The sequence below is a fragment of the Ascaphus truei genome, chromosome 10 (genome assembly GCF_040206685.1).
Source record: "Ascaphus truei isolate aAscTru1 chromosome 10, aAscTru1.hap1, whole genome shotgun sequence".
Classification (NCBI taxonomy): Eukaryota; Metazoa; Chordata; class Amphibia; order Anura; family Ascaphidae; genus Ascaphus; species Ascaphus truei.
Genome location: NC_134492.1, coordinates 54,680,491 through 54,928,309, shown reverse-complemented (window position 1 = coordinate 54,928,309; position 247,819 = coordinate 54,680,491). Strand labels below are relative to the sequence as shown.

Here is a 247,819-nt window from a genome sequence, read left to right as displayed (position 1 = left end):
TAGCAATTTGGTATGATGTGACAGTTTTTATAAATTACATTCTAAAATAAAAGGATAGCAAAAGCAATTTGCTTGAAACGTTGCTTTACCTATGTTTACTTAGAAACATAAGGTAAGAAACATATCTGTTCGACTCAAGGTGTAATGTTTAAAATTCATCAATGCTATCTTAACGCCATAAAAAATTGCTGAATCTTGGAATGATGTGCCTGTTTCACAAATTCCATTTGAAAAAAGTCTGATGCTCTACCGACTGAGCTATCCGGGCTCTTACTTTGTGCCTCTGGGGGGGAAAAAAACAGTTTATAAAAGAAGCAGAACCTTCCTTTCATCATTTCTAATATCTTTTTTTCTCAAACATTTATAAAGAAGGAAATTGCAACAGTGTCCATTTTACAGTGACGTCATAAAGCAGATTGAAATTTAGGCATGACTAGTTACTACATATTTAGCTTGAGTTGTGGACATCCAACGTTCTCTTCTATTCTACAACATATCGCCTATTCTGCGTTCCGTGAATAAAATGGGAAAACAAACACAAAAAAAAGAGGCGTGATCTATGATCAGGAAAAATGCTGCCCTGCCGACAGTGTTGGTGTTTAATATTCATCAATGTTAGTTTTACTCAATACACCAATGTAGCAATTTGGTATGATGTGACGGTTTTATAAATTACATTCTAAAATGAAAGGATTGCAAAAGAATTTGCTTAAAACTTTGGCTTTACCTATGTTTACTTAGAAACATAAGATAAGAAACATATCTGTTCGACTCATTGTGTAATGTTTAAAATTCATCAATGCTATCTTAACGCCATAAAAAATTGCTGAATCTTGGAATGATGTGCCTGTTTCACAAATTCCATTTGAAAAAAGTCTGATGCTCTACCGACTGAGCTATCCAGGCTCTTACTTTCTACCGCTGAAAAAAAAAACAGTTTATAAAAGAAGCAGAACCTTCCTTTCATCATTTCTAATATCTTTTTTTCTCAAACATTTATAAAGAAAGAAATTGCAACAGTGTCCATTTTACAGTGACGTCATAAAGCAGATTGAAATTTACGCATGACTAGTTACTACATGTTTAGCTTGAGTTGTGGACATCCAACGTTCTCTTCTATTCTACAACATATCGCCTATTCTGCGTTCCGTGAATACAATGGGAAAACAAACACAAAAAAAAGAGGCGTGATCTATGATCAGGAAAAATGCTCCCCTGCCGACAGTGTTGGTGTTTAATATTCATCAATGTTAGTTTTACTCAATACACCAATGTAGCAATTTGGTTTGATGTGACAGTTTTATAAATTACATTCTAAAATGAAAGGATTGCAAAAGAATTTGCTTAAAACTTTGGCTTTACCTATGTTTACTTAGAAACATAAGGTAAGAAACATATCTGTTCGACTCATTGTGTAATGTTTAAAATTCATCAATGCTATCTTAACGCCATTAAAAATTGTTGAATCTTGGAATGATGTGCCTGTTTCACAAATTCCATTTGAAAAAAGTCTGATGCTCTACCGACTGAGCTATCCGGGCTCTTACTTTGTGCCTCTGGGGGGGAAAAAAACAGTTTATAAAAGAAGCAGAACCTTCCTTTCATCATTTCTAATATCTTTTTTTCTCAAACATTTATAAAGAAGGAAATTGCAACAGTGTCCATTTTACAGTGACGTCATAAAGCAGATTGAAATTTAGGCATGACTAGTTACTACATATTTAGCTTGAGTTGTGGACATCCAACGTTCTCTTCTATTCTACAACATATCGCCTATTCTGCGTTCCGTGAATAAAATGGGAAAACAAACACAAAAAAAGAGGCGTGATCTATGATCAGGAAAAATGCTCCCCTGCCGACAGTGTTGGTGTTTAATATTCATCAATGTTAGTTTTACTCAATACACCAATGTAGCAATTTGGTATGATGTGACGGTTTTATAAATTACATTCTAAAATGAAAGGATTGCAAAAGAATTTGCTTAAAACTTTGGCTTTACCTATGTTTACTTAGAAACATAAGGTAAGAAACATATCTGTTCGACTCATTGTGTAATGTTTAAAATTCATCAATGCTATCTTAACGCCATAAAAAATTGCTGAATCTTGGAATGATGTGCCTGTTTCACAAATTCCATTTGAAAAAAGTCTGATGCTCTACCGACTGAGCTATCCGGGCTCTTACTTTCTACCGCTGAAAAAAAAAACAGTTTATAAAAGAAGCAGAACCTTCCTTTCATCATTTCTAATATCTTTTTTTCTCAAACATTTATAAAGAAAGAAATTGCAACAGTGTCCATTTTACAGTGACGTCATAAAGCAGATTGAAATTTACGCATGACTAGTTACTACATGTTTAGCTTGAGTTGTGGACATCCAACATTCTCTTCTATTCTACAACATATCGCCTATTCTGCGTTCCGTGAATAAAATGGGAAAACAAACACAAAAAAAAGAGGCGTGATCTATGATCAGGAAAAATGCTCCCCTGCCGACAGTGTTGGTGTTTAATATTCATCAATGTTAGTTTTACTCAATACACCAATGTAGCAATTTGGTATGATGTGACAGTTTTTATAAATTACACTCTAAAATGAAAGGATTGCAAAAGCAATATGCTTAAAACTTTGGCTTTACCTATGTTTACTTAGAAACATAAGGTAAGAAACATATCTGTTCGACTCATGGTGTAATGTTTAAAATTCATCAATGCTATCTTAACGCCATAAAAAATTGCTGAATCTTGGAATGATGTGCCTGTTTCACAAATTCCATTTGAAAAGAAATGTACAGTAAACATACTTAGCTGGAAACTTTGCCTGTACCAAGTGGTATTAAGAAACAGTGATTTGACAGGAACAAGTCGATGTTTACTAGAAGGACTAGTGATTAAAATGATCAACTTGTATATGCTGCGCATGGTTTTAAAAACTCTACATTTTAACAAAGTATAAAACAAACAAAGACAACGCCCGAACAGGGACTTGAACCCTGGACCCTCAGATTAAAAGTCTGATGCTCTACCGACTGAGCTATCCGGGCTCCTACTTTGTACCGCTGAAAAAAAAAACAGTTTATAAAAGAAGCAGAACCTTCCTTTCATCATTTCTCATATCCTTTTTTCTCAAACATTTATAAAGAAAGAAATTGCAACAGTGTCCATTTTACAGTGACGTCATAAAGCAGATTGAAATTTAGGCATGACTAGTTACTACATGTTTAGCTTGAGTTGTGGACATCCAACGTTCTCTACTCTTCTACAACATATCGCCTATTCTGCGTTCCGTGAATAAAATGGGAAAACAAACACAAAAAAAAGAGGCGTGATCTATGATGAGGAAAAATGCTCCCCTGCCGACAGTGTTGGTGTTTAATATTCATCAATGTTAGTTTTACTCAATACACCAATGTAGCAATTTTGTATGATGTGACAGTTTTTATAAATTACATTCTAAAATAAAAGGATAGCAAAAGCAATTTGCTTGAAACGTTGCTTTACCTATGTTTACTTAGAAACATAAGGTAAGAAACATATCTGTTCGACTCAAGGTGTAATGTTTAAAATTCATCAATGCTAACTTAACACCATAAAAAATTGCTGAATCTTGGAATGATGTGCCTGTTTAACAAATTCCATTTGAAAAAAGTCTGATGCTCTACCGACTGAGCTATCCGGGCTCTTACTTTGTGCCTCTGGGGGAAAAAAAAACAGTTTATAAAAGAAGCAGAACCTTCCTTTCATCATTTCTAATATCTTTTTTTCACAAACATTTATAAAGAAGGAAATTGCAACAGTGTCCATTTTACAGTGACGTCATAAAGCAGATTGAAATTTAGGCATGACTAGTTACTACATATTTAGCTTGAGTTGTGGACATCCAACGATCTCTTCTATTCTACAACATATCGCCTATTCTGCGTTCCGTGAATAAAATGGGAAAACAAACAGAAAAAATCAGGAAAAATACTCCCCTGCCGACAGTGTTGGTGTTTAATATTCATCAATGTTAGTTTTACTCAATACACCAATGTAGCAATTTGGTATGATGTGACGGTTTTATAAATTACATTCTAAAATGAAAGGATTGCAAAAGAATTTGCTTAAAACTTTGGCTTTACCTATGTTTACTTAGAAACATAAGGTAAGAAACATATCTGTTCGACTCATTGTGTAATGTTTGAAATTCATCAATGCTATCTTAACGCCATAAAAAATGGCTGAATCTTGGAATGATGTGCCTGTTTCACAAATTCCATTTGAAAAGAAATGTACAGTAAACATACTTAGCTGGAAACTTTGCCTGTACCAAGTGGTATTAAGAAACAGTGATTTGACAGGAACAAGTCCATGTTTACTAGAAGGACTAGTGATTAAAATGATCAACTTGTATATGCTGCGCATGGTTTTAAAAACTCTACATTTTAACAAAGTATAAAACAAACAAAGACAACACCCGAACAGGGACTTGAACCCTGGACCCTCAGATTAAAAGTCTGATGCTCTACCGACTGAGCTATCCGGGCTCTTACTTTGTACTCCTGAATAAAAAACAGTTTATAAAAGAAGCAGAACCTTCCTTTCATCATTTCTAATATCTTTTTTTCTCAAACATTTATAAAGAAAGACATTGCAACAGTGTCCATTTTACAGTGACGTATGGATCCAGGGGGGGGGAAGGGAGCAGGATCGTCAGGAACACCCAGAAAAAAACATATAAATACAGATCATGGTGTGGTATGAAAATAAATGTGAGTCAGAACTCTGGTAAAACTTGGCTCTTATGAATAACCTACATACAAGAAGTAGGATTTAAACCAGCGTTTGTATAGGTAAAGATGAGTATATTGGCTCTTCTACTTGAGATCGCAGACTACAGCAGACTAGTGGATCAGATGGTATGCTGCTGGGACTTTAACTTTCACAATACAGCAGCCGCATTCGTTCAGAGAAGAGAGGAAAACATAGTGTTTTACCAGGTAACACCAAATTTTTATCGTAGTAGCATAAAAGATATGTACTCACAATATATCATGTGAACACAGTCACATAAAGGTATCTTTAGGGCAACAGCGGCTCGGCAGATGGAAAAAAAGAAAACGTCCTCCACTCCACTCAAACTTCCCTCCTCGAGGGTGCCCCCTCGTCCGGTGCCAATGGATGGCGTCTGTCGTCACTTCCTGGCCTGGTGGTGACGACTTCCGGTATGGGCGGGAAGATTGGAAGGTTGGAGGGCTCGCCTGACCGCAGCTGTGCCTCTGGGGTTGGAGCAGGTTATCAGACTGCTTCCTTCCTTGACTCGGCTCAACGCGTTTCACTGCATCCGCAGCTTCCTCAGGAGCAATGATTGTGTCCCATAATGGGTGTTACTTAAATAGCATCTTCAATTAAGACACTAATTAGAAAAACACTTAATTACATTACACACAGATTCTCCCACATGGGTACATAATACTGTGGTCAAAAAAATATACGGCGCATTAAATACATATTTTAGTTTTATTCACTCTCATATGAGAGGTTCTAAAAGATAAAATATAAATTAAAACATATTAAAGCTAAAAATCATCATTAAAACTCGGATAGTTAGTAATTATTAGAGAAGGTCCATACATAGAGGGAGAGAGAGAGAACATAGATTAGTAGAGTAAATGCAGAATAGTATATATAAAAAATCTAATAGCAGCATATTTTTATATAAAATTAATAAAATTTCAATTAAATTAAATTATTTACATATATCAAGATAATTAAAGTGCAAGTGCAATAATTAGAGGAAAGGTGCAATCTCAAAATCCACATTAAGACCATTAGGTGTCAGTGTATTAAGTTTATGTACCCAGTACATCTCTCTTCTACTTAAGTCTAGATTTCTATCCCTTCCTCTCCAATGTTGTACTACATGCTCGATTGCAGTAAATTTCAATCCTGCTGTATTGGAGTTGTGAAATATAGAAAAGTGCTTAGAGACATTGTGGGACTGGATACTTCTTCTGATATTGCTCAGGTGTTCTAAGATGCGTATCTTAATTGCTCTTGTTGTTTTACCCACGTATTGTAGCCCACATGGGCATTCAAGGAGGTAGATTATGTAATTTGAAGTACAATTCATATATTGTTTTATTTTATATTCCTCATTTCTATTGTTACTCATAAATTTCTTTTTGTCTTGGTTTTTATGTCCGCAGGCTTTGCAGGAACTGCAACCATAGAACCCCTCCAATTTTTGGAGCCATCCATCTTTATTTGTTTCCAGTTTTTTCAAAGCACTTGGAGCTATCATCCCCTTCAGGTTTTTTGCTTTTTTGAAGATAACCTTGGGGTGCTGTGGCATATTATCTTTCAAGATAGGGTCATTTAATAAAACATGCCAATGTTTATTAATTATTTTCTTGATATTGTTTGACTCTTTATTAAAAGAAGTTAAAAATGCTGTGTCGAAATTTATATTGGGAGTTTTGTCTTTATTTCTTGGTACTATTAAGTCCTGTCTATTCAGACAATTAGCCTTATCAAATGCTGCATCCAGGAGGTCTGTCTTATAGTGTTTCTCAGCAAAGCGTTCTTTTAGTATATTGCACTGATCGTTGAATACTACTGTATCAGTGCAATTACGACGCATCCTCCTGAACTGATTGTATGGGACATTGTCCATCCATAAATTCTGGTGACAGCTTGTGCGTAAGATGTAATTATTACTGTCCACTTCTTTAAAGTAGGACCTAGTTTTTAACGTACCATTCTCTATGTAGATAGTAAGATCTAAATAATTAAGGGAGGTTTTGCTTGTAACAGAGGTGAATTGTAGGTTATAATTGTTTATGTTTATACTTGATAAAAAGGAGTCCAAACTCTCCTGGGTGCCTCCCCAAATTAAAATGACATCATCGATGTAGCGCCGCCATAGGACAAGGTCCGCTCCCAGGACGCCACCGGGCCATATGTGATGTTCCTCCCAAAGTCCCATAAAGAGATTGGCGTAACTGGGAGCAAACCTCGTACCCATGGCGGTACCACATCTCTGAATGTAAAAATTATTGTCAAACCAAAAATAGTTTTTATCAAGTATAAAACATATACTATCAAGAATGAATTGGACTTGCTGGTCATTCATATCTTGATCTTGTTTGAGAAAGAAGTTTACTGCTTCACATCCTAGGTTTTTCTCTATAGACGTGTACAGAGATGCGGCATCTATAGTAGCCATAATGAACTTATCGTTCCAAATGATACTTTCTAATAAATGTAACACATCTGTGGTATCTTTCAGATATGATTTAAGATTTTTAACATCGTTTTGGAGAAAAGTATCAATATAAGCCGACAAATTTGATGTCAGTGAATTAATACCGGAGATAATCGGTCTTCCGGGAGGTTGTTGCATACATTTATGGACTTTAGGCAATATATAGAATATCGGTAGTTGGGGATACTCATTGAACAAGAATTTATACTCATTTTCATTGAGTATACCCAATTCCTTACCCCGATCCAGAAGTGTTTTTAGATCATTTGTAAAGGTGGTAGTTGGATTGTATTTTAGAATTTCATAGGTCTTTTTGTCTCCTAAGAGGCGGTTAGCTTCCTTTAGGTAGTCATCTCTATTTAATGCACATAAACAACAAAACAGGTAGCGCTAACCGCAATGTGTGTGGTGTAGTAACTATTACCTTATATATTAATTAAAACTATACATAAGGGGCTGCCTAGGACACAAAGCCTGACCCCCTGGTCAGGAAAACAGTATGGACAGGGAATAGTTCCGTGGGCGCCTATAAAATTTTACCACTATAAAGGATATACGAAAACCAAGCCTGTTGGTTGTGAAGATTGTTGATCCTCACGGTGGGCTTGAAAACAAAGAGAAAGCACAACACATAGCGTAATACTGTTGAAACATTAAACAAACAACATATAAGACAACATATAACAGCTGAATACTGAAATGGTATTTTTAGGACAATAAAATCATTTAATAACAATTAATATTTAATATAATGCACAATTTGCATGGACATATAGATTTAAGCAATTAAAAATCTGAATAGGTGGTTCAACTGCTTCGTAGCACCAATGTTGATGATAGCAATGCCTACTCACCAGATGGAATAGGTTTGCAGGCAGTGGATATTTTAGAGAGTATCCCCTCTCATCTGTGTGCTGCTCTCTGCTTAGCTGGCGTCTCTGTCGGCTCGTGGGTGCAGCTCATCAGCAGGGACTCCTGCAGCTCAGGGAAACACGTCTGAGCAGATGGAACTCAGGTGCGGCTGATTCAGCACGATGTCAGCCACGGACCACCGTGAGCTCGTCTATCTGCTGCTCACTGCTAGCTGGCGTCTCTATCCGCTCGTGGACGCAACTTGTCAGCAGGTACTCCTGCAGGGCGCCAAGCAGGGCGCTTGAATAATGGGAAACCGCAACAGCTGGTTCAACTCGTCGGCGGCTATAAGAGATGGTTAGCTGGCAGCTCACGTTGATTCACCGATGTACGGGGGGTACTACACCAATGTGTGCGGGGCTTGAACCTCCACCCTACGCGTTTCAAGAGCGATCTGCTCTCTTCCTCAGGGGTATATGAATAAAATAGTCCAAAATGTCCTTTAAATACTGACTTCACCATTTGGGTAAATAGTTCCACCTGTAGCTAATTGCACATGTGCTGTGCTTATGATAAAGTTGCTCTTAGTGTGTTTGCAATCAGACACTGCACAGTGAGAAAAGTTGACAAGCTTGGTCAACGACACTGGCTCAAATTTCCAAAAGGTCCGGCTGCCGTAGCTGGCACAAACGGACATCCCTGGGGTGAGCAATGCCTCCATTTGGCTTTGATAGAGATGTGGGTTCTCCTCTGACAGTCTGCATTTAGGGTTAGGTTAGGCCAACAGAGACAGAATTAAGCTAGGTAGGAAATCTGCATAAGAAATTGGGACATAAGATAGGGCGATTCTTCAGAGGTGTCAAGTGGAACGAGAGCTGGAGTGTCCGTCAACAAGAAAAAGGAATCGGATGAACAGTGTCCTCCACGAAGCCAGAATTAAGAAATCCAGTGACCCCACCCTCCCCTCCCTCCTTTCCTAGTGTGACTTTCCCCCCCATGTCATCGTTTTAGATGTAGGTATATATGTGTGTTTTATTATTCTAAAATGTATAAACAAGTTACAGAAGACTTCGAATGTAGAAAAATGTATTCAACAAATGTTATACCTTTTTTTTTGGTTTCAATCGTTTTTATTGTTTTCACAACACAGTAACATCACTTTAGACATTGATCTTCGCATCACCAGGTATATGTTCAGTGAAACATTTGTAGATTTTTTAACATAATAAAAATCATGATAGTTCTAATACAGAACGTGTACTATAGCGGCTTTTTGAACAAATCCTGTGGGGCGTGCTTATAGTACCTATAAAATAGGTAGAGTTAAGGAAGAGGTAAAGAAAGAAGGAAGAGGAGGACCTAAGGGGGGGGGGAGAGGAAGCAACCTAATTACCGATACTTAAGGTTTTTAGAAGGGATTCCCTTGATATCGTTCCGTGGGTTGTCTAAACTTCGGTCAACTATGTGTTATCTTATTTCTTTCTCTGGGATAGGGTATTTTACTCTAGGGACCAGGATTCCCATATCTTGTCGAACTTGTCAAGGGAATGGTTTAATTGGGCTGATAGCTTTTCCATTCGTTTAACGTTGTTAACTCTTATGATTACAGTACGTCTCGATGGGGGGTTTATATTTTTCCACGCGGCTGCTATAGAGCAGCGAGCCGCTGTGAGTATAAATGATATAAGTTTGCTTATTGGAGTTTGTAATTCCTCTATTGGTTTTGCTAATAGGAATGTCAGCGGGTCTATAGGTATCCTCAGATCTGTGCTTTCGAATATCAGATCTTGAGTCATGGTCCAAAATTTCTGTATTCGTGGGCATCCCACCAGATGTGAACCATGTCCCCTCTCATACCACATCCTTTCCAGCAGAGATCTGGTGTTCCTGGGAAGATCTGGTACTCTGGGTTAAGTACCATTGAAATAAAATTTTATATATATTTTCTTTCGTTACTGTACAAATTGATGTTTTAGATGCAGATTCCCAGATATCCCCACAGTCATCATTATCTATTTCTATATTTAGGTCTTCAGCCCATTTCCGCATGTAATTGTGGGGTTGGGACGTTGTGTGAGATGCTATCCCCATGTATATTTCCGAGATTAAACCACCTCTATAGAGACCTTCCATACATAGTTTTTCAAAGTTCGACAGGGTGTTAAATTTGCAATTCTGAGAAAACTTTTGGAGAAAGTATCGGATCTGTAAGTAGCTAAAGATTGGTAGGTTCTGTTTGTGGGGTTTTTGTTTTAACTCCTGGTATGAATCTCTCCTCCTTTGATAAGATCTTTTGCAGCTAGCATGTCCATACTTCTGAGTTGTTCCACATATTTAGGGGAACACCCCGGTGGGAATTTAGGATTATGGACAATCGGAACCAGGCTGGATGGGTGGGTGGAAAGTGAATATCTTTTTTTTTGCTTTTGGACCAAATGTCCCATGTGCACCTCATCGCCCCAAGCTTAAATCTTCCTGTGGGGCTCTCCCCCTCCCCGGAGCTCTAAAGTTCCGCCGCTAGAGTGGAAGGGCCCACATAGGAGTACTCGATCCCCAGTCAGCCACAAGTTGCTGGATCACAGTTCCACATCACTGCTTGTTTTAGGTGGGCCGCATGATAGTATTTGATAATATCAGGCACCCCCATGCCTCCCCCCCCTGATTTCAGCGCTAGCATTACTGATCTTGCAACCCGCGGTCTTTTGTTCTTCCAAATAAATTGAAAGATTCTGTTTTGGACATTTTTGAGATCCCTAATCGGGACTTTTATGGGAAGGGTTTGGAAAAAGTACAACAGCCTAGGAAAAATATTCATTTTTACCGCCGTTATCCTTCCAATCCATGATATTTGATAGTCGTTCCAGGACTGAAGATCTTTTTTAATTTTTTCAAATAGGGGTGGGTAGTTAGATTGGTATAATAAATTGTATGTGTTTGTTATGTTGATTCCTAGATATGTAATGTGTGTTTGGGACCATTTATTTTTAAAGTTTGCTTGTAGAAGCTTGACCTCTTGGGCGGGGAGCGTTAAATTTAGTGCTTCGGATTTATCTTAAAAAATGTAATCTTCCAAAGCTCTCAGAGCCAGATACGCAGATATTAAACAAAAGAATCTCTCAGGAAGAACTTGCAGAAATAATAAGCCAACTCAAGACTAATAAAACACCAGGCCCAGACGGCTTTTCCAACCTGTATTACAAAAAGTACAGAGCGGTGCTGTCCCCGTATGTTCTCGAGATATTTAACACTTTCCTGGAGGGTGTGGAAATTCCCCCGTCAATATCAATGGCCAATTTAGCGATTATCCATAAAGAGGGCAGAGATCCTCTTCAATGTGGGAGTTATAGACCAATTTCTCTGTTAAACTCAGATCTGAAAATATTCAGCAAAATCCTAGCGAATAGATTAACCCCAATACTCCCTAAACTTATACATTCGGACCAAGTGGGCTTTGTCTCGGGCAGACAAGCTTCAGACAACACCCGTAAGGTCATGGATATTGTGGACCATGTGCACCTGACCGGATCAAAGGCAATTCTATTAAGTCTTGACGCTGAAAAAGCATTTGATAGAATTAAGTGGGCATTTTTAGATCAGACAATGCTAAAATTTGGTTTCTTGGGCCCATACCTGGAGGGCGTTAGAGCCCTCTACAGGACGCCCACTGCCTATGTCAAACTCCCAGGAGGAGACTCAGACCCCATCAAAATTAAAAACGGAACTAGACAGGGATGCCCGTTGTCCCCCCTCCTCTTCGCACTATCGATCGAAACCCTGGCGGCAATAATCAGAGATGATATAAATATCCAGGGTATCCAGATAGCCGAAACAAACTGTAAGATCTCACTATTCGCAGACGATATTATATTATCACTATCCAACCCATTGATATCTCTGCCAAATTTGCAATCCCAACTACACCAATTTGGACAGGCCTCAGGATACAAAATCAACAATGACAAATCCGAAGCACTAAATCTAATGTTATACCTTTTTGAAAACCGAATAAAATATAAAGTTGAAAAAAAAATGTTTTCTTGTTATTATAATACTGAAAAAAACATTATGATGTAGTCAGTTTATTTTAATAAAGTATAGGCCGGTGGGGGGTGTGGGTTAAGTATAGGCCTGGGGGTGTTAAGTATAGGCCTGGGGGGAGGGTTAAATATAGGCATGGCCACCAACAGAAATCACAGGGCCTAGGACAAATGAAAGGAGCAGCCCAACCCCCCCCCCCCCCCCCCCCCGTACCTAACACGAAAAAAAAAATTCGGACGCAACATTAAAATTAAATAGGCCTGGGAGGGTTAAGTATAGGCCCGGGGGGGGGCGGTTAGTATAGGCCTGGGTGTGGGGTTAGTATAGGCCTGGTGGGGTTAAGTATAGGCCTGGGGGGGTTAAGTATAGGCCTGGGGGGGGTTAAGTATAGGCCTGGGGGGTTAAGTATAGGCTTGGGGGGGCTAAGTATAGGTCTGGTGGGGTTTAGTATAGGCCTGTGGGGGGTTAAGTATAGGCCTGGGGGGTTACGTTTAGGCCTGGGGGGGTTAAGTATGGGTGTAAGGGGTGCAGTATTGATGATGCTTATTAATTACAGTACCTCTTCAACCGGTCAGGGGGGGCTCTACAACCAGTCCGCAGGCGGGGCTTCGATCGGTCTGCGGGGGGAGTATTAAACCGGTCCTGGGGACAACGACTCGGCTGAGGATGCAGGCGGCGGGGGGGGAGGGAAGGGGCAGACGATGCCGTGGGATGGGGGGGGGGAGGCGTTGTTGAAAAGCTTCCCCATTTATGCTATATTATAAATTCTCTCTCCCCCAGTGTCTCTCTCTCCTCTCCCCCAGTGCGTCTCTCTCTTCTCCCCCAGTGTCTCTCCCTTCTGCCAGTCTCTCTCTCTCTCTCTACCCCCTTACCCTGGACGTCTGGCTACCCTACGTTAGACCAACTTCTACAACATGGGAGAAAGGAACTAAAAGACCCTGCATTTGAAGATAGGTACTGTATGCTGTTCCTTATATCAAACCCTGAGCAGCTTTTCCTCAATTAATAGACACGATCTTGGCATTCTTGAAAATCTTGGAACTAAAGATAAACTTAGAAAAATCAGTGAAAGTAAATCCTTTACTTATTAGCACTGTGACGGTGAGGGGGCACCCAGGCCAATAATAAAGGTATTATGCCCGGCTGGGTGCCCCTGAGCCATATTGGGGAGTTTGAAATGCCAGCTCGTCAACCCAGTTATGGCATGTGCACTGTATTGTAATAAAAGATTTCTGTGTGTTTTACTGTTCCAGGAGTGCCAACCAGCGGAGATTCGCAGGGTGAGAGTTTCAGGGGGGGGTTTACGGTAAAAATTTTGTCAGGGTGTGTTTGGGTAGAAGGGGACAAGAGTTGCTGGCTACCCCGAAAATGTACCCCGGAATCATACCAGATTCCTGGGGACATGAAACCACAGACCACCGAACAAAATCCTCCCTAGGAAACAGTTAGGCGGCTCATCGCCAGGCCTTCCTGCTTCAGCACAGACCAGAACAGTAAGATGGGACAGGGAGATAAATCATTCAAGGGTCCCCCGGTATATGCCGAAGCCCCCAGAACCCAGTATAAGGGTTCGGAGTCTCTCCCACCATGTATAAGGTGGCGAGAGTGAAGTATTTTCTAAAGTCCCGCTCTGGTGAAAATATCAAGAGCTGGGGAGTGTGTCTAAGCTTTTTTCAAAAATACAACTTTTCTGCTAACTTCTGTTAGGAAGCTCGTCGAGCTCTGAGAATAAACGTGCAGAGAGCTTGAGTCAAACACACACACAGGACTGAGAAATATTTTGGGTAACTTTTTAATAAGTTAATGGTGTAGAATGTAGACCTGTTTAACACAGTAAAAGAAAATGGGAAAATATTTCTAAGTCCAGCGCTTACAGAATAAGAAGCGGCTTTTGCTAACTTCTGGTAGGAAGCTCCTAGCGCTCTGAAACTGGCCATGCGCATAGTTCATGTAGAAACATATAAAACGACCATAACTCAATTTTCATAACGTTTCATAAAAATTGATGAATGAAAGTCCCCCTAAATTAGTGTATTGAACATAATAGGAATAGTTGGACTTTCATTCAGAACACCGGAGACAGGGAAACACTCATTTATTATAGCACTCCTCTTAGTATGTGTGTAGTGACTCACTGTAAATGAGCTGAGGATTTGCAGATCCGGACATCTAAAGCATCCCGCTGGCTTGATGCCACAATGTCTGCAAAAGAATGGAGTTGAAAGGTTCAGAGTCTCTGAGGTGTCAGGTTGGGAGGTTTAGCCCAAGTACCCCCATCCTAATGTGAAGTCCGGGCCGTTGGCAAATGGTTGCCCAGCTAAGACTTTCTGTCGCCAGGTAGAGAGGTTGGGTCCCATATGCTAAATTGAAAAGTTGCTAGGTTGGCGCATGCCCTTAGCAGAATAAGAAGCCACTCCTGCCAGGTTTCTGAAGTATTGGCAACTCCTGGATAGGTGGGAAAAGTTATTCCCACGGATAGATTGGCTGCACTGGTTAGGTATTGGGTTCTGAACCCTATAAGAATTCCTGCAGCCCATCGGGAATCAGATTCACCTAAGATTCATCAAGCTTCATAAGTTTCATCAAGATTCCAAGCGCCATTACAGCAGCGGCAGATTTGAGAACGGACCAAGGCTTTCGCAAGTAATTCTCGCTCCTGGCAAATTACTCCTACAGACTTTATTTTTACAAGATTTCGTTCTGGACACAAATTGTTTCGTTTGCCCCCGTCCCAGTAAGTGTATGTTGACTGCAATTGTGGAACATTGTGTGCATGTCCTTTCGTGAAATAAATTGCAATTTATTTTACCTCCTTGCTTTGCTCAATCATATGATCCCGGTATAAATGTGTTGATAGACCTGGTCTCCCGTGACAAGCACATACAAATCTGGGCAAATCATTTGTAAAATGTTTGCATTATTTAATAAACTTTATTTTAATGGCAACAGGGAGTTTAAGGAAGGGGGAGCTGGATAATCCGTCACACATTGCGCAAAATAAGGAATATTAAACTTGCTAAAACAGGTTAGACAATTCCATACATACTTTTCAGTGTTTCAAAGATAAATATAACATTCTCAAAAATAAATCTATGTTTCTCTGCACGCCGGGCAGTGCCCACTTCATGCGCTCTTAAATATGCCATGTTCTCAAAAAAAGGGGAAGAGAGAAAAAGCATAAATAAGGCTGCGAGTATACTCGCTGCGCACGTGATGTCACATGCAAAACTTGCACTGAGGTCCGGGGAGACATGGCGTCACGTGAGTCGTTGGCCCTCATTGGCTGATCCACGCCCGTGACCCGGCCATCTCGTGGCAAATACAAAATTAATTGTCTGTCCGAGAAACGTGCGTGCGGTCGCGCGCTCTATAGCCTGCCTCATACGGGTACGGCCATTTGTTCGCGGCGCACACAATGTAGCAGTGACACACACACAGAGAGTGACACACAGACAGTGACAGACACAGACAGTGACACACACACACACAGGTAGTGACACACACAGAGAGTGACACACACACAGACAGTGACACACACACACAGGGAGTGACACACACACAGGCAGTGACACGCACACGCAAAGTGACATACACAAAGGGACACACACATACACACAGTGAGACACACAATGGGCCTCTCTGAAATCGGCGCACACTGGACCTCACCTTGCCACGCGTACCGGCATGAGAGAGAGGCCCAGGCCGCGCCAGCTTCAGAAGCTCGGCATGGGACAGAGTGAGAGAGGCCTGCAGCTAGGGGAGTGCCGGGCCCAGCGGTAACTGCTTTGACGGGCCGCCGGGCCCCCAGCAGCCACCGGGCCCTCACCCCTCCACAGTCAGAGAGGTAATACCAGACACATACATACCGCTACTACCTCTCAAGTTTTACCTGACGCAGCGGCAAAATACCGGCCTGTCCTGTTCCAAACCGGACACCTGGAAACCTCGTGGAGAAGATGCGTGACTTCCTTCACATGGACATCTTTAGCTGGATAAAACCCTGGCCAATTGGCACAAAAAGATCACACACCCAAGTATTTTGATATATTTCCGTTTCAAACCGTTTCGTACATATATATTAAAGGGGCAAAAAATAATTATTAAACATTTTCTCAATGTAACCGTATTCCTGAGAAACATTCTGTCACCACTAAAGTAACAATATTACCTATTTATCTCTGGGAAAATGTTATATACATATATATTGTATTTACTTTCTTAAAGCGGCGATCCTAGCGCTGCTTAATACATGTTTGTACAAACATAGGATTGAAGTAGGGGGTCTCTGGAGCTGACCCCCATTCATACAGAGGGAGGTAGGGGGCGCCGGTAGCGCTCGGCTAGCAGGGTCATTAATCCCCACACTGGGTGACTGGAGCATGGTGTGTGTTCAATAGGGGTGGGAGAACAAAATATGGGGAGAGGGGGTAGGAAGGAGAGAAGGGGGAGAGACGGGGGAATAGAGAGAAAGGGGGAAGGAGTGGTGGGAAGGAGAGAGGATGGAAAGAGAGGGGGGAAGGAGAGAGAGAGGGGGTAAGGAGATAGAGGGGGGAAGGAGAGAGAAGGGAAGGGAATAGAGGGGAAGGAGAGAGGGGGAAGGAGTGGGAGAGCAGAAAGAGAGAGAGTTGGGGGGAAGGAGAGAGGGGGGAGAAGGAGAGAGAGATGGGGAAGGAGAGGTAGGAGGGGATGGAGAGAAAGGTGAGAAGGAGAGAGAGTGGTGGGAAGAGAGAGGGGGAAGAAGACAGAGGGGGGAAGGAGAAAGAGTGGTGGGAAGGAGAGAGGGGGAAAGGAGAGAGAGGGGGAGGAGAGAAAGAGGGAAAGGGGAGAGAGGAGGGAAGGAGAGAGAGTGGGGGGAAAGAGAGAGAGGGGGAAGGAGAGAGAGGCGGAAAGGAGAGAGAGGCGGGAAGGAGAGAGAGGCAGAAAGGAGAGAGAGGCGGGAAGGAGAGAGAGGGGGGAAGGAGAGAGAGAGGGGGAAAGAGAAACAGAAGGTGAAGAGAGAAAGGGAAGGGAATAGAGGGGAAGCAGAGAGGGAGATGGAGAGAGAGAGGTGGGAAGGAGAGAGGGGGAGGGATGGTGGGAAGGAGGGAAAGGGGAAAGGAGAGAAAGGAGGAAGGAGAGAGAGAGGGGGAAGGAGAGAGAGAAGTGGGAAGGAGAGAGAGGGGGAAGGAGAGAGAGAGGGGAAAGGAGAGAGGGGTAGGAGAGAGAGAGGGGGAAGGAGAGAGAGAGGGGGAAGGAGAGAGCGGAATGAGAGAGTGCGGGGTCGGAACAGAGAGTGGGGTAAGAAAAGAGAGTTGGGGACAGAGAAAGAGGGGGGAGAGAGCTAGAGAGAAAGAATGGAGGAGATAGAGGGGTAAGGAAAGAAAGAGGGGGAAAGAAAGGGAGAGAAAGGGAAGGAAAGAGAGAGGGAATTTATTTATTTTAAAATATTTTACCAGGAAGTAATACATTGAGAGTTACCTCTCATTTTCAAGTATGTCCTGGGCACAGAGTTAAGACAAATAATACATGGTTACAAATACAGTTACATTAATGAACAGGGTATCCATTATATACAGTACAATACATTGCATGAACAGTTAGAGAAGATGTATAGTATAGGCTTATGTAACAGTTACAGACCAGATTAAAATGTAAGACAGCCTTAGATTTGAAAGAACTTAAACTGGTGGTGTATGTGAGAGTCTCTGGGAGCCTGTTCCAGTTTTGGGGTGCACGGTAAGAGATTGAGGAACGGCCGGATACTTTGTTGAGCCTTGGGATCATGAACAATCTTTTGGAGTCTGATCTTAGATGATAAGTGCTGCATGTGGTAGGGGTGAGAAGCTTGTTCAGATTGCTGGGTAGCTTGCCCAGAAAGAATTTGAAGGCAAGACAGGAAAGGTGAACTTTGCGCCTAGACTCGAGTGATGACCAATCTAGTTCTTTGAGCATTTCGCAGTGGTGTGTTGTAGTTGCATTGGAGAACAAAACGACAAATTAAATTGTAGAGGGTGTCAAGTTTGCTAAGGTGGGTTTGAGGTGCTGAGCCATATACTATGTCTCCATAGCCAATAATTGGCATTAGCATCTGCTGTGCGATACGCTTTCTGACCAGGAGACTTAGGGAGTGTTTGTTCCTGTAAAGTACCCCTAGTTTGGCATAGGTCTTGGTTGTTAGGTTATCAATGTGCATCCTGAATGTTAAGTGGGAGTCAAACCATATGCCCAGGTATTTAAAACTAGTGACAGGGGTTAGGGTGGTGTTAGCGTTGGTTCTAATCTGGAGCTCAGTCGCTGGAAGCTTTAAAAATTTAGTCTAGGTCCCAAATACCATTGTTACAGTCTTGTCAGTGTTTAAAAACAGTTTGTTTTGGGAAATCCAGTTTTCGAGTCTCAAAAAGTCAGACTGAAGTATGTGGAATGGAGGAAAGAGAGGTGGGATGTAGGCGAGAGAGAGGGGGAAGGGGGAGAACGAAGGGGGAAGGAGAGAGAGGGGAAGGAGAGAGAAGAGGGAAGGAGAGAGGGGGGAAGGCGAGAGAGGGGTGGGAAGGAAAGATGGGGGAAGGAGAGAGAGGGAAAGCGAGAGAGGGGGGAAGGAGAGAGAGGTGGAAGGAGAGATACGGGAAGGAGAGAGAGAGAGTGGGGTTAGGAAAGAGAGTGGGGTAAGGAAAGCGAGTGGGGGACAGAGAAAGATGGGGGAGACAGCTAAAGGGAAAGAGAGAGGGGAGAAAGAGGGGAAGGAAAGAGAGAGGTGGGAAGGAAAGAGAGGGGGGAAGGGAGGAAAGGGAGGTGGGTTGGAGGTGAGAGAGAGATGGGGGAAGGGGAAGAGAGAGGGGGGAAGAGTGGCGAGAGGAGGGTAAGGTGGGGAGAGGGGGGGAAGGGGGGAAGGGGAGAGACAGGGGAGAGAGGTGATGTTACGGGAGACCCGGGTTATTAACACCTTTTCCTACCAGAAAAATCTGATTGAACAAGGCACAGCAGTAAAATAAATTGTAATTTATTCCAGCATTAGACATACACACAAAGAAACACAATTTACACGGTTAACACACTTACTGGGAACGGGGCTAACGAATAAAGTCTTCCTTAACATGAAATGGTCACAAACGACCTCTGTAGGAGCCCTTTCCAATGACCGGTAGGTACTCCTGAAAGTCCTGGAATGCAATTCGGCATGCAATCCCAGCAGCGACCGCTACATCCTCAAAAAGCGGGACTTAGAAAATGTCTTCAGTTCAAATCTCTGAAGCGGCTCGCGTCTATTTCTTACAGAGCGTCTTTGAATTTGCCGCTGATGGTTTGGCGCTTGGAATCTGAGGTCCTGATTGGTTGCAAGGTTTCTTATAAGTTTTAGAGTCCCATTCAGAAACCCCTACAACCAATCAGCGCGCGGGAATTCTCCTGCCAGCTTATCACCGATTTGCCGGTATTCTGAAGCCAGGTGGGTACCGATTTGGATTCTGCTAAGGGGTATGCTCCAACCTGGTACCTCTGCCTCTTAGCATATCGATCCCACCCGCTGTCCAGGCTCCGCAGATTCTGGGGCAGAGCAAATGGTTGCCGGATAGCCCCTTGTTAGCCTAGGACGGAGGTACTTAAGTATAACTACAGTACTCCTCCTGTTCTAACACCTTGGCATCCCTGAGGCTTTCAACTCCGGGTCTCGAGTAGTGCCAGTGGTGCCAGGCTTGGTAGCCATCTGGTCTCTTGGTACCATGGACTTGGAATCCCACAGCCTTTAATAAAATTTAATAAAATAAAATTATCTTGCTTAGGTGTCTGTGTTTTAACTGGTATAAGTCTTCTGGTTCGGTGTCAGGGATAGAAGAAAAATATGTGTTCCCTACTCTTATCAGCCTTGACCCTGGCACACTGCACAACCCTGACTTTACTGTACCCACACAATAACAACCTGCGCAGCTTTTGACAATAGCTGGAGCACCCACTGAACCCCTATACCAAATTCAGGGTGACTGGAGCATGGTCTGGGCATCCCACCTTATGCTAGGTAACCCGGGATCGTTCTGGGGATACCATGATCCCCCATGCCCTTTTTACTTTTCCAGTTTGTGCTGAAGCAGGGACCCCTGGCAGTGAATCACAAGAACGTTTATAAGGTAGGATTTTGCAGGAGCACTGTTCTTCAATGTGCCTGAGACTCTTACCTGATCCCCGGGTACATCTTTGGGGTGTCCCATAACTCGGGACCCTGCTACATAGCAACAATCTGATTGAAGAGTCTCAGCAAAACACACCCTTAAACTCACAGCCTTGCAAGGTCCGCTGCCCAGCACCCCTGGAAAGGCAAAACACAGAAAATACTGAATTGTCGCATAATTTGTACACAGTCTCAGTGATACATATATACGATAGTTGGGTCCAAGAGCTGACACTCTAAGATCTTTACACACAGATCAGGAGTAACCAAGTGGGCTGAATCTTTATTAGTTAGTCTGGTTACCCCCTCACCATCACAGGGCGAAGGGGGATAGAGGGGTAGAGAGAGAGGGGGGGGAGAAAGAGTGAGGGGAAGGACAAAGAGAGGTAGGGAGAGAGAGGAGTGAGAGAGGGGGAGAGAGAGGGGTGAGAGAGAGGGTAGAGAGAGGAGTGAGAGAGAGGGGGAGAGATAGGAGCTAGAGATAGGGGGAGAGAGAGGAGTGAGAGAGGAGTAGAGAGAGGAGAGGAGTGAGAGGAAGAAGTGAAAGAGAGGGGGAGAGAGGAGTGAGAGAGATGGGAGAGAGAGGGGGAGAGAGAGGAGTGAGAAAGTGTGGGAGAGAGAGGAGTGAGAGAGAGGGAAAGAGGAGTGAGAGGGGAGAGGAGTGAGGGAGATAGAGAGGAGTGACAGAGAGGGGGAGAGAGAGCGAGGGGGAGAGAGAGGAGTGAGAGAGAGGGTGAGAGAGGAGTGAGAGATAGGGGGGAGAGAGGGTAGAGAAAAGAGTGAGAGAGAGGGTGAGAGATAGGAGTGAGAGATGGAGAGAGAGGAGTAGAGAGAGGAGTGAGAGATAGGGGGAGCGAGAGTGAGAGAGAGGATCGAGAGATGGGTAGAGTGGGAGAGAGAGGCGTGAGAAAGGGGGGGAGAGAGGAGTGAGAGAGGGGTAGAGAGAGGAGTGAGAGAGGGATAGAAAGAGGAGGATAGAGGAGAGAGAGGAGTGAGAGAAGTGAGAGAGAGGGGGAGAGAGGAGTGTGAGAGAGAGGAGCAAGAGAGAGAGAGAGAGAGGGGGAGAGATAGGAGTGAGAGTGGGGGAGAGGAGTGAGAAGGGAGAAAGGAGTGAGATAGAGGGGGTGAAAGAGAGAGAGAGAGAGAGAGAGAGAGAGAGAGAGAGAGAGAGAGAGGAGGAGAGAGGGGACAGGGATATTGGGAGAGGGAATGTGTGGGCCTCACTGGGCTCCATGAAGGAGTGAGGGGCCTGGAAGGGGCCTATGGAGGTGGCCTGCCAAGCTGCCTGCTGAAAGGTGCCCACGGAGGTGCCTGTCTGGGGACCCTCCCTTCTACCAGTGTACAGCTTGCTGCCTGGACAGGCATCTCCAGGACACCTTCCAGCAGACACCCTCTGTGTAACAGGCCAGATTAGCTTTGCCGGCAGGGAGCCGGGCTCCTTTACTCCGCTGGCCTAGGACAGGAATCACAGCTGTCCCCCCCTCTCGGGGGCCCTGGGTGGCGTTTCAAAGTTCTCGCATCCTGCGGGCCAATAGAAAGTCATATCATCAGGCTCGGCTTCCTATTGGCCCATGTGATGCGGGAGCTTTAAACTTTGCAGAGATACCAGCGCACCCTGTATCTGTATCTGCTGCAGCAGGGGGCCCCCAGAGCTGCTGAAATTATTGAGGTTCAGCCTCGGAGACTCTGCTTCAAATCTGTTAAATAATAATAATAATAGTTACAAAGCAGCGCATGAATTGCTCCTTTAAGGGTCCTTTGTAATTCTAATTGTATCTGCTACTTATTGCTCTTCTCCTTTATCTATGAGGCTAACGATAGCAGCACAATTAGGATGAACAAGAAAGCATATTTTAAAAAGTGTAGAATGACAATTTTCCTGCATGTAGAAGGGGGCTCACACTCTTAGCACACGAGACTTTAGGGAAAGCTCTTAACCTTCCAGAGTATTTATTTTCAAACTTTAGCCACTTAAAAAAATCACAAGACGTTTAATCCAACTTTTTCATTGAACATTTGTAGAGAAAATGAACCATGCGGCCAGAAGCTATTTTTCAATATTTAGCATCTTTACTAATTAGTGTAAATGACACTTCATATAAAGCAGGTTATGGGGCACAGTATTAAATCACATCATGTCTCTTATCATATCCCAGTTATGGATATCTTCTATTATCACCCGCTGGTAACACCTGACAGAGCTCAGAGCGTGAGCCCAAAATGTGACACATTCGCATTCTCACTGTCTGCTGCCCTCGAGGACTGTACTGGTGCAGACTGTTTTGCACACCATCCCACTGTATATGTTTTGACTTGCCGTTCTTTGATAAAGGAGATGTTGCGTTTTGTATATTTTATGAATAAAGAATTTGTTTTTAAAACATGTGACTGTAAACCATACTGACTGACTGTAAATGTTTTTACTTTCTATACATAAATGTTTTCACAACTGTAGCAGTAAACCATACACCTGTTGATGTTTTGAATTACTGTGCACTTAAAATGTTTCTACATTGTACAGTATTTGTAAATAAATGTTTTTGTACTTACTCCACCAATAAAAGAACATGTCGATTTGTTTTACATTGTTCCATTGGCTCCTTTGCTACTGTAACAAAATACAGTGTTTCTAGAATGTACACTACTGTCCAGGCACACTGTACTGTATACTGTAGGCATGCTCAGTACAAGAGTATTAAAAAAAATAGAAGACACATACAGTACAGTACTGTATGTACTGGCACTGTATAGAAGACACATGCTTTATGTACAGTACTGTAATACATGTAGAATAAATGCATATATTTTTTTTTCGGGTTTATTACACAGTATACTGTTTATAAAAAAGCATTGTATACTGTACGGCCGGAAAACATCAGCATAGTGTACATCAGCCACTAAACTGTAGACTCCGGTACGTGGGTTTTTAAATCCAATTCAGCAATGTGCAGGCATTGTTACACAAAGCGATATTATCCATCAAAATCCCTCCATTAGCCATTTTCTTTTCTGAGGAAAAACAAAAAGAAAAGTTTTACTGTAATGGTCTAAAGAAGTTCCCAGCCAGTCCCACCAATAATTTTCTCGGGGGGCGTCTCCTGTTCACATGCGCATGCGCCTACCGTCGATGTAATGACACGCATACTGTATGCGTTTCAAGAAGGTTCCAATGCGCATGTGCCTAGCGTTCCACCAATAGTTCAGTATCTGCAGTACAGTACTGTAGAAGCCACTCAGCCAATAATATTGCTTACAGGAGAATCGCTTGACTTTTGAATCGCACCGATATTGATACTGTACTGTATTGTCAAAATAAAAAAACACAGAAAATAATACGGCAACAATACTCACCATAGAATTTCCATTCAGCTGGTGCCGGCGCCGGTCCACTGCCAGTCCAGCGTTCTTGATCATCCACGTCGATAGTTTGCTGCGGGACTAGTCCACCTGTAGTCAGCTGATGAGGTTGGAAATTGCTTAGGTACATGCAAGCTTCATCAAAACTGCACGCGAAATCCGGCTCAGCCTCAGGCTCAGGCTCAGGGTTGTCACTGACGGCGGGACCGTTTTTGGAAGCCGGTGCTGGTGCTGGCGCATTGCATTGCAGCGACTGTCGTTTCTTAGTTGGTTGAAACACGACCCTTCGCCTTTTGCCATCTGCATGATCATAGATTCAGGAAAAAGCCGGTGATACACACCAACACCCTCCAATAAATTCGGGATCAATACGATAAAAACAGAGATCGCTACATAACCTTTTCCTTATTGCACGCTTCCACGTATGAGGAGCTCGTGAAAATTTGTAAAAGTCATAGTTTTCGATAAAATACTGATAAATTTGAACAACTGTTGCCATCTTATCATCTGTTGCATTAATCGCGGCCCATATCAAATCCACGTAACTTCTGTCGGGTTTTTGGAAAACGGGCTGCACTTGAACACTCATGGCGAGCGGCGGGTCTCTGGAGAATACGGTAACCGAAACTGGTCTTTGTCTTTAATATGAAAAGCCTAAATTGATACATTTTTGCAACCTCTTCCTTCAGTCTCAAGGCCAAGTTACAATAGCACACTGTGGTATCTTTTTTAAACGAAACACCAGCAAGTCGGCACATTACTGAAGCGCATGCGCATTACAATTCATGAATATCTGCCATCTGGCGGACACGCGAAGAATTGCAACCTTTTAAATCCGAACCATTCTCAATAAACCCATCAACCGCACGTCAACCGCACATGACCCGTGGCTGAGAACGCAAAATGAATGTGGCATGCTCCAGGTGAAGTGCGTCGCTTTCCAGGAAAAAGCCAGAGAAAACCGGCGATGTGTTAGACTCAGATGCGCCGCAGGAGTAACATCCTGAAACAAATGTAATGAAGTCTAAAGGTGCATCTTTCACCCACAAAACCCTATCCTTAAAGTGAGCTCAATGTTATTTTCGGAAGGGAAAATCAGAAAAGCAGGAGATTGCAGTTCCATCAATCACACGGATGAGTTGGATGAATGATGTTGTGTATGGGAACTGATTAGTACCTCACCTTGTAAAGAGGTGAATTGAGCAGCTTTGGTCCAATTCCCTTGACGGGGCTTTTAAAAAAAAAATATTTTGACATATTTATTCGACAGAGGGAGAGAAAAAGAGAGAGAAAGAGAGAGAGAGAGAGACCTGATCCAAACACAGAGCCTATAATTAGAAGCCCTGATGAATATGTGAGACAAGAGGTTCGTAGGGGTTCTAGATCTGTTTTGCAACAATTGCTACTCATAACAGAACTACATGTCCCATCATGAACTCTAATGGGCAGAAAGGTGAAACCAAGTCTGTGAGTAACAGGACCACTTTCATCTTCGACACTGCAACATGCTCAAGACACATCAAGTTAATCCTCGTTAGTATAGTGGTTAGTATCCTTGACTGTCACGCGGGAGACCGGGGTCCAATTCCATGACAGCGAGGCTATCTCTTTTTTACTTGGTTACCGTATTGTAATTTCTTATGTTTTACGTTATTTATTACTTCACACCCAGAAGAGTTGGATGAATTATATTGTGTATGGGAACTGATTAGTACCTCACCTTGTAAAGAGGTGAATTGAGTAGCTAATAAAGATGGGTCCAATTCCCTGGACGGGGCTTTTTAAAAAAATGAAATATTTTGACATATTTATTCGACAGAGTCATCCTGCTAGTCCAATTCGATAACAATGGTACATTTCATACTTGTGAATTATATACACTGGGACTTATAAAACTGCACTGATGATTATCACACTTCGTTACCTCATTAACTGCAGTTCAACATGGGATGAGAGAGAGAGAGAGAGAGAGAGAGAGAGAGAGAGAGAGAGAGAGAGAGAGAGAGAGAGAGAGACAGAGAGAGAGAGAGAGAGAGAGAGAGAGAGAGAGAAAATATACAAATATTTTAACTGTGAATATTGCTTACTTAATTTTTTGTATTTCTTTTTTTTCCCTCTGTTGTATTCTTTATTTATTTATTTATAAAAGATTTATTTAAATGAACAGGGTATACATTATATACAAGACATTGCATGCACAGTTAAAGAAAATATATATTATGGGTGTATGCAACAGTTACAGACCAGATTAAAATTTGAGACAGCCTTAGGTTTGAAAGAACTTAAACTGGTGGTGTATGTGAGAGTCTCTGGGAGTGTTTTCCAGTTTTGGGGTGCACGGTAAGAGATTGAGGAACGGCCGGATACTTTGTTGAGCCTTGGGATCATGAACAATCTTTTGGAGTCTGATCTTAGATGATAAGTGCTACATGTGGTAGGGGTGAGGAGCTTGTTCAGATTGCTGGGTAGCTTGCCCAGAAAGAATTTGAAGGCAAGATAGGAAAGGTGAACTTAGCGCCTAGACTCGAGTGATGACCAATCTAGTTCTTTGAGCATTTCGCAGTGGTGTGTTGTAGTTGCATTGGAGAACAAAATGACAAATTAAATTGTAGAGGGTGTCAAGTTTGCTAAGGTGGGTTTGAGGTGCTGAGCCATATACTATGTCTCCATAGTCAATAATTGGCATTAGCATCTGCTGTGCGATACGCTTTCTGACCAGGAGACTTAGGGAGTGTTTGTTCCTGTAAAGTACCCCTAGTTTGGCATAGGTCTTGGTTGTTAGGTTATCAATGTGCATCCTGAATGTTAAGTGGGAGTCAAACCATATGCCCAGGTATTTAAAACTAGTGACAGGGGTTAGGGTGGTGTTAGCGTTGGTTCTAATCTGGAGCTCAGTTGCTGGAAGCTTTAAAAATTTAGTCTTGGTCCCAAACACCATTGTTACAGTCTTGTCAGTGTTTAAACCTTTTGTTTTGGGAAATACAGTTTTCGAGTGAAAAAGTCAGACTGAAGTATGTGTTCAAGGTCGGAGAGGCTATGGCTGTGTGCATATACTGCTGCGGCCGAGTTTATTTGAGCATTTGCCCATTCTCGGCCGCAGCAGCAACCTGGCGCGCGCCAGAGGGTGCCGGGCGCGCGCCGAAGACACGGAGGAGCGCCCTCCGATCGGGGCTTTCTCTCTCCCGCTGCCGGGTCCGCCGGGTCCCCCGGAACCCCCTGCCGCCGTCCCCCACATCGCGGGACACCAGGGCTCCCTCGGGGAGCCCTGGACGCGCGTGCAGGGGGCGCAGGCACCCGATGACGCGTGACCGCGCGTCGATGACGCGCGGCACGCTGAGGGTGTGCGGCTAGCATGCCGGGGCATCCCCAGGCTTGCGGAGCTAGCCGCACTCAAATAAAGTGTGCCGGTAGTGTAGGATTGTGTCATCTGCATACATGTGTATTGAGGCTTCCTTACAAGCTGTGGGAAGATCATTAATGAACACTGAGAAGAGTAGGGGCCCCAGAACAGAGCCTTGCGGGACACCACAGGTGATATCCAGGGGGTTGGAGTTAGAGCGCGAGATGGACACATGTTGGGATCTACCTGATAGGTGGGACTGAAACCAGTTTAAAGCATGTTTCCCTTAGAGCCTAAGGGCTGTTATATACAGCGTGCGGCCGCGCGTTCCTATGCGAACGCGCGTGCACGTGCCGCATGCTTTTCCTGTATACAGTGCCGGGAGCTGCAGGTAATGTATATATATGTGTGTATGTGTGTATGTGTGTGTATGTGTATGTATGTGTGAGTATATGTGTGTGCATGGGTTGTGTGAATAAATGTAAGTCCTAGATAGATTTTTTAAAGAAAAAAAACTTTAATAAATATTTTTTTTTTACTTCTGCAATCACACACACACACACACACACACACACACACACACACACACACACACACACACACACACACACACACACACACACACACACACACACACACACACACACACACACACACACACACACTTTTGAAGATTGGGACAACTCTGCCAGTTTTTCAGGTCTTGGCTGCGGTCTCACTAACTACTACAGCGCACGCCTCGGCGTGCACGGTGCGATCAAGCCCCGCCCCCCAGTTCCTCCGGTCCCAGTTCCTACCTTGTTGCGCACCTTTCCCCAGCGGTGCGCGACAGGTTTTCAGGCAGGCAGGGGAGTTTGAGATTGGCATTTGCGACGGAGACTTGGCCACGCCCCCACCGGCGGTTCAGCCAATGAGGGCGAACCAGCCGCGGGACGTCATGGCCACGCCCCCGCAAACCTACCGCCATGCCCCCTCCCGTCGCAAACCTTATCTCTCCCCTCAGACCGCAGATCGCAGTGTAGCGCTGTGCCCGCGCCGCCACCCCGCCGGGCACACATGCCACAGTGCTGACTGGGGACTCAGCTTTAGGGATATGGCCTGCAGACAGGATAGAGTTGACTATGTAAATGTTAATAAAGTGGGTTTTTTAGCGCAGGCACAGCAAAACGCAAAATCCGCAGGGGAAAAAAGAACCCTAAGTGAAAGAAAACCTCCATTAGTCCCCAGTCAGTAACAATAAAAAGCAATGAAACTGACTCATTACAGATTTTCAATCTGTCAAAACACATTTTCAGCTCTGAACAACTCAGTTTATTAAAAAGGGGCTTATCTTTTTCACCCACTTCTGACTTTAATTTGTTCGAGAGGGTGAAAGACCTCAATCTCTTTGGGAGAAGGTTACTACTACACACGTTTCATACGAAAAGATCTAGTGATGTCACCGCTAGCATGAGCCCACTTGATAGGCAAAATCTTGACAATCTTATAATGCTACTTGAACAGAGTACATCAACAGACAGTGACATCACTGGACCCTTCACTAATCTCAAAAAGAAAAGTCATTTCACACCTTCATTGTATATCTGCCCTGCTGTTGAATTGTTCGTCTCATGTGTGACTACAGACCTAGAAGCAGAACCAACACACTATAGATCAGCTAATAACCTGTCCGTTAAAGAGAGAAGTGGCTTGAAAGAGTTGATGTCAGATACCACGTATTCCATCAAACCGTCTGATAAAGGCGGCAATATTGTCATTCAAGACACTGATGCCTATGTTAGAGAAAATAAGAGACTCCTAGGTGATAGGGAATGCTATGAAATCTTGGAAAGCAGTCCCACATCAAAATACAAAAAATATCTATTTGTCATCTTGCAAAGGGGTCTCGATATTGATCTGATTAGTAGACAGGAATATGAGTTTATGTACTCTAAATCGAAAACTGTGGCAACATTTTATACTTTGCCCAAAGTACACAAACAACAGCAAAATCCACCGGGACGCCCAATTGTCTCAAGTAACAACTGTCTAACAGAGGGTAGCAGTATTTATATCGAAAAAGTCCTTAGGGACTCACAAGTCTACCCTCATATGTACAAGATACACTGGCGACACACTTTATTCGAGCTCGGCTAGTCCCACGAATTCGGGTATACCCGGGTGTATTGAGGTTTGTGACTGTTTTCTGCCCGAGTGCATTGGGTTATTTTCCAGGCAGGGATTGAAGCATTTTATTCCCGCTGGCTGCAATACTGCACACTATATATATATACTGCATTACAATTCATGAATTTATGCCATCTGGTAGACACGCGAAGCATTGCAGCCTATTAAATCCTAATCATTATCATTTAACAGATCAGCCGCCCGTCAGCCAGGCATGAACCCAGGCTGGGAAGGCAAACGCAACGGGGCTTGTCAGAGGTGAGGAGCGGCGCATTCCAGGTATCTGCCAGGTACATACTGGGTATTTGCTCGAATAAAGTGTGTCGGTGCAGTTCTAAAGACACGTTGAATAGACTTAATGGCATTAACATCACTCCTGATACCATTCTCGTAAGTTTAGACATTGAATCGTTATATAATTCCATTATTCACGAGAATGGTCTAGCTGCTGTTAGATATTTCCTGTCTACTAGAGGCCCCAGATTTGACAAACACAATAATGTTGTCCTTGAGTTATTGGAACACATACTGACACACAATTATTTTCTGTTTGATGGGAAATATTACCACCAGACCCAGGGTACAACTATGGGCACTGCTTGTGCACCTACATATGCAAATCTGTACCTGGGCTGGATGGAACGAATTCACGTATTCTCGGATGCTCTATCTATGTATACTGACCATATCTCACTATGGATCAGATACATAGATGATATCCTGTTATTGTGGGATGGCCCGCAGTTGCTCCTCAAGGAATTTGTAAAATGCCTCAATACCAACAATCTTAATCTAAGGTTAACCACTGTGCTAAGTACTATTTCCATTACCTTTTTGGACTTAAATATCTGTTGATTCTGATTATACTGTAATAGCCAAACGAAGGTATTTCAAAAAAGCACCGCTACTAACAGCACAGAGTCAACATCCATCTAGCCTTATAGCAGATATACCATTGGGGCAATATCTCCGATTAAGGCGGAACTGCTCCACTATACAGGAGTTCGTCAGTCAATCCAAAGAACTTCGAGATCGGTTCTTAAGTCGCGGCTATAATATAAAAATATTAAACCGCGCTTACCACAGGGCATTACATAGTAATAGAGAGACTCTTCTTGTCTCGAATCGAGTTAAAACACAAGATTCAACTATACGATGCATAGGCACCTACAACAAGAGGTGGTGGGCAATTAAACGGATATTTAATCGCCATTGGCATCTTCTCCTGTCTGATGAGGATTTAGCGAAAGTTCTGGGTCCAAGACCTACAATCACAAGTAGACGTTCAAAAAATCTACGCGATATTCTTGTTCACAGTCACCACCAAAGAGCGAGGGCAGAGAACTGGTTGAGCCCTATGAAAGGCATGTATCGTTGCCAAGGCTGTAAAGCATGTAAACATGTTACCATTGCTAAAATGTTTGCAAATCATGATAGTTCACATAATTTTAATGTGGATTCATTTATCAACTGTAGAACCACAAATGTGATCTATCTCATTACCTGCATATGCGGGAAGAGATATGTGGGTAAGACCACTAGGCAACTGCGCAGATGAATATTAGAACATGTCAACTCTATAAAACATGCAAACGATACTCCTGTTGCTAGGCACATCACACAATTCCATAATGGTGACACAAAATGCCTAACGTTTATGGGCATCTACCATTTCAAATGCCCAGCTCGAGGTGGTAACATTGATCAAAAGCTACAATGTATAGAGGCGGAATGGATATATAAATTGAAAACACGTAGCCCACTAGGGCTTAATGAAGGTTTTACCTTCACTCCTTTTATTTGAACAGCATATTTAATATACTGTACCTATATTCTCTGCTCTCCTGTAATGTACTATTTAAAATTTGTATAATTCACTCCCATATTCTTGTGTCTGTCTCCACTGCAATGTGTTATTAAACGCTTATGGTATTAAAATTCTATTGATATTTATTCTAATCAATCAACAATATTAGTGACTATATTGCCATTTAGGACTATATTTTGATTCTGTTTAGTGTACTGCTGCGGCACAGTTTATTCGAGCATTTGCCCGTTCTGTGCCGCAGCAGTAGCCTGGCGCGCGCCCGAGAGTGACGGGCGCGCGCCGAAGCAGCGGAAGAGCGCCCTCCGATCGGGGCGCTCTCCCTACCGCTGCCGGGTCCGCCGGGTCCCCCGGAACCCCCTGCCGCTGTCCCGCGATCGCGGGACACCAGGGCTCCCTCGGGGAGCCCCTGGACGCGCGTGCAGGGGGCGCACGCTCCCGAAGACGCGTGACCGCGCGTCTATGACGCGCGGCACGCCGAGGGGCGGCCACTAGCAAGCCGGGAAATCTCCCGGCTTGCGGATCTGGCCGCAGTGTAATAAACTGTGTCGCCAGTGTAACTGTTTTATGCATACAACATTATTGATGAGGTTATCCTCAATAAACTTATTACAGGCATACCCCGTTTTACATACACTCGCTTTACGTACACTCACTAGTACGTACATTTTTTTTTTGTTGCACCTTACCCCCTGTGTACGTACGCGTGCTTCGCGAGTACGGACACCAGGGGGCGGCGTGCGCACCTCAACACTCCTGCAACCTCCTTCATGCTCGATCTCCCTGTTCCCTCTGCCCTCCGATCTGTCTCTGTTCCCCCTCCCATCTGTCTCTGTTCCCCCTCCCATCTGTCTCCGTTCCTCCTGCACCCAAGCTCCATAAATCTGCAGCTTAACCAGCAATTCTGCCCGCACTTACTGCAGCCCGTGATTCTGCTTCCTCCGATCCCCCGCTCCTCCCTCCTCAGAGCTCGCTCCTGTCTGCTGTGAGGGGGAGGAGAAGATCGTCTGCTGCAATCTTTGCTTGTGTGTGTGTGTGTGTGTGTGTGTGTGTGTGTGTGTGTCTGAGTGACAGTGTGTGTGTGTGTGTGTGTGTGTGTGTGTGTGTGTGTGTGTGTGTGTGTGTGTGTGTGTGTGTGTGTGTGTGTGTGTGTGTGTGTGTGTGACTGAGTGAGTGACAGTGTGTGTGACTGAGTGACAGTGTGTGACTGAGTGACAGTGTGTGACAGTGTGTGACTGAGTGACAGTGTGTGTGTGTGTGTGTGTGTGTGTGTGTGTGTGTGTGTGTGTGTGTGTGTGTGTGTGTGTGTGTGTGTGTGTGTGTCTGAGTGAGTGACAATGTGTGTGTGGCTGAGTGACAATGTGTGTGTGGCTGAGTGACAATGTGTGTGTGTGTGTGTGTGTGTGTGTGTGTGTGTGTGTGTGTGTGTGTGTGTGTGTGTGTGTGTGTGTGTCTGAGTGACAATGTATGTGTGTGTGACTGAGTGACTGTGTGTGTGTGTGTGTGTGTGTGTGTGACTGAGTGAGTGACAGTGTGTGTGTGTGTGTGTGTGTGTGTGTGTGTGTGTGTGTGTGTGTGTGTGTGTGTGTGTGTGTGTGTGTGTGTGTGTGTGTGTGTGTGTGTGTGTGTGTGTGTGTGTGTGTGTGTGTGACTGAGTGACAATGTATGTGTGTGTGACTGAGTGACAATGTATGTGTGTGTGACTGAGTGACAGTGTGTGTGTGTGTGTGTGTGACTGAGTGAGTGACAGTGTGTGTGTGTGTGTGTGTGTGTGTGTGTGACTGAGTGACAATGTGTGTGTGTAGGTGTGTGTGACTGAGTGAGTGACAGTGTGTGTGTGTGTGTGTGTGTGTGTGTGTGTGTGTGTGTGTGTGTGTGTGTGTGTGTGTGTGTGTGTGTGTGTGTGTGTGTGTGTGTGTGTGTGTGTGTGTGTGTGTGAGTGACAATGTGTGTGTGACTGTGTGTGTCTGAGTGACAATGTGTGTGTGTGTGTGTGTGTGTGTGTGTGTGTGTGTGTGTGTGTGTGTGTGTGTGTGTGTGTGTGTGTGTGTGTGTGTGTGTGTGTATGTGTGTGTGTGTGTGTGTGTGTGTGACAATGTGTGTGTGACTGTGTGTGTCTGAGTGACAATGTGTGTGTGACTGTGTGTGACTGAGTGACTGTGTGTGACTGAGTGACTGTGTGTGACTGAGTGACTGTGTGTGACTGAGTGACTGTGTGTGACTGAGTGACTGTGTGTGACTGAGTGACTGTGTGTGACTGAGTGACTGAGTGACTGTGTGTGACAGTGTGTGACTGAGTGCGTGTGCGACTGAGTGCGTGTGTGCGTGACTGAGTGAGAGTGCGTGACTGAGTGAGTGAGTGTGTGACTGAGTGAGAGAGAGTGAGAGACTGAGTGAGAGAGACTGCGAGAAGGAGAGAGAGACTGCGAGAAGGAGAGAGAGACTGCGAGAAGGAGAGAGAGACTGCGAGAAGGAGAGAGAGACTGCGAGAAGGAGCGCGTGACTGCGAGAAGGAGAGAGAGACAGCGAGAAGGAGCACGTGACTGCGAGAAGGAGAGAGCTGCTATACAGTACTGACCTGCGTGCGCGCCTCTCACCTATTTGCTTGCTCCCATTCATTTTATTTGAATAAAGCCTATTGTATTTATTTTGGTTACAAATGCCTTATTTACATCAGTTATGCACATATATGACGATTGCAGTACAGTACATGCATCGTAAAGTGGAAAAAAAGTAGTGCTTCACTTTAAGTACATTTTCACTTTACATACATGCTCCGGTCCCATTGCGTATGTTAAAGCGGGGTATGCCTGTATCATGTATGCATATACATATGGTTACACACTGTTTTTGTACTACATCATTGCGTTGTTTGGTAACATCATGAAGTCGTATTTAAAGCAATAATACACCGTTATTCCTGTCATTTACATTTATATATACCAAGACCCACTACCATCCAGTGGGGCACATATTCTTTATATGTTACCATCATTATGTGCCCCACTGTATTCACTAGTGTTCATTCATTGGTATTGGATGATCTACTGCAATAGGAATGATGAGCACGACAGATTCTAACTATGCTCATTGTTATTAGCTCTACATAGCCACTAGGGCATCCTGTGGCAGGCATTTCTGGCTGCGCATGCGCTCTGCAGTAATTGTGACCTCGGAGCGTCTAAGTGGCTACGCATGCGCAGTAGCCGCTACATGGGTCTTGTTAGAATATGTACATCACAGAGGTGGTGAGTATGCCTCCGTTGTGTGGATTTTCAGTAATTACTGACGGTGGCAGTATGCTTTGGGGGATATTGAACTATTCTACTCCTAAGATCTTAGATCGAATTGTGCTTTATGCAACGGAGCTGGACGCATGCGCAGTGAGCATTGAAATACTCAATACAAGCTATCAGCCCGCGCATGCCCAATGTTCCGATTCTGTTGCCATGGCGATCTTCCCCTATAAATTGCTTCGCCTTCAGTCACCTGCAAAAATATCCCTGAGGAAGCTCCATAGCTGGAGGGTAACGTGCGTTGGGCACGTAATGGTGTTGTGAGACACCTACTTGGAAGTCTCTTTTTATATTAAGTCTGACGTTATAGCAGCAATACCAGTTACTATTCCACCATTAGATTATGCTATATTGTACATTTTGGGAGTAATGCATTGCTAGTATTCAATGATAACCAGGGTAAGGGAGGGGAAGGGGAAAAAGGATGGAGGGAACCCTCGCTACTGCCAATGACAAAGGTGCTGCGACCAGGGGAAATGCAGAACAACAGACACAGAGATAAAGAACCCCTATGTTGGGAGCACTCGGCGGCTAATGATACTGATGTGGAAAAATCCGAAATGGAACCTGATAGAGATATTCAGTCTTGTAATATGTAATATGGATTGGGTTAAAAAACAATTTTTATTATGAGAAATCCTCAATTAAAATAAATGGTCCTCAATATGAATGAATCTTGTGTTAATGGCGAATTAAAATAAAGGTGGAGGTGGGGTGAACCAAAAGGAGTATATATTCCTAATGAATTCTGGGCTATCTATAAACCCTGTAACAGGGCAGGTAAGTATATACACAGTGATAAATGGTTTTCAAATGGTAGATACAGTGTGTAACATAAACATATTATAAAGAGGCTCAGTAACTCCAAACAATGTCGAAAAATAAAAAAAACGTATATGTCCAGTGCTGCGAGTCCGACAAATTGGCAGGTATATAATATCTGCTGTAAAAGCGTAGAAATAAAATCAATGAGTCAAGGGTTCAAAAAAGTAACAACATGAGTTTATCTGTACCAAGGCACAATTTAGAGAAAAGAATTCCAACAATGAACTCAGGCCTCTGAAAACATATTGCTTGGATCACATTTTTATACATTTCAAAATGAGTAATACACCCCTTAAGGGGGCTGGCTTAGAGATAAATGATAATATGATGACATGCAAAAATACATACCTCTGGAGAGCACCTGAGGACCCAAGGACGCCCACGGGTCCCACCTGTGGACCCACGGGGGACACCTGCAGGGAAGAACTGGGGGCCCACAGCTGTGGGGGCCCTGCGGACCCACAGGGACCACCCGAGGTCCCCCAGACCCCAGTGGGAACCACCCAATTGCCTCAGACTCCTGTGGGGCTAACCCGGGGACCGCCAGAAACTCACGGGCCCACCCGTGGACCCCCTTGTGGCCCACGGTGACTCACGGGGACCACCTGGAGGCCCACGGCACCTAGCGGGAACCACACCCAGACCCTGTAAGCAACACTCCCCGCCGGGACAACCGGGGACTCCTTACATTTTTATTTATTGTGTGTGAGAGCAGGGGATCTCCTGAGCTGAGCAAAGTTTATTTCATCCTCGGGGACACCCTACTTCCCGGGATACAGGCCCCGGTATGGGGTGCCGGTATTCCTCTGCTTTGTTTACAGTACATCCCACGAGGATTTTAATATGGGGATACCGGCACCCCATAATGGGGCTTGTAACTCGGGAAGTAGGGGGCCCCCGGACCTGAAATCAATGCGGTTCTGCTCCGGAAACCCCCTGCTACATTAGTGTAATCTTAGAATGTTAATAAAACCCCCGCGATCGCCTGTGAGAGGTGCGCAGTTAGAGTGACTGATTCAGCCTCTTACTGCACGTCTATTACAGAAAGGCAGACTGCGGTAGCATTCACACAGCAGGAACCCCTGCTGTGTTATAGTACTTTGGTGCGTCTCGTAGCCTGCAACTGAACATCTCGGGTCCATCTCGGGTCCACCAAGCGGGAAAACGAGAATGTACCCAGGTAAATCTTAGAATAAAGGCCGCTGCAGCTGTATGTAATTACACTATACCGATAAAATGCATTTGTGTGTTTTACAGTACCTTTTTCCTATCAATTATTTGAGAGAAAAAAATTGTCCTCTATTACTTCAATAACATCTTGTATGCATGTTAAATATTTTATCAATATTTTCATTCTTAAAATCACTTACTTTTTATTTCGACTGCATACATGTACAGTATGAGGTGGCATAGTCTCATTTTTTTTGGGGGGGGGGGGGTTATACTATTGAAAACCTTCACCTTTTGCTAGGCTTGGTCTGGTTTGCATACTGATTAGGAAATATCTCAGTCACACACCCATGTTTTTTACAGTAAAGTATGTACTGCAGTGAACCTTTATTGTAAAACTGTTCAAATGATATCTTTGAACTACAGTACAGTGTAATTTCCTGCATACTCGTACTGGCAAAGTTGCACCTTCTGTCCATCACAAAGCATACAGTAGCAGAAGCACATTCAACAGCTTATCGACACCTCTCCCAGAGCGATACAGGGCATTCACACATTCTCATTCTTTTTCAGGCTGCATTGCATATTGTATTGTACTGTATGTCTTTATATATATCGCGCCAAAAGTGTACTCAACGCTTCACAAAGAATACAGTACAGGGAATTATAATAATACAATAAGTGCAACAAATAAGGGCAGCAAAATCAGACAATAGGAAAGGAAATCCCTGACCCAAAGAGCTTACAATCTAAGAGGTTATAAGAGGGAATAAGTGATGTAGATGGCAGTGCTTGGTCAAATGGGTGGTAAGAGTGACTGAGTGACAGTACCATAAGCACAGGCTATTTGGTTGCTTGATTTGTGGGGCAAGTTTTAAGGTTAGTCAGTATTAAAGTTATTTTAGAGAAAATGTGGGGCCTACCCAAAACAAATTGTTCTGTTTTTTTCCTTTACACTGTAGGTCGACAACGCTTCTGGTGGACCAAATAAGTGAAGATAATTATGAGCGGTGTGCAGCAAGGGTCAAGACTGCTCTAGAGCAAACTCACAATATAACAGCATCTGAGACCAGCATCAGGCAGATGAGACGCAAATTAGGATGGAAATATGGATGTGTAAGGTAAGTGTCTTACTGTAACAAAGTACAGTACTGTATATTGCATATAGTGCTAAATAAACTACAGTATACAGTAGTAATACACCCCAACAATGCTTTATGGTACAATATACAGTAGTAATATACATCTAGGAAGTAGGGTGCTCCAATGAATACAAGATATAAAGAATTTTATTTCAATAGTCCTTATAGTTGAGACTCTGGACTAAGACTCTATTAAGGGGTGGGTATACGAGTGATAAACCAGTAATTATTTTTGAATAAATAAACCGAAAGAGAAACAACTCAGTTGAAGTAGCACTCAATTATCAATGATGATTAGTGTATTGATTAAAAATAATCTTTATTATTCAATTTAAATGTTAAAATAAATGGTGTACAAAGAAAAAAGAAAAAATAATAATCTTGAGAGGAATATGTCAGATATCTGGGACTGTGCCAGTAGTAGCGGATCGCTACATAAGGATAGACCTCTATTGTCAGTCAAAGAGCAGCAGTGTCTAGTTGCTTAAGTTGGTAAAAGTAACTAATTACACTCCCCCTTGGCCAAGGTGAGGAGTACAGTGATGTGGAACTACAGATGATAAATCTCGTCAGCTGCTTGTATGATATAGTTTAACACAGCAATTTGTGCTGTAGTGATATTGTATGTTGTAGATTAACGCCACGTTGCTATGCAGATGGAGGAGCAATAGAGTGCAGCCTTGCTGCTTCTCCTCAGTATATAGATGTATAGCTAAAGTTTAGCCATATATACAGCCCCTTGCTCTGAGCCTCCTGTGGTCGCAGTTACCATCAGGGGCAGTTAGATAGCAGTGAAATGTTATCAGGGCAGTAGGAATTGCGGATGTAGGATACTACCTGTGTATCAGCTGTTTGGCTCTGTTTGGACAAAGTTGCACACAGGTGTGTTCCGCTCCTAGTCACTACAATAGGTGTTGCAGTGGAGTGTTAGGTTAGCTGTATTGTCTATAATGATGGCGTTCCAAACCATTCACCTCAATATCGCAGCCATAGTAATAATAAAGTCCACCACTACTGAAGTAAGGTAAAGCTGACACTGCTACAATTTAAAAAGCCTAGTCGACGATCGTTTCGCGTCTGCTGCTTTATCAGGAGTCTATCAGTGCGCTGCTTTTCTTTTTTCTGGTTACAGTAGTAATATGGTTCAGTATATTGCAACAGTACTGTATGCAGAGTGCTGTGCTGTAGTTAGTACTGGGCAGAAGGTAAAAGTGTGGTTTTACTGTACTGTACCTGTAAAATTATTCCTTGTCATTACAGAGCGTATACTATGATAAGGGACGACAGCAAGATCAAAAGAGTGGACAAGGCACGGGCATGAATCGAAAGTGGCGAGACTTTTCAGGATGTCATCTTTACTGATGAGACAACTGTAGCGCTTGAGAGATTTGCCACTTTTGCATTCCACAAAAAAGGACGCCTATCTCTTAAGCCGCGTCCCAAGCACCCAGTGAAGATGCATGTGTGGGGTGCGATCTGTAGACGTGGACCAGGATGCATCATCTTTGAAGGTACACTAATGCACAAAGTCACATGCTGTGGCCTTATGCACTGTACAACTTTAGGGTACAGCATTTGGTACATTTTTCTTTTCTTTTTCCAGGAATTATGGATAAAGTATTTTTCCAAGAGAAAATAGTCCCAGAGATTGTTGAATACATTAGGTATGATTTCCCATCTGGTCACCGTTTCCTCCAGGACAATGATCCGAAACACACCGCCTCTGCTACCCATATTCTTGCCAGTGGTATCAACTGGGTTAAGACGCCACCGGAGTAAGTTCGGTAACTGTTTCTCATTGTTTTACACTGTTTATTTCTCTTTAACTAATTCACTTTTTTTCCGTCAGATTTGAATCCCATCTAATTAATATGGCATGCGATGAAGGATCATATCAGAAAAGTTGGGAAACTCTCCAAAAAGGATGAATTGGCAAAAGGAATAATGAGTTTCTGGAACACCATACTCACCATACAAAGATGCAATAACTATATTGATCCTATTGCAAGTGTGTTGCCTGTTCTTTTACAGCGTGATGGGCAGGCCACATGAATGTAGTAAGGTACTGTACTGTAGTAAGGTAGGTACAGTACAGTAAGTATGATACAGGTAAGTATGGCACTGAAAATATCCATTTTAGCCATTTTGTCAGCCCTTCCTCTCCACTTTCTACTGCACAGTATATACTGTATTATATACAGTACAGGATGTACACTCACTGTACAGTACATTTGTATTAGACATGTGTGTGCTGTCTAACCTACAGTAGTATAGTTATACAGCATATATTTACAGTACAGTATACTGTATACAGTTTAGTATAAAAATACATACAGTAACAATACATAGCGCAAACTGAAATTCTCACATACTGTATATACAGTATAAATAAGTGACTTACAGTAGTGCAGCCTAAAAAACGGATATACAGTAGTTATAGTCCAATATTGTGAAATACTCAATGCCTTACATGCACTTTAATGTACTCATTTTTTATTTTATTTTCAGAGCTGCAGCACTACAGGAAACGGGGGTATGTGCAAAAGTATTGTACTGTGTGTATACTGTAGTAACAGTCAGTAATTTACACAACCCCCCCTCTGTCTCAATGACAAAAGAACTACAGAATGCAATGCAGCCATTACGAAGATAAAGACAAGATTGTAAATTTGGAAGAAGGGGCGACCTACTGTATTTTTGTATTATTCTTTTTTCCATGATTACCCTGTACAAATAAAATTGCCCCTTCTTTAAATTCATGGGAATCATTTGAACACCCCACCACAAAGAAAAATTACAGTAATATACTGTAAAGTACAGTATACATTACAGTACAATTACAAGGAAAGTGATTGTAAGAATGGCAAAAATTGTTATTTAAAAAATGGTTCACATAAAGGTTTATTAAAATCAGTCCTTCAATAAGCCCAGTTAAACAAAGTCTCCAACATTGTAATGAATGGCTGACTCTGGGGGAGGTGTTGATAAGCAGTTGAAATACTTTAGCCTTTGTGTGTGGGGAGGGGGTGAGTGGGGGGATGTGCTACTACTCCAGTTTACAGCAGTTTTGCCAGCCCGTGTGTGTATGCAGGATTATTATTTCAAAGAAATCTTGTGAACAGGTAATCAGAATGTTTTGAACCCCCCCGCCAGCCCTCAAGTGAAAATGACACTATTCCACCCACCTTATAAAGTGCAGCATACATAACTGTAGAATTAAAAAGCTAGTGATTGATTGTAAGAATGACAAAAATTGTTAATGTATCAAAAATATGGTTCACATAATGGTTTATTAAAATCCGTCCTTCAATAAGCCCAGTCAAACAAAGCCTCCAAAATAATTAATTAAGCCCATGTCGAGAGAGAAAAAAAAGGGATGGTTTTTTTTTTTTCAGACTTGAAATTCAGATTGAATGTGTGTGTGTGGAGGAGTTATTCTGGCCAAATCCCCAAGAAGGGCTTATCAAACATGCATGTGCGCATGCGTGTGTGAAACCGGCCTCAAGAAGACTCTACACAGTTAAACAAAGCCTCCAACATTGTAATGAATGGCTGGCTCTGGGGGAGGTGTCGATAAGCAGTTCAATTCACGTTGGTTTGTTTGTTAGGCTTTGTGTGTGAGGTGGGGGGTAGGAGGGAGGTGCTTCCAGTGTGTGCAGGATTATTAGTTCAAAGAAATCTTTTGAACAGTTTATCACAATGTTTTGAACACCCCCCTCCCCCTTCAAATAAAAATTACAGTATACCACCCACCTCATAAAGTACAGAATACATTACTGTGGAATTAAAAAGCTAATGATTGATTGTACAGTAAGAATGGCAAAAATTACAGTAATATACTGTAAGGATCCGCGCTGCGAGTATACCCGCTTCCAGCGCCTCCTTACCTTGTCCCCATGCCGCCCAGGCTCCCTGGCGGCATGCCTCACTCCTCACGGCTTCCCCCACGGCTGCTCCCGCACTTCCTTGTCACGCTCGTCATCCCTACGGGCGCACACGGACCCAGACTGCCATTTACTGGCGCCGGGCACCTGAATCCGCCTCTCCACTGGCAGCGCGCGCGTCACACACTTCCCTGCCCCTGCTCCATCAGGTCTGCCCTCCTGTCCCTTCTCCCCTTTCAGCTCCTTCCCCGGGCCGCTCCTCCGCTCCTCCCCTTGCTCTGATAGGCCCCAGCTTCCCAGGCATTTCTCCCCTATCAGGTCCTCCCTTGGGCCGCTCCTCCATTCCTCCCCTTCCTCTGATAGGTCCCAGCCCCCTATTTAGTCTCCCCTCACCATTACCTCCTTGCTCTGCATAGCTTCTGTACCATGGTGCTGTCTGCTGTTGCCTGGCCCCTTTTGTCTTTCAGTTCCTGTTCCTGTCCCTGGATATTCTGCTGACCTCCCTGGATTTTGACCTTTGGCTTTGGACTTCTATTACGCTGCTCTCTGGTACCCTTTGGATTTGGCTTTGGTTTCTACCTTGCAGACTTCTATATCCCCTGGACACGGTTTACGGACACTCTACTACTCTGCCCTCTCCACTCCACGACCCAGGATTAAGGACACTCTACTCTTACGGACTTTACCTTCCAATGCTGGAGTGGGAAAGTACGGTAACCTTTCTTTTTTTTTTACCAGGACCATTAACGCTACTTCCATACTCCGGCCGTGCCCCCGTTTAGTGTTAGGTATGTGGTATTACTCCTTTCCACCTCAGTCCCGGGGTCTCGTCTGGCTTGTGGGCAGGCCGAGCGTTACATATACTTTACAGTACAATATACATTACAGTACAATTACAAGGGAAATGATTGTAAGAATGGCAAAAATTGTTAAAGTTTCAAAAAGATGGTTCACATAATGGTTTATTAAAATCAGTCCTTCAATAAGCCCAGTTAAACAAAGCCTCCAACATAATGAATTAAGCCCATGTCGAGAAAAAAAAGGATGTCTCTTTTTCACGCATGCGCCTAAATGTGATAACATGCATATGCGTTTCAACAAGGTTCCAATGAGACATACACGCATGCGCATAAATGTGATGACACACATATGCGTTTCAACAAGGTTCCAATTAGACATACTATACATACATGCATGAGCATAACATTTTTTTTTACAATTGGAGGAAGCGACGTTGTATTTTTATATTACTCCATTTCCCTTTATTATCCTGTAAAAATACAACACTTAATTTGTACAAAATACTGTTATGTGTCCTCATATTTTTAATCTGTGTATGGCTAAGGAAATGTACCGCTGCCAGGGGTGTAAAGCGTGCAGACATATCAACGTTGGCAAAGTATTCGCCAATCATGACAATACTTCACAATTCTGTGTGGACAGCTTCATCAACTGTCATACTACCAACGTCATCTATCTTATCACATGCAATTGTGGTAAGAGATACGTTGGTAAGACAACCAGACAACTACGCAGACGTGTTCTCGAACATATTAACTCCATCAAAAACTCTGCAGAGACATCGGTTGCTAGACATGTCACACAATGTCATAACGGCGATACTAGTGTAATTAAATTCATGGGCATTTATCAGCTGAAATGTCCCATGAGAGAAGGTAATACTAACCAATCCTTGCTTTGTATCGAAGCGGAATGGATTTATAAGTTAAAAACCAGGAGCCCTAATGGTCTCAATGAGGGGTTTACCTTCACACCCTTTATTTGATTAGGGGGTCTTTTGGTCGGACATATGTATCCTCTTGTCCTTTCACACTGTGAATATACATTTTACTGGTCTCTCTGACAACCAGCTATGTCATTTTCATTGTCCACTATGACAGTTTCCAGCGTCTGGTATTGAAATATTAAATAGATTACAGTTTTATTATTATTTAGACTAGTGACTATAATACTAAAGTTCTAAACCCAGCAGTGGGTTTAGTGTTTGTGTAAGGTGTGTATATGTGCTGTATATAATGAGCATAGATAATAAACATTGTGCATGTATACATTAATGCCTTTTGAATTGTTTAATCAATTTATCTATCACTGCATTTAAGTTGACACATTGTGTAGTATAATATACCCATGGGGGTTTGTTAACAATTTTATTTGTACAATCACCCTATATAAAATGTGTAATATAGGTCCTATATACCCTTATCCCCTTCCTATAGCTAGTACCCGATGCATTCGTCCTATTAGAACTTTATCCATGTGCCATCAGCAGGAGTGTGGCTGCTTGGGATCATCAGCCCACTTCTGCCGATTGTATGCCTCTACCTTAGCATTTGTTGTTATATTGTACAATTCCTGAGTCCCCACGCATGCGCAATATGTCTGGGCAGACACTATAATAATTTCTAAGTCCCCGCGCATGCGCTATACGAACGGCCAGAAATTGCGAAGAATTTCTAAGTCTCCACGCATGCGCAACATGTATGGACCCAAACGGAATTATTTCTAAGTCCCCGCGCATGCGCAATATGAATGGCCAGAAATCGCGAAGAATTTCTATGTCCCTGCGCATGCGCAATACGTATGGGCCTGAATAGAATTATTTCTAAGTCCCCGTGCATACGCAATATGCGCGGGCCCGAATGGAACTATTTCTAAGTCCCCACGCATGCGCATAATGAACGGGTAGAAATCGTCAAGAATTTCTAAGTCCCCGCGCATGCGCAAAACGCATGGGAAAGGATGGTACAATGTCTAAGTCCCCGCGCATGCGCAACAGGCGCGGGCATGTATGGAATTATTTCTACATCCCCGCTCATGCGCAATGTGTACGAAACTGAATGAAATTATTTCTAAGTCCCCGCGCATGCGCAATACGTACGGGCCAAAATAGAAATGTTTTCTAAGTCCCCGCGCATGCGCAGTAGACATTTTATGCGGCGCATTTGATTTATGGCCTTAGAAGCTTTATCAACGATCGGATAATGATGAGAATATGGCAAAATAAAGGTACAATGCTAAGGATTCCCCAGATACTGCATTTTATTAGCATCTGAGCAGTTTATTGAGTCAGTTTGGGTGCCAGCTCAGTGCGCATGTGCAACTGCTGATAGCTATTGATTTTGCAATTATGTTACTGCAAGGGTATAAAAGGGTTCAGACCTCTCTCCCCCAGTAAAATTTGTCCCTGAAGAAGCTCCTTTGCTGGAGGGAAACGCGCGTTGGACACGCAATGTTGTCAGTTATCTTGACTCGAATATGATCCCCCGTGGACTGAGATTGAAATTGAGTCCTGCGTATCACATTACTTCCCAGGACTTCATTAAAAAGTGGGAAGACAATCTGTCCAGATGCTCTAATGAGCTTATGAATCTCCTCATTGACCATGAGAAATCAAGGTTAGATGTGACCAATAAAGATCTTGATGTCAACCTCAAGGACCTTAGTAAATACAATCAACTACAGGAATTTGAGGAGATGGAGAAAAAGTTGGAAACTAATATGATCAAGTTCAGACAAGAGCTGAAGGATAGAAAAATACTAAATATCTACCTGATACCAATGACTACGAGCAGGGCACAGTCTATAGATACCCAATTAGGTCCAGGAGAAGGGGTACTTACTCTGACTACTCCTCATCAGAGACAGATGCTTCTGATAGTGAACAGAAGGGCTCCAGACCGAAGGGTCCCAACAAAGGTAGAGGTAGCAAGGCCACTAAAGATACTCAGGCTGTTTTTTTAGCACAGGCCCTCCAAAACGTAAAACCAGGAGAGGAAAAATGATCTCTAAGAACCAAGAAAAACCCAAATGCACCCACCTAATGACTAATAACTGTATAGACAATGATGCCCTGCAAGTCTTCAACCTGTCCAGCCATTCCTTCAGTGATAGTCAACTTAATCTGTTAAAGAAGGGATTATCCTTTTCACCCACTTCTGATTTTAATTTATTCGAGTGGGTGAAGGATTTAAACCTCTTTGGCAGACGGTTATTGTTACACAAATTTTATTCTAAACGTACTGCCAATAACCCAAATGCACTCACTGATGATATGAGTGTACAGGAAAGACAGTTGTTGCGGACCTTTGTCAGTTGTTTGACCAAAATATCTCACCAAATAGTGATATAACTGGTCCCTTTACTCACCTCAAGACCAAGAGTCACTTTACCCCGCCTATCACCACCTGTCCAGCTGTTGAATTATTTGTCGGTTGCGTTACTAGGGACCTAGAAGCCAAACCAAAACATTATAAGTCTAATAATAACCTCACATCTGAGGAAAGAACCGGCCTAAGAGATCTGATGTCTAATAAAGCCTACACCATTAAACCATCTGATAAAGGTGGAAACATTGTTATTTTAGACACTGAAGCCTATGTTAGTGAAAACATGAGGCTTCTCATTGACAAAGATTGTTATGAGAACCTTGAACCTAGTCCTACACCTGAATATAAATTAGAACTGTTGAACATCTTACAGGATGCCCTTGATACAGACATGATAAGCCGAAGTGAGTTTGATTTTATGTACCCCAGGTCACCTACTGTGGCGACATTTTACACCCTACCGAAGGTACATAAATGCATACAGTCCCCTCCTGGTCGCCCAATTGTCTCGGACAATAATTGTTTGTCCGAAGGCAGCAGCATCTATTTGGACAAGGTCCTGAGGGATTTCGTCATCAGCCTCCCATCGTACGTTCAGGATACGAAAGACACACTGAAGAGACTGGACGGTATCCATGTTACATCCCAGACCATTCTTGTAAGTTTAGATGTTGAGTCATTATACACTTCCATCGTTCACAAGAATGGTCTCACTGCTGTTAAACACTTTCTAGCAACTAGGGACTGTAGGTTCAATAGACACAACTCATTTGTGTTAGACCTACTGAACTATGTTCTAACACACAATTACTTTGTTTTTGACGGGCTTTATTACCACCAGACCCAAGGTACGGCTATGGGCACGGCTTGTGCACCCACGTATGCCAACTTGTACCTGGGCTGGTGGGAGCGTACCCACGTTTTCAATGAGGAACTATCTATGTACACTGACCACATTTCTATGTGGATCAGCTACATAGATGATATCGTGCTCCTATGGGAAGGATCCAGTCAACTTCTGCATGAATTTGCCGAGAAGTTGAATACAAACACGCTTAATCTGAGGCTCACGACTGTGCTGAGTAACACATCAATAACATTTCTAGATCTGAATATCTATGTTGATTGTGAACGAAACATCCAAACCAAGGTGTTTAGGAAAAGCACAGCAACCAATAGTTTGTTACTGGCACAGAGCCAGCATCCCAGTAGCCTTATAGCGGGTATCCCAATAGGGCAGTACCTCCGTCTCCGGAGGAACTGCTCTACGATCGAAGAATTTACTACTCAATCTAAAGAACTTCGATCCAGGTTCCTCAACCGTGGGTATAGCATCAAAACATTGAATAAGGCTTATCATCGGGCATTACTTAGCGATAGGGTCTCACTTCTGTCCAGCAATAAGGAAAAGGTGAAGGACAAAACAATCAGAGTCATTGGCACCTTTAACAAAAGATGGTGGGCTATCAAAAAGATCTTTGCTAGACACTGGCACCTTCTTCAGGCAGATGATGACCTGGTGAAGGACCCACTATCACCTGCAGGCGGTCTACGAACCTACAGGACTCAATAGTGAATAGCCATTTCCAGCGGGCTAGGACCACCACTGAGTTGAGTCCCGTGAAAGGCAATTTACCGCTGCCAGGGGTGTAAAGCGTGCAGACATATCAACGTTGGCAAAGTATTCGCCAATCATGACAATACTTCACAATTCTGTGTGGACAGTTTCATCAACTGTCGTACTACCAACGTCATCTATCTTATCACATGCAATTGTGGTAAGAGATACATTGGTAAGACAACCAGACAACTACGCAGACGTGTTCTCGAACATATTAACTCCATCAAAAACTCTGCAGAGACATCGGTTGCTAGACATGTCACACAATGTCATAACGGCGATACTAGTGTAATTAAATTCATGGGCATTTATCAGCTGAAATGTCCCATGAGAGGCGGTAATACTAACCAATCCTTGCTTCGTATCGTAACGGAATGGATTTATAAGTTAAAAACCAGGAGCCCTAATGGTCTCATGAGGGGTTTACCTTCACACCCTTTATTTGATTAGGGGGTCTTTTGGTCGGACATATGTATCCTCTTGTCCTTTCACGCTGTGAATATACATTTTACTGGTATCTCTGACAACCAGCTATGTCATTTTCATTGTCCACTATGACAGTTTCCAGCGTCTGGTATTGAAATATTAAATAGATTACAGTATTATTATTATTTAGACTAGTGACTATAATACTAAAGTTCTAAACCCAGCAGTGGGTTTAGTGTTTGTGTAAGGTGTGTATATGTGCTGTATATAATGAGCATAGATAATAAACATTGTGCATGTATACATTTATGCCTTTTGAATTGTTTAATCAATTTATCCATCACTGCATTGTAAGTTGACACATTGTGTAGTATAATATACCCATGGGGGTTTGTTAACAATTTTATTTGTACAATCACCCTATATAAAATGTGCAATATAGGTCCTATATACCCTTATCCCCTTCCTATAGCTAGTACCCGATGCATTTGTCCTATTAGAACTTTATCCATGTGCCATCACCACTTCTGCCGATTGTTTGCCTCTGCCTTAGCATTTGTTGTTATATTGTACAATTTCTGAGTCCCCACGCATGTGCAATATGTCTGGGTAGACACTATAATAATTTCTAAGTCCCCGCTCATGCGCTATACGAACGGCCAGAAATCGCGAAGAATTTCTAAGTCTCCATGCATGCGCAACACATACGGACCCAAACGGAATTATTTCTAAGTCCCCGCGCATGCGCAATATGAATGGCCAGAAATCGCGAAGAATTTCTATGTCCCTGCGCATGCGCAATACGTATGGGCATGAATAGAATTATTTCTAAGTCCCCGCGCATGCGCAATATGCGCGGGCCCGAATGGAACTATTTCTAAGTCCCCACGCATGCGCATAATGAACGGGTAGAAATCGTCAAGAATTTCTAAGTCCCCACGCGTGCGCAAAACGCATGGGAAAGGATGGTACAATGTCTAAGTCCCCGCGCATGCGCAACAGGCGCGGGCATGTATGGAATTATTTCTACATCCCCGCTCATGCGCAATGTGTACGAAACTGAATGAAATTATTTCTAAGTCCCCGCGCATGCGCAATACGTACGGGCCAAAATAGAAATGTTTTCTAAGTCCCCGCGCATGCGCAGTAGACATTTTATGCGACGCATTTGATTTATGGCCTTAGAAGCTTTATCAACGATCGGATAATGATGAGAATATGGCAAAATAAAGGTACAATGCTAAGGATTCCCCAGATACTGCATTTTATTAGCATCTGAGCAGTTTATTGAGTCAGTTTGGGCGCCAGCTCAGTGCGCATGTGCAACTGCAGATAGCTATTGATTTTGCAATTAGGGTACTGCAAGGGTATAAAAGGGTTCAGACCTCTCTCCCCCAGTAACTTTTGTCCCTGAAGAAGCTCCTTTGCTGGAGGGAAACGCGCGTTGGACGCGCAATGTTGTCAGTCTCCTACTTGGAGCTGTTTTTAATGTAGTGTCTGCAGTCTTCTGGTTCTAACTGTGCAGACCCCAGTAGTTAGTTATTCATTTATTTATTTTAATAGTCAGTGTGCCTGCATTTCCTGCACTCCATGTGAGGCGTTTTCACAGTACACCACTGTGAACTCACCCTATTATTGCTGTGATTGGCAGTTTCATGATGCAGTGAATGTACTATCTTTATCACTGTATGTGCCAGCTCTATCACTTAAGCACTCTCATTTTAACACACTATTAATTTAATTAATTTTTTATTGAAGTGCGTAGTGATGTTAAATTTAGCAGGACAGCTGGATATTTAATCCATCGGCCACTTACTTGTGAATATTAATATACTTTTTACCATCTGGTCTCACCGTTGCTCCAGAGGGGTTAACACCCTGACTCCTAGCATCCTCTGTCCTCTATATCCCACCAATATTAAGTGGTTAACTGGGATAGCATGATTCTATAATTGACGACACGGATGCCTGATAGCGTTGATTTAATACATTTTTAAATTCACAATACACATTTCTTTGGTAATATATGTTTTAAGTAAATTTATTAAAAGTTAACTTTTACACTTTGTTGGTGTGCATTTAAGTGAATTCTTTTAGGGGGCACATCCATTTTGTGTTTCCCCTTCCCCTTTTTCTGATTCACTTTTCAGTTCACAGTTTGCACCCACCATTTGATTACCTCATTTATGTACTCAATTACTTTATTCAATTAGTATGGTCCTGTGATCACTCCCTACCCTTTTGTTGTTTCTTTGTGTATGGCTAAGGAGCATCAGAAAGGACTTCTTTCCCATATACACTATACAGTATGAACTCGTAACGTTAATCTCTGCTTCAAATATACATCTTCAATTTACAATCACACACACACACACACACACACACACACACACACACACACACACACACACACACACACACACACACACACACACACACACACACACACACACACACACACACACACACACACACACACACACACACACACACACACAGTTGCAGAACTGTAAGGCAGTAAAAGACAGGTTGAATTGTTGCTAGATTTTTAAGACAACTCGTGATTGCCCACTTGAGTTTCTCGGCGGCATTGCGGAAAATGCTAAAATGCAATTTTCTTCATCCGATAAAAACACCTTTCTTCAATGGGTATGGTTGGAAGAAATAATGCCATGATATGGGTATTCCGATGTATACATCGTGCGAAGTGTTCGAATAATGGCTGCTGTATCTGTATAGTGTGCTACAGTATACTGTAGTACATTATATTTACCTTCATTATAAACTTTGCCAGACGTGTGGAGATGAGCCAATGTCAGAGGTGTATTGTGCGTACAAACTGGGGTCACTCCTGTAATCTGCATTATAGTTGTCTGCTGTAGCTGCTGAAGCTGGTAATCATGTTGGGAATCAGGCTGGAAATCTGGCTGGTAATCTGGATGGTATTCTAGCTGGGCCAGATAGCAAGGATTATGGTTCACCAGGTTTTCAGTGACGGTCTGACCGTTATTGTTAGCTGGTGCTGGTACATTGCTGGATCGGGAAAGACTAATCTTAAATAGATTAAGCCTGACCTTTCTAGTTTTGTAGTTGCCATGAGCAAACATACTGTCAAAATCTGGGATCACAGACCAATACCCTCTTCTAACTCCCGGAGGATGGGCAGTGCGAAAAAAGCAATGCTCATTAGTTAATGTTTGCCTTATCGAATGCTTTCACCCACGAATGTTCTGTGAAAATTTGAAAAAAAATCATAATTTCGAAATGATATATTCATATATCTCTGATAAAGTTGCCTTCTAGTCTGTTCCAGTATTAATTGCAGAAAATATTAGAAATGCATAACTACAGTAGGTTTGGTATACGGAGTTGACATGGTGTCCATTCAGCAATTGTTCAGGGATAACAATGTAGAAAAAAGCCCACATCATTGTGTTTTAGAGATTATTTATTATGAAACACCTACATTTGATAACGTTTTCAGCATCTTCAGCGACCAAGGTCGATTCACAATGGATCACTGTGGTAGACTTTGTTTTTATCTGGTTTTTAAAAACCTGGAAATTGAAACAGTAGTTGTTAACTGTACATTTATATTTTCACATTGTACACTAGCGCCCCATTTTCTCTCTTTTTCATGCTTGTGTATGCCCACGGCTGATTTCCCAACAGCTGGCGATTGCTGTGGTCCATTTCCCCTGGACAATTAACATCTGCGTCCATTTCCCCTGGACAATTAACATCTGCGGGGAACATAAGAGAGGCTATATCTGTAGGTATCTCTACTATCACTTGCCAATGAACAGAAATAGGGAGGGATCCCTAGGAAGATGCTTAAGATGTTTCTATTTCTTGGAGGTTCCATCTGGACAGATTTACATAAGTGGGGGGGGGGGAGGGGCAGGCTCTAAAAATGTCATCAGTTTTTGGTGATTTAAACAAACATCATCTCTCTCTTTTTTTTAGAACATATGTATTTAATAATTATTCTAGTTGTATAGTTCCTTGTATTCAGGCATGGTATCACTACTTTTTAAAGCAGTGATTGCTGTCTAAAATGACTGTGTTGCATATTGGGTCAATCAAAGCTGCATTCTCCTCATTAAGATTTGTTATAATGTAAATTGTCACACATAACTTTGAGTCCCTCAGTGTGTTAATACACAGGTGCAGTGTGTATTACTCCTGCAGACGGAAAGAAATTACCGGGTTTGACTGATGTTTGAGAATACTAGGACCATTTGATGACAAAATTCACGAATTAATGGCGTGTGAAACTTGGTTTTGCCAGTGTTTCAATCTGTGGGCCTCATTCTGTAAGCGTCGATAAGGCACTTATCGAGCACTTATCGGCCAAAATGGCTACTCGTAATCAGTAAGCCTCAATAAGTGGCCGATAACGGCCTGTATCGCCGTAAAATCTTATGACCCAAAGAAAATCGCTGATTGAGCGGCGATCAGCCACTTATCGACCATTTTTGAAAGGATCATAAACTCATGCGATTCTAGTACCTGCGAGTCGCCTGTCGCCGCCAATCGCAGCCCTAAAAGGCGATCTTCTCCCCAAATCCAATTCACCTAAAAATTTAGGTAAATTGGTGGGGAGATGCGTCGATGAGCTGCGATCTGTCGGGACTTAGAAAAAGTCAGGCCTTTTCCTGCCTCGGATTGATGCCGGGGGTCTCCGGAGCTGATAGCCATTAATACCAGCACCGGAGCCCCCCGGCATGAGACAGATGCATGAAAAATGCATTTACAGCAACTTCATTACCTTAGCAGCTAACCGCTAAGGCAATGAAGGGGTTAAACACCCATGCCAGGCTTGCTGTGGCTAGTGAGAGTGGGTGAAGGGAGAATTTGTCCCTTAGTGGCTGCTTAGGCCTTGCGGGAGAGTTGCGGGGGGACTTAACCCCTTCATTACCTTTGCGGTTAATACAGCTAAGGTAATAAAGGGGTTAAACCAACCGCTTCCCACCCGCAAGGTCTAGACACCCAACCTTAGGGCTAATACCCCCTTCATCCACCCGTGCGGCCTAAGCACCCACCCCGAACTGACTATACCCACCCTGTACCCATTCAGTAGTATAGTGGTACATCATACCCATATAATAATAATATGGGCATGATAAGCCTCTATAGCACTCAATGGGCACCCTAATCACAATACATTAATATATAAGATAAATGTGCAAGGAAAAATCAAGCGCAAATAATATCACAACAGAACAAAGGTAACACAGATGATATACTATCCTTAATGAGTGCAGCTCATGACGTAGAATTCAAACCAAATTCAATCAGCAAACGAAGGAGAAACAGGTGCGCAAATCACATCAGGACATGTAAGAGAGAGTAAAAATAGTGCAATATTGTCTACTTCAGCAAATTAGCTTCAATGCTGGAAGTTCTATAAAATTTGCACTCACGTGTTTAACGTGAAATCAGAGCGTTGTGATTATTCAAAGTTACCAATTTATATCTCCAGACAGAGATTATCCCCTGAGGAAGACTTTACAGTGGAAACACGTGTTGGGTGATATCAGTGACCACTAAAGGAGCCCTTGTTGAGGACATCTGGAGTGGAGGACAACTTTAATCAGCCCAGTACCTGCTGTGACGGCCGTGGAGTGGATGCTGTTTGCTGTGAATATTTTGTCTGACCCTGTGACCCAGTGTGGTCTGAATGCTCTCAAACAAAAGCACTTATGTAAGTGGAATACTTTGTGTTTTTAACATTAAAAACAGTACTATACTATTTTGCTTTTCCCCTCTTTTTGTATATGGAATTTCCCCCTCTCTATGTGGATCTGGAGTAGCTGTCTGGAGATATAAGTTGGTAACTTTGAATAACCACAACGCTCTGATTTCACGTTAAACACGTGAGTGCAAATTTTATAAAACTTCCCGCATGGAAGCTAATTTGCTGAAGTAGACAATATTGCACTATTTGGTGTTTTTACTCTCTCTTACATGTCCTGATGTGATTTGCGCACCTGTTTCTCCTTCGATTAATATACCAGACACACAATAATAAAACATAAATCCAAAAAAACACACCACTAAATAAAAACAGTAGCCAGCTAATCCAATGAATACAAGCAATAACAACATGAACAATGAATTAATTAAACCATTAACCAATCAAAACAATTAATTCCTAAAACAACTCCGAATTATTTTAAACAGTAACCAATCAAACCAATTAATTACTAAACCAACTCAAAATGAATTGTAACATTAACCAATCAAACCAATTAATTTCTACAACATTAATGAATTAATTTAAACTACAAAGAAATAAATTCAAACAATATCTGAAATAACCATTAAACGCATTAGCTAACATAATACAACATTAACTAAACACGAACAACAATCGTAAACATTTGATTCCCATTAAGCAGGAAAAAACAAACAATGATATCCACATAATAAACTGTAATGAAAAAACAACAGCAATACCAAGCCAGAAATGCCCCCCAAATATTGTCATAACAATGTATTAATCTGTACCTTAAAGTGGTACATATTAATATATTATCAGTCAATGTGCCTCACCCCAAAAAATCAAAAAACACATCAAATGAAAAAACCTGTTAAAAAAGACATTTACAAACATTCAATATATTATTTACCATTAGAAGCGGTGGCCCTCCGACTCCTGGGGAAACAGGAAGCTCACGTACCTTGAAGGCCTCCAACAGCATCCGATGCGATCCGCCATAAAGATCCGGATCAGGTACCCAAATCTTCTTTTTTCTTTCTTTAATCACCTTCTTCTATCTTCATCCATTTCTTGATCTTCTTTATCTTCTATCTTCATCTGTCAATCCAAAAAGCCCCATGGTAGATCCCAACCGATGTTGTCTCGTCGTCCTCTTGGGCTCAAATGAGGCGTCACGACCTAAAATAGGGCTTGTGATGTCACATTTAGCCTCAAAATGGTTAACAGCCACCTGATTGGCTGTTAAAACCATCTGCAGATGTTAATTATTGTGGGTATAGTCAGTCCGGGGTGGGTGCTTAGGCCTCCCGGGTTTGTATCGGGGCGGGGTGGGTTAACCCCTTAATGACTATAGCGGTTAGTAACCAAAAGTGATTAAGGTGATTAAGGGGTTAGGGGCCATTAGAATGTCTTTGTATGTATATATGCTTTCTTGCAATGGAGGACAGAGGGACCTGCAGGTGTGGTAAGTATAACTTTATTTATTTACTTTATTTATGTATGCTAATGCAGTGTGTAATAATGGGCAAATTATCATATCTGGATAATAGTTATTTTGCCCATTACTGTAATGTATGGGTTTGGGCGGAGGGGGGGGGGGCGTGAATTGATGTTTCTTAAATCTTTTTTTAAGATAAATTTCTTTCATAGTATAGATGTGCAGGGGGTCTCCGGAGCTGAATCGCGTTGGTTTCAGGTCCAGGGACCCCCTGCTTCCCATGATACAAGCCCCTTTATGGGGTGCCGGTATCCCTCTGCATTGAAATGTCCCGTGTCACGTGACCGGGACATTTCAAAGCATAGGAGATACCGGCACCCCATAAAGAGGCCTGTATCTCGGGAAGCAGGGGGTCCCTGGACCTGAAACCAACGCGATTCAGCTCCGGAGACCCCCTGCACATCTATACTATGAAAGAAATTTATATTAAAAGAAAAAAATTTTGGACGACATTTTCGCTGCCAGAGGCTGCTCTCTCAGAGCAGCTCTCTCTGCAGCAGAAATGAATCGCCGGGTTAGGCCTTTTCACAGGGTCCTTCCTATCACTGGCAGCAACTCGTTCGCTTTGGGAATTTTACTATGACAGGTAACCGATGCTTTCTGAATACCGTGATAGCAACGCCCCAAAAAATGACGATTTAAATGCCCCGGCGACAATTTTTATGAACCTTTACTGAATGAGGCCCTGTGTTATGAATCCTATTAGGATATTCGCTCATTCAACAAAGCGGTATAAAATATAATGTTATTCTAGTCTTATATATTGTGGGTTTACCTTTGTACTCCTAGATAACTTTCTAAAGGGTTTATTGAATTCTCTTTCTGTTTTTTATTTGGGATTCAAGAGAACAACAAATACAGCTGGTAATTCTCCAACACTGAGCTAAAACCTTCACAAATATTTACTTTTTCATGCTGTTTAAAGTCGCAGTTTCACATAATTTTATTTAACTTTTTAACCAGAATGAGAAGCAGGGGGTCCCTGGAGCTAAAACACACAGGAGATCTGCGGAGCTAAAATGCTCAGGAGGTCTCTGGAGCTGAATGGCGCAGGAGGTCTCCAGAGCAGAAACCCGTGACTTCCTATAGGCCCAATGATATTGGGGATTTACAAAACCAGGCAGTACCGGTGTTACCTTCACCAATTAGACCAAGGGGTCACTTGATTTCAAATGAATGTGTTTCAGTCCTAAGGACCCCCTGCGTCCAACCTTCCCGGTAAAGAAATGGGTGTTGGGCAGGTGTGCGACTTTAACGTATGTGATGCCAACCTATAGCTCTCACCAATTTGAGTCTCACTAGTTTGGAGGCTCTCATTGATATTAGCAACAAAAAATGCAAAAATGTACAAAGCAGCGCACTGCACATGAAGACAGGGAGACAGGTGGTATAAAACGGAAAAAAATATGTATTGTCTAAATAACATCACACCTCCATTTTTGTAATGTTAGTTAGACCAGCAGTGCGCAAACTGGGGGGTGCAAGACTGCCTGCGGGGGGGGGGGCGCAGATTACAGAGGTCCCACGCGCTTCCCAAAGGCACATAAATTAAAATGCCGAAGCCGACGCCGGAGCCAAGGTAAACGGGGGTGAGGAGGGGACGCGGGAGTGAGGGGACTGCCGGCAGGGGGGCGCAGGGAAAAATGGTTGTGCCCCCCTGAGTCAGACAATAATTTATTTTTATTTTTATACCATAAGTCTCCCTGTCTTCATGGGCAGTACGCTGCTTTGTGCATTTTTTGTTGGCGGCTGGACACGCCTTCAAATAATCTATTTGGCTCTAGGAGTGGGTAAGATATATTGAAGAATATTTTCATTTAAGAACAAGATTGACTACAAGCTTTGGTGAGTTTTTGGTCTTTTATTACACAAATTGTCTCCAATGATGTGCGGCGAAGTGAGAGTATAATTTTTTCTGTTACCTCCAGGAGGCCTAAGAAGTGTCGGATTCTAGTAGTATACCCACTCCATAGTAAAGCCATATTTCTATGATTCATTTATGGACAAGAATTAACTATAATTACAGGACTGTTGGAGCACCCACTTGCATATTTTTAATTGTTCTCATTGATATTAGCAGACGTGGCCCTATAGACATCAGAAAACATGCTTTTTGTGAGGGTTGTCTCTTTAAATTACGCTGGGACATATTTACTACGCATTGATGGACTGTAAGGCATCTTCCAGCACCAGAAGAATGGCAGAATACTGCTTAAAAAATATTGGCTACAGTGTCTCTAAACAAGCCTTATACAAACAGGACATTATCTCCTGGGGGAGGTATTTCCATTATCTTTTAGATGTGGAAATACTGTAGGTCAGAGAGGGATTTGAAGGTCCTGCCACCCCAGCCTGACATTACACAGCCAAATGCTGCTTCAGCTTATGCTAGACCGGCTTTGAAATGACTTTGCTGGGACCTGCTCTTTTTATCTTTGCGTATTTCGGCTCTTGCGCTGCGCAGCAAAATAATCCAGGTAAGAAAACGCAGAAAGGTTTTATCCGAGTAAGGATTTCATTTCCCACGTATAACCTCGTGTTTTATTTGTTTAAAGAAGCCGTTCATTAAGCATTTTAGGCGCTATGCATCACATGCAACATTCCTACGGTAACGCAGAAATGTATGCGATTAAAGCCATGTTGGCACTTAATGCCGGTGCACCGAGGTGGACGGAAGTCTGCGCTGAAGCATCTGCGTGTAAAATCTTTACATTTTCTTGGTTTGATTAACGCTTTAAGTATGAAGAGTATTTATAGTGTTGTAGATTTTGTCACTTTTTTGACCTTTGACATATTTCAAGCCATACAATAATTACGGAGAATGAATGTTACGTAGATGTATATATATATTTCTATGCTATAATTGTGAGATAAACACTTAGGTTAAGGCCATAGAGCCTTCGCCCGTGTGGTGGCGTGTGAAGGCTGTGACATCACCCGCATGAAGCGGTTGCATTTTCCGTTCATGGTGGACGCGCCACGGGGGGCGCCACGGAGCTGGTTCACAGGTAGGACTCACACAGCAGGGACCCCTGCTGTGTTAATCCGATGGGCCATTATGTCCGCAACTGACCATCTCGGGTCCACCACGCGGCGCAACGCCGGTTGTACCCAGTTAAATGTTCGAATGTCGGCCGCCGCATCTGTATGGTTTTTTTAAAAAAATGTCCTTCCAAAAACTGTACTCGTATTATATGCACAGCCTAAGACCTTTTATTTTTTCATCTTAAAAAATTTAGGGTCGTATTATGTGCGAGGCCGTAGTATGTTCGGGTCAATGCGGTACTTTTCCATGATGTCATTGTGGTAAAAAAATTGTGCCTAAGTAATGTAACTGGTTGTTTCCTGCTCCTTGCTGATGATACCCCGACATAATGTCGCTGTGTCTCCTTCACCAGAGAATTCTCCAAATCTGCTTGTTGGACTGTGTATGGTGATTTTATTACTGTTATTATTTTAGGAGCCACATGTCCAGTATCTAAAGATGACACCATTCAATACTGGCCTTTCAAAAGGGTCTACAAACTTAATGATGTTGTGGAATCGGTTTGCGCAGAAGGATACAAGTTGAGAGGTTCAAAATTCAGCCAGTGTTACTCATATGGATGGGACCCTGAGCTGCCAACATGTGAAAGTAACTAAATGTCATGGGAGACCAGGTTACTTACACCTTTTTAAATTTAAGGCGAAATTAATCTCCAGGTAGTGCTGCGGGTTATCCTTAATCAAGCCATTATAAGGCAATGCTGTAGATATAATCCTTAGTATATAGCAGGATGACGTTCACAATATAAACGTTTGATGCTGGAACCAGCTCCCAAAGGCAAGATAGCCAGAGAATGAGAAAAACTGTACTCACGGTACCACTGCTTTTCAATTTTCATTAATCCTTGCGTGCGTCCCGTCGAGCCATATCCAGAAGATTACAAAAAGTAACATGGAGCACAGCCAAAAAGAGAACTGGAGGCAGGATCAAAAGTCAAAAATAATAAAAATTTATTAGCACATAGTGCCCTTAAGGAAACTGGGAAAACACTTTGACGCGTTTCCCGCCGTAGAAGGTAGTTCTCTTTTTGGCTGTTTTCCATGTTACTTTTTGTACTCTTCTATTTACACCTTTTAACCAGGATCATTCATTGAGCAAAACAAGGTAATGAAATAAATTTTAGTTTATGCGGCATAAATTTTCTAACACAAAATACAGACAAAAAGACACATTTACTTTGGGACTGGGTTCGAAAACTAGACTTTCCTGGGTGCAGGGAACTCTATGGGAGAGTTTTACCCTGTCCGAGACAGCCCGGAATTTACAGAAACCGAAATCAGCATAAAATTCCTAACGCCACCGCTAACTTCTGTTCTGAGAACTTGGTCCCTCCTGACCGCAAGTTAGTCCAAACTCCTGGAACTCAAATCATCATAAAATCCCAGCCACGACCCCTGTTCATTTCTGAGAACTTGGTCCAAAAAATCTGGACTTAGACTCTGGCGGGCGGGCTTTTCAGACTCAAAATCGAAGCCGGTTGCTCTGCTATTCGCACAGAAGCATCTTTGAAAAGCCCGCCCGCGCTCTTACTACCGGAGAGAGACAATCTGATTGGCTCATCAATTCTTATAGTAATTTCAGTTTCATTACTAGGTAAGTGTACTTAATAGACAAAGTACACTAAAAAGGATCCCTATTGATGGCGCACTGCAGACCGATTTTATATAATAACAAGGTCAAGTACAGCTGGGTATTCAACAGTTAAAAAATGAATTTTATTAATATTCTTAATCTAATAATAAAAATAGATATATGTCCTAAAGAGGAAAGGATGTATACCTATAGATGAAGTCCCTCAGTGTTGAAATCCATGTATAATTGGTGGTTGGTACATATAGTCGTATCAAAAAAGTAACTGTAAGTGTAGATATCAATAATAGGAGAATAGTGTCTCCTATAGTCTTGGTCCTATGACTACTGCCTAAATATACATATGTGGTTGAGAGGTCGTCCTTTCGGAGATATAAATGCAGTGAAATGAAATCCCTTGTTGGATATAGATAATCAGTATAGGGGATTGTATCTCTCAATATCAAACTCAAATTATCAGTTTGTTTATATTAGATGAAGTGGTTAGGCAGAACACATTTTTTTTATGTGGAACATATCTACTACTATCAGTTTTATAATGCATAAGTTGCAGCACGCTCCATACACCAATTTGGATTGGGGATGCTCCAGAGATGTGAGTAAGAGACTTTATTCTATTCAAATGACATGCAATGTGGTGTAATAATGTTCCAGGGCCCATACCAATGAGGTTCTGCGCAGGGAGTTTGCTCCTTTACTCAGTTCCTTCAGGGAATATAGGTCCCCATTAAGGATACCATACCGCAGGATTCTTTACTCAATTATTACCCCCTATGGTGTTTTTGTACCTTTAACAGACCCGGCATTGGAGCGCATGCTCCACACAAGGAATTCAGTAAGAGAAGGAGGAGCGGCCAGATACTTTGCTGAACATTGCGACTGTGAACAGTCTTTTGGAGTCTGATCTTAGATGATAAGTGCTGCATGTAACAGGGGTGTGATAGGGGTGAGGAGCTTGTTCAGGTAGCTGGGTAGCTTGCCCAGAAAGAATTTGAAGCCAAGACAGGAAAGATGAACTTTGCGCCTAGACTCAAGTGATGACCAATCTAGTTCTTTGAGTATTTTGCAGTGATGTGTGGTGTAGTTGCATTGGAGAACAAAATGGCATATTGAATTGTAGAGGTTATCAAGTTTGCAAAGGTGGGTTTGGGGTGCCGAACCATATACTACTGCACCGACACACTTTATTCGAGCAAATACCCAGTATGTACCTGGCAGATACCTGGAATGCGCCGCTCCTCACCTCTGACAAGCCCCGTTGTGTTTGCCTTCCCAGCCTGGGTTCATGCCTGGCTGACGGGCGGCTGATCTGTTAAATGATAATGATTAGGATTTAATAGGCTGCAATGCTTCGCGTGTCTACCAGATGGCATAAATTCATGAATTGTAATGCAGTATATATATATATACTGTGCAGTATTGCAGCCAGCGGGAATAAAATGCTTCAATCCCTGCTTGGAAAATACCTCAATGCACTCGGGCAGAAAACAGTCACAAACCTCAATACACCCGGGTATACCCGAATTCGTGGGACTAGCCGAGCTCGAATAAAGTGTGTCGCCAGTGTTTGTCTCCATAGTCGACAATTGGCATTAGCATCTGCTGTGCGATACGCTTTCTGACCAGCAGACTTAGAGAGGATTTGTTCCTGTAAAGTATACCTAGTTTGGCATAGGTTTTGGATGTCAGGGTGTCAATGAGCATCTCAAATGTTAAATCGGAGTCAAACCATATGCCCAAGTATTTAAAACTAGTAACAGGAGTTAGGGTAGTGTTATCATTGGTTCTTATCTGGAGCTCAGTCATTGGAAGCTTTAAAAATGTAGCCTTGATCCCAAATACCGTTGTTACAATCTTGTCAGTGTTTAAAAACAGTTTGTTTTGGGAAATACAATTTTCAAGTCCCAAAAAGTAAGATTGAAGTATGTGTTCAAGGTCGGAGAGGCTAGGGCTTTGTACATGTAAGATTATGTCATCTGCATACATGTGTATTGAAGCTCCCTTACAAGCTGTTTGAAGATCATTGATGAACACTGAGAAGAGTAGGGTCCCCAGAACAAAGCCTTGTGGGACACCACAGGTGATATCCAGTGTGTTGGAGTTAGAGCCTGAGATGGACACATGTTGGGATCTACCTGATAGGTACAACTGAAACCAGTTTAAAGCATGCTTCCCTATTCCAGAGCGCTGGAGTTTGTAAAGCAAGATAACATGATCAACAGTATCAAAAGCATTTACAACATCTAGGAATATTGCACCAGTGAGTTGTCCCAGTTCCATTCCACACTGAATTTCATTGCAAACTTTTAGCAGGGATGTTACAATGGAGTGTTTGGGGCAAAATCCAGATTGGAATTGGCTTGGGAAATTTGTCTTGGAATATTAATCGCTTAATTGGGAGTGAACACATTTTTCCATGACTTTGTATAGTATTGGGATTAGAGAGATTGGCCTGTAGTTTGAGACAGTGTTTTTGGTCCCACTTTTGAAGATTGGGACAACTCTGCCAGTTTTCCAGGTCTTAGGGTTATGGCCAGCAGACAGAATAGCATTGACTATGGAAGCAATTGGTTTGGAAATGGCTGCTTAGTTTTAGTTTGAGGAGTGCTTGTGTAATCTCCTCTTCGGATACTGGGACAAATGTAAAATTGTGAGCAGTGTTGGGAGACGGTGGGGCTATAGGGGTACTCTCAGAATGAGGTTCATGTTGTGGTTTGGGTTGCGTTTCGCTAATAAGTTAGTAGCACACCCCACAAAGTAATCATTGAATGCATTTGCAATATCGGTGGGGTTTGTCAGAGTAATATCCTCCTAAGTGATATTACTTGGTTGTTGACGACTAGAAGGCTGGAATATATTGTTGATAACCTTTTAGAAGTTAGCTGGGGTTGTTGTATTTTGGTGGAGATTGTCAGAGTAATATTGTGCTTTTGCATGTGTTGTTTGCCCTGTGCGCATATTCCACAGGCATCTGTAGTTATTAAGATCCATGGTAGTGCCAGTTACTTTGTAGCTTTTTCACAAAGCATCCCTGAAATGGTAGAGCGCTATAAGGTCAGTTGTAACCCACAGAAGGTGGGCTCCTCGTACTCTTATTCTGTGTAGTGGAGCATGGGCATCACAGAGTTTAAAGAACTCGGATTGAAATTAGACAAGCGCAGAATCAGGGTCGGGAATTAAGTCAATTCTGTACCAAGGGCAGTTGGTAACTTCAGCCAGAAACTGTTGTGGGTTAAAGTTTCTAAATGTTCTAGTGAGGAGATCTTAAGGGCTTGATTGAATGGTTTAATTTTCTTTACACAGTACACTATTGCATGGTCAATGAAAATGTCAGGAAGGATGCAAGAGGATTGGATTCTGCTGGAATTAGAGGAGAGAATCCAGTCTACCAAGGAATGGTTGTGAGATTTCAGGTTTGTCCGTGTGGGTTGGGAAATGAGTTGCGTTAGATTAAGTGACGAGTTGTATCTGGATTTTGTGGTTTTTAGGGTTGAGCCAATTGTAGTTTAAATCCCCACGAACTAGCAGGTCACTCTTCCTATTCAGAGAGGAAATGGAGCCAAGAAACTGGTTGATATCCGTCAGGGACTGGAAAGGGCTTTAGGGGGCGGTAGATACCAGCAACCAGGATAGGCTTAGAAAATGGGAGGCAAATTTTGCCAACTAGGATTTTGTAAGAGCACCGCGTCCCTTACCTTCCGAGGTGCCTCTCTCCCCCCGCGCTCCTTGTATGCCGGCACTTCCCGTCGCGGGGGCACGTGAACGCCGTGCCCAAATTTCCACCCCCTGATGAGTGGTGATCGGTGCTCGAGCTGCGGGCTGCATGCGCCGCCGAGGTGGACCGCCACGCACACCAGCTATTCCTGGCAGCCGCTCCAGATCTGTGTCCCAGTCGCGGGTACGCGCACGCATATATATGGTTGCACTTACTCATCGCTCGGAATCCTCAACACTTGTCCTGCACCCAGCCTCGGCCTATCAGTAGTATACTTACCTGTGACTTCACCTCCTTTCTTCCCCATTGGCTCCTTACTGCTATTTAGTTCAATCAACCCGAGGCTGATTGATGAGCATAGTTAGTTCTTAGTTGTGCTTGCTACAAGCCACTTCGTTGCATTCGTCTTTTCTCCTTGTACTTAGATCCCAGCATTGTATCCGGACTCCTGACCTCTGGCACCCTTGGACTCGGCTCTCTCATCGGACTTCTACTCTCTCCTACCCACGACCCTGGCTTCAGACTCCGACTACTCTCTGTAAGGAATCCACACCTCAGTTTACTGTTTACCTTGCCTTACAGACATGTGCAGCCCTGGAACACTCCCCCTGGTTTCTACTGCAGCTGTGCAAGCTACCACTGCAACCTAGCCTTGTACTCACTCATTAGAGCAATGCCCTCACACCCTCCTCCAGGGATTGGCCCGCTGGCCTTTAAGTACTGCATCCCCACAATCCTTCTCTGCCGAGCATAGTCCTTCCTGGATGTCACCAAGTGTTCTGCCACAAGCCCCTCGCTTGTTATCTCGTTACTAACTCTGTTATTTTCCTAGTTCTTGTTCCTAGTTCCTGTGCTGAAGCGTTGGATCCCCAGCGTACTTCAGCTTCCTGTTTCCCAAAGCCTGCTGCCCTTCCCTTAGCAGAGGCCGATCTACGAGTCCTGAGGTCTGTTGCTCTCTCTCTCCTTGCACAGGCTCGCTCAGGACTCTTGCGCTGAAGCACTGAAGTCTGCCTATCCCTTCCTGAGACCAGTACCATGGGCCATGGTCGGCGCACGTGCAGAGGCCACTCCCGCGCTCATGCTCCTAAGCTGAAGCGGGGAACTCCTGACTACCTGTTGTCGAACTCCTGCTTGAACGACGTTTACCCTGATGTCTCCGATCCTGGCCCTGGCTAGTCCACTGACGATGCTGCCTTCTCCAGTCCCGACCCTGCTATGTACGACTACGAACTGCGCAATCCGTATCAGCTTCCGCGGTCTAAGGTCGGTGCTTATACAACCCCACCTCAGCCACGCGGTCCAACCCAGGTTTGTGGCGAGCACAACCATGACACTCTCGACATCTCCAACCCTGATACGGCAAGTACCTCCTACGATCCTACCCTCTGCTGCCCAGACCCGGCTTGCCACAACCACGAGCTGCGCAACCCAGACCCGGCTTCGCGGCATAGATCGGTGTTTTCATAACCCCACCTCAGCCTCGCGGTCCGGTCCTGGTTTGTGGTGAGCACCTGTGACAGATTTCAAAAGAGGGTGGGCATGGGTGGCAATTTAACAGTGTAAATTGTAAGGCGTCTGCAATATAAAATAAAACCTCTCCTCCTCTCTTTGACCTATCTTTTCTGGAAATGGAGTATCTCTGAATGGTGGTATTTGCATTGAGGGTTTTTAGGGGTTAGCCATGTTTCTGTGAGAACAATGGCTTTGGGTTTATGCATAAGGCACCATGCCCTTAGTTCATCCAGTTTGGGCAGCAGGCTCTGGATATTTATATGGGCGACAAATAAACCTTTTTGGAATTTGAAGGGGGAATTCTCAGGGGTATGGTACAGGGTTGAAAATGGAGGGCCTGGGTTAAGTTCAATATCACCTGCTAAAGAGAGTAATAGTAATAGTAGAAATTTGAGTATTTGTTTGCAAGTTGTAAATTTGTGATGCTTACCATTAGAGTGTGCGGTGGTTGGTGTGCTGGTTTCCAGAGTTATCCACCAACATTCAGTAGATAATGCAAGGCTTTTGAGTAATCCAGGGTGTATGGTGATGTTTGGTTTGGGCCAGGAGGGAGGAGTTTGTAGTGGATACAGAGAGTAACATTTCCATGAGGCCACAAGAAAGAACAAAGTTGAGATACATAGCTGGTTCATTATCACAGAGGTAGGTAATTTTGCATGAAGCTGTTGTGAGCCAAGTGAGTGTGTGCAGACTAAACAGCAGAGGTGTGCCTTTTCTTCATAAAAGTTTTTTGCTGCATTGCAATGCTAGGGCATATTCAGGGTTTTCAGGTGGTTGAGTGGGGTGAGGGTTGAGTGACAGGGGGTTAGGGCACTTGTGTGCTGTCAGTGTTGGGAGAGGCTGCAGTAAAATAAGGTGTAAAATGGGGGGGGGGGGTTAAGTGTGCAGGCTAACAAGCATGGGATCATAGTGTGGTCAGAGTAGCTCACCATTTGTTGCCGTTGTGTAGAAGAGTTTGCAGTAGATCCAGTCCCCAGTCCACCTCTAGTCAAACTATAATCTAACTATATATTCTCACTTAAAGATGCATCACTCTTGAGATGCTAATGCCAAACACTGCTAATGCCTCCCTTAGTTGTTTTAACATGTATACATCTAAGCAGTCACATGGCCATCCCCGTAATAAATCTGCCTGTTACAAGTAGGACGATTAGCACCTCACACCAAAAAAACATTTTGCTATTCAAAACATACCAGAGATCAATAATAAAGGCAGGGTGCGTATTTCTTTTAAAACAGGGGTTACTGTTGTTACTGGGTCAAAGAGCTGACTCTCTGGGGCCCTTACACACAGATCAGGGGAAAACAAAACGGGCTTGACCTTTATTAGAGAGCCTGGTTACCCCCTCCTGTCACACCTCCCCCTCAAGATGAAGGCTCCAGGACAGTAACCATATCAGGTGGCTTGCTGAGCGTGAAAAAAGTTGAGGTTGTCGGGGTAGGACACAGTCTTTCTGGCTGGTACAGTCCTCCAGCATGTTGGACTTCCTTGCCCCCTCCATTGTCCACGTCCATCAGGGCACTGATCCGGTGTAGCAACACACTTGCCCCACCACCCGAGGTATCCACCGCTTGGGTTTGGGACACTAACCACTGGGTCACAAAAGGCTGTAGGGGGTGGGACTGCAGCAATGCAGGATCGTAGCTCTTGACCTGCCGGTCCATCCTCTGGGGACCAGGTTGCATGCACCCATGCCCTCTGGTCGGTCATCTTAGTCAGGGGGTCTGTCAGCACATTGTAGCGGGTCACTAAATCCCTATAGTACTGCTGAATGTCCCTGATCTCCATGGCTAACCTTTCCCTCTTCATCAAGACACTGAACTCAGTCTGATGGAAGAGCTGCTGAACCCGGGGTCTACCGGGCGATCAGTCTCTGGGTTCCGCTTGGATCATCCATAACAGTGACCCTCTGTCTCCCTGACACCTCTCAATTCCACTCCCAGAGGGAGCTGCGAGCTTGGAAGCTGTCTCCCCCTGCTCCACAGAGCCTTCTCTATACTTCCAAGGGACCACTACCTGGTCGCTTGCTGCCTCTGCACAAGCTGGAGCACATGCGGCTGGTTCCCAGCCAAACACCTACTATGGACCCCAAGCAGATTGGCATATTCTTGCACCATCTTCTGGTAACCTTCGCAGAGCTTGGTAATGTCACACAGTCTAAGCAGAAGTCACAATGAGGAGCATCACATACATGGGGACACTGATTGGGCATGGTCTGACATACCTGCCTGATCCCTTCGAGGTTGTCTGGATGTGGGGCTCCAAAGGTAGAATAGCGATTATCTGTGGTGTGGGCTCCAAAATCTGGAGAGCATAAACCACCTTGGTGGGCATCGGTGCCGACTTCACCTCTGCCTGGGCAATTGCCGCTCTTGGATCTCTGTGACTGGGATAACAAAAGCATCCTCACCAGGTAACTTCCCTGGCATCCCCGTCTGTGGGTACAGGTGTCCTGGGCAGACCCTATCAGGCTGCCCTTGGGTTACCTTGTTGCAGGGGACCCCCAGGCCAACTGCCTGCTGATTGCCTGGGACCCCTGGGTGCAAAAGCAAAACTTTGGGGACTGCTGGCTGTATCTTTGCCTAGACCTAATGCACGGCTGCTGTCTGCTCTATCCTGGAGTACAGCCGCTTGCCGGACGTCCATCCTGTAGCTGGGGAGCATTGCCACAGGCTGGGGGTACTGGACTCTGCAGGGACCTCTGGATCTGTTGGTCCCAAATGCAGGGGGATGGTGACATCCTCAGTGGGCAGTGGTACCAAAGGCTCCCCTGCCAGAGCAAGTGCCCTGCTTTCACTCCTGGTGCTGGCTGCTACCGGAGCATTATTTTCTGCAAAAAGCAGATGAGGTGCCCTAGGTCATTACCGAGTAGCACCTGAGTATCCAACCCAGGCAAAACACCTAAATCTCTCATACCTCGACCGGCACCCCAGTCAAGGAACACCCGAGCGACCTGGATTGACCTAGGTCCCCCGTCTGGCATGGTTACCTGCATCCCTGTGCCAGGGAACAGATCTTCTGGATTGACCATATCAGGTATCACCAGAGTGACAGTGGCACCAGAGTCAATCAGGCCGACTGCCTGACTAGCTCCGATGGTCACTGGCCGCAAATGCTTTATCCTCACATCGTTGTAAGGCAGCCCAACAGCCGCAACATGATGCCCATCTGCCTCCTCTGCTGTGCCACTTCTGGAGAGGATAGAAATCGCCATCTGGGTCTACTTCTGTACTTGCTGGACGGCTGCACAGTGCTCCACTGTGAGTGACAGTCCCACGAAGGCGACTGGGTTGGCAACTGGAATGCATTGCTGGAGTGGCACCGCTCAGGACAATCTGGCCTGAAGTGTCCACTCCGATTGCACTGGTAGTGCCGCTTCTCGTGCATGAATTCTGCAGACTTGGATGTACTCCCTGCTGCAGATTCTTTGGGCGTCCCCTGTGGAGCACTGATATTGAATTCAGTGCCCTTGGGTGCCCGAGACGGATTGGCTCTTTCTGGGCAGGTACCTTCCTGTCCGACAGCGCACGGCTGGTGACAAATTCATCATTCAGGCTGGCTGCATCCTGACAAGTACCGGGCTTACGGTGAAACACCCAATCACTCACCTCAGGCTGGCACTGCTGTAAAATCTGCTCCTTGAACATTAAGTCCAGTAAGTTGCTGTACTAGGTGGCTTTGCATCCTTCCACCCACTGAGTGCCATGCTGGATGAGTCGGGCAGCAAATATCATGCAAGTTTCCTGGACGGTCTTGTCCCCAGACCTAAACATGCCCTGGTATACCTCTGGAGTGAGGGCATACTATCACAGTAACAAAGCCTTCACATGTTGCTAGTCATTGCTGTCCGCTGACGGGATCCCCTGGAAGGTCTGCAGGGCTATCCCGGTAAATAGCGGAGATAAACGCAATACCCAGTCCTATTCTTGCACACGGAACCGGAGACACTGATCCTCACACACTTTGAGAAATCCATCACTGTCGTCAGTGCCATCTACAAACTTGCTGAAGCTGTAGTGTGACACCCTTGGCAGTGGAGGTTGGTCAGGGTCCCACCGGGGTCTTGGGGGCTGCACACCTTGAGAAGCTACAATCAACTGCAGCCTCTGCTCAAAGGTGACCCCCTATCCTCAAATGTAAAGGAGATGTAAGATCCATGGTAGGGAGACCGGTAGCAATTGGGGCTACTACGGCTGCCCTCCCAGGTTTACGCTCTGTCTCTGGGTCCTCTTCTTCCCTGTTCTCCTCCTCCCTCTCCACTTCCTTCAGGGCTGGAAGATCCTCCTGGACCCTGACTGGAACGGTTGCCCCTGCATCAGCAGGTGAAGCTATGCCCACTTCATGTCGAACGAGATCCTCCTCCAGCTGAGTCTTTGCTCGACCAGCGGTCGGTAGCCAATATCCCTCACACTGGGTTACGATTCTGGGAAGATCCCAAGTCCAGTACCGACCTGATCATCTGTACATCTTTGCCTGGTGGCACTAAACTTAAAGTGACAAGAGAGAACCTGCACTTTTCCTGCTTTGTGTAACATGTGTAAGTCACTACTTGTTTTGAGAGCTCGCAATCTACGAGTTCCTCTTTATGCTATTAATCCCTGCAAAACTTTATAGCATAAAGTTCAATGATCCCACCACTACCACCGTAAATAAGCCTGTCACGGGAGACAAGGTTATTTTCCCCTTTTTACCAGAATCATTCATTGAGCAAAACAAGATAATGAAATAAATTGTAGTTTATTCGGCATAAATTCACTTACACACAATGATACACAAAATACAGACAAAAAGAGTGCAGGGAACTCTATGGGAGAGTCATACCCTGACCGGGACTTAGACTGGAATCTCCTGGAACCAAAATTGTCATAAAATTCCTAACGCCACCGCTAGGTTCTGTTTTGAGAACTTAGTTCCTCCTGACCGCGAGCTAGTCCAAAGTCCTGGAACTCAAATCATCATAAAATCCCAGCCGCAACCTTTATGTTCATTTCTGAGAACTTTGTCCCAAAAATCTGGACTTAGACTCTGGCAGGCTGGCTTTTCAGACTCAAAATCGAAGCCAGTTGCTCTGCTATTCGCACAGACGCAACTTTGTAAAGCCCGCCCGCGCTCTTACTACCGGGAGAGACAATCTGACTGTCTCATCGATTCTTATAGTATTTTCAGTTTCATTCACAAAACTGAGCAGCCAATCAACGAGTGGCACCTGCCACCTCTCTCCCTGGCTATCTCAATGCCACCTGCTAGGCAGGCTCCACCAGGTCTGGCAGAACAAGTGGCACCCCGGAGGACTGCCATTGATCTCCAGACCTGGTACTTCGCCATTCCCCGCTGACCAAATGCTATTCACACCTCTAGGCATCCTCTGTTTGCTTTGAACTCCGATGTCCAGCCGACTTACCGGCGCCTATGGGTTAGCTCAGGTAGCCTGTTTGGACATCGTTCCGAAAGTAAAAAGCACATTACCCCACTTAACCTAGGGATTCTCTCAGCTAAAGGAATACATGTTTCATCCCTTTGCCTCATTCTCCTTTCTGGGCTTTGCTAAAGCAGGGTACCCTAGTGGTGAGTCGCGCTTACGTTTTCGAAGGGAGGAATTGCCGGGACAATGTACCTACATGTATCCGAGAAGCAGCCATGATTCTCGGGTACATTTATGGGGGAACCAACAACTCCGGACCCCAACCTCCTAGGCACATTCTGCCAACAGTTCCTCTGCAAACCCCCCTTTGAAACTCATACCCTAGCAACCCCTGCTTGATTGCATGCCCGGAAAGGGAAAAACACAAAAAATGTTTTTAATACAGCTGCAGCGGCCGTTATTCGAACACTTCACGCGGTGTATACATTGGAATACACATGTCATGGCGAGTGATCTCTTCCAACCTTCCTGCCTTAAGACGCGAGTGCAGCGAGTGCAGAAAATTGCTTTGGTTTTTAAACACCTGAAATTGACACAGTAGCACAGTACTGTACACATTGCAATTCATTCATTTCATTGCAACCAAAGAAACAGAATCCATGAAATTCAAACAAAGCATCCGTGATAAACGCGGGTGCCTGGGGCGATTGGCCGCTTTCATGCCACGTAGAGTACAGCAGAGTACACGAAATCGGTGCTGTGATTTGTTCGAATAACGGAGCTGCAGCTGTATATACAGTATAATACAGTGATTCAATGTTACTGGGTCCAAGAGCTGACTCTCTGGGACCCTTATACACGGATTAAGGGTAACCAAAAGGGCATGACCTTAATTAGAGAGCCTGGTTACCTCCTCTCGCCACACTAAAGTATGCATAATATATTAAATAAATTATTGCCTTCGGCAGTGCCAGTCCCAGAATGATGTTGATACAGCAAAACCCCTCCTGAAAAGCAGATATTATAAGCAGATAAGAACCACTTGCCTCCTGCCCGTCCTAGTTTTATGTAACCAGCACACTTCAGTTTGGCGTCAGTTTGTTTGTTCTTCTCCTCGTGGCTTTCAACTTTAGGTTCCCAGTGCTTGTAGATCACAGCGGCATCCCGCACACAATGCACTGCCGTATCCAATGTACTGAAGAAAAAATCACTGTACAACTGGCTACTTTGCCACGAAGCGATATACAGTGTCTGTATTACCCATCTGTAATGCTCATGCTGCCCGCAAACCTGACAAGACCCCGGTACTGAGGTGGGAAGGCGAGATACAACACACCCACAGCAGCGGGGCGTGCCCGGAGTGTGGTATTGAGCGTAGCGGACTGGGTTAGTCGGGTACTTGCCGGATCCTGGGTTAGAGATGGTAGAGTAGTCGTGTCCGTAAGCCAATGGTCTGGGAGAGGAGAGAGCCGCATTGTCAGTATCCGTTAGCCGAGTCCAGGGAGTATAGAGGTAAGGTATTTTGACTTTGATAATAATTATCATATCTCTTCTTAGGATAATTTGTATGAGATTTTTTCTCCTGGTCATTTTGATAATTTTTATTACTTCCACCTGTTGTCCGGTAGCTACCGGTCCTTTGTTTTTGTTGTTGATCATTTGTTTGTTTTTTGGGGGGATTTTGACCATTATTGGAGATACCTTTTTCTCTATCAAATTTTGCCCAATCTTTCTGTCTTCCATTATCATAGTCATGTTTATCACGGTAAAATTTCTTTTGTTTGTTTAACATAATTTCCTCCGTGGTTGACTCTAAGGTCATTTTGAGTTCGCATTCTAATTTGGAGCAATCCTGATGTATTACCAGGGGTTCCAAAATAAGAATTTTCTTACTAATATCTTTCTCTAATTCAGCAATGCTTTTAGTGCGCTCATAGATAATTAATCTCATTAATTCTCTAGAACATTCTTCCTGTATTCTGTCCCACTCCTTCATGAAGTGAACGTTATCTCTCCCAAATGTGGGATTTTTAGAAAACCGTAACCCACGTGGCACCCTGCCACAATCCAGATATCTTTGGAGCATATTACGATCTAACCATTGTTTGCCTTCAGTTAGCAATAAGTTCTCTAATTGTTTGAAATGAACTTCAATGGAAAGATCAGTAGTATCAACATCAAAGACACTGGATTCATCTTTAAACATGGAGTCAAAAAGGGCTGCCCTTTTTTCTCTACAGCTGGACAATGACCATGCCATAATGAGTTATACTGTGCAATAAAACAAAACAAAAAACAACAATTAAGTGCAGCAGTGGTGAGCAAAAAGTGGTAGAAACAAAGGGTGAACTGCGCTCTGATAATCGTGATTAGTGTTATATTGTGAGATTAATGTGATATTAATATAATAAAAACCTGTTACTTAATTGGTGAGGATATGCTGCTATATTCAAGGAATGGCTCCACAGACCAGAGCTATAGATACAAAGACAAAAGAAACAGCGCAAAAAACCTCATAGTATAGTATATAAAATTATATTGTGGTAAAACAGGTGAGTATTGCACGTACATCAAATTCAATAGTTACTAGCAGTACATGTTTTGGACATGTTACCAGTCAGCAACAGATGGTGGGTAAAGATCACCGGATGGCTCCCCTTCTCCTCTCCCGTTTCGTTCAGGATGCCGTGATACAGGGCAGCAGCCCCTCAGCATGAATACAGCAGTCCGATGGAATATAGCTGTCTCTCCACGTGTAAACCGTGGCTGTTTGCGGTAGGAGCAGGCTCTCAGTCACTGGCTTCAGGCGTGCGTCTGCACGTGTGGCGTCTGCTTGCAGCGCGCTTCGGATGATGTCATCAAGCGGCGCCGATCACTCTGCAGTCTCAACCAGCCACAGTAGTTAAATGGCATAGATTGCAGTAACGGGGATGGGGCCAGGTGACAGAAATAGGGTACTGGCACACTGCGAGTAGTATCAGAATGCGCCCTCTTATCCAACGCGTTTCGTACTTCAAAGGTACTTCGTCAGGGATATCGGAGGTCTAGAATGGGGCGCTTCTTATACCAAAACCCTCTCCTGTGATTGGCTGTTTATTTTGAGTCCAGCCTCTCAAACAATTGAGGGAAATTTAAAAGGATAGGGCCCCTAATACATATAACTTTATTAAGAATAGGGGAATCCAATCGATAAATTACTAAAAGTATAAAGAAACAAATATTAAAACCATATCAATGTTAAACAACTCTAAACTAGCATGAATTGAAAGACAGTAGGTATAAGATACGGATATATAATGAAAAAGACAGGTTGACACTTTCACAGAGATAAAATATTATTGCAGAACTAGAACATTATTAAATAACCTGATTCCTTATTGATTGTAAAACTTTAAAACCATTAAAAGTATTTTGTACATTTCTAAATAATTGAAAGTTAATTTAAAATATTTATTTTAAATTTTTTATATAAAGACTCATAATTTAATATAAAGACCAGACATCAATTTCTTCGTTTAGTCCTAACGGGGACAGTGTTTGTAATTTATAGATCCAAACACTCTCTTGTTTAGAGAGCATTTTGTCTCTATCTCCTCCCCTTCTTCCTGCGGGTACAGTTTGAATGCCAATGTATCTAAGACAACTATCGTCACTATTATGTTTTAACTTAAAGTGTCTGGAGACGCTATGATTCTCTAATCCTAATCTTATATTCCTAGCATGCTCCAGGATTCTTACTCTAAGGTAACGTTTTGTCCGACCAACATATTGGTATCCGCATGGACATTGAAGGAGGTACACTACATATGTCGATTTACAGGATATACAATCTTTTATTAAAAAACTCTCATTTGTAGTGTGTGAAGAAAATTTCTTCCGTTCCAAACTAAGCATTTTACAAGATTTACATTTGCCACAGCTATAGTTACCGCTAGGTCTGATTGGTAGCCATGAAGTCTCAGATGAGGATATAGTTGGGGGTCCAATATCACTAGGTGCTAAATAGTGTTTGAGACTTTTGGCCCTGCGGTATATAAAGCTAGGCTGTGGAGACAAAGAAGAACCCAGAATGGGGTCATTACACAGGATATTCCAGTTTTTCTTAATAATATTCTGGATTTGTGTGTTAACTGAGTTATACTCTGTAATAAATGGAATTTTGATTTTATCACCCTCAGTGTTCTCGTCTATTTGTTTGAAATCTTTTTTAGAACCTTTTTGTATAAGGAGGGATTCTCTATCCATTTTACAGACCCTCTCCAACGAACTTATTAAAAGTGCTCTATCATATCCACGTTCTATGAATTTATCCATTAAAACGATGGATTGATTTTCAAAGTCAATTTGTTGACTACAGTTGCGTTTAATTCGCATAAATTGACTGACAGGAATATTGTCTATCCAGGACCGTTTGTGGTTACTGGTTGACAATAGAAAACTGTTTGTATCCACCTTTTTAAAAAAGGTTTTCGTGTTAATATATGAACCAGTTTTAGATTCCAAATGGAGATCCAAGAAATCAATTTCATTTGTGTGAGTCTCAGCAGTGAATTTCAGATTGAAATCATTGGAATTGAGATACGATTTAAATTGATCTAAAATCGTCTCATCCCCCTCCCAGATACATAGAACGTCATCGATATATCTCTGCCAACTAATCACATGGATAGCAAATGGATTATTATTCCAAATGAAGAGATCTTCCCATACTCCCATGTAAATGTTGGCGTAGCTAGGGGCAAAGCGTGTCCCCATAGCTGTGCCACACAACTGGATATAATATTGATCCATGAATAGAAAATAGTTGTGTGACAAGATATATTGAATGGCGTCTACAATGAATTCACAGTTGAGGGGATGCAATTCCTCATCTTTCAATAAAGTTTGTTTAATGGCATCAATACCTTTACTATGTGGGATACACGTATATAATGACTGCACGTCAAATGTTGCCCATCTGTAATTTTCTTTCCATATTTTAGGTTTTAATGAATTAAGAACGGCAGTTGTATCCTTAACATAGGAGGGCAAAATCTTTACATATTTTTGCAAAAAATAGTCCACATATTGGGACAGATTTGCCGTCAGGGAATTGATGCCAGAAATTATCGGTCTGCCAGGTGGATTTTGTAAACTTTTATGAATTTTAGGCAGATGATAATAAACTGGAACTCTTGGGAACTCAACACAAAGAAATTGATATTCTCGTTTTGTGATTACTGTGGACTCCACGGCTTCATCTAATAGAGCTTTTAAATCTGATAAAAAGTCATTGGTAGGATTTTTAGACAACTTGCCATAGTAAATCGAATCGTTTAAAATTCGAAATGCCTCTGTTTCATAGTCTTGTCTATTTTGGACAATGACTCCCCCACCCTTGTCTGCTTGTCTTATAACGATATTTTTATTTTCTTGTAATTCTTTCACAGCTTGGTGTTCTTTGAACGTTAGATTGTGTTTGATGTCGGAGAATTTAAAGTCTTTAACCATTTTAGTGAACTCATTGTTCACAACATTAAAGAATGAATCGATAAAACTGCCTTTACTATGGGCAGGATAAAACCTTGATTGAGGTTTAAAATCAGTGTGTTTGCATAAAGTATCAACTTCATCCTCATTGACTGATATCTGATTGATTTCTAAATTAGGCTGATCGATACCCAGTTTATTCTTAATGAAATGTCTTTTTAACGTCAAGTTTCTAGTGAACTTGTGCAAGTCAGTAAATAATTGAAATCCATTAGGCCCGCTGGATTGCGAAAATTTAAGGCCTTTGTTTAAGACTTGCTCTTGATAAGAAGACAAGGCAATTGAGGATAAATTGAATATGCCATTGGATAGGTTATTACTTTGTGTTATGGAATCTATCGTGATTCTCTTCTTTGCTTGGGATTTACACCCTCCCCTAGTCCCTCTTCGGGTGAATGATGTCTTTTCTGACATCGTATTATCCCTTGGTGTTGTTTCTCCTTTTCGGATTTCCCTCCCTCTGTCGGCCCCAAGTACCGAGACTTGAGGGCCTCCAGAAAAAGGGAACGTGGAGGGGATTGACGGTCAGAGTCTAATCTTGGGGGTGTATTAGCTCGTTTATGATGTTCCTGATGAGTTTCTTTCTGATATGTGTCTCTGTGGTGTGTCTCTCTAGGTTCATATCTATTATTAGAACTATCTCTTCTCTTATTTTGATAATTTTTGTAACTATCTTTTCTTTTATTTTGACTTTGATAATAATTATCATATCTCTTCTTAGGATAATTTGTATGAGATTTTTTCTCCTGGTCATTTTGATAATTTTTATTACTTCCACCTGTTGTCCGGTAGCTACCGGTCCTTTGTTTTTGTTGTTGATCATTTGTTTGTTTTTTGGGGGGATTTTGACCATTATTGGAGATACCTTTTTCTCTATCAAATTTTGCCCAATCTTTCTGTCTTCCATTATCATAGTCATGTTTATCACGGTAAAATTTCTTTTGTTTGTTTAACATAATTTCCTCCGTGGTTGACTCTAAGGTCATTTTGAGTTCGCATTCTAATTTGGAGCAATCCTGATGTATTACCAGGGGTTCCAAAATAAGAATTTTCTTACTAATATCTTTCTCTAATTCAGCAATGCTTTTAGTGCGCTCATAGATAATTAATCTCATTAATTCTCTAGAACATTCTTCCTGTATTCTGTCCCACTCCTTCATGAAGTGAACGTTATCTCTCCCAAATGTGGGATTTTTAGAAAACCGTAACCCACGTGGCACCCTGCCACAATCCAGATATCTTTGGAGCATATTACGATCTAACCATTGTTTGCCTTCAGTTAGCAATAAGTTCTCTAATTGTTTGAAATGAACTTCAATGGAAAGATCAGTAGTATCAACATCAAAGACACTGGATTCATCTTTAAACATGGAGTCAAAAAGGGCTGCCCTTTTTTCTCTACAGCTGGACAATGACCATGCCATAATGAGTTATACTGTGCAATAAAACAAAACAAAAAACAACAATTAAGTGCAGCAGTGGTGAGCAAAAAGTGGTAGAAACAAAGGGTGAACTGCGCTCTGATAATCGTGATTAGTGTTATATTGTGAGATTAATGTGATATTAATATAATAAAAACCTGTTACTTAATTGGTGAGGATATGCTGCTATATTCAAGGAATGGCTCCACAGACCAGAGCTATAGATACAAAGACAAAAGAAACAGCGCAAAAAACCTCATAGTATAGTATATAAAATTATATTGTGGTAAAACAGGTGAGTATTGCACGTACATCAAATTCAATAGTTACTAGCAGTACATGTTTTGGACATGTTACCAGTCAGCAACAGATGGTGGGTAAAGATCACCGGATGGCTCCCCTTCTCCTCTCCCGTTTCGTTCAGGATGCCGTGATACAGGGCAGCAGCCCCTCAGCATGAATACAGCAGTCCGATGGAATATAGCTGTCTCTCCACGTGTAAACCGTGGCTGTTTGCGGTAGGAGCAGGCTCTCAGTCACTGGCTTCAGGCGTGCGTCTGCACGTGTGGCGTCTGCTTGCAGCGCGCTTCGGATGATGTCATCAAGCGGCGCCGATCACTCTGCAGTCTCAACCAGCCACAGTAGTTAAATGGCATAGATTGCAGTAACGGGGATGGGGCCAGGTGACAGAAATAGGGTACTGGCACACTGCGAGTAGTATCAGAATGCGCCCTCTTATCCAACGCGTTTCGTACTTCAAAGGTACTTCGTCAGGGATATCGGAGGTCTAGAATGGGGCGCTTCTTATACCAAAACCCTCTCCTGTGATTGGCTGTTTATTTTGAGTCCAGCCTCTCAAACAATTGAGGGAAATTTAAAAGGATAGGGCCCCTAATACATATAACTTTATTAAGAATAGGGGAATCCAATCGATAAATTACTAAAAGTATAAAGAAACAAATATTAAAACCATATCAATGTTAAACAACTCTAAACTAGCATGAATTGAAAGACAGTAGGTATAAGATACGGATATATAATGAAAAAGACAGGTTGACACTTTCACAGAGATAAAATATTATTGCAGAACTAGAACATTATTAAATAACCTGATTCCTTATTGATTGTAAAACTTTAAAACCATTAAAAGTATTTTGTACATTTCTAAATAATTGAAAGTTAATTTAAAATATTTATTTTAAATTTTTTATATAAAGACTCATAATTTAATATAAAGACCAGACATCAATTTCTTCGTTTAGTCCTAACGGGGACAGTGTTTGTAATTTATAGATCCAAACACTCTCTTGTTTAGAGAGCATTTTGTCTCTATCTCCTCCCCTTCTTCCTGCGGGTACAGTTTGAATGCCAATGTATCTAAGACAACTATCGTCACTATTATGTTTTAACTTAAAGTGTCTGGAGACGCTATGATTCTCTAATCCTAATCTTATATTCCTAGCATGCTCCAGGATTCTTACTCTAAGGTAACGTTTTGTCCGACCAACATATTGGTATCCGCATGGACATTGAAGGAGGTACACTACATATGTCGATTTACAGGATATACAATCTTTTATTAAAAAACTCTCATTTGTAGTGTGTGAAGAAAATTTCTTCCGTTCCAAACTAAGCATTTTACAAGATTTACATTTGCCACAGCTATAGTTACCGCTAGGTCTGATTGGTAGCCATGAAGTCTCAGATGAGGATATAGTTGGGGGTCCAATATCACTAGGTGCTAAATAGTGTTTGAGACTTTTGGCCCTGCGGTATATAAAGCTAGGCTGTGGAGACAAAGAAGAACCCAGAATGGGGTCATTACACAGGATATTCCAGTTTTTCTTAATAATATTCTCAATATAACACTAATCACGATTATCAGAGCGCAGTTCACCCTTTGTTTCTACCACTTTTTGCTCACCACTGCTGCACTTAATTGTTGTTTTTTGTTTTGTTTTATTGCACAGTATAACTCATTATGGCATGGTCATTGTCCAGCTGTAGAGAAAAAAGGGCAGCCCTTTTTGACTCCATGTTTAAAGATGAATCCAGTGTCTTTGATGTTGATACTACTGATCTTTCCATTGAAGTTCATTTCAAACAATTAGAGAACTTATTGCTAACTGAAGGCAAACAATGGTTAGATCGTAATATGCTCCAAAGATATCTGGATTGTGGCAGGGTGCCACGTGGGTTACGGTTTTCTAAAAATCCCACATTTGGGAGAGATAACGTTCACTTCATGAAGGAGTGGGACAGAATACAGGAAGAATGTTCTAGAGAATTAATGAGATTAATTATCTATGAGCGCACTAAAAGCATTGCTGAATTAGAGAAAGATATTAGTAAGAAAATTCTTATTTTGGAACCCCTGGTAATACATCAGGATTGCTCCAAATTAGAATGCGAACTCAAAATGACCTTAGAGTCAACCACGGAGGAAATTATGTTAAACAAACAAAAGAAATTTTACCGTGATAAACATGACTATGATAATGGAAGACAGAAAGATTGGGCAAAATTTGATAGAGAAAAAGGTATCTCCAATAATGGTCAAAATCCCCCCAAAAAACAAACAAATGATCAACAACAAAAACAAAGGACCGGTAGCTACCGGACAACAGGTGGAAGTAATAAAAATTATCAAAATGACCAGGAGAAAAAATCTCATACAAATTATCCTAAGAAGAGATATGATAATTATTATCAAAGTCAAAATAAAAGAAAAGATAGTTACAAAAATTATCAAAATAAGAGAAGAGATAGTTCTAATAATAGATATGAACCTAGAGAGACACACCACAGAGACACATATCAGAAAGAAACTCATCAGGAACATCATAAACGAGCTAATACACCCCCAAGATTAGACTCTGACCGTCAATCCCCTCCACGTTCCCTTTTTCTGGAGGCCCTCAAGTCTCGGTACTTGGGGCCGACAGAGGGAGGGAAATCCGAAAAGGAGAAACAACACCAAGGGATAATACGATGTCAGAAAAGACATCATTCACCCGAAGAGGGACTAGGGGAGGGTGTAAATCCCAAGCAAAGAAGAGAATCACGATAGATTCCATAACACAAAGTAATAACCTATCCAATGGCATATTCAATTTATCCTCAATTGCCTTGTCTTCTTATCAAGAGCAAGTCTTAAACAAAGGCCTTAAATTTTCGCAATCCAGCGGGCCTAATGGATTTCAATTATTTACTGACTTGCACAAGTTCACTAGAAACTTGACGTTAAAAAGACATTTCATTAAGAATAAACTGGGTATCGATCAGCCTAATTTAGAAATCAATCAGATATCAGTCAATGAGGATGAAGTTGATACTTTATGCAAACACACTGATTTTAAACCTCAATCAAGGTTTTATCCTGCCCATAGTAAAGGCAGTTTTATCGATTCATTCTTTAATGTTGTGAACAATGAGTTCACTAAAATGGTTAAAGACTTTAAATTCTCCGACATCAAACACAATCTAACGTTCAAAGAACACCAAGCTGTGAAAGAATTACAAGAAAATAAAAATATCGTTATAAGACAAGCAGACAAGGGTGGGGGAGTCATTGTCCAAAATAGACAAGACTATGAAACAGAGGCATTTCGAATTTTAAACGATTCGATTTACTATGGCAAGTTGTCTAAAAATCCTACCAATGACTTTTTATCAGATTTAAAAGCTCTATTAGATGAAGCCGTGGAGTCCACAGTAATCACAAAACGAGAATATCAATTTCTTTGTGTTGAGTTCCCAAGAGTTCCAGTTTATTATCATCTGCCTAAAATTCATAAAAGTTTACAAAATCCACCTGGCAGACCGATAATTTCTGGCATCAATTCCCTGACGGCAAATCTGTCCCAATATGTGGACTATTTTTTGCAAAAATATGTAAAGATTTTGCCCTCCTATGTTAAGGATACAACTGCCGTTCTTAATTCATTAAAACCTAAAATATGGAAAGAAAATTACAGATGGGCAACATTTGACGTGCAGTCATTATATACGTGTATCCCACATAGTAAAGGTATTGATGCCATTAAACAAACTTTATTGAAAGATGAGGAATTGCATCCCCTCAACTGTGAATTCATTGTAGACGCCATTCAATATATCTTGTCACACAACTATTTTCTATTCATGGATCAATATTATATCCAGTTGTGTGGCACAGCTATGGGGACACGCTTTGCCCCTAGCTACGCCAACATTTACATGGGAGTATGGGAAGATCTCTTCATTTGGAATAATAATCCATTTGCTATCCATGTGATTAGTTGGCAGAGATATATCGATGACGTTCTATGTATCTGGGAGGGGGATGAGACGATTTTAGATCAATTTAAATCGTATCTCAATTCCAATGATTTCAATCTGAAATTCACTGCTGAGACTCACACAAATGAAATTGATTTCTTGGATCTCCATTTGGAATCTAAAACTGGTTCATATATTAACACGAAAACCTTTTTTAAAAAGGTGGATACAAACAGTTTTCTATTGTCAACCAGTAACCAAAAACGGTCCTGGATAGACAATATTCCTGTCAGTCAATTTATGCGAATTAAACGCAACTGTAGTCAACCAATTGACTTTGAAAATCAATCCATCGTTTTAATGGATAAATTCATAGAACGTGGATATGATAGAGCACTTTTAATAAGTTCGTTGGAGAGGGTCTGTAAAATGGATAGAGAATCCCTCCTTATACAAAAAGGTTCTAAAAAAGATTTCAAACAAATAGACGAGAACACTGAGGGTGATAAAATCAAAATTCCATTTATTACAGAGTATAACTCAGTTAACACACAAATCCAGAATATTATTAAGAAAAACTGGAATATCCTGTGTAATGACCCCATTCTGGGTTCTTCTTTGTCTCCACAGCCTAGCTTTATATACCGCAGGGCCAAAAGTCTCAAACACTATTTAGCACCTAGTGATATTGGACCCCCAACTATATCCTCATCTGAGACTTCATGGCTACCAATCAGACCTAGCGGTAACTATAGCTGTGGCAAATGTAAATCTTGTAAAATGCTTAGTTTGGAACGGAAGAAATTTTCTTCACACACTACAAATGAGAGTTTTTTAATAAAAGATTGTATATCCTGTAAATCGACATATGTAGTGTACCTCCTTCAATGTCCATGCGGATACCAATATGTTGGTCGGACAAAACGTTACCTTAGAGTAAGAATCCTGGAGCATGCTAGGAATATAAGATTAGGATTAGAGAATCATAGCGTCTCCAGACACTTTAAGTTAAAACATAATAGTGACGATAGTTGTCTTAGATACATTGGCATTCAAACTGTACCCGCAGGAAGAAGGGGAGGAGATAGAGACAAAATGCTCTCTAAACAAGAGAGTGTTTGGATCTATAAATTACAAACACTGTCCCCGTTAGGACTAAACGAAGAAATTGATGTCTGGTCTTTATATTAAATTATGAGTCTTTATATAAAAAATTTAAAATAAATATTTTAAATTAACTTTCAATTATTTAGAAATGTACAAAATACTTTTAATGGTTTTAAAGTTTTACAATCAATAAGGAATCAGGTTATTTAATAATGTTCTAGTTCTGCAATAATATTTTATCTCTGTGAAAGTGTCAACCTGTCTTTTTCATTATATATCCGTATCTTATACCTACTGTCTTTCAATTCATGCTAGTTTAGAGTTGTTTAACATTGATATGGTTTTAATATTTGTTTCTTTATACTTTTAGTAATTTATCGATTGGATTCCCCTATTCTTAATAAAGTTATATGTATTAGGGGCCCTATCCTTTTAAATTTCCCTCAATTGTTTGAGAGGCTGGACTCAAAATAAACAGCCAATCACAGGAGAGGGTTTTGGTATAAGAAGCGCCCCATTCTAGACCTCCGATATCCCTGACGAAGTACCTTTGAAGTACGAAACGCGTTGGATAAGAGGGCGCATTCTGATACTACTCGCAGTGTGCCAGTACCCTATTTCTGTCACCTGGCCCCATCCCCGTTACTGCAATCTATGCCATTTAACTACTGTGGCTGGTTGAGACTGCAGAGTGATCGGCGCCGCTTGATGACATCATCCGAAGCGCGCTGCAAGCAGACGCCACACGTGCAGACGCACGCCTGAAGCCAGTGACTGAGAGCCTGCTCCTACCGCAAACAGCCACGGTTTACACGTGGAGAGACAGCTATATTCCATCGGACTGCTGTATTCATGCTGAGGGGCTGCTGCCCTGTATCACGGCATCCTGAACGAAACGGGAGAGGAGAAGGGGAGCCATCCGGTGATCTTTACCCACCATCTGTTGCTGACTGGTAACATGTCCAAAACATGTACTGCTAGTAACTATTGAATTTGATGTACGTGCAATACTCACCTGTTTTACCACAATATAATTTTATATACTATACTATGAGGTTTTTTGCGCTGTTTCTTTTGTCTTTGTATCTATAGCTCTGGTCTGTGGAGCCATTCCTTGAATATAGCAGCATATCCTCACCAATTAAGTAACAGGTTTTTATTATATTAATATCACATTAATCTCACAATATAACACTAATCACGATTATCAGAGCGCAGTTCACCCTTTGTTTCTACCACTTTTTGCTCACCACTGCTGCACTTAATTGTTGTTTTTTGTTTTGTTTTATTGCACAGTATAACTCATTATGGCATGGTCATTGTCCAGCTGTAGAGAAAAAAGGGCAGCCCTTTTTGACTCCATGTTTAAAGATGAATCCAGTGTCTTTGATGTTGATACTACTGATCTTTCCATTGAAGTTCATTTCAAACAATTAGAGAACTTATTGCTAACTGAAGGCAAACAATGGTTAGATCGTAATATGCTCCAAAGATATCTGGATTGTGGCAGGGTGCCACGTGGGTTACGGTTTTCTAAAAATCCCACATTTGGGAGAGATAACGTTCACTTCATGAAGGAGTGGGACAGAATACAGGAAGAATGTTCTAGAGAATTAATGAGATTAATTATCTATGAGCGCACTAAAAGCATTGCTGAATTAGAGAAAGATATTAGTAAGAAAATTCTTATTTTGGAACCCCTGGTAATACATCAGGATTGCTCCAAATTAGAATGCGAACTCAAAATGACCTTAGAGTCAACCACGGAGGAAATTATGTTAAACAAACAAAAGAAATTTTACCGTGATAAACATGACTATGATAATGGAAGACAGAAAGATTGGGCAAAATTTGATAGAGAAAAAGGTATCTCCAATAATGGTCAAAATCCCCCCAAAAAACAAACAAATGATCAACAACAAAAACAAAGGACCGGTAGCTACCGGACAACAGGTGGAAGTAATAAAAATTATCAAAATGACCAGGAGAAAAAATCTCATACAAATTATCCTAAGAAGAGATATGATAATTATTATCAAAGTCAAAATAAAAGAAAAGATAGTTACAAAAATTATCAAAATAAGAGAAGAGATAGTTCTAATAATAGATATGAACCTAGAGAGACACACCACAGAGACACATATCAGAAAGAAACTCATCAGGAACATCATAAACGAGCTAATACACCCCCAAGATTAGACTCTGACCGTCAATCCCCTCCACGTTCCCTTTTTCTGGAGGCCCTCAAGTCTCGGTACTTGGGGCCGACAGAGGGAGGGAAATCCGAAAAGGAGAAACAACACCAAGGGATAATACGATGTCAGAAAAGACATCATTCACCCGAAGAGGGACTAGGGGAGGGTGTAAATCCCAAGCAAAGAAGAGAATCACGATAGATTCCATAACACAAAGTAATAACCTATCCAATGGCATATTCAATTTATCCTCAATTGCCTTGTCTTCTTATCAAGAGCAAGTCTTAAACAAAGGCCTTAAATTTTCGCAATCCAGCGGGCCTAATGGATTTCAATTATTTACTGACTTGCACAAGTTCACTAGAAACTTGACGTTAAAAAGACATTTCATTAAGAATAAACTGGGTATCTATCAGCCTAATTTAGAAATCAATCAGATATCAGTCAATGAGGATAAAGTTGATACTTTATGCAAACACACTGATTTTAAACCTCAATCAAGGTTTTATCCTGCCCATAGTAAAGGCAGTTTTATCGATTCATTCTTTAATGTTGTGAACAATGAGTTCACTAAAATGGTTAAAGACTTTAAATTCTCCGACATCAAACACAATCTAACGTTCAAAGAACACCAAGCTGTGAAAGAATTACAAGAAAATAAAAATATCGTTATAAGACAAGCAGACAAGGGTGGGGGAGTCATTGTCCAAAATAGACAAGACTATGAAACAGAGGCATTTCGAATTTTAAACGATTCGATTTACTATGGCAAGTTGTCTAAAAATCCTACCAATGACTTTTTATCAGATTTAAAAGCTCTATTAGATGAAGCCGTGGAGTCCACAGTAATCACAAAACGAGAATATCAATTTCTTTGTGTTGAGTTCCCAAGAGTTCCAGTTTATTATCATCTGCCTAAAATTCATAAAAGTTTACAAAATCCACCTGGCAGACCGATAATTTCTGGCATCAATTCCCTGACGGCAAATCTGTCCCAATATGTGGACTATTTTTTGCAAAAATATGTAAAGATTTTGCCCTCCTATGTTAAGGATACAACTGCCGTTCTTAATTCATTAAAACCTAAAATATGGAAAGAAAATTACAGATGGGCAACATTTGACGTGCAGTCATTATATACGTGTATCCCACATAGTAAAGGTATTGATGCCATTAAACAAACTTTATTGAAAGATGAGGAATTGCATCCCCTCAACTGTGAATTCATTGTAGACGCCATTCAATATATCTTGTCACACAACTATTTTCTATTCATGGATCAATATTATATCCAGTTGTGTGGCACAGCTATGGGGACACGCTTTGCCCCTAGCTACGCCAACATTTACATGGGAGTATGGGAAGATCTCTTCATTTGGAATAATAATCCATTTGCTATCCATGTGATTAGTTGGCAGAGATATATCGATGACGTTCTATGTATCTGGGAGGGGGATGAGACGATTTTAGATCAATTTAAATCGTATCTCAATTCCAATGATTTCAATCTGAAATTCACTGCTGAGACTCACACAAATGAAATTGATTTCTTGGATCTCCATTTGGAATCTAAAACTGGTTCATATATTAACACGAAAACCTTTTTTAAAAAGGTGGATACAAACAGTTTTCTATTGTCAACCAGTAACCACAAACGGTCCTGGATAGACAATATTCCTGTCAGTCAATTTATGCGAATTAAACGCAACTGTAGTCAACAAATTGACTTTGAAAATCAATCCATCGTTTTAATGGATAAATTCATAGAACGTGGATATGATAGAGCACTTTTAATAAGTTCGTTGGAGAGGGTCTGTAAAATGGATAGAGAATCCCTCCTTATACAAAAAGGTTCTAAAAAAGATTTCAAACAAATAGACGAGAACACTGAGGGTGATAAAATCAAAATTCCATTTATTACAGAGTATAACTCAGTTAACACACAAATCCAGAATATTATTAAGAAAAACTGGAATATCCTGTGTAATGACCCCATTCTGGGTTCTTCTTTGTCTCCACAGCCTAGCTTTATATACCGCAGGGCCAAAAGTCTCAAACACTATTTAGCACCTAGTGATATTGGACCCCCAACTATATCCTCATCTGAGACTTCATGGCTACCAATCAGACCTAGCGGTAACTATAGCTGTGGCAAATGTAAATCTTGTAAAATGCTTAGTTTGGAACGGAAGAAATTTTCTTCACACACTACAAATGAGAGTTTTTTAATAAAAGATTGTATATCCTGTAAATCGACATATGTAGTGTACCTCCTTCAATGTCCATGCGGATACCAATATGTTGGTCGGACAAAACGTTACCTTAGAGTAAGAATCCTGGAGCATGCTAGGAATATAAGATTAGGATTAGAGAATCATAGCGTCTCCAGACACTTTAAGTTAAAACATAATAGTGACGATAGTTGTCTTAGATACATTGGCATTCAAACTGTACCCGCAGGAAGAAGGGGAGGAGATAGAGACAAAATGCTCTCTAAACAAGAGAGTGTTTGGATCTATAAATTACAAACACTGTCCCCGTTAGGACTAAACGAAGAAATTGATGTCTGGTCTTTATATTAAATTATGAGTCTTTATATAAAAAATTTAAAATAAATATTTTAAATTAACTTTCAATTATTTAGAAATGTACAAAATACTTTTAATGGTTTTAAAGTTTTACAATCAATAAGGAATCAGGTTATTTAATAATGTTCTAGTTCTGCAATAATATTTTATCTCTGTGAAAGTGTCAACCTGTCTTTTTCATTATATATCCGTATCTTATACCTACTGTCTTTCAATTCATGCTAGTTTAGAGTTGTTTAACATTGATATGGTTTTAATATTTGTTTCTTTATACTTTTAGTAATTTATCGATTGGATTCCCCTATTCTTAATAAAGTTATATGTATTAGGGGCCCTATCCTTTTAAATTTCCCTCAATTGTTTGAGAGGCTGGACTCAAAATAAACAGCCAATCACAGGAGAGGGTTTTGGTATAAGAAGCGCCCCATTCTAGACCTCCGATATCCCTGACGAAGTACCTTTGAAGTACGAAACGCGTTGGATAAGAGGGCGCATTCTGATACTACTCGCAGTGTGCCAGTACCCTATTTCTGTCACCTGGCCCCATCCCCGTTACTGCAATCTATGCCATTTAACTACTGTGGCTGGTTGAGACTGCAGAGTGATCGGCGCCGCTTGATGACATCATCCGAAGCGCGCTGCAAGCAGACGCCACACGTGCAGACGCACGCCTGAAGCCAGTGACTGAGAGCCTGCTCCTACCGCAAACAGCCACGGTTTACACGTGGAGAGACAGCTATATTCCATCGGACTGCTGTATTCATGCTGAGGGGCTGCTGCCCTGTATCACGGCATCCTGAACGAAACGGGAGAGGAGAAGGGGAGCCATCCGGTGATCTTTACCCACCATCTGTTGCTGACTGGTAACATGTCCAAAACATGTACTGCTAGTAACTATTGAATTTGATGTACGTGCAATACTCACCTGTTTTACCACAATATAATTTTATATACTATACTATGAGGTTTTTTGCGCTGTTTCTTTTGTCTTTGTACATGCAGAGAATGTGCCCACGTTTCAGGGGATGATGTAACGAAGAGTGGGTCATCCCCCGAGAAGTTTGTGGGCGTAATCTCTGCCCATCCCATAATCTGCCCAATTTCCTACCGGCTTTGAAGCCGCAGACCCCATTTGATCTCTGGCTTCTTGGATCCCTGGATACTGTTGTGTCTACACTACGCAGCTTTAGATTCCCTTACTATATACCTCCTGCCTTCCTTTCTCATGAATATCCCCCATTGTAGACTATTGTACATGGTAAGAACCTCATCTTTCCTGTTTATTTTTGGGATAAGTGGTCTCCAGAAAAAGGCACAGGATTCTCGGTGAGGTCTAGCGATGATCTGTAAAATGGAATTACAATCCCTTTCCTTTTGCTGCTAATACTTTTTACCCAATCTGGAGGCTCTGCTTGAGTTTTCTTACCAACTAAATCCAACACTCTCTCTTGTCTTGGCAGTTTTGGAAAACAGAAATGAAAGTCAGCTGGCTTCCTTTGAAAAATTCAACTACTCAAAAATATCTATGTTTACAAGTAGAAATAAGTAATAATTAGCATTTTCATCAGGTCCTGTGAAATGTATTAATGATTTACTTGCTGTCCTCTAGTTCTTTATACAACGTGTGCACTTTGACCGTTAATACCAGGATCCACAAATAGTTATATCACATGAGACTATGTACACATTGCAAAAAGCATTTTACCCATATGGTAAATCCGTACAATGAGAGAATAAAACACTTATTTTTTTAATGTTTTGGTAGCCAGGCTGCACCCCTTTTCCCCTCTTTCCCTTGTTGGGACAATGATCCCTCAGCCTGTTAGGTTGGTCCCATTCATCTGGCCCATCAGGGAGTTAAGTACATGAAAGGTGAGGCAAAAGGGGTGGCCAGTGGTGAATGGGAGGAGCAGGGTCGGGTGGTGGGAGAGCTGGGACAAGTGCCCTGGGCCCAGCGGCTTCTTGGGCCCATGTGAGCTGTAGATGGAAGTTGCACCCAACTTCCATGTCCACTGGTAGGGCCTCTCTGTGCTGCGGGGCCTTAGTTCTCCACAGCTGTGGGGCCCTTATGCAGATAACCCCCCACCCACACCACCACTGGTGTAACCAGTTGGCACCAGACATTGGGCCCGCAACCCACCCACGGGGCTCCAGCTCTGGATACGCAGTGGGTCCGGACGCCTCCCTCAAGGTAAAAACCAAAACTTCTTAGAGGAGGGTATTGAGGGAAAGAGAAGGGCACTGAGTGAGATAGTGGTGGGGGATTGAGTGTTATAGGAAGGGGTGAATTGAATGGGAAAAGAGGGGAGTGTGAGGGGGCATTGAGTGTGATAGGAGGTGGGATTGAGTGTGAGAGTCTGGTGAATTGAATGTGAGAGGAGGGGGAGATTGTGAGAGGTGGGGTTGAGTGTGATGGGGGTTGCGTGTGAGAAAAAGGGTGAGTGTAAGAGGAGAGGGAGTGAGAGAAGTGGGTATTGAGTGAGAGGGGAGATTTAGTGAGAGAGGGGTGAGATTATGGAGGAGGGAGTGAGAGAGAGGATTTGGGAGAGAAAATGCAGGGAGACAGGAGGGCGAACAAGGAGAAAGTGAGGAGGGATTGAGTGAGAGGAGTTGGGCGAGAGTGAGACAAGGAAGACTGAGTAAGAGGGGAGTGAGTGGGTAAGAAGGAGAGAATGAGTGGATGAATGAGGGGGGATTTGGTGGGTGAGAGAGGAGGGGGAAGAGTGAGTGAGAGGAGGTGTAAGAGAGAGTGTGGGGGGAAGAGATGGGAATAAGAATGAGTGAGCGAGAAAGGGGGTGTACAAGAGAGGTTGGTAGGGTAAAGAGAGAGGGGAGTAAGACTAAAAGAGAGGGGGAAGATTAAGAAAGATGTGGGAGAGAGAGTGGGCATGAGAGAGGGGGGAGAGAACTTGTCAGTGAGTGGGGGGAGATAATTACATATGGGGAAGGAGCGGTGCGAGAAAGGGGGAGTGTGAGAAGGGGGAGAGAGATTGAGTTTAGAGAGAAAGATGTTAAAGGGGGGGGGAAGAGTGTGATAATGGGAGGGTGCTCGCAAGGCAACCGACATGGGGAGCCAGGTGAAATTTTTAGTCCTGGGCCCCGGGAAAGCTGTCTGCGGCCCTGGGGAGGAGGAAGAGGCTTCTGGAGTTGTTGGGAGGAAGTGGCCTGGGAGCTGAGTAACACATTCCCTTGGAAAAATCTCCCACCGACCCTCCCTTTTGAGATGGTAGAGGATTAAAAAAAAAAAAAAAAAAAGGAGAGGATATGTATTTATATATTTATAAAATGTTTTACCTGGAAGTAATACATTTAGAGTTACCTCTCGTTTTCAAGTATGTCCTGGAAATGTATAACCCTGTCAGAGTGGGTAGAGTTACAAGATTGCACAGACGATAGTCAATTGCTGGGTTTGGTTAATGTGGGAGGAGTCTGAGTGCTCGGCGGGACATGGCTGCTGCCTGGGTAAAAGTTGGGTACTCTGGCTGGGTAACAGGTTGGGTACTCTGGCCGGGTAACAGATTGGCTACTATGGCCGGGTATTAGGTTGGGTAATCTGTCCGGGTAACAGGTTGGGTAATCTGGCCGGGTAACAGTTTGAATACTCTTGCCAGGTAACGGGTTGATTTAGAAAATGCACCAAAAATCTAACTAAAACCTCAACAAAGCGCTAGACCTAAAATGTGCAGTGTATGAATAAGATAAAACATTTGCAAACTGTAATGATGAAAAATAATGAACTGTGATAAAAATAGCAAACTATGATAAATGATACCAAGGATGCTACCAGAAATGAACCCCCTAATGATCCAAATAGGCATAATTAGACTGGGTGGAGCGGCCCAGTGGATAACAATTACAAGTTATCTCCTACAACTTGTTACATAAAAACATACAATTACAAAAAGAAATCCCGGCGCTAGTACCTTACAAACGCAATAAATATTGCACCACTTAATGGAAATAGTCCACCACAAATGTCCACAAGTAAGTTCCAATTGAAATGCTGCCAATCCTGGGTCTTTGCTGGTTAAAGATCCTCTTAATGGGAAAGGTCCATCCTAGTGCGAAGCATACAAGGAGAAAAACACTTCATAGTGTAGCATGTAATGTTCAACCAAAAAATGCTAGACTGAAAAAATGCCCACTTACAAGATGCACTTGTATCAGATTCGGCTGATAGAATCTGTGCTTTAGCCCACGTCTCTCACTGCTCCACGAACCCCACGTGCTGCTGTGTCTTGAGCTCCGTCGCTGCACTCCCACACTCGGCTCCAATCTGCGTGTTCCTGATCCACATCAGCCCTGTTACTGAGGCAATGTATCACCCATCAGTGGCTTGGAGGATGGGGGAGCAGCCAGTTGTAAAGTATTTTGCCGTCCAATGAAAGATAGCTGTCTTTTTGGTAGAGATTTCTGTAGGGCGAGCAATGCCTTGGGAGATGCAGCATGTGATTGTTTAAGCTGGGTAACAAAGTCCAAGTTACTCGCCCTAAAGAAAGCTCTACCAAAAAGACAGCTATCTTTCACTAGGATTGACCTTTCCCATTAAGAGGATCTTTAACCAGCAAAAACCCTGGATTGGCAGCATTGAAGCGTTGAAGAACATGAGCCTATGGGCGGCAAAAGGAAAAATCCGCCACTACCTTGGACTAAAGCAGTGAAAATAGAGCAGTAACTAAATAAACCAAAATAACACAGATGTACACAGCCGATTAATGCAGCTCACTCCCTGTTGAACCTTCCTCTTTGGTTCTCAATGTTAGTGATACAGAAAAGTGGGGAGTGCAGAAAATAGGATGGCAGAATAAGAAAAAACCCAGAAAAAACACAATAGTGCAACTCTGAATATAAATTGGGGCTAAAGGAAAAAACCTCCATAGGATACACTCACATTGACACGGAAATAAATGTGCATTGATTCCCAATGGGAGTCTGAATGGAAGTGTTGGGCTTGAATGTAGTGATCTCGGAATGGATTTCTCAGGCAAATACAAGCAACCCAAAAAAGAAAGGGAAACAGGATTGTGCAGACGGTCACACTGTATTACTGTAGGCAGTTAAAAGAAAACTAGCTACTAGCTGCTCCGCCTCCCCTGTGACTGTTTCCTGTCTCCTATTTAGTTCCTGTTCAGTCATTCCTGCTTTGCTGAGCATAACTAGTTGTAGCCTTGTGCTCCTGCCTCTGTTGTGCCTTGCTCCTGTCTTGTCTCTCTTGCAGTTAACTCCTCGTGTACCGACCCGGCTTTGATTTTGAACTCTCAATGGATATCGACCCAGACTTACCCTCAACTACATGTACATGTAACCCCAGACCACGGCTTACGGACTTCTACTATTCTGATCTCTCCAATCCCAGACCTCAGCTTAACGGACATCTACTACTCTAATCACTTCCTCCCAAGACCTCGGCAAGTATTTGGATTAGCCCACTCTCTCCAACCCAGACTCGGCTACGTTGACAATCTGCCTACCAGGCACACCTTTGCTGCTGTGGGTGCATGGTTCTATACTTCCCCACCTCAGTACCAGGGTCCTGTCTAGTTTGTGGGTAGCAGAAGCGTTACACTACTCACATGGTGACCCCACAGTAGAGCTGTAACGGAATGCTCACCACAAACAAGGCGGGACCGTAAGGCCGAGGTGGGGATATATAAATAACGCAGGGGCACATCTGGAGTGTTGATTTGTTGAGGTAGCCGGGTCGGGTTTGGAGCGGTGCGGATCATTGCAGGTACTTTCGCCATGGTCAGGATTGGAGAGGTGTGGATCGTCGTGGTACTTTGCCGAAGTCAGGGTTGGAGAGATACAGATCGTCATTGGTAGCTGGGGTCAGGAGTACAGAAGAAGGGAGTCCAGAGAACAAGCAGGGTCAGGCAAACAAGACAGCAGAGAGACAAGATTTCCAACGCGAGGCAGGGATTACAGTGAACACTATGCACATAGGAAATGTTATGCTCAGCCAGTTTGAGAGAGGACTGACTGAGTACTTAAAGGACAAGCAGACTATGGGAAAGGCAGCATGCAGCTGCGAGGTAATGAATAGCAGGGCAGCCCACAGCTGCGGGGTAAGGAGTGATCACACATAGGCTGTGTATTGATATAGGAATACACAAATGAACACAACGCTCTCCATCAGTAGCCAAAGAATACCTGGTGCAAAGAGGGAGGAACAGTCATATAAAGCACTAGAGTTAGTGACCACAAGGGGTCACTAAACCCCCTAATAGCTGCACTCATGGTATGTCAATAAAATGTAGCAGTTATAAAACAGCAGTACAGTGACTGTTCCCCTCTAAGGGGGACAGACCACCATCAGGTCCCAAGAGACCACTATACACAGAACAAAAAATAATAAACTTTTATTAACTGTAAACGTGATAAAATGTACTGTATACAGTGTTGGTTAAAATCCCCAGCGATGGGACGGAGGTAAATGCACACCGTACACACAGTAAGGTGCTGTGGGTACAGTGACCCACAGTATTAGTAGGGGAGCCAAAGATAGGCAAACCCTATAGTGGGTTAAATGTATGCCCACACATAGAAGGTAAACAAAACCTATAAGGCAATAACCAAACGAAGGAGAGATGGAGCACAGCTGGAAACAAAATGAACTACTAGGAGAGTGGGATCCAGATAAAAAAAGTTATTTTATTGGATCAGTGCAAAAATACAAAAAACGGAGCCCTCAGGTGGTGTATTGTATTTTTGCACTGATCCAATAAACTAACTTTTTTTATCTGGGTCCCATTCTCCTAGTAGTTCATTTTGTTTCCAGCTGTGCTCCATCTCTCCTTCGTTTGGATGTCCGGTCTTGTGGAGTAACGGCAGCACGCACCCATGGAGGAATTCCCACAAAAGACCCTACAAATGTGAGTCACTCCAACCCGTTTATTTGTATACACCTATACTTACCCAACCGATATTTATGTCTGGTCACTAGCCAGTGAAGGTCCCACATCATTGCAGTGGGATCTTTTCCAGCTAATCGGTATCTAGTGGAAGTGGTTTATTGCAAGGGTTGGAGTATTTTGGTCTGGACTGTCTGGGACCTCCAGGGACACAATTTATATGCTTATAGTCTTGGACTATTTAGCCAGTGGTTCATGTTGGAGCACCATACAGTTTCTTGTGACTATAAGGCAATAAGGCATACAGTATGATTATGAAGCTAAATGTTGTAACATCTAGGGAGGTACTGAAACTCACAGTGGGGGAAAGGGGCGGGTACACCACCACCATACCCAATGCAGAGGGGCTACGCACTGGTCAAATGTCAGTGTATCCTTATGGTATTTAAGGTAGTACAACCATAAATCAGCAGTGGTACAAAATGTAATATTAGTACTATGATGCCCACAATTGGCTGATAATACTGATAGATAGGGGCAGAGTCAGTAGCAGCTGTGGAATAATGGATGCAGTTAATCACTTGTATGCCTGAGTCTGTGTGGCGTCTGCGCGTAGAGATTGTGTGCTGTGCGCCACCCATGTCATCATGGGGGCGGAGTCCAGAGATGGTCCCTGCGGTGTCTTTGATCCCAAGAGCCCAACGCATGCGTGCAGTTTACGGCTGACATGCGTCACCTGTGACATCGCGGGGTAAGTGGCGGAGGCGGGGCGTCACAGCGATCCTCACAAGGGCATTGTACGGTCAGGCTGGGTTTTACTCCGGCGATCGAGTTTGCATGTCTGCGGGGCTCGCGTGCAGAGGCTGGTGCGCCTCCAGGTCTCTGCTGCTCACTTCAGCATTACAGCTGCGTTCAATGACTCCTGACGAAGCGAATCAGCGAAATGCATGGAGTCTGGCAGCCTGGCATCCGGAGGTGTGAGTGCGGACGTCAGACCACGCGAGGTTGGAATGCAGAAGTGAGCAGCAGGGACCTGGAGGCGCACCAGCTCCAGCACGCGAGCACCGCAGACCGCAGCACTGCATTCCTCGATTGCCGGAGGAGCACCCAGCCTGACTGTACAATGCCCTATTGTGGGGTCACCATGTGAGTTGCTAATTGTCTTTTAACTGCATACAATAATACAGTGTGACCGTCTACACAATCCTGTTTCTCTTTCTTTTTTGGGCTACCTGTATTTGCCTGAGAAATCCATTCCAACATCACTACATTCAAGCCCAACACTTCCATTCAGACTCCCATTGGGAATCAAGGCACATTTATTTCCATGTCAATGTGAGTGTATCCTATGGAGGTTTTTTCCATTAGCCCCAATTTATATTCAGAGTTGAACTATTGTGTTTTTTCCATTTCTTTCAGTGTCTGCCTTCAGCATCACATTTTCAGTCTAGTATATCTGAGCAAACAGAGGTAAATGGTATGTTACAGAGAAATGTATATATTTATACAAATATAGCCCCCTGCCCCCCTTTGGAATGGGTCAAATAGGTGGGCTCTTGCAGTATAACGCCCCCTCCCTTCACATGATGCTGAGTAAATTGGCAGAAACTAAGCCACACCCACTTTATGCCTGATGATAGTGACATCACCAATGGAGTATATATACAATGGGGAAGGTTCTGTAACTGAGGTCCCTGGAGGAGTAATAGTTGGAGGAGCCTCACTGTATATATTTTGAATATATTCCTGAATATATAGAAGTAGGTAATGAGGATCTGTCACTGTTGTATTCTGTTGTAGATATATTAGGTGACCAGATTTCAAAAAGTAAAAACTGGGACATAACAAAAGATTATTTCTTAAAGAAATTTCAACACTTAAAAATAAATATTATAATAGTATTTGTCCAATAGGACATGTATGCTGTATTATTGATGCAATTTTCTCTCCCCACCCCCCCCCCCCTCCCATCTCTCTCCATCCTCAACCCCTCTCCCCAGCCTGTTTCTCACTCTTCTCTCCCTGCCCCCACATACACAGCCACTCCCACACTTACCACCCCACCACATGCACGTTTGTCTCTCTCTGTGCCCCCTGTATGTCACTCTCCCTGTGCCCTCTATATATCTGTCTCTCCCTGTGCTCCCTGTATATCTGCCTCCCCTCAGCGCCTCTAGTTGCCTCAGGCCTTTGATGTTATTTTCCTCTTCCCATCTGTCCTGCCCTGCTCTTCCACTGATTTGTGCCTACCTCCCCTCTGTCCCACCCAGCTCCTCCTGATTGATCTGTACTTGCCCCTCTGTCCTGCCCAGCTCCTCCTGTTTGGTCTGTACTTCCCCCTCTTTCCCGCCCAGCTCCTCCTGGTTGGTCTTTACCTTCCCATCTCCTGCCCAGCTCCTCCCCTGGATGATCTGCACCTCCCACTGTCCTGATCTACTCCTCCCTTGATTGGTCTGTACCTTCCCTTCTGTCCCACCCTGATCCTCCTGATAGGCCCTTACTTCCCCCACTTTATAGCTATCCTCGTCCTCTGATTTGTCTTCCCTGCTCCTCTATCCTGGCCCCTAGCTCTTCCAATTGGTCCTCTCATCTGTCATTTTCTTTTCCTCCTCTGTGGGGGACGCTGTGGTGGATAGGACCGCGGTAGCCAGAACAGCGGGAGCAGGCAAGATTGTTGGGGTAACGGGCTGAGGTCAGTGGCAAGCGGCAAGCAGGATCGTCGTGGGTAAGCAGGGGTCAGTGGCAGGAAGACAGGAGCAGGAACCGGGCAGGGGTGCAGTGACTGAGACAAGCCAGATTACTAGCAAGGGCCTTAAATGTAACAGATCTCCAATACAGAACAGAACAGGACAGGACAGGAGCTGCAGTACGGGCATAGGCATGGAGTCTGACTCAAAACAAAGGCAAGGAACCAAACAGGAAGCAGAACTATAAGACAGAGAGAGGAGCAACAAGAAGACAGACAGACAGACAAACCCCAGAGCAGAAAGAAAGCAGCAGCACACCTGGTGGACAAGGAAAGGAACTATGGCTAGGCAAGATGTCTAGGAGACCCTGACATTACTCCCCCCTCTCGAGAGCGTTCTCCAGACAATCCTTCAGGCTCATCCTGGAGGCCTTGATGAAAAATGGACTCAAGGTGACCCACCTCTGGTGGTTTGTCAGCGGGCAGAGGGTACTCCACAGGTACAGACTGAAAAAGTCCATTAGAAAGCAGACAGAGGAATTCAATTCTCTCTTGGAACAGTGGAATGTCAGGATGCATCAACCCAAAATCCAGAGAATCTGTAAGCAGTAAGCTTGACTTTGCAAAGTAGGTCACAGGCTCCACAGAGGACACATCAGCTACTTGTAGATAAATGGAAGAGCATGCGCTTGTCTTCACAGTGGGAGCAGAGGAGCCAGTAGGTCCTCCTGACGACACTCCAGGTTTAGTGGGGTATCCCTGATAGAAAGCCGACTCACGATGGCCTTTGGAAAACATTCCATGTTTCGCAGGAACCTAGGAATCAGCAACAAATCTGGACAACCCTCCAGGCTCTTCAGGGAAACCTTGATGGAAGGCCAACTTAATGTGTACGTCAAGTGCTGATGGGAAATCTGTGAGAGGTGCATTTATCCTCATCACAGGAGCGTAGGAATCAGCATAAAGTACATTAAGCATAGCAAGGAACTTCACAAGAGATCCGTCTAACGTCATAGCAGGGGCATCGGGAACAGATACATCAGGCTCTTCACATGCATCAGTGGGGACATTTAGTTCATTTTCCGTGTTTTCTTTTTGTGACCACATATCTCTTTTAGTTTTGGAATCAGGAACTTCCCAATGGGTACATCCAACTCAATCACAGGGGCATGGACATCAGGAACATGAGCTTCAGGAATGGTGCATCAGACTCTCTGTACGAGTCAATGGGGATATTAAGTTCACTCTCCATGGTCTCTTTTTGTGACTGCCGTTTTGTGTTATCACTTAAATTCTCATTAAGGCCAGCTATTTGAGTTTTCAGCTCTTGAAGCTGTCCTTCTGCACTTCTTTTCCCACTCAATGCAGTTGTCAGTTCTTTCTTTGGAGTTGAGTCACAACTCCATATCTCCCAGCTGACTCAGAGCAAAGCTTAAATGTGTTTCCTCTTCTTCATTTATGATCTGCAGCTGCTGGTACTCCTCCCGGAGTCCAGCTGCAGCCGGGCCTTCTCACAGCCTGTGTGGTCCAATAATTTGCAGGCATCTGCAATTTTGACCTCATAGCGCAGTGTCAGGCCAGCCACTTGACAGACGGACACCTCCTCTCTCTCCTCCTTTTTGGCCAGCTGTGTCTTGAGCTCAGCGATCTGTGCCTGCAGCGCTGGGAGTTGCTAAGATGTGTGTTCAGCTGCTAGCTTTAGCTCTTCCATTTTTAGGCGTTGCTGCAATTTCCACTCCTCAGCAAGAGACCCCTGGTTGAGTGCATTTTGCAATTCTCCTCTCAGGGCTTTCAGCTCTTCACTGTGATCTTTTTGAGCTTGCTTCCATGCATCCCTCATTACGTCTTGGAGCGCTTCCAATTTCTTTGCTAGGGTCTCAGCAGTCTGTCCTTTCCAGGTCTCTTTCTCCTGGGTGTACTGACTGTTAGGGATGGAGCAGTTTCTCTGCTCCTCTAACTCTTGCTTCAGTTTCTGGACCGCCTTGTGGTCCCTCTCATACAGAGTTACCTGGCCTCTAAGCTCCTCCTCCAGCGAGGTTCTGGTTATGCTCAGTTTGGCCTTCAGATCCTCATGCTGCTCTTTGGGGACACATTGGGTACTCAAATGTTCTTGCAGCATCTTTACTTTGCTAGCAGTCTGGAAACTTTATTCCTTCAGGCTTATGTTCTCTTGCTTTACTGACTCTGTCCCTTAGGACCATCTCATAGGCATCTCTCACTGTACACAGCTCTGTGAACTTCTTTCTGAGATGCTTCCAGCGCTGTGCTAAGCTTGTGAAATTTCTTTTGAGAGGTTTCAAGCTCTGTATTAAGCCTGCCAATTTCCTTCATAGAGATTTCCAGGAATTCGTTACTTTTAGTAGCGAGGCGCTGATCCTCGGCAGCATCAGTGTATGCCGCCTCCAGCTCACCTGACATGTCTACCAGGTCACTCTCCAACTGGTGCTTTTCTTTCTCCTGTAATACGCACTTAGCAATTGCTGAGGACAGACACTTTTGTAATGCTTGTGCGGTCCTGGAACACTTCCCCTGATATTTACTGCAGCCTGGATTCACTCACCAAAGCAATACTGCTACATGCCCCTTCTGCCATTGGTTCTCTGACCTTTAAGTACTGCTTTCCCACAATGCTCCCTGCCGAGCATAGTCCTTCCTGGATGTCTCTGTGTTCTGCCATAAGCCTTGTCTTGTCTGTCTCCTTGGTTCCTGAGACCGGCAGCTAGTGTCACGCAGAGGTCTGTTCCTGTGCTGAAGCAGAGTACTCTCCTTGTTGTCTTCAGCTCCCTGGTTCCTGTGACCGGCTGCTAGTCTCATGTAGCGGTCTGTTCCTGTTTCCTGTGCTGAAGCTGAGTACTCCCCTTGTTACTTCAGCTCCTTGTTTCCTGTGACCGGCTGCTATATTCACGCAGCGGTCTGTTCCTGTCGCCTGTGCTGAAGCGGAGGTTTCCCCTGTGTTTCTTCAGCTTCCTGGTTCCTGGGGCCTGCTGCTCTTTCCCTATTGCAGAGGCCGTGTCCTGGTTCCTGCGCTGAAACAGAGGATTTCCCAGTGCAGCTAGGCGGTGTGCTACTCTGGTCTGTCTACCACCTCCTGAGACCAGTACCATGGGCCATGGACGCCGCACGCGCAGAAGCCACGCCCGCGCTCCTAAGCTGAAGCGGGGCTCTCCTGACTACCTGTTGCCGAACTCCTGCTTGAACAACGTTTACCCTGATGTCTCCAGTCCTGACCCTGGCGTGTCCACCGACGATGCTGTCTTCTCCTATCCTGATCCTGCTACGTACGACTACGAACTGCGCAATCCGGATCAGCCTGCGCGGTCTAAGGTCGGTGCTTTTACAACCCCACCTCAGCCACGCGGTCCGACCCAGGTTTGTGGCGAGCACAGCCGTGACAGTATGCTCGGCCCCACAAACTCGGACCACCCTGTGGTGAGGGTTGGTTTGTTTCTGTCTGAAATCCTGTCCCGGCCTGTAGACCAGTCCCAGTTTGAAAACCAGTATCTGTGCGAAATACTACCCCTGATTGAAGATCAGATTATGTATGAAGGTTTAACCCCGTTGCAAAGACAATGCCGTAACGATCTCATTAGTAAGGCTTATTGCCTCAAGGACTTAAAACAGTCTCTGGCCGATTGTGTTTGCTCCTCTGGTTCCCCTTTAACCTGGGATAATGTGAATCCTATCCAACTTGCCAACGCCCAAGATATACTCTTTGCCTTGGCCTTATCATTGGACATTCCCGTAGTACAACAGGACCCTCTCTTCATGTTGGTTCATGCTCAAGACACACTCCGTGTACTTTCCCTGACTTTGGACATTTGCATAAAGGAACAGGACCCTCTCCTCGCCAGCTACGCTGCCGCTTGGCAGTCCACCTGTGCTGCCAGTCCTGTCGCTAAACCTGGGGACGTATCTCCCTCTCCAGGAAATGACCAAACTGACCCACTATCACTGCCCCCTAACGTAGAAGCTGCCACGGTCCCTAGCCCTGATTGTACACCCGGGTACTCTGACACCAATGATACGTCTACGTTAACCCCTGCTGATCAGTCCTGTGAGGTTCCCCTGGAATATACGTATATTTCTCTAGCCAACACTAAGGCTCTAGTATCCGAGAACAAGTCCCTTTTTCCCTCTATTCCTAACTCTGAATCTCCCTTTTCAGCCCTTGAAGTTTTTCCTGCTTTAACCCCTGCTAGGCAGTTCTGTATGCCTTCCCTGTCAGAAAACTAATCCCTACTACCTCCACGTTCTCAGTTTGAATTTCTAAGTTCTGTTCCCAGGGTCATTCCTGTATTAACCCCTGTGGGGCAGCTCTCTGAGTCCCCTTTGGTAACCCCCTGTTCTCCGCCAGCCATGGTCACGTCCCTAGCTCCAGAGGAACAATCCCTTGTCTCACCTATTACAGAGGAAAAACTGTCTATGTTCTACTCTCAGGTACTGTCTGCATTAACTCCTGTAAATTCTTGCTGCCTCCAAGCTAATGCCTTCATTCTAGCCTCAGAGAATGTGTCCCCAAGTCCTACAGCAGAGGTTGCATTAAATGACTTCCCCAAGGTTGTTGAATCCTTAGTTAGTTTTTGCTATAAAACCCCTGCTTCAGCTCAAGTCTCAGCTGCTGTGCCCCCTGAAACTTCGGCTAAAGTTCTGATTCCAGTAAAATTTATTCAGTTACCAAGTTTTTCCCTAAGCTTGGTCGCAGAGTTCCCATTCCCAGGTACTTCACTGAATCAGTCTGTCACCCAGAGAGCAATGATCCCTGCTTCAGCACATAGTCCCCACATCGTGGAATCTGCAGTCATTTCTGGTTTCCCAGACACTCCTTACAAAATACCCACTTCAGAGACCAGTACAGTTATGATTACCCCCCGTGTACTGTGTGTGTTCTCCCCTTCTCAAAGCTTAGGGTTAAAACCGTACAGTGGTCAGTATGCCCCTCCTGGGGTTCATGTGGTGTTCCCAGGAGGGTTTGCTGACACACTGTTTTCACTCAAAAGCGACGCTTTTTCATATGTGCTAGCTAGAAGCCTGCACACAGTTTCCCCTCTCTCTGAAATTTGCCTTGCCGGCCCTGATACTCGGAGAGGTAAAAACCTCCCTTCAGATTCAGAATCTCTTTCTATAGAGGTCGTCCTTGCTGTTAGTTCCCCTGATTTCTCTGCCCATGCAAACCCTCCAGGGATCAGCATATCTGTTGTTACCCCCTTAGTACAGTCTGAAACCACCCTGCCTATATTACAAGTCCTGGTGTTTAAATCTGAGCTATTTAGTTTTACTGCCTTTGCTAAACCTCAGTCCCTCAGCACTGCAGCTAAACGTGCTCCAGCAACCGTTGGGTTACTCAGGGTAAAAATTTAAATTCCTGTCTTAAAGGGTACTTTCTCACACATGTCCAGCAAACCTAGAACCTCAGTGATTGATTCTAAGTCACTTATCACTATATCTGATTTTCTCACTAGTCAAACCCTGACACAATCACCACTGGCTAGGAGTCCCGTTATCAGAATTTTTGCACTAGTAAACACGCCTAAATCTGTTTTTGTCATGACAAGCACCCCTGTTGTTAGGGCCCTTGCAGTTTTAGATAAGACTCCTTTTACTTCAAAGGTTTCTGCTATTGAGAGTTTCCACGGTTCCAACTTACAGCTTATTGTCTCTTTAACTCCCATCATTACTCTCCCATTACCAGTCACTGATTCCCAGGCACCAGCTCCTGACGCTAGTTCTCCTATCGGTACCCCTGCTTTGCGAGATGTTTCTGTTATGGATTCCGAGCCTTCAGCTCCGGAGTCAATTCCTTTACTCGCTGCTGTTTTTGTAGTCTCTCAGGTCCCTGTCACTGAAGTACAGACTTCAGCTTCTGAGGTTAGCTCCTCTCCCTCCGCTACCCTTGCTCGGCCTGATTCTCAAGTTTCTGATATTAAAGCCCCAAAGCCTATTCCTACTCCCCAGACAATACTATCTCCCACTGAGGGTTCCCCAGTATTTGGGAGCTCCACTGCTGAGTGCTTCTCTGCCTCTGTGAAACTATGGTTTTCCCCCTCGGAAACTTCTGTTGCCCCTGTTATTTCCTTTGAGTTGGAAATACTCTGTACGTATCCCAAGATTTCGGTCTCTATGTCTGGTTTACTGCTTGCCTTGTCACCTTCCATACCAATACCGGGAAATGCTCCCACCCACCCTATACCCTCGCTGACCACTACCTGGGAGACCTCTGGAGGAGAAGTCCCTCTCAAATTCCTACATGCAGAGGTCAGCCAAGACTTTGTCTGTCCCGAAGGTCGCCCGGGTATATTCGATCAACTATCAAGGCCGCTTATCCTAAATTCTGGTCCCATTACTAAAGACTGGGCTCTAAGTGGGGGTTCTTCTGCCGTTTCTGCTCCGGAACCCTCTGGTTCTTCACAGCCTTGGATTCCCAAGCCATTTCGCGGGGCGAGCCATGTACCAATGATATCTCTACCACCACTCTCATATCCTAGAACAGTACTCACCAAGGAACTACTCGTTTATGGATCCCCTTTCCGCCTAAAAAACTTTAGGAACAACTCAATGTCCCCGAGACCCATAGATGGCCCTGTCTGGCCGCAGTTATCTCAGGGGGGTGGGGTGACACAAAGGAGTGACCACGAGTCTCTGGACTATGACTCTAACACCAATCCTAGACAGTTCAGGAACAACTCCTGGTCCCCCAACTCTATGAGTGGTCTTGTTCGCCCGGAGGTCTCACGTGAAGGGGGGGGGGGTACTGTAAGGAATCCGCTCCTCGGTTTACTGTTTGCCTTACCTTGCAGGCTTGTGCAGTCCTGGAACACTTCCCCTGATATTTACTGCAGCCTGGATTCACTCACCAAAGCAATACTGCCACACGACCCTTCTGCCATTGGTTCTCTGACCTTTAAGTACTGCTTTCCCACAATGCTCCCTGCCAAGCATAGTCCTTCCTGGATGTCTCTGTGTTCTGCCATAAGCCTTGTCTTGTCTGTCTCCATGGTTCCTGAGACTGGCTGCTAGTGTCACGCAGCGGTCTGTTCCTGTGCTGAAGCGGAGTACTCTCCTTGTTGTCTTCAGCTCCCTGGTTCCTGTGACCGGCTGCTAGTCTCATGCAGCGGTCAGTTCCTGTTTCCTGTGCTGAAGCTGAGTACTCTCCTTGTTACTTCAGCTCCTTGTTTCCTGTGACCGGCTTCTATATTCACGCAGCGGTCTGTTCCTGTCGCCTGTGCTGAAGCGGAGGTTTCCCCTGGGTTTCTTCAGCTTCCTGGTTCCTGGGGCCTGCTGCTCTTTCCCTATTGCAGAGGCCGTGTCCTGGTTCCTGCGTTGAAACGGAGGATTTCCCAGCCCGCTCAGGACTCTTGCGCTGAAGCACTGGTTTACCAGTGCAGCTAGGCGGTGTGCTACTCTGGTCTGTCTACCACCTCCTGAGACCAGTACCATGGGCCATGGTCACCGCACGCGCAGAAGCCACGCCCGCGCTCCTAAGCTGAAGCGGGGCTCTCCTGACTACCTGTTGCCGAACTCCTGCTTGAACAACGTTTACCCTGATGTCTCCAGTCCTGACCCTGGCGTGTCCACCGATGATGCTGTCTTCTCCTATCCTGATCCTGCTACGTACGACTACGAACTGCGCAATCCGGATCAGCCTGCGCGGTCTAAGGTCGGTGCTTTTACAACCTCACCTCAGCCACGCGGTCCGACCCAGGTTTGTGGCGAGCACAGCCGTGACAGGGTCTGAGCGGGCTGAAATTTGCCAGGTCCTCATGCCGGAAGACCATTGCCATAGTGGCCAAATATCAGCCTTCCACGACCCCCAGAACCGGAGATACCATAACCAAGTTAAAATCCCTATTAACTTTAATGCAGGATTCTCCGCTATAGGCTAACAGAAATCACTGCATTTCACTCTCCAATTGAAATCAATTGGCTCCGCCGCTATGAGCTTTTGATGGAGCAAATCCGCCATTGAAGTCAATGGGAAAACCACATTTTTCACAGTTACCCATACTATGCCTGGTTGATCGGAGAGGGCTGGGAATTGCCATGCAGTCCTGCCGGAGCAGTGGCTACGTGCTACCCAAAGCCCAGCCCTCTGGTATTTACGGAACCGGAGTTATGGGTTTTCACTTTATATGTTTTTGGACTTAGCTGCTTCAAAGCAACGCAGCTTTCCTCCATTGGAATCGATAGGGCCGGCGCTGCCATAGGATTCAATGGGACCTCCGCTACCATTGAAGTCAATGGGAAACACACACTTTTTCACAGTTAACCCTACTCCGTTCAGTTGAGGGTTGAAGGCTGGAAATTGCCATGCAGTCATGCCGGAGCAGTGACTACATCCTGGCCAAATCCCAGCTTTCTGATCCCCACGGAATCGGAGATATGGGTTTTCAGTTTACACTGTTTTCCACTTAGTGTTTGAAAGCCACGCAGCCATCTCCGCCATTACGGTCAATGGTAGGACCCTCATGGCCGGCGCGACCCTTTCTCGTCGCCATTAATTGTCGGACCCGGTTGGTGTAGAGTGAGGGAGTTCCTAGGGGCTAAGGGCAAAAATTATTTTATTTCTAGGTGCCCTAGAACAAAAGTTCCCACGACAATTAGACGTGAACTTGACCGAGGCCTGATCAAAGCTCTTTTCAGACATTGTTTCCGCTCTTGCGGTTTTGCAGTCTGGCTGGCTGCCAGCTCGTCTCCGGAGGTCGGCTTCAAGGAATTCCCATTGAAATGCATTACTCCATTCACTTTCAATGGGGAACTGCCGCTCCTCCTCTCGGGCGCCACCTGCAGGTCTTCTGCGATATCGGGCCCAAATCACCGTAATCTCCATAGGGTTACATGGGGCTCCAATGGCGACCTATGGAGATGCTTCAAAATGGAGACTGCAAAGGTGGGAAATGGGACAAAGGGCCATAAACATGTAAATGCCATTAACCCTTTCCCTCCGGACCTGATCCCATTGTATGTGGTTGCTGCATACACTGTAAAGGTACAAACACCAATAATTGTACCCTGTGACAGAAACCAGGGGATGGTAATAAATTCCATATATAGGGCTCCCAGGATACTGAACAGTTTCTATCCTGTCTGGCCTGGGAGTGCAGCCTTATAATACATGCACTCCATCCCACAGTTTTGGGCAAGCGCTGGAACTGAGGGATTTCTGTCACCTGTCATGCTAATTAGAAATCAGGTATGTAAGACTGATTTCCTGTTTGCTCTTGTCTCTTCTCCAGAGCCTGGAAGGCTGCTGAACACAGTGGGGAGAAGCCCCTTCCCCACACAGGTTCAATTGTTCTATTCATTTGGCTAACTCTGCAAAAGTACCTTGTTTTGTTGTTGGAAAGTGGAAAAGCCACTTCCACCCTGAGTTAGGGAAATCTAAGTTAAGTTATCGCTCAGGTGAGCAGCTTTTGTTTTGATGTGTTTTGTTGTATGCACTGTGGCAGTCTCAGTGCCTGGGACTGAATAAACCAGGCACAGCCTGTTTAAAGGAACAGTACGTGACGCCTCCTCATTTAACCTACCCCAAAAGACCGTGTTCTAACCGTCCCGGACAAGCAGCGGAGCCCCGGAGTAAGCTGTTTGTCACATATGGTGGAGAATGCGGGCAGAACACTAAAAGGTCTGGGGGTTAAAGAACTTTAAAAAAAAAAAAAAAGTTTTTTTTCTCTCTCTCCAAACAAGATGGAAGACGTGGTGAGTGCGCTGGTACGCAATGTCGCTGTCCAGAAAGACGCGAATGAAGCCCTGCAACAGGCGAATGCAAACCAGCAAGAGACAAACCGCTTGCTGAGAGAGGAGCAACAGCGGTTCGCTCAGGGCTTACAGCAGGAACTCGAGATCCTGAGGGGGACTATCAGTAACCTTCCACTGGCAGCGGCAGCCCCAGTTCCGAAAATGACCAGGGCAAGTCACTACCTTCAGAAGATGGGACCCTCGGATGATGTGGAAGCCTATCTTCTCACGTTTGAACGCACGGCACAGAGAGAGGGATGGCCAGAAGCTGAGTGGGCTGGTCTAATCGCACCCTTCCTAAGCGGCGAACCCCAGAAGGCTTACTTTGATCTAGAGCCAGCCGAAGCTAACATCTATGCAAAATTGAAGTTCGAGATCCTCGCCCGCCTCGGCGTAACCACGGCTGTTCGCGCCCAAAGGTTTCACGCATGGTCCTTCACGATGGATAAAGCCACCCGAGCCAGATGTATGACCTCATCCACCTCGCCCGGAAGTGGCTACAACCCGAGATCAACTCAGCAAGCCACATCGTGGAACGGTTGGTCATGGACCAGTTCTTGAGGAAACTTCCCTCTGCCTTACGCCATTGGGTCAGTCGGAGTGACCCCCACAATGCGGATGAGCTTGTGGCCCTCGTAGAAAGGTACAATGCAGCAGGAGAGCACCCGCAACCCACAGTCGTGGAGCAACCCCACTACCCGAGGTTCCAGGACTCTTCCAGAGACGGTAAAAGGGTACCGGGGTTAAGGGGAGCTGAAGAGCGGCGACCACCTTCACGCAGCACCAGCAACAGTGGTTCGCACACTAAGGGCAATAGCCAACATGGGGAGCCGGGAAAAGGCTCTAAGTGGGACACAGACTATGTACCTAAATGTGTAAATTGTCATGAGAGGGGCCACACAGCAAAAATCTGCCCACTAAATGATGAGCCCATGCAATGCAACAGCGTGGAACCTTATTCGCTGTTGTCCCAATGTATGCGCCCTAGCCCAGAGGACCCCTTGAATAACCATCTGTGGGCATTTGTAAAGGTTAATGGTAGGAGGGTTCGGGCACTTCTGGACTCTGGGAGCATGGTCACACTAGTGTCCGAATACCTCTTGCCCATTAAGAAGAAACAGAGAAACAGTTCACAAAGAATGGCAATTTGTTGTATACATGGGGATAATCATGAATATTCCACTGTTGATGTTTTTTTTGAAACAGAGTTTGGTTCTTTAGATTTCAAGGTGGGTATTGTACCCAAACTGGCACATGATGTGTTAATAGGGACCGACTTTCCCCATTTTCTAAAAATGTGGTCTCCCGCTCAGAATAGCGCCCAGAGTTCAATAGCGGACCATAACGAAGTATTAGAAGAAATAAATCCTTTCCCGTTTTCAGAAATGGAGGTTGACGAGGGCCCAAATAAGAAGGGGGAAAAGGAGGAGTGCTGTAAAATTCCCTTCCCCATCACTACTTTGGTAGGGAATACCCCAAATCAGGATGTTGATCAGACACTTACCACCCCAGAACCGGATAAGACCCTCGCTGACCTAGAGGTCAGTCCTGGGAGTTTTAAGAAGGCCCAGTGGGAGGACCCCACATTAGAGGTAGCAAGGGGAAATATACGGGACCTGAATAGTACTCTTGGCCAACCAGATAGGTCGCTTGCTTACCCCTACTTCGAGGTAGAGAACGACCTAGTATATCGGGTTGATAAAAGAAAATCAGTTACAACTAAACAATTGTTGGTACCACGGACATTCCGTAAGGTAGTGTTACACCTCGCACATAGTCATCCATTGGGGGGACACCTAGGGGTGGAAAAGACAAAAGAAAAGGTTCTCCGAAGCTTCTATTGGCCTGGAGTTCTGGCAGAAATTACGAATTATTGTTCCTCATGCCCAGCATGTCAGATCACCGCCCCGTTCAAGGCGTACCGCAGCCCATTGGTACCCCTTCCCATAATAGAGGTACCATTTGACCGGATTGCTATGGATCTAGTAGGACCCCTAATAAAGTCTGCTAGGGGACATCAGCATATATTGGTAATATTAGATTATGCCACCCGATATCCGGAGGCAGTTCCCCTACGTAGCACCTCTGCCAAAAACATAGCAAAAGAGTTAGTAGTTCTGTTTTCCCGGGTTGGAATTCCTAAAGAGATTCTATCTGACCAGGGAACACCGTTTATGTCCCAAGTAACAAAAGAGTTATGTAAACTCCTAAAAATCAAGCATCTCAGAACCTCAGTCTATCATCCACAAACAGATGGTTTAGTGGAAAGGTTCAATAAAACCTTAAAGAGCATGTTACGGCGGGCGGTCGATAAAGATGGGAAAAACTGGGATTGTTTGTTACCGTACCTGTTATTTGCCATTAGGGAAGTTCCCCAATCATCCACAGGCTTCTCCCCGTTTGAACTATTGTATGGCCGACACCCAAGGGGCTTACTGGATATAGCCAAAGAGACTTGGGAACACGAGGTTACCCCTTACAGAAGTGTAATAGAGCATGTTGCCCAGATGCAGGACCGCATTGCTGCAGTCCTACCCATAGTGAGGGAACACATGGAGAAAGCTCAAGAAGCACAGAGGAATACGTATAATAAGGGTGCAAGGGTCAGAATTTTTTTTCCAGGTGATAGGGTACTAGTTCTGGTTCCCACCGTGGAAAGTAAATTCCTTGCTAAATGGCATGGGCCATATGAGGTCTTGGAAAGAGTGGGAGAAGTAAATTATAAGGTAAGCCAGCCAGGTAGGAGGAAACCTGAGCAAATTTACCATATAAACCTACTCAAGCCCTGGAAAGATAGAGAAGTCTTGTCAACCCTAGTAACCCCAGGTCCGTCAGAGAGTCAAGAAACTGACCCAGAGGTTAGCATAGCTGAAACCCTGTCCGTTCATCAGAAACAAGAGGTTCAGAATTTAGTGAGCAGAAACAAAGAAATCTTCTCTACACAGCCAGGTAGAACTAGCGTAATTGAACATGACCTAGTCTCTGAACCGGGGGTCCGAGTTAACCTTAAACCGTACCGAATCCCAGAGGCCAAAAGAGAGGCTATAAGTTTAGAGGTTAAAAAAATGCTAAAACTAGGCGTAATTGAGGAATCCCAAAGTGGGTGGAACAGCCCTATAGTCTTAGTCCCAAAGCCAGATGGTACAACAAGGTTTTGTAATGACAAAATTTGATACTTACCCTATGCCCAGGGTAGATGAACTTGTAGAGAGACTGGGCAAAGCCCGATATCTCACAACCCTAGACCTAACAAAAGGGTGCTGGCAGGTTCCCCTCACAGAAAGGGCAAAAGAAAAGACAGCCTTCTCAACCCCAGACGGCCTCTTTCAGTATAGGGTGCTGCCTTTTGGCTTACATGGAGCTCCCGCCACATTCCAAAGAATGATGGATAAAATTTTAAAACCACATGCTCGGTATGCTGCTGCCTACCTGGATGATGTGGTAATCCACAGTGAAGATTGGCAATCCCACCTTCCAAAGGTCCAAGCTGTGCTCGACGCAGTTCGGTCTGCTGGACTAACTGCTAACCCCGCTAAATGCACCATTGGTCTGGAGGAGGCCAAGTATCTGGGGTATTCTATTGGCAGAGGTTTACTCAAACCCCAAACACTCAAAGTGGAGGCGATACAAGGTTGGCCAAGGCCAATTACAAAAAAACAAGTAAGGACCTTTTTGGGGTTAATTGGGTACTATAGAAGGTTTATTCCCAATTTTGCGACTAAGGCAACCCCACTAACCGACCTCACAAAAGCAAGAGGACCGCTTATGGTAAAGTGGTCCCCCGAAACCGAACAGGCCTTTAGAAGCCTGAAAGAAGCTCTCTGTGCCCAACCAGTGTTGGTCACACCTGACTTCTCCAAAGAGTTTGTAGTCCAAACCGACGCATCTGAGGTAGGGCTGGGGGCGGTACTCTCCCAGGAGTCTCAAGGTGAGGAACACCCCATCCTTTATTTAAGTAGGAAACTAAATCCCCAGGAGAAAAATTACTCCATAGTAGAGAAAGAGTGTCTCGCAATAAAGTGGGCTGTAGAGACGCTCAAATACTACCTGTTGGGGAGAAAATTCCGGTTGGTCACAGATCATGCACCCCTTACCTGGATGTGTCAAAACAGGGAAAAGAATGCTAGAGTGACCAGGTGGTTCCTAAGCCTACAACCCTTTAAATTTTCTGTGGAACACAGGTCAGGGCACAAACATGGCAATGCTGACGGGTTGTCAAGGATGCACTCCCTAATATCCATGGTCGCTCATCCCTCAGGGTCTGAGCTGGGGGGGAGGATATGTGACAGAAACCAGGGGATGGTAATAAATTCCATATATAGGGCTCCCAGGATACTGAACAGTTTCTATCCTGTCTGGCCTGGGAGTGCAGCCTTATAATACATGCACTCCATCCCACAGTTTTGGGCAAGCGCTGGAACTGAGGGATTTCTGTCACCTGTCATGCTAATTAGAAATCAGGTATGTAAGACTGATTTCCTGTTTGCTCTTGTCTCTTCTCCAGAGCCTGGAAGGCTGCTGAACACAGTGGGGAGAAGCCCCTTCCCCACACAGGTTCAATTGTTCTATTCATTTGGCTAACTCTGCAAAAGTACCTTGTTTTGTTGTTGGAAAGTGGAAAAGCCACTTCCACCCTGAGTTAGGGAAATCTAAGTTAAGTTATCGCTCAGGTGAGCAGCTTTTGTTTTGATGTGTTTTGTTGTATGCACTGTGGCAGTCTCAGTGCCTGGGACTGAATAAACCAGGCACAGCCTGTTTAAAGGAACAGTACGTGACGCCTCCTCATTTAACCTACCCCAAAAGACCGTGTTCTAACCGTCCCGGACAAGCAGCGGAGCCCCGGAGTAAGCTGTTTGTCACAACCCATATACATTTCTATCAAATAGAATACATTTAACCATGAGGCAGGGGAATTAAAATACATGAAATCCCTCTAAATGTGGGAATAGGATACCCAAGGGACATACCTTTTGGTTATGAAGCAGCGGAACATATGTATTATAAGTACATTTCTGGTTAACCCCTCACTTCCCAAACGGTTGAAGGGGGTGCCTAATGGGGATGACCCCTTTATTACTCGCTTGGCACCCCTCCCCCGTCACAGGTACCCAGGCCAATAATAAAGGTATTATGCCCGGCTGGGTGCCCCTGAGCCATATTGTGGAGTTGTGAAGTGACAGCTCTGCATCCCAGTTATGGCATGTAAACTATATTGTAATAAAGAAATATATGTGTGTCTTACTGTTCCAGGAGTATCAACCAGTGGAGTTTTCCCTGCTTCAGCACAGACCAGAACAGTAAGTCCGGGCAGGGGAATAAATCACATTCAAAAGGTCCCACGGTATATGCCCAAAGCCACAGAACCCATTGTGGGGTTCAGTGTATCTCCCACCAGGTATAAGGTGGCGAGAGTAACATACTTTCTAAGTTAGAGTGTATAATGTAGAGATGTTTTACCTGTAAAAGTGTAACAAGAAAATGTTTCTAAGTCCAGCGCATAGCAGAGTAGAAAGCGACTTTTTAGCTAACTTATGTTAGGAAGCTCTTGGAGCGCTGAAACTTGCTGTGAGCGTCGTTCAGGGAGAAACATAAAAATTTAATTATGCGGTTTTCCATAACTTTTTATAAAAACTGATGAATGAAAGTCCCCCTATTTTAATTGTTTAAACATGTTAGGCACATTGGGACTTTCATTCAAAACACCGGAGACAGGGAAACACTCAGTTTATGATATTCCCCCACTTAGAAATGCATGTCAGTAATTTACTATGAATGAGCTGAGTGATATCCAGCTCCGGATGTCTAAGGCATCCCGCTGGCTTGATGCCACAATGTCTGTGGAGGTCCGGAGTTGAAAGGCTCAGAGCTACTAAACGTGTTAGGTTGGAAGGGGTAACCCAAGTATCCCCATTTTAGTGGGGGCAGTTTTGGCAAATGGCTGCACAGCCCAGACAGTGTAGCCAGGTAGAGGGGCCGGGTCTCATATGCTAAGCGGCAAAGGTGCAAAGTTCGCGCATACCCTTAGCAGACTGAGAAGCCCCCTCTGCCAGGTTTCTGAAGTACTGGAAACTCCGGGATAGGTGGGAAAAGTTATTCCCACAGAGGGATTGGCTGCACTGTTTAGGTATAGGTGTTTTAACCCTATAAGAATCCCTGCAGCCCATCGGGAATTAGATTCATGAAAGATTCATAACATTGTAACACAGATTCATAACAAGCATCATCAAAGTTCATAAGAACTACAGATTCCAAGTATTAGTACAGCAGTGGCAGAACAAAAGAAGCAGCTCCGGCGGAGTACACAGCGGTTGCGACCAGCGCCACTGACCAAGGACTGTTTTAAGCTATTTTGGGAGCATCTCCCGCTCCTCGGAAATTGCTCCTAGAGACTTTGTTTTTCAAGATTTCGTTTTGGAAACAATTTATTTCGTTTTCCCCCGTCCCAGTAAGTGTATTTTGAGTGTAATTGTGTAACATTGTGTGTATGTCAATTCGTGGAAATAAATTACAATTTATTTTACCTGCTTGCTTTGCTCAATCATATCATCCCGGTATAAAAGTTGTTTCAAGTGCTGGTCTCCCGTGACAGAGAGTTATAATAATCGTAAACTACAAAAGTCTCAAATATTAAAGGGTTATATCTTATCTCAGAATGTTATACCAATGATTACTCCTAAAGATATTGTAGATGTTCACTCTTAGGATATCTTGTAAAAGTGGTGGGCACATACTGTAGATATGAGTCCTCAATTTTCTGACATACGTGCACATTTAGAAAATCAAGCAGATCAACAATTTACACGGCTTGTGACAAACACAAACCCTTTTAAATGACCTGATGGGTTTGAAGCTTTGTTAAAAGCGCTCCCAAAAACCGGCAGAGGCAGTCAATCCCTCCCTATAGTTTGCTTTGTTAGTGACAATACAATTGTTGGCTTGTAATGTCAACATTTGTAGACTATTTTGACTGCTTGTAATGATATTCATATGCACATTAAACACAAATGCCTCATATTGGTAAGCTGTAATTACCTATATTCACCCATGAGACTCGTGACATGCTTTGATGCACCTGATAGTATCAATTGACTGAATATATCTTTCAATGGAAAGGCTTGCTTCTATCTCACATTAGTGGAAATCACCTGTCATTAATGGCTTGCTTGTGTAGCTTTAAAATTATTTTATGTGACCTAATTTTGTGGGGATCATTTTATGTGGCCTAATTCTTTGGGGGTCATTTTATGTGGAATAATTCTGTGGGGGTTGGAAGTTGGGGTTATTCTGTGTGGGATAATTATGTGGGTGGTGTGGGTCATAATTGAGTGTTGGAGAAGGGGGGAGTTGTGTGGGTAGGAGGGGATTGAGTGGGGGAGAGGGGGCAAGGGACGAGAGTGAGGGGGTGGTGTAACAGAGGAAGGTGGGGAGCAAGAGTAAATAAATACACAGGATCAAACATATTTTAATTTATTTAACATTTTTTGCCCAAGGGTTGAGAAATGAGTTCTAAAAAGAGAGAAAGTGATTGAAGTATGTTTGTCATAGACATATCAACATTAACATACAGTATTAGTGTGTACAGTACTGCACCACACACTTTATTCGAGCAAATACCCAGTATGTACCTGGCAGATACCTGGAATGCGCCGCTCCTCACCTCTGACAAGCCCCGTTGCGTTTGCCTTCCCAGCCTGGGTTCATGCCTGGCTGACGGGCGGCTGATCTGTTAAATGATAATGATTAGGATTTAATAGGCTGCAATGCTTCGCGTGTCTACCAGATGGCATAAATTCATGAAATGTAATGCAGTATATATATATATATATATACTGTGCAGTATTGCAGCCAGCGGGAATAAAATGCTTCAATCCCTGCTTGGAAAATACCTCAATGCACTCGGGCAGAAAACAGTCACAAACCTCAATACACCCGGGTATACCCAAATTCGTGGGACTAGCCGAGCTCGAATAAAGTGTGTCGCCAGTGTATAGTGTGTGTGTGGGTGTATTCATTTTCACGCTTGTGTTGCGACTCTCGAAATATTTTGGTCATATTAAAAAAATACTCTTGTTCCTTGAAAGCTTGCAGACCCCTTGTCTATGGGTGTCATGAGAGACCAGGTATTGACATCTTTTTCCTGGGGTCATTCACTGAGCAAAACAAGTTAGTAAAACAAATTGTCATTTATTCACTGCATACACACAATGGGACACAAAATACATAAGAAAGACACACTTACTGGGGGTTGGGGCTACACAACTAGACTTTTCTACCTATAATAGAACTTAAAACAACATTTTTGGTTGCCCGAAATGTCCTGGAACTCAAATCAGCATGAAGTTTCAGACGCCACCACTGTATCCACTTCGTAGGGCTTGAAATAACTTGACCGCGACTTCGCTCCAAAAGTCCTGGAACTAAAATTGGCTTGCAATCCCAGCCGCGACCGCTACGTTCAATTCTCAGAACGTGGCCGGGAAAAGTGGGACTTAGAAAATATTTAGACTTGAAATTTCTGAAGCCGGCTCGCTGCTATTTCTCAAAGAGCATCTTTTTGTCCATTCAAATTTGCCACTGTTGTTCTTGCACTTAGAATCTGCTCACCAGATTGGCTGTGGGATTATTATAGTATTTCAGAGTTCATTAATGAAATACTACAGCCAATCCGCGCGTGGAAAAATTCCGATCAGCCAATCAGAGCGATGGCAGTCTACTGAAGCCGGGCAAGTGGTTCTTCTGAATCAGACAAGGGCATGAGCCAACCTGGCACCTCAGCCACTTGGTATGCAGAAGCCACCCGCAGACTTAGGCTGCGTCCCCGCTAGCTCTGAGCTCGCTGAGCGGGCGGCGCTTGGCGAGGTGACTTGCACATATATATATATATATATATGCAAGTCCCTGCTCACGCGATGCACGCCCGCGTATGCGCAGGCACACATACTCACCGGCACTCTGTGCTTAGATAAACAAATTTTACAGACTTACAAGCGAGCTCAGCTTCCCTTGCATTGTCCTCCCCGCCTCCCCCCCCCCCTGCAAGCGCTTGCAAAAATTTACAGGACACCCGTGCTCATGCTTGGAGAGCTCTCCAAGCATGAGCAAGCTCAGCGCCAGTGGGGACAAAGCCTTAAGCTCCACACTGTCTGGTGGGGCAAATGATAGTTCAAGGACTTTCCATTCTGCTCAGGATGTGGATACTCAAGGCTAAATCTCCTGCCCAAATATTCTTCACACCTCTGGCATCCTCTGAGACTTTCATGCCTGGGACCCAAGTAAACTTGCTGGCTCCAAGCTTTGTAGCCAAATGGTCTGTCAGAACCTTGGGCCTGGAAGTCCCAGCTCATTATACCGTGCACAAGCATACGTACTTTAAACACACTGTTTAATAAAATATACTTTATACTTTCCTAAATCTCTTGGTTATTTGGAATAGAATATGCACTTTTATTCTTACTGGCTATATTCCCCACACACTGCAAACCTGACTTAGACTTTAACACTCCTCACAACCTTGTGTGTGAATGGAGTAGCCCCAGAACCTCTATACCAGGTTCTGGGTGACCGGGGCATTAACTGGGCATCCCCCCTTAACCTAGGGACTCCTTGACTGTTACAGGAATAACTCATATCCCTATGTGAATATCTTCTTATTCACTCTAATGCTTGGACAAACAGTATCCGTGTTCCAAGCTTAGGGCTGTTCTATAGAGTTTGCGGTTGTGCGCGTGCGCGTGCCTGTGCGAATGCACGTGCCGCATGCTTTTTGTGTCTATGTGGTGAGTGACAGGCAGATGGTCTGTGTGTATGTGTGAGTTAATAATGTATTACATAATATTGTTCAAATAAAAAAAAACGGTGCACAATAAAAATAATTTTTATTTATTCAACTTGACACATACACATTTCAGCGGTGGTAGCGTCGCAAATTCTTTATTTTTCTCATCTTCCCCCCTGTCGGCCGGTTCCACGCTCCCTGCGTGCGCGTGGCCCTATTATAGAATGTCTGACTAACCTCAGCCAACTATAACTGCAGTATAGAACAGCCCTTAGCTTAGAGGCACAGATCGTTATCCTTATCAGATTAGAGCCTCACAGTAATAGCTTGTTTGAACTAAATAAAACAGACATATCCTGAAAGAATTACAAATGTAGATAATTCTACCTAGGATTAAATAGATGCAAATTGACATTGGATTAATGACAGATTCGTTTTGCCCTGTGGCAGTTTGTGATTATTGTTAACAAACTGCCTAATTCGTGCAAACATAGCAAAAAGGGTAACACCCTGTTCATCAATCTCAGTTTACTCGCTTTAGATAGTTAACAGGCATACACAAACTGTGTTTCAAGCCAGGAGGCACGGATCTTAGCCCATATCGATTTATAGCCTCATAAATGTAACTGACTTGCCTGGAGTGAAACCAGATACTATGTAACAGTGTTGTTGGAACAAACGATACATGTGTCAGCTAGGAACGGAAAGGACAAACGATGCATAGCAGGGTCGTCTGAATGAGAAGGCAGTTGGTATTTAAGTAATAATCCCAGAAGAACAGGGCATTACTGGCCAATAATGCAATGGCTGGAAGAGTTGATGGCCTGAGGCAAAGCACAACACAACACACACAATCAAAAATGCAGCCACTTACTAAACTTTGCAGATTCCCCCCCCCCCAATTCAACTGAATCTGCTCAGAAACTCTCAGTCAGCTCTGGAGGGGGAGGAGTCAACCCGTGGCTGATACTTCCTGACCAATCCCCTGCCCTGTCTCAGCTGTTCTGAAAGCTGATTGGCTGGAAATAAACACAATGAAAACTACACATTGCAAGCTGCTAAAATTCCGGGCATTAATGATTGGTTAAAATTCCGGGCATTATCCAATCAGAGAGCAGGGTTTTCAATAATGCCCTGAATTTTACTGTTTTAGCCTATAATAGTGTATAACAGGCTGTCTAGTTGGTGCAAACAATATATAGCAGAATCGCCAAACCTTACAAAGATGTTAGTCTATCAAACAATGGTGACCTGTTTGCTTGGATGTCTCTCCCTCGCTGCATCCAGCGAGCACTGTGACCTCAGCATGCTCCACCTTCCACCTGACGTACATTTCACAGGTTGCGCTTTGTCAAAGGTGGGTGATACTGTCCCGGCACAGCTTAGTCTATCAAAAGACGGGAGCTGGCCGGACACGTGACGGGCATGTTGCCAAAAGTTGCGTGCGCGCTCCCCGCACGTTACCCGGACTTTCTCGCGCCTCAATAGAAAAGCGCTTTGGCGCTTTCTATTGAAAGCGCCCGAGGCGCTGGAAAGCGGCTGCGAACCTTCCCGGTTCACGGTGGGGTATTGCCGTGCGGCGCCCACGTTTTTTTAACCACGGTGACGGCCGTATTAGAATAAACAGTGTCGCCACTGTATATGGAAATAAATGTAATGTTACCACCAATAGTTCTAACTGACTGTCTTAAGCGATGTTAATTAACACTGACATATTACAACTTGATATCCCCTACATTCGTGGGTCTATTGGTAGTCAGTTTACACATAATTGTAAAGCATGTACCTAGATTAAATGTTATCTGAAGGGTGGACCTAATAGGGATTAATTATTATCCCATATTGTTTATGTTTTTCTACTCGCCAATTGGCCGTAGAATTTGTTTAACCAATCTGGTATCTAGTTTTATATTATATCTATTATTCAATCATTTCCCTATATATGATGTGTGAAATACCGACTGTGTATATTGTGTCCTCCCATTTCATACATGAAGGCAGTCCAAAGAAACATCCAATTACATCATTCATTTTGTATTTAGAACAATGAGAAACAGCTAATAGGTCTTATTTGTCCTGCAATCTTCTAATAACTCATGTACTGGTATATATAGTTAGAATTATTACAAATGTGCATATCAACTTTTAAATATATATATTTATTACTGTTCTAAAAAAACTTTCAGCGCTCAAATTGATAAAATAAAAAAATATATAATATAAATGAGGCAATTCTAAAAATGGAGAAAAAGAGAAACATTGATTAGATAATGCCATTGCTGGCAACATTTATATCATCAATTAAAATTTCTAAAGTGGAATCAAAATATCATAATTATATATCTAAAGTGCAACATGCTGCATTATATGCAAACTTTACAAAGTCAGTGCAGGAAAGGGGAAAAAACTAACACATGTTTACAGTTAGAAATATCACCCTTTGACTACTGGCTACACCATTATTTGTATTATCTATTTTCACATATCCACGATGTGGTTTTCATGCGCTCCCCTTACCTGGGAGACAACTATTACCCTGGGATATCTGTGGTAAAATATTACCCGGGTGACATTGTATTCTATTACACTGGGATATCTGAGGTAAAATATTACCCGGGTGACATTGTATTCTATTACACTGCGATATCTGAGGTAAAATATTACCCGGGTAACATTGTATTCTATTACACTGGGATATCTGAGGTAAAATATTACCCGGGTGACATTGTATTCTATTACACTGCGATATCTGAGGTAAAATATTACCCGGGTAACATTGTATTCTATTACACTGGGATATCTGAGGTAAAATATTACCCGGGTAACATTGTATTCTATTACACTGCGATATCTGAGGTAAAATATTACCCGGGTGACATTGTATTCTATTACACTGGGATATCTGAGGTAAAATATTACCCGGGTAACATTGTATTCTATTACACTGGGATATCTGAGGTAAAATATTACCCGGGTAACATTGTATTCTATTACACTGGGATATCTGAGGTAAAATATTACCCGGGTGACATTGTATTCTATTACACTGGGATATCTGAGGTAAAATATTACCCGGGTAACATTGTATTCTATTACACTGGGATATCTGAGGTAAAATATTACCCGGGTGACATTGTATTCTATTACACTGGGATATCTGAGGTTAAATATTACCCGGGTGACATTGTATTCTATTACACTGGGATATCTGAGGTAAAATATTACCCGGGTGACATTGTATTCTATTACACTGCGATATCTGAGGTAAAATATTACCCGGGTAACATTGTATTCTATTACACTGGGATATCTGAGGTAAAATATTACCCGGGTGACATTGTATTCTATTACACTGGGATATCTGAGGTAAAATATTACCCGGGTAACATTGTATTCTATTACACTGGGATATCTGAGGTAAAATATTACCCGGGTGACATTGTATTCTATTACACTGGGATATCTGAGGTAAAATATTACCCGGGTAACATTGTATTCTATTACACTGGGATATCTGAGGTAAAATATTACCCGGGTGACATTGTATTCTATTACTTTGTATAACTGAGGTATTTTTTTTAATGTTTTATCAGAAAGGAATACCATGAGAGTTACCTCTTGTTTTCAAGTATGTCCTGGGCACAGTTACAGTATGATGACAAATACATGGTTACATTAAGTGAGCAGGGTTATACATTATATACAAGACATTGCATGCACAGTAAGAGATAATATATATTATAGGCTTATGAAACAGTTAGAGACCAGATTAAAACGAGAGACAGCTTTAGTTTTGAAAGAACTTTGACTGGTGGCGGCTGTGAGAGTCTTCGGTAGATTGTTCCAGTTGTGAGGTGCAAAGAAAGAGGAGGAGCGGCGGGATACTTTGTTGAGCCTTGAGACCATGAACAATCTTTTGGAGTCAGATCTCATATGATGGTGAGGGTAGCTTGCCCAGAAAGTATTTGAATGCAAGAGAGCAAAGATGAACTCTGCGCCTAGACTCGAGTTATGACAAATCTAGTTCTTTGAACATTTCGCAGTGATGTGTGTTGTAGTTGCATTGGAGAACAAAACAGCATATTGAAGTGTAGAGGGAGTCAAGTTTTCTAAGGTGGGTTTGGGGTGCCGAGCCATATACTATGTCCCCATAGTCTGTCATTGGCATTAGCATCTGCTGTGCGATACGCTTTCTGACCTGCAAACTTAGGGAGGATTTGTTCCCATAAAGTACACCTAGTTTGGCATACAGTAGTTTTTAGATGTCAGGGTACTAATGTGTAACCCAAATGTTAAATGGGATTCAAACCATATGCCCAAGTATTTAAAACTAGTAACAGGGGCTATGGTGGTATCAGCTCATTCATCGGAAGTGATTGCGATGTGATTGGCTGAGAACTGCGAATAAAGTCAACAGACGTTTTTAGCTGATTGTGGTGTTATCAGCGCTATTACCAGCTGTGCAAAGACAGACAGGTAAAATCTCCCAATTCTAAATGAAGTCTACCCACCAATCTCCCACTCCACGCATTAACTGGCATGGTAGCGGGACTATTAGAGCAGGATATTGGAGGATAAATGTAACAAGGAGTATAGGAGTTTACAGCGTTAGTTGAGGAGTGAGTTTTTGTAATTAATTATACATATAATGGGGATTCCGCAGGGTGCTTTAGGAAGGACAAAGGCAGATACTACTTTACTTTAGAGGTAGTTATGATGAAATGAGGGACTTTGTAGAGCAGTTGTTCCCAAACTGTGCACCGCCGCGCCCTGGTGCGCCGCGCGGCTTGGCTAGAGGGGCGCCGCGATCAGGCCGCCAGCAGCGGGGAACAAGGGCTGGTAGATAATTTAAAAAAAAAAAAAAAAACATCTGAAGCCGGCGCCGGGTCTCCCTGGCAGCGCCGGAAGTAAGAGAGAGGGAGGCCCGGCGTGCGCGCTGGAGGAGCAGCACCGGGAGACAGATGTCTCCAAGCAGCACTGCAGCCTCCCCCTCCCCCCAGCAGCACACTGGCCCTCCCCCCGCAGCACACCGGCCCTCCTTACACATGGCACAGGCCCCCGCAGCACTGACCTCCCCCGTGCAGGGACCGGCCAGTTCAGCCTTCCCCCTCCACCCCCCCCGGCAGTATCGGCCCCCCACAGCATCAGTCCCACGCATCACCAGCACGCCCCTTCCCCCGCAAGCCACAGATCTGACCATCATCCCCAAGGTAAATATATGTATTGGGGGTGTTGGGGTAATTTGTATATGTATTGGGGGTGTTGGGGTAATTTTTATATGTATTGGGGTAATTTTTATATGTATTGGGGGAGGGTGTGATTGTGTGTATATGGAGACTTGAACCGAAAAAGTTTGGGAACCACTGTTGTAGAGTATGGCCCCAGTTATGGGAAAATCACAATATACAAAGCTGTAACGGGTGCTCACACCAAACAGAACGGGACTGCGAGGCTGAAGTGGGGATATTGATAAACACTGACCTACAACCGCACAACTGTGCCCGGAAAGCAGAGTGGTAGTCCTGTAGCAAGGTCAGGGTAGGAGAGATCAGGATAGTCATGATACTCGTCGTGGTCTAGGATAGGAAAAGTTGGATTGTCATTGAGTGCAGCCAGGGTCCAGGGAGTAGAGAAGGTGGGAGTCCAATATCAAGCCTAGGTCAAGGGGTCCGAGAATATCGGGGGCCAGGTACAAGCTGAGGTAAAGGTACAAGGAGGCAAGAAGAATGTTCAATGTAACAGACAAGGCAGCAGGATGCTTAAGGCAAGCACTACGTCACAAGCAGGAATTTTATGCTCGGCCAACTTGCAGCAGGGCTTGCTGAGCGTATAAAGGACAGGTAACCAATAGCAGAGAAAAATAGGGCTGTGAGCAATGAACATCATACGCCTATTCAGCAGTGAGTCATCCACTGATAGGCATGGGAAGGGCATGCCTTCAGGTGTGGACTAATGTTAGCAGTGACTGCAGTTGTGACCATGCAACGCCTGCGCGTTGCTTGAGTGCGATGCGCATCACCCATGTCATCACGGGAGAGGGGCCTAAGTCTGAACCTTACAGTCCCCTCCCCGCCCAACACTTCAGGGGCAACCTCCGGGTGTCCCAGGAATTGTCTAGAGGGGTACCTCTGATGAAAGGCCCGAATGAGCCTGGACGCATGTAATTGGTCCCTGGGGATCCAAGAGCGTTCTTTGGGGCCAAAGACCCTCCAATGGACCAGGTACTGGAGTTTACCCCTGGTAATTCTGGAATCCAAAATAGACTGGACTTCAAACTCTTTTGGCCCTCCACTAGGAGAGGTTGAGGGAGGGACATCGGAGCAGGAGACTGGGAGCTCTGTATAAAGGGTTTGAGTAGAGATGTGTGGAAGACGGAATGAATCCTCATGGATGCTTGCAACTATAGTCGGTAGGCCACTGGATTGATTGTTTTGATGACGGGAATGAGCCAATATACCTAGGTGCCAGTTTTGTGGTGGGTACCTTCAGTCGGATATTTCTTGTGGATAGCCATACCTTTTGGCCTGGTTTGTAAATTGGTGTATCACGACGACGCTGATCTGCCTGTTTCTTCAGCATGGATAATGCTTTTTTGAGATTCTCCTGAATCCTTCCCCAGGACATTTCGAGTTGCCGAACCCTGTTATCCGCTGCTAGCACTCCAGGTGTGGGGCCTGTCATAGGGAGAGCTGAGGGATGAAAGCCATAGTTGGTGAAGAAGGGTGAATCCTGTGTCAACTCATTACGAAGGTTTTTGTGAGAGAACTCGGCCCATGGTAGGAGATCTGTCCAGTTGTCCTGGGTATCAGAGATGAAGCAATGAATGAATTTCTCGAGAGATTGGTTGGTACATTCCATCTGACCATTCGTCTGAGGATGGTAGCCGGAAAAATAAATGGAAAGAGATCCCTAGTTGTTGGCAAAAAGTCAGCCAAAATCTAGAAATCAATTGAGAGCCTTGATGCAACACAATGACTTGGGGTACTCCATGGAGGCGAAACACTTCCTTGATGAATACCTTGGATAGTTTGAGGGCATTAGGAAGACCCTTGATGGGAATGAAGTGGGCCTGCTTAGAGAAGCAGCCAACCACCACCAGAATGTTATTCATCCTTTTGGTTACCGGTAGCTCCACGATGAAGTCCATGAAGCGAGGAGTCCATGAGCGTTCTGGAATCGGGAGAGGTTAAAGCAAACCTGATGTCCTGTTATGGGGGGTCTTATTTGGGGCACAAGTAGAACATGCGTTGACAAATTCTTTTATGTCCTTATGCATCCCTGGCCACCAGAAGGTCCATTCTAGAAGATCGATCATCCACCTAGTACCTGGATGACCGGAGCTTTTAGATGAAGTACCTTCCTTCGAAATGTTGATGCCGTGTATAGGCATCCCTTTGGCACTTTGAGGCCCTCCGGGAGCCTGAGCTTGTGTGATGTCATCTAAAGAGTCGAATGTATTAGCTGAGAGTATACATGCTGGGGGAAGTATGGTGGGAGAGAGCAACTGCCTTTAAAAAATTTTGAGCCTGGTAGATACGAAATAATGAAATTGAAGCGGGAAAAATATAGTTACCATCGCGCTTGTCGTGACCCAAAGCGACAAGCACCTTCGATGCATAAGAGGTTCTTGTGATCCATCAGTACGGTAACTGGATTCTCAGTGCCCTTGAGCAAATGCCTCCATTCCTCTAAGGCCATCTTGATCACCAGGAGTTCACGATTACCTACGTCATAGTTTTGTTCGGCAGGCGAGAATTTCTTGGAAAAGAAAGCACAAGGGTGTAGTCTGGCATGAGGAGTCTTCTTTTGGGATAATACTGCTTTGACCCCGATATCAGATGCGTCTACCTCGAGAGTGAAGGTAGATCCTGGGTCAGGATGTACGAGCACAGGAGCTGATATGAAGCCCATTTTCAGCCTTTTGCACGCCTTAATGGCTGCAGGGGGCCACAGTGCAGGGTTGGCTCCTTTTTGTGTCAAGGGTGTAATGGATGCTACAACGGACGAGGAAATTTTGGATGAACCTACGGTAGTTATTGGCGAAGCCTAAGCACCGTTGTACTGCTTTAAGAGTCGTGGGATGAGGCCAATCCACAACCGCCTTCACTTTGGCTGGGTCCATGTCAAGGCCAGTGTCGGAGATGATGTATCCTAGAAACGACATCGTGGTCTGATGGAACTGGCACTTCTCCAATTTGGCGAATAGGTGATTCTCCCATAGTCGGAGGAGGACCTGTTTACCGTTTCCCGAATGTTCCAGTTTGGTCTTGGAGAAGATCAGTATGTCATCAAGATAGACAATAACTTATCGGTCATGGAGATCTCTAAAAACTTCATTCACAAAGTCTTGAAGACTTCGGGAGCATTACAAAGTCAGAAAGGCATTACCAGATACACATACTGTAATGTCCGTCCTGAGTGTTAAAAGCTGTTTTCCAGTTGTCCCCCTGACGAATTCTTACCAGGGGGACCCCTGTAGTCTGTCGAAGAGTTCAGAAATTAAAGGTAAAGGGTACCGGTTCTTGATTGTGAATTTGAGTCCCCGGTAATCGATACACGGTCTGAGATATCCTTCTTCTTTACAAAGAAAAAACCCGCACCCGCGGGGGACGAGGACTTCCGGGCAGTAGGTCGATAGGTCAGTTGAATGACCAGTGGGATGGTAGCTCCTCGGCTTGGGCCTTGTCAAATACATCCCAAAATTCCATGTAGATGTTTGGTAAATGGGTGTTTACCTGTTCCGGTACTGATACCCCACAATTTTTCTTGGAAGGAACCAAGCAATTCTTGAAGCAATAAGGACTCCACTGGAAAAGCTGCGACTCTGTCCAGTGTATACGGGGGTTATGCAGTTGACGCAAGGTAGGAGTGCTACTGAGCATGGCCAAATGTATACAACAAAAGACAGAGAAGCCTAATGCTACATCCAATGTGACAGACATACACAGTGAAATATTTATATATTCTCTTGAAAAAGGGTCCTTTAATTAAACCCTTTGGCCAAACGGTTTTAAGCCTGCAAGCCACATCAAGGCATGACCAGTGAGTAGGTCCAAACACTACCTGATAAAATTATCCGTTATCAGTTGTTTGGAGGTTAGATGCCCCACCCCGAGTGTTTAAGCTCACCCCTCCCCACTTTCTAAGTTAACAAGTCGTTTTCATGTTCCTGTGTTTGGACAGACCCAATGTGGTCATTCTCCCTTCAAATAGAGGTAAATGAGAATTTTATCAGGTAGTTTTAGGACCTGCTCAATGGTCATGCCTTGATGTGGCTTGCAGGCTTAAAATGCTTTGGCCAAAGGGTTTAATTAAATGACCCCTTTTCAAGAGAATATATAAGTATTTCACTGTGTATGTCTGTCACATTGGATGTAGTTTTTGGGCTTCTCTGTTTTTTGTTGAATACATTTGGCCACGTTCCAGTAGCACTGCCCTTTGACACACACACATATATATATATATATATATATATATATATATATATATATATATATATATATATAAATGGGGTGTGTTTTGAGGTTTCTTGAGTTTACTGGGATTTTGTGTGTTTATTAGCATAAATTTTCATCTGTTTTCAGTTGTTTGGAGGTTAGTTGCCCCTCCCCCCAGGGTTTAAGCTCGCCCCTCCCCACATTCTAAGTTAGCAGGTCTTTTTCATATTCCTGTGTTTGGACAGAACCAATGTGGTCATCACTAGTTAATTAGAAGTAGTGGTTACAAATGGGTTAACAAATGTTCCAATTCAAGCCCATTAACTGATGGGGAGGTCACCCTCAATTAATAGGGAAGACTCATTAGTAGTGGGTGGGTCAGATTCAGAGTTTCTGTAAACCCCAGCATGAAACATACTATAGGAATGTAGGAACATAACAGTATATATGTATGAGAGCCAAAGAGCCCGTGTGTAGTGGGGGAGGGGTAGTGATGAGTCTGACATTGGTATTGGACGACTAAGACTACATAAAATTTGCCAAATAATGTGGCACAAGCAGATAATAATTCACTGATCTTCTATATAGTAATTAAGCAGATGAACCCAACCAGTTGCAAGTCTGTTTTGTTTTTACCATCGACTTTTTAATACAAAAAAGTCCTTTTTGTTATAAAACCTTTTATTTTTACTGCAGACTTAAACCCGCCCACCCCAAACTAATATAAGACCGAAGTCTTATCTCTATCTGAACCCGTTCATATACTGTACCAAAGACTGATGAAGGAGATGATGGTCCTTTCTACCATAGTGGGAGGTTAAGAAGCATGGTGAGAATAATGACCTCACTTTAGTAATTTCCGGGAACTGGATGGAAGTCTGAGAGGACGAAAAAGCATGAAAATGAAAATGACAATGAAAAAGTCAATTGCAAAATTTCACTTTCAATGAATGTGAAGCAAAGAAGGGTGAGGGGCCGTGTTGGTCCTTTCTTCCATGTAGTAACAAAGGAGGGAGAGGGTGTGGGCGGTATGATGTGAAAGTCGCTTACATATAACCTGTTGGCGACTGATGGGGGGAGGGTGGTGGTATATTTTAGAACAGTGCTCACAAAATGACAGTTTTAAGCTAGGTACAGTGGCGACCAACTTTATTCTAACTCGGCTAGCTCCGCGAATTTCAGATTATCCCGGTTATCTGCGGTTTTGTGTCGTTTTCTCCCGGGGTGTATTGCGTTATTTTCGCGGCTGTGATTTAAGCATTTTATTCCCGCTGGCTGCAATACTGCAATGCCGTGTAAAAAAAAAACTCATGGGGGCGTTTGCGAGCTGTTGTCTTTGAAGCCGAGAAATTCATGAATTGTAATGCAGTAAATACTGTATATATACAGTATATACTGTATAACAACAACCCCTATAACTCCTAACATACACATACAGTACTGTATATGCACATCAATGATACTATAGGCCGTCCCCTGGCGAGATGTGTTTGCTTCAGAGAGAGATCCGCTGCTCTCTCTGCGCAAACATCGGCACATTAAAAATTATTTAAAATACATTTTTATTCATAGTGTAGATGTGCAGGGGGTCTCCGGAGCTGAACCGCATTGGTTTCAGGTCCGGGGACCCCCTGCTTCCCGAGATACAGGCCCCTTTATGAGGTGCCGGTATCCCTCTGCATTTCAAGGTCCCGATCACGTGACCGCGGCATGTAAACCAAGCAGAGGGATACCGGGACCCCATAAAGGGGCCTGTATCTCGGGGAGCAGGGGGTCCCCGGACCTAAAACCACAGCGGTTCAGCTCCGGAGACCCCCTGCACATATACAGTATGAATAAAACACATATATAAATAAACACGCATTCCTTACCTTTGCGGCTATGTGCTACGGTAACGAAGCAGCATGACTGTATTTTTAATAATATTGTACAGTGAGCAGGGGGTTCCCTGAGCCACAAATCAAAGCTCCTGCACAATATTATTAAAATACACAAAATGCTGCTTCATTACCATAGCTGATAGCCGCTAAGGCAATGAAGGGGTTAACCCACCGTGCCCGCTTTATAGTGAGTAACAGGGGTGGGTGAAGGTGTGAGCCTTTGGCCCTTGGTGTGAGTTTAGGACTTGCGGGGGGGTTGCGGGTGCACTTAACCCCTTCACGACCATAGCGGTATTAACTGCTACGGCCTTGAAGGGGTTAAGTGCACCCGCAACCCCCCCGCAAGTCCTAAACTCACACCAAGGGCCAAATACCCCCTTTACCCACCCCCGCTACCCACAATAAAAAAAATTCACGCACAGCAGCCCCACAATTAATAAATAAATCTAAATAAATACATGAATATAAATAAATATATTGTATTGTAAGGGTATTGTAAGGGTTAGCCTTGGTTTTAAATTTGTTTTCTGGTTGGTACTTATATATTTATTTTTGTTTACTTGATTGGTTAAAATAGTTTACTTGTTTGGAGGTACAGTATTTGTATTTTGCTTGCAATGATATTGTTCACATTCATTTGCAGAATGTATATGGTGCATAGGTTTAATGCATCATAAATACAATGTAAATGCAATATATTTATTGGAATGTGAGGTTTTTCATTGGCATTTGATGATTTAGATTTTAAGATCAGTTAGGATTATTAAAGGAAATTCATTTAAATGTAGTGTGCCTGTATGGAGAAGTGTTATTTGTAGTACAGTATGATTTTGATAACCCTTCTACATTTATTTGTATATTGGTTCATCATGTGTATATATATATATATATATATATATATATAAATATATATATATATATATATATATATATATATATAAACACATGATGAACCAATATACAAATAAATGTAGAAGGGTTATCAAAATCATACTGTACTACAAATAACACTTCTCCATACAGGCACACTACATTAAAATGAATTTCCTTTAATAATCCTAACTGATCTTAAAATCTAAATCATCAAATGCCAATGAAAAACCTCACATTCCAATCAATATACTGCATTTACATTGTATTTATGATGCATTAAACCTATGCACCATATACATTCTGCAAATGAATGTGAACAATATCATTGCAAGCAAAATACAAATACTGTACCTCCAAACAAGTAAACTATTTTAACCAATCAAGTAAACAAAAATCAATATATAAGTACCAACCAGAAAACAAAATTTAAAACCAAGGCTAACCCTTACAATACCAAGGATTACATCTATCTAATTGTAAAAAACATTATACTGTACACACATTCAAGCATTGCAATAAACAACATACAGTACAGTACATCTCCTGCATCTCCCTGCCTTGAGTGTAATCTGTGTAAGGCCCCCTCCCCCTAATGTTTCTGTTAAATCTCCCTGCCTTGAGTGTAATCTGTGTAAAGCCCCCTCCCCCTAATGTTTCTGTTAAATCTCCCTGCCTTGAGTGTAATCTGTATAAAGCCCCCTCCCCCTAATGTGTCTGTTAAATCTCCCTGCCTGTGTTGCTGTGAGTGCATTTTATGTAAATGTGGGGAGGGGGAATGGGTTATAACCCCACCTCCTTGACTGTTATCTGTGTAAAGCCCCCTCCCCCTAATGTGTCTGTTAAATCTCCCTGCCTGTGAGTGCAGTTTATGTAAATGTGGGGAGGGGGGGGGACCCGATGTGCATACTGTGAGGTCTAACCACACTCACCCACTACCCACATACCATTACCCCCCCCCCATCCTGGCCATGGCCCCTCCTCTTCTGCAAAACAGACACAAAAATTAAAACATCCAAAGTAATGTCCCCTAACCCCTTAATCACCATAGCGGTTGTTAACCGCTACAGTCATTAAGGGGTTAACCCACCCTCACCTACCACTCAGGACATCTACATACCCTCCCACATAAACCCCCCACCCCATGAGGCCTAACCCCCCTCACCCACTACCCACAAGGGAGGCCTACCCACATACCGTTGGGGAACCCCCCACACCCCCAGTACCCACAATAAAAACAATACAGTGACCCACAATAAACATCATTATATTTATTAAATACATTACCCACCCCCTGTGCCGCCCCATAAATACAAGATTTATCCTTTTACAAACAGGGTTCATAACGCAGCCCCACGAAGGTCCCCGGTGGGCTGGAGGCGCACCTGACAGACCTACAGGGTACCAGCAGCCCTTTTCAAACAGGTTCTGGAGGCCTGCTGGTGGGTCCCGCCAGCACCATGGCCCCCAGGTGGTCTCCTTGGGTCACCGTGGGCCACAATTGGGTCCCCACGGTAGGCCCAAGGATGTCTGGGAGCCCCGGGTCAGACCCACAGGTGTCTGCGGGGCCACGGGTGGTTCCCACGGGAGGGTTTGCAAAACGTCACTCTAAACTCTATAACGTAAAGGGTTTAGGTCGCGTGCTGCATCGATTTTTGTACTAATGTTGCGGACCCGCGGGCATTACTAACACGTGATCTCGGCCAAACTTTTGTGCACAGATAGGTGCACGATCAAATATAGGATTTGAGAATACAAACCATAGATCACACAGTGTGACCCATCATCACAGCATAGACACAAACACATACTGTGTGTCTGAGCTGCAGTAGTCATACCACAAGAGCACAAAACATGAGATGTGTCTCTATCTGGCATTATTACAGGATTAAAACTCTCAACAACATTATTACATAGTGGCACCACTGTGAGTGATAACATACTTTTCAGGCCACAATACTGCTACGGCCGTGAAGGGGATAAGTGCACCCGCAACCCCCCCGCAAGTCCTAAACTCACACCAAGGGCCAAATTCCCCCTTCACCCACCCCCGCTACCCACAATAAAGTGGGCACGGTGGGTTAACCCCTTCATTGCCTTAGCGGCTATCAGCTATGGTAATGAAGCAGCATTTTCTGTATTTTAATAATATTGTGCAGGAGCTTTGATTTGTGGCTCAGGGAACCCCCTGCTCACTGTACAATATTATTAAAAATACAGTCATGCTGCTTCGTTACCGTAGCACATAGCCGCAAAGGTAAGGAATGAGTGTTTATTTATATATGTGTTTTATTCATACTGTAGATGTGCAGGGGGTCTCCGGAGCTGAACCGCTGTGGTTTTAGGTCCGGGGACCCCCTGCTCCCCGAGATACAGGCCCCTTTATGGGGTGCCGGTATCCCTCTGCTTGGTTTACATGCCGCGGTCACGTGATCGGGACCTTGAAATGCAGAGGGATACCGGCACCTCATAAAGGGGCCTGTATCTCAGGAAGCAGGGGGTCCCCGGACCTGAAACCAACGCGGTTCAGCTCCGGAGACCCCCTGCACATCTACACTATGAATAAAAATGTATTTTAAATAATTTTTAATGTGCCAATGTTTGCGCAGAGAGAGCAGCGGATCTCTCTCTGGTGCAAACTCATCTCGCCCCCGCCGGCCTATAGTATCATTGATGTGCATATACAGTACTGTATGTGTACAGTACTGTATGTTAGGGGTTATAGGGGTTGTTGTTATACAGTATATATATATATACATATATATATATATATATATATATATATATATATATATATATATATATATATATAACATATGAACCAGCCCAAAGACCAGTAAGGAGACAGCAACCAGCAAGGAGTAATCCAAAATAATCTGTATTAAAGTAAACAGATACACGACTCCTATGGGACTAGCAACTGCGTTTTGCCTTACATCAGAGTACTGACTGCTTGTTTTATGTTATATATATATATATATATATATATATATATATATATATATATATATATATATATATATATATATGAAACAATATATACTGCATTACAATTCATGAATTTATGCCATCTGGCGGACACGCAAAGCATTGCAGCCTATTAAATCCTGAACCATTATCAATTAATACATCAACCGCGCATCAGCCGGGCATGACCCCTGGCTGGGAACGCGGCATGCTCCGGGTGAACAGCGTCGCATTCCAGGAACAAGCCAGGGACAAACCAGTGATTTGTTAGAATAAAGTCTGCCGCAATAGTACAAATGAGCCAGAAGGAGATGGAGATGTTAATTATAGTCGAGAAACGTGTAAGTGGGACACATTGGATGTGGTGAGATAGAATAAGTACAGTATGTGCTAGGAGATTCAGAATACAGCAGATTTCTCCATCGGTATGAGGTGAAAAGGTCTTTGTGTGAAATAAGAAGGATTAGAAGAACAAGAGAAGAACTAGAAATAATGCTGCTGAAGTTTTAGCAAAGCCTTGAGCAGTAATTATGGCAGAAAATGTGGAGAATGTAATAATAATAAAAGATTGTCACACAATGATTTAACCAAAGACCTCCCTGTTCTCTTTCAGAATACTTACACGCATCTATTAAATAATGTGTTTATTCATATATTTGCTTTTTCTTTAAGATACTGCATGTGAACCTCCACCGAAGATCCCGCATGGCCATCTCACAGCGAAACTCAAGATTAGCTACAGATCTGGGGACAAAGTATCATATGAATGTGACAGCGATTACGCTTTAGAAAAAATGAAAAATGAAGCAGTGTGCGCGGATACTCAATGGAAACAGATCCCAGTGTGCAGAAGTAAGGTTTCTTTTACAGATATGTACCACTTTTGTCCAAATGTGGATATTTTGTTTTAACCATCTGTACAGACTCCATACACACTCTAAAAATGAAAGAAATGTAAAAGCCAAATATAGATAGTAACTATAAAATGGTGAAATGAAATAATGCATTAATAAATTATGGCAAATCGGCTAAAAACCGGTCAAAACTAATAAATACTTTACAAAGCGTATGAATCTTTAGAATACAAACAGCTAAGTGATACGTGAATAAGAAGGTGACTGATAAATGAGAATCAATAAAAATGGAAAATGCAACCCCCTATCAGTCTCGGAGGTGCTTCTCCAAAACAAAGACCCTCCACCAGGTCTCACAGAAGTATAGACGCAAGAATTGGAGCGTAACTCCCAGGAAACACATGCGTGGCAACGGAAAAACACAAATAGGGCAATTCTGTGTGATACAATGTGTACTGTCAGGTAGAAGGGTAATAGATACAATCACACAGCGGCTGAATAAACTGGGCAATCAACTGCTGGATCTCTAAAATGCGACACCCGACGTCAGAGTGGGGAAGTATATCCGGCACCCAGTGATGTTATAGGAAAATCCAGGAGGACTTTATGCTTGTCGGTAGAACAGATATTCTCTCCAGTAGATTATAGAGAGAGAGAAAATAGACAGTGCAAGTATTGCTTTAAAAAATGATTAAAAAAGGATAAATATATCATTCGACTCAGATGAACAAGCAACAAAAATAATGGCTTTTAGACCCTCCCAGGGTTACAGTGCAGACTTCTGCCGGTGTTAACTCCCAGACTCCTCCTCTGCAACAACGAACGCTCTGTGCCAGCAGCACTAGCTGCCACGGAGGGAAGGAGGGCAGCAATCGGACATCCCAATGGACAAAGAAGGGGTCTCAGCGGTGAGAAACACTGGCCCGGGACTGCTGAGACCCCTTCTTTTGTATAAAAGCCATTTTGTTTTTATGCTTGTAGTATGTGAAATGTACTATATCTAAAGTTACTTCTTATGCCCGGTTCTAATAAGAGGTTCATAACACATACTTAGGGGCCTATGCAGTAAAGTCCAATAGAAATTATCGGCTGGGTTTTGAAATAGCCATGTTTTTGCCGAGTTGCTCTCACGGTATGCAGAAAGGCCCGAATACCAGTGATAGCAACATTTCCAAACATGGTGAGTTGCCGGCAGCGATAGGACCTGCCCTCCGATAAGGGCTCACCTGGCGAGATCTATCTGCTGCCGAAAGAGATGCGCCTCTGTCTGCGAATATCTCGCCGGAAATTTTTATTTTTTCACATTTAATTTTGATTCCCAGGACATACTTGAAAACGAGAGGTAACTCTCAATGTATTACTTCCTGGTAAAATATTTTATAAATAAATAAATTCCTAGTGTAGAGGAGCAGGATCTCTGGAGAAGAACCGCGTTGGTTTCAGGTCCGGGGACCCCCTGCTTCCTGAGATACAGGCCCCATTATGGGGTGCCGGTGCATGGAGATGTCCCGATCACGTGACCGTGAAATGTAAACAAAGCAAAAGGATACCGGCACCCCATAACGGGGCCTGTATCTCGGGAAGCAGGGGGTTCCCGAACCTGAAATCAATGCGGTTCTGCTCCGGAGACCCCCTGCTCAACTACACTAGGAATAAAATTTAAATGTAAACAATGCTAAAATTCATTACACTAGCCGATATCCGCTATTGTAATGAAGCTGCTTTAATGTAATTGTTAATAATAGTGTGTGGGAGCAGGGGGTTTCCTGCTTCCCGAGTTACATGCCCCGGTATGGGGCATCGGATGCCAGTGTCGCCGCCAATTTTAAAGGGTCCGCGTGACGTAACCGGGTGATTAGAAATATCTTGTCCTGTAACTCGGGAAGCAGGGGGTCCACGATGGTTCAGCTCAGGAGACCCTCTGCTCCCGCACATTATTATTAACAATTACATTCAAGCAGTTTCATTAAAGTACCTTAGCAGCTAACCGCTAAGGCAATGAAGGGGTTAAACACCCGTTCCAGGCTTATTGTGGGTAGCGGAGGTGGGTTAAGGTGGAATTTGGCCCTTGGTGGAAGTTTAGGCCTTGCGGGGGGATTGCGGGAGGACATAACCCCTTAATTACCTTAGCAGTTAATACCGCTTAGGTAATGAAGGGGTTAACCCCTCCCGCTACCCACTCTCAAGGCCTAAACACCCATCCTTGGGGCCAATACCCCCTTCACCCACCCCCGCTACCCACAATAAAAACAATACACACAACTGCCCCACTACCCACCTCCTACGTCCCCAAGGAGTTAAGTTCCCCACAAGGCCTAAACCTCCACCAATGGCCAAATACCACCTTCACAAACCCCTGCTACCCACAATAAGCCTGGCACAGGTGTTTAACCCCTTCATTGCCTTAGCGGTTAGCCGCTAAGTTAATAAAGTGGGCTGTAAATGCATTTTTCCTGCATCTGATTCATGCCGGGGGTCTCCGATGCTGATATTAATGGGTATCAGCTCCGGAGACCCCGGCATCCATCCGATGCAGGAAAAGGGCCTGATTTTTTCTAAGTCCCGTCTCGCCCGCCACGGCCGTCTTAACAGTATTATAGGCCCCCGGGCAAAGCAGTACACTGGGCCCGGCCTAAACAACCACTCACAGGAATAAAAATGTAAATTATCGATTAAATAAACTTATATTTATTGGTACTTCCAATAAAATCAGTGTTTTGACATAAAAAAAACATGCTGTACAGCAAAGATTAATCAATACAAACGTTTGGACAATATAACATGAGTCTTCAACTTGAAAAACAAAAAATTGAATATAAAAATGGTACTTAGTTGGTAAATCACACTGACAGAGATGGCACAGGCGCACAGTATGAAATTACTATGAATTATTTATTATTGATCAAGTGTTCAACACAAACATTTGCATTAAAAACGGCAAAATGTCTCTCGTGAATGCAGACATGCCAACTTCTCCTTCTACCGAGTTAGCGGGAGATTTGGACGTGGAGGCGGCTGATCGGAAAATTAGTGTTAAATTCTGGTCTGTGCATAGATTAGCATGGGGCCCCTATGCTCGTGGGGCCCCTGGGCAACTGCCCAGCGGGCCAATGCGTTAAGACGGCACTGTCGCCCGCTCATCCCCACCTTCTTACCAACTTTTTTTGCCGAGGCAATTTGAAGAGAAATGCTCCATTCTAGAGTGCCGATCAGCTGCGAGAAGCTGATCGGAGCTACTAGAATTCAGCGAGTTGGAAAAGCTGGCGATGAGCGGCAAAAAATGGCTTATCGCCGAGCAGTCAGCAGATTTTTTTTCCGGCAAAAAGAAACACAGAGTATTGCTCTTATCGCCAGCTTCTCGGGGCTTACTGAATCACAGTAGGCTTTTTTGATGAGAAGCTGGCGGTAAGGAGCTTATCGCTGCTTACAGCATAGACCTCTTAGTGGCTAATCGCCAGGGAAAATGCAGGGGTTGTGAATGCTTTGTAATGGAGGAAGCACACAGGAGCCTGTTACCGTATGTAAGTGAACTTACTCTGTATTTATAACATCAACAGAGCAGGTACAGTAACCCACAACAACTGGACAAGACAGGACCAGTCTGTGTATTATACACTTATGTATATAGTGCAGTATAATTATATAATTTATATTTATTTTATTTTTCTTTATAACCGTTTATTAAATAAGTAGAATAGTGTTTATGTGTTCATAGTGTTTTAAACGATAGGGTATGCACGTTTGCTATCTTCCATCCCTATTATAGGGTTAATCAGCAGATTATTGTATACTTGCTATCTCCTGTTTCAATGACAGGGCTAATTAGCATTTCACTAGTTGGTATAACAATGACGTAAGATAGCTTGTGCAACTGTGCATCATCAATCTAGGTGATCTTACACACCACAGTATGATCACATGGAAGCTTTGAGCCTGGAGCTGCGTTAATCACTTATAATTAAGAGATACACTATATATACGCAGTAGGGTGGTGCTCCCTGTATTCACCTTCCCCTGACGAAGCTCCGCCTGGAGAGAAACACGTGGTGACGTCACATCACGTGGTGCCGCGGATCTGTTGACTGCCATCGCCTTTGCACTCGGAGCTCCATATGCGGTTTTTGAATGTCACAACACAGCTAAGTACCTCAAATTAGTTCAAAATACAATTTATGGGTATTTGCAAGCCATTAATATGTTATCACCGCTAACTTAGGACTCACTGACTATAGAGACAGCGGTGTCTTTGCAAAGAACATCGGCATGTAATATCCTGAAACAAATGCAATGAAGTCTAAAGGTGCATCTTTCACCCACAAAACCCTATCCTTAAAGTGAGCTCAATGTTATTTTCGGAAGGGAAAATGAGAAAAGCAGGAGATTGCAGTTCCATCAATCACACGGATGAGTTGGATGAATGATGTTGTGTATGGGAACTGATTAGTACCTCACCATGTAAAGAGGTGAATTGAGCAGCTAATAAACATGGGTCCAATTCCCTGGACGGGACTTTTAAAAATAAATAAATATTTTGACATATTTATTCGACAGAGTCATCCTGCTAGTCCAATTCGATAACAATGGTACATTTCACACTTGTGAATTATATACTGTATAAGGATTACATATACACTGGGACTTATAAAACTGCAATAATGATTATCACACTTCGATCCCTCATTAACTGCATTTCAGCATGGGATGAAAGTGAAACTTTAGTTTTAATGGCACTTACAGTATTTATACACCACAGTCAGTGAAAGTGTTAAGCTGGGTGGCTAGTTAATAGCACACTTATGACTAATTAATTCATTTGACACTGTTACCTTTTGCCTTTTACCTTCTGTATGTATGATGTATGTTTTTGATATTAATGTTTGGCTACAACTTGTAGAGAGATTTGCTGTTGAGTTTATTCGTGTTTCTTTGCTTTATTTTAGGGATAGGGGATATATGTAATCCCCCACCTTTAGTAATACATGGAGACATCATAGATCTAAGAAGACGTGTATATCGTTCAGGCTCAGTAGTGGTGTATAAGTGTCCGAGTTATTATAAACTTCAAGGAAACCAAAGAGTAAAATGTGAGAACGGAGTATGGGACGATCCACCAATTTGCTTAGGTACGTACACAGCAAAGCTTTCATTTTACATAAAATGGCATTATTATCCTCTCTGTTTACTGCTAAACTTCTCTAAATGTAACTCCTTCCCAATCCATGACATTATCCTCAATGTAACCGTCTCTGATTTAGTGATCATTATATTATTGGTCTCGGGGATCTAAGTTTTATCAGGGACATTGCACTAGATTTATAACATGTTTTATCAGTGGAGTTACAGCACATTAAGATACTGTATAAATCTCATACAGTATTCAAACATGTCTTGGGATACAAAACCCAAATGCTACAATGGACAGAATGAAACAAAGTAACTAGGGCACTCCCTATGGATAATGTAATAGGTGCTACGGTGCCAACAAATACTAGTAGAATACACCAATACAATACAATTGGACCTTGATACAGTGGTGAGACAAATAAATATACTGGCCCCTTCAAAGATGTTGCAGCTTGACCAGATGAGAATCCTCCCTTGATCCTCGTGATGCAGTAAGAGTAGGTTGTTTATGGTCAGCGCATACAAAGATAAAAACACACCCCTAAGGCTGCGTCCATAGAACGTGGAGCAGCGCTGAGCCGCGCGGACGCGGATGCTCAATTGATCAAGCATGAGCAATTTCATGCACATGCAGGCGAGCCAGCGTCCGCGATCGGGAGACGGGGGGAGGCGGGGCAGGGACGTCGCTGGGCAAATCACCCGTGACGCACCAACGTCAACGTCACGGCACTGATGTCACGGCGCCGTGACGTTGACGCTGCTTCGTGCTGATTGGATGTTTTCAGCCGACAGCGCGCTGAAAAACAGCTTGGCGCTCGGCTGAAAAATCCAACTCCTGAGCACGCCTGCGGACACTCGCGTGAGCCCCCTCTCAAGACATCCTCATTGAGGATGCCGGGGCTCAGCGCGGAGCGTAAGCGCGGCTCAGCGCTGCTTGTCCTTCTATGGACGCAGCCTTAGGTAAATCTATCACTCTTGCAAGTAGAGATACAGGGGCTTATGCAGAGAGGCACGTTAAGGTCAAATTCGGCAGGTTTGCGCCAAAAATGTCTGCATTGAAAGAGATAGTGGCGAGAATTTGGCGGGCCTATTCAAATTCGCCATACGTGTGGCGAGAAGCGTGATCTCGCCACTGCGAAAAAACGCAAGATTCCAGTAGCTCCAATGCGCATGAACGCGCCAATCGGAGCTACTAAATGGCGCGTTTAATGGAAATTTTGCCCGCCAACAAAAGTTGACTGTATTATGGGCTAATACCGCGCGGCTCAGAATGGCGAGTTTCACGCCAAGTGAAACTCGCCTAATTAGCCATTTCCTGCACACCGCGCTACCGGAGTTCCCTGCATACCACAACTATAAATTCCAATCCTGTGGCGAATTTAAGCAGTACCTCTCTGCATAAGCCCCACAGTGTTTTAGGGAAATTACGATAAAATATATAAGTGTAATGATACTCACACGGCCATGTGTGAGCCAAATCACATCAGAGAAATCTGTGTGGTCATGGGTATAGACCCTCCTTCAGCTCAATCCAGCAATCGGATCGAACACTAGTGGTGAGTAACTACCATCTCTCCCGGAATCCCAGAAAGGAGATAGGCAAATTCACAGTGAAAAAACATATATAATTTATTAATAGCACAGTAGATAGCAAAAAAACTCACACATAAGAAAACATAGCTCTGCTCCAGACACCGCCTCAAGTCCTCCGTTCGTGGTTTAACCCTGCAGCCACGTCCGAGGTCAGGACCGCTTACAGAGGGCTCGTCTTTGGTATGGAAGCTGGCAGTGACCAAAATCAAAGCATGCACCGGCAGGGAACTACGCGTTTCGCGAAATCACTTGCTTACTCAGGTTCCTGCCGGTTGCATGCCTACCCTGTCATACTTATACCCAAATCACTGATTGGCAATTCGAACTAAGTGGACAGTCACTTGCAAAATAGATGGGTATATAACACACTTAATCGCTATGTTTCCAAAGCGTGATGTATACAAATAAAGGTATATCCTTTGTAATGGTGCCATGCATAAATATGAGTAGCATCTCCCTCAAAGTAGGGGATAAAGAGTGAAATTAAATACACATAGTAACTCTTCATGGTTGGTGTATTGCTGTTGACAGACCAACGATAACTAAACTTGTGAACAAGTTATTATACATATAAATTATACACATACATTTTAAAACATCCGATAGATAAGTTTATACATAAAGCTTAAAAGAGCATTAAATATATGTCGATAAAAATGGAGGTAATGCATCTAACATAAGACCACAGTATAAGAACACAGTAATGGAACATATAGTTTTTATTCAGAAAAAAGGCTCCCTAGGTCTTTGTTGATGATTGATTTCAACACATCACCCAATGATCCGTAGGTGTGCTTGATAATAAACACATACATTCTAAATCTGCACAATCCCAAAAGACAATTATCAATACGTTAAAATCAGATTAAAAAAAAACAAATAAACAGTTGGCGCATGGTCTCAATTAATTCATCATTGCTTCTATGGGCAGAACAAAATGTTAATTGGAAGGTCATAATAATTGCAAAAATGATTTCAAAGATAAAATCTTCACTGACACAGCGACAAAATATGGAAGATTAACCAAATATTTATACAAATATATAAAATTGCCTAAATGAATGATCAAATATTTTAAAAAAAAATAAGTTTTTAAAAATGAATAAATATAAATATGGAGGAATATAAAAAGAGACAAGCAGACTGGACATTTATTCAATAAAAGCACCTGAGTAATATCTGCATTAAGACCCAGAGGGATTATTGTTTTTAATCTAAAAATCCAAAAAGTCTCTTTTTGGGCCAGTTTAGTCATTCTGTCCCCACCATGCCAGTTGGCAGGGACCTGTTCTATTGCTCTGTATGTGAGGCCAGATGGATCACCATTGTGTCTGGATGAAAAATGGCTTGACACACTATGTGTCAGCAATTTCCTCCTAATATTGCCCATGTGTTCCAGTTTGCGGACCCTCAGTGGTCAACTGGTACGTCCCACATACTGGAGACCACATGGACAACACCGCAGATACACCACAAACTCAGTCCGACAATTTATGAACTGCTTTGTTTTAAAAGCCTCACCAGTAACCGTCGACTTAAAATCGGTCTTCTCATTGGAACCCTGTTTACAGACCTTACATGTACTGTAAAGCATCTAAAAAAAAACCTTGGGTTTTGGTAACCAATTCTGACCATTCACTGATTCATTTGATTTAAAAACACTAGGTTCTCGTTTAGTTTTTACATTGTCTGCACATTTGAAAATTACCTTCGGTCTGTCTGGTAAATGTTCTTTCAGAACAGGATCACTCAAAAGATGCCAATGTTTTTTAAGAATGTCTTGTATCTTCCCATAATCTTGATTGAATTTAGTGATAAAAGAGACCTGGTTCCTTGACTTTGGTTTTAAGGATGTCCTCTCTCCTTATAGTGCTTGTCCTTACAATGGCATTCGCCAATGCTCCCCGCTCATAATTTCTATCTAAAAACCTTTTATTTAAAAAAAATCTCTTATTAAGTGGCGTGTGGATGAATTTGGGGGAGTAAATAGGTTACTCTGGGGGCTTAACAGCAAATGGGCCTAGCTCCTAAAGTGGTTTATATGAAGAGATCTCCTTTGGAGGGATAGAAGGGGGGGGGGTGAGGGGGCGCAAAATGTTACATGATGAATTTCCATCTGGAAGTTTATAAATACAGTGGTACAAAATAGACTGGCAAGCCTTTTTTTTAAATGCATTCTTTTAATTTATATGAATGTACTTCTTTGTGCCTCAGAGCCGTGCACTGCAGGGGAGAGAGAGATGAGAGCAAATAATATACAGCTGCGATGGACAGAGGACAAGAAACTGTATTCTGAACACAATGATGAAGTGGAATTTGGATGTTTAAACGGATTTGAGCCATCTCCATCAGCGGTGTTCAGAGTAAAGTGTAATAGAGGAGAGCTGCTTTATCCTAAGTGCATCAAGAGAGGTAAGTTCCACCGCCTGCAATTGTAACATGGAAGAAACGGAAACCACAATTTCCTTAATCAGGGCTCAAAAGTGTGCAGACACAAGCATATAATAAATCATTTATAACAGAATGTGTGCAATATGTATTACTGTATAACAATATTGATAGAAAAATATAGATGGTGTATTCAGGTCCACTAATGTAAATCAAACATGAGAGGAGGTCAAAATTGCTCATATAGACAGGGTGTGAATCTTATTAACATGCTAAGGATGTCTGGAGAACCCACATGGATGGAATTTTCAGACCCCTAGACTGCTGGTGATGTATGACCCCTACAGCTAGACCAGTATTGTAATTGTAGTACCTTTCCCTATGCCTAAGGGAACTACGCAGGCAACTACGCGTGCTGCTATACCTGTGGCTCACAGGAGGCCTAAGCCTCCGCCTCTGGGAGCGTGAGGTGAGCTCTTTCTCCTTGCATGCAGCACCTCCACCTATGAGGGATCCCAACCTTGGTGGGATAACCCCTCAGAGGAACCAATACACAGTAGTAAGCAATAAACCACACAAAGTACATACTGTATCTAATCTTTACTGTACATAATACTACACACACATAACACACAATAAGTTTACCTACAGTATAACCCCAGTGACCCAACACTTGGTGGTTCCCCCAAAACTGAGGGTGCTGTGGCACCAATATCCCTGGTGTCCTGTCCCAGCAAGTCCCATCCAAATGTGAGCTACAGTAGTGCTAGCCTCTGTAGATGTAGGTGCACATTAGGTACCTGTCTGGGTACTAAAGTACCCAAGTGCTACTTGGCGCAACTACAAATCCCCTCTATTATAAAGGGGTCTGGATCCTCCTTGCCATGTGAGCTCCAGCCGGAAGGGTCTCACAAAATGTCTATGGAGCCTTTAACCTTGTCCCAGGCCGCAGGGTACCGTGTTGCCGTCCGGTCACTGGTGCAGAACTATCAGTAAGGGGAAGAGTCCCTATCTGGGGCCTTCCCTATAACACAACTGGTGGTGACTCATGGCCTAGCTGAGGGACTAAGGGGCAAGGTCTAGGCCTAGTCCAGGAGGAACTGCTCCCTGGACACAACCTGCTGTCTTGCCGCCTCCTCCAGCACTGAACATGCTGGCTCCTTGTCCCTGAGGATATCCTCCTCTCCTTGAGTGCCCTCCTCTCCGGTGCAACCTCCTCAAAGCCCCCGCCCCATTTCCCAGGCATTCTGGGACTTGTAGTCTCTAGTACAATGCCTTACTGTCCGTGGAGCTGCGGCCCAAAAAGCAAAATTGTGTGGCTCCTGAGACCGTGTCTTCCTTGGCCACACTGCGGGAGTCCATGGTTCTGAATAGGTTCTACTACAACATTAATCCTCTGATGCTGGGACCCAAACGCGGCAACGTGACCACAGTTTGCCCCGGTGCTGCAATCTTCTTTCCTATATCTGTACATACGAATTTCTAGAAAACAAATCCCTGAATTCAGTGTTAAAAATCTCTCTATTTCATGGAAGTCACAGAGCTAAGAGAAACCTATTTGCAGCCGGGCAAGAAGAGATCAGTTCTCAACAAGTGGAAATCCCCCTCTCATTTTGTCATAATGTTCAAAGACTGCAGGACAGTGAGACTCTCCGTCTGCAGCTTCGTCTTGGACAGTACAAACCTGTCCATTACCTCTTCCCTTTTTCCACGTGACTTTGTAGACAATAGCACTGAGAAATGGAAAGTTTGATGCTGTTCTAAAGGAAACGGAGGTCAGAGCGATTGTAACGCTGTGCTGCCCGCAGACCAGACCAGTCCCCAGTACTGAGGTGGGAAGGTAGTATACCATGCAACCACAGCAGTGAGGGCGTGTCCAGAGTGTGGTAGGGTGCATTGCAGGGTTCGTGAGTGTAGAATGGTTAAGGACTTGCCAAGTCTGGGGCGCCAGAGTTCCAAATAGTAAGTCCGTAAGCCAGGGGTCGTGGAAGGGAGAGAGCAGCAAGGTCGAAGTCTGTAGCCAAGTTCAGGGGTGAAGAGGTACACGTAGTCAAGGGAAGCCGAGGTCCAAATCCAGAGAGGGTAGTTAGACAAGCCGAATCAGCAATTAGAAAAGGGACAAAGCTGAGGGCCAGGCACAGAATTCCAAACAGCACAAGGCTATGAGAAGCTATGCGAGGAAGGAGAGGAAGGACTGGGGTAATAAAGGATGGCTGACCAATGGAGGGCAGGGGAGGAATGGAGATGTGTCTGGGTTGCCTCAGGGATTGGCTCGGGAGCAGAGAGGAAGAGGAAGCTAGGTGTGTGGCTGGGCTGGCAGGCGTAGCGCTCTGTTATGAGCGGGGGGCGGAGCCATAAGTGCAGGATGAGGAGATAGAAGGCTGGGTGCATGCGCGCTCTGTAAGGCTTGCGCATGCGCAACCCGGAAGTGTGGCAGTGTGCCTAGCCACCAGAAGAGAGGACAGTAGCGCACAGATGGCGAGAGCGGAGGCCTGACATGGCAACGCGGGGATGGCTGCTGCGGATGTCTGTAAAGACAAGGAGGGGGCCCGCCACGGGAAGTGCATCTGGCGGCTCCTTACAGTACCCCCCCCTGAGGACGAACTCCGGTCGATCCTTCCATGGCTTGTGAGGGAACTTCTGGTGAAAAAACCTGAGTAAAGCTGGAGCGTGAAGGTGGTGGAGAGGCACCCAAGATCACTCTTCAGGCCCGTAACCTTTCCAATGAACGAAGAATTGTAGCTTGCCTCTTGAGAATTGGGAATCGAAGATGGATTGTACCACAAATTCTTGCTGCCCCTGAATGATGACGGGATTGGGTTTGAGGGGGCGATCAGGGAAGTGTGCATTCTGGACGAAGGGCTTCAGAAGGGAGACATGGAAGACTGTGGAAATCTTCATGGACGGTGGTAACTGGAGATGGAAGGCAACCGGGTTTATTTGCTCCAACATTTTGAAGGGTCCTAGGAATCAGGGTGCTAATTTCTGAGAAGGTGATTTGAGTTTAATATTCTTGGAGGAAAGCCAGACTCAGTCCTGCGGCTTATATTCCGGTGCATTTTGGCGGCGCCGATCTGTTTGCGTCTTTTGTTTTTGAACAGCATTACATAGTGCCTTTTGAATCCTTCTCCAGGAGGCCTGCAGGTTAGCAACCCGATCATCCGCCACCGGAACACCAGAAGAGGTGTGAGAGAGAGGAAGGCGGCTGGGGTGAAAACCGAAATACACAAAAATGGGAGATTCCTGAGTGGATTCGTTCCTGAGGGAATTGATAGCGAACTCCATCCAGGGTAGTAATTCCACCCAATTGTCCTGGGAATCAGACACAAAAGCATCACAAAGACTGGTTCATCCTTTCAGTTTGCCCATTGGTCTGAGGATGATTGCCTGAGGAAAACAGGAGGGAGATGCCGAGCCTTTGAGAGAATGCCGCCAAAATTTCGAAATGAACTGAGTGCTCCTATCTTAAACAATGGAATGAGGTATACCGTTTAGACTGAAGATCTCCTTCGTGAATACATCAGAAAACGTGGAAGAATTAGGGAGACCCTTGAGGGGGACAAAATGTGTCTGTTTCGAAAACCTATCTACTACTATGAGCAGTGTTCGACAAACCTATACATTTGCTCGCCCCGGGCGAGTGGATTTAACCCCCGGGCGAGTAAATATTGGCCCAAGCAGCACACGTTTGGTACTAGGTGGCGAGTAGATTTTTTTGTGTGGCGAGTAGATTTTTTGGTGATTTGTCAACCACTGACTATGAGAATGGTGTTCATACTCCTGGAGGGTGGGAGTTCCACAATAAAAGCCACAGAAATATGCGTCCAAGGACATTCCGGGATTGGAAGCGGTAGGAGAAGACCCAATGGCTTGTGTCGAGCGGACTTACTCTGTGCGCATACTGGACAGGCTTTCGTGAAGTCGTGAATATCTTTGTTCATATTCGGCCACTAGAAGGTACGTCTGATCAAGTCCAGAGTCCTCTTGAAACCCGGGTGACCAGCTGATCTGGAAGAGTGACCCCATACCAGGATTTTGTGATGGAAGCGTGGAGCGGCATACAGGAGTCCTCTGGTACCTCTAACCCGCTGGGGATGTGAGCCTGTGCCTTCATGACTATCCAAGATGTCAAAGGAGTTGGCGGAGATAATGCATCTAGAGGGTAGAATTGTTTCCGAGACTTCGTTGGACTTGTTCGTCTGACTTTTCTCTGACGTAAAAGAGCATCGGCCTTGATATTCTTGGTGCTTGGAATGTACGAGATTGAAATGAGAAAAAAAAAATAATGCCCACATAATGCCCATAATGCGCACATGACGGGATCCCAGACGGCGAGCCCCTATGATATACAACAAATTTTGATTGAAAGCTTGATCGCCAACAGTTCCCTATTACCGACAACATAATTCCTGTAAGGCTTGCGCGCGTGCATCCCGGAAGTGTGGCAGCGTGCCTAGCCGCCAGAAGAGAGGACCGTGGCGCACAGCCGTCGAGAGCGGTGGCCCGACGGGGCACCACGGGGATGGCCGTTGCAGAGGTCTGTACAGACAGGGAGGGGGGCGCCGCGGGGAGTGTGTCCGGCGGCTCCTTACAGCGATTAAGCGATGGATTTCTATTTACTCAATGGCATCACAAAGTACATTTTAAATAGGATGCAACCTGCTTTTAAGCGCTTTGTTGACAGAGGGGATAGAGGTACACAGCTTTGCCTCTGACAGAGAAAGGGTTAGGAGACCACGGGTTCCTTTTACTATACAGATATATCCTTTCCTGTTACTGACGGTATCCCAGCTTGGTGTCCTTGTCACATACGTGTTGGGCTACATGTGTAGGTCAGTATATGTTCTGCTTACCATTGGTCGGCATTTGTAAGAATAGACTGTAGATTGCATTGGTCTCCTTGTGACACAGACCCGGTTACATCTTGTACAGCAAATTGCTGCATTTTCCCCAAAAGGTGCCCTTTTTACTTGCAGGATCGTGCTTATTATCACAAGAGACAATGGAGATAAATAGTATCTTCATAAACAGAAGCACTGAAATTGAACAAGGAGAAACTATTGTGTTTAAGTGTAATGAAGGAATGGTGCCAGAAAATACCCTGACAGCAACATGCCAGGAGAAGAATATAATGTATCCCAAATGTATCATACAAAGTAAGTGTGTGTGTGTGTGTGTGTATGAGTAGGTGTATCATCTATCCCAAATGTATCACGAGAAGTAAGTTTGTGTGTGAGTAGGTATATAATCTATCCCAAAAGTATTACAAGAAGTGTGTGTGTGTGTATAATACACATGCAGCAACGAGTATCCGAACACTTGCCTTTGAATATCTGGGGCAATCTCCCAGTAATGCTGCCACATTTCTGTGACATTTCTGCAAACAGACTAATGGCCCATCGGATTAATACCGCAGGGGTCCATTGTAGTCTCATTCAGTTTGAATGGGAATGCCAGGGACCCACGCTGTTTTAATCCGCTGGGCCATTTGTCTGTCTGCAGAAATATCACAGAAATGTTGCAGCATTACTGGGAGATTGCCCCAGATTTTTCCAGGCAAGTGTACTCGTGGCTGCATCAGTATATCCAAAATGTATTACAAGAAGTGTGTGTGTGTGTGTGTGTGTGTGTGTGTGAGTGAGTAGGTATATAATCTATCCCAAATGTGTCACAAGAAGTGTCTGTATGTGCGTGTGTGCGAGTGTCTCTGTGTGTGTGAGTAGGTGTATAATTTCTCACAAATGTATCACAAGAAGTCTGTGTGTGTGAGACTAGGTACAGGGCCGCCGACGGTGGAAGAGCTGGGTCTGGTGGCTGCGGGGGGCCCGGCAGATGGACAAAGTAGTTGGGCATGACTTCTAGCCGGGTCCAATTTCTTTGCCCGGCTGCAGTTCCTCTCGTTGCTGCTGGGCCCCAGCTCTCCCCAGCTGCAGGCCTCCCTCGCTGGCTGTCCCACGCTGAGACTCTGATGTTGACGTGCCGGGCCCAGATTCCGGTGCACACCGGCATGAGAGAGAGACCTGGTGCGCACCAGCATCAGAGGCTTGATGTGGGACAATATGGAAAATAGCTGAAGCGCTCAAATGCAGGTATATCTCAAAATGATAATAAGCCAGACCACTGTACCAGGGTACTAACAATTGATATAGTACCTATTGTGTCATATAATGGGTACTATCCTCCTGAAGACAGGTGGTGTGTGGTGCAACCCACTCACCATCAGTCTCATTGGCAGGTTCCCCTGAAAAATATGCAAATACTCACATCCTGGTAGAGCAGGCAGGCAGGCTGTGCAGCTACTCAATGCAATACAGGGAAAAGGGAGACCAAAAAGCGCACCAGCACAAACGGAGCAGGAAGAACCCAAGACAAAAAAATGATTAAAAGGGCACTTTAATGTGGCAAAAGACCCATCCAATGCATTTCGAACGTCGCAGCGTTCTTTTTCAAGGATAAAACACAATGTGATAACATCCATTATATACCCTCTTACCTGTGGGCCATTTCGCGCCAAAAATCAGAACCTGATGACGTCATAACAGAGCGACTCAGTGCCGATCTAAGGGCAAAAGGAAGTACCAAAGGCAGTGTGGCCATCTTGGATGTGGGCAAACATAGGAACACAATAACAAAGCTTTATTGACCATTCCAGCAGAACAAAATACATTGCTGCTAACTGGACAAGCATATTTAAACGAAATAAAGCTATATTAAACTAAACTAATGCTTAATAAAGGGTACAATTATATCAAGAGAAAACATGAACAAGGTGGATTAAAAAACTAGCTGTGTTGCAACTAAGTTATATACAAAAAAAAAAGTTAAAAATAAAAATCTCTAGACATGATTAAAAAAATGTGCAAGAAAAGTAAATTTAAAGACATATTACACATACATACTGCATAACACAGATTGTGTACCTAAATCATAGGAACCAGGGAAATACAACCATTATAAAATATGAAGTATTATCCACAAGATACATCAAAGAACAATTTAAGCTTACATATTAGCATAATATTTGCATGATAAGGCATAGGTTCAAAGGTTATAATGATAAGAATATAATGTCCAATATAATGACAATTGTCTTATTTAATCTGTATTACCAACTAATTACACCATAATACGTCTATCACAAAAATGTTTACAAAAAATGTGTTAGTTGCCAGTCAATGTTCAAGCCCATAGGGAAGCGCGTTTGGAGAGTGAAGATCCAATACGCCTCCCTACGGTCCAGAAGGTTGATATGATCACCTCCTCTAGATTTAGAAATAACTGATTCAATCCCCAAAAAGGAAAAATTATTAATTCCTCCCTGACCACATTCAGTGAAATGTTTTGAGACCGGATGATTAGTGTCTCTCAATTTTATGAGCCTTAAATGCTCTAACATCCTGACCTTAAGGGCTTTAGTCGTCCTCCCCACATACCTCTTGCCACAACCACATGTTATTAGATAAATCACAAATTGACTTTTACAATTTATAAAACTGTTAATCTTAAATTCCTTATTTGGTAATATATTCACACCATGTGGCGGTGGCAAGGCAAACTGGAAAAAACTTTTGGCAGGCTTCATGTGTTTACATGCACTACAAGAGCCACATTTGAAGGAACCCCTAGTGATAAAAGGTTTTTTGAGACCAGAAGATTTGAGTTCACTTGGTGAAACATGAGATCCAATTGTTCTCGCTCTACGATATACAAAAGTAGGACCAGAATCCAAATATTTTTTAAGGACAGGGTCCATGGATAAGACATTCCAATGTTTTGAAATTATAGAGTTTACTTTTCCACTTTGTTTACTAAATTGTGAAATAAAAAGAGGACATTTGTTTTTTAATTCTGTCAGTCCATGTGAGTCCTGTTTAATACCAATTGTCTTAACATTGTTAGCAAGGCGAGAATCTCCAATTGGATGTGTGGGCAACAATGATGCTCTCTCTGTATGTAATGCATTTTCAAATGCAATTGCTAAATGTGATTTGGGGTATCCCCTTTCCAAAAATCTCCTTGTAAGTTCCTCAGACTGAGAAAGGAAACCACTCATAGTGGAACAATTCCTTCTCAGTCTGAGGAACTGTCCCCTTGGTATGGCCTTTATGACATGGGATGGGTGGCAGCTGTCCGCCCTAAGAAAGGTGTTCCTGGCATTTTGCTTCCTATAAACATCCGTTGGATTTTTTTGTCCATGTCTACAAATAATTGTAGATCCAGAAATTCAATGTGATGGAAATGAAAATTTAATGTAAATCTTAGATTATAAAGATTATTATTAAGATAAGATACAAAAGTGTGAAGTGTAGTGACTCCCCCCTCCAAATAATAATTAGGTCATCCACAAATCTTTTATAAAAAACAATATTGTGACGAAATAAATTAGTGCTCGAATAGATAAAAAGTGCTTCCCACCATCCCATAAATAAGTTCGCAAAAGAAGGAGCAAAACTTGTACCCATAGCAGTGCATAACATATACCTTATACTATACACTTATCATTAACTCAGCTAACTGGTAATGTCCTTATAACATGAGTGGCTCAGCCACGCTCTTAATGATATTGTCCTGTACAATAGTGGCTCGGCCACGCTCTTAATGAGTATGTCTCGGTCCCGTCACCGCGTGCCCCACACACCGTGTCCTTGTACTAATAGAAAGATTGCTCTGTGTATTTAGGCCTTTGACCACTCACTAGTGTCCCCAAAGAGTTACGCCTAAGGCGGGATCAGCGCCTGTTGACCGGTGTTGGTGCACTTGCTGTAAATACCTTCCTGTCATGGCGGTGACCGGTAACAACTTTGAAAAGGATCAGACCGCACTGCATACACTGTCAGCGTTCTTTCCAGAGCCTTTGCTTGTGACTCGCTTCGCGCTCTCTGGCTGCCGTAGAATCCTTGCTTGCCTTTGATGTCGCGTTGTGCAGCTGCCTGGTCCCAAACAGCTCACCACCAAACTTGCTCCGCACACTTGTCCCTAACTGTCTACATAGTAATGGGCATAATCACTACCACTTTGGGCGTCCCTGCAGCACAGCAGCCTACTGTGACTAAGGGATTCTCCTAAGGGCCTGCGGGGTAAAGCTGTCCTATGCAGGCGGGTCACGGACCCCCTGCACGCACACACCCTCCTCATTTACCTTCCAGATCCCCTCTACCTAGCGTGGTCTCTCCCCCACGCTTCCTTTTCCTCCTCCCGTAATCCTAGCCTTCTGATTGGCTCCTCACATCAGGTGACCACTCTAGAGCTCTTGGGAGTTGTAGTTCCTCAACGGAGCCTTTCCCTTACAGGCCCGTCGTTCGCGCGCTTCCATTGCGCATGCGCGACCTTCCCACTCTCTCAGTGCCCTCTGCAAGGTTGCGCAACAACATGGCGGTGCTCTGTACTAACGTGCCACCGCGGAACCAGCCACACTCCCACCGAGCACACATATGAGGTTCCTAACACATCCCTATTTGTATTTGGGGGGCGGGGGTATATGCATTTGGGGGGTGGGGGATTTATATGTATTTGAGGTTTTTCTTTGTACTGTATGTAGTTGGGGTTTTTTTTTGCAATTATTTGTGAGTTGGGGTGTTTATGTATTTGGGGAGGAGGTGGGGTTTTTGTATGTATTTTGGAGGGGGGGGGGTAATTATTGTGACTGGGATTATGTGTGTGGCCAGGGGAGGAGAAGGGAATGAGTGTGAGGAGGCAAGATTGAGGAACAGGATTGAGTGAGAGTGGGGTAATTGATGGAGTGGTGTGGGGGAAAGGGGGTGTAAGAGAAGGAGTTAGGGGGTGGGAGTGAGGAAGAGGGGGGGTAGTAGTGAGGGTGGAGTGAAATACATGGGAAGTGGAGGGGAAATAGAGAAGGGGGCTCGTGAATGTGAAATGGAAGGGGGGGGGAGTCGGAAGACCGTCGTCAAGGGGTGGGGAGGGGGGGAGGAGACCCTAGTCATTACTCTAGTTCTGGGTCCCGGGAAATCTGATGGCAGCCCTGAGTTGGTGTATAATCTATCGCAAATGTATCACAAGAAGTGTGTGTGTGTGTGTGTGTGTGTGTGTGTGTATCCCAAATGAATCACAAGAGGTAAGTGTGTATGTGTGTGTGTGTGTGTGTGAGTAGGTGTATAATCTATACCAAATGTATCATAAGAAATAAGTGTGTGTGTGTGAGTAGGTACCATATATAGTATATCCCAAATGTATCACAAAACGTGTGTGTGAGAGTAAACGTTAGAAAAAGAGCACTCCTCGCGTGGAGAAATGTTGGTAACTGAGGTGCAAAACAGGAATGGACAAATAGAAAATTACAGAGAAAAAAGCACTGTATGCTGCACTCTCATAATCAGTAGAAATATTGTAGTTGTATTAGTTAATCATTTACTTTTATTAGATATATTGCTAAAATAATGTCAGACTAATTAAAAGTAGGGGAGGCACAAAAAGGGCAAGCACTGCAACATTTGCACTCATGAAGTGATTACTTTAAAACTTACATTTTATGAATAAAGAGAAAATAAATGGGCACAGAAAACAAAAAACAAAACCACACCAAACAAAAATAATTTTAGACTTGTCTGAGTTTGAGACTATGGTTTCATGGCATTTGACCGTTGGTAGGTATTGGTATCTGCTAAAATAGCTAAAATATTTACTTTATTATTAGGTCATAGTATTTCCAGATTATAATACCATAATAATTTAGGGTAGACAAATGTATTGTCAATGGCAGCCCAGTTAATCTATATATACTTTATGTTGTTGGTGTATATATATAATCCGCAGCACTCACAAATAGAAAAAGGTTATTTATTTCTCAGTAAATCATCATGCAGTCAGACGAGCTCCAGAGCGACGAACGTTTTAGACCACAAAGTCTTTTCTCAAGCTCTTGATTGGCTGGGGTTTCCTGTCCATCTGCAAGCACCTATTGATTATTCCTGTCCATCTGCAAGCACCTATTGACTATTGATAAGTATATTTTTGTATTTAGTGCTAGTGTGTGTGTGTGTGTGTGTGTGTGTGTGTGTGTGTGTGTGTGTGTGTGTGTGTGTGTGTATAATATATATATATATATATATATATATATATATATATATATATAGATAATCAAAAAATAAATAGATGATACCGTTCTGTGGCTAACGAAATGCTTTTATTTGTGCGAGCTTTCGAGATACACTGATCTCTTCTTACGGCGATGTTACAATGAATGAAGCAAGCAAGTATATATATATATATACACATACACACACACACACACACACACACACACACACACACACACACACACACACACACACACACACACACACACACACACACACACACACACACACACATACACACACACACATACACACACATACACACACATACACACACACATAAAAAAAATGCTGGCTACATTCAAAGTAGCACTAAATGAGAGAGAGAGACCGATCCGAGCGCCCCGAGCTTGAAACGTACATCGGGCATGATATCATCGCGTTGATGTCTTGGAGGTTACGGGTGAAGTCGTTCCTGCTGGTTGGAGACAGGGAGTATTATGCTGTGCTGCGACTTTTGTATTACAGCGATTATACATCCAAGTTACTAAGTCACATGCAGCCTTATATCTGTCTTAGTACTACCAACGGATTCATACTATGCACATACACCCTATTTTAGTTACCACATATACATTATGTATATAGCTTGTAGTGGTTAACTCTAGCTAATAATTACTAATTCTACACAGTATATGCAATATAAATTTAACAGATTGCTATCACGTTAGTGCCACATTGTATTTATTATACATCACATCTCTATGTGGCTACTGTGTATGTTTGTTCACGCTGCTGGGTTTAGCATCTCAGGCTACATTGTTTACTGCTACAAATACATCATTGATACAAGCAATGTTATGTGCTTTCTGTGTATAATACTGGGAGTGTGCTTTGTTTGATGCATCCGGATTATTTGGGTTACCTACGAGCAGATTGTGTCTTGCCAATGATAATACCAAATGTTTATGAGTAGGCAGAATACTGCTATATATTGCTATTTATATGCAACTCAAATTTCACGATACATCTGTATTCATGTGGTAATTTTGTGACTGTACGATTTGCTCGTTTATGATCATCCAGTCCTATTGAAGTTACACACCTGGTGTCTCAACTATACACAGGACGACGTTCAAATCACTTTGAGAGATATTATTACCTTCTATTATTAGTAATTTACTTTATCTTTACTTCATTGTTAAAGTGTTATCACTTATTTTAGTTATTTTGTATTATCACTGTTTATTATTATCACTATGCGTCGATGTTCTTGATTACAATAAAGTTTTTTTTATTATTTTGGCCAATTATAGGCTATTATTGGTAATTGTCCTCCTGCAGTGTTGGAAGCGGTTACTTTATGTATCTAAATTGGCCATCTAGACTATCTTGTCTGGGAGTATTTTACCCCTATATATTATAACAGCTTTGGAGTGCAGTGAATAGGGATCTTTGGGAAATCATTTGACTTCCTTCTTTGTGCTTTTGTTCAGATTTATTATCCCTTCAGCACCGGCTGTGAACTTACATACTGATTAAAATTAAATGAGGTTAGCGGTTGACCGACAAGTTGTGTTTGCATTCAAACTAGCACTAAATACAAAAGTTAAAATATACTTATCAATAATTTCATACTTTAATAATAGTCATGAAGCCATGTACTTGCTACAGCCTACATTGTAATTGCTACGATTGCTATACTGTATGTATAAATGAGTACACTTCAATTTGAATGGCAGCAACCGACTAGGTTTGTATTCATTTACATAGAGCAGCTTATGCTTAATGTACAGTAGTGTAGCAGCTGGTACTATCCCTTTGATTTGGGCTGCAGTTAGGATAGAAACATTGTAGCTACTCTACTGCTTTGTTATTGCACTGCTCTGCGTAGCTGGCTGCAGCCTGAATGGGACTTTAAACCAGTTATCCAGGCATGACACAGGAATGATGCTTTTTGTTATACTGTAGTAGACAATACATTTAGTGCAGCAGCCATGTTCTAACAGGTATACTTGAGTTCTTAGTACTGTGGTTAGTGGTCTCTGCGGCTACAGTTGTATGCAAAACCGGTAATAATCTTTTTCTGAAATTAGTTCCTGTTATATATTGATCGACTCTGTAGTCAGGAGTATCTGGCTATGCCATATCCTGTTGTCTATATGCGTTTGGTTAGCTACTACAAGGACATTTAATTATAGAAATTATATACCAGAACCCCGAACACTCACACCGGAGTCCTCTTTGGCAGCAAAGGTAACATTTGATAGTAACAGATGCTCAAAGTACCTCCGTAATAATCAATTGAAGCGGCAGAATTGTTGGAACAGCCGGTGGGCAGCCCGTGTAAATCTACCCCTACCGTCACACACAAAATGTGATTTTCTCCTTTATTCTCTTTCCTCCACCCTTATTCTATAATGTGCGATGGTGCTGATCAGGTGATTTTGCAACAAAACCCTATTGAAGTATTATAAATAGGCTGGATTAGCTCTACCCTACTTTATAGAACAAGGGGCTTTATCCTATAGGAGCCTTCCTCCCCCACCTGTCTAGTATGTCCTGAGACATTGATTTAATATGGTTACACAGAAACATACTCACACACATTTCTTGTGATACATTTGGGATAGATTATACACCTACTCACACACACTTACTTTGTGTGATACATTTGGGATAGATTATATACCTACTCACACACAGTTACTTTGTGTGATACATTTGGGATATATTGAACACACACACACTTCATGTGATGCATTAGGGATAAATTATATACCTACACACACTTCTTGTGATACATTTGGGATAGATTGAGCACCAACACACACACACACTTCTTGTGATACATTTGGGATAGATTATATACTGTACCTACTCTCACACTGAAAATTACAGAGAAAAAAGCACTGCATGCTGCACTCATAATCAGTATAAATATAGTTTTTAAACATACAGAACCCCAATAAGCTCTTGGGAACCTGCATACAGTTTGATTGTGACAAATCTAATACAGAGTGCTTTTGCTGGTAATGTACAGGTTAATAAGAGCTTCAATCAGACTTAGAACTATGCAACTAATTTTGACAGATTTATTATAAATCATTCTTCCTGGTAATGTACAGGTTATTAAGAATCTATTATAGTGTTAGGACCCTTGAGATGTGGTCTGCCTTGGAGGGGCTCAAGGGCTTACAACACTTTGGCCAAAGAGTTAAACTAAAAGACCATTTTATTCAAAAGATATCTATATATACATATATATTTAGGCACTATACCGTGTATTAGTGTCATTGGATGTAGCACTGAGCTCTGTCTGTGTTTCATGTTCTGTCTCTGGCTTTCATATAACTTGATACAAACCAAGCGGTTTGTGAAATTTCTCTCAGGAGATATTGTTACAAAACACACAGATACCCAACAAGTTCTGAGAAACCCATATACACACACACACACACACACACACACACACACACGTGTATGTGTGTATATACATATGTATGTGTCTGTGTGTGTGTGTCAAAAGGAGTGCTAGTGGGCATGGGCGTGTTGGATATTGTTACAAAACAGATGATTTCCCTACATCTATCTGTATGCTGACATTGTTTCAATCTACCTTTGTATCCTACCACCAGGGATTTTTAACAATTGACACTGCGTGTATATGTTGCATTTAGTGAGTTTATTTGGTTCAAACAATTTTTGATTGATGTTTTTAGTCATTTTATTATTTTTTTTCTCAGACATATCAGACAGATCTCTGATATATAGCCCAGGTGTATTAACACCAATTATAACACCAACATTATTTGAAGAGTAACTGTCTGCTTAATTGTATTAGGATTTTTTTGGCTGAGTGCAGATAAGGGGAATCTTTTTGATCCCTCTTGGATGACCTTGTAAATATCAGTATTCTATTATCCCATGCACTCCATAGATCTAGATACTCTCTATTACTTGTTTATTAAGGTTGAGCTGCTGGTAGTTTTCTGTGTTTATGTATGTGGTGGGGCTCATGGCCCATTTCGAGGAACTCATGGGGTTTGCACAGGTTAACCTCGAGGCAGCTCAGATCAGCCAAAAGTGCAGGTAGGCTTGTCATGCCATAGTAGAGAATTCATCCCTGGGCAGCAAGTGCTTGTTCTGAAGTCCACTCGGCAGAACAAACTACTTGCTGCCTTGGCCGGCCTGTTCACAGCTCACCAGTAGAGGAATGAGTGCAATTATTTGGTAAACCTGGATCAAGAGACAGGTAGGCACAGGACTTACCACATAAACATGCTCAAAGTGTACAATACGATTGGCTATCTGTAACCCGCCACTGGTAGATCCGTTGAGCCAGGCTCTGCCCGATCTCCTGGGAGAAGTCCGGCAGGGAGACTGAGTGGAGCAGGTGGGGATTGGTCCCCTACGGGAGCAGGTGCGAGAGATGTTAGAGGAGAATCGGGTCATGTTTACGGATAAGCCAGGAAGGAACCTTTTAATCGTTCACCCGGTCAACACCGGGGATCATCGGCCCCTCCACAAGAATGCGTACAGGTTGTCTGCGGAGGTGAAGTGGAGCAATGAGGGGGGGGGGGTTAAGGAGATGCTGGCCATAGGGGTAATTGCACTCTCTCAGAGTCCTTTGGAAGTCTTGGTGCCCAAGAAGGATGTGTAGACTACTGGCAGCTCAATGCTCAGACAGTGGCAGATGCCTATACCATGCCCTGCATCAATGAGCTCTTAGATGAGCTTGCAGGGAACAGGTATCTGACCACCAGGGATTTGTCCAGAGGGTACTGGCAGATCCTGTTGACACAAGAGGCGCAGGAAAAGTCAGCTTTCCTCACCTTGAGTGGCTTGTATGAGTTTTTGGTCATGTCATTCGGGATGAAGAATGTGCCGGACACTTTCCAGCACCTGGTCAACCGGTTGCTGGAAGGGATGCAAGGCTATGCTAGGGCTTATCTAGACGACATAACTGTGTTTTGTGATGTCTGGGACACTCATCTTGTTCATGTAGCGGCGGTCCTAGATAGGATCAGGGAAGCCGGCTTTACATTAAAGCCATCCAAATGCCAAATCGGCATGGCAGAGGTATTGTACATCAGCCACCGGGTAGGCGGAGGGCACATCAAGCCTGAACCTGCAAAAGTGGAGGAAATAGTGGACTGTTTGGTTCACCACACTAAGAAGTAGGTCTTTTTTCTTTTTTAAGTACCACTGGATATTATCGAATGTTTGTATCCCAGTATAGCGCCCTGGCCAGACCACTGACCGATCTAACCCGGAAGCATCTCCCAGTGCTGGTAGCCTGTTCTCCCAAATGTGAGATGGAATTCCAAGCACTGAAAGAAGCTCTGGCAGGAGCTCCAATCCTGGCGGCTCCCAATTACAAAAAAGGTGCTAGATAGCGCTATCACAAACCCAAATACTAGTGCATAAAATATGTGTAAATAAACTGAATATAAGTGCCCAAATGAACACTCCTGTTCGACTCCTGACGAAGCCGTGTAAAGCAAACGGCGAAACACGTAGAGTGTTTCAGCTAGAGAGAATCCTGAGAGAGCACCAAGGACGCATCCCTACCATCGAGTCCGGAGGTTCCAGGCACACCAGAAGTGACGTGAGACCCCCCGCGTGGATGCGGAAGTGTTCCGGAGAAGCAGAGAACAGCGCGGTACACAGGGAGATCGCGACCCACTGTGCACCTGCCACCTGCTACTGACCACGCACTATATATCATCCTAAGTGTAAACCTTCAATTGTATTTTACTGTGTACGAATATAATTTCAATCTGCACTCTTAGGTCTGTTTTTTCTTTTGGAGATTGGCTGCTGAGATTTGCTGCACATCTATGGGAACATCTACCCCTTGAGTTGGATGACTGCTCCTTTTTATCTGCTCCATTGGGAGTAGCCATTTGTGAGCCCCTTATAAGATATTGTTTATTCACTGTGTATGACATTACTACACTATGTGATGTCCATTTATTTTTCATGGTTACAAGCTGCGCTCCCCTGGTCCCTGTGGAAGAGGCTCCCAATTACAGCAAGCTGTTCCTGGTGCAGACTTATACCTTGACCTATGGTATCGGTGCTGTGCTAAGCCAGGTAGGTGAGGATGGTAGCGAGCATCCAATCATCTACCTAAGCCACAGGAGGTCAACGTAGGATGGGCTGGACGAAGAGACTGTGCAAAAAAACTATGCAAAAGCACTCAGCAACTCACCAGGTGGATGAAAAATAAAAGAAATTTATTAACCTACATAAAACAAAAATACATACTTAAACAGAACAGGGGAAAAGCACTCCCACTAGTTTCACGCTAGTTTCATGCTTCTACAACGCTTTCTCAAGCCACAAGCTGTTTTCTCAGGGGGTCGCCTATTCCACGATCGGCAAGGAGTGCCTGGCCATTGTTGGGTGTTGAAGAAACTGCACCCTATGTTTACGGGCGGCCCTTCATGATGATCACCGATCACAACCCCTTGAGCTCGTTGCAGTGGGTGTCGGGGGAGAATGGGAAGTTGCTGTGCTGGAGCCTTGCCCTTCAGGAATTTGACTTACTATTCAGCACAAGAAGGGCAGTGAGCACGGCAATGCTGATGGTCTTTCCCAGGACGACCCCACCCCCGACAAGATGACTTCAAGGGTCTTCATTCTTGAGGAGTCACCTGATGGGGTAAGTTCCCCAGAGCCTTCATATGGAAGAGGGTATAAGAAAGCATCTTGAAGAGGGAGATGTTATGGTAGGGGCAGCCGACCTCACATAATAAAGGTGAAGCCCGGCTGGCTGTTCCAAAATCGTGTTTAATGGCCATCTCTGTGAGACTCATGTGGCCGGTATATATAATGTTACGGGTGTAACCTCTTCCAGAAATGAGCTATTATCCCTGTGTGATGTCTGGAAGGGGGAAAACTGTATGAATTGGGGAAAGGGGACTGTAACATTAAAAGTGCACTTTTATTCCCCATGTTATAATGTACTGATGAAGCCACCGGTATTCTATGATCCCAACTCACGGCCAATTCACCAAATACCATGTGAGATGGTCCACAGCAAACTAATGGCCAATTGGATTAACACAGCGGCGGTTCCTGCATTTGAATGGAACTCGAGCTGTGTGATTCCTACCTGATTCCAGATGTCTGTAGGTGTCAAGGATTAGACTTCGGCTGGAGTGGATTTCAGTGGCTGGAACAGCAGGGAGCATGGTCAGGTAACAAGCAGAGGTCAGAGGCAGGCGGCAGGCAGCGTAGTCAGGTAACAAGCAGAGGTCAAAGGCAGGCGTCAGGCGGCAGGAAGCGTAGTCAGGTAACAAGCAGAGGTCAGCAACGAGGAGACTGGAACAAGACGATATATCAATAGCACAGCAATAAATACAGGAACCAGCAAGAGCTGAGGAACCAGTATAAACAGGCAAGGGAGGAACAGGAAAGGGAGGTTTATATATGCAGGGTGAGAGGTAGGAGCACAGGTGCAGAGGTGTCAGGTTTCAGGGTCTGGAATGTTCCTTAGTTTAGCAGTAGCAATCGCGGTGGACAAGTATAGCCACTGCAGGCTAGAACAAGACATTGAGAGAGCAGCAGCAATCCCGGTGGCCAAGCACCGGTATAGCAGGCTTAGAACATGACAGTAGGAAAGAGCAGCCCACTTATCGAGGCATTCTGAATCGCTGTAGGCATTTTTGTCTGACAGCTAAAAAGCCCCGATAAGTGGGTTATGAAGGCTACTAGCACAGGTCCCTAAGTATTCACAGGTTACATTGTAGCTATAGGAGTTCTTTTTTACTCCTGAAGTGAAGTACCACTCTTATGTGGGAATGGGCAGAGAAGGGCTAAGTGCCGAAGATGTAACCACCCCTCTTGATTTGTGGATTGGGTTTTCCTTTTTTATTTTTTTGTGTTGTTTCCTTTATGGCAGCATGTAGCACCATTTTTTTTCACTTTATTATGATATTTGTAGTATGTAGATCAGTGTGTTGTTTGTCTTCCCTGTTCCCCTTCCCCAGTCCTTCTGTGTTTACCCCTGTATTGGGGAGTATTTGTCTGGGTAGCTGCACCTTGACAGTATCCTTTGTAATATGCTCTGTTTCTGAGATTTGTTTGCACTCTTTGCATTAAATTGCTTTGTGTTTGACCACTATTAGTTTCACAGCTGTTTATGAGTGCTGCAGGTACTCTCTTATTTCAGCTCACAGAGAAACACCATTAGTGACTGAGGTATGGGGTGGGGAGGAATGGTATATTCTAGTATTGTGTTCACAAAATTATAGTTTTAAGCGAGGGGGAAATGAGCCAGAGCCAAAGAATGAGATGGAGATGTGAATTATAGTCGGGAAAGTGTAAGTGGGACACATTGGATGTGATGATAAGGAATATGTACAGACAGTATGTGCTAGAAGATTCAGAATACAGCAGATTTCTCCCTCGGTATCAGGTGAAAAGGTCTTTGTGTGAAGGAAGATGGATTTGGAGAACTAGAGAAGAACTAGAAGTAATGATGCTGAAGTATTAGCAAAGCCTTGAGCAGTAATTATTGCTGAGAATTTGGAGAATATAATTATAATAGAAGATTGTCACACAATGATACATTAAGCAAAGAGCTCCCTGTTCTCTTTCAGAATACTTACACGCATCTATTAAATAATGTGATTATTCATATTTTTGCTTTTTCTTTAAGCTACATGTGAACCTCCACCAAAGATCCCGCATGGCCGTCTCGAGGCGAATCCCAAGATTAGCTACAGATCTAATGACAAAGTATCGTATGAATGTGACAGCGGTTACGCTTTAGAAAAAATGAAAAATGAAGCAGTGTGCGTGGATACTCAATGGGAACAGATCCCAGTGTGCAGAAGTAAGGTTTCTTTTAGAAATATACTGTACAGGCATACCCCGCTTTAACATACGCAATGGGACCGGAGCATGTATGTAAAGTGAAAATGTACTTCAAGTGAAGCACTACCTTTTTTTCACTTTACAATGCATGTACAGTACTGCAATCGTCATATATGTGCATAACTGATGTAATAACGCATTTGTAACCAAAATAAATACAGTAGGCTTTATTAAAATAAAATCTTTAATGTCAGCTGATTTTTCTTATGTGCTGACAGATACAACATGGATGAATGCAAAATTATTTTAAAAATATGTAGGAAGGATGAAGGAGCGGGCATATCTTCTACTGTACAGTATTTTTACTGAAAGGGCATGAAGGTGAGGTGCATTTATTTGACTGACTGATATATTTTTGGGACTTTGATTTGTGACTTTGGTGAAAACAATACTGTACAGTACAGTACAGTGTTTTACAATACTGTGCTTCCTTAGGCCGCGCGTATAGTGCCCGCGACCGGCGACCTCACCCATCCCCGCTAGCGAAAGTTATATTTCGCTTTGCGGCGGCGTCGCAGGCTCCCGGGCATTGGATTTGTTCAGGGGCTGTCACGTGAGGTGACAGCCCTTAAAAAATCAAATATTCCCGGCTTCCAAAGTCCGCTCTGTCGCATTGCCGCTGTCGCGCTTACTATAAGCGCATGCGGCGGCGGCAGCAATGTGTTTGTTTTGGGGTGGAATCGCTGGCACTATACGCACGGCCTTACTCAGGTTCTTGATCAGCTTGGCTTACACGCACGCACTCCCTCAGTCACACAATCTCTCACGCACTCCCTCAGTCACACAATCTCTCACGCACTCCCTCAGTCACACAATCTCTCACGCACTCTCACTCAGTCACGCATGCACTCTCACTCAGTCACGCATGCGCACACACTCAGTCAGTCACGCACACACACTCAGTCAGTCATGCACACACGCACTCCCTCAGTCATGCACACACGCACTCCCTAAGTCCCACAATCTCTCACGCACTCTCACTCCGTCACGCACGCACACACAGTCAGTCAGTCACGCACACACACACACTCAGTCAGTCAGTCAGTCACGCACACACACACACTCAGTCACGCACACACACTCAGTCACGCACACACACTCAGTCACGCACACACACTCAGTCACGCACACGCACACACTCAGTCAGTCACGCACACACTCAGTCAGTCACGCACACACTCAGTCTGTCACGCACACACACTGTCACGCACAAACACTGTCACGCACACACACTGTCACGCACACACACTGTCACGCACACACTGTCACGCACACACACTGTCACGCACACACACTGTCACGCACACACACTGTCACGCACACACACTGAGACACGCACACACACTCAGACACGCACACACACTCAAACACGCACACACTCTCAGACACGCACACACACTCAGACACGCACACACACTCAGACACGCACACACACTCATACACACACACTCAGACACACACACTCAGACACACACACTCTCAGACACACACACTCTCAGACACACACACTCTCAGACACACAGACACACACACACACACACAGACACACACACAGACACACACACACTGAGAGACACACACACACTGAGAGACACACACACATTGAGAGACACACACACACACTGAGAGACACACAGACACACACACACACACACACACTGAGAAAGACACACACTCAGACAGCCACACACACACACTCAGACACACACACACACACACACACTCAGACACACACAGACACACACACACACACACACACTCAGACAGACACACACACACAGACACACACACACACACACACACACACACACACACACACACACACACACACACACACACACACACACACACACACACACACACACACACAGACACACACACACACTCAGACACAGACACACACAAGCACAGAATTTCAGTAGAAGAGGACCTCCTCCTCCCCCGTAGCCCGTAACTCACATGCAAAGTTCCGTTCTACAGCAGCAGCAGCAGCAGGCTAGATCGAGATCTGAGGAGGGAGGGGCAGGAGGAAGGAGGGAGGAGGAGAGCAGGAGGGAGGAGAGTGGAGTGAGAAGAGCCAGGAGCAGCAGTGCGGGCGGAATCACTGCTATAGCTGCTGATTGATTGCTGCCCGATCTACCCGTTCCCCCTGCCACCTGGCCCCGTTCCCCCTGCCACCTGGCCCCGTTCCCCCTTACCTACACTCCCGCTCAGTTAGGGACCACAGTGAAGGAGGTTGCAGTATTGATGAGAGGTGCGCATGCACGCACCCCGCCCCCTGGTGTCCGTAGTCGCGAAGCATGCGTACGTACACAGGGGTATGGTGTAACTAAAAATAAATGTACGTACTTGCGAGTGTACGTAAAGTGGGTGTACGTAAAGCGGGGTATGCCTGTATACTGCTCAACCCCGTTATAGCGCGATCCATCACAACACGAATCAGCTTATAACACGATGTAAGTGTGGCTCCCAATTTTCGTATTTATGAATACTATACAACACGATTATTGGTATCTTAAATACTTTATTGTACACTACATAAAATTGTACATTATTTCTAACGCAATCTGCTTATAACGCGATGTGATTCTTTGGACCCCAAGCACAGCGTTATAAGGGGGTTGAGCTGTACCACTTTTGTCCCAACATGGATATTTTGTTTTTAATCTTTGTACAGACACACTTTAAAAAGGAAAAAAAATGTAGAAACCAAATATAGATAGCAAATATAAAATGGTGAAATAATTTGTTAATATATTACGGGAAATAAGGTGAAACCTTAAAAGTCAAAACAAACACATACAAAGCATGAATCTTTAGCCTACAAACGGGCAAGTTAAATGTGAATAAATATTGTAGGTGACTTAAAAGTGAGAATCAATAAAAATGTAAAATACAACCCCATACGAGGCTTAGAGGGGCTACTCCATAACAAAGACCCTCCCAAGGTCTCACAAAATTAAAGATACAAGAATTTGAGCGTAACTCCCAGGTACCACATGCGTGGTAGCGGGAAAACACAAATAGTGCAATTCTGTGTGATACAATGTGTACTGTCAGGTAGAATGGTAGTAGATACAGTCACATGTCGACTGAATGAAATGGGCATGTATTGCACTCAAACTGGGCAATCAGCTGCTGGATCTTGAAAAAGGGACATCCAACTTAAGAGTGGGGAAGTATATACTGTACTCAGTGATGTTATAAGGATATCCAGGGGGACTTTGGCCAATAGGACTGTTGCCAATTCCTATGTGTTGTTGGTGGTAGAGGCAGTGGGTGAAGGGGGTAGTTGACCCATGGTGGGTGTTTAGGCCTCACTGGAGGGATTAACCCATTCATTACGGTATTGAAGGGGTTAATCCCTTCCATGGAGGCCTAACCACTCAGCCCAGGGCAACTACAAGCTTCACCCATCCACTGTATCACCAACAAAGAGTGGAACTGCTATGTAACCCTTTCATTGCCTTAAAAGTTAGCCACTAAGTAAAGGAAGCTTGGCTATAATTTTGAATTATTACCTAGGATTGAAGCCGGGGGTCTCAAGTGAAAATTAATGCGGGTCAGCTCCGGAGACCCTGGGCTTCAATCCTATGTAGTAAAAATAAAAGAAATTCTGTATAACAGGGTGAATATAAAACACCAGCCCTATGGCTGGCAGACCTATGTGCATCAGTGACCGGGTTAAAATTCAGCTAAGAAAAGGTTTTGTTAATTGGTCAAGTACCAGCTGCCTCGTTAAGGGGATTTAGAATCCCAAGATGCTCACACATGCCTGGCTGTCTGAACCAGTGTGATATGCTGGAGCGCCGGAGGAAAAACTATTTGTTTCAAGGTCTGTCTTTCCTATAACTCCTGTTTTCTGTATTGATACTCTGGACTTTAATCAGTGATTGTTGGGAAACAGGGTAAGCCCTGCTCAGGACTGATCTTTCTATTTGTTTATGTTTGCTGAAAAGAAGCTGTATTATTTTTGTATGTCATATTTTTGAGGCTAAATAAACAAGCCAATTCAGAAACCCACGTGTGATTGCACTGACCCTGCAACACTCCGTCTCATGCAAATCGCAACTCCTATCTCGCCACCCGTTAGGTAAATAAAAAAAAAAGTGAGTGGTTAACCCGCAATTTGCATCTCGGAGCTTTGTGAATATCAGTTCCTGGCAAAACATGAATTTTTGTATTTTTTGAGCTACCACACAGCTTGGTAGAGCAAGAATGCTAACGCTCGTTAAAAAGCTGATTTCGGATGCGCATGCGCGACAACGGACTGAATGGCTGCTTGAACATTCAGCTCCGTTTCCAGCCGACACCAATCAATAAATAAACACATCCAAACCTGACGGATTCCGCTGAAATCTGACCACAAAGCCCCCGGACACCTTCAAGATGTCAAAAGGGACAAGATCAAAGCGCCCCTCCACAGTAATGACAGATTACTACGGCAAGGGAGATCAACCACGCGCCCGCAGCCATGAGGGCCCCCCGCCAAGCGGGTCCGACTCAGAGGCAGAGGGAGATGAAGACAGCGGGAATAGAATTATGCGGAGGCGCGATATGCAGGAGTTTTGTGCAGATATTAAAAGATGCCTGCAGGCTGAAGTGGCGTCCCTGAGAGCGGACATAAGCAGCATTGGTGCCAGAACGGACTCCCTAGAGAGGAAACTGGACACCACAGTTAAGTCCCTCCACAGAACGGACAAACAACTAGCCCAAGTAAAGGACACTATCCAAGACCTCTAAGACAAGCAGGAAGATGTTGAAAACCGAGAGCGTCGGAATAATGTGAGGATAAGGGGGGTCTCAGAAGAGGAACTTGACCCGGAGGACTTTGTGGGCCGGTGGCTAACCCAACTGATGCCGGATAAGACGACCCAGGAGCTGCATCTGGACCGGTGTCACAGAGCCCTGAGATCCAGGCCACAGCAGGGAGACCCCCCGCGAGATATCATCGCTCGCTTCCATTATTTTAAAATAAAAGAACTGTTTACCCAGCTGACCCGCAATAATCCTTCCTTTGAATCACACAAAATTCAAGTTTTTCAGGACATCTCCCCCACCACGTTGTTAAAAAGAAAACAACTTACCCCAATTACCAAGATCCTCAGAGACGAAGGGGTTAAATATCGTTGGATTTTCCCCTTTGGGCTCCTGGTATCCAGAAACGGGCATCTACAACAATAAAAAAAGCTGAAGATGGCAGAGCCTTCCTCACCAAACTGGGCTTGCAGGACAAAATTACAGAGGAAGTGGCGGGAAACAGAACAGCGCCGGACCCAACATGGCGGGACCAGGAAGACCCAACAAGAAAAACCATGCCCGCAGTCCACGGTAATCGGACTACTAAAGAGACTGGGTTCCCTCACAGTTTATGTTGACCCCCTCCCTACCCCCCGCTCTCCGCTTGCCTAAAAATACCCGTGGTAGCCCCACTGAGACCCCCCCTCATAGCTACACCTCCCCCCCCACGGCATCCCCCCCCAGAGCCCAGAAGAGCCAAGGCCCTTTGGACTTACTGCACCACTTACCTGATCCCCCGACGGCAGCGGAGGGAGACTGGCAGCCATCTTGGATCAGCTCCGGTGCCCAGCTGAGGGGGAGCGGCTGCGGATGACGTCAACAGGGAGGAGACTGCACTTCACGCGAGAGGGGCGCGAGAGAGACGCCACATCCAAGATGGCGGGGGTCGGGACGAGCCGGAAGGGGCGGGATCCGGAGAATGACCCTGGAAGCGGCCAAGCGCCACACAGCGCCGAGAGGAAACGGCGCAAGGGGACACGCTAATAGAGCACACATAGGCAAGGGGATACGGGGACCTAAGAGGTAGGACAAATGGGTAGCACAGAGTGCAGCAGAGGCCACCCCGCGGGCGGACACCCCATACACTGACACCCCCACTTCCGCGGCCGCCCCTGATCCTCGCGCTGACACCCCTACTGCTCCCGCTGGCGCTTCTCTCGCTGACACTCCCGCCCCTCCCGCTGACATCCCTACTCCCTTTGACACCTCTACTCCTCGCGCTGACACCCCTACGCCTCCCGCTGGCATCCCTTCCGCGGATACACCTGCTCCTCCCGCGGGCGAGTCCCCTGAGGACACCCCTCCCGCTGACACTCCTATTCATCCTGCAAACACTCCTATTCCTGCTGACACCTCTGCTCCTCCCACGGACACCTCTACAACAGCAATGGTAGCCATCTAAGTGAGGGGGGAGGGAGATAAAGGCGGGAGCACCCGCTGTAGCAGGGGTCCACACAGCAATAGCGAGAGGCAAGGGACAGTAGAGAATATAGACATAGGCCGCCGGGGAGACCAGAGGGGCAGGAGTTGGAGGCCCCAAAACAGGGTTCTGGGAGGGTAAAAAGAAAACAAAAGGCAAAGGCAGACAGGAAGGCATAGGGGGTGGACCTGACGCGCAGACACCACAGGGGGGAAGATTAAGTTAAGCTTAGGGCAGCTAAGCTGAACTCAGGCTAAACCAGGAGTTAAAGAGGCCGGGTAAATAATCACGGGTTTTAGCAGAGAGCTTGGGCCTAGCAGGCATTACAAGAGGCAATTTGGAAAAGGGATACAGAGGAAGGGGGGCCAAGTTGAGGAAAGTTACTGATAGAAGGTCAGAGTTTTAGTTTACGTGCAATATCTTAAACATGCAGGTTGTTTAAAAGTCAGGTTTGGACTAACAAAGTTACTAGTTCATCGGCTGAGAGGGCAGTCCTACAGTCGTTGTGCGTGTCTACCCTTGGGCTGGGGCAGTTGCCCTAGAACCTGAGGAAGTCCTGGGGACGAGGCGGGGCAACACGGCCCTTTGGAGAAGGAAGGAGACGGAGGGCGTGTTCCAGAGATCCGCAGTCCCACAGGCAAGGGAGAGACGGCGGTCCTATGCCGCTGATCAATCTCCCCAGTTGATATGTGTTGTTTACATGTTTTTCCTTTGCCCTTATGTGTCCCACGTACCTACTGTGCCCACCCTCCCCTACATTGTCTCCTACACGAGTGGTCCCCCGCTGAAGCCCTGCACAGAGCTGAGTACTGCAGAGGAACAGAAACGGCTCCGTAGAGGCCCGATACATCCAAGAGCAACACTAGGAAAACAAGGTCAGTTCCCCACACCAACATGCCTCTAACCTTTATATCCCACAACACTAAGGGTCTAAACTCCCCATGCAAACGAAGGATAGCACTCACTGATTACAAAAAAAAGGGAGCGGACTTCATCCTACTCCAGGAAACACATTTCAGTACCACTAGCGCTCCCAAATATTTCGATAAACAATATAACCATGTATTTCTATCCTCCGCTCCAGAAAAGAAAAGGGGGGTAGCAATCCTAGTCCATAATAGAGTAGGCCTAGTAGTGGATAAGGTAAAGAAAGACCGAGAGGGGAGGTTCCTGATGCTCATAGGATCCATCAATATTCTCCCCATAGCAATAGCCACGCTGTATGCCCCTAACACCCATGAGGCAGAATTCTTCACGAAGACATTCGGCGTTATAAAAAAGTTTAGCGAAGGAGCCCTAATCCTAGGCGGGGACTTCAACGTGGCTATGAACACAACCCTAGATCGCTCAGGTCCTCACAAGCGCAGAACCAACCCCCGACCTTCCGCGCTAGAGCAAGGTTTGAAAGACCTTCAACTAATAGACGCATGGAGAGAAATCCACCCGTTAGAAAAACTTTACACTTTCTATTCACACCCACATGACTCATTCAGTAGAATCGATTACTTCTTTATTTCTAGTAGACTGGTCTCCGCGGTCACCCATACGGGGATCCATGATATTTCATGGTCGGACCATGCACCGATCGAGCTAAGGTGCGCGCAGATAGGGCTGGAAAGGCCAAGAGCAAATTGGAAACTAAATGACTCCCTCCTAAAGATCCCAGACCTTGAGAGAAAGATCAAAGAGGAGATTAAATACTTCTTCAGTGAAAATAAAGACAGCGTTGACTCACACATAACCCTCTGGGAGGCACACAAAGCAACACTGAGGGGGGTTTTGATTAGTATGGGAGCTCGCAAGAAAAAGGAGCGCAACGCAAAAATTATTAAGGTGCAAGCAGAACTAAAACAGCACTGGGAACAACATAGGCGGTCACCTGACGCAGAGACCCTGCAACAAATTAAAGACACCCAGACTAAGCTGAATCTTCTGCTCACCTCCCAGGCTGAGAAAGCGTTAAGTTGGTCAAAGAGAAGATTTTTCGAGAAAGCAAACAAACCAGATACCTTATTAGCCAATATGATTAACTCCAAAACGCACAATTATAGTATCCAAGCGTTACGACGCGAATCAGGGGAAATTACTGCCAACCCCAAGCAAATTGTACGGGAATTTAAAGATTTCTACGCAAAATTATATGACGGGGATAAAGTAACCAGATCACCAGCGAACAAGGTGGCCCTGGAGAATTTTCTAGCAAGTTCAAATATACCCTGTTTGAGCGGGGTGGACAGAGAGGTGATGGGTAGAGATTTTACAATGGAGGAATTATTGGAGGTTATGAAAAACCTGAAACCCTCTAAAGCCCCGGGCCCCGACGGGTACTCAAATCTTTACTACAAAAAGTTTAGGAAACAATTGGCCCCTTATTTACTACGTATGTTTAACCAAGTGTTAAACGGATCCCCGTTCCCTAGCCAAATGCTCCAAGCGTCCATTTCAGTAATACACAAGACAGGGAAAGACCCGCAGGACTGTAAGAGCTACAGACCCATATCCCTCATTAATTCGGACATCAAAATCTATTCCAAATTACTGGCCAATAGAGTGAGTCTTATCCTACCCAGACTGGTGCACCCAGATCAAGTCGGGTTTATCCGGGGTCGACAAGCATCGGATAATACCCGACGGATTATTGATCTGATAGAAATAGCTAATCACAACGATATACCAGTTATGGCGCTCAGTCTGGATGCGGAAAAAGCGTTTGATAGGATAGACTGGCCATACCTGGAGGCCACGCTTGGAGCGTTCGGAATGGGCAACAAATTAATAAAAGCTATATTCGCGCTATATTCGACCCCGTCGGCTAGGGTTACCCACCAGGGATTCGCTTCGGATCCCTTTCAAATTAAGAGTGGTACGCGACAGGGATGCCCGCTCTCCCCCCTCCTCTTTGCACTGTGTATGGAGCCGCTGGCGGCCCAGATCCGGGATAGCAAAGATATTTCAGGTATTGCCATCGGAAACCAGACGCATAAGGTGGCACTCTATGCGGATGATGTGTTCCTGACAATATCCAGGCCCCTCACCTCTTTGCCGAACCTGCTCGAATTATTGGGACGGTTCAATAGGGTCTCCGGGTTCAAAATAAATCAGAGCAAATCGGAGGCCATTAACATAAACCTCCCCAAACACGTGGAAAAATTAATTGCCCTTAACTTCAATTTCCGCTGGCAGAAACAACAAATCAAATACCTGGGAGTCAATATCACACAGACATATAATACCATCGGCCACGCCAATTACCCGCGACTGATGCGGACCCTGATAGAGGATCTCCATAAGTGGGCTAAAAATAAGATCTCATGGATTGGTAAAATCCACTGCGTAAAAATGAATTTGCTCCCTCGCCTCTTGTATCTTTTTCAAACGCTCCCAGTGCCGTTAAATTTGAAGGAAACTCTCTCCCTCCAAACTGAGATAGATAAGTTTATCTGGGGAGGCAAAAAGGCGAGAGTGAGCAAACAGATAATGCGCACACAAACAGGGGCGGGAGGGCTAGCGGTACCTTGTTTGTTATCATACTACCGAGCGGCTCAATTATGTCAAATTGTGCAATGGCACACTAACCCCGACTCTAAAAGATGGATCGCGTTAGAGCGAGAGGCATGCTCCCCATTGGAACTAGAGCATCTGATCTGGTACCCCAAGAAGGTGCGCAATAGCACCAAACTGCCGTTATCCTCAATGACCAACTCGCTGTCTATCTGGGCAGGCGCGAGGCTTAAGTGTGGCCTGACTAGCAGGGCATCGGGTATGACACCAATTTGGAATAACCCCCTCTTTGCTCCGGGCCAATCCAGCACAGATTTCTCTATCTGGATACAAAACAACATAAAGCGTTTAATAGATCTGGAGGGGAGACAGGGCATAAAATTTTTTGAAATAGTCAAATCCGACCATCATATTCCTAATGCCGAGATCTTTAGGTACCTCCAGATCAGGGCGTTCTATCAAAAAGTTCAGCCGAAATCCGATATGACAAATTTCGAAAAGCTCTGTCGATCAGGGACATCCACGGTGAGACTCACATCGCAGATGTATAAGGAAGTGACCGGTTCTAGCACGACAGTAAAGGACAAAACCAGATACATGACTCAATGGGAAACAGACCTAGGCGAGGAGCTGGAGGTAGAGGACTGGACAAAGATAGTGACGGCGACCTCCAAAAGCTCTATGTGTACAACCTTAAGGGAGAACGCATATAAGGTAATGATGCGCTGGTACCATACTCCCGCAAAATTAGCCAAATTCCTGCCCAGTTACTCCCCATTGTGTCCGAGACAATGTGGACAGCAGGCGGACTTGTTGCACATGCTGTGGTCCTGCCCCAAAATCGTCCCAGTCTGGGACTCAATTAAAGACTGGTTGAACATAATTACAGGTAAACCCGTCCCATTAGATCCATGGCTGTTCCTCCTGAACAGGCCAGCAATCGGGTTCACCAAAGGGGAAAACAAACTGATAGCTCACTTTGCTATGGCGATGAGGGGGGAGACTGCAGCACGCTGGAAACAATACATAATCCCTTCAATTCCAAACATTAGACATAGAATTTGGACGGTATGCCAGATGGAAATGCTAACAAGCTTAGTCAATGACACTGGCGAAAATTTTGAAAAAGTCTGGGCACCATGGTTAGCCCAGAAAGAAATTCGGGGAGTGGAGAGGTCCTCAATTTGGCTTTAATAAGAGCAAATGCATTCTCCCTTGAGGGAGTGCTTAACGACGGAACCTACAACACACTAAGATAGAGGCCCCCCCCGCACCCCCCCCACCCCAAAACCCCGTATGACCAGGATGGGACCCACAAGACAATGAGAGAGACAAATCAGTTAAGAACCAGACATCCTACAGGGTACGCAGAAAGTCCTCAGACGCAGAGAACCAGCATGGGGGAGGCAGAAGCGAAACCACGGAAGGAGACCCCCTAACTCCCATACTCCCTCCCCCCCCCTCCTTTCTCTCTTTTCTTTTTCCATTCCCCTTGTCTGTCTCCCCCCCCCGACTCCTAGCCGGAGATCCCCCCCCCAGTATGTCTGTCGGTCTTCCCAGTATGTCCAAAGACGTCCACCAATTTACAATGAGGATTGTCACATGCAGTAAACTGTTACGGTACGCTGCCGAGAGATTATCTACTGTATGTATATTATGTACTGAACAAAATAAAAAATTTAAGTTGAAAAAAAAAAAAAAAAAAAGCTGATTTCAAACAATTTTGTCATATTATCAAAGCTTTGTGAATAGCTACACATGCAATATTGCTTGTAAAGTGCACTTAACAAGGGTTACGTCACTTTTCAAAGTTTAGTAATGCTTCTGGTTTAAAAATATAATATATATATTTTTTTTTTAGGAAGGTAAACTTTAGAGAGCTGTATAATGGCACTTGCAGTATTTATAGACACCCCAGGCAGTGAAAGTGCTAATCTGGTTAGCTTTGAAATTAGTACACTATTAGTCAATTACTTCAATTAACATCGTTAGTCTTTTGACTTACCTTTTTTATCTATGTTTTTGATATTAATATTTGGCTACAACTTGTAGAGAGATTGAGTTTATTTGTGTTTCTTTGCTTTATTTTAGGGATAGGGGAGATATGTAATCCCCCACCTTTAGTAATACATGGAGACATCACAGATCTAAGAAGACGTGTATATCGTTCAGGCTCAGTAGTGGAGTATAAGTGTCCGAGTTATTATAAACTTCAAGGAAACCAAAGAGTAAAATGTGAGAACGGAGTTTGGGACGATCCACCAATTTGCTTAGGTACGTACACAGCAAAGCTTTCCTTTTACATTAAACTATTTATTTTATTTATAAACTGTTTTACCAGGAAGTAATACATTGAGAGTTATTTCTCGTTTTCAAGAATGTCCTGGGCACAGAGTTATAATGACAAAAACATTTTGGGGCAAAATCCATAGCTACAATGAGTGAAAAGGATTATACAGTACATTATATACAAGACATTGCATGCACAGTTTGAGATAATATATATTATAGGCATATATAACAGTTACAGAGCAGATTAAAATGTGAGACAGAATTTAGACTTAGTGAGAGTCCCCGGTCGACTGTTCCAGTTATAATAAAAAATTATAGTTTGTTCTTGTGTAGCGCTGCTAGTTTTACATAGCGCTTAACAGAGACATTTTGCAAACACAGTCCCTGCCCCGTAGAGCTTAGAATCGATGTTTTTGGTGCCTGAGGCACAGGGAGATAAAGTGACTTGCCCAAGGTCACAAGGAGATGACACCAGGAATTGAACCAGGTTCCCCTGCTTCAAACTCAGTGCCAGTCAGTGTCTTTACTCAGTGAGCCAGTCAGTGTGGTTACTCAGTGAGCCAGTCAGTGTGGTTACTCAGTGAGCCAGTCAGTGTCTTTACTCACTGAGACACTCCTTTTCTCATGTGGTGCACAGTAAGAGAAGGTGAAGCGGCTGGATACTTTGTTGAACCATGAACAGTCTTTTGGAGTCAGATCTCAGATAAATGCTGCATGTGGTAGTGGTGAGGAGCTTGTTTAGATAGGCAGGTATCTTGCCCAGAAAGTATTTTTAAGGCAAGACAGGAAAGATGAACTTTGCACCTAATGTAGACTCAAGACTCAAGGTGACCAATCTAGTTCTTTGAGCATTTTGCAGTAATGTATGTTGTCATTGCATTGGAGAAAAAAGCAGCATATTGAGGGTATCACGTTTGCCAAGATGAGTTTGGGGTGCCATGCCATATACTATGTCCCCATAGTCTATAATTGGCATCAGCATCTGTTGTACGATGCATTTTCTGACCAGCAGACTTATAGAGGATTTGTCTGATATACAATAGTACACCTAGTTTGTCATAGGCTTTGGATATCAGGGTATCAATGTGCAACCCAAATGTTAAATAGGAGTAAAACCATATGCACAAATATTTGATACTAGTAACAGGGGCTAGGATAGTATTAGAGTTGGTTCTGATATGTAGCTCCTTCATTGAAAGCTTTAGAAATGTAGCCTTGGTCCCAAATACAATTGTTACAGTCTTGTCAGTGTTTAGAAACATTTTGTTTGGGGAAAAACAATTTTCAAGTCTCAAAATGTCAGATTGAAGTACAGCATGTGTCGAAGGTCAGAGAGGTTAGGGCTGTGTACATATAAGATTGTCATCCACATAAATGTGTATTGAGGCTCTCTTTGTTAGTAAGACTTAGGGAGTTAGTGCCAGAGAGACACTTTGGGATATAACTGATGGGTAGGAATGAAACCAGTTTAAAGCATGTTTCCCTATTCCAGAGCTCTGGAGTTTGTTTAGCAAGGTAACATGATCAACAGTATTGAAAGCTTTTTCAAAATCTAGGAATATTGCACAGTAAGTTGTCCCAGTTCCATTCCACACTGGATCTCATTGCAAACGTTTAGGAGGGTTGTTACCGTGGAGTGTTTGGGGCAAAATCCAGATTGGAATTGGCTAGGGAAATTTGTCTTGGTATAGTAATTGCTTAATTAGGAGTGAACACATTTTTCCATGACTTTGGATAATATTGGGAAAAGAGAGTTTGTACAACATACAGAACACCTACAAGCTCATATTGAACCCCCAAAATAACCACAACAGGTTAATAAAAGCTTCAATCAGACTTAGAACTTTGCAACTAATTTTGACAGATTTATTATAAATCATTCTTCCTGGCAATGCACAGGTTATTAAGAATCTATATTATTGTTACTGTAGGGACCCTTGAAATGTGGCCTGCCGTGCAGTTGGCTCAAGGGCTTACAACAATTTGGCCAAAATGTTAAACTAAAAGACCATTTTATTTATTAGTTATCTATACATGTCTATTTAGGCACTGTACCGTATATAAGTTTTACTGGATGTGCACTGAGCTTTGTCTGTGTTTTATGTAATGTCTTTGGTTTGAGAAGAGAGATTGGCCTGTAATTTGAGTCACTTTTGAAGATTGGGACAACTCTGGCAGTTTTCCAGGTCTTAAGGATATGGCCTGCAGACAGGATAGAGTTGATTAGGGAAGAAATCAGTTTGGCAATGGCTGGGGCACCAAGTCGGAGGAACTTAGATTGCAGTAGGTCAGGTCCACATTAGCTGCTCAGTTTTAATTTGAGGAGCACTTGTGTAAGCTCCTCTTCAGATACTGGGACAAATTGAAAACTGTGAGCAGTGTTAGGAGAGGGTGGGGCTATAGAGGTACTCCCAGGATGAGCTTCATGCATGTAGTTCTGGTTGCGTTTCTCTAATAAGTTAATAGCACACCCCACAATGTAATCATTGAATACATTTCCAATGTCAGTGGGATTTGTCAGAGTAATATCCTCCTTAGTGATATTACTTAGTTGTTGATGGTTAGGAGGCTGGAATATATTGATAACCTTCCAGGAGTTAGCTGGGTTTAATGTATTCTGGAGGAGATTGTCAGAGTAATATTGTGCTTTTGCATGTCTTGTTTGCCTTGTGCACATTTTGCAGGCATCTGTAGTTATTAAGATCACTGGTAGTGCCAGTTTCTGTACTATGAAGCTTTCCCACAACCCATCCCTAAGATGGTAGAGCGATATAAGGTCGGTTTTTACCCAAGGAAGGTGGGCCCCCGTACTCTTATTTTGCGTAGTGGAGCATGGGTATCATTAAATTAAATGCTGAGGGACCGCACGAGGCCTCTATTACACACTTACCTTCCGTTCCAGCGACGCGTCATCATGGTAACCCAGAGTCAAAATTATGTTACCATGGCGATGGGATGTCACATGACTCCGCGCGTCATTTTGATGCTGGGGCCGAGCAGGGGAGGGTGCGCGTGGCGCCGAGGAGAGCAGGCAGGTGTGCGCACGGGGAAATGTTTGCGCACCCCTGCACTATTGCATGATCACTGAAAATGTCAGGTAGGATGCCAGAGGCTTGGATTCTGCTGGGTTAGAGGAGATAATCTAGTCTAGCAAGGAATGGTTGTGAGATTTCAGGTTTGTCCGTGTGGGTTGGGAAATTAGTTGCGATAGGTTAAGTGACTTGAGTTGTATCTGCATTGTGTTCTTTTTAGAGTTGACAATTGTAGTTGAAATCCCCAATAACTAGCAGCTCACTCTTCTCATTCAGGGAGGAAATGGAGCCAATGGCAAATAGCATTATTCCACTCCCAATTTACTGCTAAACTTCTCTAAATTTAACTCCTTCCCAATCCATGACATTATCCTCAATGTAACCGTCTCTGATTCAGTGATAATTACATTATTAGTCTCGGATCTAATTTCTATCAGGGACATTCCACTTTATTTATAACTGAATATTTAGCTCATTAGATGGGTGCAAATAAATGTCCCGTGTTTCAATATATATTAAATAGTCCATTGTCTGGTTCTTTTCTCAATTTATTCAGACAATAAAAAACATAATTTACATCATAATTTCAGTAATTTATTTCAGGTTTATATAGAATTTAGTTAAAGTGGAGAATCCTTAGCGTTGTTGTTCTTAGCTCGGGTGTAAAATTATTCTGAACTTTATCAATCCAAATATAATCTTTAAACAGCATTTATCATGATACATTTATAGTGTATCTGGGAAGTATTTAAGTAACCTGGTATATAATCAACTGCTATATTTTGGGGACAGTACTTTTAATTCATATGAATGTCCATCTTGTGCCTCAGAGCCATGCACTACAGGGGAAAGAGAGATGAAAGCAAATAATATACAACTGCGATGGACAGACGCCTGGAAAGTGTATTCTGAACACGATGATGAAGTGGAATTTGGGTGTTTATACGGATATGAGCCATCTCCATCAGCAGTGTTTAGAATAAAGTGTAATAGAGGGGAGCTGCTTTATCCTAAGTGCATCAAGAGAGGTAAGTAACACAGTATGCAATTGTAACATGTATAGAAGGTTTTCCGCTTAGCAAATGTAAGAGGTTAATCCAAACGCCAGCAAACAAAAAGTTGATCGGGTAACTTTTATATGTACAGAGTGTTACAAGATCACTTGTAATTCTAAATTATATACCAGAGACTTAAACGCTAAGATTTTCAAAACACCTATATGACTTAAAACCCAAATCGTTGAGTTCAGCGCTAACAATGGATTTATCTCCATTTGATGGAAGCCATGGAGCTAAGAGAAATCTGTTTGCAACTGGACAAGATGAGATCAGTTCTCAACTGTGGAAATCTCTTTTATTTTGTCCCTTGACATTGGAGACTAGATCAGTGTAGAAATGGACAGGTTGATGTTATTTTAGAGGAAACAGAAGCCAGAGTGATTAGCGAGGGACTTCCATTTACTCAAAACACATTTCTTTTAAAGAAATGCGCAGCTTTGCCTCTGACAAACGGTTAAGACCACGGGTTCCTTTTACTATACAGATATATCCTTTCCTGTTACTGACTGTATCCCAGTTTGGTGTCCTTGTCACATACGTGTTGGGTTACATGTGTAGGTCAGTATATGTTCTGCTTACCATTGGTCGGCCTTTATAAGAATAGACTGTAGATTGCATTGGTCTCCTTGTGACACAGACCCGGTTACATCTTGTACAGAAAATTGCTGCATTTTCCCCAAAAGGTGCCCTTTTTACTTGCAGGATCGTGCTTATTATCACAAGAGACAATGGAGAGAAATAGTATCTTCATAAACAGAAGCACTGAAATTGAACAAGGAGAAACTATTGTGTTTAAGTGTAATGAAGGAATGGTGCCAGAAAACACCCTGACAGCAACATGCCAGGAGAAGAATATAATCTATCCCAAATGTATCACAAGAAGTAAGTGTGTGTGTATGTGTGTGTGTAGGTGTCAGGATAATGTCATGATAATATCATGAGACATTAGGTATTTTAATCCATCTGGTGCTTTGGGGGTTAATGAGCTACACTTGGTTTAAAAAAAATATACAAATGATGGTTTTGAAACAGGTCAGGATTTTTCTTTGGTCTGCTCTGAGCTTCAAAGGGACTTAATTGGGGGGAGAGGGTCTATTCAGGATAACCCACTAAAGGTGACAACTGGTCTAAACAACGTTCTGTAAACATGGTCTCCTTGGAATGAGCTTCAAAGAATTTCTTGGCACGGGGTGTATGGATGACCAGGGGCGTGGCTACATAAGGTATCAAACGAAGAGTGACCTTATTAAATATGAGAATATCATGTGACATCCTCTGCTGAACATGCTAAAAATTACATGGGTGTATCTGTGGAACAGAGTCATACATAATGATTATAGACACGTCAGGTCTAACAGGTACTAGGAGTCAGATATTAATGTTGCTCTTAAATTTCGGATTAAAATGTTTATACTTAGTCTCATTTTGTCCACCATTTGTAACAAAAACAACAGCGCAACTGCAATAGTGAAGTATATCAAGATAATTTATCTAAACCAAAAAGGTAAGTATTCAGCGTACATCAGGAAAATTGAACATGTGCAGTGTATGGATTAACACATATGTTACCACAAGGTGATAAAAGCTGGAACGAGATCCTCTGGTAAGTAATCACAGGTGATATCAAGACATCATCACAGCTCCTCGAGGATGGTAGTCGGCTACCCAATTGGTCCGTCTGAGGGTGTGCCTCACTTCCTGGGAAGCCTTTCTGGTGATGGTAATGGCCTGAGTCCCGAGTAGGTTACTTCCAAGGATACAAGGATACAAGCCAATCCATCTTGGGTCTTGCGCACGCATCGATTGCGCAATGCTAGTCCATGAGACCCGGATCGAGCAGTATCATGTGACTAACAAGAGACAGCCGCTGCCCCTTTTATTCTCCAACATCACCGCGTTTTTCCGGGATTTTTTATAGAATGCCACGCACTTTACCGCGTTCATGCCGCATTCTGACCGCATTCATACCGCATTCATGTTGCATTCACAGCCGCGGTTGATGTGTTTATTGATAATGGTTCGGATTTAATTGGTTGCAATTCTTCGCGTATCCGCCAGATGGTAGATATTCATGAATTGTCATGCGCTTCAGTAATGTGTCGACTTGCAGGTGTTTCGTTTAATACCACAGTGGTCTATTGTAAATTGGCCTTGGGACTGAAGGAAGAAGTTACAACAATGTATCAATTTAGGCTTTTCACATAAAAAAAAAGACAAGCACCGTTTCCGGTCTGGTAATTGTCCTGAGAGTCCCGCCATGAGTGCAGAACTGCAGCCTGTGTTCCAAAAACCCAACAGAACATACGCTTATTTAATATGGGCCGCGATTAATGCAACAGATGATAAGATGGCAACTGTTGTTCAAATTTATCAGTATTTTATCAAACTTTGACTTTTACAAATTTTTACCAGATCCTCATGTGTGGAAGCGTGCAATAAGGAAAAAGTTATGTAGCGAGCCATGTTTTTTCCGTATTGATCCCGATTTTATTGGAGGGTATTGGTGTGTATCACCGGGTTTTTCCCGTATCTATGATCATGCAGGCGGCAAAAGGCGAATGATTGTGTTAAAACCAAGTAAGAAACGTCAGTCACTGGCAAGCAATGCACCAGCACCAGCACCGGCTTCCACACAAATCAAATCAAATCAACCATGTGCAGTCAAACGCACAGGGTCGCAGTCAAAAGATACAGCACAGATTGAATATCGTAATATCAAGTTGGTCTAGGCAGGCTTGTGGAGAAAATAAAAATAAGAAACGAGGAGAAAAAAATATATATATATTTTTTTTTTGGTCACTCACTCTTGAACTTCGCAAGCAAGCAGTGGTGAATTTACAGATGCATGCGCGTGGAGAAAATAAAAAATCACTCTTGAACTTCGCAAGCAAGCAGGAATGTGATTGAAACCAGAAAGACACACATTCAAAGGAATGGTGTGGGAGAGGTGTACTGCACTGTAAATAAGATAAGAAGTTGAAATACTACAGTGAAGTACAGTAAATTATCCTGTGTGTGTGCGGGGGCGAGCGAGGGAAGAGCGCTGTACTGTATATGCCGAAATGTGATACTGTTACAGCACACGCCTATGCTAATATTACGAGCGCTAAAAAACGCTATAAACCCCGGACAAAAAAAATAAAACGCTTCTGCCCGCGGTTATCCGAGATAGGATAAAGGCGGCCGCCACTGTACGTGATACCAGCGTGATACCAGCTGCACAGTCTCAGCTGATAGATAATAACAGCCACTACTCCGCAGTGTATCACAGATTCAATTGCTATTATATTTTGCAGACATGAAGTCTACCATAAATAAAAATACCGATTGTAAAATACATATATCCTACGCGTTTCGTAGCTTCATCAGGGAACGTGTAGGATATATGTACAGGTAAACCCCATTATAGCGCGGTCCTCAGGGTCCACCCCGAAACCACCGCGTTAGTAACGGGGGCGCACTAATTTTAAAAAAAATGGCCGCTGCGCACCTGATCGGGAGGGAGGGAGTGAGGAGGGAAGGAAGAGGTGGCCAGAAGCCCTACAAATGGCGGCGATTCATCCCTCCTCCCTCCCTCTCCCTCCCAGCCCCTCCCAGCCCCCTCCGGCAGCCGTGTGTTTTTTTTTCTTCAATAGCAGGCTGCCGGGGAGGTCAGAGCATGTGTGTGTGTGTCTCTGTCTCTCTATGTGTGTGTATATCTCTGTCTCTCTAAGTGTGTATATCTCTGTCTCTCTATCTCTTGACTAGGTCAAGTGATGAGCAGTTTAACATTAAAACTTTGTCTGCTTTTTGTGCTGTTCAATAATGGTGCCACAGCCGTAATGCCAAAGTGGTATCCTCATTTTTGGTAACCTTTCACTTGCGTATGGCTCAGAGCCATAGGAAATTCAAATTAAAAAATAAGTGTGTGGTTCCACACATTCATTGATTGCACTTTTATTATGATACTCTTGTCCCTAAGGTTTACTAATCTCCTTTTTTTAGTTTTTCATGTGTCTGTCAAAAACAGCTGTGGTTTTTTACTGCTTTTATTGTTGTAAGGATTACTGCACTTCACCGTTAACATTTAGCTGTTACAAACATAGAAGATAAACAGAAATGTTTTCTTCTATTTCAAGGCAGTTTTACTCCATAAGGTGAACTGGCTATGCAGTTGTTACGCCGGTGCTGCCAGCAGACCAGACCCGTCCCCTGAGCTGAAGGGGGAAGTGGTAATACATGCACCCGCAGCAAAGGGAGCGTGTCCGGAGTGTTTTATGAAGCGTTGCCAGGCCAGGTGTAGTAATGTAGACAATACTTGCCGGTACCCGTTGTAGAGATAGAGTGAAGGATGCCTCGCCGAAGTCAGAGAGTGGAGATAGGTCGTTGTCCAAGCCGTGTTCAAGGGGTTACCAGAGTGAGCGTTGTCCAAGGAGTGCCGAGATCGAGAGCCAGAGGGGGTAGTCGTATGAGCCACGTCAGAACCTGTGAAAACACTGAGAGAATCCTGAAGTACTTCCATACAGAGACTATGTCGAGCAAAGACTGAGAGCAGAGAGGAGCTAGATAAAGCAGGAAGGTCCAATTAGGAACGGAGGCGGGACAGGAAGAGCTACAGGGAGACACTGCAGATTGGTGCTGGCATAACAGGCCAGGTGAGTCTTGTTGGTAACCTGAGTATGCCCGTGCAGTGTGCGGGGGCGGAGCCTGAGGTCCAGGGGACGGGAAGAAGAGTGTGCAGACTGAGCATGCTCCGTAACTCGTGTACGTGCGTGAACCGAGCCAGTGGATGGTGCAGGTGTGCGTGCAGGAGTGCGTGGGCGCGCCCGGCGCAGAGCAGAGGAATCACCAAGGGGAGTGATCCCGTGATGTCGGCAGGGGCGGGTAGCCGTGGAGGCCGGTAAGGCAGGATTGTTTTGTGTGTCCAGGGGCTTCCTGCGGGAAGAGCGTGCTCTGTGTGGGAAGCGTGGAGAACGCCGATTCCTGACAGCAGTTTCCCTTGTAGTGAATTTCTGAGAGTAGAATGATTTACATGTGATCTTTAGTGCCTTCTTTGTGCATTTCTGTTGTAAATAGGTTTGTCTGTGTTACTTGGTGGTCTATGCATTTTGAAATCCCACATGCAACAAGGCATTGCAAGAGTTAAGCAAGTGTCGCTTACTGCTCCAACCCTTCAGGCTGTTTAGTTTACCACTCAACCACTGTTCCTGCATTTTTGTTTAAAGCCTAGAGAGGAGTTAAGTACCCTTTGTAGTCTGTAGAAGAATGCAGGGGAAAAAACTGAGGATGCGATCAATTCCTGTGTGTAGACATGCAGTGTAGCGCAGGCTTCAGGGAGTTAATAGCTTGACATACAGTGGAGATATTTTTCAGAGCAGCCATTTTTTTTATTTTTTCCTCCTTTTGCAATGAATTTTCTAGTCCTGCAGATTACGCGCGTCAGTTTATGCAACTGCAGGTAGAAAGCCACGCAGCGGACTGCCGTGAGCTGCTGTTTTTGTCTGCTTTCCGAGATTTCATTTAGTAAACCTATTCATGTTCGAGTTGACTGTTTTGCCCAGCTGTTATAATGTTTTTCAGACAGCTGCCATTATTTATTAGAAGGAGGAAGAGTTTGACCGACTGGGCCCCTCCGATAGGAGGCGTTGGATATCTGTCAGATTTGCTCATGTATAACCGTTCTTAGCTGTATGACACAAAAGGACAAGATCTGTCTTTGCACTTGTGTTGCTCCGTGATAAAGGAATTTGGGCTAATGTCACATCAATGCTGTGCACGTGGACCTTTTCTACAGTCTTTGGCAAGATGCAAACAAAATGCCAGTATAAGGCTGTGCAAGCAAAATGTGTATAGTGGGAGAGTGGTGTGTGGCACCAGTTTGTATGAATAATTCAATTTCATAGTAAGCGTGTCATTTGTAATCTATTTGTGCTATAGAAACACACCATTGTAATTATTTGTAAACACTTTTTTTTGCATGCAATACATTCAGTTTTTGATTGTTTCTTTATTTAAAAAAAAACATACATGTCGTTCAGCTGTATTTCATCAAGAGAAAACTGCTATTGCATGACTTGTATTGTGAGAGCTGTGTGCTGTGAGAGTGTGTGCAGTGAGTGCTGGGAGTTTGTGGTGTGTGCAGTGTGCAGTGGGAGTGTGTGCAGTGTGTGCAGTGTAGAATGTGTGCAGTGAGTGCTGGGAGTGTGTGCAGTGTGCAGTGTGCAAAAAAAAAAAAAAAAAAAAATTTAAATTTAAATTTTTTTTTTTTTTTTTTTTTTTTTTTTTTTTTAAACGGGAGCCACGGGAAAACCGCATTATAACCGTTTCGCGGTATAACGGGGTTTACCTGTATTTAGATCGCCCGGACCCCATTTTCTTCCCAAATATACACATTAATATTCCCCTTCCCGAACTCACAGTTTGGAGGTTTTTTTTCATAAAGGGTCAAAACACTCACATTGTATCCACCATATGAGCGCACATAAGCGGCCACAAACAGGCTTCTAGGAGTTGCTAGTCGGGCTTCGCCTTAATTATGGAAGTCTGGCTACCCCTATGTCCCATGATTACCTATACATTTATAATATATAAACTCTTTGAGGCCTATTCTAGAAACTTCGCTAACCAACTCATCGAGGATTTTGAGTAGTTCTCGCAAAATTTTGCAAGGTAGCTATTCAGAAAGCCTCAATGAGTTGGTGAAATAGTGCGGGGAATGCATTTTCTCATGATTTCTGGCTCCTGGCCAAACACATCGTGCGGGAGCTGGCGAGAAGCACAAACTCACATTTTTTTTTATAAAATCCGTCTATTCTATAGTAGATTCAACTCTGCTCCGGAGACCCCCTGGTCATGCACACTAGTATTAAAATTATGATAAAAACACTGCGATTACTTGTGAGAGCTCTCTTTGCAGCTTACAGGGGGAGAACTTTGAGAGCGGCTGAGATCTCATTGCTGCTTTCCCGAGCGGTATTGGCATTTTCCAATCGCACGGCTTGAAAGGGTTTCAGATTCTTTCTGAATAACGTCAAAACTCACATTTCAAACACTTCGGCGGGTACCTGCCAAACCTTGCGAGATAGCAGCAAACTCATTGAAGCTACTAGAATGAGGCCCTTTTTTTGTTTAAACATTAAATATCCATAATCGCCACAATATTCACAGGTAAATTGTGTTAATCTGTTTCTCTTTCATGCACGTGACCTGTATCAAAATATTACATATCATCCACCTACAGGTTGCACATTCTGAGGCCTCACTGGTCATATCACTGCATGTCGGTGTATGGGTTATCACACCACGATCCCACATTACCTGCCATTTAAGTCAATAACAGCTAGCACAGGACTGTGTTACATTATAGATAGTGTTAATGAAAAGAGACATGGTAATAACATTGCAGGTATCGGCTAGTTTATTATATATTGAGGTGGGAAGAGCCATTGAGAAGGGGGAGGGGGAACAGCTTGGACTCTCTCTCCTCTCTCTCCTCTCTCTCCTCTCTCTCCTCTCTCTCCTCTCTCTCCTCTCTCTCCTCTCTCTCCTCTCTCTCCTCTCTCTCCTCTCTCTCCTCTCTCTCCTCTCTCTCCTCTCTCTCCCCTCTCTCCTCTCTCTCCTCTCTCTCCCCTCTCTCGCCTATATAAATAAAGATATACATACAAAACGGACGGGGCAATAACATTGCAGGAATCAGGTAGTTGATACATGTATTATATAGGGCGGTGGGCATATGGATCTGACTGCATAGGATCTCCAGCTTGTGGCTTGTGTGAATGAGGAGATGCATTGACCTATCACTGTGCAGCTCAATCCTGCTTTGTATTGTGGACCCTGCAGCTCTTTTGTTAGGACGGGAAGTGTCACTTCGATTCCCCTTTGGGTTACACAAACAAGTTGTCTTATCTCCAGTGGGGGGTATTTTCACAGTTTGTTTGGTTAAGAATTTGAGGTTATGACCTTGAAAATAAAGCATTTAGAAAGCAGTCGGGGCAGAGGCCCTATTACTCAGGCCAGTGAGCTGATCTTATAGGGGCAGCACCCCTGCGGCTCCCTTTTATATGCAGTAGGTACTGTAGGCAGCCGGGGGCCTCTGGAGCTGATTATTTCAGCTCTGTGGACCCCCATGATATTTACCTGGGGAGGTGCTGCTAGTTACTTTCTAGTTGGTTAAATGCGTGCGTCATGCTGGAGAATAGGAAACTGTGACGGATGATGATGACGTTTATAATAGCTCTGAACCTTACAGTATACTCCATTACTGAGCCTGAAGATACTGACATTGTGCTAGTCCTTTCATGTCTCCGAAGGATGTGAATGGGGGGGCTGGGATAACAGCCTTGTCCTGTCCCTAAAATAAAGCAGAGATACAAGTTATGTATCAATAGATCGAACAACAAATCCTTTTACTGTGGCATCCAAACTTTAATATCAAGAATGTAGGAACATGCGTTACAGGAAAATGTCCATGAGAAATGTATTCTATGTTATACTTGATACCCAGGGGTGCTCAACTCCAGTCCTCGAGCCTCCCCGTCAGGTTTTCAGGATATCCCTGCTTCAGCACAGGTCAAAGACTGAGCCTCTGATTGAGCCACCTGTGCTGAAGCAGGGATATCCTGAAACCTGACCTCTTGGGGGCTCTTGAGGACTTGAGGACTGGAGTTGAGTACCCCTTGGTTATAGCCCTTATATATGAATTCTAACTTTCGGTTTGTGTTTTAGGGCCATGATATTCTTACATGAACAATAGAAGTGAGAATACAACACAGCCGCTGACCCTGGAATATTCGGGAGCAAGATTGTGCTATTAGTGACTGTGTTCTACGTGCATTATAACCACCAGTATAATAATCAACTATATGAATCCTGCCCTGGTTTATTTGTGACTGGAATGAGACACAGGATACACTATACTTTTTATTTGCTTTCTGTTAATGTCTAGTTTTCTCAGCATTTAAAGATGTTTTTCCAAATATACTTACATATATTTAGTATATTTAGCATGGTTTTCTCCAATAATTATAAATTAAACTATACTCACAGTTCCAAAAGACTGCTTACAAATTCTTTAGCTGCAGTATATGACAATTTGAATTGTTATTGTTCTAACCAAAGCGGTCTGTAAATTCTCATGTCATGTATGACGATGTGAATATAATAAAAAAAATTTTTTACTACTTTTATTTCTATTCAATTTAATTTTGTTATTTCATTAGTTGATATGAAATGTATATGACCCTTTTTGTAGCGCAATGAAAACTAGATTGGGAAATATTCTCTGCTTGTATCAGACACAAAGTTAGTTACAGTATGGTGAGTACAAAAGTGACAGAAACCCTCCACAGTAAAGCGTGCAGCAAATAAAAATAACATTGACCTGTCTGACAGGTCTGCAACCCTGCCCTTCCCCATTATCTCGTTGCATGCACTGCTTCAACTGCAGCCATGGATTCTGAGCAATGACGAGCAAATGAACATACTCAGCTATTCACTCTTTACTACTTGTCCAATTTAACATGAACCCTATCAGTTTATGCCGTTTAATACAACATGCATAGGGATACCAGAAATATTGACGCTTTTCCTTACAAAGGCTACCAGGGGTTCAATCGAGAGAATGTATAATAAAGGAGATAATGGACAACCCGTCTTGTGTCATTAGCAGTATGGATCTGATCAGAGAGCTGGCATGCGCAGCGAACCCTGGCCAATGGAAAATGGTAAAGTGCCTGCATAGCTGTATAAAAATTGCTAGAGCCAACAAAGACTTTAAATTCTGAGAACAAGTATCTTTAATCCAGCTCATCAAAGGTCTCCGTGCCAAGCGAAGGCGACATTGCTTGCGGTTTTGAGACATTCGTCCTATGCACCAAATCCGCCGTAAGTAATATGTTATTTCATTTTTGCTGATGACTTCTTCTGACTCTCCTTTAGACCCCAAATCTCGCTAAAATCTATTCCAAGTGTTGGAGCAATTTGGGGCAGTTTCACGGTTAAAAATTAATCATTCCAAATCTATGGGGGTTACCAGGAATATCTATAACTCTTTATCTCATAGGGGGTTATGCACTAAGCAGTGATACGTGGGTTTTCTGGATGCTATGCTCAAAGCAGTGATAAGTGCTTTTAAGTGAGATACTTTGCCTTTATAGCGTGATACTGTCTGCTGTGAGATTCACAAAGCAGTGATAATAGTGCAGTATCGTGCTATAATGGCTACTTAAAAGCACTTATCACTGCTTTGTGAATCTCACAGAACGCAGTATCGCGCTATAAAGGCATTTATCTCACTTAAAAGACTTATCACTGCTTTGTGAATCTCACAGCAGGCAATATCACGCTATAATTGCTTTTTATCTCACTTAAAAGCACTTACCACTGCTTAGTGGATAACCCCCAATGGCTCTTAACATAAATGTACCCAAGGATGTGGAGAAGCTCCTGTGCATAAATTTTCATTTTACCTTTAAGTCATCTTTTCTTCCTTATCTAGGTATTGCTATTACATTTTCCTCTCTATATAGATCCAATTATCCCCAGCTGATTAAAACTCCAAAGAAATATCGAGTCCTCAAATAAATACAATGGGGGTTATGCACTAAGCAGTGATAAGTGCTTTTAAGTGAGATAAAAAGCCATTATAGCGTGATACTGCCTGCTGTGAGATTCACAAAGCAGTGATAAGTGCTGTTAAGTAGCCATTATAGCACGATACTGCACTGTTATCACTGCTTTGTGAATCTCACAACAGGCAGTATCACTCTATAAAGGCATGTATCTCACTTAAAAGCACTTATCACTGCTTTGTGCATAGCCCCCAGAAACCCCACTTATCACTACTTAGTGCATAACCCCCAATATCTCTTGGATAGGGAAAATTATTTTGATTTAAAATTAACTGATTACACAGGGTTTGACATCTATTTGGAACTGTACCAATTCCTGTTCCCAGTAGAGACCTCAAAGTGCTCCAGATTCACGTCTCTTGATTAATTTGGGGCAAAAAAACATCCCGGAGTCATAGAATCAACATTTATAAGAGTGATCAAAATGGGTGGGCAAGCGGTGACTAATCGTTTGTCTTACTATCATGCCACCCAGCGTAGTGAACTACTACGGAATTCGAATTTGGGTGCTAGAGGATAGATGCACGGTAAATTTGATGAATGCGGCTCAGCGGAAATTCATTTGCTACTATGGCTTTAAAAGTCTAGTAGATCATCAAGTGTATCATCTCGCCGTCATAAAACAATCCTTGTACTTATCGGATCTCTAAACACAATTTAACAATAAAAAATTCTGGAATGTTCCCACTATTTTGTAATCTGGTTTTTGTTCCGGGAATACATGGGGGACATTTCTCTGCGTGGAGATTTGACGGCATTTCTAGAGTTAGGAATATGTTCTCTAGAGATAGCTCAATCTCATTTGCTGATCTCTCTGAGAGGTATCCTCTGCTTTCTGCAGAGGTTTTTCAATAATAATACTGTGGGTGAAGCCATTTGTGTCTAGTCCCACCTCAGGAGTGACTCCTCTGATCACTATGTATTTTAAGTCTCTCTTCAGTTCATGGTATCTTGAGAAAGGTTTGATTTCCGCTCTATATCACATTATTCTTAAACCACCTAGTAAAAATAAGACCTTTTTTTGCGTAAGTGGGAGGAGGAGATGGGTAGAACATTGCAAATGGAGGACAGCGATGAGATAAAGTATGCATAACTGCATCCATGAATTCAATCTGCAAAGCAATGAAAGAGAATGCTTACAAACCGTTAAAATCGCTGTTATATAACTCCCTCACGCCTCCACAAGTTCAACATAAATGCATTTCCCAGATGTTTTCTGTGGTCATAGTGGTTCTCTCTCCCATGTTTGGTGGTTTTGCTCTCTGCTTGCTCTATTGTGGTCTCAGATATTTTCCATGAATTATAATATTTTGCGTACTTCAATTACTCTGAATCCGTGGGTGGCCCTCCTACAGAGACCTCCTCCTAACCTTTCTAAGGCCGAAAGGAAGCTGGCCACTCGCATTTTCAATGCTTCTGAGGGTCGCATGGCTTCTCTGTGGTTGAAGACAACTATTCTGACATCGATGTTATCAAACTCCGTACATCTGGAATGTTATGGTTCATTCAAAAACCATTTTTTTAAGGAGGATTGAAGAACATTTTCGAGAGTTTCGGACACTTACTTTTGCCATGTTACTGGTCTGAGGGTTGCAGGGTCTATGGCTCTTCTATGACATAAATGTTGCCATGGTATTCCAACACACCCTTCCTACCTCCCATTTCTCTTTCCCTCCCCTCTCCCCTTCAAATCGTATAATCCGTGTGAGTACTCTATATGCTGTATTTCTCCCTTCCGAATTTCCCTTTTTTTTTTCTTCTGTACCCTGAAATGCCTTTTAAGATAAACAGTTAAATAAAGAAAATCAAAGCTTTTGTTTTAAAATAAAAATGTATTTTTAAAGCTCCTTGGTAAAAATGTAAACATGGCCATCTCCTCTTAGTACTTCCTGTGGGATCACCATGAAACACGAGTTTATCTGCCACCAAACTCCAGATCTGCAGTGTGATAGGACCAAGTCACATGTAAAACAACTGGAAAGGGCTCCACCCAAGACTAATATTTATTGTCTGCAAGAAGGTAGAGGGTCTATCTGGTAGCTCTGAAGTTGTCATTGCCAAACTGCACGGTAATACATGTTCAGAAGTAGTGGAATGAAATGTGGGAAAAACCCCTATTCTCCATTGCCAATCGCTTCTTCTAAACCCCTACATGTAACAAACCAAGCGGTTTAACAGCCAAACTTCCCGGATTGTACGTGCTTTGGTCAGGTTTTAAGAATATCCTTGCTTCAGCACAGATGGCTCATTAAATTCCTGCTTCAGCACAGGTGACGCGATCAGTGGCTCTGTCTTTTACTGAGCCACTGATAGAGCCACCTCTACTGAAGCTGGGATATCTTTAAAACCTGAGCTGTTTAGGGTCTTGAGGACAGGAGTTGTCCGTGCCTGGCATGCAGTATGGTGCATCATGTTATGTAAAGCTACTAGTGCATGTGCTCTATGGGCCTCTGTCTGCTTAGTGACCATAGACTATCCCTGCCAGTGTGGCTAACTACTTTGTGTCCGTAGGCACTAAAGTGTAATTAAAGTATTTCTCCTAATACTCACTCACTATTCACTCTGTTCCCTACATTTACCTTCCATGGAATTCACTTTTTCATGTATGTCTATTAAAATAAATATATATAGAAATATAGATCCCCTAATTTTACATAGCTACATAGTTACGTAATTACATAGTTCAACTTATGCTAAATGTAATGTTTTGTCTTAAAATACGGAAGATTAGTTATTTATCTAACCAGTTTACATATTATATTTAGTAACTGTTTCTCTTTTTTTCTACCTATTACATAATTCTATACAGTTATCTATTGATTCTCTTATCTTCCTGCCTGACTTTCCCTTTATCCGTTACTTATGTAATTTCTAATCTATCTATGTTTACATTTCTCACTAAATGTATACACTGGTGTCTTTCTTTTCTTCTATCGATGTAAAGATGAGTATCTACAGTATATACTTGTGACAGTGAGGGGTAACCAGGCTCACTAATAAAGGTTAAGCCCGTGTGGTTGCCCCTGATCCATGTCTGGGGGTCCAAGAGTGAAAGCTCTTGGTCCTGACTGTTGCATACACATTGAAAACTTGAATGTAAATTATGTGACAAAGAACTTCTGTGTTTTTACCTTTCCAGCTGTGCCAGCAAGCAGAGATTGCTAGGCTATGAGTTTCAGGGTGGATTTTGCGGAGAAAGTCTCGTCAGATTGTGCCTAGATATTCGGGGGCCCAGAGTTACGGGCCACCCCAAGAATGTACCTGGGAATCAGGTCGGAATCCCGGATACATATAGGCACAATGCTCCGGTCAAAATCCTGCCCTGAAAACACTCTCATGATTCACCACCAGGATTCTCTGCTGCAGCACAGACCAGAAAGGTAAATGGGGCAAATGGGTTCAAGATATCCCCTGAATGGTACAGGGGTCCCTATTATAAGGGGGGATGCCCAGTTAACTCCCAGATCACCCGGAACCCAATATAGGGGTTCAGGGGGTGCAATATATATATATATATATATATATATATATATATATATATATGAGAAATAAGTAGCGCCACCAGTGAACTAGTGAATAATTCAAATAAATTATAATAAAAATGTTTATATATGCTCAAATATGTGATAATGTTAGTCCCAAAAAAAACTTATACTTGCATCCTATATATGGGATAGTGTATCATAAAATAATGTTATAATGTGAACAGTGTAAAACAAACTAAAATAAACTCTAATTACATGTAACAAAAAATGATAATATATAAGAAAAATAGATATGTTAAATCCAAAAATACATGTGAAAAGAAAGTCCAAACCCTAAATTGAGTCCTGATGGATAGATCAAAACCAAAAGTACAAAGTCCAGGGGTCCAAGGCTGCTCTCAGATGGAAAATGGGGATTCTATAGAAACAAAAAGAAAACAGAGAGCACACTCCCCATAGCGTAATATTGTACATTTAATAACAAATAGGGAAAAGGAGAGGGATTAAAAACAATCACAAAATTAGTATAAAAACATGCAATTTGTGATAATAATCACCACCACGAGGCAAGCACCGTCCTGGATCACGTAGACAGTCCAAAGGAATAACAACTGGTTACCAGGAACAGTTCATCCTCCATTAGTTGCCGCAGAAGATGTTCCATATAACTGCTTTCAGTTAGCATACGAGCTGGCCTCAGTGAAACAACATGCACGCTCCGGCCGTAAAGCGCGCCCGTGCGTAGTGATGTAGTGTCGTGATTTGCGTCCCTCTGTTGTCTTTGATTTGCCTGCTGCCTGTCTTGACCTTGGAATTGAATCTGACCACCCCTTGTCTACTTTGGAACCGGACCTGACTACCCTTTGCCTGCTGCATGCCTCGACCTCGGAACCGGACCTGATTACCCCTGCATCCCAGGCCTCTGATCCCAGGCCAAGGTCGGGGTATTACTCCTTACCTTTGCCCTGCGGGTCCATATCCTGTTTGCAGTAAGCAACGTTACACTAGCCCCGTGGGTGGCTTCTGAATAACAAGTGGCTAAGGTGGCAAATTTGCGCAGTCCCTTGTTCCATTAATAAGATCTGTTTGCCCGACTTCATAAGACGGGAAGCCATCTGATTGGCTGGTTGTAAAATTCCCATGCTCGGATTGGTTGTAGTATTTCATGAATGAACTCTGAAATACTATAAGAATGTCTCAGCCAATTCAGTCCCCAGATTCTAAGTGCCAAAACAGCAGCAGCAAATTCGAAATCTCAAAAAGATGCTCTGTGAGAAATAGCAGCGAGCCGGCTTCAGAAATTTCAGGTCGAGAAAGTCCCACATTCCGGGACCAAGTTCTGAGAATAGAAAGTAGCAGTCGCGGCTGGAACAACAAGCCAAAAAGAGTACCCGGGTATTTGGTACTTGCTCCCAGTCAAGGGATTTCAGCACCTCCAGAGTGGAAAGTGCGGTGGCATCTGGAACTGCATGCCGATTCGAGTTCCAGCACATTTCGGGACAAGTACCGGTCAACCTAAAGATTTTGTTTTATGGACTATTTCAACTAGAAAAGGCTAGTGTTGCAGCCCATACCCCCAGTAAGTGTGTTTTCTCCCGTATTTTGTAATCCACTGTGTGAACGTCTGTTTCTATGGAATAAATGTCAATTTGTTTTTCTTTCAGGTTTTGCTTAGTGTTATGATCCCGGTATAAAGGTGTAAATGCCTGGTCTCCCGTGACAATACTCTTGCTCAATACATTTTCCATTATCTATATTTATACATTTATCCTCTATGTACGTATATTTATGTTCTTATATCTGTACATTTACATGTATTTTATTACGTGTGTGTGTGTGTGTGTATATATATATATATATATATATATATATATATATAAATATATATATATATATATATATATATATATATATATAAATTCTCTTTCTGTATATGTGCCTTACTACTACACCTTCTAGCTATATATATATATATATATATATATATATATACTCTTTCCACATATTTTACGTTCTAAAATTTCATATACTGTATGTGTATACACAGCTGTTGTAATAATATTATTTTGACCGGCCGGTCTTTATATATATATATATATACAGTATATCTCAGGAGGTTATTTCTTTTTTTTCACCTGAGTAGTAAGATCCTGTTTTTTTATATTTACTTAGGATCTTAGTATTACCCTGATATTTTCACAGCTGTTGAGACCCTCTGGGGATTGTTTTATATTTATATTTGTTTATTGTTTTCCATTTCCATTAATAAACATTTTTTCATTATTATTGTTGCTTGAGTGCTTTTAGTGGGACACTTTTCTTTTTTCTTTTGTGTATTTTATATATATATATATATTCTCTTTCTGTATATTTGCCTTACTACTACAACTTCTAGCTATTTATATAAAGTGTTCGATAAATCACCCAAAAATCTACTCGCCCAACCACAAAAATCTACTCGCCACCTAGTCCCGCCCCCAACCCCGCCCCTAGTCCCACCCCCAACCCCGCCCCTAGTCCCGCCCCCAACCCCGCTTTAAAATAAAATATCTAAAGCAGCAATCCCGTCTGGGATCTTAACTGATCCGAAGTCCCTCAATGTCCAGGTACCCTCATTCCCGCAATGTTACACATTGGAGGGGAGGTGTTCCCTACCTGTCTTCTGGGTTAAGGGGGGTTCTGATGTCTTCCGTGTGAAGCTTGAGTCAGATCTGGAAGAAAGCAGTATAGGTTATTTCGGTGTAGTATAGGCAGTTAAGATATATAGGGTAAATAAGAGATCCAGATCCAGAGTGTGAGAGAGTGTGGGTGACAGAGAGAGAGAGAGAGAGTGGGGGGGGGAGAGAGAGAGAATGTGGGGGAGAGAGAGAGAGTGTGGGGGAGAGAGAGAGTGTGGGGGAGAGAAAGAGAGAGTGTGGGGGGAGAGAGAGAGAGAGAGTGGGAGAGGGGAGAGAGAGAGAGTGGGGGGGAGAGAGGGAGAGTGGGGGGGGGGAGAGAGAGAGAGAGTGTGGGGGGGGGGAGAGAGAGAGGGGGGGAGAGAGAGAGAGTGGGGGGGGGAGAGTGAGAGAGAGAGTGTGGGGGGGAGACTGAGAGAGTGTGGGGGAGAGAGAGAAAGAGAGTGTGGGGGAGAGAGAAAGAGAGTGTGGGGGGGAGAGAGAGTGGGGGGGAGAGAGAGAGAGTGTGGGGGGAGAGAGAGAGTGTGGGGGGGAGAGAGAGTGTGGGGGGGAGAGAGAGAGTGTGGGGGAGAGAGAGAGAGTGGGTGACTGACTGACGGGCCGGGGTGGGTGACTGAATTACTGGGGCAGGGGTGGGTGACTGACTGACTGGGGCAGGGGTGGGTGACTGACTGACTGGGGCAGGGGTGGGTGACTGACTGTGGGGGGGTGACTGACTGGGGGGGGGGGTTTACTGACCCAGGGGGGGTGACTGCGGGGGGTGTGTGACTGACTGGGGGTGTTACTGACTGGGGGGGATGACTGACTGGGGGGGATGACTGACTGGGGGTGTGACTGCCTGGGGGGGTGACTGACTGGGGGGCTGACTGACTGGGGGGGTGACTGACTGGGGGGGGGTGACTGACTGAGGGGGGTGGCTGACTGGGGGGGTGACTGACTCGGGGGGGTGGTGACTGACTCGGGGGGGGTGACTGACTGGGGGGGTGGTGACTGATTGTGGAACACCAGAAGTACTCCCCCACACACTCATTCTCCCATATATATACACACACACACACACATACACATTCTCCCACACACACACACCCATTCACACACACACACACACACACACACACACACACACACACACACACACACACACACACACACACACACACACACACACACACACACACACACACACACACACACACACACACACACACACACACACACACACATTCTCCCACACACACCCATTCTCCCATATACACACACACACACACACACACTCTCTCTCTACACACACAGGGGGGGGAGGAAAGGCCGCGACCAGCACCACAACCACCACGCTCCTCCCCCACCCACCCGCGCCCGTCTCCCGCTCGGGGGGGGATCATCATCATCCCCCTCCCCCCCATACCGACATCCCCCTCCCCCCCAATACCTCACGCGGGAGTAGTAGAAGCTTTGGTGAGGTGGCAGGGTGGGTGTCACGTGGCAAGGTGTCCCCCAGCGGGCACCCCAGGGGAGAGTCAGCACCGCCGTGGCCGCCACTGCCCTGCTCCCCTCGCCGGCATGTCCCGCAGTGCGCAGCCAAGCAGGTTTGCAGGCTGCTTCGTCTTCTTCGGTGGAATGAAGCTCATGGAGGGGGGCAGGCCGACACCCCCCCCCCTACACACACACACCTCATGCGCCGTCATGAAGATAGCTGGCGGGCATATTTTAAGCTTAGTGGGTGAGGAGGCAGGGTGGGTGGGAGGCACGTGGTGAGGGCCCCCCGCGTACGCCAACCAGGCTGCAGCAGTGGGGACCTCCCGACCTGGGAAGCGATCGGTGGATCGAGGGACAGGAGGAGGGGGACAGGAGGAGGGGAAGGGGGCAAGAGAGCTAACGCAAGGTTGGAGGCGCAGAGGGCAGGAGCAGAGGGCCACGGTGGGGAGTAGGGAGCCATGTGGGCACCAGGAGGCAGGGAAGGAGCAGAGGGGCCGCAGCATGGAGAGATTGGAGAGTACTTACCCTCCAACAGAGCTCCATGCAAAGCCTGGGGGCGCGCGCCAATCAGCTTTCAGGTAGGGGGAGTTTTTTTTTTCAAAAATTTTTCAGCGCGAGCAGGGAAATTTAAAAAACAAACACGTGTGCTGCTTGGGCCAATATTTACTCGCCCGGAGGTTAAATCCACTCGCCCCGGGCGTGTAAATATTTAGCATTGTCGAACACTGTATATATATATATATATATATATATATACTCTTTCCACATATTTTACGTACTAAAATTTCATATACTGTATGTGTGTTTACTCTGTATATATGGGCATTTTTAAATATAATTATCTACAGTACATGTCTCTTTCTATACATTAATGTAGTGTACTTATTTTCATATATCTATTCAATATTTCTAAATGTTTCTTATTCGTAATATCTACTATTCTTTCATTCTGTCTCTCTTTCACCCTTTTCCTTTCATTCTGTATTTTTCTCTTTCTCCCATTCACACAGTCACACCATACTTTCAGCCTGTGCACTTTCCCTTCTATTTCTTCCTTACCTGTTCTCTCTCTGCCCAAACTGTTGCCTCCCCCTGATTCTAATGGTCACTCTCTCTTACTGGCCATGTAAACGTCTAAATTAGCGAGTGTCCCACCGCAAGACCATTCCATGCGCTAACTTATTAGGGGGCATGTCCTATCAATGGACAGTCCGTAACAAGGGGCTTATTCCCCATCCCCCCATAACTAACCCCCCATAACTTAACACTAGTTTCATCCATAGCAAGACCAACTCAGAACTCTTTTGTAAGATCAAAGGTCACAAGAGCTTTAATGTATTACCTTAATGTAACTCATATCCTAAGTTATGGGTGGACTACTTACTGTATAAATGACATAAAGGGACCTATGCACTAAGCACCAATAAGCCACTTATATGCGCCTTTTTGCCATAAAGGCCTACAGCAGTTCAGTAAGCCCCGATAAGTCACCGATAAAAGCCATTTTAAGCAAAAATAATTCCAAATATAAAAAAAAATCGTCCAACAAGCGTCGATAAGCCACTTATCGTCAGATTTTCAAACTCGTGCAATTCTAATAACCCAGATTAGTTTATCGAGGCTAATTGCGGCGCTAGAATATAGATTTCCTCTCAAAATCCTCTCGTCAGGAAAAGTTGGTGAGGAAGGTGGTGAAAAGCTGCCGAGAGGGGACCTGGAAAAAAATGCATTTTTCCTACATCGGATTGATGCCAGGAGTCTCCAGAGCTGATAACCATTATTATCAGCACTGGAGGCCCCCGGCATGAATCACATGCAATAAAAATGCATTTAGAGGCCACTTCATTACCTTAGCGGTTAACCGCTAAGGCAATGAAGGGTTTAAGGAACAACAGCAGCTATATTGGGGGTAAGGGGGGGGGGGGGGGGGTGAGTAAAGCGGGTACTTGGCCCTTCACTCACCCCCTCTGCCCTAATAAACATTTCAATATGTACTAACCACCAATACACAACCCACCCACCCCCTGTGGCCCCACATAAAAGCATTGTTCATTTTTCTTATACACAGGATTGATACCAGAAGCCAGCGGGAGTCCTCAGGTGGTCCCCATGAGTTTCCATGGGCCTCCAGGTTGTTCCCGCAGGTGTCCAGGGGTCCTCAGGTGGTCCCCATGGGTGTCTGGGGGTTCTTGGGTGGTCCCCGCGGGTCCCCGCTGGCCTGCGGTACCAATCCTATTGCAAAAAATATGTGCAATACATTGCAATAAATACACCTCCCTCCCCAGCACACACAGTACAGTAATGGGCAAAATAACTATTATCCAGATATGGATAATAGCTAATTTTCCCAATTTTAAATCTAAGATCAGCCAGCATAAATGAAGTACTGTACATAAAACTTTCAACTTACCCCAGCCATCATAAAGTGCATCCTCGACAGCATACTGCAGGTCCATGTCCTCCGCTGACAGAAAGAATACAAGAAAAAATACAATCTAATGGCCCCTAACCCTTTATTCACCTTAGCAGTTAATAACCACTATAGTACTTAAGGGGTTAACCCCCGTCCCACACCACCCATCCAGGAGTCCTAAGCACCAACCCCAGACCCTCTATACCCACCCTGTACCCATTGATGGCACAGTGGTATATAATACCCATATAATATGGGCATGTTAAGCCACTACATCACTAAATGGGCAACCTAATAAAAATAATTAAGGCCAGAAATACACAATAATCACATAAATACAGAAGCATCTATACACCCCAACAATAAAAGAACTAAATAGCCCAATAGAACACATCACAAGTAATTATCTATCACCAAAATAGCTAAATTATTACAATTCTGTTATTTCAAAACAATACAATTAAATAAACAACTATCCAAGCAAACTATTAAACAACCATTAGCCAACAAAACAATTAATACATTTACAACAATAGCCAGCAAAACAAATAATTAATTAAAACAAGTAGTTAGCAAAACAAATAATTAATTAAAACAAGTAGTTAACAAAACAAATAAATAATTAATAATGCTAACCAATCCTAAAATGTACTAAAAACAAGCCAACCACATTCAAAACAATTTAATCCAAACAATAAACAGAAATAGAAAAAATAAGTCAATAGAAAAAATTATTTGCCAAAAAATGCATTGGCTATCACTATATTTATCTGTACCCTAAAGGGGCACAGATTAATACATTATCAGTCAATGGCCAATGAAAAACATTAAAAGAAACAAATACAATTGTAACCAGGTCCTCCTGATCCCCGCCCCCCCCTCCACTGAGTGCAGGCACCTCGTTGCGCAGCGGGAAGTACCGGTGGGGCGATCGCATCGCCGGCGGCTTCCGTAGCAGAGCGCCACCATCTTGCGCATAGCCACGGATGTGCAGAGGTGCCAGAAGTTGCAACGGGCATGAATTATGTCGCTCATGCGCAGGACAAAGCGCGCGAAGCAGGGCCAATTAGATAAAGGCTCTGAGCAGGGACTACAAGTCCCATGAGCCTTAGTAGCAGTCACTTGACCATGCCAGCCAATAAGGCTCGAGGGTTCACTGAAGAGGGGAAGTAGGAAGCTGACAGTGGAGCACGAGTGTCAGTAGGTGCCAGGAGAGGATAGGGGAAGGAGGTGCAGAGAGGCAAGTAACCTCTGCACTAGGCCAGAATCCCCTAGGCCCAGATAGGCCCCGAGACATTGTATTAGTTTGTGGCTGCTGTAGGGACAGGACCTAGGATAGGGAACCTGCCCCATTAGTGCTGTCAATAGAGTGAGGGACACAGCGGACGCTGAATACCCTGAGAGAGAGAGGTCTGGGACAAGGCCAAGTCAGAGAAATAGAGGGCCACCCCAATGGACAATCGCGGCAGCGGAGTCCAGGACGTCGCGGAGGCGATCGTGGATCGGCAGATCCTTTGCGAAGATATCTGCAGGCCCGGGTGTTAGCGTGACCGGCAGGTATCGTTAATAAGTGCACCAACAATGGTGCACATACTGTAGTGGCAGCGCTGACCACAGGACCAGGGTGGGAAGGGTTGTACTGTGGACACGGTGTGGGATATGCCTTGCATTGTGTGTGGGCAGTTGTACTCTTAGTCATAATAGAGTATAGCACATTACGAGTTAAGAGTTACCTATGTACAGTAAAGTCCATTTCATTTTACAAGTGTGTGTGTTCATTGTGATTTGGTCCTGTGAGAGGCTCCTCCCACTCCATTGGGATCCCTCACAGGTGGAGGCGCTGCACCGTATTATAAGTAGATCACTCCAGGCTCTCCATGGTGGAAGCTTAGGCTCCTGGGAGCCAACAGGTAAAAGGGCAGCACTGGTAGCTTTCTGTGTTCAGGGGGAAACAGGGCTACACAATTAAAAAACCTGTAAAAATAAAATTACATACTGTAAATTCAATATTTTTCTAACCTTTATAAGCGTTGACCCTCCGAATTCCGGCGTTTCTGCAATCTCTCGTACCGCGACGTCATCAAAGTCAATCCTATGCCATTCACCTTTAAGATCTGGAACATGTAACAAAATTAATCTTTCTTTTATCACCGTCTTCTTTCTTCATCTGTCATTATTTTCTTCTTTTCTTTAATCTTCTTCTTCATCTGTCAATCCAAAATTCCATGGCAAATCCAGAACACAATGTTCTCTCATCGTCTTCTTGAGGTAAAATGAGTCGTACAGGCCTTATATATGGCCTGTGATGTCACATTTTCTGGTCAGATGGTACAGCTCCAATCTGATTGAACGCTGTATCATGTGCCCGCCTCCTTTTTTTTTTGTTAAGGATGTGACGTCATATCCAAGAGAGATAAGTAACATCCTTAAAACCACATGGCTAAATCAATTTTTCTGCCAATGAGATTGAAGACAATCCCATTGGTTGCTGCACCATGTGATATGTTACATTAGTTCAAATGGATGTGACATCATCCCTTAAAGTAACATCACATCCTTTTGAATTTCAATCCCATTGGCTGTATTACTATGTGATAAAGCCATGTGGTTTTAAGGATGTGACTGAAATCAATGCGGTTATGCCCCTGGAGATCCCCTGCTCATCTAACTAGTAATAAAATGTATATTAAAAAACATTAATTTCGGGGGAGATTTGCACAGGGAGAGGCAGGGTTCTCTCTGCAGCAGAAAGAAATCGCCAGGTGAGCCCTTTTCAGAGAGGCGATCATCACGTCCAATGCTACTAGCCATTTTTGCAAATGTTGCTATTACAGGTATTCGGGGCTTTCTACATTCCATGATAGCAATGTTGTTAAAAATGGAGATTTCAACTGCTCGGTAATTTTTTTTTTTATTGGCGCTTAGTGCATGGGCTCCAAAGTAGCATATAGCAACACTCATCCATCCTACAACTTTGAGATGTACCTGTAGCTCTCAGATGGTCTTGAGACACATGACAGTTTATACTAAAGACCATCACTAAGACTAAAAGGTTAACTACCCCCCACAGCTTGGCCAGATCCCACAGTGCAAAATGTATTTCCTTAGTTTTATGCATGAACTGTTTGGAAACATTATAACCTGAAGTTCAGTGAGTTTTGCACCTTAATTCGGACAATCTTTTCTTAGTGATACCCATCACAGAGCTGGATCCATAAAGCTCCATGAAATCCGGGCTCATAATGGGACGTTACCTAAGCCTGGAGCGGGCGTGATGTTCCCTGAGATTACCGTGTCTCCTCAAAGATTATTATATGCAGAAGCAACATCCGTTCTACGTCATTAGCATAGGGTTACCACCATGTTCTTGTAGCAACAGCATTAGTGTTACTCCCGTCCAGAGCCAGAAATAGGGGTTTAACTCATGATGAGAGAGAGGGAAATAACGCTATGTTAGTTATATCCCCTCACTGTGGATTTACCCCCATCCAGACCTGGAAATAGGGGTTTAACTCACAGTGAGACACGGAAATAACACTGTAAAAGCCCTACTTCAGGGTCTGGGTGGTAGTAACGCTACTGACCTAACTAACTCACATTACAGTAAGTCCCCGCTTTAGCCTTATTGCACTTTAGTGGCTATGCCACGTTATTATAAAGCTGCAGTTCAGTTTTTTTTTTTTTTTTTTTTTTTTTACATCAATAGTTTCATGTGGGCAATCTCTAATTACCTAAAAAACTGTATAGCTGCAGGTCAATTCGTTCTCCATGTATTGATCGGCGAAATTTGGTGACATCATTAGTGAAGGGATCTGTTTATATTCTGCTTCAGTCCGTCAGTGGAAGCTCATGAATATTCATGAGCACTCCTGCACTGACATGTGCTAGAGGGAGGGCAGGGCTGACAAGGGGGTGTGCCAGGGCTTGTGACAGGACATGAAGGGGCAGTGCCTTAGCAAATGGCTGTTAAAATAGAATACAAGAAAATTGGTCTTTCAAAGATGTTTTTTTTTAAAACAGAAAATGCTAAAAGTATTTTTTCTTACTACAGAACTGATTTATTAAAAAAAACACACATGCAGTATATTGACTGAACTGCAGCTTTAAGTCCTCATTTGCATATCATTATATCTAATGCCCATTAACATTAACACAATACTGGCTATGGGAAAAGCATGATTTAATGTCATTTTATTGTCCTGAGACGATACACAGTTAGGAGCAACGCGACTTTAAGTTAAATAAACATCACGTCAAGTCGCTTTGAAGATTTGGGTCCAAAAAAGAGAGGCAGATTGGGTTGATCAATCTACAGGTGCGACAACGAGTATTCTAAAACTTATCTGGGTCAATCACCAAAATGGCTCAGGTACATGCTGGGTACATGCTGCACATTTCAGAGACATTTCTGCAGACAGACTAATGGCCCATCGGAATAACAAAGCGGGGATCCTGGCAGTCCCATTCAAACTGAGGGACCCCTGCTGTGTTAATTCGATAGGCCATTAGTCTTTCTGCAGAAATGTCACTGAAATGTGCAGCATGTACCCAGCATGTACCTGAGTCATGTTGGTTATTGCCCCAGATTTTCCAAGGCAAGTTTTAGAATAAAGGCTGGCACAGCAGTAATTATATAGTAATTAATTCAATGTTCAACTGCTTTATTTTATGGGTGTTCTGTTTTTCACGAGCTTTGAGTATCGGAAACCTGGTTATTACTGACTTTACCTTTGCTCGAGCTACTGTACAAAACACATTAAATAGTCAATATTTGTCAATCTTTGAACCTTTTCTTATAAATAATTACAGTAGGTGAGCCACCCATCCGGATTCCTGAAATTCAGACCTCCACATGTCACTAAACATATAGAAATGTTATCTGGTACGATAACCTTAAAGACCCAGGTCCATGAAGTTACATAAGCCATGGCTTATGTCCAAAGAGAAAGCGCTCAGTCTTGTAACACCCACCTATTACCAAAATGAGACAATGGCACACTTAAATGTGCGTCCTGTGAGTATATTGTTACTGTACATTGTAGATCAGGTTGAAAAAAGACATACCGTATGTCAATCAGGTTCGACCTATGCTAAATTTAGATGACAGATACTTTATCCTATATTTGTGTTTACAGTATTTTGATCCAGAGGAAGGAAAACAAAAAACTCCCAGCGATATATCATCCAATGATATCTCATAAGGGGAAAATACATTCCGTTCTGACTCCAAATATTAGCAATGAGATTTCTCCCTGGATCATCATATTTCCCATGTTTACTTATTTGGTATATCCCTGTATACCTTTCTTTTCTAAAAAGGTGTTTTTTGAAAATATCTATTGTATCTGCCATCAGTCTCCATGGGTAATGAATCCCACATTGTAACTGCCCTTACTGTAAAGAACCCTTTCCTTTGTTGCTGGTGAAATCTCCTTTCCTCCAAACTTAAGGGATGACGCTGTGACCTTTATACTGCCCTTGGGATAAATAGCGAGTGAACTGTGCAACTAGCTTCCCTATTCCATCTTTGGGGGCCAGTTTACACCGTTGTGTACACTTCCGGTCACGATTTTCCATCGTAACAGGCATCCACAGACGCCTACAAGGGGGCTTTCCTTCCACACATGTGCATTATCTTTGGATACCACTCCACTACCTGCATACATGCGGAGGCGATTCCTGCAGCAAGTGCCATAGAGTAAATCCCAGCGCACGGGATCTCCACATAAACGGAACTGAAATTGCCCCCCTGTCTGACTGATGATGATGCCGATCTGTTGAACATTTCGCTGACCTGGATACTCATTTATTCTTACTTACATGTAAGTTATTTTATTGCCTTATTGTTTAATACATTTACAAATTTTCCTTACCTTGGTGCGCTCCTGTGCTTCTTTTCTTGGTCATTCTGTTCGCCGGCGGGGTCTTCCACCGGAGTTAATTTTTTGGAGTGAGGGGATCCACTTCAAGCCATAGTAGCAGCAAGAGGAGGGAGAATAATTAATTTCTGCAACACTAGGAAGCAAGAGCGCGGACTGAACTTTCTTTGATTGATTCTGAACCTAGTTTATGTTGATATGAATGCTTCTATCGAACTTGATGATACTTCTCTTGAATGTGTTTATGACGATGATTAAGATTTTGTTGAAGGGAAAAAGCAGCCATAATATGCCAACTAAATTTTCCATGGTCGACCAGCACCATTGATTGTCTTACAACCGAATACTGCTTAGTAGAAATGGGCCACAGCCTCTAAACAAACGTGTACTGTACAAACAAATCATTAATTTCTGAGGGAGGTATTTCCATTATCTTCTAGATGTCGAAATCCGTCAGTGGAAGGGTTTAAAAGTCCTGCCACCCCAGCCTGACATAACATACACAGGTACACCGCCCAATACTGCTTCAGCTTTGCTAGACCGGCTTTCAAATGACTTTGCTGGGACCTGCTCTTTTTATCTTTGTGTATTTTGGATCTTGCGCTGCGCAGCAAAATAATCCAGGTAAGAAAACGCAGACAGCTTTTATCAGAGTAAAGATTTAAATTCCCGCGTATAACCTCGTGTTTGGTTTAAGGAAGTCGTTCATTACGCATTTTTATTTAGTTAATAAAAACAGGGAATGAAAACATTCCTAAACATACTCAATGTCAGATCCCACGGATCAGGGATCGCGGAGCTGGCAGAATAAGCCCCTTTGTATATTTCTTTTCTCTCTGCAGCCCAAACGTGTGACAGACCTGACATAGAAAATGGACGTCCTTATTATGCTTCTTATGAGTTCCCACAAAGAACAAATAATCAGATTTATTACATATGTGATAAGGGTTTTCTGACCCCAGCGAAATCAAAGTCTGGCAAAGTTAGATGTACTGAAGGCGGATGGCTTCCTAAACCAAAATGTTTAAGTAAGTGATATTAACTAATGTATAACCTACGATCAGCAGTAAAACGCATACTAAATAAGTGAGTTATTGTAATTGTTTATTGTATATATATATATATATATATATATGTATATATATATATATATATATAAACACTTTAACATGTATTAGTGTATGTATCTGTGCATGCATGTATCATCTGCTTCTCGAGTTACAGGCCCCAGTATGGGGTGCTGGTATCTGTCTGCATGCTTAATTCTCCCACGTCATGTGACCGGGACATTTAAACATGCAGGAAATACTGGCACTCCATACCGGGGCTTGTAACTTGGGAAGCAGGGGGTCACCGAGGCTGAAAGGAATGCGGTTCAGCTCCAGAGACCCCCTGCTTCTATACTATGTTATTAAAATAAAATAAAAGTGCAAAAAAGGATAATGTAGCGCTAACAATCATATAATGATACTAATTACGGTAGTTAGTTAATAACCCAAATATTCACAAATAAATTAGTGAGGGGCGGCTGCCAAATAATATAAGATTGACTACCTATGTCACATAAAAGATGGAAGAAAATACATTCATACATAAGTAGGGCATTTACTCACTGTAGCGGATTGCCATTGGAAGATATTATTATAAATTGCACTATTGTGGTCACATTGTATTTTATCTGTTTTTATACTATTTTTAATCAATGTACTTTTCTCTGTTTCACTTACCTGTAATTTTCACCTATTTCCTCTGAGACTATCATCTAGCATTACGTTCTGTGCTGTCACAATTATCATAAAGTATTATGCTGTGTGTTATTTTTCTTCTATTTCATGCACCTGGAATCCATCTACATTGAATTTCGTTTGGTGCAACTAGGACACTTGTTTTCTACCTGAACACCTAACGGTTGGAGCCTCTAATTGTGTGATAATTGTCACACCACACTGGCACTTGTATATCAGGCGCTGAATGTATTTTCTTCCATCTTTATAAAAAAAAATAAAAGCAGCACGATTCCCTGTTTGAGACGCGCAGGGAGAGGAACTGGTTCTCTCACTCTCACTGTGTGTCTCTTACAGACAGATGCAGCCCAGTGGGATTCACACAGCGTGAGTCTCATTCAGGCGCTGGGACCCCCGACCGTATGAATCCTGATGGGCCATTAATCTGGTCGCGGGGATTCCGTAAGCAGGCGGGTGCCAGGCAGTTGCCATCTGCGGTTTCCTGGCCGGCTATGTGACAATCCATCAGGCTGCATCTGTATAGTAAAGATAAGTAAAATCTTAAAGATGATGGGCAAGTTATGTTATGTTTTTTTTGTTTTTTTTTAGAATTATGTCCCAATAATGGAGTCAAAGTGGACAATGCTAAACTTTTGAAAACTCTAAATACATATTTGACTGGAGCGAAAGTAGTATACAAGTGTTTCAAGGGATTTACAACGCTGGATGGAAAAGATGGTGGGGAGAGAGAATGTCTTCCCGATGGAAGGTTCTCCCCAGCAGAATGCATCCGTGAGTATCTCTCCATTTCTTGGTGTTTATGGACCGATCAATAGTTCACAGCAGGAGTGGTGAACTCCAACAGGTCACCTCAACTCCAACGCCTCAATGGCCACCAACAGGTCAGGTATTAAGGATATCCCTGCACGGGGGGCCCAATCAGTGGCTCAGCCAACGACTCCAGTCCTCAAGGGCCACCAACAGGTCAGGTATTCAAGATATCCCTGCACAGGTGGCTCAATCAGTGGCTCAGTCTTTGACTGAGCCACTGATTGAGCCACCTGTGCTGAAGCAGGGATATCCTGAAACCCTGACCTGTTGGTGGCCCTTGAGGACTGGAGTAGGCCAGCCCTGGTACACAGCAACCTATGATCCTTGCAAGCTCCTTTTTTTAAAGAGCAAAACATATACACTACCGACATACTTAATCCGAGCAGGGCTAGTTCCGCAAGCCGGGGGATGCCCCGGCTTGCTAGCCCCACTCCCTCGGCGTGCCGCGCGTCACCGATGCGCGGTCACGCGTCATCGGGTGCCAGCGCCCCCTGCACGTGCGTCCAGGGCTCCCCGAGGGAGCCCTGGTGTCCCGCGATGTGGGGGACGGCGGCAGGGGGTTCCGGGGGACCCGGCGGACCCGGCAGCGGGAGGGAGAGCGCCCCGATCGGAGGGCGCTCTTCCGCTGCTTCGGCGCGCGCCCGGCACCCTCCGGCGCGCGCCAGGTTACTGCTGCGGCCGAGAACGGGCAAATGCTCGAATAAACTCAGCCGCAGCAGTACAAATGGTGTCTGTATAGGGACATGAATATTATTGCATTGAACTTTTTTCAATAAAAAATCCATTCCACTGAGAAATGTACAGCATGCTGCAGTAACGATAACATTACGACTCCCAGCCATGCAAAACATTTGCTACATTTCTATTTAATATTTCAATCTTTTTCAAGGAATACGGTAGAAAAAAAGGGAAGTTAGAAGTGCAGCAATATATAGATTTCCCTTCTGTCACAACATTTATACACCAGAGAAAGATCAAGGGGCAGAGGGGGTGGGGGCTTGGTAGAGAGGGGAAGGCACAGGAGAGAGGAGGCGCTCTCCAGGAAATGAGTACTTTAAAATAACTTTATCTTGGATGTTATACTCACGGACCAGCTTCACATTGCAGAGCCAGTCGCCGACCTCACACTGATCAGATCCAAAAGGTCAAAACAGCTGTCTGTGAGTAGGTATGCTGGCTCTGCAATTCTGTAACCCAGGCTGTGCTGAAAAGCTGTGTAATGCGTTTATAGGGGTCCCATGTTACAATGGATAAAAAGTAAAAGTGACACTGTGAGTGCTCATTTGTATGTCATTACCCAGAATCCCTGGCTGCAGTGAAAGGGCAGTATGCTAAGAGATAATGGGGAAGCGAACCCCCTTCAGAGGCGGACGGGGGGGGAAGAGATCAGTGGCAGGAGGGGGAGGAGATCAGGGGGAGGAGATCAGGGGAAGGGGCTAACCCAGAGCTGCCTGTCAGCCCTCTTCCCTGCGTTAACCCAATCAGGGAGGGGGGATTATTTATTTAAAAAAAAAAAAAATTGGGCCCGAGCAGGGAATTCATAAAGCCGCAGCACGGCTCGCCAGCGGCCTAAATCGACTCGCCACGGGCGTGTGGTTATAATTATTTGTCGAACACTGCTCATAGCCATGAATAAAACATAATCAAACACTCAGGACTGAACTCACAAACAGACCCCTTCTGTCATGAAAATGCCCTGCAACTTATTCAAAATGATTTAACATATCCAAATAATTCATCATTGAGTACCTCACCATAAGTTTGAGTAGGTTAACTTTTGTGTGTGTTGTACAGTACAAGGAGAGAGGGGAATACATTTCCTACAGATCGTCTCTGCTACTTACGCTTTTTTTATATTTTTTGAAAGACGTTCCAGTTGAATATATGCGAATGTTTATTTATTTATTTGCCATATAACTGCGAGCAGCAACAATTAAATTTACACAAGTTTCCCAAAGACTGTCAAATGTTAAAGGAGGTTTGTCTGTCGTGGGAGAGGGGGTTTGGCCCGGTATTAAAGGGGTAACACCCCATTTGGCCACCCCCTGCCCTCACCTGGGAGGTGAGGGGTTAACTGGAATGATGTCCAGTACTGTGTTTATGCCCCTGCTTCAGCACCAAAGGTGTATCCCCCTGTGAATGTGTATTTTCCCCATCTCAGTGTTTGCACCAACACCTACACTGGGATCCAGTCGGGAGGGAAAGGGTTAATGTTAATTTTGAGTGTATAGCCCTTTGTTCCCTTTCCCGCCAATGCAGGCTCCATTTTGTAGTCTCTCAATAGGTTGCCATTGCAGCCCCATGTAACCCTATTGAGATTCCGGCGATTTGGGCCTGATATCGTAGAAGACCTGCAGGTGGCGCCCGAGAGGAGGAGCGGCGGTTCCCCATTGAAAGTGAATGGAGTAATGCATTTCAATGGGGATTCCTCAACTCAGACCTCCAGGAACCGGCTGGCAGCCATCCAAACTGCAGAACCGCAAAAGCAGAAACTTTGTCTTGAAAGAGCTTTGATCAATCCCCGGTCAAGTTCACGTTCAATTGGCGTGGGAAACTTAGATTCTAGGACACACCGGAATAAAATTCTATTTGCCCCTAGATCCTAGGAATCCCCAAACTCGACCCCAACTGGGTCCGACAGTCAATGACCCCGGTAAAGGGTTGCGCTCGCTACGAGAGTCGCATCATTAACTCTAATGGCGGAAGTAAAAGCCGCGAGGTAAAAACGGCTAAGTCAAAATGTGCAGAAACATGAAACCCATAACTCCGGTTCTGTTCAGCTTAGAGGGCTGAGATTTGGTCACCATGTAGTCATAGTTCCGGCATGGCTGTATGGCAAATACCAACCCTATCGGAGCAACAGGACGGAGTCAGGGTAATGGTTAAGTTTGGGTTTCTGCCATTGATTTGCATGGCAGTAAAAAGCCACTTTTGTAAATGTGCTTTTAAAACTGTATTTGTGTAACTCTGGTCTGGTGGGTCGCAGCGAGCTAAAACTTGGCCACCATGGAGAGTCCCCTCCGGCAGGAGGGTCTGGCAAGTTTCAGCCCGCTCGGCCCAGCCGAACTGATTATTTTAATATGTTTAGATATTAAGAAATGTACTATCTTTTGGGTCTGGTATAAAAGCCCGAGTAAGATACTGGCTCTGCTATATGTTAATGCTCAGGGGGGCGACCATTTGTCTACAACAGGCCCCCTGATCAAAGGCTTCACCACTCTAATTGTGTACAATAGGGTGGAGAAAAGCAGAGCTGCTTGAGTGGTCTGTAAGTGTTGTAATTGACACTTACAGACAAAGGATTTCCTGACCAGATACACGTCTGGTAGACTTTAAGGCGCCCTTTCTTTAGTGTGGGGCTAGGGAAATGAGACCCCAAGTGAAGAATGTGTGCATGTGCCAACTATCTGGGGGCATGGTCCACCAATGCTTTCCACGTTAGCTGGCAAAGAGGGATTGGGTGCAGGTAATTGTTAACCAATACCTGGCACCCAATGTTAGGGTATAGGGCTGGAATCCCATATAAATCAGTGTAAGCCCTATGCCCAGGGTCTTCGTTTGAACATTTGAAAGAATCCTGATTACCTTGATGAATTGCTAATCCTGTCTTTGATTACTTCATTGCCCCATTCCATGTAAGTGCTATATTCTGTATGTTATTTGTGCAATCTTGTGTGTTCACCTTTTTTAAGGAATAAACTTAATTTATCATATCTTAGTCGTGTTCAATTCAACCCAGTGATATTTGTGAATATTATAACCATGCACAAGCTCCCGTGACAATGTCACATTTCCACATCCCACTTTGCATGAAGAAGTTAACCTCATTAATTCATATTTCTCATCCAACCCCGAAGTTACGTGACAAATGCAAAAATCTTGTGAAAATGAAGAAAAAATGTTTTTTTTTTTTTTTTTTTAAATGATTCTTTCTCTTTTAGAACTGACATGTACAATTCCAAGTACAAACACTGTAATAAGAAAACCTCCGGGGGAGAGTTACACAATTAAAACAGAAGTAACGTTCTCATGTCCAGGCGGCTTCACATTAAAAGGATCCCCAAAAAGTTGGTGTTCTGAATTGGGCTGGAGTTCACCATTACCAACATGTCAAGGTAACTTAAATCCCAGTATCTATTATTTTTATCCTGTCTTTCTATTTCTTTCTGCAGCTGGCGGAACGCCCACCTGCTGTAACAGCCTCCGACTGGCGCCCAACTGCTATCACTCAGTAGATAAGCGAAAATGTGTGAATTAAAGATTTAATATTTCACTTAAAACCCTGAGAAGGAGACCATGACCTTGTTAGACACATCAAGAACATTTTTAATGGCTGAAATTCATACATTTGTCTATTTGTCAAACTGGGCCTTTCATTTCCTGCTTGAAAGTTTCCAATTTCTGTCAATTCCCGGGAAACACATTTTTCTCTTCATTTTGCCAGGACAATATACTGCATTGTAGCATTGTAAACATGTTTTAGCACTGCGTTTTTTTTGGCATACGATATGATCATGGAAGTATGACAACTAATACAGTCTTGTTTTTTCTTGTCTTTACCAATTTTGGCTATCTAAACAATCAATATTATATCTTAAAAAGGAATGTTAAATTGTAGCATTTCAAATTTATACAATTTACCCCTCTGATTTCCTTGTTTAAAAACAAAGTTCCATAATTACATAGTTACATTGTAGATGAGGTTGAAAAAAGACATACGCCCATCATGTTCAAACTATGCTAAAATTAGATGACAGATACTTTTTCCTATATCTTTCTTTACAGTATATTGATCCAGAGGAAGGCAAACACAAACCCCAGTGAAATATCATACAATGATATCTCATAAGGGGAAAAATTCATTGCTTCCCGACGCCAAATACTGTCAAACAGATTACTTCCTGGATCAACTTACTTCCCATGTTTACTTATTTGGTGTATCCCTGTATACCTTCCCTTTATAAAAAATATCCATCCTGTTTCTGAATGACTTGAATTTGCTATTTCTATGTTATTCAATATAAAATCTAGGAACACTGTATGTAGTTTCACAATAAATCTTCCTTTTAAAAGAAAATCTTAGAAAACTGTCATTGCAGATATTACATCTAGTAAACCCCGGCAAGCCAGTCAGTCACAAACAATGTCTCTAAAACAAAATCAAGTCTTAGAATAAAAAAATGCATGAAAAGTGCACCACGCCTCATATCGAGGAGCAATCACGGCGTTCGTGGGGAAGCCGTTATCACCAAAAACCGGCCAAAGAGAATAAATGAGAAAAGGAAGGTCTCATCATCACTCAAAGTAAAAAAAAAGTTATTTATTATAAAAATACTAATACACGATGTTTCGGGCACCAAATACCCTTTACCCAGTATGAAAATATTATTATTTTTTTTTTTTTTTTACATTGAGATCTTTGGGGACCTTCCTTTTTTTCATTAATTCTTGCAACTTATAGATTCATTTGTACAGTAGGTAGTAACAAAAGAAACGGTGCACTGCTGATCGGTAGATAGAAAAATAAACCAAGCGCATTCATAGAAAAATAGAAAATGTATTCATTTGCAATGGACGTACACATGACAACTAACTCTGACGCGTTTCGTTCCAGTGTGGAACTTTGTCAAAGAGTGACTGGTCTGATCTCAAGGTGGTCTTTAAATACACTGGCGACACACTTTATTCGAGCTCGGCTAGTCCCACGAATTCGGGTATACCCGGGTGTAATGAGGTTTGTGACTGTTTTCTGCCCGAGTGCATTGAGTTATTTTCCGGCAGGGATTGAAGCATTTTATTCCCGCTGGCTGCAATACTGCACAGTACATATATATATACTGCATTACAATTCATGAATTTATGCCATCTGGTAGACACGCGAAGCATTGCAGCCTATTAAATCCTAATCATTATCATTTAACAGATCAGCCGCCCGTCAGCCAGGCATGAACCCAGGCTGGGAAGGCAAATGCAACGGGGCTTGTCAGAGGTGAGGAGCGGCGCATTCCAGGTATCTGCCAGGTACATACCGGGTATTTGCTCGAATAAAGTGTGTCGGTGCAGTAGGTACTACTTAATTCTTTATTGGATTGGGTCAGGGTAAGTGTGTCAGGTAAAACCCAGCTGTAGAATAATTACAGTTTAATCTGTCAACACTTCAACTATATAACCACAATATGTTGATTTATATTATAACATCACCTCGAAAACCTAAAATGGACATTACAAACAAACATGTGCAATAACGGTCCTACCGTCAGTGAAAACCTGATTCCAGCAATGTACTACCAGCACTGGCTTACAATAACAGTCTGACCATCAGTGGAAACCTGGCGAACCACAATCCTTGCTACCTGGCCCCGCCAGATTACCAGCAAGATTTCCAGCCTGATTCCCAACATTATTACCAGCTTCAGCAGCTTCCGCCGCTTCAGCAGGCACCTGTCAACTATAATGCAGACTACAGGAGTGACCCCAGCTTGTACGCACAATACATCTCTGACATTGGCTCAATTATTAACTTTAATTTCCAATTACACTACAGTAGTGTATGCCTGCCATACAATATCAATGCTTGTACTGTACTGTACTCATGCACTCTACAGCGCGACTTGACGCATGCGCAATACCGGAAATAATAGCACTTTTTTTCATTAAAAAGAGATAAGGACAATAATTAGCACCATATGTATTTAACTCTATAGTGTCATTAACCAAGAACGCAACCCCAATTAGTATTTGCATTTGTATTTAAATTGAAGTCACAAAAGTAGATTTTTTTTATAGAGGTTGGTTAATGTGCCTGTCTTAGATTTTAATATAAGTAATGACTGTAATCCAAAATTTTACTGTTACTGTTGCCAGCAGAAAACACCCCAAATAATCTGGAATCAGATACCTGCTTTCTGCTCTCCTTTTTGGATGCCCTTTTACAGTGACCAGTTATACTAAAGGAAAACATATTTGTAATATATTTGTAGCTGGAAATATAGATGTTGCAGATTCATTGGTATTATGGTGCCTAATGTTAAGGTGTGGTTGTGCTCTGTGCCATTTCAAAAATTAGTTTTTGTTAATTCTATGTCTTCTGTATCCATAATGTTTCTGACTTATCTTTATATATCTCATAACCTGCGCAGGTACGTTTTAGTTACTTATAGAAAAATAACATGTGCTATTTATCATGGAGATTTTGAGTGATTGCCAACCTGTTCTGATACATTGAAAATACAATTTTAATTAAATTGCCAATGGTTCTAAAGCTATCATAAATAGCAGAGGTAAGAGAGGGCAGTCTGGTCTAGTGCCTCTATGTACAGGTGCGCTGACGAGTATTCTAAAACTTGCCTTAAACTTGCCTTGGAAAATCTGGCGCTATAACCAACAAGACCCAGGTACATTCTGGGTACATGCTGCAACATTTCTGCAGAGACTAATAGCCCATCGGATTAACAAAGAAGGGGTCCCTGGCAGTCCCATTCAGTTTGAAGAGCCAGGGACCCTTGCTGTTAATCCGATGCGTCATTAGTCTGGCTGCAGAAATGTCACTGAAATGTTGCAGCATGTACCCAGCATGTACCTGGGTCTTGTTGGTGATTGCCCCAGATTTGTTTTAGAATACTCGTCGGCACTACAGTACACAACGCGTGATTTGTTTGAATAACGACCGCTGCAGCTGTATGTGGAGTATTCAGGTCCATTAGTCTTCTTTGTTACTTCTTTTTTTATGTATTATTATATTATGTAGCGGAAATCAAAGTAGAAGAGAATAGTTTTATTTATTTATAAAAAATGTTTTACCAGGAAGTAATACATTGAGTTACCTCTCGTTTTCAAGTATGTCCTGGGCACAGAGTTATAACAATACATGGTTACATTAAAAGAACAGGGTTATATAGTCAATTCACAGACATTTCATGGACAGATCGAGTTGTAAAATTGGGTACTTGGGATAAAAGGGCTAATGAGTTTCAGATTGAAATAGAGCAACTTTAACAGTATCAAACATCAGCAAACGGCTCACACCCTTTGGCAGCGCCAAAGTTTGTCTGCCTTTGGGGCACGCAGATGTACACTGGGGTGGTTGGGATTCAATACAGCTGTGAATACTATGATCTTTTTGTCCTCTTGGCTCATTAAAATTCCAGTGGGTGGGGTTGACAATCCACAAAGTACAAGCAAATGTTAACCCTTAGTACGCTGGTCATGTGCAGAGGGAAGCAGCTCTTGGGGAGTCCCATCAGGCTGTCCGCCTTTAGGGCAACGCAGATGTACACTCGGGTGGTTGAGATTCAATGCAGCTGTCTAAAACAATGCAGAGGAGCAGCTACATAACCAGTCTGCTTCAAGTAATTATCCCAATGAAATTGTTCATTACTTGAAGGAGAGTTGTTTGGCTGATGACTTTTCCCATTTTTTTCTTTTTCTAGCCTCTTTTGAATCTTTCATTGCTCTTTTCCTAGTAGTCTTCATAGCGGATGCTTCTCCCGAATTCAAACATTTCAGTTACCTGTTTAATACAAATATTTATACAACAGACACTCAATAGCACTCCATTTTGACACATATACATATATATATTTTGAGGGGGCTCAGGGGTTCCCAAGAAGAGCTTGCTGGGGTTCTGTGTTTTGTTAATACAGTACAAATATTTGCATGACTCTGGGTTCTACATAGAGAATGAAAATAAATGTCTGCTCGGTATCCACCGGAGCCTGGGAATTGAAAATGTATCTAAATGTAATTGTTTTCCATACTTCCCCTTCTGAAATAGAACAATTTAAAGAAATCCTAAGTAATAATTACCGTAGATGGGATGAAAAAGCAGCATCTCGGCTAAAAAATATTATTATATAGTATTTTATTGGAAGGTATTGGGAATCTGCATATTTAGTGTGGTATGTTACTCTGTCTTTCAGAGGCCATGTCGGATCGTTCAGCTGTTAAAGATGGAAATCCCAAAGATAAATCAAGTAAGCTTGTCTCTGTAATATTAATGTAGACAACATTACAAAGGGATGAGCGTGTATATATATATATGAGTATTTGCCGCACGTTACAATGAGTTTCCCCAGCACTGAAGACATTGGCATTCTTCCACTTTGAAAAACCCTTTCCCGAATCTATCAGAATAAAAATATTTTGATTTATTTCAGATAAAAAGAGCGACAAATCCAATTCTGCCACTAACAAGAAAGATAGGAAGTCTTCTGGTACAAAAGGTAGGATTATGTTGTACTTGTGCTGAACCTTATTACTCCTCTTTGGCACTTGGCTGAGGACGATGAAGTATTATGGGCAGTATACAGTACTGTATGTAATTGTAACTTAATGTATGTACAATATTATAGTTCTGTCTTTAAATCTGTGAGTGAGCTAGTCCTTATTAGTGACCTTGAATCTCAACCTTATGTTATTTATATTAAACTATTGTGATGGCAATATGACAACCAATGATTCAATTAAGCTATTTGACCCTTCAAGCAATGATTATAGCCCAAAACAAACACCTTCCAAACATGGAAATATAATCTCACTCCAAAGATTGATTGCTGGATTTTCTTCATCTTGTTAGCCTTGAAAAACAAATCTTCAAAAAAAGGAAACGGTGATTTAAAAAAAATATTTTTCCTTCCACCATTTTTTATCTGTTTCCTCCTCCATTACTATCCTACATTCATTTTGTTATAAAATACTTTTAGAACATATTTAAAATTATTTATATCAATAGTTTATGAACATATCCTTATCTATTCTTTCAATAACAAAAAAAACATAAACAGTTACATACAGGGGAGTGCAAACATGCACAGATACAGTAGGTAATGAAGCTCTGATCCTGAGAGCTTACAATCTAGAGAGAATGAGGGACAATGTTGAAACAAGAAGGTAAGGTGGCTGCTAATTGTAAGAAAAGGTGTGTCTCAGCATTCCACCCAAAATGGTTTTGTTCTCCTGGACCATTGTGACGGATCTACCATGCTTGGGATTATGGATGGATTGGGGTCACACTAGCCATAAACCCATGCGTGTTAGAACTATCACAAAAATCCCTAAACATGAAACAGCTGACTTAACTGGTGTAACGGTGTTTCCCTCACCCGGTGGGAGATTTGGCCATTACTGGTCATGTGGTGCATGATACCTCCTGGTAACAGGAGGACTGAGTCGTCCACCGGTGGTAGAGGGACAGAGGACTAGGCTTCTGGGGTTCATAACTATACATATATGTACATACCTATACATATATGTACATACCTGTACATATCTATTTAGCAGTGCAGCGCCTCCATCTGCTGTTGGCTCCTGGGGACTGAAGGTGATCCTCATGGTAAAACTATTACCTTTCCCCCCCAGTAAGGTCATGAACCAGGCAGAAGGTATAACAGGAACGGTTTATTATCTCTTCAGTACAGTAAAGTACAGTAACAAGGCAGGCTTCTCCCCAATGCAGTACTTCTCAGCTACCACTGAAGGATGGTCCCTGGACCGTCAATGCAGGTCAAGGGCACCCACAGTCATCCTAGCTCTTCTCTGCCTCCCTAGCAGAGGCAGAGGTATGGTCTACACTCACTCTTCCCCAGGGGGAAGAGGACTGGAGAAGGCCCAATAATCAGCCTCTCTAATGTGTGACCTGCCTTCCTCAAGTGGGAAAAGGCACTACTAAATTTGGGCAATACCTGCCTTTAAGTACAGCCAAGGCCTCCAACAGAAATCATGGGGCCCAGGACAAACATTTTAAGCAGAGCACTTCCGGGACGCTGACGTCAGAGAGGCCCGTCGGCGAGGGACAGAGGGATAGATTGATGTAGGCTGAGGTTGCTGCTAAGGGAGAACTGGGGCCCGGCCGTGAGAGGACCGGCAGACGGGCCTAGCCAGAGGTCATGCCCAACTTGCAGTGCCGGGCCCCCCGACTCACCAGGCCCGGGACGCCAACCCCGCAGACTCACCCTGTTTACGGCCCTGAGGAGGAGGGCACTCGATCTGACTCATGATTGGTAATGCCCAGGCCTGATGTCACTGCCTCCCGCTGTCACTCCGGTGCAGTACCAAGGAGGGGAAAGCCTTATATCAACTACTGGCAACCTGACTGTTCCAGGGCTTACTGCCCGGAGTGAAGCAAACTACTGTAGTAGCCACAGATGGCATGGCTTCACTGGTTATCTTCCAGCAGTGTACAAATGAAATCCTTAATTACTGTATATAACAACTCTCCCTGTAAGAATCATAATTAACGTGCCTCTCTCAAATACATCTACATCATTCTTCTGGGATCTTTGCTTAAGTTAACCCTTTCTTCGACATCTTAAAAATATGAATGTTTTTGCTACAGAACTAAAGAACTGTATTTCTATCCCTTACTATTAAACACACTTTTATATCAAGTTATAGCAGAGGAATGTGTGTGTGCTACATGTGTGTGTGCTACATGTGTGTGCTACGTGCGTGTGCATGTGTGCTATGTATTCCCATGTTCCCTTATCCCATTTGAAACATAGAAACTGACAGAGGAATTTGACCTCATTAATTCATACTGTTAACCTAGCCTCTAATTCATTGACAACAATTAAAATCAACAGCCCTTTGCTCTAAAGGAAACGTTATTTGATTCTATTTTGTTCTCACTTTTAGAAACGCAGTGCACCATACCCAGCAACAGTAATATTAAACCCCGTCCCAACAGGAGCAGCTACAAAGTAAATGATGAAGTGATATTCTCTTGTGACAGAAACTCCAACTTAATTGGATCAGACACAAGCCGGTGTTATGACGATGGTTGGCGTCCAGAATTACCAACGTGTGAAGGTAACTTAAACCCTACATCTTCCTTAAGTTACCTCCCCTCATATCTCTTCCATGTTCCTCTGCTCACACCCTGAATAATGCCCATTAACTGCGTAACTAGCTACTAATATTGCATGACTCGTTCTGCTCTCAATCTCTGATTTTGCTTTGATTTACATTTCAAGTTAGCAAATCTTTTCTAGCAGGGGAACGTCCACCCTATTTCTAATACTTTTGCTTTTTGCCTTAAATTTGCATCTCTATGGCACAGTTCAAACAGATGATCCCGATTACACAGCAAAGTTCACATGTTCTTCCATATTTATGGTGGGTACAGATTGCTATGTTATAGCACTGATGTTGGTTCATTGATTGAATTAAAGTTGGTATTCTTTGGTGTGCAGTGGAAGTAAATATTTTATCCCCCATTTGAGTGTACTACTATCAGCATGCAATAGATAGCAGGAAATAAAACTAAAGGGTTTAATTTGTGCGCTGGGGGAAGATAACCAGTTTAGCAGCCATATCTTCTCATTTTTAGGGATTTTCTGATAGTTCTAGCCAGCATGGGGTGTGACCCCAATCCATCCATAATCCCAAGCATGCTAGAACTAGCACGGAGGTCCAGGTGAGCAGAACCATTTTGGGGGAAATGCTTTACCTCTAACATCCAACTTTCCCTTCCAACCGCATTGGTACCAGCTGTGCGGCTGGACAAATCTTCACGCTATAACACTCCCTGTGCAGCTGAACCATACTCAAACCTGAGGCACACTCTGTCCCACAATGAGCAGCCACTTTACCTTTTGTTTCAACATTGTCCCTCATTCCCTCTAGATTGCAAGCTCTCAGGATCAGGGCTCTTATTACCTTCTCTATCTGTTTGTGCATGTTTGCTCTTATTTGTATTTAGAATGTAACTCTATTTATGTAATTATTAAATCTCTGTACCCCCATTATACTGTGCTGCGGAATATGTTGGTGCTTCACCAATAAACAATAATAATAATACTGTTACATTAGTCCCCACGGGAATTTTAATTCATGCAGATGTAGCAAAGAAGACTATCTCTGACACCGGGGCACGCAGTGGTCACCCGACCGTGATGGCCATGCGACCGTGGCGGTCCTAATGCTTTGGGGTCTGATCCAGGTGTGTGGCCCCCTCAGCGCGGCTCCAGGGACCGTTTGTCTCACTACATCTGTACATGGGACTGTTTGTGAGATCTGAAACAAATTGCTTCTCATAGTCATAAGTACAACACATGGAAACACACAGGATCCATGTCACTAACAGACCGTTTTCTCTTTAACACAGCCTGCAAATTATTCAAACTAATTTCATGTATTCAAATACAGAAAATGTATACTGCACGTCTCACCACAACTTTGAGTAGATGAACTTGTGGGGTTTTTGTGTAAGTTGGGAAGGGATTACATCTCATACGTAGAGTCTCTGTGTCTTCCTCCTTCTTCTTTTTTTTTTTTAGAAAGATGTTCCAGGCGAATATTTGTTGAACGTTGATGATTTTGTTCAAAATTTCCTTGAGCAGCAAAAGTGTAAAGCTTTCTGGAGAGGGTTACGGAGTTTGCACACAAGTAAAGTTCTCATGTCCCGACGGCTTCACATTAGAAGGGTCCAAAAAAAACCCCAGTATCTATTCTATTTATCCTGTCTTTCCATTTCATTCTCCAGCTGGTGGAACGCCCACTTACTGTAACAGCTTCCGACTGGCGCCCAACTGCTATCACTCTTAAAAACGTTGATCTGATAAGAGCACATTGTGCACTCAAAACTCCTTTATTTATTTATAACTTTATTTATAAAGCTTTATTAAACTTTATTTTATATATTTAACATAATAGTCAAATTAATTAAAGGAATTTGAAAAATAGGTTTACAAAAACCTGATATGCCTTTCTTCTAAATCCGAAGCTTCCAAGAGTTGCCACTCCAGCATTTATAGAAATCTGACTCAGTGGGACAGAACTTTTCTGCTATTTGTAAGTTAAATTCTGAAGTTAAAGAAATACACGGTTTCAATTCTGGAAGAAATCTAGTGGATTTAAACTCCAGGAATGTGTCATATCCACCAACTGACATCAAACAGAACAGTTCTTTGTTTAATGAAGTCATGCTTGGCATGATACGATGTGCTCCAGTTTTACATGCTACATTTCTTTTCAAAAATTCGGGAAATTCACAATCTCATAATTGAAGGTTAAGAATGAAATTGTTTAAGGCATCGGGTGCTCAACTCCAGTCCTCAAGCCCCCTGAACAGGTCAGGTTTTTTGGATATCACTGCTTTAGCGCAGGTGGCTCTATCAGTCCTTGCTTCAGCCCAAGTTGCTCAATCAGTCACTGCTTCAGCCCAGGTGGCTCAATCAGTGGCTCAGTCAAAAGATGGAGCCACTGATTGAGGCACCTGTGCGGAAGCAGGAATATCCTTAAACCCTGACCTGTTGGGGAGTCTTGCGGACTGGAGTTGAGCACACCTGGTTCAAGGTATTGGGGTACTTTTGGTATTGGAGTACTTTTGGTATTGGAGTACTTTTGGTATTGGAGTACTTTTGGTATTGGAGTACTTTTGGTATTGGAGTACTTTTGGTATTAGAGTGCTTTTGGTATTGGAGTAGTTAAGGTATTGGAGTACTTCATACCATTATATCTTTCCTTTTTTGCAAAAAATAAGGTCTTAAGTAAAGACTGTTACTGGTGTTCAGAGTATTCGTGTCTTTGCTTTATTCTAGAGATGACAAACAGTTGTGGTCCGCCACCTGTAGTAACGTATGCAGACCTCAGTGAACAAGCACAGGATGTGTATCCTTCGGGCTCAACAGTCGTGTATAGGTGTCAACCCCGTTACAAACTCGAAGGAAACCGAAAAATTAAATGTAAGAACGGAGTTTGGGACGATCCACCAATTTGCTTAGGTAAGTACACAGCAAAGCTTTCATTGTACATTAAATAGTTTAATTCCCCTTCCCATTTACTGCTAAACTTCTCTAAATGTAACTCATTCCCAATCCATGACATTATCCATGACATCGCTGATTCAGTGATAATGACACTATACTGTAGGTCTCGGGATCTAAGTGTAATCAGGGACATCCCACTTTATTTAGAACATGTTTTATCAGTGGAGTTACAGCACATTGAGATATAAATCTCATATTCAACCATATCTTGGGATACAAACCAAAACACTACAATGGACAGAATGAGCATACACTATACGTATAAAGTGTAATAGAGCCATGTGCATTTTCTGAGCTTGTGGGAACTTTAAGTGACTTTAACAACCCCAGAAATGAGGGGCTGGATATAAATATTAGGAGTGCATATTTTTTAATGGGACTGGGGTCATTAACCCTTTGGGCACGGGTAGGTTTCCGGATTCTGGGTCATGGGATTAAATGAGAGTGGCGGCACCAGGATGCCGGTACCAGAAATGGAGGTGGCTCCCCTGCGTTTTTGACCTGGCAGGTCATGCCCTCAGAGTTGTCAACACCTAAAAGAAGAGCATTTGTCCATGATGTACGTGGCATGCCAGTGCTAAGGCCGCATCATGTACATCATAAGGGCACTGAAGAGGTTAACCTGTTAGGCGCTAGAAGTTTTGTGGCACCCATGTGGCGGACCTTCCATCTGCTAAGTCCTATGACCACTAGAGAAGTGATCCCACGACAGGGATCTGCCCCTCACGTCAGGAATGGAAGAAGAAGTCCAACTCCTCATCTGTTCCGATCTCAATCTCCGCTCACTGGGATTTGAGGTTGTGATATTCCGTAGAAATTAGCAAAATGTCATAGGTCACTCAAAGGGTTCAACAGGCTGCTGGCTAATGATTTCAGGTGATAAGCATTGTTTGTTTGGTGGGAAAGGGTAAACGTCTCAGGTAAGTGGGTAGGCTCCAGGTACTTATTAAATACTAAAAGGGCTATTCTCTACTGTACGTCTGATGACATTTCACTGAAAACACTCGCCCCCTGTCCTCAGCCCTGGGTATATCAGCAGATGAGCCTCTTTCCAAAGTGGTAGATAATATTAAGATTATGGCCCATAACCAATTCCTGAGCCTTCTGTTTAACTGAAATGCAATTGATGGGAATGTCCGACTTTGTATCTCAGAGCCGTGTACTCCAGACAACAGCACAATGGAAGAAAACCATATAACACTACGATGGCTAGTTCCGTATACGTTGTATAATGAGGATGGAGAGGAAGTGGAATTTATATGTTTATTTGGATATGAGCTGTATCCGCCATCAGAGCTTGTAACAACATGCAAAAGAGGAGTGCTGCTTTATCCAAAGTGCGTCAAAAAAGGTAAGTACAACAGTCTGCATTTGTAACATAGAAAAGGAAAAATCTCCAGAGCGTGGATATCCTGGGAAGTTAACCTCCTAATGGGACAGCTAATGCCAGGAGAAAGGTAACCTGATAGGACAGCAAATGATAATTACAAAATATTTATTTAAGAATCCTATACATCTGAATCCATATAAGGACTATATAAATACAATAAAAAATTAATACAAATCCAATGTGGTCTAATGATGATTAGTACAGTGATGTAAGTCACTGAAAGAAAATAGTAAGGTATAGGATTCTTAAATAAATATTTTGTAATTATCATTTGCTGTCCTATTAGCCCCCTTTTTCCTGACATTATCTATCCCATTAGAAGGTTAACTTCTCAGGATATCCACACTAGAGTTTTTTCCTTTTCTACATTGCTTGGAGGTTTTGGAAACCCCTTTTTTTCACTGGCTGCAAGATAGCCTGTCCGATACATTGGGGTTTTCTCATACCTTAGAGATATTATCATTATCTATCACCCACACAAGAGCCCCTTTTTATTGTGCATTTGTAACATGACCAGAAGGTTTTCGCCTAGCAAATGTCAGAGATTAATCCAAACACCAGCAAACAAAGTTGATCGGTTAAATTGTAAATTTGGTGTTACAAGACCACGTGTAATTCCGAATTACTGTATACACCAGAGACTTAATCGCTAACATCTACAAAACGGCTACATAAATGAACTAATAAATATCCTTGAATTCAGTGCTAAAAATGGCTTTATCTCCATTTGATGGAAGCCACAGAGCTAAGAGAAATCCATTTGCAACTGGATAGGATGAGATCAGGGACCATATAAGGATTATTCAGGTCTATTAGATATCTTCTTTACTTTCTTTTTTTATGTATTATGTGCGGAAATCAAAGTAGAAGAGCATACCTTGCCTGAAAGTTACCTGTATAATAAAAAAATTGCATGACTGGGATCTGCAGAGAGAATTTAAAAAAATGTCTGTTCAGTATCCAGAGGAGCCTGGGGATTTAACATTTATCTAAATGTAATTGTTTTCCATACTTCCCCTTCTGAAATAGAACAATTTAAAGAAATCCTAAGTAATAATTACCGTAGATGGGAGAAAAAAGCAGCATCTCGGCTAAAAAAATATTATTATATAGTATTTTATTGGAAGGTATTGGGAATCTGCATATTTAGTGTGGTGTGTTACTCTGTCTTTCAGAGGCCATGTCGGATCGTTCAGCTGTTAAAGATGGAAATCCCAAAGATAAATCAAGTAAGCTTGTCTCTGTAATATTAATGTAGACAACATTACAAAGGGATGAGCGTGTATAAAATACAGTATTTACCGCACGTTACAATGAGTTTCCCCAGCACTGAAGACATTGGCATTCTTCCACTTTGAAAAACCCTTTCCCGAATCTATCAGAATAAAAATATTTTGATTTATTTCAGATAAAAAGAGCGACAAATCCAATTCTGCCACTAACAAGAAAGATAGGAAGTCTTCTGGTACAAAAGGTAGGATTATGTTGTACTTATGCTGAACCTTATTACTCCTCTTTGGCACTTGGCTGAGGACGATGAAGTATTAAGGGCAGTATACAGTACTGTATGTAATTGTAACTTAATGTATGTACAATATTATAGTTCTGTCTTTAAATCTGTGAGTGAGCTAGTCCTTATTAGTGACCTTAAATTTCACCCCTACATTATTTATATTAAACTATTGTGATGGCAATAGGACAACCAATGATTCAATTAAGCTACTGATCCTTCAAGCAATGATTATAGCCCAAAACAAACACCCTCCAAACATGGAAATATAATCTCACTCCAAAGATTGACTTGAATTTTCTTCATCTTGTTAGCCTTGAAAATTAAATCTTTATTGATTTTGGTATGTATGTATATATATATATATCCTACAAATCTTCATTTTTTATGCTTGTTTACTCTTTTTCCTTCCACCATTTTTTGTCTGTTTAATATATCCCCTCCTCCATTACTATCCTTCATTTATTGTATTATAAAATACTTTTAGAACATATTTTATATTATTTGTATCAATAGTTTATGAACGTATCCTTATCTATTCTTTCAATGACAAAAAAAAAACATAAACAGTTACATACAGGGGAGTACAAACTTGCACTGATACAGAAGGTGATGAGGGCCCTGCTCGTGAGAGCTTACAATCTAGAGGAAATGAGGGACAATGTTGAAACAAGCAGGTAAGGTGGCTGCTAATTGTATAATATTAGAATTAGGTTAGAATATGGCCCAGTCTGACAGATGAAACCATTAAGGTTTTGGGGGAAGAGGAGGGAGGGTGGGATCGGTCCAGCTCCGCAGCTGATCCCAATGAGGGGGGGAGGGGAGTTGGATGTTAGCATTCCTCCCAAAATGGTTTTGTTCCTCTTGACCATTGTGATAGTTCTACCACGCTTGGGATTATGGATGGGTTGGGGTCACACCAGCCATAACCCCATGCTTGTTAGAACTATCACAAATATCCCTAAACATGAAACAGCTGAATCTTCCCGCAGCGTACAAATGAAATCCCTTTAATTATACAACATCTCTCCCTTTAAGAAGCATAATCAGCGTGCCTCTCTCAGATACATCTACATCATTCTTCTGGGCTCTTTGCTTAAATTAACCCTTTCTTCGCCATCTTTAAAATACTGTATGAATGTTTTTGCTACTGAACTAAAGAAATGTATTTCTATCCCTTACTATTAAACACCCTTTAAGTTCATGTCATGTTATAGCAGAGGTGTGTGATGTGTGATATGTGATGTGTGATGTGTGATGTGTGATGTGTGATGTGTGATGTGTTCCCATGTTCCCTTATCCCATTTGAAACATAGAAACTGACAGAGGAATTTGACCTCATTAATTCATACTGTTAACCTAGCCTCAAATTCATTGACAACAATTAAAATCAACAGCCCTTTGCCCTTAAGGAAAAGTTATTTGATTCTATTTTGTTCTCACTTTTAGAAACGCAGTGCACCATACCCAGCAACAGTAACATTAAACCCCGTCCATTAAGGAACAGATACAAAATAAATGATGAAGTGACATTCTCTTGTGACAGAAACTCCAATTTAATTGGATCAGACACAAGCCGGTGTTATGACGATGGTTGGCGTCCAGAATTACCAACGTGTGAAGGTAACTTAAACCCTACATCTTCCTTTACGTCACCTCCCCTCATATCTCTTCCATGTTCCTCTGCTCGCACCCTGCATAATGCCCATTAACTACATAACTAGCTACTAATATTGCATGACTCGTTCAGCTCTCAATCTCTGATTTTGCTTTGATTTACATTTCAAGTTAGCAAATCTTTTGTAGCAGGGAAACTTCCACCCTATTTCTAATACTTTTGTTTATTATCTTAAATTTGCATCTCTATGGCACAGTTCAAACAGATAATCCCGATTACACAACAAAGTTCACGTTCTTCAATATTTAATGGGGGAAAGATTCCTATGTTGTAGCACTTATGTAGGTTCATTGATTGAATTAAAGTTGGTATTCTTTGGTGTGCAGTGGAAGTAAATCTTTTATCTCCCATTTGAGTGAGCTACTACCAGCATGCAATAGATAAGTTGAGCGCAAACTTTTGGTGCAGCGTCCCATGACGTGATTTAATTGCTCAACCGGATACTTCCTTTGAATAAATTTCTGTTTCAATTCTTCCGCCTGACTTACTAAGGTCTGGGAGTCAGAACAGTTACGCTTCAGGCAAACGAACTGCCCCTTAGGTATATTCCTGATTTACTGGAGATTGTGATGGCTATCCGCCATTAGATAGTTATTAGCCTGGACAGGTTTAAAGAATGTCTTTGTTTGGATTGTATTATTGACAATATATAGATTCAGATCTAAAAAATCGATCTGCTGTTCATCAAAATGACATACAAATTTTAGATTTCTGTCATTATTGTTTAAGTGTATGATGAACTCATCTAATAATTGTAGACCCCCAGACCAAATAAATACCACATCATCAATGTAGCGACGCCATAGCACCAGATTTGCACCCAGTGGGCAGTTGTTCCAAATATAATCCTCTTCCCACATACTCATGAAGAGGTTGGCATAACTGGGTGCAAATTTCGTGCCCATGGCAGTCCCACATGTCTGTAAATAAAATTGTGAATTGAAACAAAAATAATTGTGAGTAAGAATGTGTTATATACTCTCTAACAGAAATAATTTCAAACCTGGTGTTATATCAGTGTTAGTGTCCAATACTCGAGAGATGGCCTGGCAGCCCAGATGGTGCTGGATGACGGTGTACAGAGAAGTTACATCAGCTGTCACCCACACGTATCCCGGCCACCACTCCACCTCTCGTAGTATTTGTAAAACATGCATAGTGTCACGTAAATAAGATTTAATGGTGCAAGCAAATGGTTGAAGGTGGAAATCAATAAATTGTGATAAATTAGATGTGAGTGATTTAATACCCGAAATAATAGGTCTACCCGGTGGATTAGTGAGGTGCTTGTGTATTTTAGGGATAAAGTAAAAAAGAGGGGTGTGTGGAAAAGCAATTCTCAAGAAGTCCTCGGTAATGGCTGAATCAGTGAGCCCTTTATGAAGAAGAGCCAACATATTTTGTTTAAAACGGCTCAAAGGGTCACCTGTCAGGGGGAGGTATGTGTCAGTATCACTCAGGAGTCGTACAGACTCCTTTATGTAGAATGCCTGATCCATAATGACAATACCTCCTTCCTTATCAGCAGGTTTTATGACTATATTCTCATTAGCCTCTAATAGGACCAATGCCTCCTTTTCCAATTTACTTAGATTGTCATGTCGGATTTTAAATGTCCGACTTGACTCTTCTAATTCCTTTGTAACCATTTCAACAAATGTATTTACTAAATGTCCCTGTGCAAATTTTGGATAAAATGTTGATGGCTTTTTAAACATTTTTGGCCTTGTAGTAATCTGAGGCAATCTCCCAGTAATGCTGCAACATTTCTGTGACATTTGTGCAGAGACTAATGGCCCATTGGATTAACACAGCCGGGGTCCCTGGCAGTCCCATTTCAGATTGAATGGGACTGCCAGGGACCCCAGCTGTGTTAATTCAATGGGCCATTAGTTTGTCTGCAGAAATGTCACAGAAATGTTGCAGCATTACTGGGAGATTGCCTCAGATTTTCCAAGGCAAGAGTTCGGACACTTGTGGCTGCATCTGTATGCTACCTCTGGTTACCTCTATGGGTCCACATTATAGTTTAGCTGACTATGCATAATGATATTGCTCAAGACAGTACTCGCTGCCTATCTAGTACTCGCTGCCTATTTGAGACCTGTGTCTTAGTCACACTAGTGATAAATGAGTCACGACGTCATCACCCGACATGCGTTTCGTTCTGAGAGAGCTTCTTTGGGGGTGGGCGTTAGTCTCGTTAGTCTCTGCAAATTTAAGCATAGCAGTTGTCATGATGACCCTGCGGCCGCATCTCTGCATAATCAATGTGGGGTAGTCTTCTGTTGCTATATTTGGTTGTGTATTTTGTGATTGACGTTGCGGGATCACCCTGTTAAAAAGGGGATTATAGAAATCCTTTAAGCTGGCTTTAAAATGTTAATAAATCTAACGTGAGAGAGTTTCTGTGATCATAGTAAATCGCTGCCATTTATCAATTCATCTTTTCATAAATCCTCTATTGAATATATATCTGTAGAGAGTATTGAATAGAGATTCAGTTACTGATACATACAGTACATTGTAATTTTCTGATCTATGGTATTGGAGTACTTATGGTATTGGAGTACTTTGGGTATTGGAGTAGATAAGGTATTGGAGTACTTCATACCATTATATCTTTCCTTTTTTGCAGCAAATAATGTCTTAAGTAGAAGCTTTTACTGGTGTTGAGTTGATTCGTGTCTTTGCTTTATTCTAGAGATGACAAACAGTTGTGGTCCGCCACCTGTAGTAATGTATGCAGACCTCAGTGAACCAGCACAGGATGTGTATCCTTCGGGCTCAACAGTCGTGTATAGGTGTCAAACCCGTTACAAACTCGAAGGAAACCGGAAAATTAAATGTAACAACGGAGTATGGGACGATCCACCAATTTGCTTAGGTACGTACACAGCAAAGCTTTCATTGTACATTAAATAGCTTAATTCCCCTCCTCATTTACTGCTAAACGTCTACAAATGTAACTCATTCCCAATCCATTCCATTATCCTCAATGTAACATTCTCTAATTCAGTGATAATTACATTTTTGGTCTCGGGGATCTAAGGTTTATCAGGGACATCCCACTTTATTTATAACATGTTTTATCAGTGGAGTTACAACACATTGAGATATAAATCTCATATTCAAACTTGTCTTGGGATACAAAACCAAAACACTACAATTTACAGAATGAGCCTTCATTATATGTTTGAAGTGTAATAGATGTATCGCAGAAGAAGAAAGAACCCTATAGGATGCACACTACCTTTATAATCAAAATAATAAAATGTTATTGAAATCTGAACTTAACACAAAAAATACATATAATATTAAAAAACAAAATAGAGCGCTTGTGTGTAACCAGCATATACCGATATCCCAATAGGGTGCTAAGAAGCAAGGAAAATATATACACAAGGTAATGTAATGTATATAAACTGATCATCTCTGTGTAATCTTCCAATAGGAAGGGATAGTATAAGTGAGAGACTGAATGGATAATATAATATGATGCACGTAGTGTCACACAGAGATTATCAGTTTATATATTTCTCTCTTCTCCCTGTCCTTGTGGCGGTCATCTATCGCCCACCTACCTCTACTCATCCCCCTTCTGCCTTTCTCTCTCACTTTGAATACTGGCTCTCTTTCTTTCTCTCCTCAGACTCCCCTGTTCTTCTCCTTGGGGACTTCAATTGCCACATTGATGACCCCTCTCTCCCTTGGGCTTCCCGCTTTCTTTCTCTAACCTCTTCTTTTGGCCTTCAACAGTGGACTGCAGCCAGCACCCACAAGGATGGCCACTACTTAAACCTGGTTTTCACTAAAAACTTCTCTCTCTCTGATTTCTCCATTTCCCCTTTTCCTCTCTCTGACCATCACCTCATCTCATTCTCTCTATCTCGCTTTCCCCTTCTCCACCTCCATTTACCCCCCGGTTCTGCAGAAACCTGCGCTCTATTCACTTACCTGACTTTGAGTCCACTTTACGCTCCTCCCTCTCCTCTCTTAGCTCTTCTAAAGACCCTGACAACCTGGTCAGGAACTACAACTCTGCCGTGTCCTCCTCTCTTGACCTACATGCCCCGCTTTCTCTCTGCCGCACTCGCCCTTCTATCCCTAGACCCTGTCTAAATTCCCACACGCACATGCTGCGTTCCTCCACTCGTTCCTCTGAATGCCTCTGGAGGAAATCTCATACTCTCGCAGACTTCCTTCACTACAAGTTTATGCTAACCTGTTTCAACTCTGCCCTCTCGTAAGCTTAACAAGCCTACTTTTCTTCATTAATCAACATGCACAAGTCTAACCCACGCTGACTGTTCTCTGTCTTTGATACTCTACTCAAACCACCCTCAGCTGCCTCTCCTTCCTCCATCTCCGCTCAGGACTTTGCTGACTATTTTAAGGAAAAGGTGGAATCCATACAGCAGAACATCCCCTCTGTTTCTTCCTCCCATCCTACACCTCTTCCTAACTCTACTCCTGCCTTCCTTGACTCTTTTTCCACTGTCTCAGAGGAGGATGTGTCGCTGTTGATCGCCTCTTCTCCCTCTACCACTTGCCCTCTTGACCCCATTCCCTCCCATCTCCTAAAACCTCTTGCTCCTACTATAATCCCTACGCTCACACACATTTTTATCTCCTCCCTCTGCTCTGGAACCTTTCCATCCTCCTTCAAATATGCACAGTCATACCATTACTCAAAAACAGCAAGCTTGACCCTACCTGTCTTTCTAACTATTGACCTGTCTCCCTCCTGCCTTTTGCTTCTAAACTCCTTGAATGTCTTGTATTCTCTCACTTGCTCCATTTTCTCAACACCTATTCTCTCCTAGACCCTCTACAATCTGTCTTCCGCACTGCTCACTCCACGGAAACAGCCCTCACTAAAATAACTGACGATCTCCATGCTGCCAAATACAGAGGTCATTACACTCTGCTCATATTACTCGACCTCTCTGCAGCATTTGACACCGTGGACCACCCTCTTCTCCTTCACATTCTCCATACTCTTGGTATTCGGAACAAAGCTCTATCCTGGATCTCATCCTACCTCTCCCATCGTACTTTCAGTGTCTCTTCTGCTAACACCGGCTCCTCCTCTGTTGATCTCTCTGTGGGGGTACCCCAGGGCTCTGTCCTGGGACCTCTTCTCTTTTCTCTGTACACACTCTCTCTAGGTGACCTAATAACATCTTTTGGGTTTAATAATCATCTCTATGCTGACGACACACAAATATACTTTTCAACACCCGACCTTACACCTGCTGTACAAACCAAAGTTTCTGAATGTCTCTCTGCTATATCATCGTGGATGGCCCTCCATCGCCTTAAACTCAACATGGCTAAAACAGAGCTCCTCATACTTCCTCCCAAACCTGGCCCTACTACCTCCTTCCACATTACTGTTGGAACTACGATCATTCACCCAGTTGCCCAAGCACGCTGCCTAGTGGTCACACTCAACTCCTCTCTCACATTTGCCCCTCACATTCAAAACATTTCAAAACCCTGTCGCTTTTTCCTCCGCAATATAACTAAGATATGACCTTTCCGCTGTTGCTCAACTGCTAAAACTATGACTCAGGCCCTCATTCTCTCCCGTCTTGATTACTGTAACCTCCTGCTGTCCGGCCTTCCTGCCTCTCACCTGTCTCCCCTACAATCTATCCTAAACGCTGCTACCAGAATCACTCTACTCTTTCCTAGATCTGTCTCAGCATCTCCCCTCATGAAATCCATCTCCTGGCTTCCGATCAAATCCCGCATCTCACACTCCATTCTTCTCCTCACTTTTAAAGCTTTACACTCTTCTGCCCCTCCTTACATCTCAGCCCTAATTTCTCGTTATGCACCATCCAGACTCCTGCGTTCTTCTCAAGGATGTCTTCTTACTACCCCCTTTGTATCTAAAGCCCTCTCCCACCTTAAACCTTTTTCACTGACAGCCCCACAACTCTGGAATGCCCATCCCCTCAGTATCCGACATGCACCATCTCTATCCACCTTTAAGACCCACCTGAAGACACACTTTGTTAAAGAAGCATATGAATAGCACTGTGGATATTCTGAACACATGATACATAAGCTTGGCCCCCTGCAGACGCACTTACCAGAACTCCCTCCTATTGTCTCTGTACGTTCTCCCTACCTACCAATTAGACTGCAAGCTCCTCGGGCAGGGACTCCTCTTCCTTAATGTTACTTTTATGTCTGAAGCACTTATTCCCATGATCTGTTATTTATATTATCTGTTATTTATTTGATTACCACATGTATTACTACTGTGAAGCGCTATGTACATTAATGGCGCTATATAAATAAAGACATACAATACAATACAATATACATTATCTTGTGGATATATTGTCCTTGCTTCTTAGCACCCTATTGGGACATCGGTATATGCTGGTTACACACAAGCGCTCTATTGTGGTTTTTAATATTATATGTATTTTTTGTGCCAAGTTCAGATTTCAATAAAATTTTATTATTTTAATTATTAGGGTAGTGTGCATCCTATAGGGTTCTTTCTTCTTCTGTGATACTAGAAAAGGTGGAGAGTGAACCCCGAGTGTCCTGTGCTCTAACTGGTGCAAATTCTTGTTTGTGTTGAAGGTATGCCGCCTCTATGTATAGAAATGTAGGCAATGATGTTGCAGATTGAAGGAATAAATGGATAAAGTCCAGAAGGGAGGGGGGGGGGAGGTATGGTTGCTATGAAGCCACGGTGGGGGGGCCAATTAGCAGAATATAGATAGAGGCTGCTAGACGACATCCACCCTGTGAGATATTCGTTGAAGCGGGGACAGCGATGAGAGACGAGCGGCGAGGTGACCAGGTCAGGTAAGGGCAGCAGATATAGACTGCCGTGAGTTCATGAGAGAGGCTCCCATCAGGGCTTCTTCTCCTGCCTCTATCTATATTCTGCTAATTGGCCCCCCCACCGTGGCTTCATAGCAACCATACCTCCCCCCCCCCTCCCTTCTGGACTTTATCCATTTATTCCTTCAATCTGCAACATCATTGCCTACATTTCTATACATAGAGGCGGCATACCTTCAACACAAACAAGAATTTGCACCAGTTAGAGCACAGGACACTCGGGGTTCACTCTCCACCTTTTCTACTTGCACTTACCGGTCCTGTTGCTCACTGTGGTAAATCTGGACTTAACTCTTGGACTCATTAACCCTTCCCCTTCTGGGAAGAAATGTTTGTGTTTATTTGTTCTTAAAGTTATATATGCATACCTCTATGTAAGGACTCAGCCAGCTTTTTATATTTTCATTATATTATACATTAATTTTTTTTTTATATATATTTACCATATTATGGAGGAATCCAGCGGAGAAGACAATGCCACATCTGAATTGGACAATGATACATATGTATACACATGTGGGGACAACACTAGAAGGTCTAGAAAGGCAACACACCTTTTTGATGGGGTTTCTGAGATTATATGTGATGAACCATCTGACCTAACACATCATTTTGTAAAACTTGAAAAATTATTGGTTGAAAATATAAGACTCTGGTGGGACATCACCTCACTAGAGAATTATATAAGGTGCAATCGTATCCCTAGGGGGCTCCGTATTAAAAAGGTACCATCATTTGGTTTTATGAACAAACAATTTGAACAAGACTGGGTGAAAGCCTTAGATACTTGTTCCATAAAACTAATGGAGTTAATTATCCAACAAAAGACTTGTGAAAAATCTATTTTAATGGCAGAGATCAAAATTCTTCAAACAAAATTGCAACCATTCTCAAAAAGAGAGCAATTTATTAAAAACGACAAAACTTTATCATCTAATATTGAAATAACGGAAGACACTATTAGTGATAAAAAACATCTCAAATTTGAAAGAGATCGTGTCGATTACGTAAAAAACCAAGTCTATTGTTGGCAAAAACCCATTGTAGTCAGAGAAGCTACTGGCTCCAGTACCCCGAAGGGCAGGAAACAACATCCCAAAAGATGGTCAGGGAATCAACCTAATAAATCAATTCTCAAAAACACACGCATTGAAACTTCAAGTATAGATTCTGAATTTTCAGACCCAGAATATAGATCACATTCAGTTTCGTTTGATAGACCTACAGAATATTCGAGGGATAGAGGGCCAACCAGACATGAAAATAAAGCTTCTACATCCTTTTCCCAAGCAAAATCACTTAAATCATCTGGGCAACCTTCCACGGCTTTTTTAGAGACAGTTGCCAGAGGTCGAGGGGAACGCGGCGATCCAAGCGGAAACGAGGGGGGACGAGGGAGGTCCAAGAGAAAGAAATACGATTAGAAACACCCGATAATGTTATTAATTTATCTGGGGTTGACCTTTCCTTAGAGCAACTGTCTCTCCTCAATAAGGGGCTTGGGTTCGCGCCTACCCAAAATTTCAAATTATTTGAAACTGTTATAGATCTTCAACGATTCACGCGAAAACTATCTCTTAGAAAAATGTTTTCTTCCAAAAGTGAATCTGAATCTGATACCTCTAACATGTTGGGGAATGCTAGATCAACTACTAATTTACCAGTTTTGAATGTTATGCAACCATTGAACTTTCAGGAATCTTGTGTCCTTTCAGACATGGACTCTTTATTGGAGAGCCAGGGTGAACCTTTAAATAATTACATACAACCATTTTTTGGCCACGAAGACTCTGGGTACCGACAAAAATCTATATTTTGTCCAAACCTCAGTAAGGGACCGTCAATCACAATGTTTGAACGATTGGTGGAACGGGATTTGCGTATATTATCTAAGGGCATTTCATGTTCCCATGTTAAATCAGGGAACTTATCATACACCGAAATTCAACAAATTGATTGTCTTAAAAAAGACTATGATATTGTCATTAAAAGTGCTGATAAGGGAGGGGCACTCGTGGTTTTGTCCACTGACCAATATCAACGAGAAGCAATGAGACAGTTGCAGGATGCCTCTACTTATCAGCGCCTTACTGGCAACCCCACTTCCAAATATCGTTTGGAATTGTTGGAATTATTAGACATGGGCAAAATACTCTATGTTCTCAATCATAAGGAAATTGTCTTTCTCTCCTGCCCACATCCCGTGATTCCTATATTTCACCACCTCCCAAAGATCCATAAGTCGCTGGTTGACCCTCCAGGTCGGCCCATTATTGCGAGCATTGGATCTTTGGGAGATGGGTTATCACGGTATGTGGACAGGTTTTTGCAACCTCTGGTCTCTCAGCTGCCGTCGTTTATTAAAGACACGACGGATTTCCTCGTCAGTGTACAGGAACTTGCATGGCACACTGAATATAGGTGGGTCACTTTGGATGTGACCTCCCTGTATTCTATTATTCAACACAAACAAGGTCTTAAAGCTGTCAGTCACTTCTTGGATTTATCCACTTTATCTATATCACATTGCACTTTTTTATTGGATTCTATATTATTTTTACTCACTCACAATTATTTTTTGTTTGATTCACTTTTTTATTTACAGAAAATGGGCACTGCTATGGGCACGAGCTTTGCACCATCATATGCTAATTTGTTTATGGGTTTTTGGGAATCACGTTTTATTTATCACAGTGACAATTCTTTTCGTCAACATATCATCTACTACAAGAGATATATTGACGATCTGATCCTAATTTGGAAAGGTGATGAGCACTCACTTCTTTCTTTCATTGATTATCTAAACACCAACACTTTCAATCTAAAATTCACTTTTGAGCACAACATTCATCATATCAATTATTTAGATTTGTTCCTGTACATTGACGAGCAGATGACAATACAGACGGACATCTATAGGAAACCAAATTCGAGGAACATGTTGCTTAATGCACATAGTTGTCATCCCCGCTCTCTAATTAGGAACATTCCAGGGGCTCAATTTGTCAGACTAAAAAGACTGCTCAGACAATGAGGTTTTCCTACTTAGAGCTAAAGAGATGTCTGACAGATTTTTGGCCAGAGGTTATACTTCAAAAGACATATCAGCAGCTTTTACTAAAGCAGATGCCCTAGATAGAGATACCCTTATACGCAACACCAAGAAACAGGACAAAGTGATAAGAGATAGGGATTTATCTCTAAGTCACAAAAAACCACAGAGTCCACTTTTTATATCAACATTTAATGCTCAATCGCAACAAATTTGTAACATCATATCAAAGCATTAGCACACTTTGTTGCTAGACAGAGATATACAATCGGCCATACAGAAGGGACCAAGATTCACTTACCGTAAAGCGAATACTTTAGCGTTTCATCTATCCCCCAGTATGTTCGATACTAGATCCAAATTTCCTAAGGTTAAAAGTATACCAACTGGTTTTTTCAAATGTGGGAAATGCTCCATGTGCCAGTATGCACGTCCAACCAAATACATTACATACAACACCAAGATTAGAAAGTATTTTATTAAAAATTTTCTAAATTGCAATATCTGCTACGTTGTATACGTTCTGTACTGCGGTTGCGGACATCAATATGTGGGGCGTACTACCAGGCCCCTCAAAGTCAGGATAGCTGAACATGTACGCCTGATAAAAAAGAAGAATCTTGACCATCCAGTGGCAAGGCATTTTGCCCTATGCCCTAATGGTGGTATTAATAATTTTACATTTTCAGCAATCGAACACATACCAATCCATGCCAGAGGTGGCAACAGAGAGAATGTTCTAAACAAACAGGAGATGTATTGGATATACACTCTCAACACTCTCCACCCACATGGCATCAACCTGGATTGGGAGTTAAAACACTTCCTCCAGGGCTGATCACGTGGGGAGTGTTGGGAGTGTGTATTCGATAAAGTACATCGGTCTATAACCCACACCCACACACACCAACCCCCCTTTTTTTCATATATGTACCTATATGGACTTAATGCAATTTATATATAGTCTCATGTATTTGGGATGTGTATATTTCATTCTTTGAGATTGTTTGTACATTGTTTATCTTTCAAATTATAGGCATGTTATAATGTATTATTTCAATGTCCTTAGCATCTATATTCCTCCGCAAGGGTATTGCCTCCATTACATGATGTGATATGTTTATACAATTACTCATACGGATGCTACATGTTACTTTTGTTTTCTTTGTTTTTAATATGTTATTAGTGGTTTTTTGTTTTAATTTTCTGCATGTGTGTTAATTCCATCCAATGCAGGTGTTCTATTGTATACTGCCCGGTTCATTCATGGTTTTTCATAGTGTAATCAAGGTCACCACCCACTACTGTGGTTCATTAGTGTTCTAACCAATGATGATCAAGGGCGGCCTATTTAGATACCCTGCCATGTTGAGAGATTGTACTCTTTGATAAAGTCTCTGCTACGAGACGAAACGCGTCAGAGATGGTCTCTCTGTAATGTGCAGCACCGTGAAATAAAGCTGATTTTATTGTATCCTGACTGAGCTCCGTTTCTGCAGTGACCGCCACCTTTCTACACTACTATTTCTTCTGTGATACACATATGCTTTAGCCCTGATAGCACCTCTCTAGAAAGTTACACATATATTGCACATTGGCTGAGCAGGGACCCCCCCATTTCTGTTTTAAAGTGTAATAGAGCCATTTGTTATTTTCTGAGCTTGTGGGAACTTTAAGTGAGTCTAACAAACCCAGAAATGAGGGTCTGGATATGAATATTAGGAGTGCATATCTTATTAATGGGACTAGGGTCATTAAACCTTTGGGCGTGGGTAGGTCTCCGGATTTTGGGTCGTGGGATTAAATGACAGTGGCTGGCAACAGGAAGCCGGTAGCAGAAATGGAGGTGGCTCCTTTGCACTTTTGACCTGGCAGGCCATGCCATCAGAGTGGTCAACACCTAAAAGAAGAGCATTTGTCCATTATGTACCTGGCATGCCAGGGCCAAGGCTGTATCATGTACATCATAAAGGCACTGAAGATGGTAACCTGTTAGGTGCTAGCGGTTTTGTGACACCCATGTGGCGAACCTTCCATTTGCTAAGTCCTATGACCACTAGAGAAGTGATCCCATGACAGGGATCTGCCCCTCACATCAGGAATGGAAGAAGTCCAACACCTCATCTGTTCCGAACTCAATCTCCACTCACTGGGATTTGAGGCTGTAATCTTCTGTAGAAATTAGCAAAATGTCATAGGTCACTCAAAGGGTTCAACAGGCTGCTGGCTAATGATTTCAGGTGATAAGCATTGTTTGTTTGGTGGGAAAGGGTAAATGTCTCAGGTAAGTGGGTAGGCTCCAGGTACTTATTAAATATTAAAAGGGCTATTCTCTACTGTACATCTGACATTTCACTGAAAGCACTCACCCCCTGTCCTCAGCCCGGGGTATATCAGCAGATGAGCCTCTTCCGAAAGTGGTAGATAATATTAAGATCATGGCGCATAACCAATCCCTGAGCCTTCTATTTAACTGAAATGCAATTAATGGGAATGTCCGACTTTGTATCTCAGAGCCGTGTACTCCAGACAACAGCTCTATGGAAGAAAACCATATAACACTGCGATGGCTAGTTCCATATACGGTGTATAATGAGGATGGAGAGGAAGTGGAATTTATATGTTTATTTGGATATGAGCTGTATCCGCCATCAGAGCTTGTAACAGCATGCAAAAGAGGAGTGCTGCTTTATCCAAAGTGTGTCAAAAAAGGTAAGCACCACAGTCTGCATTTGTAACATGACCAGAAGGTTTTCCACTTAGTAAATGTCAGAGATTAATCCAAATGCCAGCAAACAAAGTTGATCGGGTAAATGTTAAATTCGGTGTTACAAGACCATGTGTAATTCCGAATTATTGTATACACCAGAGACTTAATCGCTAAGATCTACAAAACTGCTACATGAATGAAGTAATAAATATCCTTGAATTCAGTGCTAACAATGGCTTTATCTCCATTTGATGGAAGCCACAGAGTTAAGAGAAATCTATTTGCAACTGGATAGGATGAGATCAGTTCTCAACAAGTGGAAATCCCTGTTTGTCATGATGAGGAAAGAATGTAATACATTAAGACACTCCGACTACAGCTTCTTCTCAAACAGTACAAACCTGTCCATTACCCCTCCATTTTTCTTACTTGACATTTTTCAGGTGAATACTCAGTGTGTAACTCCTGGTGAATATATACACAACAGTTCCTAAGGCTACGGCCCCGCTGCACACGTGTCTGCGAGGCTGGCGGCGTGTGCAGCCGAGACCCCCTGTCTGCAGTGAGCTGCAAGGGGAAAGACAGGGGGGGGCGTGATGGGGAGTGATGGGGGCGCGGCCCTGACATCACCCGGCAGGTTCGCACTCATTGGCTGAACCACCGGGGGCGTGGCCTAGCGCTCCATCACGAGTCCTGCAACGTCCGCCACAGCGGGTGCTGCAGTAGCCAGCGGGGACCTGGCCTAACTGCTGGATGAATTTTGCCACCAAAAATAGGCTAATTAGAGGATGTATAAAAACATTCTGTCATAATGACATCACTACCGTGAAAAAAGATAGGTATACAAGATATAACCACAATATAAACATAATCTCAGAGTACAGTTAGAATCCCTAAATATAATTTAAAGTGAATGGTAAAAATGTATATAACGAATTAAAACAAGAAATCCGGCGAACTAATATAGCTGGTCAAACTTATATTCTAAAACATCATACAATGAGAGCATCAACTTATACTTTATTCATATACACATCAACAGTACTGTAGGTACTGTGGAGAATTACCTAAAATAGTTTTGATGTGTATATGAATAATTGTGTATGATCTGATCTATTAAAAGTTATCTCCAGGTCCAATGTGGCTGTTAGCACTGTGTATAGTACTGTACATACAGGCATACCCCGCTTTAAGTACACTCACTTTAAGTACACTCGCGAGTAAGTACATATCGCCCAATAGGCAAACGGCAGCTCACGCATGCGCCTGTCATCACGTCCTGAACAGCAATACCGGCTTCCTACCTGTACCGAAGCTGTGCGCAAGCGGGGAGACTATAGAGCCTGTTACAAATGTGTTATTTACATCAGTTATGCACTTATATAACGATTGCAGTACAGTAATTGCATCGATAAGTGGGAAAAGGTAGTGCTTCACTTTAAGTACATTTTCGCTTTACATACATGCTCCGGTCCCATTGCGTACGTTAATGCGGGGTATGCCTGTATTGTTTTTCTGAAGTCCAGACCTGTGAGTGACATTTGCTTGAGTTTTGTAGTATTAATGTTAAATGCTGAATAGAACTAATGATAGTAATAATAATAATCTAGTTACTTTTTTGCTCATGGGCAGAGCCAGGAATGGGAAAAGAGATTGTTATGGAAGCAGTGGAGGTTCTGGAGTTGTTATGACGTATGATGAAGTTGTGGGTTCCGTAGCTTACATTGCATGTCACTCTACTACTTTCAATCTAATCTTTTACTTGAACTTGATGAGGTTTGTTGATTCTATTGATCCAACAGAAATCACATAATAAACGGTAGCGTTTGATTAAACTTGATTTTAACCGTGACTAATTTGTGTTTGTTAAAGAGTGTGCTTGTGTATTGCAGAAGCTTGTCGCCTAAATCAAGACAAACTTGATGAGAACTCGTTGGAACTGGACCCGATACATGGCAGTTCAGTGTGGTATGGAGATGGGGACACTGTTCAATTTAAATGTAAACAAGGGTTTTACAATGACTCCAGTCTTAAAGGAAATTGTTCCAACGGAGAGCTGACCTATCCAGAATGCAAGAGGAGCGAGTAGAAGGTTAGTTTCTCATTCCACCTTTTTCGTACATAAATAATTTGATCAGAAGAGACAGAGATGTGCCATTGAAATGTCAATTATGTCTGAGTTACAAAGCAGTTTTTAGATGATTACAATTTATTTACACATGCAGACTTGCATATCTGCATGAACCAGTCCTGTCACTGCAGACATTATTGTAACCTTGATACTTTTGCAAAACCGAACCACTTAGTGATTCAAAAAAGAATGATAAGGGAACGGTACAATTGTCCCAAATATTTTTTTAGGGACCAGACGGACTTCACCGTTAAAGAACAATGCATGTGGGATCTTCACATTATGATTACGTAACTAATTATGATACATGGGACTGTTTGATGTTAAATATTAATTATCTGGATCCCCCCTCTCTAACTATAACAAATTGTATGAACTCTATCATGGTAGAAATTTCTAACACAGTACAGATGTAACCAAAGATATTGCAACAAATGGCACGTTCCCTTGGGTGAAATGGTGGCATAGCTCCACCCTCATCTCATGAGGTTTCTAAACAATAGAGGGTTCTCCGTTGCCGCATTGTGTAGAGTATTTCGCACTGCAGCACGACACGGGTTGCAATGATATTGGGTACATCTGTGGGTCAGGTCGGAGCAACATTTTACAGAAGGGTTTGCCAATATGGTGAGAATTGGAGGCTAGTGCTCAGAAGAGGTGGATTCTATGTCCTTTCTTGAATGCTTGGAAAGTTGGAGCTAGGCTCGATATTGATAGGGAGGTTGTTACAAAGTCTGGGATCTTCTGCCAAGAATGCTCTTCTACCAATCCAGTTGGATTTGAGTTGAGGAACGGTGAGCAGTGTGTTGTGTATTGAGGTATATCTTTATTTGTTCAATGCCATCCATTTACACAGTGAGTCATAGCAGTAACACATAATAATATAACACAACATGAGAATAAGCACTGCAGACATAAAAGTAACAATGGGAAGAGGAGAACCACCCGTCAGTAACCCCAGGTGTCCTCAGAGTCCTATATGGATGCACCAAGGTGGGTTATGTACGCTCTGGTTCCGCTGATTATCTGGGGTGCGTGTGATGGACTCCGACAGTGACTGGCGTCATCCCGTGACCTTGACTCGTTTCCCACGTAATGTGCTTCATCAGGATTACACATTATACAGGTTCCTAAACCCCAAAATAAATGAAAAAGTAAAAATGCATGACTCCACATTTCCTCAATAGGGGAAAATATCAGCTATTCTAAAAGGGGTGTTACTGTTATTCAGTGTACAAATGAATGGAAGGAATGCTAAAAAAAAACATGAAAAGACTTGTTTATGTCAACAGCGTGCATTTCAAATGAGTTTATCTACTAAAGTCTTTTGGCAGCAAAACTGGTATAAAACAAACAGCACTTTACTTATTTAAGAAAATAAGTCATAGAAGCCAGAGGATTTTCGCTTTTGATAGTGGAATTCTTTTGCTATGGCTTTGCCAGGGTTTTACAGCTGGGACACCTTGATAAATAACCCCCCAAAAACTGTATATTTAAATGACGATACCTCAGTATTTAGTGTCTGTTCTTATAATCTTCTAGGAGAAGACGCAACATGAAGAAAAGGCGAAAACACAACGAGACAACCCATTGATTGAAACTGGAAGATTCTTCCACAAGTTTTCCTGACCCATATTCAAATGATCCCAATATTATATGTTACCTAATAACCATGTACATTAATTATAAACCTAATTGGGATCATAATAAGAACTGCATGAAAGTTTTCCAAAAAGATATATTGAATTCTGAATGAGTATTTGCTTAAAGACTTGACTCAAAGGGATTGAGCTAACAAAGTGGGCCAAGTGGTTCTCATTTAATGTCAAATTCTATGTTTCTATGATTGACTATATCTTCATGTGTTTCTATAATATGATTATTAGAACATTAAAATATACACGCAATGGCAATTGAACGCCTGTTTCCTTCCGTATAAAGATTATCACGCAACTCTCCATAAGGAGTTTACATCGAGTTGGATACATGTATATATATAGTGGCGACACTGTTTATTCTAATGCGGCCGTCACCGCAGTTAAAAAAAAACGCGGGCGCCACGCGTCAGTACCCCGCCGTGAATCGGGAAGGTTCGCGGCCGCTTTCCAGCACCTCGGGCGCTTTCAATAGAAAGCCTCATAGCGCATTTCTATTAAGCCGCGGGAAAGTCAGGGGAACGTGCGGGGAGCGCGCACGCAACTTTCGGCGACATGCCCGTCACGTGCCCGGCCAGCTACCGTCTTTTGTTAGACTAAGCTGTGCCGGTGCAGTATTGCAGAATAAATGAGTTCTTCAGTATTATTAGGTGATACCTTTTTTATTGGACTAACAATTTATGTCATAGGACAAGCTTTTGAGAGTTCTCCTCTCTTCTTCAGGTCAAGCAATACTGATATACACAGGAATCTATGGCTAAAACAGTGTAGAGAGAGGAAAAACAAAACAAAAAAAACCAGATATGTTATGTAGATAAGGTAGGGTGTTGAAAGTGTTTGAAGCCAGGGGAGGGTGACAAGCAAAGGTGTGGAGGGGGAGGGATTGTGTTGAGGGGGAGGGATTGTGTTGGGGGGGAGGGAGGGGTTGCGGGGGGGGGTGGTGGAGAAAGTGTGGAAAAGAATGGAGGCAAACAGGATAATTACAAACAATTTTGATAGGGTGTGAGAAAACCCATGTCCGCATTAAGTCCTTTGGTTTTGGTGTCAAAGAGTCTTATCATTCTGAGTTCAAATGTGTTCCGTTCTTGGGTGCGTTTAAACATTCCATTGAGGGTTTTGATTTTTAAATCATTTATGGAATGATCTGGCTGTGAAAAACGATGTCCCACAGGTGAGCAGTATCTTCCTTCTTCGTGATGGAGTACGGAGTCTGTGCATATTCATTCTGCCTTTTAGTTTTTGGCTGGTTTCCCCAATTTAGCAACCTTGGTCACATTTGTTGCACTGAATCATATACTGCTGCGGCCAAGCTTATTCTAAAGCTTAACCACATTATTCTCCGTCTTTTCAATACCCGCGCCGAAATTGGCCGCGCGCCAGCCGCATCCTGCGGCCGCGCGCGGGCGTTTCTTCAATCAGCACTGAATGGCGCTGAACAATAGAAGCGCCTGCGGCGCCGAGAAAAAAAAAAAGCCCGCGTCTGAACGGGGTTTAAAATTACCCGCGGTGGCGGCCGCATTAGACTAAAGTGGGCCGCCACTGTACACTAAATTCCTGGATGTGCAGCTGTATGATCCTTTAACATTGAATGTTCTATGGTTGTGACTGGCTGTGGGATCCTGGCAAATATATTTGCAGAGTTTACAGCGTTTGTTGCTGCACGGTTTTGTGCCATTATCAGTGTCTTTAAGTTCGTTGTGAAGTTTTCTGCTGACTAATTTCTGTTTGAGGTTTGGTGGTTGCCTGAACGCGACAATGGGAGGTTTGGGAAAGATTTCTTGTAATGTCGCATCCTCTGCCAGCATGGGTTGCAGATCTTTGATTATTTTTCGTATACCCTCTAGGGTAGGGTTGTATGTGGTCACGAGTGGTATGCGTGTGGTAGGTTCTTTCTGTCTGTATTGTAGCAGGTGTTCTCGTGGGGCTTTTAGTGCAGATGTAATAGTTTTGACAATGGTCTTTGGTTTGTATCCCTTCTGTCTGAACAATTCGGTCAGGGTTGTGAGATGCCCGTTTCTGTCTTCAGTGTCAGAGCATATGCAGTGGTATCTTATAGCCTGGCTGTGTATCATACCTTGTTTGGTATGAGTGGGATGGAAGCTGGAATTGTGGAGGTAACTGCATCTGTCTGTTGATTTCTTGTATACAGATGTGTGTAGTTTGACATCTTTCAGTATTACTGTTGTATCTGGAAAGTTTACAAGGTTTGCCGAATAATCCATTTTGAGTTTAATTGCTGGATGGAATGAGTTCAGGGACTCGTGGAATTGTTTTAGGTTAACTTCACCCTCTGTCCATATTATAAACAGGTCATCAATCTATCTGTAGTATTTGTAGGGCATGTAGTTAGGAATCTTTGTTCAAGATTTGCCATGAAAAGATTGGCTTCAAACACTTTTAACACACTACCTTATCTACAGTACATATCTGTTTTTTTTTCTTCTCTCTACACTGTTTTAGCCATAGAAACCTGTGTTAATCAGTATTGCGACCTGAAGAAGAGAGGAGAACTCTCGAAAGTTTGTCCTATGACATAAATTGTCAGTCCAATAAAAAGGTATCACCTAATACTGAAGTACTCATTTATTCTGCACTATCGCAACTGGACTAACACGGCTATTTTCTGATATAGATATAGATATAAAGAGGCGGCACACTTTATTCGAACTTGGCTCGAGCCGCAAGCCGGGAGGTTTCCCGGCTTTGATGTCGAATCCCCTCGGCGTGTCGCGCGTCACCGATGCGCGGTCACGCTTCATCGGGAGTGTGCGCGCACGGCGTACGTGCCCAGGGCTCCCCGAAGGGAGCCCTGGTGTACCGCGATGTGGGGGATGTACCGCGATGTGGGGGATGGCGGTGGGGGGCTCCGGGGGACCCGGCGGACCCGGAGAGGGGAGGGGGAATCCCCGATCGGAGGACCGATCCTCCGAGGCTCCGGCGCGCGCACGGGACACCTCGGCGCACGCCCGGTATCTGTCGCGGCCGAGACAGGGTAAATGTTAGAATAAACTCGGCCGTGACAGTACATAGATATATAGATATATATATATGAGAAAAATCTGCAGCACTCACCAAGATGATAAAAAAAACTAACTAAAAACCTAAATGAAAAAGCGCTAGGCCTAAAAATGTGAATATGACTAACAGATACGTGCACTGTGATAGAAACCATATACTAAACCCGCTAATAACCTGGAATGGGGATTATATGCTGCGTGGAGCTGCCTAGGGGATCTCAATTACAAATTTCTTAAGAAACTTGTCACATAAATACCAACATAAACAAATGCAATCCCCAGCGCATATATCTGACAAAAAACATTAAATAGATGACCACTCTAATGTACTAATGTCCACAAAAAAGTCCACGAATGTACTCAAATCAAGAATTTGCCAGTCTTGGATCCTGTTTAAATCGTGTCCTGTTTGTGGATAGTGTTCATCCTAATGCATAATAAGTAGGGGACACAGCATAGTGCAGTATGTAAAGTCCAAACGTGCTGTCCTGTCTAAAACCAATAAAACGCCTACTTACAAAGTGAGCTTGGAATGCATTCTGCTGATGGAGACTTTGCTTGTGCCAACGTTTCCTCCTGCTGCTCCACAAACCCCACGTGTTGCTGCTTCTTGAACTCTGTTGCTTCACTCTTGCACGTCCCCACGATCAGCACCCGATCAGTTCCCCCAAAAGATAGTGCAGAACTACAAAGCTTTCATTTAAAAGAAACAGAGCAGAGAATCACACTTACAATGTGTTTCTGCTATAAATGAAATAATGCTGCCGTCCGCAGCGTGTCCAAACGGAACCTCAGTTAGGCACGTTCTATAGTGCCGGGCGCGCGCTACACCGGGCGCGCGCTACACCGGGCGCGCGCTACACCGTGCGCGTGCGGATTTGTAGTTTTTTAGTTTAGATTTCTATAGAAGGGCCGCGCGCGCGCACGGCAGGGAGAGGGGAGCCGACAGACAGCGGCGAAGACGAAGAAATTCATCTTTTCGCGCCGCTGCCTGCGCTCAAATGTATGTATATGTGTGTATGTATGTAGGTATGTATGTATGTATGTATGTATGCATGTATGCGTGGATGTGTGTTTGTATGTATGTATGTAGGTATGTATGTATGTATGTATGTATGCATGTATGCGTGGATGTGTGTTTGTATGGATGTATGTAGGTATGTATGTATGTATGTATGTATGTGTGCATGTGTGTTTGTATGGATGTGTATGGATGTATGTAGGTATGTATGTATGTATGTATGTATGCATGTATGCGTGGATGTGTGTTTGTATGGATGTGTATGTGTGTGGGTCAAGGATTGTAAAACGAAACAAAAAAATATTTATTAAACTTTTTTGTTTCTTTAAAAAATCTATCTAGGACTTATTTTCACTCACACAACCCATGCACACACATATACTCACACATACACACACATATAAACACATACACACACATACACACACATATACACACATACTGTATCTACTAACCTGCAGCTCCCGGCTCTATATACATGAAAAGCATGCAGCACGTGCACGCGCGTTCGCATAGGAACGCACGGCCGCATGCTGTATAGAACAGCCCTTAGTGTCAGTGTTTACTGCATGCTCGCCCTGCGATCACGATCACGTGTTCCGGCGCGCACACTGGTGACGTCACTGGAAGGCTCACTCCACACTCCTCTGTCAGCAACGTAAGTAGAATGATTGGTCGTCTCATTAACAAATTTTGCTATTTGATCAAGGCTGATGAAAAATTGTCTGCAAAGCTTACGGGGCCTCCCCTTATGTCATACAGAAGGGCTCCTACCATCAAAGATGTACAGTATTGGTTAGGGAAGACTTAGGATCCAGTAAATCCTCTGATACTAGATTTCTGGGGACACCTACCAATGGCACATTTCCTTGTTTATCATGTGCCCAATGCAGCAATATACAAAAAGGCTTGACCTTTTCACATCCTCACACAGGACATAAATATGTGACTTAACAGTATGCCACTTGTAATTCAGAATTTGCGGTATACCTTATTAATGTCTTGTGGGAAAGCCTATGTAGGTGAGACCACTAGGAAATTAAAAGAGCGGGTAAGTCAACATAAATAAACTATACGCATTAGAGTACTTGATCAACCAGTGGCAGCACATTTCATACAGGCGGGGCACACTATCAGCCAGTTGTGGGTACAAGTTATTGAACATGTATCTAAACCTCGCAGGGGTGGTAACAGAATTAGCAAAAACACAGAGCAAATAGCGCACAGCCAGGGAGCCAGGTGTGGGTTAAAAAATGAGATCCATTTATTTCAGTGCATGACTGATGACAGCATCACCCCAATGGGGACAAAAACACACACCTCCTACGCTTTTCGGACCGGTAGGTCCTTTATCAAGGAGTCTGGCATATGGAGCACATAGGTGTCTTAAATACCCTACACATAATGATAATTAAAAACATGCGTGTACGATCAAATTGCCCCTCAGCGCGAATGCACGTGACGTCACGCGAGGCGCCACCACATCAGGCACAGAAGCCTGCAGGAAAACACGCCCCCTCCGTGCGCTCAATCGCGCATGCTCACTCCAGAGCCCACACCACTAAACTGAGTTACAAGCCTGTAACCTGGCACACTATTGCGCCCCAATTGACACGCTACTAGGCCGCCGATTGGTTCGAGCGTGCCGTCACTCAACCAATGGCAAGCACGGCTGAAATGGCAACATGCCCACCCCTGTATCCTGCCAGGAATGAGCGCAAGTGATAACCACATACCGCGGCAT

General features: G+C 43.3%; 2 protein-coding genes, 1 long non-coding RNA gene and 1 other non-coding gene across 9 annotated transcripts; 3 read left to right on the top strand and 1 right to left on the bottom strand.

The window, feature by feature from the left end:
• Nucleotides 1-2,968: 2,968 nt before the first annotated feature.
• Nucleotides 2,969-3,041, bottom strand: TRNAK-UUU (transfer RNA lysine (anticodon UUU)). The gene has a single exon. It is a non-coding gene; the product is annotated as a tRNA-Lys (tRNA).
• A 53,950-nt stretch (nucleotides 3,042-56,991) lies between these two features.
• LOC142503959 (coagulation factor XIII B chain-like) lies at nucleotides 56,992-186,338 on the top strand. Of its 4 annotated transcripts, XM_075616969.1 has the most exons (11): nucleotides 56,992-57,149; nucleotides 58,133-58,306; nucleotides 131,869-132,048; nucleotides 136,991-137,173; nucleotides 140,982-141,179; nucleotides 146,132-146,311; nucleotides 160,860-161,036; nucleotides 172,890-173,072; nucleotides 176,953-177,150; nucleotides 177,883-178,062; nucleotides 185,884-186,338. In XM_075616969.1, exons 1-11 carry the CDS (start codon nucleotides 57,077-57,079, stop codon nucleotides 185,889-185,891), a joined length of 1,734 nt encoding a protein of 577 aa, XP_075473084.1. In that variant the 5' UTR covers nucleotides 56,992-57,076; the 3' UTR covers nucleotides 185,892-186,338. The 4 variants fall into 4 exon arrangements, with proteins under 4 accessions (XP_075473084.1, XP_075473087.1, XP_075473086.1 ...); XM_075616972.1 differs by lacking the exon at nucleotides 146,132-146,311; XM_075616971.1 differs by lacking the exon at nucleotides 160,860-161,036.
• On the top strand, nucleotides 62,621-64,620 carry LOC142503960 (uncharacterized). Its single transcript, XR_012804148.1, has 3 exons — nucleotides 62,621-62,721; nucleotides 63,449-63,561; nucleotides 63,996-64,620. It is a non-coding gene; the product is annotated as an uncharacterized LOC142503960 (long non-coding RNA).
• Nucleotides 186,339-204,195: 17,857 nt separating the features above from the next.
• Nucleotides 204,196-242,295, top strand: LOC142503957 (complement factor H-related protein 5-like). Of its 3 annotated transcripts, XM_075616963.1 has the most exons (16): nucleotides 204,196-204,339; nucleotides 204,558-204,743; nucleotides 206,049-206,231; nucleotides 210,212-210,385; nucleotides 215,189-215,242; nucleotides 215,426-215,491; nucleotides 217,902-218,075; nucleotides 220,808-220,990; nucleotides 222,189-222,386; nucleotides 223,601-223,654; nucleotides 223,834-223,899; nucleotides 225,385-225,558; nucleotides 228,318-228,500; nucleotides 238,056-238,253; nucleotides 240,144-240,343; nucleotides 241,925-242,295. In XM_075616963.1, exons 1-15 carry the CDS (start codon nucleotides 204,267-204,269, stop codon nucleotides 240,338-240,340), a joined length of 2,163 nt encoding a protein of 720 aa, XP_075473078.1. In that variant the 5' UTR covers nucleotides 204,196-204,266; the 3' UTR covers nucleotides 240,341-240,343; nucleotides 241,925-242,295. The 3 variants fall into 3 exon arrangements, with proteins under 3 accessions (XP_075473078.1, XP_075473079.1, XP_075473081.1); XM_075616964.1 differs by lacking the exon at nucleotides 217,902-218,075; XM_075616966.1 differs by lacking the exon at nucleotides 204,558-204,743 and having other exon boundaries at nucleotides 204,207-204,339.
• The last annotated feature ends 5,524 nt before the right edge of the window (nucleotides 242,296-247,819 follow it).

Coding starts and splice junctions, on each gene's coding strand:
- LOC142503959 (XM_075616969.1), top strand. CDS start 57,077: ATGACTTTGCTGGGACCTGCTCTTTTTATCTTTGCGTATTTCGGCTCT. Junction 58,307..131,868: donor TGAGCTGCCAACATGTGAAA/GTAACTAAATGT, acceptor TTTTTCTTTAAG/ATACTGCATGTGAACCTCCA. Junction 146,312..160,859: donor TCCCAAATGTATCATACAAA/GTAAGTGTGTGT, acceptor TTTTTCTTTAAG/CTACATGTGAACCTCCACCA.
- LOC142503957 (XM_075616963.1), top strand. CDS start 204,267: ATGACTTTGCTGGGACCTGCTCTTTTTATCTTTGTGTATTTTGGATCT. Junction 220,991..222,188: donor CGATCCACCAATTTGCTTAG/GTAAGTACACAG, acceptor TTTGTATCTCAG/AGCCGTGTACTCCAGACAAC. Junction 223,900..225,384: donor GAAGTCTTCTGGTACAAAAG/GTAGGATTATGT, acceptor TCTCACTTTTAG/AAACGCAGTGCACCATACCC.